A 217847-nucleotide genomic window follows, 5' to 3' on the forward strand; every position below is an offset into this window, starting at 1 on the left:
TTGGACAAGGTGAATTTGAGCCAGCAATGTGCCCTTGTGACAAAGAAGGGCAGCTGCATCCCAGAGGTGTCCTTAGGAAGACTATTGCCACCAGGTAGAGGGAAGTGCTTCTTCCCCTCCACTTTATGTTGATGAAGCACATCTGGAGGCCCCTTCTGGGCTAAACACAAAAGAAATACATGAATTTACCAGAAGAGCTGTGAAGATGTTTAAGGGTTAGGAACATCTGTCATATGAAGAGTGTCTGAGAGAGATGAGACTGTTCAACCTGGAGAAGAGAAAGCTCCAGGGGAAACTTAATCATATCTGACAGGTGGCAGTAAAGAAGACAAGGGACAGTGTCTTCACAGTGGTACTCAGTAAAAGAGCAAGAAGTAATAGCAAAACTGGAACACAACAAAATTCATTTCTACATGAAGAAAATACACTTTTTCCTAATGAATTTTGGATTCCTAGTACCACGCTTGCAGATGTGGAACAGGAGATATGGGATATTTTCCCCTTCCGCTGTGGTGTAGAAAGCTCGTTATTTACTAACCTCAAAAGTAGGATTTTAAACACTTTAAAGCTGTTGAAGACACAATTTTTTAATTCATAGGATGCATCTCTAACCATCAGACAAATAAAAAAATTCTTCTATGAATTTAGCATAGAAACTTGTCAAAAAATAAAAATGGCCATCAGTGTGACGTAGACAATATTTGTCTCAGTCATAATGAAGTAATTGACAGCAGCCATTTAGGATCATAAGTATTTTTGCTTACTAAAACAAAGTGCCCAGAGTTTTTCAAGAACAAAAAGTGTAGGTTTTTTAACTGGATCATTGTGAAGAATATTGAATTCTTGAACACTGAGTCAAAATTTTGGAGATTTTTGACTTTAGTCCAACTACTTGGTCTAATAATTTGAAATTTTTTGGTTTTTCTCTTTAATAAATGTTTTCTTTTCAGAGTTTTTTTAAGGTGGTTTAAAACTAGGGTCTTTAATGCACATCCCAACTACGTTATACCATCTTGCTGGTAGATGTATTAAATTTCATTTCTGTTCTGTTCTTGTATTTGTTGTTTTGGCAACTACTTTCCACAATGTAGCTAATTTTATCTTTGAAACATTCAATTTAATTTTAGCTTGATTTGGCTTTCATCCATCTACAGTTGTCAGGGATAATATAAATCCCAACACAGTAATGCTAAAGGATTTAGATTTGTCCCACAAATATTCTATAGCCTTAAGTGGATTTGTTTCATTTATCCTCTCTACATGCTCTTCTTTCTCAGCTTTGGATCATACTTGGAGAATGGAGGAAGGATATATATATATATATATACATACATACATACACACACACACACACACACACACACACACACACATATATATATATATATATATATATATATATATATATATATACACACACACATATATATATATGTATATGAGTAATTGTGGTCCCTGAACCTCAACAAACTCATTTTGCTACCAGTTGCTCATCAGGTTTTTTTTGTATGAGCTTGATTGACTGTTAAAGAGGATCTTGCACCTGGTTCAAATCTTTCTCACTAAAACAGGAGGACTGTGAATGACACTCAGTCTCTGCAAGACACAAAACACCAGAATTCTGTTCATGTAGATGGTTTCTCCTACTGGTATTTGCAATTAAGTCTTAAAAGTTTTAATGAAATTGTGCCTCTATTTAATGTAGTTTCTGCCTTGGCAAATTCCTGGTAACATTCAGAAGCTTTTACGTTTCAATCTAAAAGGGTAATAGGAGTTACTAGTAGAATGCTACTGGCACACTTGGTATTGAAAATCAGATAGGAGGCAAAGGTTCATTTAAAAGAGAAAAAATCCAATAGAAACACATTTCAATATATGAAACCACTGTACCCATTTTTTAGAATATAAGCCATTTTTATTTCAAAACATTTTTGGATTTAACTACATGTCAAAATTTTAATGAACTCCTCTAAATTTTTCAAATTGGTGGCAACTGAATGACTTGCTTCTCATATTTGTAAGCAAATTCTTGTCCCATTTTGTAACCAAAAATTGTATGTGATTAAATTCTCTATGTAATGAAAAGAAACTGCCTTTAGTATAGATGCCAGTCATTTTCTGAAAAGCTAATATTCATCTTCAGTTAACACCTTGTTTTACCATCTTTTCTGTGCTTGAAAAAAATGAACACTATAAATTAGTTAATTATTCTTATAATTTATTGCTGCACACTATGCATTGCAAGTTTCATTCTGTAGAAAACATATTTAATTTTTATTTAATTCCTGGCATTCAACTTGTTTGTGTGTCTAATTCTTTCCAATATACTTAGAGACAAATACTGAATAAAACAAGTCTTGTCTGCCTGCATTTGCTTTTTTTTTTAATTCCATGTCTTATAATGAAGTTACTGCATGCCTAAGCATAATATCAACTGTCCCCACTGCTAAATAAAAAAGATGTTAAATGTGTCAAATGTCTAGAGAATTAAACTGGCCCATTTTACTTAGAAGGAGAAAAGATTGCCAATGTCATAAATTTAATGCACACAAAATCATTTGAGTTCTTCATTTCACGTGAGAATTATTTTTAATCATCTAAAGATGCCCTTAATTTATATTATTCTATTTGATAATTTTTAGACACACATTAAATGCTGTATAAAATATTTATCAACATAGTAACATCTAATTTCTAATGAACTACTAATTCCTGAATTTTTAAAAAATACATTGCCTTTTACATTGGAGGCTTCTTATCTTGCTCCCAGTAGAATGTTTTTACAATTTCAAATTATCCTTTGCTTGACAAATATAATTTAAAATATGTTTCAAGTGTTCTACCAGTTTTTTTTTCCAAATTACTCATAGAAATACTCTCCTGGAAATTGTGGTGTGAGTTTTTACTTTATTTTGATATCTATTGAGCATATTACACCCAGAAATGAAAGTATATAATGGTTATTCTTTAAACTCAAGAGTTTGATATGTTTCACCAAACTATATTTCCCAAAGAGGTGTTTCTTTCCAAAAAAGCCTATGAAAATGCCCTATGCTAGCAAAGAAGCACAAGAAATATGATGAAGTTTTTATTAGAGAGATTTACTCATCCCAGAAACTTCTGACAGCCAAAATCTTTAGTAGGCCTGATGCCTGAAATATCTCAAGGGCAAATCAAAGTCAACTTGTGTTTCTGGGTTAGGTTTTTTGTTTGTAGGGTCACAGAAACATAGAACGGTTTTGGTTGGAAGAGACCTTAAAATCATCTCGTTCCAACCCTCCTTCCACTCCATCAGGTTGATGAGGGCCCCATCCAACTGGAACACTTCCAGGGGTGGTACATCCATAGCTTCTCTGGGAGCACTTTCCAGTGACTCATCATCCTTACTGTAAAGAATTTCTTCCTAATATCTAATTTATACCTACCTTTTTTCTGTTTAAACCATTACTTGCTGTCCTGTCATTAAATGCCCTTGTAAAAAGTCCCTCTCCAACTCTCTTCTAGGTGCCCTTTTGGTACTGGAAGGCTGCCATAAGTTCCTTTGGAGCCTCCTCTCCTCCAGGCTGAACAGCCCCAACTCTTAGTCTGTCATCATAGGAGTGGTGTTTCTTCCCTCCCATCATCTTAGTGGCTTTCTCTGGACTCACTCCAGCAGTTCCTTATCCTTCCTCTGCTGGGCCCCCAGAGCTGGATGCTGTATTGCAGGTAGGGTCTCACCAGAGCAGAGCAGAGCAGCAGAAGCCGCTCCCTGGCCCTGCTGCCCACGCTGCTTTGGATGCAGCCCAGGACACGATTGGCTTTCTGGGCTGAGAGTGCCCATGGCTGGGTCATGTCATTATCGAAGTGTCTCTTACAATAAGAAGTGGATCCATCCCTCCGCAGATGTAGCAGATTATCTATGAATTATTCAGCATCAAAATCCATGTGACAATTGTCTTCTGTTATGAAATATACATAATTCATAAGACATCTGTTCTGTGTTTTAACATTTAAGAGGTACAAAGTACACAACAGCAAACAGTGTGAAATGGATATATAGGAATGTTTTATTTCATATCACTTTTTCTCTCAGGTAGTTCAATAAGGGCTAAGGGAAAAGCCATGTACCAATTTATTCTAGATGTGTATTTCTCCATTGTTTGACATAAAAATTAATTGCTAGTAATACTCTTTTCCATCATAATCTCAACAGAATTAATCAAGAATGGACACCATGGGTCCATTTAACAGAAAACAAAATGCAAAATATCTGTCAACTGTGCTAGATATAAATCCCTTATGCATATAAAGTAGTTTTTCCTACATGTGGGTTTGCAAGCATATATATTGCATGCTGTATTATGTTTGTGTATATGTAGATAGATAGATAGATAGATAGATAGATAGATAGATACCATCATATCACAATGAAAACAAGGAGCAATTCCACTGAACACCTTTTTTTTTTTTTAATTAGTGCTTAGAAGCACCATACCTACAGGTCTTCAAAACCAAACAAAATTACTTGGCATTCAGAACTTTCTAGTTCAGGGTGCAACTAAATTGCACAATAAACAAAAAGAACATTAAATGGTCTCTGATCTCATAAGTACTATTCAATGAGAAATATACACATGCCAGGAAAGCTCATTTTTCAAATACTGCCTCTGTCTTGAATAGGATACTAAATTGAAATCTCATTACAGTAGACCATAACTCGATCCAATTGTAGCACTTTGCTTCCATGATTTCAGAGCACTTCATTTAACTTTGTTTCTCAAACTTAAATGGCTTTCTGGAAAAAAAAAACATTTAAGGTATTAAAAAAATTTATTGAAGAAAACTTTGTACCGAAACACAGAAGAAAATAACTAAAATTTTGCAGATTTTGGTGGAGTTAAAAAGGAACTAGAAACACATTTATTTAATCTCCAAAAATAAATTCTATATCAATTAATCATAAATTTTTATCCAAAAAGAAATAGGCTTAATTTCTAAGACAAATTTATTGAAAATTTATTACTTACTCCTAGAACTTCGTCTTAAAACACAGGATACTGGGAACATAAAAACAAACACAAAAACAGTCAAAGGTATATTCCTTGATATAAATTGAATGCTTATCATTACACTTAACTAAGAAAATTAATCTCAGTTCATATGAAAATATAGTTTGCTGTCTTCTGGATTTAGACTAAATGTAAAGTATTCTGAAAGGTTTGAAAGATACTCATGACCATTAACATGGAGATCAACATCTTACTGCCATCCTGGAAATAGACACCATCTTTGAAGTCTTCAGTCCCATTATTTGTCATGTCTTGCCGCAGGTCAGTGGGCAGCCTGTGTATCAACTTACAGTCTTGTCCTTGAAAGCGCTGTTAGACTCAAGCAATCACTGGCAACTTATCACTTCCTATCAAGTTGAACACCTAGAGATCCAGAGAAACTTCAGAAAATAAGTGTAGAATTTACTCCCATTACAATTTAGAGTTCTGAGCACTTTAAAGCTAAGGTTCAAACCTTCCTTGGACTATGGGATGGAAAAAAATAGAGATGGTAAAAGAAAATCCTGTTTTTCAAGAACCTGAACTTTAAATGTAGAGGACCATGCCGACAAGAAAAGTGAGTCCATGATCTTAACATGGAAAAGGAAATCTGAAGTACTTCAGCCATTGGTTAAAAAGCCTTCCATGTTTTTAATCAAATTTTATGGTAAAATAGACCTGCTGTTAAGTGCTGGAAGCAAGATCCTAATAAATCTCCAGTATGGGTCTGGCAATGCAGACGCTTGGCGCACCTCAGCTGCCGCCCCTTGGCTGGCCTCGCTCCCTGCTGTGGACAGGGAATCACACCCCACTGTGAGATTCCTTCTGTGCTGAATGCACCACATGGCAGAGCCAGCCGATCCCCATGGTGCAGAAAGTGGACAGAAAGTCTCCTGGAGTTAGGATCAAGGATGGCAGAGACCTATGTGCTAGTCTGTTGTGCAAAGCAGATCATGGCTTTGAGCAAGAAAGATCAAAGACCTGACTCTAAGGCTCCTGTATTGCAAGCCACTATCCACTGCCGTGCTTTCTTCAAAACAGATATTCCAATCTGTTTCACTAATGTATAGAGAACACTTAGAACTATTCAAGCAGTAATAACAGAAGCAATTTCTTGAGTAGTTATATTTAGCATAGGAAGTTTTGGCTCAATATCTCCCATATTCTGAAAGCTTTAAACTTCCAAGGGGAGCCAAAGTGTCTTTAGAAATAGATTCATGAAACCAAGTTTGAATAGCTCTTTTCTTTTGAGGGAAGTATGTGGAGCTCAAAGCAGGCCCATTTCTGGTTCTGTCAGGCATTATTTTGATTATGAATACCAGCAGGCATTCATGAGGAACACAAATGCAGATAAAAAGTTTACAAGAAGAGGGAAGTTATCTTAGGATCTACCACAAGGTGATCCATGTAACCAAAGAGTAAGGTTTTGTTAGACCAAGATCATAAGTGGCATAAGAGTGAAACTGATTGCAGTCAAAGCTTTCTAAAAGGATTTTGAAACAGTTAAAGGAGGAAAAATTGAATTGTATTGGGATAGTTCCAGGAGAAATGAGATCCTTCCATAGAAACAAGACCCACATGACCTTTTTTGTGAAGTCAATAACATTCAATGAGAAGCCTTTTACCCTGCACTAGATTATTCATACAGCAGCAACAATTAGAATTATTGAACTTCAATATAAAAATCTGTTATTCTTGAAGAACTAAAGAAAATTCTTTCCTCAATTAAATTAATTGCAGTACTGCAATCCTGGTAAGGTTGTCATCTCAAAAAAACCCAGTGTCTTTAATGAGAATCCTGAACATACATTTGCTCTAAAATAATTTAATGATTTACAACTGCATCTACAGGTGAATTCTTTAAAATTCAGCAATCTTAGCACTATAATGTAAATACTCATCTTTTAAGATTGTGCTGAATTAAGATTAATTTCCAAATAGAACCTTTTTTTGAATAACCAAAAAAGCAATGAGTAAGAGCTTAAAAATTTATTTATTTGAAAAGGTTTGTTTTTTTTTCCAAAAGTCTTTCCAAGACCAGTGAGTTCTCTGTACAAATGAGGATGTTTGAGATGAAGAATTATGTTAAATTCAGTTACACCAGAAGTCAGAAGTATCTGAGAGAAAACAGTCTGACAAATAAGAGAAAAAAGCAGAAGAAAACCAAACTAATTACTGTGTTTCTAGGAGGCTTAAACAGAATTATAAAAGCTAGAAAATTTAAATAAGGCAATTGACATCTGGTAGCTTTTTTTTACTACTCACTGCATCACTATATTGACATCACCTATTGTTATATGATCAGTGGTATATTATTACAGATCTACTCATCAATTGGGTGTACTTTGAACATTTAGCAGCAGGCTGTTAATTTAAAAATCCCCCAGAATGCTGGGGGGTTTGTTATCATAGCATAGCAATGAGTTATTCAGCATTGTCTTCATGCTACACTGATAGTTCTTTCATTTATACTTATAAATAGGGGGTTTTTGATCATTGAAAACTATTGAGTACTTTAAGATTTGTGAGAAGTTCTGAATACCTAACAGCTTCTGAACCATTTCTGATTTTGTTCCCATCACTGCTGCTACACACATACTACATTAATTGCATATCTTCTTCAATTGATCAGAGGGTACCTTTTGAAATTCACTTGCCTTTTAATAGTAATCATTTGAGACATGGAAATCATATTTAAAAGAAAATGGAACACAAATGTTTATGAACATATGAACAATTTAAATATATTGTGCCCAGCTGACATTACATCCAGATACATATGGCTCCAGTTGCGAAGACAGAAAAACGAGACAGAAGAGCAATACAATCTCTGAAGTCATTATCACTTGCTCTTGTCCCCTGACCTGGCTTAGAGCCACTCTAGTTCAGTGAGCAAGCCTTTACTTTGTGTCCCCATTCTCCTTTTCCCATACATCAAATGAAAGAAGATAAGGAGAATGGAACTAGCAACCTGAACTTTAACAGTGATAGGAAGGAGAATAAGCTGAAAATTTAATACTTAGAGCATAAAATAATGCCAGAAAAAAGGATTGAGCCCATGCCCTGAAAAAAAAAAAGTAGCCCTTTCTTTTCATAGTCAGTGGAAAAAACACACAACAATATCACTGGGATAATTAGCTCACTGTGTACCAATAAATTGTGTCATTTCCAGAAGCTCATAAATATTCCTGATCTTTACAAATAAAATCCTGGTTTGGATTGCTATTTTACAGAATAGGTAAAGGAGACAGTATCCCATTTCCTGTGCTGAGAGGTCTCTTCAATTTGTAAAGAAAACCATGTTTCTTCACCTTTCAGAATGCCTTACAGGTAGAAGTTATGGAGATGCAAGAATAGATATTATTTATGCCATTGCTTCTTTTAAGTGCTAGGAAAAGCAGACATTGCCTCCTACCAAAACTAAATAAAAACTAAAATAATCATTATTTAACTTCTCAGAAAGCATTTTATGAGATAAATGTTAGACCATAAATTTCAGGTCTACTTTCACCTCCTTCTTCTCCTCATTATAGTAAAAGAGAGTGTAATAGGGGTGGGAGTAGGGGAAAAATGTCGTTAAGGCCTACTTGATTTAGGTCAACTAATAGCTATTTTGGTTACAAAATCTTGTTAGATCAGTGAACAGCTCAGCTTGTTTAGCTACTTTTAATTTGCACTATTTGGTTTTCAACCATAGAACTGCAGTGTTGTACTATAATAAGATGTACTCTCCCCACATCTTTAACCTGGAAATAAAGACATTTGTTTGTAATTGCAATCTACTTTCAGTAGAATTTTTCAGTAGTATATTTTATGGCATTTCACAGTAAGCCTGGAGCCTTCTCCTTCACCACTTTAACAGTACTGATTTTAATATCCCTGCTTACAGGCTTTCTACATAAAAGGTAAAACTTTCATAGAACTTGAGCATAAGGCCTGGCATAAGTACACAAAAAAATGGAAGTCTAACAAAAATCTGACCTTGATAAGCATTCACTATCATATTTTCATCTGTGGGATGAGCAGACTAATATCAGGTGCAGTATATAGCTCCTTGTTCCCAGACTTTGGTCTAAACTACCCCACAGAGAAATTAATGCACATGTTTCAAGCGTCCATCAATTCCACTCTAATGGGAGTTTTGTCTTGAACTGGGTGAGGCAAGCCTAGCAATAGCTGCAAACACCAATGAGTAAGGAAAAAATGTCAAATAAACAGAGCTTCAAATTAAAAATATTATGAGTTTCTAATAAGCTTACACAGATTCCAAATTGCAGTTTATTTTGACAAAGCTGAAAATAATTACCTGCTTAATTGTCTTCATGTGAAACAGCCTTTGCAAGGTGTTCTGATACTACTGTGAACAGATTTGTGACCATTTAGAAATACTTATTTAAATGTTTATTTATTGGATTGCAACACTATCATCTGTTAATGTAATGTCATAAATTGATAAACAGAACATAAGAAACATATTTATTAGTATAACAGCACATCCCCCAGTAACTAACGTTCAATCCATTTGCAAGAAGCAAAGCTGCATTTCTTCCTTTATAATACTATCACACCTAACTTGAAAGGGGGAAAAATGTTAATCAGTTACTATCTGATCTGCAAATCAGGCTCTGCCAAAAGACATTTTTTCACAAGTGAAAATAGACTTTAAAAGAATCTGCTAGTTTAATCCTTGTTCTGCCCCTGTATTATGCTGTCACCTCTTTTGGCCATTGTATACTCCATGAAAAAAATGAATTACTATAAAGCAGGTCTAAAGTATCCCATAGGTATCTTTGAATATAAAACCAAAAGAGTACCCAAAATGCTGTTCTCAAAACAAAGATTGTCTCAAAACTTAGCACAAAGACCACGTTGAGGTCTGACATGGTGTGATAGGGGTAGAAAGAATGCTTAAAAAGAAGTCTGAATATTGACTGAATATCAACTTTATATTTTTTTTTCTAGTAGAATTACAATTCTTGATGCCAGAAGCAAGGTATAAATAAAATATTAAGTAATTTGCCATTTGTATAACAAAATAGTGCAGGCCATTTCAGAGATAGGTTTACACAGCAGTCAAAAGCACAGACTTGACCAGTAATTGTTTATGAGTTCTAATGGTTGTTTTCATCTGGGGACGGTCTTACAAGTCATGAGAAGTGGAATTGCTTAATTAAACATCAAATTAAAAGTCCTTTCAAAATTTGTATTACTCTCAAGTTATGGACCTTAGCAAAAACTGTTTCTAAGTTTGCCTTATATTATTTTTTCTCCAATTATTAGTCTACAAACAAAGAACCACAATTCACTATTTTACCATCCAGTATGGATATGCTGCAAGAAAAATAGAAGCTGCGATAAGCCTATAAATTATGGAAAGCCTCAGAGTCCACATGTGTACACATAGGAGACTGACTCTGTGCCATATATTCAGAAAAAGCCCCACTTGCGTTAGCTTCTGATTTTTGTGAGTAAGAATCAAAGGAATATACTTGTATATATCATAAATTCAGCCCCACAATAGTATTCCATTAAACAGTCGTTCCTCACCTTTCTTGTGCCCTATCCCACTGTAGAAATAATATAGTAACAGAAAAGAAGTGCAAAAAAAAAATTAGAGGAGAGTACATGACTTGACCCATTATACATAATAGAACATTCTTAGTTTTAAAACCAAGAAAAAACAGAGGCAAGTGTCTATAAAAATCTAGTTCAGTGAAAATTATGTTCACAGTGGTTGTGGATTAGGCTGCCCTAATTTACAGCGCTTCAGTGAAGTTTCAGTAAATATTGTTGCCTTTCTCTCTCATTTGTATTTACAAAAAAAGATACTATAAAAGATCCTTGCTGTAGAATCAGGACAACAAAAGGACAAAGAGGTGGAATTCAGAAGTTGTCTACACACAACGTCCAAGAAATACAGCACATAATGAATGGCAAGTCAACTTGACATGGCTCCAATTGTGCAGAAAAGTATTCAGCTGAGATCAGGAACAACCCAGTTTATTTTCTGGATTTTAACTCTACTGTAATATATTATTCCTGTTATAAAATTTCCAATGGCAAAGGAAGCAGTGACAACAATGGCAATTTTGTATTCCAGGTGAGCTGCAGCAACTGCCTTTCTGTACACTAATATTTTTTTTCCACAAGACCTCGTTAATGAAAAGGCTTTGCTTTCAACAGCTGGCATTTTAACTAAAGTCTATTGTGATCAAATGTCAGAAAGAGCTGAAACTCAAAAGAGTAATTACAGTAAGATTGTTACCAACTGATTCACAGGCATCTACTTGTAGCTTAGTTATCAGTCCATTTTGTTGTACTTCTATTTATCAAGTCAGACAAATATATTCAAATTCTAATTCAAATCTAGAGCTTGCTGCATTAAACAATATGAAAAATAATAAGAAAAATATGGATTAAGCATATAGTATAAACAATAAGTATGGTATAAACAATAAGAAAAGTATGGATTAAATATTAGGAAAGAAATTCATTCATGAAGAGGGAGGGGAATGAAAAAGAGTTGTAGAACTTCAGTAGCCTAGTTTATAAAAGACAGGATGATGTAGCTGTATATAATCTGTCCAAGTGCCAAATTAGTCTTAGGAATGTTATTGTGTAAGATAAAAACTGAAGCTAATGGATGTGACATAAAAAGCTGTTGTCTTTAGTTTGTTAAAATTTCTTTCAAAGAAATCTGTACCAGCAAAGTTATTTTAAGTGCATCTGACTGCAGTAATGGTCTCATCACCTCAAGAGCTCACCATTTTTCTGAGTAAAATAATTTCAAATATACAAAGTGGAAAGACTTTTATTTGGAATTTACTTAAAGTGATCTCTGAAGCCTACACAGGTTGTAAAGGATGGCACAATAAAACCTTTTCTTAGTAGCTGCTTAAAAAGACCCCAGGGCTTCTACTACAACATTGTCTAACCTTTAGCTAAAGGCCCCTTCTATTGATTGATTTCTTTGGCTGGTCCCATCCCTGGTGGTTTCACTGGATGGCATAGGCTTTATTTTGCAGCAGTTGTGCATGATGGAAATGAGTAGAGTTGAAAGCAAAAATACTGAGCTGTGTATCCTCATTGGAAATAATTTAAAATTAATTTACCTACAATTATTTCACTTTCTTCTATCACATTTTACAGACCATGAAGAACATTTCAGTCAAATAAGTTTCTTCACTGTTTTTTATTATTCTATACCTTTCAGAGTTCTTGGGTCTGGACAGAAATTATTTCAATATATGTTTTAGTTTTAAAAAGTTAGACTTTTGATTTCTGGCCCATCACTGAATCCTCTGATGACAGTGCACTCAGATCATACTTGAAAAAAGAGCAAGTGTCACTTCACTGTTTCTGGCAGAACTACTAAGGATAATGTCTCTGATCCACAGGGCTTGTGCATCTGCTCCCAGTGTGACCAGAGAACGTTCTGTGAAAGGCTGTTGAGCTTTGTGAGAAAAGCCAATTTCACAGCTACAGGAGCACCACACATGACCAAAATGCCAAATTCATCAAGACTCCTGACAATACACACAGAAGGAAAGGCTGTACTGCAGAACACACCAATGTGTTTGGCTCCTGTGCAGGTGTACACATTTGTGAATTCACACAAAGCACGTTGGAGTACTTGCATCAAAAGCCTGCACATGGTTCAGGTGTTTGTATTAATATAAACATTAAAAAAACTACAATTAAAAATTGAGGATTTCTCTGATATACATCCCACATTTTTTCTGAGCTGTTCTACAGATGTTTTTGTATTTTTGGGGTGGAACACCAAATCATTTAATTGATGTGAGACACCACAGTGCCATTCAACTTAGGGCACATTCAACTTAGGGTTTCCAGCTTTCCACCTCTATCTCTTGTCCATTCCTGGCAAAGGTAAGCACAGAACAGGGGGAGCATTTTCCCTTGCATTTGACCATCACATACAGATATTTTGTAGGATTACAGTGCAGTTCAAGTTCAAGTGTAGTTACTACGCCTCAAAAGATTCTCAGGTAGGATCTTATATTTATGATGTTTTAATAAACATAGGATGACAGGGAGCAGCCAGTAATCTGGGGTAAGGTCCAAGGAATCACAAAGAGAATAACAGTCAGAAGTTCCCATGAAAAAAAGCCAAGTTCTGTGGAGAGGTCAAGAAGTCTTTTGTTATCATGACACACCATATGATAACATTTGGGTTGACAGATCACAACAATCCTGTAGCAAGTAAATGGCTTTTTCTTTGTCTGTGATGAAGTGGAGAAAAACAAATGAAATTGTAATTAATTACTGAAAGGCTGAATTAAAACTTTTGTGAAGTAGGAGTATCCTCAAAGGTCTCATTAGGCTTTCTTTGAATGAGGACTGTGAAATCAGTAATACATTATTGTCAGAAATAAAGGAAATACAACAGAAATGCAAAGACAATTAATTTAATGAATAAAATAATTCTCTTCCCATATGTGGAATATTTCAAGGAAGATACTCCCTCAGGGTTTCTTTTAAAAGTATATATACAACATTCAAACACCCCTACAAATTTAGGGCTCATATATTGTATTGTAAAATGAGGTTAAGTCTTGTCTCTGTGTATATTATGTACATAACTAGAAATAAGACAAAGAAAACTGATAGACTGCTGAGTCTTTCTCAAGTGCCCATGGGGCACAAATGAATAAGTTCATAATATTCTCAATATTTCTGGACAAATAATTTAATCTGTAAAATTATTCTGCAAGTTTTTCAAAAGCAGTGTCTCAATATGTGTTGTACTTCTGCTGTACCTGGAAAGACACCAGAATCCACAAGCATCCTCATCACTACAACCCTCTGAATGTGGACATTTCTATTCTTTCATGTAGCACAATATAAACATTTGGAATGCACATGAAAATAAAATATAACAGAAAAAATTTTGGGGACATGGCAGGTGTAAAAATAAGCCAAGTCTCTCCAGTCTTCCATCATTTTTTTCTCTTTTATCTTGAGAGCTTTCCTTCATCCTGTCTTGGCTGTTTAATCTGGTTGCCTGTCTGGTCCAATTAATCCTTGATATTCACTGCTTTCTTCTTACTTCATTTCTTTCTTGAGAATTAAGTGATCCCTATAGGTACCCAGAGAGAGCAGCAAGCTCAGGAAGAAAAGAGTATTTCAAGCAACTCACAGCAGGGAGTCAAGAGCCAGATATTCATGCTTATGTAGCCTTACGGAGTAGAGTATGTCTGAATACAGTGGGTGATGAGAAGGAATATACACAAAACAAGACAGTTCAGGAGTGCAAATCTTTGCGATCTGAAAAGTCTCCTTTTGTAGTCCACTTTGACCACTATGATAGGCATTGCAAGGGCTTTAGGCTTTCAGTTAAGTTAAAACCTAGCATTCTCTTGGAAATGTCAAAGTAATTGTATCAATTTAAAAAGTTTGGAAACTGGGCACAGAGAATTCCTACCTAATCTGGTAGGAAGCAAGAAAGCTATCTAAAAGTCTGCAATGTAATTGTGATATTGGGCTGGGTTGGTGAAATCTGGAGATGGGAACAAAAAAAAAAAAAAACCAAAATAGATGAATATCATAGGCGTTTGTTCTTTTATTTACTTAATTCAAGACATCAGTGAAAAGAAAGAAACCCAAACTGAAGTTTGAATTAGATAGGATTATCTCCTACTTATTGCAACATAAAACAGTAATGCTCTTTTATAGCTCAGGTGATCCAAGAAAAACATGAGAAACAGCAGCAGGAGTAGAGTATGCTTGTACTATGATGAGAAAAAAGGAAAAACATCCTAAAAGTATTCTTCCTAGACTTAACCAAAACCTCAAATATAAGTAAGTAAAATCAGTTACAATTGTTAAAGAAAACTTGTATCATGAAAAATAGCAATAAAGTGGTTGCTACCCCATCACTGAAGGATAGCTATTTTATAAGAAAGAGAAATTGTGTCTAACCCAGAATGTGAAAGTGACTCAGGCAGGAATTATGTTTAACAATTATTGCATCTTGTATGCAATGGTATCAGAATTGTGAAATATATTGTAGGAATTCTAAATCAAAATTAATCCTATTTACAACCCTGTTTCAAACTCCGGATATTTGCCTCCCAGTTTAAAATTATCTTCAGCATTTAAAAATGTTTTTTATTGTGCAGCTAGCTCAATTCCATGATTTTTGAATAAAAATAAAGAATATTTATTATAAAGTATCTATATATTGTAATTACCTACAGTAGAATCAATCCAAGCTATGCCATATTTAATTGATTCACATCACCAAATTAAGAAATCAATAACTCTATCTATGATTAAAATGGATTACAAAACCTAATCATCTTACCTGAAAAGTGAAAAAAAGAGGAAGGCAACACCTTCCATCTTGTCCTGGCTTGTAAGATAAGCATGTATTCTATTGCCATCTGTTGGAGGTTGGGCAGTTTTCTTATCTCTTCCACGAACAATGTCTCTCTCTGGGGGGATATCTTCTGTTAATGGCCATTGAATGACTCACTGCATGACTGGTAAAGTTCCATCATCCCATTGTGAGATGCTCCACCCAGAGGGGAGGAGCCAAGCATTCTTACCTGAATAAAATCAGCACTTTTTGAGACACTGACAGCCACTTTGCTGGATTCCCAGAGGAGCAGCTTCTTCTCTGCTGAATTTCCAGAGGAAGACCAGGCCCAACTACTCCATCACCAGACCTTCAGAGAAAACTACACCACTTCAGCAGCATTTCATCTGCCACTCCAGGAGGAGCAGCCACCATTTTAACTGGACTACTACCAACAACCTGACTCCTCAGGGTGTCAGGTTTCTGACTCCATCACTAGTTTTGTTTGTACTAATTACATTTTTTTAATTATTATTTTTATTTAGTTTTTCTCCTAGTAAAGAACTGTTATTCCCATTCCCATATCTTTGCCTGAGAGCCTTTTTTAAAATTGTGGCAATTCGGAGGGAGGGGGTTTACTTTTTCCATTTCACAGGAGGCTTTTGCCTTCCTTCACAGACTCCTGTCTTTTCAAACCAAGACACATCTGTAGATTTTTAATTCCCTAATTGTAGGTGTTCTAATTGAATTATCATAAAAAGTTAAAAATACACTTGATATCTTTGATAATTAATTCTTCATCATTTATTGCTACCAAGCAAAACCATTTCCACATTTAAAAGCTTATTTTGTCATCCTAAGACCAGAAATCAAACAGCAAACTTAGAAGTATTTGCTTCTCCAATCAAAAGCATCATATCACAGCCTATCATCAGGGTGTTCTCTTCAGCCTCTTGGTAGTTTCGACCTCACTGTTGAAAAATGGCAGAATCTGACAACAAGAAGGGCCATCCAGCACCCTCTTCTCGTAGTAAATGCAAATCAAGAATTTGGTTATCTTCTACAGCTGGTAGTCAGAGGCCCAGGGTAAAACTGCAGCCTGTCACTTCATTGAAGTTCTGGTGAAAAACTAATCATTGCAAACTGATTGTCTTCCTAGCCTGCCTGCAGATCTGTAAATAATAAACAACTTTCACAACTGAAAAACAAAGAATACTTAAATTACATGCACATTCAGGCACCTTTGTATGTGAAACAAGTCTTACAGAATTCTCATACTTTCCAAAAAATGTTAAGTTTACCCCTCATGTTCTATAAACACTGGAGTGTATGTGATAGCATTTATACACAGCAGGGATAAAATAAACAGAAGAAACCTGTTTAGTCCCACACTAAAGGAGGAAGACCACTCTGTATATTGTGTCATTTTCTCACATCAAGATGTGGTAAACACCTTTACCAATTGCTTCATCAAGGAAATCTGACCCTGACAGAGCATTATCTGTAAAGGTAAAATAACCCTTTGCCCTTTTGCCTCTGTCACAGTCTCATACATATCACATCAGCTGCTCCAACAGGAGGATGTGCCACAAGGTCAAACTTCTGTTGCGCTGAGTGGGTATTGTCAGCAACTATTTATGACCATCCCAAACCAAAAAACAGACAGTTTTCCCTTGATCCCATCCCTCAGATAGATGAAGGTCACTCTCTGGCCACAATGATGGCCACAGTACCATCTCTGTGTTTTAACTCTTTTCTTGGTTCTCCAGATAGACAGTTAGGAAATGATAATACATTCATCTCAAAGAAAGCAAACATAACCTATGCATAACTATGTATAATCCAGCTACACCTATACAAAATACTACTAACTTCAGGCTCCAATTACAGTAATCAACACAAAGCATAGGAGCTGAAAGCATAGTGAAATTAGGCACACAGACCCGTAGATAAGTCCAGTGGACTGAGAAAATATAGTAATGGGTTTTATGTAGGTGAGGCATGGGTTAGTAATAGTAATGGGTTTTATGTATGGGTGATGCATATATAAGGCCTATAAACTTAAAATGTTTGGTATTAGGACTTTTGGGACATGTACTAAAATCAGAATATATTCCTTAAAGCAATGGTGAGAAAATATAGGCTGTCATACCTACTTTTTAAGTAAGATTTCATTTTGCATAGATGTCAACTTAATACTTTACAAAATAAAACAATGAAGATATATACACTTTCTCTGCTAGAATAATTGCCATTCTCTTTCCTAAATAAATGTTACGAAGGCATCTGTTTTGAAAAATTATGCTTTCATGTTATTTTGATATATTTTAGCTCAGGTTTTTTCCATTCAAATGGTTTAAGAGAAGCACAGCTTTTTCAACATATAATGCCATTTAGACTTCTCTGAGGGAAGTCTTTTTTTTAATATCAGTTGATCCCCAGCCAGCCCAGCTATTCCTACCCAAAGGTCATGCTTAAAAAGGGAGGGGGGGGAATGGGGGGTGGGGGGGGCAACAACCCCAGTTCCAGCAACGCCATTCTGCTCACCCCAGCCAGATACTGCATTTCAAAAAAAGAAAACACAAGGCAATTTTCAAGCTGACAAGTCATTAGTCTAGACAGAAAATTGCCCAATACCATCAGAGGCTTAGCATAGCACTGAAGGAAAAGATGCATAAATGGGAAAACATGCATTTCAAGATGGTGTAGAGTGAACTGAATACCTCCACTGCTAAGACTGGAACTGGTGTACTCATTAAAAGTGCAGGTGAAGAAATCTTGCTGATAGATACATGACTGAAAATGATAGTCAATTTAACTGTACAATTATTCAATAACTGTCTATTTAAAGAGCATCCATTCTTTTGATTTCTGAGTGATCCTGTCCCTTCTAGAATCCTACTAGCAGTAGTCAGGTTGGACTTCCTTTTGAAAAACAAGTGGAAATACTTGGAAGTAACTTTGTTTTGTTTATTGTTTTTGTTTTTTTTTTTCAATTAAAAATGGCATTTTCTTAGATTTTCTCTGGAGTTCATTCTCTGTACCACCACTATTTCATCAAGGCATTGTTTCATATACATGATTATTGAAACAAGCTAAACAAACTTACAGCATTTGCGTTCTGCAGTAGGGTCTTCAAATTAAATTCATGTGAATATTTCCATGCAACCTTGTCTTTGTATATACAGAAGAAATCAGTTACTTAATTTCACTCTCAGAAAAGAAGGCATTAGAACTAAACAACTTTTTTTTTTTCTCAGAAGAGAACTCCTAAGCTATTTAGTTCATGTTAAATTATTACTAAATTTATCATATGTGACCTGGCAATTTTAAATGATACAATGAAAATCACTGGCATTTTCTAATGTTTAATCAATTTGTCAAATGAAAGAACATAAAACTGAATTATGAGTACAGCAATGATAGAAAATATACAAATTTCTCCTCCAATGAACAATGAATAAGAGATAAGTGGAGGTTCTTAATGCTTCCTTCTGAACAAGATGGCAAATGCATTTCTCCAGAGCTCTATTTCTCATGCATCTGTATCCTCATACCTATTCCATATTTCCATTAAGAGATTGAGAGGTGAATTCCTGAAATTTGGATTAGAAATATGTTGAAACACTGAACTGAACTTGACAAATTGTAGATATGTCCTGAAAAATAATTTGAGGTTATTTAGCCAAGAGAAGTAGAAGTTACTAAGGGACAGCCATCCACATAAATACATAGTGTGAAATAATGGGGTGGGAAAAAATACTCTGAGAGATTTAAATAGTAGTTATCTTAAGATAGTAGTTATCTTAATAAGCAGCAGAACATAAAACAATGGAGTAATGCTTCTGCTATCAGCCAACTAAACCTTCGTTTCTCATATACAAATGAAAAGTAAGTGTAATAACATTTTGATTTAGACAGCACTAGTAGGGAGAAAGTGGAAGAACTTTGTGTCCAGCTTGAGGAAATATATTTCAAGCAATGTGGCAGGAAGTCCAGAGGAGAGCCACAAATATGAGAAGTTTTTATTTGATACAGAATAGTGAATGAAGAGATAGAAGAGTTTATTCTGAAGGAGAGAAACTGAGATTCAAATGCAAAACAAACAAAATAAATATTCACCTAAATAAAAATTTCAGGAAAGGGGAAGGAATTAACCTAATTCATGTGAATATGAAAAAACAGCAATTAGCTTACATTATAAAGAACAAGATATTAACAAAAAAACCTTAATAACAGCCGTAAGGTAAAGCCTGGGTCACACTTTTTGCGAAAGCTCTGGAATTTCCAGTGCTGGAGGTGTTTAAGACTAGGCTGCTCAGATGTCTCTCAGACTCTACCTGCATGTAATTGGCCCTGCCCTGCAGAAGATGAATGGACACTGACTGAATAACCTCTTGAATTCCCTTCCAGCAATTTTATGATCTAACCACCTGTAATTCTTACTGCATTTAAATCAGTGCCAGAGCATTTAATAACCTCCCTTCTTTTTTCCCCATTATGACCTCTTACAAGAAAAGTTAATAATAGCTTGCTCTTGAGTTTAAAATGTGATTAAACAATTACAACCTCCTCTCACAAACCACTCCAGACAGAACTGATGAGCAGACTTCTGCATGCCTGTGCTCAGACTCCAATGTAAAATGTAAAAGGGTGTGTCTTTTGCTTGGCAGTGTTTTAGGTAGCGTTGAATGTTCAGTATTTAAGTAGTAAGAAAACCCTTCACACTTCCTCTAACAGAATCAGTGAGCTAAAAGCACTTTGATGACTGAAAGACATGATACAAGAAGGCACACACAACCCCCTCACACACACACACCCAAAAAAACCAAAAAAAAAAACAAAACAAAAAAAAACCAATAAAAACCACACAAAACCCAAAACAACACAGCACCACAAAACAAAAAATCCCACCAGCCTCTCTTCTCTTAGAAAAACAAAACCACCAAGAAACAAACAAGATTTTTATGACTCACCGAATAAACAGAAAGGTAGCACTACTCAGAGCTTTAATTGCAACCTCCTGATTGAATTCCATCCTAGGAGTTTGGGCTCTAATAAGAAGGAAGAAGTCTACACTTTTTTTCTGCTTGCTATCTGAAAGCTAATTCTGATATTAAGGAAATATTCCATCAAGATACTTGTGTGTGTGTCTGTGTGTATTTATATGCTAACATAATTACAGATACCAAGTTTTTGCCTAAGAAAATAAAGTTGCCATTAAAGCAACTAAGTTTTCTTGCAATTAATAGCCCAGAAAACATGGAGAACTTCTGAAGACTTTCCACCATGAAGGAAAACCCATACACACTATGATTCATTAGGGCAGAATTCCCCATCTTCCTGTTTACTTCACCATGATTTTGTGTGCTCTCCATTGGGAAAAGCCTCACAGCAAATGTGACAAATACTGCAGCAGACATATTTGTGGTTTATGAGAAACATTTCCAGATCACCTATCTTGTACATATGACTGGAAAATGAATGGTGGTTTGGTAGGAGCTGAGCTACAAAGACAAAGTCTGAAATGTGGTTCTGTAGCTTTAAACCACTGAATATTACTGCAAGTTTCATTTACCTAATACCTTTCCCCTATAGATTAGTAACTATTTCACAAAAGAAGAACACTTCATAAATTTCAGTAGGTAAGAAAGCTGAGAAGATAAGTAAATAGACAAATAAATCAGAGAAGAAAAGTAAATAGCCAAAAGTCACCCTGTGGGTGCAAGACTAAGCTAGAAAAAATACAGAGCTCTTCTGAGTCTGCTTTAGCTGTTGGACTATAGTGGATGCAGTAGTCACCACTTAATCACACAGACATTTTAAAATTATCTGCTTAAATGAAGGTACTTGTTGAGTAAGAAAAACCTTTAGTAGAAAAGAAAGTCCAGTGGAACTCCAGTCACTACTAATTTGCTATGCTTTCCAGTTAGCATTACAGTAGGATTAATAAAGGCTTTCAGAAAATTGAAGGGCTTAACTAATTATGAATTTCATTCACAATTCAGCTAGGAGTAATTAATATCCTGGGAATTCTTCCTACTCTCTTGGAATATAAGCATCAAAAAAATGGCAGCATTCCTACCCTGATTATTCATATTGCTTGGCAAAAATAACAAAAAGCATTCTCCTAACCTGCAAAGACAGGATGCTTAAAGTAGCTAAACTGAGAAGATACTTGAACTTAAACCACATTAAATAACAAAAATGGAGGACAAAAGCAAAACTCTGTTGTAAAGAAGTTTGTTGCCAACTAATTTATCCAAAAGAATTTGTCCTCATCTGAGATTCAGAAGCAGGAAGATGACCATGAAAATGTTATTTTTGAAAAACAAAATGAAACATTAAGAGCTTCTTTTCAGATATACTATATTTTTTTTTTATTTTTAAATTTGCTTCATAGATTGACTTGCAAAGACCACGTGCTTGTTCATACCAACCCCTAAGGCCATATGGTAAATGGATAAACTGCCAGATTTCAAAAACAGATTTTGAAACTACTGTTTTTGGCAAATTTTATGTTCATATGAAAGCCATTTAATTCATTTAAAAGAATGTCATGTAGCATAAGGCACAACTTGGTATAAAGTTATTAATATTGGGCTCACATTAAGGACCTACAGGTCTGGTTCTGTGAAATCTGGAACCCGTTTGTGTAGGAAGTCTGCCTCAAAAAGGATTCCATAATTCTTTTCTATGCTATTATGATTCCTTACCTCCAGCTCACCAGATTTTTTTTGTTAGCTCATTCATGGCTGATACAAAGAAAAATTATATATAACTTATTTTTAGGAACTCTACTGTACCAGTAAGGGGATTATTAAAAGCAAACCATAGAAATCAAAAGACTCTCCTTTTAATTAAGCCTCCTTGGGAATAATAAGTTACTTTCTTTTTTGTGCTCTCATTTTTGAATTCCATAAACATTATTTTTGAAAGAAAGAAATTAGGTATTTAGGTGGTCCTATGATTTCAGTTCCACAGTGTTTGACAAGGTGATTGGTCAGAGATTGGACTCAGTGATATTAGAGGTCTTTTCCAACCTAAATGATTCCATGTTTTTATAAAGAGCAAAATAGTTGTTAGGTTTTTTTCTTTTTTTTTCCCTAAAATTGTAATTTATCAGTTATCAGGTTTAAGGAAAGATTTCAGAAGAATATTATGTTCATTTTTATATTCTCATTTTATTTATAGGTAGGACTGGATTCAGATTTCATCAGTTTAAGCAAGCATAAATCATTCTTTCCCTCAGCTTGTGAAAAAATCAGTAACTGTACAGTTTTAATTTCATATGTTAATTCTTTAAAGCTATTATGTTTTAACTATTTTTTCATTTAGATAATCTCATTATTTGTTTAATCAATTCTCAAAATCAAAAAAATGTTTCAGACTAAAGAAAAAAGTCTATTAATCATGAGACTTCTTTATGAAAAGAAGGTTTATATTAAACATGAAAATAAATTTTTAGTGAAATATTTTTTTAAACAACTTTAAAAATATCATTTGAATTACTGTGAAATACTACAAGTGTGAAAAGTCACTTATAGTTCACATGGAAGAACAAAAGGGAACAATGTTGTTTATTGTCAGGCATTTCACTTGAAACAGAATGCAAAAGCCACCAAAGAGATGTAGTTCCTGCTGGACAATTTACTTTAAACAAAACCATAATTATAGTTATTGAAACAAGAGAGAGGAAATTTCTGAAGAAATTATTCCATTATGCTAATCAGTCATCCCTCTGCATCATTATAGTTTAGCTTTTATAGCTATTAATAGAAGAAACTGCTGGAACCAAACTGAAAGGTATACAACTGTATTATTATAGCAACTAATTTATAAAATTTAGTTCATGAATAAAACATCAAATAAATGTTTTCATAATTAGTTTTTCTTTTCATGAATAGTGAAAACCAATCACAAACACATTTGTTTGTTTTTTCTATTTTAAAGTGCATTACTGAAATCCTAAATTGGATGTTAGAATCTCTTCAGAGAAAATAGGTAAGAATGTTCCATTTTCATCACTTTTTCAATAAGCAAATGAACAAGTGTTGAATTTGGAGAATAACACCACAACAGTATCTTTGACTCTTTCAATTTACTTTCAGTCATGCTCAGCATACTTCTATATTCATCTCCCATCCATTAAGTGAATATTCATTTATCACAGGAACTATTACCAGAGAAATAAAAAGAGAACGACAAAGACTGATTCTCATCTGTTCTGTGCTCTTTTATACCTCTTGAGCAGTGTACCAGTGAGAGAAAATAGCAGCAATTGGCTAAATGTAACTGCTTTTACTGCCCCTGCCGAACTACGGTGCAGTGCATTGCAGGAGAGGAAAGCAGACATCCAGCGGGTGCTCTTCTCTCACTATTTTTCAGTGGTTTATTATCTATTGCAAACTGAAGCTACCTGGCACAGCTTAGAGTGGCTCGGAGGCCATTCATTTTTATTGTGGGTATGGAGTGATTGCAATCATTCACATGAAGCAGAGACTTGCCCCTGGATCCCAAAAGCCTCTTAGTCCAAAAAAAAAAAAAAAATCAGGCTTAAGTTCATGTTTCACTCTTCACTTTCATTTCATTCACATTAGTGGTAGCATATATGTTCACAGTAAAACCAAAGACAAGGTTTCCTCCAAAGATGGTATCTATTGAAATCACTAAATAAACCAGGCAAGAATGTGAACATGCATTTTGCAGCTCAGACCAAGCAGAAGCATGTTGCTGTTTTATGTCAACAGTTAGTGCAGGTGGTGGACACTGTTCTCAGCCTTGGAGTCTCAGGTATGGAACCAGTTTACAAGGGCCCTTGCGCAAGTTAAAGCTAGTCCTCTATAAAAATAAAATGAAAATTTAAAAAAAATATATAGAAAGGTGTTGAACTGTCTTCCCTTACTTAAAAACTTTTTTGGTTTTTTTTTGTTTTGCATTAGAAGAGTTTTCTGACTCATGATCAGTCTGGTACAGCATTGCTAATGCCTTTACAAAATCCAAGACAAAAGAAACTGGAGAGAATAAGAGAAATTTTAAAAAACCATACATTTGACAACCATGTGTATCATAGAACAATTTTTCATTTCAAAACCCTTTGCCAGAGCCCTAACACAAAGGCATTTGATGACTCAGCCATGGATTGCAGCTCTTTTCAACTGATTCTGTGCATGCTCACACAATTACACACATGAATGTGATAAAATACAATTTAATCTAAAATCATCACTCAGTCATTAAATCATTCAGTAGTTTAATATATTCAGGAATGATGCTGTGGGCTAAGCTGGTGTAGCCAAGACTCAAAGCATTAAAGCTATTATAAAATTCCACAGTTTTTTTTTTTTTTTCCTTAAACTACTATCCCTTCTTGAGAGACTCAGGGAGCTTGTGATTGTTTTGTACATGTCTAAAGCCTAATTCTGACCAATCCTAATTAGTTAATGCAGATCAGGTGCTCAGTATAAGATACTGTTCAAAGTCAAGTCATAAAAGAAACTTTTGTAAGAATAAGTGTTGTTAGTAAAGATGATTGAGTATTCTGTGGACACCTGGCAATGGAAAATCGTAAGAGCAGTTTTATTTTAGAATAAACATTCAATGTATAAATGAGAGGAATATCATCATTATTCTAAGAGATTATATAGCACTTAAAATATGGTCATTGCTTTTTAAGGAAACAAATCCTCTCTTTTCCCCTTAAGTCTTGAATTTTTTGCTGTAACTGCCAAAGTAGGTAATGAGATATGTTCTGCATAAAGACATAGACCATAAAAATGTGTTCTACCTTTAATTAACATTAAATACCTCTGTCTTATTTGGATTGGAGTACTGTATCCCTTTTTTTCTTTTCTTCAACATTTAACATTAACATTCAAAGTCATCAACATTTAACTTAAAAATAGCTGAGGGAATGGATAACTCTTTCTGATAATGTAGAAAGATAAAACCTCAGGAGGATGGTAAATCAGGATTTAAAAAAACCCAACCCTAAATACTCTCAGAATTCAGAATTTTAACGGTCTTAAAATTGCTAAAAGTTTTTAATTCATTCCAGAATTTGAATGATTGATTTTAGAATTATAAAGCTTATGAAAGTTGCACGTGGTACAAATAATTTGGGGCACAAAAGGAAAAATATGAAATGGTAATGTTTAAAGTGATAATCAAACATTCATTTATTCCATAAAATCTAACTATTGCCTATTGAAGCATTTGCTGATAATTTAGAATTTTATTTTAATTCATCATGTGAGTTTTTATAGAAAATGTGACAAAAAGTGAAAATAACTCTTAATTTAAGTTATATTATTACTTGACAATAATTAAAGCAGGGTATTTTGCTAGTGCACATGCGTAGAAATTGCCAAATTTCTATGATTTTATGACCTTTCCTGTGAAATATAAACAAGCTGATTCCACTTCTTCAGAAAAACAGAGGAAAGTAGTCCAGAAGCTTACTGAAACTACATTTAACTACCTTGCAAGCTGATTACTGTTATAATATCATTGCTATTTTGCAGTGTAGTACATGAATCTGTACGATCTCACAAGGATTTGTTTTGTTCCAAAACACATTATTTTCAGGAATAGTTTATAAGGTCAAGACATCTTCCAAAATCTTCCCAATTATTAAATTTTAATTATTTTTTCTGAGCAGAAATAATGATTTTATAGTATAGGAAATATCTTAATCTGCCTTATAACAATCCTGCCATACAAAAATAAATCTTCCAAACCCAAATTCTTTTACTATAGAGGGCTTTAATCTAAATTCCTTGTTTTCTCTCTTTCCAATTATATTCCTCACCAACTTGCTTTAAACATGAATAATGCAATAATGTAAAAACATACCCCCTGGTCAGAAACTTACATCATTTCCAGCATAGACATTTATAGGCAATTATAATACCAATGTAATTACATACAGAATCATGTGAACTCTGACAACCCACTGAATGGTATTCCCCTGTAGGTTACACATTAAGCAAATCAAAGCGTTTATTTGAACAAAAAGTTTCTTTTGGTAGCTGAATCCACCTTCCACTGTCTGTGTGCACTCCTCCTAAAAATCCAGAACTACTGAGGCATGTTACAAAAGCAGTTTGAGTAAGCACCCTAACAAGTCCCAAAAAAAAGAGCACTGGAAAACTCAGACAATCACAAATCCAGAACCTTTACACACTCCAGAGTCACATTCAGAGTCACTGCTTTCTCAGTCACACAACTGAAAGCATTTTCCAGTTGAACTGATCAGGGCAGCTGCCGAGGTAAATTATGACTTTAGAATCCTGAAAATTATTTATGTCCAGTTGTCAAAAAGGTTCTCATTTTAGGCTTCCCTGTCACTTTGGTAAAGGTTCTTACCAAGGGCCATTGGTCATTTGCAGCACTAGAAAATGAATAGTGTTCTTGAGCAAAAATGAAGAAAAAAAATCAGAAAATACTTTAAAAATAATGAAAATTCACTGTTAAATATACCATTTTTACTTATAAATTACATTTGAAAAAATACAGTTATAACAAAAAAAAGTGCAAAACTCATCAAGGTTCCATACAGAGGTGTATTTACTATGATAATGACAATGAATAAGCAAATAACTATACATTTTTTTGTCAGTATTTAGAACTTCCAAATTAAAACGACATGGTAGAGCCAATCTATGTTCTGCATCTAATGCCAAATTCAGCCAAATTATAAATTAAGGTATAAAATTATCTAATTGACTGAGAAGACTAATTTAAAAGGCAGAAAAAATAAAAAAAAGATACTAACAAGCAGACATGGCAATAGTCTGGTTTTCTATATTTAATCTTGCATTTCATTCACAACATTTTATTAATATTTTGATTTCCTATCACCTCCTACAACCCATGCACTTGTAGATCACACTCATTTGCAGGCAGACATAATCCCTTTGGAATTTATACAGTTAATCGTTACATTCTGTACAGCTTCAGATATTAAAAATCACTTTCTTAATTAGTCAGTCATGTCACAATACGTGGCAAATGACCAGTGCCTACAGCTGCTCTCACTGGGGAATTAACAGGCAGTGACAGTGAGAAAATTTGTGCAAGTTATGACTCAGAATAACTTGCATCTACTGATAGTGGATTTGAAATAAAAGAACAGCCCATAAGATGTAACCTGGACAAGTGACACCCCTGGATCTTATTTATTCTTCTACAGACATAACAAACCAATTATAGCTTTTAGACAGGGAAACTAATGCGTGCAGGTAGAAAAGCCCTTCCTGGTATACTGTAGGGCCATGGAGAATGCAGGTAAACCAATGCAAAATAGCAATGCAGAACAGCTGGGATCTAACAATGTTCACCTGGGTTGGTTCTGTATAAAGCACAGGCCATAGAAATGTGTTCCTAAGCTGAATTCAAACATTCCATTTCAACAGTGACCAATGAAGTGACTGAACCTTGAGAACATTTTGTTCATCACAATAAAGTAGAAAGCAGCTTTTATGAATATAATTGTCTATACAAGTGAATTCTTGTACAAAACTTTGGTTTAATAAACTGGCAAGATTTTGACATGGTTTTTTTTTCATTATTGATGAGACAGTCTAAGTTACTTTTTTATTCAATCTATCAACTTTGTTTAAACTTTATGAAGATATATTACACGCACATCTTAATACAAAATTAAGTTGGGGAAATGCTCTAATATATTTCAAAATTTCACACTTAATTATGCTTTTTGAGAAATTATAGCCCTTAAATCTCAGAGGGTAAAAGAAAATATTTTTCAGTTACTGACAGGAAGTCAGACGAACTGACTGAGAAAGACTGGATTTCTTATGGAAACAAGTATAAGAGATCACTGGATTTTGACTTAAAATTTCAAATTCTTTTCTCTGGATATAAATCACTGAAAGTATTAAAGATACTAAAAGAAAATAATAATCTGCAACACAGTTTTCAACAAATTGTACATCAAAAACATCAACTGCCTGTAGATAAGATATCAAATGTGTGATTTCTTTTCAATCCATGATGATAATTAGTTTACTACTTTACTATTTCTTTTTCATCCTTATTAGCAAAAAAGATCTGAATGGCCTTCACATACAGACAAGTTAACACTTCATAAGTTATCTTTTAAACATTTCCATCTACAGCCCCTACTCATTAACATAGGTTTGTCTATTTCTTTCATGTAAATAAAACTATCTAGCTCTCTAGATCAGTCCCAAAAGCATTGCCTTTACGTCAGTTTCCCACTGATCAAAGAATACATGATGAGTGGGATAGGCAGAGACCTTGAAAATAGAATATTTACTGAGCTCTTGTTTGTCTACAAAAAAAATTTAAATGTTCAGCATTAAAGGTAAGGCCACTGGAGATTTGCCTACACAGTGCTGAATAAATATAAGGCATGTTTAGGTTTGTTCCCTTGTGCCTTAAACTCTTTCCTCCCACCCCCTAAAGTGGTTCCCTACAGCAAACTGGCTCCATCAACATGTTTCTCTCTCTTTTGACTTACATGGCAACACTCCAATATTTACTTGGTCATTCTCCAGTGAAGTACAACATCTTTTGGTACTAAAGCCTCTGAAGATTATAATTGATTTCAAACAACACTACCACACATACACTGAGTTTGCAAGGATCTTCCAAGACAGTTTGAGACTTTGTGGGGAAGCCTTGATATGTTCAAGGCAGCACTGAAGAATGAAGTTCATTATGTCACAGTCTATTTGAACTTCAATTAAACTTGAATCTACGGGCGTCCTTGGCTCGGGATTAGTACATAGTGGAACAATTGCTATCTTTTCCCATCAGGAGGGAAGTAATCATTGCAGTAACTCACTTGTGCTGGTGACTTCTTAAAATTTCAATATGAATATGAATCTAATTAGGGGCCAAACACAGATATTCTCCTGTGTTAACATTGCTTTGACATTGTTATATTAAAAAAAAAGTTAAAATGAGTGATGCAAGAACTTCAGAAGCCTTGGGGTTTGGAAAAGCTTCAAAAACCAGCAAAGACATAGGCAGTTAAAGAAAGAAACAAAGAGAATCCCACAATATCCTATGATCTTCCCTCCCATCCCAGATGCTTACCACTAGAGAGCTTCTTATCTCTATCATCCTCCACATGGGGACAATCCAAAGCTGTTTCTTTGTAGAACGAGAGAAGTTGGAACACAGATGCTTTCTGTGCTTCTCTTGCCTGCCTGACCTCTCCTCATTCTCTCAGTTGCTGCTCCTTGCTGCATAGCAGTTTTCTTTTGTCCTATAGGTAATTTGATAATAACAGACTGTTCTTTAAGAACCTTTATTGTTCTCACTGTAAAATAAAGTGGACTGCTGTACACCATCTTATAGCTGCATTAATTTCATCTTTAATAGCTGTTTCAGTATTTGTCAGTCTCTGCCAATTTAACCTTCCAATTTTGCTGAGAAAACAAGAGATGGCTACCAAATGTCAAGTCTCTCTGCTCATGCTTGAGAGACAGGAGGTAAAAACAGATAAACAGAGCAAAAGTTTAAGCTGAATTTTAATTTTATGGCTCTTTTAAAATTCAACAGCAAGAGTGCTTTTTTCCTTTTTCCTTTTTTTGTGTGTGTATCTGTGTGTGTGTGCAAAAGTAAAAGCAGATTGTTAAAGACTGTGGCACAAATGGACCTCCTGTATCCAGGAGGTTGCTTAAATAAATCATATATATATATATATATATATAAAAGCAGATCCACCCTGTTTGGCTGTAGTGAGGCCTGTTCTGTCAAATATCTTTGGGTGTAGAAACACACAAAAAATGTCCATGAAAACTATTCTGCAGGAGACAGCCTGAGATTATGTATGTAGCTGTAACCAAAGTTAGTCACTTTTCAAAATTGTAATTGTATATAAGAAGGCTGTTGCACTGAGTATATAATTAAAAACAGACTAAAATAGTAGCAGAACAGCTACCATGAAAAATTCATGTTCAAAATTAACCTATCCATTTTAACAATATGTAATCATGCATAAGAGAAGGTTTCTTTTAGGAAGGTAGAATGACTCAATGTTAAATTATATGATGGCTGAAAGCATTTAGGACTGTTCAGAATCTAAAACATTAAAACAAGGTCTGGAAAATCAGCTCTGGAACTCTCTCTCTCTCTCTCTCTCTATATATATATATATATATATATATATATATATATATATATATATATTTTTTTTTTTTTTTTTTTTTTTTTTTTTTTTTTTTTTGCTTACTGAGAATGCTTATATGGGAAGCTTTTATTCTACTCTTAGCAGCAGGAAATAAGAAAAGATATTCTCAGCTTTTGAATTTCAGCTTGAAAATTCTAGTATGAGAAAATCATGGGAAAAAAATCCCAAAGGGCATGGTTAGTGCTTTAAGCAGCCTGCCCAATGTTTTCCTTACTTTGATGGTTAACTAAACACCAGAGATTTACTGTTGGCTATTTTAGGAGTCCTTCAGTTTTTGAGAGCTGTAGAACCAGAACTCTCAAAGAGTAATAGCAGATGAGAATGACATCAAGCAATTGTCACTGTTGAACAAAAATGATAACAAAAATTGTCTGTGCTTTCTCTTCTTAAATTAAGAGGGAGGAAGGAAGGAAGGAAGGAAGGAAGGAAGGAAGGAAGGAAGGAAGGAAGGAAGGAAGGAAGGAAGGAAGGAAGGAAGGAAGGAGGGAAGGAGGGAAGGAGGGAAGGAAGGAAGGAGGGAAGGAAGGAAGGAAGGAGTGAAGGAAGGAAGGAAGGAAGGAAGGAAGGAAGGAAGGAAGGAAGGAAGGAAGGAAGGAAGGAAGGAAGGAAGGAAGGAAGGAAGGAGTAAAAGAAAAAAGTAAAAACAGCAACAGAGTTTGTGTTTGCATGTAAATATAACAAGAATGAGAATTGCTGAACTTATTTTACCTGAAAGGGTGATAATTTCTGCCACAATGTACAAACTAATAGCTTTTTCCCAAGAATATAAGAACTGAAGTCTAGCACAAATACAGAATTTACAAAAATATTAATGGCAGACAGTTTAGCTACTGCTATAACTTTTAGAAAATATTTTAAATTACTGCTTGTTTGTGATAAAAATAGCATGATCTACCAAGAAAAGCAATGAACTTGTCAGGGAAGTGAATCTCTGTTAAAAAATGTGTTGACTTCCCAGGTCAATGAACAGGCAGATTTCTGAGCACCAACTCTTTCGGTTCTCAATTCAGCCATGGTTTCCAAAAAAACACATATTCTCCTTTGTCAGAGATGTGGCTAAAGTATATCAGAAGATTTTCTGTTGACTTCAATAGTTATTGGATGAAAACCAATGAGCAGGTACTGACAAGGCCCCAGACAAATTCTGTTATATATTTTCAGTCTTGGCCTAAGCTTGCTCCAGTACCACTGACTACAACCAGAATGAATCTGCTAGCCAACAGAATAATTTTGTTTAAAGCAGAAAAAGACCACAGTAATAAAAATGCCAGAGATATTAAAAAAAACTGGATGTCACCAATCATTAATTCAAAGAAGATACTCTGTTCCTTTTAAGTCGATAGTTTTCTATTAGATTTAAAAATTATCATAAATTATTTATATTATTTTTTTTACCTGCTCAAAAATTCTGAAAAACTTAACAACTGAATATTTTCTCTTAAAGAAACCTTAAGTCCATTATGAGACTTAGACTTTCAGAATTAAATTAATTATGAATGGAAGGCAAAAATTTCACATGACACCTTGTTTCCATGGTTTGTCCTTTCTAATAGAGTACCATCTGTGTTTGATTTATCTACATATATGGAATTCATCTTTCTAAGCAGTGAATTAAACTTTAGAGCAATATCCTACTTTCAAGTTATTTATCATCTCCCTAAGTATAAATTTCAAAAACATTGAGAAAAACCATATGCTTAAGTATTTTAATGAGACTGGAAAATATATTTTATATACAAAAATCTTATAAAATGAAATAATTTTTTTCCACACACATTCTGAAATAGTCACACTAATATTTGTCTATTTTTATATGTGTTTCTTCTAGAAAAAAATATGTTGCTAGAGTATTCTTGGAAAGAGAATATAAAAAAATACAATCACAGCTAGGGTATTATTTTTTTAAATTTATTAATATACCTGTGTTTTTTTACAGTATTTATTCTGCTCTATAAATCACCAAGCAGTATGAATTTAGTTGAAAGCCTTTTTTTCTTAGGTAAATAACTACATTTTTTCTTCTGGATTACAGAAGAATTTTGGTTCCATATAGAGCAATACAAACTGTTACTGGCATGTCCTCTTTAATTTTTAAAACAAAGCATAATCTCCTTTTCTTCTTGAAGACAAAGGAAAAATAAACAGTAAGTATCTCACATTAAAAATTAATACCGAGTTTGACAACTGTTATGTGCTCAAATTAACAAAGATAATTTCTGTGATACTCTGCTGTTCATTTTTGCAGAAGTATTTTATTTGTGTGGTCTTTCATGGCTGTGGGAAATATGAAACAAAGCTATAAAAAAGAAGAGGAGCAATCTTCTGAGGATATTTAACCACAAACATATTATACTTTCCTACCAAAAAAAAAAAAAACAAAAAAAAACCAAGAAAAGAAACCATCAAAAAAAACAAAACACCAAAAAGAATAGTGAAGCAGTGCATCTTGAATGGATCTACTCTTTGAAACATGAAGATAAGTAATGAAACATATTCCAATCTTTTATATTTATTTATATATTTATATATAGTCACAAATAATTAATTCTCCAGTATGGTTCACAGAGATGAATTCTCAGAAAAGGTACTTACCAACCAGCCTGAGAAAAAGAAAAATTAGATTGCTCTTATATCAAAACTTTATCATGAGAAAAACCAACCATCTGCACACCAAAAAAAGCCTTCCAATACCTTAGACCAAAATCAAAATCTTAGTCAAAAATAAGATTATCTTCTCGGTCTATTCATTTTTAGATGTGATTAGACAAGAGCAGTTGGGCACATTATGGAAAACCTTCTGTCTTCACATTATCAGACTCTGAAGAATAAAAATATCTGATAGGATTCTGTGACTGTGTGTGCATTCACCTTGACTTTGTGACATTTAGATGGCAAGAAAGTTGTTTGCAAAAACGTCTGAGGAGTTAATTCCTTATATTAGAGCCTGTATTCTTTGCTGCCCCTCTCTGTGCACCTAAAGGTGCTCAGTTTGGAAAAAACTTTTTGAGATCTCAGTATGCGTATAAAAATCTGATCAGGGTACAACAGAGCGCATGGCTGTGTGTATAGTAACATCTACACATGTGTTAGTTCACATATTACCAACCAGCAAAGTAGAAAGCTTTCCATGCTTCAGACAGCTCCTTGTTAAGGGTCTTGTCTTTCTTCATCTTTTGGGGTCTTTCCTGTATTTGATATTCAGCACTGCCAAATCCTTACCTAGAACTTCTGTTCCGAATAAATTTCTCCATCTGGCACTAGACCCCAGCAAAAGCTGTGATTGATTCCGTAGCACTAATGCCTTTAATTATTCCAAAACTCAAGTCTGGAGAGGATAACTTGTGGACAGGTCTATATGGCCAAATACCTTACTTGAGCATAAGGCATAAAAAGCTATATCCTAGATGATGTCAATTTATTTAGAATTAGGAGAGATTTAATTAAAATTAAGAACACAAGTTCACAAATATGTGAGGCCATACTTATTCCAGGGCCCTGTCAGTAAAAGTTGCTATAAGTGGAGGAAGCTAAAACCAGAACCAGGCACATGCTGCACTCCCAGAGTACAATAGAAGAATGGTCAAACTTTTGTTCTTGAGGTTTTTCTATGCTTTCCTGGAAACTGGTGAACCAAAGAGTTTATTTTTCCTTTTCTCTTTTTTTTTCCAATTTCCCATCTACTCACAGCTATTGTAAAAAGCCCTTAAAATTTCAACATATTAATGAAACATAATTCAGTCAAAGTTTTCATGGCTTTTTCCCTTTCATATGTTTGATTTAGTTGTTTCAGACCTTAAGAATATTAGTGAGGGTTATTTCAGATATTTATTTTGACATTAAGAATTATTCACAATATGGATAACCCTTACTATTTGCATTACTCATAGCTTCTTAATAACTGGAGTTACTGCTTGCCTCCACCCATTCCCTCCTTGGCTTGGAATGCAATTAAGTATATTTCAGGCATCAGGACACTTCTTTCAGATTGAATTGTTACATCAATCATCACACAGTAGGACCAGTTAGTGCTGCAAATTCAGGATGTAGAACTATTAGTGACATAAATGGCATCAGAGTGGAACTAAGGTTCATTAATTAGAAAGATGAAAAGCAGAAATGAATTTGTATCTAAATGAAGAGACCGCAAAATGTGATAAAAATTGTCAATCATGTCACTATTTCTAAGAATAATAATAATACTTATAATAACTACTTATTTGTTATTAAAACGACAATGTTTTATTTTAGATGGAAAAAAACTTACACAACCTTCATCTTCACCAAGAAAATAAAAAAATAATCTTTTCTTGACACAAATGAACCTTCTGGTATTTTTTTTTTCATTTTAGCCACAGAATCACAGAAAAAAATAATCAGTTTGTCACATAGCTCCACATAGAAGACTCCCTACTGCTGTTTGTAAGTTTTTCAAAAGCTTAGTTCTTACCCACTTTTGTAAAACATTTTGGGATCCTCAGCTCAAAGGCATTGCATAATTGCAAAGCATTACTGTGTTTATGCTGTTACCCTCAGGATATAAAACATAAGAAATTTTTGTGGCCTATGATTTCACTCTATATACTGGTCTGCTGTAGTTATTTCTATTGTTGTTTGCAGCTGTAGGAACTGGAGCACAGATGTATTTTTTAAAGATGAAAACTGCAAAATATTTTACTTTGAGGGACCTTTCTCTGTTTGAGACAGACATTTTCCTTTACAGTCTTCTGGAGGCTTGTATATTGGAGCTTCTGAACAATTAGCTTAAGTTATGCTCCATAAATATTCAACAAATTTGCCCCTCCAGTAAAACCACGTTGTTAATCACATTCCACCCCTGCTGTGAGGGCTTGAATCAGCCATTCAGCACAGATACAGTTAGTTTACAGATCTGGGGGTGGAGGCTGGTGAGCAGAGGGTCAACATGGGGCATTTATCCAGAAGTGGAATAGCCAACATGGATTGCATTATTCTGCAATGTAAGGAGAAGAAAGCTGCATGAGCTTTGTAAGCAGTCTTTCAGTAAAGACAAGCACTAATGACCCAAACTCCAACTATTACCTTTGCATTGTCCCTTCAGTAAAGAGTGTGTGCTTAGAAAGCAAAAGGCTTAGATTTATTAATAAAATTTAAAAGCTTTTATCCATATGTTAGGTGAAGAAATGAGACTCACCGATTTCTCTGGGATCTGACATTGTTTTCACATAACCCTTCAGTTTTAGTTAGTGGTTAAGAAATAACAAGTTAAAATTAATTTTGTGGGCAGGAAAGAGCTGATGAAGCATAATAGATGTATGAAGCTGGGTCAGTCCACACACTGAAGAATGATTTCTACTTGAGTGAGTTTACATGCATATTGTCAATCAGCATCAGGTTAAGGTTCAAGCAAACCCTGAGCACAGAGGGGACCATAAAGTTCTTCATTCCAGCCTGCTAAGTTTTTTCATCCTCTTTCTTGAAAGCCTTTTCTCACATTTCTAAAAAGAAATGTTGCTCTCCATTTTCTGTGATTCACAGGTTCCTCTAATTTCAGGACTTACTATATTAAGGATTACTTTTGCTGAATCTGATAGATAACCTACTGTTACCTGTTTCAGTCTTCGTAGAGAGCATTAGTGAGTCACTTTAAATTTTTTCTCTGCCTAGTAGGACCAGAGCAATAAAGTAATAATTTCCTTCATTCTTTCTTTTTAGAGTGGTTTCCCCCTCATCAGGTCTATTGAAAAAAATATGTTTCTTTGGTCTATGTGAAACAATAATGCTACTACTCTTCCAAGCACGCTGCTGCTGCCAGGCTACAGTACAAGTCTCCAAACACTATGATGCTATCTAGTGTTAGGATAAAGGATCTGTCAAATATAGTCAGCCATTTGCCAAGTAGTATTTCAAAGAATTATGTGTCACCCATTTCACTCAGGCACAGGACAGGGACCCATGTAAGAGTCTAGGTCATGGCACAAATACTTGGTGCTTTTCACTGGATGTCATGGCCTGTAATGGAAGCACCAGTCATTACACCTACTTTTGTTCCTTTGCCTAACTCACAAAACTGATCTTCATGATCAATAACACTGTTGTATGTATACTGAGACTCCATGAGGAATGAATTCCAGAACCACCCTGAGAGAGACAGATAGTCCTTGAAAAAGTGTCTTCCTACACAGGAAGGTAACAAGTAGAGCTTAATACTGTCTCTGATCATGAGCTTGCTTTCCCCTTAAAACTTTCACCAAGGTTCAGCTCAAAGCCAAAAAAATCTGTTGTGATTCAGTGAGACTCATGAAAGACTGAGCTTATCTGGGACTTAGCAGACACTACAGGCTGTACAATATTTAAGTGTCTGCTTAAGTAGGACTTTGAGGAATGAGTGTCAGCCATTCAGTCAATGAAACAAGCACCTCCATTGGTATAGATAAATGCACTCAAACCAGTTGATTGATTTGTGAAAAATAATATTAGGTGGCTTTTTTTAATAACTTAATTTTCTACTAAATGAAGTAACTATTTACCTAAAATGGATGTAGGAGGGATGATTTAAAAGTATTTACTGAATATTTTTATTCACAGCTGCAGAAGCTTTGTTTCTATTCAATGGTAGAGGAAAACACTACCTAGAAACCTTTAGACACTACAAACATAATTCACCATTAATTTTTGAGAAGTAGTTTGCAATGGCTGCTTTAAAAAAAAAATCATTAAGCAGTATTTTAAGAATTATTTGATCCAGCAAACAATTTGGGAAAAATGCTAGAAAAGTAGTGTAAATAAAGTAAAAACAAAGCACAAATATGAACAGTTCTCAGTTTTCCAATATTCACTAATACAGTGTTTTACAAACTGTACATTCCAAGCCTACAATTATTTAAATGATTAATCAATTTGAAGTATTTTTTTTCTGACAATGGTTTAAGAAAATTAATTTATTTCTTTATGTTGAACCCAATTTAACTCCTAACCAGTTAATTCACTGACAGCAAAAGTTTGCACTTTCAATAATGTGATCCCCTTCTGAATTCACAGCAATTCCTGTTACCTTACAGAAACCACTGCCACTCCTGCCACATGCAGCCAATAGTAACAGATACAGCCAGATATAATTTCTGTATTCAGACAAGAAATCCACTATTTTACTTAGGATTTAAGGGTTTGTTTAAGTTAGCCAAGGTTACTTGTTTGTGAGGTCTCTTTTCTGCCTTCTCCTGTCTGAAGCACTAGTCTAGACCCAGACGGAATGCTCCTGAGCCTGACTGAGAGCATGGGCTGCATGTTCACCCCTGTGAGCTCCTTCAGAGACAGTGCATTCAGTAAAATACTCCTGTGTTCACTGTCCTTTACTGCACTCCCTAAACTTCCTCCTCTGAGGCTTCAAAGGCAAGTCACATTCTCCCAGCAAGGTTCAGACTTGTCTTGAACACAGCAAAGCAAAAGACATGATCCCAAAGATATGGGGGGAAAAAAGATATGATCTTAAACATATAGAACAAAGGTTATAACCCCAAAAGTCCCAGCAACTTCTAGGGCTAAACTCACTCATATCAGGAGAGGGTAACTCAGTAATAGCTTCCAGTACTTGCTTTCTTTCTGGGGGGTTAACCAATGTGTTGAGCCTCCTGGTTAATTCTGCAGTAAAATCATACCTACGAATATTTCTTTTAAATCACTGAACTTAGCTAACTTTGTAACATGAGAGTCAGCAGGTCTGGTGCATTAGTTTAAAATACCCAGCCTGGGCAAATAGCAATGAAAAGCAGATTTGTAGAAAGAGGGAAAGGTGCTCATTTCAGGTTATGTGCAGTTTGCTAGATAATATGAATTACACGTTTTTGAGTGTGAATAGGTCTATCTGGTTCTGTAAGGCCTTACTATTCATGAAATTAGTGGCCTGTAAAGAGCTTCAGCTGTGAGCACACCTGAATCAGATTTGGTCCTGAGATGCTCTTTTGTCAGCCTAAACCAGACTTCTTTGTAAGATTTCATCTTGGTGTGCCACTGACTTCTACTAAATGAAACAAAGCAGAAAATTAGGTGCCCATGCACCTCCCAGGTTGCAAGTGTTTGCTGTCTTTTTCTGATTGCATAAGACAGGTACTTCTACCTCTTGCTCAGTCTGCCATTTATTCTGCTTTTTGGGGGTTATACCTTGTCCTAATATGCAGGTGGGAATGTTTGTAAAACCTTGCTGGGAAAAAAGTGACTATGGTACACTATAAAAGCTCTGCTGTAAAATGATGGTACTATACATCCTGGCAAGATAGTGATTGTATTATAAAACCTGCATTATGATTTTCAGCCTGCATCAAGAATGCAGAATGTGAAAACATTATAAGACGTGAGAGAAACTGGAATCTTTATTATAGCTTGCAACATTCTTTTCAAGTCCTAACTTAGCTACTGGAAGTGTTTGCAAATTGCACTGCCTTTAAATGCTGCTATTTAAATCAATAACTTTAACATTGCCAACTTCCATACAAAATGAATAGTGTGCAACTAAAACAAGTAAGATCATTTTTATGACTTAAAAAGAGGTATAAGCTTAGGTTCAGGTTTAGAACTTGACATGCTAAAAAGAATACCAACAACATTTAAAAACTAAGTACAAAAAAGGATGGAATTTCTGGGGGAAAAAGAGCATTTCCTTGTTGTGCTATGTTTGCTATGTACAGATGGCAATGCTTTTGAGAACACTCACATCTTGTTTGATATCCCCTACATTTGTGTCTGTAGAGGGATTTTTGTATATGTTATCAATCTACTTTGTATTTAAAAGGTGTCTTTTTGAACTCAATTCTACCTAATAATATCTCTCCAGAGACTTTAATTGAGGGATGATTATGCTTTGTGTACATACAGATGATATCTTCTAATAGCTATTTGAATTAAATAAAATAGACATTTAATTTCTAAAATCCCTCACTTATTTGCTGCTGAAATAGTTTTTCTTTCTTGCACTAAAAAAGGCTTTGGCTTCTGTTTTGTCTGTTTATAGGCACTAAAACTGTCATTGTGGTGAAAACTGCACTGTGTTGGAGCTTCACTGAGCATCTTTTTCTATATTTTCATTTCTGTCAGCTGCAATATAGGATTGTGAGTCTTTTTCAGCTCTGAAAAATATACAGTAATTCTCTCAACACTCATTCTGATTAAACATTTTTTCCAGTTTTGTTTAATTAGATTATTGCAACACAGTAATATTGTATTGTCTAAGGAGTTGTTGTCTAATATTATCTAATTGACTTATATTTCTAAACTGTGGTTTTTTCACATGTTTTGAGATTTCTGCAGTTGCATTGAGGGAAAAAAGCTATCATACTCCATGCAGTTTATCTTTTCTGGACCTCTAAAAATCCTTGCCCCTTTTTACAGCATGTAGAACTCTTATGTGTAGAACACAGTTCATATTGGAAATAGAAGCAATTACTAATAAATATTTCTCTTTGCTGGCTATCACTGTTAAGTTCTTGACATGATAAAAATGGGTTATAGATATTAACAATGAAGAGAGATATTTTTTTCCTATTGCTTGTTTCTATGCAGCCACTTTTAGTGGCTCTTAAAATATTCATGATTCCCACACAAAATGCAAACTGTAAGAGGGACAACTTTCTGATTGCTTAATCACATGAACTAGACAAACACTTAGATTGTATCAATTCTTCAAGCAAGATGTCATTATAACTAAAATAGCAGCCCTTGTTTTTTTAGGATTTTAAGTCTTCTTGTAGATTACTATTTGAAAACTACCATCCTCAAAGGCCAATTAAAATTGGACTATTACTGCATTTCACAGCTAAGATAATACCACAGCTAATATAAAACTGCTTCTTAAGACCTCAAAAGGTGCCTTTAAAGCAAAGATTCAGTGCCTAAACATGTTTCCTCAGGAAAAAAAATCTGCCTTCTGGCAAAGTAATGTATCTCTCTAGCAGTAATGAAGGAACTGCATATATTACATACCAGGTAACAAGTTACTTTATTAGTTACTTTATGAATGCTTTCTTCTTTTAATTTAATTTATTTTTTAAATTTAATTTGAAGTTGTATATAACTTAATTTTATGCACAAATCTTGAATTTGTTGTTGTTTTGTTTGCTTGCTTTTTGTGGGTTTGGGGGTTTTTTTGGGTTTGTTGGTTTTTTGAGTTTTTTTGTTTTGTTTTGTTTTTGTTCTAGAACTAAAATCATACTGACAATTTATCCAAAGGTGCGATTTCCTTTTTGTTAAAAATTTATAGAGCAGCCTTAGAATTCAAGATATCTGCTTCTCTCTATTCATAAAACTTAAACTGAATCATCACTTAGAACTGGAAAATAACAAGGCCTGAAACATAACTCATAGGTCGATAGTTGAAGAGTAATGTAGAACGGTTTTCTGCAAGAGATACAAAACCTAAATAAGCATTAGGTGCAGTTATCATTAGGTAAAGCGGCTATGCAGAGCATCAGGCAACAACATACAAAGAAAAACTGATGCTGATTTTCCATGGGTTGTCTTTTGCTGCCTACCTGCAATAACCTATTACAAATTTTTGATTAAATAAACTGGTGGTGACCTTTGGTACACATCACATTGTGATGGCTTACCACAGCTCAACGGAAACAGCTGACAGGCACAGCTCCTAGGAATGATTATCCCAGCTCCTGCTGTGAAAGTTCTGGGGTGCATTACACCCCTAAGGCTGCACAGCCATCAGCTGTGCAGTGTGACCTACTGCAAATCACTAACAGGTTCCTCTTCTCTTCAGACCCCTCTTTTCTGCCTGTGCTTCAGCCTTCCTTCCTCTCTGCACTCTATCCAGTTCTGACTCCAATACTGCTCACACTTGTCTTAGTTCTTGCATCTGCTGCACACCTGCTTGGAAGAGTGTGCTGACGCCACATCCAAACTGTTGGTCTTCTCAATAGCTCTTTTATCCCAAATCTTGGTGGCTTTGATATTCTGTACTCAGAATCACAGCCAATCAGATAAAAAATGTAATGTTTGTATTTTTTTTTAGGATGATTCACAGGGACACTATGGGTGTGAAATTTCACTTTAAGAAAAAGAAATTTTCACTTGTGTTCCTTTTGAAGGCTTGTCATTAAAGAGCCCAAGATTCTTAAGGAGTAGAATTAGCTAAGCTTAAGAACAGATAAGATCAAAGAAAATTCTTATGTGATATAATTTCAGAGTAGTCCAATTTTTATGCCACTAGAGTTTTTTCTCATACCACATTTTTTCTGCTAGCAGTTTTTTTCCTTAAGTTTTATACTTAGCATAGCTGAATCATACTTAACATAGCTGAATCAGAATCCCTGGCACGGGGGAAGTAATCACGATCCTAGAAATGTGTATGAACCTCCATAGCACATAACATGCTACAGACTCACAAAAGACAGATGCTACCAGTCAGCTTTTTGAAGCCTAACTCAAAAATACCCTAATATTCTATAAAAATTAATGACAGTTTTAAACAGATTTTTTTTAATCCTAGTGTAAAGGAGTGTTTTAGCCTCACAGGCTTTTTCTCCTCCTATTTAATCTATTTAACTTCTGCTCTTAATCTCATTCTTCCTCTTTCTTTTATATTTTATTTGCAAAACATATTTTCTGTGTTCAAATTATTCTGTTTTTGTGTCTGCTCCAATTTTCTTCTTCCCTGTGTTTCCCCTTCCTCTACTCATATCTCTTTTAAGAGTTGCCTTAGTTGGCTACTGGACAACACCACTTCTCCCATCAGCAATACCTTTGCTACACTAAGATTGAGCCACTTTCAAAGAAAGCAGTGTTCTTTTTGATAATCCTTCACATGTACCTTATAAATCTTACTTATTCCTAGAAGATTTCCCAGAGTTTTGACCAAACATTTGCATATAACATATAAATACTAAATAATAAAATAATCCATCATTTAGTTACAGCCTGTCTCAAAATCCAGAGGTTTTCTTTGTCACCTGGAGTTAGCAGGTCAATTTTTTTCCAGACAAACATTTAGGCTACCAGTTTCCACCCTCCCTGTATCCAAGCTAATTTCTCTCAAAAGCAGGCACTCAAAGCTGTGACCTCATGGGTAGGAAATACAGGATATTCTTCTGCAGAATGGCTCTTCAGTAAGAAAGATTTCAACCTCTTAGCTGTCAAGGGCTGCCCTGCCTGCTATCAGATCATATTAGCAAGCTCTAGAAGTTGCTGGCTTCCACCATGCAGAGATCTACTTCCCCACCGGGTTTTCCCAGCTAAATTAATTACCAAAGAGACAAAAATAGAAACCATATTCACAAAACAAGTAGAATGTTACAATTTGGTCTAATCATATTCCCTGCATGTTTCATGTTGCAGACATCTCACCCCATCCATCTGCCAAACTGCCCTCTGTTGAGGAAAAAGCAATGGTCCCAGGTGCCTGCACAAGCATCTCAAGTCCTTCATGAGCGAACTACTGACAAAGTTTCTGCATCTTGTGAAAGACAAATGTACATCATTCATCAAAAAACATTTGCTTTGGCTAAATAAGATTGCAAATGATAACTCGACCTGCAGAGTACATGATGGGTTGATTTGTAGAGCACACAAACTGACAGGGCACTCATCAGTAAGTTAGGAAACTGAGATTCACATCACTGCTCAAATTTAGCTGCCTCAAAATCCTGAACAGGTTGCAAAATCTTTCATTTTGTACCTGAAAGGTACACAGAAAAAGTGATTTCTCCACTTCATGTGACCATTCAATGGGTCAAGACATCAAGCACAATGTGCACACTTGCTGCAGTGCTTTGTAAACATCATAGCTCTCCATTGCTTTTAGGAAAGATTGTATGCAAGACAGGGATTTGATAACAATGACATTCAAATGGATTTTTATTTTTCTGAAGCATCCTTAATCACAGCTACATATTACTGTTGGTGGCATTTGACTACTCTTCAGTCGCTTTTCTTCTTAAAACAGCATTTTGAAAAGGCTTGGTTTCTATGCAATATTTCATATATAAGCATTTTACTAAAATATGTATTTTGACAAATACATAATTTGTTGTAACTGCCTAAAAATATCTTCCTTCCTGAAAAATCTTTCATTTTAATATATTCCCGGAAGTTCTTTATTGTCTTATGTATTACAGCCTTATGTCTTTCTTTTTTTTTCATACTTTGGATTTTTTATTCAATTTTAATATTCATCTAAGATCAGAATTATTAATTATTTCAATTAGGAGACACACCACTAGATGTTATAATAAATTTAATATGTATTTCCAGGAACCAACTGAAAAGTTGTGCTCACCAAAGTGTAAAAACACCATCTCAGAGAGTCCCTGTTCTCAGAAGTTCTCCTCAGTGTGGTCAGATAAACATGAAAAAAGAAAATATAATATGCAAGTAGACCAGCCATCACACCATTAATTTCAACCTGGTTCATAAGGAATTCAGACATATATATGCACAGTTGTAAGAACTGAGGTTTACTGAACAGAAAATAACCTAAGGAGAAGGAAATGTGAACACAGGGATGTGAACAGAGAAGGCAAAGACAGAAGTGACAGGCGTAAGGAGGGGAGAAGGGTAGGACAAATTACAAGTCCCTTGGTGACCAGACAAAATAACAAAAAGACCAGTCAATAAAGAATCCCAGAGATCTGATGCATTTTCACACAGGCATAGTAGTTTATCATGTGATGTAGGAAATCCTCATTCAGTCAAACAGAATCCTTTATGTACATAAACACTTTCCTTCTTGGCTTGAGAGATTACACAAACTCCACACAGATGGTAACAGAATGCTTAAACAGCAGCAACCTGAGAGCAGGGCTGTTAAAATTCTTCTCTAGTACAAACAACAAGCAATGCCAAGGGGATGCAACACAATTCTGGGACCTGGCTGGACTCTTTTTCCCCCTGTTCTAATGATTCTAGCTGTTTGGGTAGCACAAAAAGATGTTGCCCCTGGTAGCTATCTGGAGAAGTAGGGGAGAATCCGAGAGATTTGTTCCACCTGCCCCATTCCCCATCTCAGTGGAGTAGGTTTACTGGCAGCAAGCTATTACCTGCCCTTTGTCAATCCCAGATAAGTCTGTGACTTAAAGACACATGCTTTTCCCTTTCTCAAATCCTGAATCAGCTTCTGGCTGTGCCCAGGCAGCTCAGGCTTTCTGACTTTAATACTACTTAAAAGACATCTGTTTTCTAAGGCTTATCTAGTTCAGTAGAAGTTTTGTTGGTTTTATATCAATACCAAGTAGAGCTCCTTGGGAAACCTCTCATGTTGTGAAACAGTAATTTGTATTTGCAAGTGCTGTTAACCTCTGTGCAGAGATCAATATCTGCTGTATTTTGCCCTCTTAATTCACAAAATCTGAGTTTAGAATGCAATCTTTTATTACTTCATAACAAATCAATGTTCCTATGTAATATCAGTCTCCCTTATTCAGGCTTAAAATCTGTGCCTTTGTAGGCTTTTCTCCCTTCCAGTCAAATAGCAAAAACTCTGAAGCTGCTTTATTAGGAGGATGTAACATAGTTACAGCAGGGGCAGCAATCCAGGCTTTTGTTTGAATGATTCAACTATCTTTTTCTGTAATAAGCAAATAGAATACAATACATCCAATAGCAGGCTGGGTTTAAATTTCAAAGTAATGACCCTAACTGAGCTGATAAAAAATTTACAACTTTCTCCCAATTTCAGGGAAAATGAAAGCTGTTATCAAAATTTGAGAAAGTTATTAAGTCCTTCTTAATACCCTAGAGATGTATAAATTGTTCAAGCTTCAGACCATAACCTTTTACAATTTGAATAAATATCAAATTACCATAATTTATGTAATTTTTTCTTCCTTTCTGTTTTTTTTCTTTTTAAAGAACTATTGTAATTTAGTTTCCAGGACATCTTATTTATTAACAGTATTTCCTGGTTAATTAAGTAATAAAAATGGGCATAGAAAAAAAAGTTGTAGGAATCATGAAATAATAGCAAAGGCCACTTGAGGCTGGCTTTAAGAAATGTTTGATAACTTACTGAAATCCTTGCCACTATGCTTTTCTTTGCTGGCCAGCGTATTCCATTCCATGGTGCTTGACACATAAAAATATTATAAGAAAGCAAATTTATTTGACTCAGATCTCTTTGAAGAAGTTAGATAGCACCAGTCAGATAAAGTGCTTCTAATGACCAGTAGGCAACTCCTGAGGCCACATTTCCCAGACTGTTTCTGGGCCTGTCAGGTAACCATATTCCCTCACAGCTGCAGCAGTTCATACCTTTTATTAATAAAAGGCAGACATCCCAAGCAGTTTATCACTAATTTTCTCTCTGTTTCTTCTAATTTAGCCTAGTTTTACCCTAAATGCTGGGATGGCATTTAGCTTCTCCAACACCTTTCATGGAACACTTGTAATTCATAAAGGACAGAGACCACAAATACAAATTTGGGTCTGTGTCCTGAACTCAAACCATCAAGAGTTTTTTTTGACAAACAATTCCACTGATAACAGTAGATCCATGTTACTTTGCTTAACTTTTCTGGGGCACCTTGTCTTCAGGCATTTAAATATGCCTTTATTAGAGTCCGTCCTTGTGGAAGTAAGTAGATGAACTGCACTTTGGAGGCACTAGTCTGTCTCAAATGACTATTAACATGACACCAACTTTGGCTACATACTGATTCAACAACATAAAATTATTTGATATGATCTACTAGATCACAAATATAGACTATGTATAATTGTTACCCACTTGATGGATAGGTTAGTTGAGATTGATCTCACTACTAGAATCTACTAGTGAATTCTACTACAACAAAGAGATCATCAATATAGAATATATATATAAATCTTACCCATTTGATGGAAAGATTCCCCATAGATGCTTTGCCAAAAAAAAAAAAAAAAATCAAAATAAAACAAAACAAAAAGTCCTGCAAGAAGACAGCAAAAGAGTCTCTTTATTAAGTCAGCTTTGTCAGGGAAATTTTTTACCATAAAATTTATTTGAACAGTAAAACGTAATGTCTTTCACAGAATGGCTGCTTCATCTAGTTGACATAGGAAGGCTTTTAAAGAGAGGAAAATATTTCAAGGAAGATCAAGAGAATTGCAAAAATATATTCCCTTTATGCATGGTTATGTTTGTTTGACACATTTTTGTCTTGTTTTGTTTTTTGTCTTGAACAAGCATGCTTCTTTGAAATGCTATTTTCTCATCTTTGTGATGAGTAAAATACTGTATATAATTACATGGTAGAAGCAAAGGAGGGTTTCAACTGATTCAAGTTATTTATATCTCTCTTAATCCTATTTCATCCATTCAGTTTTACCACCTTTCAGTCTCTGCTGCTCTCTGTTATCACTCCAGCCCTGAACCTCCCACTGTCTGGTTATAAACACTGTAGTCTTTTTATTTGTGGCACTTAGCTGATCCTATCCTACAAAACTTTTATCCCCCACTGAATGTTATCTGACCAGTTAACTTTTACGTATCTGTTCCCTTACTCCACCGGCTCTTTTTACAGAATATTTAATATCTTGTGTTTACCTCTTCACTTTGACTACATGCTTCTTGCTTTCTGTGGACTGAAGTAGGTTCAAGGTGGACAAATAACCAGAAATCTATGTACCATTTTCAGTGCTCACTTTAGATATGGTATTATTTGATAACAGAGTGACATTTACTGGGGTTTTTTATTCACAGGTTTTTCTGTCATCTCATGGAGATAGCTGTCTTCATGACAGAGTAGTAACTTGTCACTCTATCAGCCCAGGATTCAATAGCAAAGCCTTGCAGGAATCAGCTTTCAGAGCTGAATCTGATGTCAGGTACATTTTGATAGGTCAGGGATTACTTCATCTAACCTGATGCTGCTAGTGACAAGTTCAAAATGAGACTGTGCTACACCTTCCTGAATAGCCACACTGTGTGTGTACTTTTCACTTGCAAACATCAGAACTCCCTGGAGAAAAAAAAACAACCAACCAAAAAAAAAAACAAAAAACAAACAAACAAAAACCCAAACCAACAAACCAAAACAAAACAAAAAATAAAAAACAAGCACAGATAGGGAACTATGTGCTTTTGGTATGTTCTGGATTCTGGAAAGAATGGAAACATAGAGTACTGGTCATTGGTCCCATGCAAAAGAATCCATCAGGCAAAAAGGAACAGAGAGCAATATTTTGGGGTTTTATCATTTAGGGAAAATATGATTTCATTGTACAGTCCTAGAAATAGAAATAAAAGTAATTTTAAAAAAGTTTGACTCAAAATTTCTCATAAATTTCAGCAGAACTTCAAAAAACACAGTGCATTTTCTGTGCAATTATTACAGCATTCCTCAATTAAATTCTCCCTCAGGAATCTACATTTTTTGAAGGAACGCAGTTAAATTGATATTTACATAAATAAAACAAAATTTTCAGAGTTATTTTGCAGGAATTATCCAAACGTCCAGATGTAACTTAAAATGTTTGGAAAGTACTGAAATAAGCAATTCTAAACATGTCCTCTTGGAAATATTTATAATTAGAAAATTATACACCTGAAGTCTTTAACTAGCGAAGTACCCTTCTACCTGGTTTTAGGGAATTCTTTTAGTCTGTCTTCTCTCACTTCTGTCTTTCTCCTAAGGGCAGATTGCAATGTCAGGACCAGGAAAACAACATTATTCAGAATAGTCAATTAAGTATTAATTTTTATATATAATAAACTGAACAATCTCAAAATATAGACATTTCAAAGGAGGTTAAAATTAAGCTAAAGGAGCATACGATTACTAATGGAGAAAACAAAGGTCAGCTAGGTTCGGATGGTTTATTTGGTAAGCCACTCACAAACATGAAGGTTCTTACAAGCTCTAAGAGCACAAGAAAGTTCATCTGCATAAATAAACTGAACAATAGATTGACATGTGCAGAACAAATTTGAGTTCTTATGGTAGTTTATTTTGCTAAAGCTTGGAAAGCAGTTGTTATTGAGGAAACTCACTCAGTGGATTACTGTAACCCCATGTCACAGATATGAGCACAGCACATCACACCAGGTGTTTTTTCCATGAGGCCTCCACACCTCAATTTCCTCTTTAAGATGTGAAGAGGAGTATCTCAGGGCATTCAACCAAATATTTTCACATTTTATACCAATTACCCATACATTTTAGGCTCACATTCAAATTGTCTACTACATGATCATTGTAATTATTGTACGGTTCCATGTCTCTGAAACATGCCAGATTTGTAATTGGAAGGAAGAAAATTATCTTGAGACATGCTCTAACAAAACTATGAATAACCTAGGAACAATGCCCTTTTTGTTGTACCTACAGTATTTTCCTGCTGTCTGTACAAAAGCACAATAAACATTTAATCTGAATTAGAAGAAAAAATTTCCTGCTATCTAGATACCTTAAAATCAAAAAAGAAAATTTGCCATGTAAAATATCTTTACATGCAACTGAATCCAGTTCTAAATTTACTCTTAATCTACAACATAAACCTTCCCTCTATCCTTTTGTGCAGTAATCCCTCTGCAAACAATCCTACAAGTGGCATGACAAGAGTGAGGTAACTAGTCTGCAATGCAGTTTGGAAATCAAGTTCTAACAAAAAACCTTCACTGTGCTGGCATACAAAATACCAAGCTGAGTCACATTTTAAAACTAAATTCCAGAGATGCCTACAACTGACATAGCTGAACAGTTCACAATGCTTTGCTTACACCTTGCTTATACAGCTAGATTAGGATCCAAAATGATGTCATTTCCTGCATATGTTCTCCAAGGAAATCTACTTGAGAGACATTGTCAGAGCATATCTACCACACATTCAGCTTTCAAGTTCATCTCAGCAAGTAACTGCATCTTTTAAAACATGACATTTCTTCACTATGAAGAGCAGTGAAACTCTAACAGATTACTTAGCCAGTTTCAAAGGTGTGGGGTTTTGTTTTTATTTATATGAGTACAATTAGAAAAGGAATAGGAAAGTATGGAAAAACACCTAAGCTGGAGAAATTTAGTGCCTAGAACAGTTTCTGAAGAGGCTTTCCTTCTTTTGCAGGTTTTAGAAAATCTCCAGTTTTTTAAGGAGTCGGTCAATTCTGCATCCAGATCATTCATTTTTAGTCTAGTGCCTGGTCTACCAGGCTGCAGTATCATGTTCTGTCTTAGATCTCTAATAATGTCTGGAAATTTTTTGAATAGGTGGTGTAGGTTTAAATTTATTGAGTCAATGAGGAAGTATTAATCCAAGATTTCTGTACTTCTAGCCAAATCCTCTGATCATAAAGCTCTTCATAGAACTGTATTTCTTTAAGACTCAGGCACTTGTCTTCAGGAGAGGCGTCAGCTTGACTCAGGGACAGGATTAAGAGCTCAGACACCTACCCAGTCATTTAACTCTCAGCAACTACATACACAGCATGTTATTCTAAATGTCACCCTTACCTTACCTGGGAATTGCCTGTGATCCTTGGTTTCTAATATAAAATCCTTGCTTGGGGAGAAGACCATAATAGAACCAAGTAGTGCATTTATCTGAATTGATCTTTTTATATTCATTACTTTGATCTTCCAGTGTTTGCAAAACAATTTGCAAGTAACTTCCTTTGCTAGTATTAATGAAATGTTATTTTCTTAGTAACAGGTTAGCTTTCCTGGCGCTGTTCTGAGAAAGCTGCATGCCTGACTTCCTGCAGCAGTAGAAGCTTGTATGGGTCATCCACAATGTGCATAAGTATTTTCAACATTATTATAATCTTACCAGGGAATTTCCTGTTTTTTAAAAGGTTGTAAATTTTCCCAGTGGTTGTCCTGGAAAGAACTAAATTGTCTAACCTATAGCTGTCACTTGAGAATTGTCATATTCATTGTTCATTTTAATATAATTTATGTGACTTGTGGAAGTGAATAAGAGCTATGCTGATAATTCTGCAAACACAACTCTTCAATGCAAAACTGGAACAGAAAACCACTTTCCTATAAAGTACCTGCACATAATACAATTGACAACTGAATTGGATACAGTGGTAATAAAATGTGTGGCTCAATATCCTTCAAGCCTCTGTTGTGTTATTACCCCGAAGGGTGCACCACCAGGAACATGTACAACCTATTCCCTGCAGATGAAGCACAGAGGATCCAGCCTTGATGAAAATTGATTTTTACTCACTGTTGTAGAGTTTCTTATCTTGAAATACTTCCATGTGCATAATAATATTTCAAATCAAAATTATATTTTGTTTATAATAATATTTTTATCACTTCTGATGCAGAATAGAAGAGCTCGCCTATGCCAAAATCTATTTGAGGCGTATTTCTTGTTAGGCTACTTGAGTAGTCTAAACACTACCTAATTAGATATATTTTATTACTTCTGTTCCCTATTGTTCAAGTTACTGAGATATCCTTCAGTAGAAGTGAAACCATGAAATATTATTGACTTTGTGGCACTACAGCCATAGCAGTGGGAGAGTTGTGTCTCTATACTTACCCATGCAATATTTGTTTAATTAATGGCTTAAGGATAGTTTGTTACTTATCAGCCTTTTCTGCTGGTGAGAACCAGGCTGTTTTCTTGTCATTATCCATACCAACCTGTATGGTAACTGTTAAAAGTTTTGAACAGTTTTTATTGCAGTATTTCTGCAGCATTCAGACACCCACTTCTGAATTGAAAGGTGACAAATCAGAAGGTTTGCTCCAAAAAAAATGTGCTTCCAACAGTTTAGGGAAGGTGGGAAATAAAGGGACTGCAAAGGCTGAAAGCAGGAGAGTGGCAATACAGGGGTGTGGAACCTCTTTTTTGCATAGATTTGAGTGTTACTTGTTCCATAGGGCTGCAGCTGAAATGGAAGTGAGTCTACATCAAAGCCAAACTGGAAATCAATTCAATAAAAAATAATTAAATATGTAGTTATACCTCTGTTTCTGATGTGTATCTGTCCCATGATTGAGTCTACAGAAAATTCATATCCCAGAAGCAACTTCTATGGGAACATTTTGTAGGAATTAAAGTTCTTTGTGTTTCACTGTTTTGAAAAGCTCCAGCCAGATCCATTTGAGAGTCTTCTCTAGCTGGGAAGATCCCTACCAGCAAGTTGATCACTCTGAGTGATTCCATGTTCTGAAGGGATCTATTGTCCCCTGTTCCAGACCTTAATTTTCCAGCACAGCAGGGCAGATGTATCTGTTGCAAGCTATTAAGTTGGGTTTTTTTTTTCTGCTAAAAACTTTTATTACTCCATTCCTTTTTTTCTTAAACTGAAACTAATCCATTCTTCATTGTATTCCCATGTGAATGAGGCACATTAATGACTCACTATTGTCCATGGACAGATACACATGAAACATGTTGTGTATAAAAAAACCACCCACAGAAAAACTTGGCTTATTTATATCCCAACATGCAAGAAGGAGTGATGTATTTGAGCAATCATGATTTGGAAGTTTTAGACAAAATCACCAAGTCATTGTTCTCTGTAACTAAAACATTATTTCTGCTTTTATTTTTGCCTGAATTGCTGGGTAAAAACATTTTATATGCATTGCATGAGGTAATTTCACGTGAAAACCTCTTCCTCCTCTTCTATAGAGTGTGGCTCCCAATGGCTCATTTTAAGCTTATGTGACATAAGCACAACTCATAAAAAAGGAAAATAATGTAAATTAAAAGGAAGCTATTTTCCTGTAGTTTGTCTCCATTAGCATGTCACTTAACAATAAAGAAGTTATTTCTCCTTTATCTGATTTGCCCTCCTTTTTCACATTCTTTTCACAGTTTCTTTTTAAATTTTGAAACAATCAGTCCACATATCGTCACTATAAGCAATATTTTTAGATTTTTTTCTGTCTGTATAATATAGTATTGGTATGGAAAGTGTATGGGGAGCCAAGTTCCTCTGGCTTTGCTCTGCCATTTCACAAGGCATACTGCTTTTACAAGAGGTGCTTTGTCAAAACATGTCTTAAAGGACTAAATTATCTTCTCATTGTTCAACAGGTATAACAGGATTCAAATTTCTTTTTAGAAGTAAAAACTGCTCTCATATATAGTACTTCATGTCATGAACCAGAACTGCAAAGCCTTGGATAAAAATGCTTCTTAATTAAAATTGATGTCTTAAAAATGTAATGCTATCACATCATCTCCAATTAGATTTTTAGCAAATTGAAACTGATAAAATAAACAGATTGTATGACCGTGATTAGCAAAGCACTGAGCAGAATTTAGTCACTGAGTTGAACATATATGAATTATTGAAGGTAAAACCTCAAAGACATTTAATCAGAAAAAGATTATGTCAAGGGTAAGTATGAATAACATCTCTTCAGTATATTTTGAGAAAGTGTGAAAACAAACAATAATATTCATATATGGAAACTGTTATTGAGAGTTTAATAGAACATTGTCGCTGGGGTTTTTGTCTTTAAATAATTATGTATAAATGTAATTTAGTAAAATAAATATTGTTCTTTTATTTAAAAAAAAAACAAACAAACAGTTCAGTTTTCCTTTGGAATGTACAGCTAAGTTCTGCAAATAATAAAATTGCAGAATATTGCAAGCTATTGCATCATTAATCCCTGTATAACCATTTAAATATTGTGGTCATAATTGTTTTAATAATGTTTTCCCATACTGTCTTAATGATTTACAATAGTTCCATTTTCCTGGAAACACTAATCTACCATGCAAGGGGATAGAAATTTATACAACCAATGCAAGACTGAACCTTGGCAAAAAAAACCCAAAATGCATTGCCTACATACTAATTGTAGTTTATGTCACCATACAAATTTCTGAGTTATGTTTAGCAGCAGGATTACTGAGCAAACCTCAAGTGTTCCATTTCCAGTCCTACCCTGTTGGCACTTCCAAGCATTCCTTCCAGAAATGAGAATGGACTGAACCCCCATTTTGTGCAGTTTAGGAGCTTCTGTGCTCCAGAAAGTATTAGGATTTTCAACAGGATACTTCTGTCAAATAATAAATAGAAAGTAAAAGAAAATCCATTGGTGAGTTGTGCTTCTGTTCACTCACCACGTGTGAAGAAGAATGCCTCTAAAAGGACTTTTTCTTCTCTCCTAGACACAACTGAAAACCTGTTGGCACCGAGCAACCTAAGAGTTGAGTGTGGAGAAAGATTAATGCAAAAGTCCACTAAAGTCTCACTCTCTGCATTAAAATATTATGTACTTTCCAGTTCTTCTCAGGCAATATGCCATCTGCAGAAAGGTTTGCCACCATTTCTACTTTATTTATAATTTCTTCTGAACTGTAAAATCATGATTTATAGAAAAGGGGGGAAAGGATTCCTTTCTTATTTCATATTACCCCTATAGCTCATGCACCACTGTCTTGAAAATATCTGTGGTGCAGGCAGCTGTATAATACACCAGAGGGTTTTTCTTCCAGTGAAAATGAACAACATTTGACCTCAGAGTTAAATTTTCCATATTTCCATTAATGTAATAATAGATAGTAGATACAAATTCAATTCAACTGAGGCCTGTGATCTGTCATCAGCCTTTTCAAGTTTTTTTAAATGGTTTTTGCTCCACTGCTTTTGGTTTGTGTTTCTCAAAGTCTGTTTTAAGTAGAAGAGTTTATTTATTTTCTGGGATAAAAAACAAGACAATAAGAAAATACATCGTTATCTGAGTCCTGGAAAAATTTTATTGTTCTTATTATTCTCTTTAAATTGTGCTTAAAATATTCAGGACACATTATATATCTATATATACATATGTATATTATTTCTTACAAATAGAATAGAGCTAAAAAATATTAATTAATAGCTAATACTAATGATAGTACTGGAAAAAAGACCGAGCAAGTGATAAGCTGAATTAAAGTCCTACTTGACCAAAAATAGCCTGCATTTTTTGCCTCTGAAAACAGTGATTGCAGTGTTTTAAGTGTTTTGAGCACAAATGCCACAGGCAGTAATATCTATCTTAAATTGCTTCTTGGCACAGTTGGCTTCAATGATACTTTCCCTAATTTATATGTCTTAAGTATAAAGTGACAGGTGTAAGTGCCTTGCAGGAATGCATTCTCCTCTTTGCATTGTCACACAGGTTGCTTGGAAAATCATAAACCCCTGGAACAGGAACAGCAATGCCAGTTTAAAGGGAAGGTTGTGGCAAACATTATGGCTTGGCATGGTGGAACAATCACTGCAGGATGTTTACAGCCCAAAGCTCTTCCTCAGTTTTACACTGAGAACCAGGTAAAAATGCTATGAATATAAATAAAAGTCATCAATATTCTGCTAAAGAGTGAAATACCATGTATTTATATGAGCAGTTCAAATTCCCAAATTCCTGAGAGCACCAGATGAGACAATATTTATACATGTGCAGATGGAAGGACTGACTCTCCACTGCCTTCCACTAGCACATTTGTAAAAATTTGAGTGCAGCTTCTATTTTGGCAAGTCCTTCACTTTAACCAGGCTTTGGTTCTCTTAATATTTTCAGCCTGGTAAAACCACTGGCTATCTGCCAATGTTGCTTGAACCACCCTCACCTCTGACATTCACAGATTAACAGATTTGGTGGGAATGGGAGTGAGCTTGTTAGGCTCATTTGTCAAAATTGTTTTGAGCAGATGTCTTAATCAGTTGCTTATAATATTAAATTAGCATTGTTTATGCTAATGGGTTTTTTTAAGTAATTGATCCAGAGTGTCCTCAGGGATACAGAAGTGAGAAGGAATAGAATGAAATTGTCCCACTTACAGATTAATTTCTAAACGCCCTCCAGGGAGTCATATCTCTAGTGGGGATTTAAAGCAAAAAGCTAAGTTACAGTTTCACAAACAGTCCAGACATTTCCTTTCATTTCCAGAATAAAGCAAAAATAAATAAAATGGTTGCAGAACTATTCAACGATGCTCAACTTTTTCTAACTAAAATTAAAATTTGTATTTGGAATTTATTTTGAATAGCAATATCACATCATACTTAGGGCATTGACATTTCCAGTGTCAAAACTCATTTGGCATTTCTGAGTCACAACTGTTGGCCATTTTTTCTGTATACTGTCTCTTTTGATTACCTGGCATACCAATATAAAGAACACATTTGAGAGAGTGAGTCACTACACTGGCACCAGACATTATGGTCTTACTGATATCAGGTGGCCATATACTCAACTACATTTCAAAGTTCAATTTTACTCAAGAGGACAAAGGACAGCCTTCTTTACAGGTCACATTTTATGAACCATTCCAGTAGAGCTGACTCTTGAATACTGTGTGGAACAGTTAGTCATTATATAGCCTGCAAAAAAAGACTACAGTTTGGTAAAATGTTGTGACCCCCTGGGCAAAAACCTTTTTCTCACAGCTGTTTTCCAGCCCAGTCACAATATTTGTAATTTTCCAATGTCTTTCAGTGTTTGAGGAAATAGTATACCAAGCTTGGGAATAGATAAATATTATTTTGTAAGTAATTCAGAACCCATGATTGAAGTACTTCCCTTTAGCAAAGAGGAACATGTTTTCCAAGTATTAGGTATAGAGTTACAAGAAACACTTGTTTCTTTTTTATTTTTGTCAAACCCTTAGTGGTGAATCTAGTGAATATGGACATGCATATCACTTCACTGAAGAACAGAGATTTTAGCTTTGATTTCAATAGGAAAAGTACACTTGGATATACAGAAAAATTTACGTATAATAATGGGAAAATCAGGTACTTAGTTAAAGACTAAGATAGGATAGCCATTGAACTCTAAATTGCTGTAAGCTAAGAATCTTTGTAAGACATTTTGTTCATTGTGTTTTATGGGATGCTTAAAATAACTTTGATTTGTAGAAACAGGTTCAGTGTGTGGCCCCTGTGACCACACCTCAGATCTTGTATCTATCCAGGGTTAGTCATTCCCCAGGCACACCCTCCAGCCTTGCTGTCCTGCTGCCTGTGAGCCAACTAAACTGCCTGTGGGAGCTATGGATAGTCTGTGTCATACTACTGTGCTCCATCCTCTCTAGCATTCATCCCCAATGATGGCAGAGACTTTTCTCTGCACATAATCTATTTTTTTTTTCAAGACTTTATATTTTTCTTGATTCTTTGGAGGAGATTACCACGTTTTAGTCTCTATACTGCATTTTCACTTGTTGCTCATAATGCTTACTGGTTTTAAGTACAAGCAACAATTTCTTGTTCACAGATTTTTAAAATAAAAATATATTAAAACATATTAAAATCAATTTTTATTATTATATAAAGTATATATTATACAAACATATGTATTTAAATAGATATACATATTTGTTATTTTAAACAATAAATACATATGTTTGTAAATATTTTAAGTGTCAGGCTATATGAACCCCAAGACAAATTTCTATGTGTCTTAGGATATATTATTATTCAATTAAAAATCAATCCACAAAATCAAAAATTCTTTCTACACTCTATCCCCTCTAACCTAGCCTTCATACACAGTTTTCTAATCGCATCTATTTTATTTACAAACCTGGATCTAAGCATGGCAGATGGCCTTAAGACTCATACAAACTTTTGCCAGATCATATCTCAGTTCTGAATTAAAAGTGTCAGAGTTCAGTGGAGAAATCACTCTTTATCTTTGGATAAGGGACAATGGGATTCAGTAGAAAAAGGAGAAATGTTTTAAAACTGAACAAATCAATGTACTTAAAATGCCAGTTTCCTCTGGAAATACCTGACTTTTAAAACTGTCCTACTGTATTTTGTTTTGGATTTGCCTAGGTAGAGTTTGAGTGCTGTGGGTGGAGGTAAATCAAATCTGCACTAGCCAACAAGCCATAGTTACATCACTGTAACATAAACCATAGCTATACTGACACACCTGGACATCCTACATGTAGCATATGCTCCACTGACAAGCCTTCTTCCTTCAAGTATTTCCTGGGAGACCCAAACAGCCCTTTTGTTTTCAAACTAGCACTTGAATATTCATACGACTTCAAATCTGGTTGTTCACTCAAACAGTTCACTGACAGAAATCCTATCTAGTAATGTTTCATTTAAAAAAAGAAAGCTGTATCACTATCACATTAAAACATATTTGGACTCAAATCTTACTGTTAGAAAGATAAGTATGGATCAAAATATTAGAAATATAAGTATGGAGCAAAATATTTTCACCTCTTCACTGATTTTTCAATCAGTGCTGTTAAAATCTAGATGCACAGAGCATAGGTGAGCTTGATAGCAAAAAGGCAATTTTTATTGTTCTCACAGAAGGGGCCATGTAAAATGGGGATTGTGACTTTGAGAGCTGCACAATTTAATATTAACAAAAATTTGTTACATCTTGTTCTTTGAAAGTGACAAGATTACTTGAACACCATTCCCATTAAAAAGAACAGGCAAAGATATCTCATAAGAATAGTAATTCTGGTTCTTCTTATTTCTGCTTGGCACACAGTTTTTCAGGAAAGCTGTTTAAGTCAGTGGAAGTCTATTAATATAAGCACATTGTGGAGAAATGTTCACAGAGTTTCTTTCAAGTTACATTTCAATTCTTCACTTTCATTCTTTCAGATCCAGTAGTAAATTGCATAAACAGTATCTCTGTTTTGACTAAATTATCATGTCAAGTCAAGAATGGGAGGGATGGGGAGGGGGGGTTTATAGTTTATATTTACCTATTCATTTATATTTTCATATCAATGAAAAATAAACCAAACAAACTACTTTGTTTCCTTGTCTTTCAAATGCTTTTTTCTCCACTATGCAAGAGCAAACTCAGTTATACTAGCATATTTCTCACCACTGCTCTTCTGTCAAGATTCACAGGTTTTACCTTGCCTTTGCTAATTCAAGAATTTTTCATCATCAGGTACCATTACTAGCTACTATATGGTTAAACACATACAAATATATGACTAAATGCCATGTAAAGAAGTAAAATGCAGGAAAGATAGTCTTATTTATAAATGCTTAGCATTTAGCTGAAAGACTATGCTTATGGAAAGCACATTGTAAAAAATGAGAAATGGCAAAAAAAACCAAAAAAGCTATCAGGTCTTCTGCTGTTTGGGATTTTTCCAACATGGTGCAGTTAAGTCCTTTCTAGCTAAATCCTTGGAGAGCAAGTATGGCAATGCTTGGCTTTTAGAGATATTCTGCTTAATGAAGAAATATATGTGTATCTGTGAACAGAGTTGTGTGATCCACTGAAGAATAACATCCAGAGGTATGTTGATCTGGGGAGCCATCCGTAACTATTTGTTTAAAGTTCTGAAATAAAAGGTTGAGTAAAAATCTTTGCATTCTTGTAAATATAGCTACATCTGGAGACACACCTCTCTTGCATACACTACCACTGATGAAGCTGGAGCCCATGCACCAAAAAAAACTCCTCATTATTTTAATGGATTTGAAGTCAGTCTCTGCTACATGCTGAAACCCACAAATAAATATAAATAGCATTTTCTTATCAGAAAAATCATATATTTAGGAGAAAAATAATATATATTTGGAGGCTATGGAAGAAATCAGAAACCTCTCTATAGAAAACCAAAATATCATTGATATTTCATCTAGAAGTTATTTCAATAAAGAAAGGTTGGGCACATCTATCATGTTGCTAAGGAGAAATCAATTGTGGCACAACAACAAACCATCACATTGCCTGAATGTCTTCTGTCCTGAACTCATGCCCATCATCCAAGGTGAGTTCATAGTGCAAAAGTCCACTACCTCTCAGATAAATCCTATTATTTTTGGTATAGAAAAATGCATCTTCGAAAGCATCACCGTTAGCTCTAGAAATGAGCTTTTGGTCTGTTTACAAAATCTGAGCAGGAAGAAGTGAATCCATAAAACATTAACATATAAAAATCCCAGAACATGATTATTGACAGGTCGATCATTTAAATGGGAACAATTCTAAATATTAATAAAATGGGAGGAGGGGGAAAAGAGGGAGGGGTATAGAAGAAGGAGAGAGAAAGAGACAAAACATTATTTACTTTCCCTTTTTCACCCTCTTTTTTTTTGTTTTTTTTTTTGTTTGTTTGTTTGTTTGTTTTTTTATTGTTTTTTTGGTTTTTTGTTTTTAATGCATATGTTCTTGGGTATGAAAGAGAAGAATGTGTAAAAACAGATGTGGGACTAGAAAGCCTCCCCACAGACTCCCTGAGAAGGAAGACATACATGAAGAGCAGTCTGTGTGGCCATTAATGTACAAACTGATTCAGGGAAATGTTATATGTTACAGCAAGCACATAATTCTTCACAAAATCTGAGATGTATGCAACTATCCCAAGGTAGCAGGGAATCAGTGTTTCTTGCATGATTAAATACAGCTAGTGCTTGCAAACATGAAGAAATCACTGGATGTCTTATCTAGGGCACACAAAGTTTGTCAAGAAAATTAGCACATTTCTGAGAGAAATCTGATACAGCTGTACCAGAATGAGACAAGCTGGTAGGCTAACTAGCAGCTAAAACTACATTATTATGACATTACTGATATATACCTAAGACCTTCCTTTCATTTGAGAGTCTCATTCAATCTTTTAGCACAGAATGATGTTCTTAATATTGTTTAAGGCAAATTCCTATGGTAGCTCATTCTCACTGCTGCAATAGCAGTAGCCTCTCTAAATGTCAAGGGCAGTTTCCTACCACTGTTCTGAATCACCTTAAGGAAAATGTCTCCATATCTTTGCTAAAAGATTTTCAAGGGTTATAGAAATTTCCTTCTGAATTTACAGTCTGAAATGGTTTGGTGTTTTGGTTTTTATTTTGTTTTGGGTTTGTTTGTTTGTTTGGTGGTTTTGTTCTGCAGCACCATTCTCGTTTTCACATTTGCAGTCCAAAAAATAAAGCCCTAAATCGTGAAGCCTCCCCCTTCCACTACACTAAATATCCAAGGCTTTTACCACATGTAAATGGTCTAGTCATTCTTCAGTTAGTTACTGCTTCTTATAGAGTTCTTCTACTGAATTTCATGTTCCATTCTTCCTTTTTTTTTAAGTTTAAAAAATATTTTCTACACTGAAGGTTGATGGATTTTATTAGTGAAAGACAATAAAAATATACACATTAACTTTATGGAAAGTTAAGTGTGATTTATGTCTCTGTTTTGACTGTTCATTTATTAATCATTATATCTATCATTGTTTATAATGCAGTGACTTTTTTATAAAAGTTGTGGTTTTCATGTCATCTGCTGCTGCTGTGATCTCCTCGTTCCCTATGATCCTTATAAGCTTCTATTCATTCCAGCCCTGTTTCAGTATGACATTAAATGTTTTGGTTATTTTCTGAATTTCCCTGACCAATACTTCAGACTTACCTCTTCTTTATAGCATATATTGCCAAAAGCAGTTTCCCACTTACTCATACCATCCCCTATCTCGGAGTTCTTGTCATATTACAGAAGCATGTGTTCTGAATGCATTTAATGTTGAATTAATGTTAAATTCATGACTTCTTTCAAATGTCCACACATTCAGCCCAAGAGGAATGCTGAATTGTGTGGTTTCTACTGCTTGTGGTAGAGGCAAGAGCATAGTGTCATGTGTGATCTCAACATAATTAAGTTCTTTATTCATAATGCAGAAACAATGTGGCTTCTGAATTATTTCCTCTGTAAGAGATGTCAGGTGTTAACTCTTCTGTTGCCTATCACCATGCACAGAGCAAATCCCTATTCTGTCAACTCTTTTAACTGAAATCCTCTAAGAAATCTGTAGAGCCTTTGTATCAAGAATGACAGCAGTGTCTGTCCCCTAGGGAATACTTGTCTTTTCTTTCCTCCAGATTTCAATGCTATATAATAAAAGTACAACAGAAATTAAGTGTGATAGTGTTTTTGATTCAGAATGTCTTTATTTTCCAGACTAATTATACTACTTCACTCTCCTACTCAGACTGCCTCAAAACTTCTCCAGCTGGCCATGTTCCTCATATATAGCATCAGACAATATTACTGTCTCCCAAACTCTTGGTACTATTATTCACAGAGCAGCTTCCAAATCAAACATAAAACTGTGGCAGTCCTCTCATCAATTATAGTAACAGTTTGAATGGAATGCTGTTGCATATCACAACAGAACATGTGAACTAAAACATCAACAAAACACAGTTCTGTTTAGAGTTTGGTAGGAACAGATGGGTGTTCATGTGCAGCTATTTCTCAACAAAAGGCTGAACCCTTTTCTGCTTTACACAGCAGAATTGCATACTACTTAAGTTGGAGCTGAATTTATCCATAATTCCACCAAGCACCTGAACTGCTTGTGGCAAAGACCCTGAGGTAATTTTCACTCACTTGTTCCCACATAGCTCTGCCAAAGCTAATAGAGTATTGTAGATTTGACCAGAATTTGACTTCAGTTTTCTAAGCACATTTGTTTGTTTCATGACAGACATTTCTTTATGGGATAGTTAGTTCAGAGACAGATGATGATTCCTTTCACAAAGCAACTTATATTTTGAGTGATCCCACTGGTACAGCGCCTTGTTTTGACTAAAAAACAACCAACCTGTGTGTGACAATGACTCACCATAGGAAAATGATCTGGTACATTCAATTTACCTGTCCTTTCCACTTAGCCATCAAACACCTCACTAGGTACAAACAGTGCCACTTGGCACCAGTTAAGTGCTATTGGATCCTGAGAGAAGGTAAGACATGGTTTACCTCTATGGTCAGATAAATTCTATTGGTATTGCTTGATGCTCTTAAGTTATGTTCTGGCAAGGCAAGCTTCAACACCTGCCAGAAATGTATGGCAAATCTAGCAGAAAGAGAAGATATTCTTAATCAATATATCCCTTTATTAAATTTCTTCCCTTTCTTCATAGACTCAGTAAGCCAGCATCATCCACTTCTGCAGATGACTGCAGAACTTCTGGCTCTGAAGGGGACACAGATGTTTCAAACCACAAACTACCCCTCGGGTATTCTTTTAAATGCTGAGGGCTCCATGCCTATGCACCTGGTTTGGGGTAACACATTTTCATTCAGCTGTTGATAATTTTGAGTCCATTTGAGAAAGCAGCTCATTTGAATTCTCCACAGCTTGTTTGAGTCTACATCTAATTCATTACCTGATCACTTCTAATTAGAACATTGCAATGGAAGAGTTGTTTTGTTCTATGCAGTTAGCAATTATTTCCTCCCAGTCAGGACACAGGATCTCTCCTCATAGATGATTTGGGAGAGAATGCCGAAAAATTTAGGTCTATTTGCAGATCAGAAGGAAAAGGTTAATGTAGAAGTCTTTCTGTCACAGGAGTTTTCACAGTAGTCAAAAGATTTTATTGTTTATAAAGATATTTATTGTTTATAAAGATATTTATTATGTTATTATATTGTTCTTCTGCTGTTAATAATTTCTATTCCCAGCATTTATTTTCCAAAATACATTTTTTCCTGTAATGATAACATACTACTTAGCTTTTTTCTTTTTTTAATCTGCTCTTTTTCTGTAATCATAGCCAAATTTGCCTACACATTCAGGATCTTTAGACCACCAAGATTTCTCAGTGATAAACTGTTATTTTTGGCTTACAACAAAATTGTAAGAAGACAGATCTGTCATTAAACTTAAGAAAAACTATCTGTGGCAAATATTCAGTGTTTAGGGCATTATGGTCATTTTCTTAATGCAACATGTTTTTTTGTACAGAGGCTCTTGCTGGTGTAATGGATGAAGACCAGTAGCACAGAGGAGAGGAATGAGGGCTTGTTGAGAAATTACATTGTTTGAAAGCATAAATAGAAATGTGCACACAAGCAGGAGGCAAAATGAAGTATTATTTTTAGTTAAAAATACAATAAGAATAGTAGGTGTTTGAGTTCCACTAAGTGATAATAACATTTAAAGCACTTTGTAGACTACTGGCCTTGAAGAGTGCAGAAAGAAAAGTAGTGACTGATAAGTGTTTGTGAGTCTTCAATTTTTAATGGTCAGAAGCAATAACAGCTCAGTTTGATACTAATTAAGGACTTACTAACTCTCTTTCAGCTCTGTGTCAAGTTGTACACTAAAATTACATATTTTACATAAATTTTTTCTACTTGTATTATTGAGCATAAGGAGTGAATGTCACAATACCACAGAAATTTATGTATCATTATACAATTAGAAGTGCATGGTTCCATAATTGCAGATCAGTTGTGTGCATTTGAGTTGCATGTTGTACTTGTAACTGATTTGTAATATAGCATATATATTTATATATATGCACAAAAAAAATTGTAATATGTGAGACAGTGTCTCAGTTCTTTGCTTTTCTACTATTTTCTCTGAAACAAAATTAGATTTATAAGAAACAGTAGAATTAGGCTGCTTAATTTATCCAACTTGCTTAAAGTTTCTGAAGCATTATTCATCTAGTAAATGTATTATGTGAACCAAAATAAATCTAACATCATAACCTTCAGTTATACCTTTCTGTTAGCCAGGCTCAGGTTTTAATTGAGATATGTATTACAGATTTAAGCTCAAGTCAGGTATAGCACTTTCCCTAAATCAGCTGTCTTGTGACTGTCCCCAAGCAAGAGGATTCTCTTCTCCTGGGTTTACTACTGTAAGACTCCTTTGGCTATTTTTCAGCTACCCTTGCAAGTTTAGTCTCAGATCCAAGAACCCGTGGATTGGACCTTTTTCTACCCCCCCCCCCGACATTGTACTATTCAGGATATAGCAGGATTTAAAAATTAGGTCCTGACTTATATATCTGAAATCTCCATTGAAGCTACTGGAGCAACATCTCCTTGCTCCAGCTGATGACCTGGTCCTCAGGTTTCTCTCAGTGTTTATGTGCTGTGTGCTGCTCCTGGTCTGTTTCACGTAGCATCATGTCCCCAGAATCATCTTAGGCGGGCCCAAGATCAGCTTTGAACCTTGTCTCAGACCCCTAAGAGACCTTGCTGCCAAATCGATGAAACCTGACGCTTCTCATCATCAGGTGTTAGCAACAAACCCTCCCTGCCAGGGGCAGCTGTATAGCCTAACAGAACATGTGATGTATCTCAGTTTCTTGCTCAAATTACTGAATGAATACAAAGAGATGCAGCTGTTTAATTGGCCTGTTTGATGGGACCTTCACCCATGAAAGCCTCTGGTCCTAGCATCAACAATGCTAGAAACTGACTCAAATGCAAGAAAAAGTGAGAGATGATGTTTGGAGGTTTATGGATCAGCATCAAAAGCTTCCACAGAGGTCTGTCCACACCAAGCAGTCCATACTTGGGCAATGGCATTGCACACCACAAGGGCTTCAGGTGAGATTGCCTTTTGATCCAACACACTTCCCTTGCCATTCCAGACTAAATGACAAGTCTTAATAGAAGAGTAGGAAGGCAGTTAAATTATCTGTAAGTGGTTGTACATTTAGAGTACTGTACAAAACAGGTAGCCCACACTGCATATCACCTCTGCTTCTCCTTTTCTCAGAAGAAAAGTGTTTTATATAAATTAGATTAGCTGTCACATGCTTTTGATTCATATTAGTTATTTCTGGACCTACCAACCAAGACATAAAGACAAATCAACCTCAGCAGATATTGCATGATAAGCACATTGGTTTGCAGGAAAATGGTACCTATGTTGAGGTATGGAGCTGTCATGCTTTTAAATTCCACTCTTGAACTAAGAGCAACAAGAATTATCAGCAAGAAAAGAAAAAATCTATATTTTTAGCATATTCATACTAATATTCCATCTAACCCTATTACTTGACAATATATTTTTGCTGGATATGTCAGAAAATTTTGACTTTTCCTAGTTACCTTTACTCCTGCCTATTTTCTCTTCAATACTACTCTCTCTTTTCACAAGAATCACCTCTTTATTTCTTTATTTAATGGACAAGGAAAAAAACTGTGATGTGGTAATTCACGAGGTTATTCTGCAAGCTGGTGATTTGTATCTGTATGGTGCCTCTTTTTTGTTCTCATAAGTTCCAAGAGGCATTACCCTCATGGAGCCTTGCATAGGCGAGTTACTATATAATTTTCTTCTTTCATATCCCTTGTCTCTCCTCTATAAATGAAGTGAGAGGCTTCCTGCTAGGGCTGCCTGTTCTAGAAAATTCCTCTGAACGCTAATCTGGAATATTTTCCCTTTTTCCCTATTCAGGAAATGAAATTCATGACTAGCAGCACACTATTTCTTCCTGTCAGTTTCATCTGTTGAGAACTTCCCATTTAGATGTCTTGATTCCTAAATAACAAAACAATAAATTTCAATTTTAGAAAATGTTGTTTCTTTGGGAGGAAAATAAATTGCTTTTGTCTTGAGTTCAGAATAACCTGTGGGTGGCCCTGGATTCTCTCCATGATCTACTGGGGATGAGATAAAACAGCCTGAACACTCTGAGAAGAAGAAAATGAGTGAGAGGAAAACATAAAAATATGGGGTTTTTTTCCACATATAATTCAACCAGAAAAACTAGAGCTAATCTTTGCCACTGATCTCCTTTGGCTCAGTTGTCAAAGACAGTAGGTGTTCCAAATTTAGCATTTTTTCTCTGCTATATGTACTTCATTAACTAAAACCTTGAAAAGATAAAAAACATTTCTCTTATTAAGATTTTTAAACTTTTCTTATACAAATAGCCAGAATTAATTTTACTTTATGTAATATTTCCCCAGCATGGAACAAGACTAGTTTTGATTCCACAAGCATTTGATAACTCACATCTAGATATTACAAAATCAAAGATGTGACCTAAGTCAATCCCTCTTTGTATTTATCCCTTCCATTTTCCACAGAATGCCCAGAGTAAAAAAATACCAGATAAATACTTCTCACTTCATCCCATGTGGACTTTTGATGTCCCTACAGACAGAGCTTTTAAATTTAAAAATGTAACTTTTCCTCTGCAAGCAGGACATTTTGCAAAAATACTCCAAATACATTTAAACACCATGTTTTCTGCTAAAAAGTGAAAGATATCTGGCATCATTGATGCCAGAAATATTATTATTCATGTTAATGCAGACAGGATTTCTTCTGAATAGAAAAACTTTGAATATGTGTTTTAATTTTCATGATTCCCCATATATGCACCAAAATCATATGATGCTGCAGCTTCCCAAAATTTCATACCAAATAAAATTGTGTTGTGGATTTCTTAGAACAGGCAGCTTCATAATCTTCAGGTGCTACAACAAGGGATCAATTCACTTAATAGTGAATTTTGAATTTTGAATTACCTCTGACACAAAATTCCCCATTATGGGACAATTTCTATAACAGGAACATATGTTCGATGTCCAGAATATTTGTAATTTTAAGTCACCCAGATTGTGTTTCACAATTTAGTTTCTCTACACTCATCACACCTTTCTGCAGAAAGGCTCATGAAGAAAGAAGTTTCATATGATCAAAAAGTAACGAAAAACCCACAGCCACTGAACTCCTTTTCTCAGTGCTTGAATGCCATCTTGAGAGAGGCCCTTAGCATTTAGTAACCTTCCTGCCACAGCAAGCTGGCTGCCTCATTGTCTCATAAAGAAGTAAAATGAACACTGGGAAAAGTGATGTGGTGGGACAGAAGGAATGCTAACACTTAAAAGCCATGTGGAACTTCATAAAAAGTAGGACCCCAGAAAGACCTGGAAATGTAAGTTACTTTAGAGTTCTTTACAACACAAATATGAGAAGAATAAGCCTACAAGCACTTCTCACTGCTGAATATACTATAGTAACTCATTACTGACCATTGGACACCCAAATCCTTCAGAAATTATGGGCTTTCAGGCAAACCTGGAGTCTTTGAGGAATGCTTAAAGATGCCTGAATTAGACAAAATATGTTTAAAATCTCATGTGGACAGAACTCTTCCCACTGAGTGCCTTTAGAAGCCTAGGCATAAATTCCAACAAATGTCAAGTGCTGGAGACCACAGGGAATTCTTTTTACAGAATTTTTATGAAATATTAAGTGTCACTTAGTGTAACTGTGTGATCTCGGTTGCTTAACTGGCTTCAAGGGATTAATTTCTGTTCAAAGATACTCTCTGGGATTGAGGCAAGGCAGTCAATGGGCTCATATGAGGCACACTAGCAGGTCTAGGTTGGAAGGTTGAACTATCTGGGCTCAGTGACATTTTAATAGATTTGACTGTGCAGTTCTGCAGGTCAATCAATCTCATTATGCCTCATGGGCTGGTATCTAGCATGTGAGGAAGGAACCTAATTACTTGAATAGGCTGACTAGAGAAACTTCAGACAATGGTATATGTAACAGTTAAAAAATGAAGTGTCTTTGCCCTGTGGGTGTTTGGACAATAAAATAAAGAAGTAATCAATAAGTAGACAAGACTCTCTGATTCTATGACTCAGGGAAGAAATTATGTACCAAGCACAAAAGACTCCCAGAAGACTTTGACTCACTTCCTAAAAGCTGACCATTCTCCTAACAGGCTAAACCATGCTGAATTATATGTTTATTATTTTGGCTAGAGCTATTTTCTGTCCTATTTAAAGTAAAGGGTAATTGTGGCTAAAGTCTCTTAGAAGATCTGAATGCCTTCTCTCTACTAACTGAAGCTTTGGAGAATGCATTATAAATTCAGCACAGCTAAACATTCACAAAGCATTGCAGAGCCCAGGTATCATAAGTAGTCTTGGGAATCATGTGAGAAGTGAAATGTTGCAGACAGGGAGCCTATGCACTGAGGACTACTGCCTGCACAAGACAGCCTCAATAGCACATGTGTGTAATAATTAAGGCCAGTGCTGTGACATAGATACAAATGCCTTTGTTGTTTTATTAACCACCCCTATCTTTAATTTTTTGTAGGGGCAAGTGCCCCTATAAAATGCATTTGATCATGTTTTCAAGTTGGAGATCAAAATACTAAAAAAATCCAAAATAAATATTCATTCTCAGTATGTAATGATTCTACCTATTTTAATTGTTTAAGTGTGTAGGAAATTCCTACAAGGAAAATTTTATTTAGTGTCATGCATTGTGGAAAAGTGGATTTACTTTAGATAGATCACAGAGGGTTGTAAAATTCAGGTAAGGTTTTTTTATTCACATTCAGTATTTCTTAAAGCTTTGTAAACATCCAAACTGTATTTTACTTCTGCTGAGATGGTGGCCATATTATGCTTTTTATTTGAATATATTGCTCTTGCTGACAGCAACATGTTACCAACAGCATGCTGTTGGTAGAACTTGGTACGTTGTTAATAGGAATTCTACTCTTCCTCTTGCTCCCTTAACACCCTGTTATACACCACAGTTATTCTATACATCCAATTTTACAAAATTGTTGCACTGAAGTCTGACAAAGAATAATGCATTTCATCTTCATATCATATGTCAAACACATCGTACAGTGCAGCATATGACTGACAGGTATATACCTACGCTCTCACATAGCTCCACTATTAACTAAAAAAACCCCTACTTACAGGAAAGGATTCCAGATTTAGTAAAAAGTTTATTAGAATTCCATTTTGTTTTACCTACAAACTAAGTCACACATTTCTCACATTTTTAAAAGTATTTTTGTATTCATAACTGTGGTTATGTTTTATTATATGCAGGTCAGAAGGCAGTTTGATAAATATAGAAATGGTACATTTTGTACTCCTCCACTGCAACTGTGGAAAAATGTTATCAGGCAATTAATTTTTTCATTAAGAAAGCCCTAAATATTTTCCCATTTTTCATTATCAAGATATTATGTTCCATAGCAAGAGAAAGTAATTTTTTATTGGTTGTGCAAAAGCAGGCTTGCCTGTTTATATTTACCTTTTCTTTAATATTTTATTTTCAATAATAAAAAGTCACTTTGACCTTATTAGAGGAACAAGGACCATCTACCTAGTGTTGCATGGCAGTAAGCACATATGCAAACTGAATCTGAAAATAGTGAGTATGTGAGAATTCTGTTTCCTTACTGTATGCTCACCTTGTTCCAAGGCTGTGGAAGTTCCTTGCATCCATACACATACGTGCAGAAAACACAAACCCCTATGAGCCCTGCAATGCCATTGCTATATCACCCTTCAATTATCACTAATCCTAAAGGTAAATTCCAAGTACTGGCTGGAAGCAAGATGTGCTTCTATGCACCTTTAGATCCCAGAGAGGATGGTTAAGGCATGAACAAATTATGATGTGCTACAAAACTTGCCGCTTGTGTTAGCCCTGGGACACAAACCAGGTACCTGAACCCCCAGAGCACATTTGTCCCACAAATACATCTGTTCTTTACCATAACAGCCACTACTCTCTGGAGGGGACAACTTGCTGGGGAAATTAGGCCCATTCAAACCCCTTCAACTGGGACCATATTCAGTGTCAGCATAAATAAGTAATTTTAAAAACCTTTTGGCTCTATAGCATGCTAATGGCAAAATATCAGAAGCTTAAATCTGCTCTGACCTTTCTCTAGCACATTCCACAACTGTCTGGCCACTGCTAAGGAAACAATGCAATGCATTTATGTAGCAGATGTCAGAAACAATATTATCACTGATTCAGCATTTCTAGAGAGATCATGAAAGCATCCATGAGTCAAAGGATATCCTAAGGTTCACCTTTTTCTCCAGTCCAGAATGGAAGACCTTTTTGAAACATGCTGAATTTCAAGGCTACGCTTTGAGAAAGTTTGGCTATCCAGATAAACATTTATAAATCAGTTTAAAACTCAATGGGAAGAAAAATTACCAAGCACACAAACAAAATACCCAAAGAGACCTGCACTTGTACATTGTTAGTCATTAATCTTGGTTGACTCCTAAGCTGTGCAGAGTTTGCCCTGGCTCTGCAACAGGACTAATCTCAGATGGCCAGAGTCTTCCAAAACTGCACAGAATGTCCAGTGAGTGTAAGTTCAGACACCCAGCTGTTACCCTTTTCATCTCACTTTCTCCATTACCACTCATATTGGTGTAACTAATGAAGCAAAATATGTTAGCATTATGAAAGTGTTAAAAAATGCCAACACTCATATTTATCCATAAATTTTTCTGTAGACAGTGAATGACATTCTATTTTTTTTAATAGCAGGAAATAAGCTCTTTTAAAAGTGAATTTCTATTTTACTGAAACATTATACTGTATCTTGTCTGTTCTGTGTAAATATATATTTCAGCAACTTACTTTTTGTAACTTAGGCTGCACAAAGAAGGAACTGTGTTCAAGATCTGTTCTGTATTTGCATGCTTTTACACAAGAGCCATGAAAAAGCTTCTATTTGACCTTGAATCTAATTCATTGGTCAGAGTACATACTTTAGGGTGTTTTTTTTTGCTTTATTTCTCCCTAAACACATACTTTAAAGTCATCATGATTCCTAATTGGATGAAATATAACAAGACATATAATTACTTTCTTTGCATCTGTTCATACATACACATTTCCTCATCAGTGAAGATTCCATTTCTTGGCCTTTAAATGTTGAAGTTTTTTAATTAGCAATGAAATGCTCTTTTTACTTCACTTACTTTTAGTTGCTTTTTTTAATATACCACTGTGCCTTCAGTTTCTCATATCCATGTCTTTTCCTTTGATTTTCAAGGCCTGTGATTTTCTGTGGTGGTTTCTAAGATAAATACTCCCTCAGGAAAAGATGGTAAACACTGAAACACAGTACAGAAAATGTCAAAACCAGGCATTTTCCTGTGTCTGAACTGTTTGGTTTCCCACTTATAATCAATAAGAAGAGCATGTGCTCCATTTCCAGTCAGTGTGAAATAAGGCAGATCCCACAGCACATTTTCTTTATATTTAACCAAAACCTGACATTTTAATAGAGATGATTCCTAAAGGCTTTATGTACTATACAGGAGGTATTTCACTTTATCTGCCATTCCTGACAGATTCTTTAACTTCTCTTGAAACCAACTTTAACAGAAAACTTTCAATGTTCATTTGTTTCCTTGCCCTCTCATTCTTTTGTGTACAATCACATTAAGAGCTGAGCAAAGCAGGAAAATCAACAGCATAATTTCTGTGCCAGTTCTGAGAGCATTCTAGCTCTAGCTAGAGTTTAAAATGCCAATAAATGCCCTCTTCCTCTTTATTCTTTCAGTGTCCTCTGCTAGGGAAGGAAATTGATTTTCTAGTTTAGTAGTTCTTCTGAAATGTAAAAAAAATTATGACACAAGCAAAGGAATTCTTGGTTTGATATTTAAGTATGATTTCAAATTAGCAATTCATTTAATTAACAGAAAAATAAACAGATATTTCAAATATATATATATATTAAAATAGCAGAACTAATCTTATGAGAATTTTAGCATATAGAAAAAGGTGATTTTTTTAGCAAGTGCTTTAGGGTTGCCATATATATAGTTTATTTGGACTTTTTAATCTGTATTATGTGACCTAACATTTACAAGGGCATTGTGGCCTATTAAGATATTTCAATCCCCAGTTATTTTCTTGTAAAATACAATGGGCTGCTATATCATAGCTCAGCCAGTATCTCCAACTGAAATATTAATTGAAAGTATAAGTGAAAATACTTAAGTGCTAATCAATGCAAAGCACTGACAGACTCACTCTAAAGTAGTGCAAAGGTTTCTACTCAAGAGCACAAAGATTAACTTTATTACCACAGTGACAAGGGCTTGGATGCCATTGAGGCACTTCTGTGTTGGAAGAGAAGGCAATAAAAGCAGCCAAGAGAGATGAAAAAAAACAGTAGAAGAGTCTGGCTACTCATTGCAGCAGCTGATGTTGACAATTCCTTCCAAAAGCAAGGTTTCTGCCATCATGTCTTAACTGTTTGAAGCAGGGCACCATGCCACACCATCACCTGCCTCCAGAGCAACATCAGCCACCAAATGGATTTTCCAGGACTTTGCTGCAGGCCACAGTCATTTTATTGCTGCCAGCCCTCTCCCTTAGAAAACCACATACCTTCTCTTTAGTTTGCTCTACTCCCTCTGCTTAGGAATTGGGAATGGGTCACTGAGGGGTAGGTAGACAGACAGAAAACATTAATTTATTTGAATAAAGCAGCTATTTACTTAAAAGCATCAGGCTCAGTCACCTTATAAACCCGATGCTGTTGAGAGTTTCAAATGATACTTGTCTTTGCAGCCTATACCTGCTAAAGCTGATGGCTCCATTGCTAGGAATTCAGTCCTCCATTCCCCAGCAAATGTGCTTGACTCCACATTTCCATCTTCACTTTTCAGTGTGCACTCATATTTGTTCCCACCTGTGATAGAACTAGATTTCATTGCAAAGAACAATGATTGCCATAAAGTGGAAATATTTTTCAATTTGATTAATTATCTATTCACTCACAGGCTTTTTCCAGATGGCCTCCAGTATGCAAGTTCATGAACAGCTTTACCTTTCAACCTTAAGTATACTATAGCTAAGCAGGCAGTCTCCTTTCCCTATAAATATCAGACCCAGATGCCTACTTTTCTGGCACTTTTCCTGAAATGTTACATAGTGGTACTTGCTCACACTAATGATCTATGTCAGGCAAACAAAGCTGCAAGCTTTAGAGCATTTAATGCAGCAACTCTGAAAGGTTCTGTCTTGCCAACCTCTTATAATTAGATCATGATAATTACATTTATCTAAAGGGTAAATCACTTCTTTAGTCTTCACCACTTTATTACTAACCATTCTGTCTCTTTTCTTCCTGCTGCAGAAATTTAATTGACTCAGCAGAAATTGTTTCATTTTCCTGATGTGGGCCATTCTATCTGTTTTATTGGTTCACATGCTCAGACTTATGGATATCTATATTGCTATGATCTGTGTGAGTTGTGACCCTTAGTATTTCATGAGGATGCCCTCAGTTTTTTTGAAGATGGAATAAAGAGGCAGAGAATATAATCTAACTGCAGCCTAGAAGCAGGAAGAAAATGGGTACTTCCCACTGATTATATCCCCTGACCTAACCATGGCTGCCAAACACACTCATCCCTGTAAATATTTTCTATTTCTAGTACTGCTGAACTCTTGGAGGTATTAGAAATAATAAAGGTATGTGTTGGGCACAGATCCACAGGAAACACTTCAGGCATGTAGACTGTTTAAGCTGATTTCCGTTGTGTACCAATGAAACAAGCCTTTTTTATTGAGAACTATGTCTTTCTGGTACATTTGTTATTCAGTGCACATTCTTGAATATTTAATTACAAACACAAACACAAAGAGTTTAAAAGAAGCAGAAAAAGGAAACACCTTTCTACTACTACACATCAAGCAGCTGCTTCTCCATCTGGTGCATTTTCCATTCTCTCTGCTTCATCATAGTCCCAGCCATATTTACCTGAGACCTGACTTTACTAAGGTTCCTGATAACCTGTTTCTTACTGAGGGCTTGTGCATGGAATTATCTCTATGTCTCCTTATGTTATACAATTTCTCAGATAAAATATGACTTTAAGCTTATGTACTTGTTAGCTTAAGAGTATATTAGTCCTCTTTCTTTTTCTTACATGGATCAAACTCTAGTACTATGATAAAACTAAAATCCCTCTGACACCCAAACAGTCAGAAATGTGCAATGAAAATTGCCATAACCATTTTTATATATGCCTCCACAGAAAAATATGATTTGCTGCAAATATTAAGAATGCATCTTGAAAGCTGCAAGAAACAATTAAAAGGCTGTGTAGTATTAGAAGTGCTGAGATGGAAATGGAGATAGAGAAATGCTTTCATAATCATGCTTCTGTGGCAGACACCACAGAGAATTTGGCACCTTGCACCCTGGTGATACACAAAAGCAGGACTCTGCTTCCCTACCCACTCTCCAGTGCTACAACCAAAATCAGATCTGAAGAAGTGGCAAAGGAATTTTTGGCAGCAGACTGGCCAACCTGCTGAGGCAAGCTTTAGGCTGAAGGATTTGAGGGCACTCTGGACCCAAAGTGGTTGCACTTGTGCCATGTTCCAACCAACTGGGGAATAAGCCAGGCCAACCAGAGCAAGAAAAAATGTTCCTTGGCTGCTTCCCAGTGAGGACCAGAAGACAGCCACCTCAAGTGTATGAGGACAGTGCACACAGCCTGGGGACCAAACAGGAGGAACTGGAGCTCTGCACCCACTCAAAGTCACACAGCCACAGGAATAACTGAAGCAAGGTGAAACAACTCGCGTGACAGGAGGATTGTGATGGATGGATAGGATGTAAAGAGAGAAGGAAGAGGAGCAGGAGTGACTCTCTGCATTAAGGAGAACTTGACTGCATAGCATTCAACAATGGCAATTCTGAAATTCCTTTTTAATGCCTCTGAATCAAGATCAGAGAGGTTGTCTCCAAAAATGATCTTACAGTAGGCACCTGACATCAATCTCAAGATCAAGATGAAAAGGCCAGCAAGGCAATATTTGGGTCACTTAATCAAGCTTCAAGTCAACAGAGCATGGTTCTTATGGGTGACTTTTGTTGGGAGAACAATACAACAACTCACATGACATCCATCAAGTTCCTGGAATGTGTAGAGGACTGCTTCCTCATACAGATGTTAGATGTGCCAGCCAGGAATGAGGCACTACTGTATTTTCTGCTCACAAACCAAGGTACACTATTATTATGAATTTCTGTCACACTCACCTCTTTTCATCAAAAAGGACACACTTGTATAGGAGAAGATGTGTTAAACACAATCTCATCAATAGTAAACTGTTTCCACTGTAACATTTTTCTTCTAAAATGTTAAAGAAACCTAATTGTCGCCTCAGCTGAATTGATATTTGTCATCATCTTCTGATGGATCAGAAAATTTTCATTTTCTGATGGAATATATAGACTGAAGTTAGAACTGTAAACCTTCAGTAGATTTTAAAATCTACAATTTTTTTAAATTAGTACCTTTACAAAAAATATGACTTACCAGTTAACCATATCTGTACTCTAATACACACTGAAATAACTAAAAATATCTTACAGTGATTTAAATAGTCTGATCTCTAATTGTTATCTGTGGATATGCATACATAAGTATATCTGTACAATTTTGTGTTTTAAAAAAATATGTATAAAGGCCAAACCAGTCTTCTATATCACTGATAATGATGAGTTTATTTTCCCAAACATATTTGGATTTGGTTTACTGAAATAATGCAGATGGGATGTACTATTCAAATGTTAAGTCTTCATATCTGCAGCTTAACAGGTCTCCACAAAAAATACATTAAATCCAAAGGCTGGAGTGAATCCTCCACAGGCAAATTTTAAAGAGAAAGCAATTAAAAACCTCAGCAGATAATTGCTGTGCAGGTTCCACATAAGAAATAAAATATAATATAGGAAGATAAATCAATGACTCAGCCTGTAAAAATAGGTATTGGTAGATTTTCTGTGGCAAAGGAATCAGTCAGAGAATGGTTTGGGATAATTTTAAGAAAGCAAAGTTTAGCACTGAGAATAAATGTAGACTTGTGTTTATGGTTCTTTATCATACGCAAAAATATATATTTATCTAATGAGGTCAGGATAAAAAACATACAGATACACTATGATATTGCATAAACTCCCCTGCACATACTTATTGTTGGAACTCAGAGATTTTGCTTTCTCTTTCAATCTTCTTCAACTTTTTAGTGTTAGTTATCTGGCACTTCATTTGCTCATGTAAAATGTTTGTTAGGAGCACATAGACCTGCCCATACCAAGAGGTTGAGCTTGGTTCAGTCTGGAAGAAAAATACATAGCAATTAACAGAAGATTAAAAACTTAATTTTTGTGTCATTTCACTATTCTTCAGTAAGAAACAAACTTTACATGAATCCTTCTATTTTCCTCTGGATAGCTAGTAAAATTAATACTTAAATATTACTTTTTTAAACTATTTCTCCAAAGTTCTTTCTTTGACTTTTGACACAAACTGGCTGTGGGCTCTTCAGTGGTAAAGGGAGACAAGCAAACTGTCACCAAGGTTGTCTGAAATTTTTAATAAATATAAGGAAAGAACTCCACATAAGCAGTATCATAATAGAGAAAGCTAACTGGAGAAGATGAATATTATATATATTTTCTTCCTCAGACCCTGCTAGCCATAATTATAGTGCTCTATTCCCAAAAAGTATCAGAAAGTTAGTATAGGAAATATATCTCAAAAGTGCATCCAGATTACTGGCATCCCACATGGATTCATCTAATACAATTACCTTTGTCCATTGGAGGTTTAAACTTGCATCATTCTGTATGCATATTATTTATATTCATACTTCCTTTTCAAAATCTACCTTATTCTCCAAGGCTTGTTAAAATATTTTGAGAAATAAAGAAGCCCAGAAGAATAAAATAAATATTAATTTTTGAATGCATTAATTACAAAATTCTAATACTTGGAAGATAGTAATATGGTAAATGTGAAATCAGTTCTAAAAAGGTCTATTTACATCATAATTGGTAAGCAGTATGAGAAGTGTATAATGACTTGCTAAAAAAAAGGTTAATTTTAGTTTACTTTCATAGAAGAAAATCCATAGACACAGTCAGGGATTAAAAATATTAAAACCTGAAAAATTTAGCTTGCTTGTTTGATTTTCTTAAAATTTTCAAAACTTTTCCAAGAGATGGCCATTTTATCAGCAGCACTAAAGAAACCAACGGCCTTAGTTGTTTTATACGTTTATCTGTAACACACATGCCAATTTTTGTTAGCAACATCAGACAAAAAAATTATCAAATTACCAGGATTATTGGATTAATGGAGGAAATAATGAAAACCTGCTGTTTCTACCTTTGCACTAGATTTCAGACTATGACTCCCTTCTAGCCTATGTATTACTGAAGTTTTTATATTTTAATTAATAAATTTTGTCTCACAGTTAATAGAATTAATATTAGACATCAAGATCTAGCCATCTCACTCTTTCTATAAAGGTTAAGTCACCACAATGTTAAATGTCAAAGTCTTTTCTTAAAAGGAGCTCAAATGCTTGGTCTTCAACTATATGAAATCAGAATAAGATCCTTAGGATTTGTTTGTATTCCCATTAAACTGGCAGATAATATGGAGATGGGAGCAGAACCAGGGCATGAGGCATCTTTCTCTCTGCTTGGGAAAGTATCTTCTGCGCATTTGCACTGCTGATATCCTCAAAAGGATGCCTTGTAATCCAGCATGCAAAGGTGCAATCCTTTCAGCAGAATTACAGACAGTGAGGTTCATGTGTACTATTCATCAAGGGCAAATACTGAAAATACTTACCCTGGAGGTAATAGAAATTTAGTGTGTATCTTAAACAGCTCAAGAAGTGAGCAATAATACCTAATAATTGTTTGTGTTCTGTACCTGATCTTCTTTTCAGCATAATTAAATGGATTTTTTTTCTCTGTCTTGAACAGTACCCGTGCTGGGCCCTGCAGTCTCTAAATGAACCTGCTGTAGAGTACTTCCTACTTCCTTATTAGTGAGAACATACAAATATTAAACCTGAATGCTTCACCTGAATGATTTTGTTCAGTTCTGCTACACTTAAAATAAATGGATTACTTATCTATGCAGTCAGTCTAAAACTTGACTAGCTCTAGGTGAAAATCAGTTTTTAAAGGTGGAAGAATATCTCATTATACAAATACAGTTGAACCCTTTAGGATCACACACCAAAGGGAGCTAGGTATCATGGATTCTTACCCAAGAGTTTTATGCATGTAAGCTTGAAATCATTTGAATTTTTTTTGATAACTGAGATGTGCACACACAAAGAAAATTCACAATATAAAAAAAAAAAAACAAACAAAAAAACCCTGACCAAACAAAAAACAACAAAAAAAAAAGAGGTAATGTAAATTAACCCAGTGAGGGTTTCATTCCCCAGAATAATACATGTTATTCTGTCAGGGACTCATTGTGAAATGGCTGTTCTGGGCATAAACCTGATGCAAAATAGATTCCATAATCCAGCCTCCTTTAGTTAGATCATTAGCAGATTTTGTAAACAATAGATATAAGCATATTTATGAGTTTTTTATTCCCTTCTGTTGCTTAAAAAAAAAAAAAAAAAAGAAAAAAGAAAAAAATTATTTATGTATTCCACCAATAAACATCTTTTTAAATCTATGAAACTTCTGTTCTAAAGAAAATGCAAGTATTGCAAAAGCTTTTGTTAAGTTAGGCAATAACGCCCTATTTACACTGTTTCTTTTACTTAAAGCCAGGACCAAAATACTTGTGGTCTATAGAAATGCTTTCAACATTTCACACTTAACAAAATGGGGTGAGAATGTAAACAAGCATATCTAAATTAGTATTGCAAACTTACTAGTTTGTATATTTTGCAAGTTTGTTTGAAATTGATGCTTTGAACTAGAATGGCATGATTTATACTGAAGAACCCCCTCAGAAATATTCTTTGTGAAGTGCTTCCAATTTAGGGAAAAAATACTCCTCTCCCTCTCACCCTTGTCTTAAATACATTACAATATTCTGTACCTTCTCCTCTTTATCCAGCTGTTCTATTATCTTGAGGGGATTGTATTTCTGAAAAGCTAAAAGAAACATTCATCCATCATCCATAGATCACAAAGTTCACATTGAATGTACATGAAATGTTTAATTTTGTGCTTTACAAAATATCACAGCTTCCTCATTACCCTGTTCCACCATTTCCATCCCTGTTTCTTCTCTCACTGTGATAGCTGCACAAGGTTAAAAGAGACAAGGTCAAAAAGAACTAAACACTAGACAGTCCTCTACCAAACACCTAGAAAACAATTGGTCTTATCCCCAGTTAATTCTGAAATCTGGGCAGGTGGTTAGTCCTGCAAGGGGCCTGATCTGTAGAGAGTGCAAATCAGCGTCACTTCACTGGAATACAATTAGACCAACTTCACACCATCTAAGAATATGCTTTGGGATTTAGTTTAGCTAATGCCAGAGCTAAGAAAAAGCAATCCTTGATTCTTAAAACCAAGGTCAGCTTAGGCAAGCAGTAAGTTATTCCTTGCTTTCTTTGCTTATCATTCACAGTGTTGTTATTTTTTCTTTTATTAAGAAAGGAAAGATAAGTGCCTTAAGGTGTATCTTTCAATGCTTAAAGCATTTTATAGGTCTGTGTAGACAACTGATGCTATCATAAAAGTCAGTAATAAGAAAATGCACTCTGTAAATTGTATTTTATTCTCATAGTTTAAGGATTTTTGGGGTTTTTAATAGCTGCAGGGATTCATAATGCAGGTATATGAAAATTAGAATTTCTTCTTATTTTGCAAACTTTTTATTATGCATGCTATAGGCAAGCTAGAAAAGCTAGGTACAGCAGTGATTAGGAAGGGATATATTATTGCCACATTATAACGCACAAACAAGTTTTATGTTTTTCTGCATTGTACTAGAAGCTCAAATTTATTGAGTCATCTATATGAGAATCTTATCATCACTCAACTTTTAAATTAAGGCAGCATTCATTGATTTATACCAGACATAAAGAAATCCCCTCCTCACAATTCTTTCTGATTATAGATGGGGCATAATTCTGATAAAGTAGGAGAGTATGCAATAGGGCCATTAAGAATTATTTGCATGTATGTAAAAAGAAAAGCAAAATATGTTTTTTACTGTTAACCTCTTCAAAGTGAGAATTACTTATTATCTTCTATTACGTACTAAGAAATATTCAACAAATATGATTGAACAATTTTTTACTTTATTTGGTTTACAGAAAAAATGTAAATGCAATACAACTAAAAGTTAGAAATACATCTATGATAAAGAGATGCAATCATATCTTCTCTTTTTAAATATAACAGGGTAAAAAAGATCATGACAGAGAGTACTTTGATAGCTAAAAATTCACTTCACTTGTCTGACTAGTAATAAGCAGGCATCTTATGCTATTTTCTAAAAGTCGTGAACAAATGCCAAGGGAGTAGGTTAAAAAAATAAGTTAAAGTGTGTGGTTAAATAATTTTCACTTTTCTTGAGACTTCAGGTTGCACATATGGGCATTCTTGTGAGATCTATTTGTCCTCATGAAGAAAGCTTGTAGATCATGGTTACTGTGTATATGTATGCATTCTTGATTATAGTTTGTATTTACTGGGATCCTCATATTCACTAAGAATAGTGAACATTTTCAGAGGTGCTGTAGTAAATATCACCTCTAGAAAAAGTGCCATTCTTTGGTCCTATACTTATAGTCCTCCTTCAACACCACGTCCCCCAACCCAAACTAACAATTGAAACCAAACAATAATTCATTTGAAACTGTTCAGAGTGCTGGAAAAGACCTCCAAGGTCATCAGGTCCAAGCTTTGACCGAAGCCCACCGTGCCAACTACACCATTATCGCCCTGATTCTTAAGATTTTCTAAAGTCTTCTGAGTTTACATTCTGTTAGTAAACTTTCCCACACAATTTCTGTAAACAACATATTGTTTTGCATTCCTTCATGGGGGTGGAGAAACTTGATGTACTAGTGGTTTGTCCAATGTCTTTGGAGAGGTGGTCCATTACTCTCCAATCCACTGTCACCTTTGGAAAAGTATAAAAGTTGGAGTCAGAAAATAAACTTTCTTCTTTACCTTGCAAATATCAGGTGGCTCGCATTGTGCTTTCACGTGTCCTATAGCGACAGCCCATATCTTGAAGTGGTACTTGTACTTGTCTTCTGAACATTTCCAGGGATGGTGACTTCACTACCCTGTTCCAATGCTTAACCGCTCTCTCAGTGAAGAGATTTTTCCTAACATCCAACCTTGGCTCAAATTGAGGCTGTTTCCCCTTGCCCTGTTGATATTTGTCAGGGGGAAGAGGCTAATCCCCACCTCCAGCCTTGCCACAACCACCTTTCTGTGATTCTACATTTTTTAAAACATTTTAACCAACATTCCCAAAAGATAAATTAATCCCGTATTTATTCCAAAATTTTATTTAACTAAATGCTTACTTCTGCAAACTACTGCTGGTTGAGGAAGTTGCATTTAAAAACTAATTTCTCCTGTTATTTGAGAAGATTATGGAGAAAGCACAGATCATAATGATTAGAATTTAGAAAGTGACAATATTGGAAACTTTCTATACTAAGATATTTTACCCAGGCAGTCAATTTTAAAAATCATGGCCTACTGATGCTTAGATATTTCCTCATGAGAAATGAAAGCCTCCTAGAAAAACAGAAAGCCCATTAATGCATACGTTTTAGTTGTTGAATAAAAAACCCAGAGCAATATAGTATGATTTTGATATTGCCTTTGTAAACTTTTGATATGAGTCTTACTGCTATTGTTTCAAATAACCAGATACCATATTTGTAAATGTCATATAAAATGGACTCCAGCTAAATTCTAAGACAGGCTGAAATACTCTCTCTGGTTGAAGAAAAGTGCATGTGAAAAGAAACATCTGACTTGGAAGGGTTTTTTGCCCTAGTAATTTGATTTGACATTGTGCTAGGTGCTTGCTATTCTTATTTCAATTGTCCCCAGTTTTCAGGAAGGGATTATCATCTCTGTAATTTAATGCATTGCAATTCCATAAATATGAAAGGAGATAATTCAATGAATATTCTGATGCTAGGTGGATCTTAGTGGTGAAACTGAGCAGAGTAGGAATTAGATCAATACAAATTCAAACATCAAAAAGAACCAAATTGCTTGACAGTTACAGTACTAAGTTCTTCTATATTTTTGTCTTGTAAAACAGTCTTCATGCTATTTTATTTAATAAAACTGTTATCTACAATTTCATTAAATAAAATCCATGTGTCTATTATGCAGCTTGAAAAATGGTGGAAATCCCTTAAATAATGGAACAGCTTGAATAGAATAAGAAAAAAACCAGAAATGCTCATTCTGTAAATGATTTTATTAGCTCTTCTCCTTCTTTTCAAAGTCATTTTATTTAGTTAATCCTGCATGGTAAAGAGTATTTAAATTAACTTTTCTGTCTTTGCATGAAAGATGATGTGAGATGATTATGTGAGCCTTTCAGCTTTCCAGCAGACTGGCAATAACAAAAACCAGCCACATAATTTATATCTTACTAATGATATATTTATTTTTGTAATCAATAATTGTGCATTGCTTCATTTCAATAGAGCCCTCTTTCTTAGGATTGCTTAAAGATGCATGGTGAAGGAGTTGGAGAGGTGTTATATTATACCAAAGGGGAGAGAGAGAGCTACACTATATTATAACTCAGATTTTTGGAATTTCAGCTAAAATTGTCTTTCATACTTATTGGTGGAAGTTAAATTGCCATGTTGTATGGTCTTGAGCAATAAATAAGTATATGGACAGTCTTTTATAGAAGTTCTTTCTAACACTAAGACATTTGCATGTCACCTGGAGTGAAGATGAGTTTTGCTGGTTTTCCTCCAATAATCTGGAAAAAATTCAAAGGTCCTCATGATAAATTACAAAACTTTGAGTCTTAGTCTGAAGCAGAGTTACTGGCAAATGCCATGCTGATTTACCTGACATGAAGATGAGCATATGCAAAAAGATGATGAAATAAGAACTTTTTTCATCACAAGGCTAACTCCACCCTTTGCTAAAGGTCCTGGAATTTGACTGCCTTAGCTAATATACAGCATCTGGATAACCTATTATCTAGGGTATAGATTTTTTCTATTGGACTTGATTTGACTTTTACTCCACCACATTCATTTGGAGACACAACTGGGAATCACAACCTTGACTTTATAGGTGCCTTCCAATGCTTCTTAATAATGGTGTTTATTATTTTCAAATAAACCACTGCTGATCAAATTAGAAACAGATCTAATTTTACTTAACAAATTTTTGACCTTTAAGATAAAAATTATACAATAAATCTTTATTAAAATACATTATTTAAAGCAAGCACTTTATCCCATTGCTCTATGCACCTATTTATATATATTATACTCATATTATACTCATATATATTATACTCATATATTTTCCAAGTTTTATTGGAATTTCTTTCAAACCAGTTTTAACACTGCATTTATGTCTTCACCTAGAGGACCTCAAAATGACAAAAAAAACCCAAAATGCACAGAATTCATAAGTGCTTTAAATTCTTATAAAGTTCAAATACAGAAGTGCCAGTATTTTCTGTCTCAAAATGTTTTTACCCACAGTGAACATTTTACTGACAATTTTAAAGATAGGATGTAGAGAATTAAGTAACATATATGCCTTAAAGCCCAATTCAATTTCCTAAGTTGCACAGAATACTACCCTACTTTTCAATGACATTTCATATTGCTTGTCACAGGGAGCAGAATGATAGAAGAAATATTTTGTTTCATTTTCAGCACAGAACATACAAACCTAATTAGAATAAATATTCTTCTTAAATAAGTTCATAACTGAATTTGTCACAGGCAGTTAAGAAAATTTGTAGACAGTACATCTCACAAAAAATATTTGCTGAAACTACTCTAGGCTTTATTCGTTTTTGCATAATTTACATATCATTTAGTCTATGTTATGTTCGGATTCAGTAACAGTAATCCAAGCTATATTAGGGTTTACTCATAAAGTCATTTGTAGTTACTCCTCACATGGTGTATTCATCTGTTCATGTGAATTGTTCACTCAAGATTTATATCTGATAAAATATAGATTGGTAATTGACAACCATGACATGTCTTTCACATTAATTGGGTGACTCACCTTTGGTTACAGTTAAAGATAGCTAAAAAGGATAACACTCTGAAGAACTTCCAGAGTTTGTAGTTTGCACAAGAAGTAAAAGTGAATATAACAGTTTGTAATCTTTCTCAAATTATTTTTACAGCTTTAGGTGAATCACTGTATCACTGTAGGTGATTGAGTACACTTACAATAGGAATCAATAAATAATTTTAGCTATTTTCAGTATGACAAAAATAATTTTAACAGGAAACAAGTGTCAATAATAATAATAATAAAAGATTTTGTATTTAAGATTTCTCCTGATGACAGAATTATGTGTTTCCCGTATTTTGAAATATGGGAAACATATTTCAAAACCCCAAACATTTGGAAAAAACCTCCAAACCCTAACCCACTATTTCTTTTATTTTAATGCCTACCTAGCATGTTAGGAGATAAAAAGCAGGCATGATTTTTATTTCTCCTTGCTAAATATAATTGAAGATTTAGAGAACTGTATGCTTTCCTTTTAGAGACAACATTTCAACTTTATTAATATACAATATTCTAAAAGTAATGAAAGAACTTAAAAAAAAAAAAAAAAAGACAGAGAGAAAGGAAGCTGGACAGCTGTTATTTTTTTGGTTAGGGATATTATAGTTTATAAAGAAAGCTCCCAGAGAAGAATGCAATGTTTATGTGCACATTCCTTACAGATGATAGTCATTAGAGAGAGGCTTTGTGGTTAACCCCTGTCAATGGGAATGTATGGATTCTGGTAGAAAAAAGAATTATATGCTACCACAATTTGTAGGAAAGTTTTATTTTTGAAGTATTGACTACATGGTTATGAAAAAAGATGTTTGAAGAGAGCAGTAGGGAAATGAAGATTTGCTCTTGCTCATCCTTAAATCAGTAGCTGAAATAAGCCCCTCTGATTTAATATAGGAAAATCTAGTCAAGGAAATTCTATGCTAAAGGTATACAGCCTTTTCTAATTTTATATTTAATTTACAGTACATTTATACAGATTGAACTTAGGGTACTTTTTAAAAAAAATTAAATTCAATTAATTTTAAATATTTTACAGCAGCTTCTCTAGGTCAGAAAGATATTTTTGTTAATATCTAATATTTGATTGATTCAGCTAGAGTTTATTTTGTATTAACACCTTAATAAATTATTCTGTAAAAGCAGCCAAACCAGACACATAAAATTATTTAAAATTGTAGAATAATATTCACTACTGTTTCAAGTCATAACTTTACAGAGAAAATATTTTCCTCCTGTATTTGATGGATTGACTTTCTGAAGATAAAATAAAATAAAATCAGAATCACTGAATGAATGACAGAATCATGGACAGAAGTCCTTTTGGGTTTTCATAAAAAATTTTACTTTCTAGCAGTCATATAGGCCTTCTGTCCCTTCAGTTAGGACAAACCAATATAAAACAATTTGCACTGTATTCCACATGTTATTCCATGTTGATACACCTCCCCCAAAAGTCTGAACACATACCTAATCTTAATCAGATGGTAATAAGCTTTAAAGAGAAAGAAGCTGATATATTAAGTTTAATCTCTTCTTATGTATTAAGAAGGACAATCAGGGCTAAGTTTCTAAAAGACATTTTAAAAAGTGATATATTAAACTGTAATGTGGTAGAAACAGTCATTTTTTTCAGACATAAGGATGACATATACAAATATATGGATGCACAAATCCAACTATTTTGTAGGAACAAATAACTTGTCTGGTTTTAACTGTGCTTGATATGGCTTAACAACAGTCATGCATGAGCAGAATTTTGAAAAAGACCATTCCAAAACAAAAGCTGAGATTCTGCTTTTTAAAATTCGTGGAATATCTCTGAAGAATCATCTAATCCTCTAGGATTGTCATTGTGTTACATTCTGAATTGTTCCTAAATTAATTGTCCCATTCTCATTTAAATCAATAGCAATCAGTGCCAACTCTGCACAAAAGACTCAACCCGATTTAGGCAATTTTTTGGTTTTCTTCACTGTGAGAGGATAGTTAAGCATTGGAATAGGCTGTCCAGGGAAGAGGTAGAGTCACTATCCCTAGAATTGCTCAGGAAACCACTGGATGTGGCACTTGGTGCCATGGCCTGGTTGATGAAGTGGTGATCGGTCAAAGATTGAACTTAGGAGATCTTGGAGGTCTTTCCAACCTCAGTGACTCTATGATTCTATTCTGTGGTTTCCATTCTCCTAGTGCAGCATCTTAACCTGGCTATGGGAGGCACTGTTTGTGTGAAATTAACTGGGATACCTTCAATACAGCATGGCACTGCGTGGTATAGAAATATCCTGCTCTAAACCAGCAGAGGGGAAGTGACCAGCTCCTGGGGATGTCACTTGCTGGTGCTCTAGAGCATGCTGTACAATAGATCATTTCATTTCTGAAGATCACAGTAAGTTAAATAAACTAAATACACAATGGGTTTCAATCCAACTAGTATTACACCTTTGCACATAGGGTAGACACAGATAGATCCTCAGTTATAAGTGGCTATCAGTTGAGAAACATGAATTTGGAGCTGTCTTGATTTACATTTGAAGTATGTTTGGATTTGGGTTGATTGCTTATGGGTTTTTGTTTGGTTTTTGGGGGGTTTCTGTGTTGTTTCTTGGGTTGGTTTTGTTGGATTCTTTATTTGGGTGTTTTGTTTTGTTTTGAGTTTTTTTGGGGCAGGGGGAATTGTCTCTCCCATTTCTTTTCCCATAATCTGTGATTTTTTATATTTTTGGTCTGCTCATCTGCCCAGCCTTCTCTTTACCCATTCACCTATGTTTAGGCACTACATGTTATTGCAGGATGTGAATAAACTAAATATTTAAACCTCAAAAGGTAATAATCCCATTTTGCAAGACTTTGTTTACACCTCATCTAAAATCAGTGAGAGCAGGATATGTAAGACTGGAAAAAAAGACTTAATGAGAACAGACTTAATAATATACAACTACATGAAGGGTTAGTGGGGGAAGTGAAGATATGAACCAAGAATGAACTCGCTTTCATTGCTTTATTCAAATACAAATTGTATGCATAAACTAAAATGATGAACACAGACACGAAAGGGGAAAAAAAAGGGGGAGTGATTAAAACTTGTTGAGATAGAAAGAGATGTCTGAAAATTTTGCATAAAACACTTATTATTCTCTTTCTAAACATAAAATAACTGTATTGTAGTAGTTCATTCTTACATGAAATAGGAAAATGCTGAGAGATGGGAAGGAAAAGCCTAGTAAAAACATTCTTCATTTACAAATGTAACTCTGCGTCACATGGTGTTGCTGCTTAAAACAAAAGAATTATTTCAAACCTTTCTTCAGTTTCTAAAAGGTCCTTCTTTAACTGCATTATCACCATCAGACAAATCACATCTCCTTCTTGCTAACTGGAAGATGAAACTTTATAACTGAATTAAAAAGCTGCTCTGAAACAGTGATCCAGAGCACTGTCTAAGAGCATTTGTTAGGACAGTTTTTCATTCTGTGTTTGTACATGCTCAGGGCATAGTTTTTGACAGGGACTATTGGAAGATTAAATTTTGATGGCTAAAGATAGTTACAAAAACAAGTGAGAAAAAACTGAAATGTCTTTTTTTTTTTTTTTTCAGTATAAAACAGTGTTTTGTAGTGGGAAAGAACAGCTTTTAAAATAGTAAGATGCAGATGAGGGTGTGAACTCCTACAACCTACCCTTTTAGAAGGCGGAGCAGAATGATAGCAGGGAATTTGAAAACTTAAAAATCAGCTAAGAAAGAATGAAGAAATGTTCTTCCCCAGAGAAAGCAGTTGATGAAAAAGAAGATATCTGTCATTTTATAGCTGAGTAGTAATTAATCAGTCTTAGTCCCTACAACCATACTTACAGGTTAATCAGACTTGTAAGTCCTGGACTTGCCCACGTTTTGCTAACTTTTTCTATAGCCAATGTTGCTACTAAGCAGAGATTTGAACTCTTGGATTTGTTGTATTGTTTAGCTACCCTTTTATTTGATTTTTAGTGATGTCTCTCTGGAAATATAAAGAACATGCCTTACATCTTTCCATCACAATGGGCTTTAAATTACTGTAAGGAATTTCACTAGTGTTCACTTTCTGAACAAAAAGAAATATACAAATATTTTTATATCTATGTAGCCCTTTACTTAAATATACACATGTGTGAAGATATATTTATACAGTAAAAGATATGCATAATGTATTTGTGGTAAATGAATATTAACTAGAAAAGGAGGAGATACAACTAAAAGTTACAAAGTAGATCACTCACTTCACTTCTCATGCCAAGGAAGAGCATAGTTTGAAAACAACAGACAAGTGGTGGAACTACACCCGAAAACAAAGACTATAAACTACACTGGGTACTTCAAAGGTGGGCAAGGGACTGAGCAGTAATCCAAATTTTGAAGTCCCTGACCCATGCAGCCTCTCACAGGTCTCAGCACTGGATAAATGTTCCCGTTTGGGGTCTCAGTGGCTTTTCATGCAGCTCAAATACTGAAGAATATGAAATATGACTGAGATGTGCTTCTCCAGTTTTCTAATAGTTCTATTTTTTGCCTCTTCTGATGTCCCCAGACAATTCAGAACATAAAGAAGGAGGTTTCCACTCAGACCCATTGTAGAGAAACACTGTCTCAGAAATTCTGGTACCACGCATTGATCCTTTCTTTACTTACTGCAATTTGAGGAGATCACCATGGCAAATGTGGGACATCTTGAGCACTGGAAAGAGTGCAGGTAAAAAGAATGAAAGACAGATGCAGATGGCACACAGCCTTTACAAAATACCCATTAAATGAAGACTTTATTCTAAAAATCTTTAATGTAAAAGTACACTATGCCACAGAATTTAGACATTTGAACAAAAAAAAAAAAAAGTAGAGAACGGTCATCTAGAATCAGTTGAAACTGGGAAACGAAACGAAACAAATCAAATAAGCAAACAAAAAATATCCCTTATTAAACCTGTAAAAAAGGTGAGACCAAAGACTGTAAACTCTTCATTTTATAAAACTGAGCTACACAATGAGGACCAAGTTACTGGTATGTCACTTCTCTTTGAAATTAATTTTATTCTGCAGTTCAGCACAATTAAATATTTGCCCTTAAGACATCAGTGGAAAGGAATGGGAGTTATTTGTTTTTTTTTTTCCTCCCCCCTCAATGACATATCTTCAGTAGCAGACAGGAATTTGCCCTCTGTTTTCAGTTTGTATAACATCATACTGTGCTTAAATAACCTACAGGGTGAAATTCAACCTGATGTAGCTTCAGTTCCTTCAGGAAAATACAGCTATATTTTCCTTAGCAAGTTACTCTTCTGAGGTTTGGTATAACATCTGAAATATTGCATTTAAGGATCAAAGGAAATGTCACCCATGGGGTACAGTGATGCTGAAAAATACAGAAGCCACAGCTCCTCACAGAGGAACAAAGTTTAAATAAAGATGCAACAAACCCAACAATGCTGGGTCAGAGTACACTGAGAAAAGTCAAGCAAACACAAATTGGGTCATGCTCCACTTACAATCCTACAAACTACACCCAGTAAACATCCTTTGAACAACAATAACTTTAGTCTACTTTTCTAAATGTTCAATGTATGTATTTTCTTTAGACAGCATATAAACAGGGCATGTTTTTTCTCTTGAGAGTTGCTGTTTTCTTTTCTATCTATATCAGTTCTGTGCACTATGGAAGCTCTGTTTCAAAGTTAAATTCAAGTAATAAGGACTAATTAGTCAAATTTCTAAAGGTTTTAAGCCAATCCACATAAGTCTCAAGTACAGGCAGATAGGGCAGCCCTAGAATGTAAAGATGGAAATAAAATTTAAAAGAAAAATACAGAAGATAATTTTTGGGACTTCTTATCTTTAAGTAACTGCACAAGCAGTACATAATTGCTACGAAAGATTGTTTTTTACACTGCAAAGGATGCATTGTTTTTTACACAGCAAAGCAATGCATCATTGCTTTTCTTTTGTGTTATCCAATATCAAACCTAACTTCTGCAACTGTATCCATTATTTAGAGGAACAGTGTGTGGATCTCTAGCCTGAAAATGGCTGACCTAAGCAGAATGCTGTTTACAAGTCTGCTTGGTCAGTCTTCTCATATTATTCATAACAGGCACTTAGGTCACATGGTGCTTTTTTGCATCTTGCTGAATGATTTGAATTTATTTTAAACAGGAGGATTATAATAAACAACAGGCAGTAATTAAGACCAAATGCTGTTGTATCTACTAGTTCTTTTAAATGTGAAAATCAGATATGTTTGAGCTAATTTGTATTTTGAAGACTTAATAAGCTACTTGGATTCCAACTACACCTTTTCACCCGAGGAGAAAGAATATATTGTCTACTCTTTGGGAAACATTTATTTCCTACTTAGAATTAAACTATAGATTGAAACTCTATAGATCTTAGTATTTTTTACTAGAGAAGCATTCATTTTTTAACATTCATTTTTCTCTTCAGAAACCCTGTACTTGTTAGAATCATGTTCTTAAGATACTGTGAAGTCTGTGCTTCTCATTGAGACTCTTCACCCTTAAAGATCTTCCTTCTAATTAAACTTCATATTAACAACTGAATGCAGACAGGTTTTCCTGCTTTCAATTACGTGAAGTTAGTAATTCACTGGCTATATGCACATTAATTTACCTGGAACTTAATGGAATTTGCCTACCCAGTTTCAATTGATACTCACATTCACAAAGCTATGCTGAAACTCCATTCACATTCCATATATTCTTGCCTGGTGAAAAAATAGTTGCACATGCATGTGATTGCCTCTTTGGATCCTTTTCAAAGCCTTCTTTAGGAATCTGAATACGCCCTTCTGTGGGAAAAAACTGTGCAGAAACAAAAAAAGGAATGAAAACTCTTTAAGACCATGCTTCCTCCCAGAAGTTTCTCAGAACCTGAAGGAGGGCTTCAGATATAAGGGATCCTAAAAGAGCAGGAACGATCAAAGCCTCCAGCATCAAAACATTTTGGTTTAACCTTTCATTGCACCTCCTACTTACAGCTATTGGTGTAGAAAGAATAAAGCACAGAGATGGAGGAGATGCAGCTCTGGGAAAGATGTTTAAATGGGTATTCCACCCTGGAGGAAGCCTAGCAGAAAGGTTATCTAAGTTGTACTATTTTTCTGCTTTGATCTCTGCTGGGAAAATACACACCTTTCACTTTGTCAGCACCTGCTGTCCAGAGAAGCTGCAAAGTATCTGTAGCTACAAAAGAATTGTATGTTCTATAGATGCATACACACAAACACATTCTAACATACTGAGAGCATAAATCACAGTGATTCATTCACTATGAAATCATACTCTGACAAATCAATGAGTTACTGTACTGAAGGTAAATTTCACTCATTGTGTATTACTATATCTATTGTATTTGGCAGGATTATATCAAAGAGTAATTAAAAAAAAAAATCTATATTATGCATGAATGGTATTGTAAACATATTGGTATATTGTGAAGAATATCTTCAAAAATTTAGTTGAGAACCACTGAATTTTGGAAACAGTGGAAGAAGTCAAAGCATTTGGTTACAAGAAAATTTTTATTAGAAAAGTAGGTTAATTGTATATTTCCTTTTATACCTAGATCAAAGAAGCATGTGATGTGCCTCTTGATTCTAAATAATATTACATTTGTTCTCAAGGTGTTCACAAGGAAACTGGCAATGTAAATCAATTTCTGTATAGGTGTAAAGTATAATAAATGGATCTTGGTGTACCAACTATTGCAAATTATCACTCCGCATGTTTTACTGATTGGTATGAGAGCATCTCTACTGACTTGTACATGATACTCAGGGAAGTGTATGTATGTTCTACCTGCTTATGAGCTGAATTACTGAAAAGCCTTTGTAAGAAGATGGCTTCTCAGACCTCACATAGCTTAAAAAGGTCAGACATTTAGCCTCTTTCCTGATGCTAGAACTGTAGGTGTCTGGGTTTTTGCATTTGGAAGGGAAGAAGAAAAAACAAACAACTGTTCATCTATTGTTATTAATCATTTACAGTGAAGTAACTATCCCACATTTGTATGAGCTAAATCTAGCCAATGTGCAATTAATTAGATGTGAGGATCAAAGATGCCTGCTCCTTCTGATGTATTATTTTTATAATATATTTTTAAATGTTCTGTCTTTTCTTTTTATGCCATCAAAGACAAATAGAATGGTATGTGATGTGTGATCATAGATGTTCACACTGATTCAATACAACACATGCAGAGGTTGAAGCTCAATAAGAAATTTTGTACTAATTTATTCCCTATGTAATTTATAGAAAATTCTGGTAAAGAAGGTCATTCAGAAGAACATACATTTATTTTTATGAACTTAGCTCATTGGTTAGATTTTTCAAGGACATTTAAAGGACAAAAGTGCTCAGCATAAAAATTAAATAAAGAACTGGATATTCATAAGATTGGGGTAGGGGTGCTGGGCTTTTTTTGGTGGGGGATGGTTTGTTTTTGTTTTAGGTTGTTTTGGTTTTGGGGTTTTTTGGCCAGGGAATCAAAAACATCACAGCTTTACTACTTTCCCATCTTTTTAATATCAAAGAAAGGGCACATTGGTCCAAGTGGTTCTCATTATGTGTTTGGAATATGATTATAAAAAATCCCTTCATGGAAGTTCTTGCTTTGCAAGCCTTGGGGGATGTTTGGGAGGGCAGACAATCTTGGGACTATCTGATTTAAGAACCATCTCCTTCTGCCTTAGTTACTAAAAAAAGAATAAAAGAATGATCTTAATGGATCCATCTGTCCCAGTAGTCTGTGGCCTAACTGTGAACAAAGAGATACCAAGGGAAGAACTAATTAGAATGAATTAAAAGAATTAATATCTGGTAATAGTTGAATAGGTGGGCCCAGAGGGCTGTGAACAGTGGTACAAAGTCCAGCTGGAGGCCAGTGAGGATGTACCTGAGAGGCTGATACTGGGGCCATTGCTCTTTTACATGTTCATTAATGACCCAGTCACTCCTCACGTGAGGAGCGACTAACTCCTCTCAGGGATGCCTTGTGAAAGGACAAAAGGCAGTGGGCACAAAGTAAACACCTGAAGTGCCCTCTGAAAACAAGAAACACTTTTCTACTGTGAGAGTTGTCAAACACAGGCTGATATTGCCCAAAGAGGTCATAGAATCTTGCAAATAGTAAAGACTCAACTGCACACAGTGCTGGACAATCAGCTGTAGCTTGTCCTGCCTGACCTGGAGGGTTAAACTAGGTGATTTTACATCCCCTTCCAACCACTCAGAGACTCTATGTGATTCTGTGACAAGAGAAATGTCTTGGGAAGAATATTAATACAAAGTATGCACATAAACATATTTCTCCTGACAGTCTATCTTGGGAATTTCTTTAAGGCAGTATATTTAATAGAACAGTCATAAATTTCACAGGTTCCCAGAAAATTGTTCTCTCTCTTTCTTTCTTTGTTCCACCATTCAAACAATGGTTATTTAACAGTTTGAAAAGGCACCTGCCTGCAGACTTGTAAGAACCACTCATTAGCTTCAGTCTAGTATTTTTAACCTTATTCCTGCAATCTGTAAGTATGTTTACAGTAGAATACAATTTACATATGCGTATGGATGAGTTCAGGGGAAAATCACCATTTGCATTAACCTTTTGAACAAGGTAAATTCTTAACTTGCTATGATATCTTTGTATAACAATTCCTGATATCTTAGATAAGAATGTACTAGAAAGCAGAACATAGGAAATCACACTCACTTGCTGACATAGCCTGTTTATTTATTACATACATTTGTGTCAAGAACACTTAATCTACTAGATCTAGTCAAGGTCTTTTATAATAAAGCCAACCTGCAAGACTGCAAGTTTTTTTAAATTCTTAGTTTGAGAAAATTTTCATGGAATCTAAAATATTCCCTAGGAATTAATATAGGGAAAGTCTTGAGGAGCCATATCTTGAGATATAAGTGCTGAGAAGGCAGACAATGTTCGATTCTTGCTCTTCATTCTTTGGTTTTTTTTTTTTTTTTAATTATGTCACCCTTTAAGACTCCAGCCCCCAAACCATAAACCATCAGCAATAAATGATGTTATTACACTGCAATAGCACCTTACCTTCCTAAATGATGTTTGTATGCTTTTGCAAAGCATGAGAGAAAATGTTTTTATTAGAAGTTATTCACCATCTTCACTCTTACATAAAAAGTACAGAAATATGCAGTTGGTTCCAATGTTGTCTCCTATAAATGTTAATTATTGTTGTTCTGACTTTCCTGAGCTATTTTTGGTGTCTCAATATTTCACAACTAATAATTTAGGATATGACCCTTAGGTGTTTGAATATCAATAGTATTCAGTGACACTTTGGTATTGAAATAATTTTAATATGGGACTTGGGCATGCTAATAAAAGGCCTTCTTTGTGTTTCTCTTTCTCACAAAATGAATATACTGAAACCTTCTAACCACAAAATGTTATTACAAAAATAAACACATTGAAGTTGTGGAGTAAACAATGGTTACATGACATGTAAAATGGTAGTTACATGGACTCTTAGCACTGGATTTGGAGAGGGATCAATGATGTAGGATAGTTCTATGATTAAAGGAAATATACTAGAAGGGTAGCTTTGCTACATTTTTTTTTCTTCTGAAAAGGAAATGCAGAAGAAAAACTGCAAAGCTAAACTGACAATAGCATCAGACTCCATGCTATTAAAGTGCATTTATTTTATCTAATTATCCAATGAATTTAAAATTTCCATTCTTAAATCTTGCTATTTATAGTCAGATAAAGAAAATGCCCAAATTGTGAGTTTCCCTTGCCCAGTTAACCTTCTATCCCACATGTTCCCTAAAAACATTCAGGAGCCTTGCATCATGCTCAGACAGTTATGTCATCTGAGTTCAGGGAGCAATGAAGAAGTGTGTTTCATGGCCACGGATCTAGGAAAAATAATGTAATGAGAAAGAATTAAATAAAGCAGTGGGAACTGAGCTTCTCAATAAATTGAGGGTCTTCTTGTTCAGATAGGTCACATCCAAAACAAAATCTTTTCAAAGCAAACAGAATATATCAACCCAGTTGTGATAAGAAGAGCCAAAGGAAAACTGCTTACATAGAGCAAACCATCCATTTCTCAATGGGCACACCAAGCCAATAGACACACCCAGGCCAACCATTTAATTCTTATCAATAACTACTTTTTCTATGAGGCTACTAAGCATTACAGAGGCAGCAGTGAGTCCTTGTTCTTGTTTCCTGCATGTTCCCTAGCATGAACAAAACCCATTTGTATTCTGGAATTAGTTGCAAAATTTTCCTCATTGGTGCTGCCTTCCTCTCAGTTCCTCTCCTTCAAGTAATTTCTTCACCTTGATGACAGAAACATGGAGGAAATCATGGAGGGGTCTCTGTTTTAGCACTTCAGGATGAGGACCAATTGCAAATTCTATGTAATATATTGTTGCTTTTACAAACACTCTCACACTGTCATCTGGAATGTAATGCAGCATAACACAATGAAAAATATTTCAAAGGACAGACATCCCTTATGCAGTTTCTGGGGTGGAGGGGAAATAATAAAAAAAAGCAAGGATTTGGTTTTCTTTAGAAAAAAATCCTGACACTTGAACTGCAAGGAGGAGCATATTGTGTCTGTCTTTCTATTGTGTCAGGATATACATTAACTAGTGAAAGGGTCATCATGGTATTAAGAAGACAAGAAGACAAACAAAATATTTATTTAATAACTGCATACACAAATAAACTATGGAGGTCTCAGACTAGACCATATTACATAGATGAGATAAAGAAATATTTTAATCAAAGCTTAAACAAAGATCTTAATCAAACAGGAAAGGAAGTTAAATAAAGCTCAGTCATTGGCTAGCATTTTTTTTTTTTACTAATTCACTACTGGAAATCTTATAGATGTTATCTTAACAAATAAATCATTACAAGATTTTCCTTGGGCTTGCATATGACAATTTTCCTGAATTTACATTAAAGAAACAGGATTGATTTTTCTGTGGTTTAAGACCACAATAAACATTTTTTAATCTTGAATTTTATTTAGGGTCCAGTTCTGTAAATGGATTTTTCTCATGGAAGGAGTATTGTGCAGTACTAGATACAGAATTTCTCCTTACATTCAACCAGGTAACTTTAAGGATTATTGTCTGTAATGATCTCCAAATAGTCTGAAAAAACTCAAGTCCTTGATGTCCAAAGCAACACAGAGGCATGGCAGTACAGGCTTCACTCTACTGCTATTCCCCACTTATTTGCACTTTCAGCAAAAATTTTAGTATTTTGATAAAGTCTCTAGAATAATCCCTTTTCCTCTTCTGAAGTTTTAAACATGTATAAAGCCTCTTTTTGCATCCTAAACACACATCTACACAAAACTAGCTTAATTCACAATTTTTTTACAACCAGTGATGATCTGTGAAAAGCGTTATATTCAGTCTCCACTGAAATGGGCCACATTCAAGCTAGTGACTTGCCTGTAAAAATTCCACTCTCTCTCCCTGGAGTATTCTTCATCCCAGATAGCCTTTTTACTCTGTAATTATTTTTTTTCCACTAGACTCTAAACCACTGAATGATGATTGGGAAGATACAGAAAATTTAACTTCTATATTTGATATTTCATCAAAATGGAGAAAAACTCTTTCATGATCAGAGCTTTCATTCTTCTGTGCAGTGATGTTTGCAATTAGAACACAATTGGAATAAATACAAAATAGGAAATACAGCCCATTGTGTGTGAAGATACTCTAGCAAAATATTTTAATCAAAACTGAAGAGACAAGTCAGCGTTGCCAAATATTAAAAAGCGCAAAATCTTCATAACATATTTTTACAAATACAGTTAACATAATACAATCAAGTAGTGTTCTGTTTAACTACTGAAATTTAATTATGCATAATCTTTTTTCAATGAGCCTGCCTAATTGAAAACATTTTCATCAGACAGAAGGACAGAACCAAACAAAATTTTAATAAGTACTTTTATTTATGCAGATAGTTGTACATAGTTGTACAGCCATTGTCACCATACAGACTAAGCAGTTTAACAATGTATTTTACTGTTTAAATCATGGAAGATGAGAAGACTTGAAGACAAGAAGGCAGCAACAGAGTTTCACATAATGTAGTTTCTGCCTGCTGCCTCTGGTAATGAAATAAGAAGATAGCCAAAATATTTCAAGTAGTTCAGTAAAAAACTTATCTCCTTACAGCACAAACATAGTTACTTACTGAATAAACAAACTTATTCCATTGCTGGGAAAGTAGCAAGCATTTTTCCAGGCTGCACTTTACTTTCATTTTACGAAAGAATATGAGACTATTGTGGCAGTGATTTCTGACAAATAATCACTCAACTGCTTTTGATTTCCTGGCATACTTCTACCCTGGCATGAAAGTAAAGGTGATGATAAATTCTTGCATTTATTTTATATGGTTTTCTTTGGGTGACCAATTAAAAATGTTACTGTAAAAATGCTTCTAGCCAAACACATGCAATCCTTTGAATTGTTTTGTTTGAACAGTGTTTTGATAATATAAAATATAAAAATGGAAGTGATGGGCTTTATGGCACAAAAATGCTAAAAAAAATCAGAATTCAGTGCCTTTGCAGGAAGTTTCAAAATCAACACCTCCAGAAACAGAAAGGCCTCTTATTTATAATGAGGAAACACTTGATAAGATATTTTGCTGATCTCAGTTAGATTTTCAGAAAAAGTTCAAATGAAAGTGCAATGGAGTGCCCTATTCCTGAACACTTATGGTGGTAACAGTAATAGGAGAGAAAACTAAGCCCGAAGAAAAGTCAATAACTTGAGAGCAGAGAGGGAGTTATCATCAAAGCCAGCCTTCCATCGTGTACTCGGATTCCTATAGCAGTTATAAAGTGATAAGAACACATAAAAGTTGAGATAGACAGCATTACCAGAAATATCCTTAAAACCTGTTAAAAAGGAAAGAGGGGTGGAGAAGAGAGAAAATACAATGACAAGTGATGAAAAACAGATTTAGGTATTAGTTTTCTTCAAAAGAATTTTATTTTATACAATGCCTTGAAAATGCCAAATTTAAAGTAATCTTTTTCCTCATTACCCTACTTTACTGGACTGATCTTAATCAACTGAAATATATTTTCTTATGATTAATAATTAATCAGATTCTGTTGGATAAAATACATGTGGAAGTACTCTTTCTTCCAGATTTTGGGCACCACAGCAGCACGGTGATTTATTTTGAATATTGTGATAAGTCTGGTAGAGTATTTGACTCGTCAGCCTTGAATAATATATCTAATGCTGCTTCCACAGGTCTGAAAAATTCCATCTGTGCAAGATGCATATAGATTAATGAATCACCACAAGAATTTATTACTTGTTGCATCTGCTTTCAAGGTACAAATAGACCTAATTACACTGGCTAGTTGAAATATCTGCATGAAACCTGCAAAAATTCCCTGGTACAATGGTAAATTCAAACATCATAACTGAGTGCCAGCTCTGTAGCTCACACGGTACCTTTTCTGCAAGTGAAAATATTTCCTTCTCTCTCTCTCTCTTTCAGGAAACTCATCTGTTGAACTCTACCCAGTCTACCTCACCAATCTATTTTCTTCCTTCTGCTCCCTATGTACAACCCTCTTGGCAGAAATATCTTTCTCTGTAGTTTGGACTAAAACAAGGGCAATTTTTTTCCTGAAAAATGGTTTTTAGCAGTTTTAAAGAAACTGCTAAGGAGTTGTGTTTAGGTGACATGCAAGTTTTATTACACAGCTTCAGCTTCTATTACACTAGCTTTATAAAGATTGTCAATATAAAATAATAGTGCAGTAGAATTTTATTTTAAGGCCAATTCATGCCTGAAGGCATGCTCTATAACTTGCTGTGGGTAAGCAATTATGTTGCAATTACAAACAGAAAAGGACACAATATATTTCTTGTGACTGACACACTTATATACACTTATGATGTGAAATCCTGGGATACATTGGTATTGATTCTTAGTTAGATCCTAATTTGATATATACATTTATTTAACAGACATTGCCCTTTATGTGATCCCATTTATATGAGGGAGTTTTCCATACATTCAAAGTGATACAATATTGGGCTGAATGAACACTTCTATGGTGTTTATTATTTGGCTAACTTAAATAGTAATAAACTATCTGATGTGCCATAAGAGTACTAAAGATAGTACAGAGTACTAGAGATAACATAAACTAGAATTTAAATATGGCCTAGTTTATTATGGAAGATGATGTGTTATATTGATCTTAGACATTCTGCGAGACTTTAATGATTTAGCTATTTAAAATACAGAACTTAAAAAAAAAAAAAAGAAGACAGTAAATTATATTCTCCTTTTATATTATGAAAGAGAGACAGAAGATGTATGTGTGCTGAAAAATAAGAGAAAAAAACAGGTTGAGTAATACAGAGCATATGAGACAATAGATAATTTTTATATGGAACATACACATTAATCCTTTTACTTTAAATTCTGTTTTGGTAACAAAATTCCTTTGTCAAAAATGGATAGCAAATTACCTTCAAATAGAGGAAAAGTAGATTTTATAAGCTTTTAAAATAGAGTAGTTGACTTAATGGTGCCTAGGCAAGACAGAAAACTAATAAAAAGAGTTCATAAAAGATTCTTTCTCTGTCCAGTGTGTTCTTGCAGAAGAGGTTCTTGTTTCAGGTGCTGGATTAATTTCAGCTGGAGGAACAATGTTTCAAGTAGTAAAGAACTGCCCCTATTACTCCTGAAGCCATTATTATTTCCATGGCTCTCGATGTTTCATTTTGATAAACCATCCTTACAGCAGAAACTCTCTACTCCTTGCTATGAGACTGTGCTTGAATTAGACAGCTAAAAGGAAAGGGGACTTGTCAAGCTGAGCACCTTCTTTTTGTTCCTTAAATATTCAGGCACTTCCAAGATCCATAGACTTTTATTGAACTCAAATTATTTTCATATATTTAAGTTGGATTTTGATTAATAACATAGAGAAAAATACCATGTAAGCAAAGGAAGGCTTTTTCCACAATCTTTCTGGACCAGACAACTCAGTTTACAGTAGGTAGGATATCATGTGGAATGGGAATGTCTAGTTAGGAGAGTCCTCTCTTACTGGATGAAATAATATTCCCAAATACATTGAACTTTAGAAGGTGGAAACATATACACAAAGCTTAATCAGAAATTAATCCTAGTATTAGTAAAATGGGATAAAAACTACCAGTAAAGACCTGGAATCTTAATCTTTATAAAATCTAAGGGCTCTTAGCTGTATGTCCAGATTAATTGTAGCAGAAGAATCACATACAATATTCTAGGTTCTGGAAAAAACATTGACCCTTAGTGACAATGGAAAACAGCTACCTTTCCATCTATCAATTTTTCAAAATCCTGAAGTCATCTATGTTTTTAACTATTTGGATTTGCAAATCCTAAACCAAACCTTAACCTAAAATTAATTAAATTTGGACAAATAAGCTATCTAGTCTTAAATAAACATGAAGTTTATGACCTAGTAAATGCCAGCACAACTAAAATCTCTTTGAGGCATACAGAAAACTGAAATTGATTGTGTTCTAGACATACATATATTTTAATGCTATAGATATATAAGCTGTAAGTGTACAGCTAGTCTATTAAAAACAACAGATGACCAAAATAAGTGACATGATGACCTGGTCTCAGTAGAGACCTATGCTTTTGCTTTTTCTTACAACGTGAAGAATTTTGAAGACATTCAAAGTATTGCGTTCCACCATTAATCATCCTATGCTAAATTAAAGCCATCCTACCAGCCAAGGAACTTTAGGTAAATCCACTGCTTATGCAGAGTCCAAACTTATTTTAGATGTTTATGAGTACCAGTCACTTTCTCTCTCTACTTTTCTCCATAGTTCTTCACACCCTAATTTTGGATTTAGGAGCAATTTTTTTAAGACCAAAATCTTTTAAGTTTATTTTTTTTCCTCTGTAGCATTGCTCCAGGTTTTCTTTACTACTGCATAGGTGTGTATTTAACACATATCCACAAATAGTTGTAGTTTATAGGTTTAATGACTGAGTCGCCTCAGTAAACTCCTCTTTAGGTTCACAGGGCACACAATAGATTGTCAAGTAGCTGACATTACTTAGCATTTCAGTATACCAAAGCTGATAATATGACTATTATTTTGACATTGCTGCCTTGTAAGTCTTGAACAGCACTGTGAAAGAATACCTAATCAAATAGTCAGTGATATTTTATGCAGTAATAATTCTCTAGGGTAAAAGAAAGTCAATGACAATAATTAAAATATGAAAAGTTAAATATCCCTTCTCAAATTATGTCAGATAAATATATGTATGCTAAGGTAATCCTAAAGATTTTCAGGGGTTTTGAAAAAGTTTGGTTTAGGTAAGAAAATGTCAACAGTCTTTCAAATGTGTATTTCATAGAACTTGACCCCTTTTCCCCCTGTAAATGGCAGATAGGGGGAAGGGGAGGGAAATGGAAATTTGTAGTTCAACCCAGTTTCAAAAGTAGACAAGAACACCCAGAAAGACAGAATTAGTTTTTATTGCCCAGGTCTGTATTTACTAGACAGGAAACAAACTAGAGTGGGAAAGGAGTATATACCCTTGATTGCAGGCCAGGGAAAGGATAATTATGAAGTTTTGGGAAGTTGTTTTGTTTTGCTTTCCAAAAGCTACAACTAATTGAGGTCTGGGGAGTTCTTCCTAAGATCAGAAGAGGAAAAGGAGAACAACCAGAGCAGAAGTGCTAGCAAACAGCCCCCTCCTTGTATAAACGCAGTTCAGATAGAGTACAGGTTTTGTGCTGGCCGTTTGTACTATACAGAATTTAGTTCTTACTGTAAAACCAATCAGGTCTATTCATATTTAATTGACAGAGAACTCACTGGAAACTGTGTCTGACCTCTTTCCTGAAAAGATGTTTTTGCCCTCTGTCACAGACAATCGATGTTTATAGCCCCTTTATTGCTCCTGAGTCACAGGCTGCTTTGTGTTCCAAAGTACTTTTTTTTGAAGCTGCACTTTGTATAGCAATTGCAACTGGTTTACCCTCTTAGAAACCAAGAGTTATCCTTGCCTTTGCCATCTCTGAGCCAGTGCAATTCAAAGCGCCAGTTTAGATCTTCAAAGTTTTATGCAGCTGAAGTTGCAACAATTTAAAATTATCTTCTCTTTAACAAAATGAGAGCTGAGAAACCAGTCCAAAGTACTTCAGTTATCATTCCCCAAGTGCATACCTTGGGCTGGGAGCAGGAATATTTCTCTGGAGGACACTTGAGTTCGCTATTTACTTCCGATCTCACCCAGTCAACTATCAGCTCCTCTTTGTTAAATACACAGCAAGCAAGAGTAGAAATCTGTGAGGCTAGGTTTTGAGATATATTACTGAGAAGACTGTTAGTGCCATGACATCTTAGAAGAAGATGGTAATGGTTATGATTATGATATGTGGAAATGTAATTTCTATTTCAGTGTTTGGGAAATTCCTAAGTTGAAGGATTCATATTTCTCTTGAAAGAAAAGAGTTATGTCTAGATAACTCTTTTTTTTCATTGACTGCTGAGCTGAAACTTGTTTCATCCTAGGCAATTTGATAAGGACAGACATATGTTAATTGATAAAAGGGAAAACCAAACGTATTTTGCTACAATGGTTAAAAGATTGGAAGATTTTCAGCAACGTGGATGATGCCCTACATACCCATGTGTGATTTCAAGTATCTTTATCTTTAGTACTTTCCCTATAGGTTAGCAAAATATAGGAGAATATATGAATTTTCTTTCACAAATATACCCTTTCAGTACAATTAGTGAAAGTAAATTATAATTATAATAGGTTTATTGACACTATTTCCAAGAAAATAAAAATTAAAGGGCAGAGAAAACACAAAATGGAAATGGAATAGTCAGTAAGCATCAAAATGCCTTTGTCAATATTATTTAAGCTGTTAGAAACCTGTTTTAGAAGGTAAACCTATGTATATTAAGCAGATTTTTGAATACACTTGCCTGGACATGATGGCTCCATCATTTTATCTGAAGTGCTTAGCATCATTACCCACTATTGGAGAATGATGGTATATCCCTTTATTCTTTTTCAAAGTTCTTACTGTCAGCATAGCATGTCTAGTAAGAGATCCAAATCAGAAGCCTCTAATTTGTTGTCTTTACCAGATACTTTTCACAGATGTTCATGTCCAACTTACAGGAGGTTGTTGCAATTCTTCCACTTCTCCAGCATTAAGAATTACAGTTTAGACAAAAGTGTAAGCAATCTGTGCCTCTGACCTTTTATTACTTAACTCAGCAATCAACCACAATATGGTAATGAATTTGAAAGGTGGGAAATTTCATACTCCAAAGTTACAAAATATTTGCAAATGTAGGGAGTAGAAGCGTGGTTTACTTCTGTTTCTAGCCCTTAGCTATAATGGTCTAAAGTGCTTCCCTTTTAGCCCTTTTCTGGAATGCTATTTTCAATGCAGTTTATTTTATGCAACTCACTTTGAAGCAGTTTTCACAGAAGAAAAGGTCATTTGGCCCAGTGGCACTTGGATAAGGACTCAATATAATTCCATTTAGGATCTTTAGAAAGAAGATGAGATGCTAAATAAATCAGTCAGCTGTGTCTGTTGTGGAACTCTATAAGGACGGATAATTTTGACATTAAACTTTCCAGAGGTTTGCTCAAAATGAACATTCCTAGACTGAAATGCCATATATGCACTATTTGGAAATGTACTTAATATTTCTATACTGCAGTTTGTATCTGCTCTTACTATCCTAGAATCCTGCATGATCATTTGGCTGACAGATTTTAGTGGTGTATCTTACACAAAATAATGATCCAGTGTCTTCAGAAGTAAATTTGACTTCTGGAAGAAGGCCATGACTTTAAGGTCCTTAGGGATAAATCATTTAGAAAAAGAATATTTTACCTTGTGAGAATCTCAGAGTGCTTTACAAATTTACTGCTACACTATGTCTCTCAGGCAAAAAACTTTTAAAGCATTTTCTGTAGTTTTCCCAAAATTTCATAAACCACACCATTCAGGGTGCGCCTTTCAGCTGATTCCTGCCACTGGGCAGTGCAACATCTCCTGAAGTTTGTCGAAGAAGACTAATTGGTTGGGGCTGACTTTGGATGAGGAAGAACCACATTATAAATACATCTTGCTTGTTTGTGATGTATTATTTTGGAGAAGGAGCTGCCATTCTGCACTGTATTTGAGAAAAACACCTCCCTTGAAGAAAAGAGGAGGAGAGGAGAGGAGAGGAGAGGAGAGGAGAGGAGAGGAGAGGAGAGGAGAGGAGAGGAGAGGAGAGGAGAGGAGAGGAGAGGAGAGGAGAGGAGAGGAGAGGAGAGGAGAGGAGAGGAGAGGAGAGGAGAGGAGAGGAGAGGAGAGGAGAGGAGAGGAGAGGAGAGGAGAGGAGAGGAGAGGAGAGGAGAGGAGAGGAGAGGAGAGGAGAGGACTATTGTTGACTTAGCGTGGCCAGGACAGAGTGGGAACCTCCCGTGCTCAGGCCGCTTGGAGCCTCCCGGCTGAGCTGGCGGCTGTGCCCCGCCGAGCAGGAGCCGCCAGGCGCTGCTGCGGGGCGCCCGCAGCGTGCGGCGGGGCAGCGCCGTCCCGCCGCGCCGAGCGGCGCTGCGGCGGCGGAGCCAGCGGGGCCTCCCGGCGGCGGCGGCCACGGAGAGTTGCGGCGGCGGGGGGCCGGGGCGGCGGGGGCGTGCCGGGCACGGCGCGGCGCTTCACCTGCGGGAGGCGGCCGCGGCCCCGGTGCGCGCCCGAGACCCGCGCGGAGCCGTGCGGACGCGCAGAGCCGCGAGCTGCTCCCTCTCGCCGCCGACTGCAGCGGCGAGGGCAGGGAGGGGGTGGTTCTACCGTGAGCAGGGTCCGAGGGGGACGGACGGAGTGCGAAAGAAAACGGAGAGAGAGGGAGGGGAAGAGGGAGGGAGGAGGCGGGGGAAGGAGAGAGGGAGGGAAGGAGTCGGCGATCCGGCGCAGCGTCTCCACTCACTCTCTCCGCTGCTGTAACTCTTTAACTCTGCCCGTTCTTTGCCTGGACATGTCTTAAGAAAGTTGGATCTCTCCCTCCCTCTCGCCTCTCTTCTTTTTCTTCTTCTTTTTATTTTTTTTTCTTTTCTTCTTCTTCTTCTCCCACTCCCCGTGTATTTTTCCTTCCCCCCTCGTTCAAGTTTCAAGCAGCGGATGGGTTGGAGCCGACATGCCGCGCTGTGGCGGCGGGGCCGGGCGCCGCGCTGGCTGCGCGCCGGGGCCGCGCTGAGCGCCAGGGCCACCGCGGGGTTCACGCTCTAGAGGCGTGTGGGCACCGGAGCATTGCTCGTGCTTTCTCCAGAGGACAAAAAAGAAAGCTGAAGGAGGAAGCGTGCGGACATGAACTGCGCTGGAGCGGACTTTGCGAGAAGAGTGCCGAGTCCAGCTGGTCTGGTGAGTTCTTTGTTTAATGAGTTTATTATCAGCAGGGTGCTGAGAGGGATGATTCCCTGGAGAGTTCTAGTGCTCTAATTTGTGGAGTTACTGAAAACAGTAGGATCTTCGATTCAACCCGTGGTTTTTAACTGTGTAGAGTATGTTTACGTATATATCAATACGTGTATATATACCTGCATATCGATTCTATGCATATGCATTCTACGCGTACCTTGGAGCTGAAGGTACCTCAAGCTTTACCTCACCTTCACGGCGAGAGCGAGGCTTACATTTCCCGAACCAGAGCCGGGCTCGTCGCTCCCGGCTGGGTTGAGCTCCCTCCGGGGGAGCCGGCGCCGGGAGCCGTGCCTGCCGCCCGTGCGCTGTGGCGCGGCGCCCCCTGCCCGGCCGCCACGGAACTGCGCCGCCGCCGCTGCCGCGGGGCAGCCGGGGCCGGGGGCTGCGGGGCGCCACGGGGAGGGGGCGCGGGTGCCACGGGGCGGAGCCACCCGGCTGCGGGTTGGTGACCCTGAGAGCCAGCCTTTCTGACGAGGTTGGTTCCGTTTGACCTGCAGCCCTGGGGGCTGTGGTTGAACAGGGGCTCCCTCCGCCGCTGGCTGTATTTATTTTTGTGGCTAATAAAAGACGTGGTGAGGCTAATGCGTAGTAAATGCGCCCCCGCTGGCGGCTCCTGCCTGCAACCCGGCTTCGTCGTGAGTCCGCTGGGATAGGATTCCCCAGACAAACATTTGATAGTCATTAAGTGTGATCACTTATTAATGAGCGGGGAATCCTTCAAGGACTGTTTAGGAGTATTAATCTTTAACGGAGGGTTGACAGTCTGCCAGATATTCCTTCAGCATGAATCCGGCAGGGCGCTTTTCCACTTGGGGGTACGGATTGGTAGCTCATACCCTCTCCACGGGCCGCAGGGCGGTCGCGCTGCGCTCCCCCGGCTGCATACCCGGTTGCGCACTCCCTCTCACTGCCGCTGCTTTTCCCGACGCCGGAGCAGAGCACCGCTCCTTCCAGCGGTGTCGGGGAACCGCGAGAGACGTCAGTCAGTCACTTTTGGCCTCTGTGAGACCTCCCTCCTCCGCCCGGCCGTTAAGCGGCGGCTCGCCCAGCCCAGCCCAGCCGAGGTGGGGAGGCGTGAGCCCGAGCCCGGCGGCGCGGTCCAGGGGCGGCAGCCCGGCCGCCTGTGAGAAGGGCAGCGGGCGCCGAGGCGCTGCGGTCGTGGCTGGGCGCTCCTGGGTACCAGCAGTGTGGGCGGCCACCACAGGACTTGTCCCGGCCACCCGCTATTCCTCGGACAGCAGAGAACCGCGTGTTCCCACGGGCTCTGGCGGTCTCCCTTGCCATCCCCGTAAGACACCCACGGCAGCAGCTTTCCAAAGTTTCTGAGTAGCCTTTCTGGGAGAGAACTTCACCATACGCGAAATCGCCCGCGTCCCTGGACCGGCATCCGATTCCCTGCCACTCCGTCGTGCAGGAACGGGGCGAGCGCGGCGGAGGTGAGCAGTCCCTCCAGCCTCGGGCCACCGGGAGGAGCGGCTCGTGGTTTTGGTTCGCCCTTCCCCCGCTGTTCTGTTCCGCGTTTCGCCCTTCCACGGCGGGGCCGGGCAGGGGTGCGAGGGCTGCCGCCGCTCTGAACGCCGCAGAAACGAGTTCCGGAGGGGCGGCCGTGCAGCGCCGCGGAGGAATCCGGCGGCGGGGGGGCGGAGAGGCCGCGGCGAGGCGCGCCGGTGGCCGGGGAAGAAAGGGGCAGCGGCGCGGCAGGCACCGTGCGGGGCTGGCCCCGGCCCGCGCCCTCGCCCCCGCCCCGCAGGCTGCGAGCCGCAGAGGTGAGCGCTGGCCCAGCCGGAAAGTTGGCAGAAGTTTCGGCGGCGGGGGAGGGCGGTGGGCGGCGCGGACCCCTTGGGAGGTTGAGGCTCCGAGGAGAGGCCGGGACGGGGCTAGCCGGAGGCGCTGGGCGAGCGGCCGCCTCGTGCCGCGGGCCCGGCGGGACGGGCTGCGAGCGGCGCCGGGCCCCTGCCCTGGACCCCGCCGCGCGTCGCGGGCCCCGGGCGCCCCGCTCCCCCCGCGGCTAGCGGCGGCCGGCCGGACTCACTCCCCGGAGAGCCAGCACGACTTCAGCGGGCAGGTTCCGCCTAAGTTGGGCAGAGGAAAAGAGTTGGCGGTGGTGCTTTTCCCTGAGGCAAGGTGTCTGAGTGCGTCTGATGGGCCATTGCAAACTTCATTCCCGGGTGAGCCGGCAGGGGCGGTTCGCGGCGGGAGAGAAGTACCTTAGGATGAATTTCTTCCTTTGTTCGCACTTCCACACCGCGTCCCTCGTTGCATTCCTCGCCGGATTGCTCCGAAAGGTAAAGGGCAGTGCCTGCCAGCAGGACCCGACGTTTGGCAGCAGCTCCCCGGAAGAGCCCGGCCGGACTCATCAGTCGGCTTCTGCTGCTTCTTTTATTCTTCTTTAGGGCAGTTGAAGCAGAACAAAGTTATGTTTGAAAGATGCACTTTTTAATCTCTCTCGTCAGTAAGTGACACCGTGTTTTACCGCTGTTAGAAAACTTCTTTTTTCGAAAGGCATTAATAAGTTTAAAGAAATGCTGCCTTCTAGCAGTAGGTTTTCCTGCGGTTTAAATACTTGCATGCAAGTTGTTCCTAGGGAGTGGCATAGGAAATACTACCTGTATTCTTTTACCACCTCTGCTGTCTCTGTAAAAGAAAAGAACGTTGTATAATAGATGTGTATTTCCTATTTGCTTTTCTAACTTTGTGGAAGTAATTCAGCTATTCAGTGAATAAATATCTTACTTGCATGCTGTAAACTATTTTAAAAGTTTTTATTTTATTTTAAATCCTAAAATCTCGTTTAGGAGACTGAAAGGCGAGCCTTAGTAGTCATCCCAGAAAAAGGATGGTCTGTTTTTTTTCTAATTAAGCATGCTAAAGAACTTTGTATAGCTAAGTTAACTCTACTATCAGTTCAAATAAACAGGTGTAAAGTGACTTTAAACTCTCAAAGATTTCTTTTTCTTTTTTTTTAAGTTTAAAACTGAATTCAAAAATCAGTAGAACTATTTTTGTTATCACAAATTTTACATACTGTGCTAAATTTCCATCAAATAGTTATTCATAGAGATTGCTTTTCTTTGCACATCTAATGAGTTCATGTTAGATACACCAGTAAGTAACTGCCTAAAGATAAACAGTCAAAATTCTCCATGTGACTCTTAGTTTCAGTCTGGTTTTAAAATCTTTGTTGCTGTTGGAATATAGCTGCAGCATTTTCCTTTTAATAGCTAGTATTTTGAAAACATAAATCAAAGTATCTCATGAGATTAACTCATGATGTGGGGAATACAAACATAAAACACTGGACTTTAGTCACAAGTTGAAACTGTTATGTTAATCTCTGTGACACTGTACATTTCTTGAATAACTCACCAGCTTTACTAAAGTAACAATACCATACACTCTCATCATGTGTTAATTTTCTGAATACCAAAACAGACACCTTCCTCCTCTGAAAAGCAAAAGACACTGTTAATTTGTTTGATTGGAAGGTTAAGCATGTTGAAACAGCTAAACTGATATTTCTTTTTTCCCATTAGACTACATGAATAATTGCTTTTGAACAATTGGAAGGGTAGGTGCAACCACAATTAGTGCAGCTTGCAAAGACATACAACTCTCATAGACTGCTACACTAGAGATCCTGTCATGACTGTTTAGTTTCACAGTGCATTTCTGTCAGACAGCATCAGTTGGGTGTGCTGATCAAAACTGACCTTTAAGGTAAATAGTTAATGTTTTGCTTGGTAGGTAGGTTATTCTGGACTTAACTGGTAGAGCTTGCATGTAGAAAAACAATAGCAATGAGACTAAGACTAACTTGGGTATATTGCCTGATCCTTTTTCTACCTGTGACTTCTACTGGTGGGGGAATAAATATCTCGGTGTATATTCCCCATAGCTACATTATATATCTATGTATGGTAAATCGGTTCAATGTATGTATCATAAGCAAGATAAGCTTGGTTTGGTCTTTTTTTTTGCTTGCTTGACATTGAAATTGCTCTTTACTAAAGTTCTGTATTTTATGCTTAAATCTCTCAAATCTTAAACTATATAGACTTTGAAATCTAATTACTGTAAACTTCCTGCTAGGCGAAACAGTCTTTTTTGTGACTGCTATCTTATCCAGTCATCTTAATTTATAAGTTATCAATATGAGCTCTGCTAGCTCCAAAATTATGCTTAGAAATATTAACTATCTTCACATTAAAAGTCTAAGTTGCATTAATATTTTTCCCATGTACAAATTACGTTAATGTTTTGATGCATTAATAGTTTTGATAATGTTCTAATTAAGTAGTAAAACTGTTACATATCCCAGTGCTGAATTTGCATCTAAATAAAAATTACCTGAATATGCATATAAATAAAAAATATCCAAATGATAATTTCCAGATAAGAAATCAAAGTTTGTTTGAAAGTAGCTTTTCAGAATAATACAGTGTGCACTTATGAATTTAGGACTGTGATGTTTTGTTAAGCAAACGGTTACCTTGTGTATTGAGCATGGATACAGAAAATCCTAAACTGGTCATATTCCAAAGATAATAAAAAATTAGGAGTTCAAAGTATAGCCTTTGGCTAAAATGTTTCTGAAATTCAGTCATTTTGACACACTGTAATGAGACATCTGAGTTTATATCTAACACATTATCACTTTAATTTAATGCTTTCATACTTTCTCTTACTCGTTAATGGTCTTTATGACTGCAACTGCTTAATACTTCAGATATTTTCCAAGAATGTACTATGTTGATTTTTGGATAATCCGAGTCAAAGTTTTTTAGTTTTTAGTAGCTATGTAAATTATGACTAGATGGAAATAGTGTTTTGTAAAAGAAATTGCTAACTTGTTTTTATCTGATGCGGTTTAACTGTTCAGTTGAGAAATACTTTTACATTCTTATTTGTAACTCAATAAATTGCAGGGGTTACTACTGGGGAGGAAATTCTCTTACTGGTGGTTGTGTTACTGTGTGTAATGGGGCAGTGAATCAGGTGCTACACCATCAGAAGGAAAGCTGGGTTTTGGACTTTAGTATAAATGAATAATAATGATAATAAAAATTTCTAGTGTAACTGAGGGAGAAAGCAAGGAAGTATCTGATCAGATCAACATAAAATTTGATCATTGAATAGTAGATAGATCATTTGTAATAGATGGCTTCCAGAACTCCAGCAAAATGGAGGAAAAGCTGGCTTTGTTGATTGCTGAAAAATGATGTTTTAAGCAATCTTCTTAGCATTGCCTTTTAGGCCAGTCTGGTAGCATTTTAAAATTTTCAGAGTTTTGGGATTAACTGATATCACTATTTGTTTCAAAGATTTGGTTGTGTGTAAGAGTTTGTTTGTTTTTTTGGTTGGTTTTAAGCAGATATTTGTTAACTTGGTAGCATGCTGGGACATAAAGCCCTGCAGACCAAAGTGCCTCTGTATTCCCAGGACATATCATAGCCTGGGACGGAAAATAGATATGGGTGGAATAATACTGTGTAGCCATTGAAATGGTGACTGTTTCAACCTCACTCATTTGCCCTCCCAACCTTTTCTTCATTCAGTGTTAAGACCTTGTAAGTATTGGTTCCAGCTAGTGACTAACTTCAAAGAGCTTTAATCTTTTTATTATTTGCTTATTCACTTTTTGTTTGCTATGTTTATAGTTTTAATTGTGCAACTTAAATGCTAGATTTAGAAGACAGACACACTTTTTTTTTACTCCTTCCAAAAGGATATTCCTTTTCATTACTCCTCTACAATACTTCCTATGATTTGTTTGAATCTGAGTCTTAAATTCCTGTCAAAATCATTGACTTCATCTGCGACTGAATTCCTTCTGAGGTTTTGAAGTGAACTGTTGACACAAGTAGATTAATTTGCTCTGATGTTTGCTAGTGGGCAGAGTCAGTCCATGGAATGTCAGTGAGTGTGATCTTTCACAGATCTACCTGAGCAGGTAGGAAGTAGGGAAGAGAAAAATGAATGTAAGAGAAAACATGAGTGGAGAAAGGATGTGATATTTTTTTAGAGGAGGTGAACAGAACTAGTGTGAAGATAGGCACTTAGAGACTGACATCCAAAGAATAGGATGAGGGCAAACTAGGGCTAAAATGTGGGGAGAAAAAGGTCAGGAACAATAAAAGAACGACATAGTGAGTAATTAGTTTGATTTGTATAGCAGATTGGCTGGGGAAGAAAACTGAGAAGGAGAGGTAAAGGAAAAAGTTTAAGGACAAATAGAGAAAGAAGAAAGAAATGAATGTGTACTACTTAATCAAAGAAATCAAGAAAATGTTAGATTGCTTTCTACTTGCTGGAAAGAAGTTTTTCCCCGAGTATCTTGTTGAAAGCTTGGGCTTGTTGAGGGAGCCTTCTGAAGCTTTGATTTGTTATACTGTGAGACTTGAAGGAGTAAAGACGACTGCTGTAAACCCAGATGAAGAAGGTGGTCCCAGATGTCTTGTTCCTGAGGTTTCTGCCTTTCTTCCTACTGCAATCTTGCCTAGATTTAGGTATCAAAAATGTTATACTGATTTCAAAGGGCAAATCCAGTTAAGTTGTGCCTCTATGACTGTCTTGCTGTTCCAGGCTCTTTCTCTGTCATTTCTGGAGTGTGTTGGAGAAACCCAACTGAAATGTTCCTCCAGTAATTTTGATAGATTCTTGTTCTTAGAGTTCTTGATACTAATTTGTTTCAGATCTATTCTGAAAGGGGAATAAAGGAATGTGTCTTATTCTTTATGGGCTTTACACCTTAGTGGTGCTTGATTTTTATTTTTTTTTTATGATAAGTACTACTCTTACAAGGGTAGTCAGAGCTGGAGGGAATGCAATACAGAATTATCTCTGCTATAATATTTATCATTCTTGGAACAGGTGCACATTGGATACTGTAAAAAATTGATGGTAATATCAAGATAACTCTTACAGTTTACTTCCACATTAAATGACAATAATCATTTTACAATCTAAATTAAATGGGGGAGGAGAATTTTCTACTAGACATCATTGTCATGTATGAAGTAGAGAACTGGAGTGAATGTTCATTACTCCAGATTAGTTCAGGTCTAGTTTGTTTGTTCATAGCAGACAGCATTGACATATTTCTTTTAGCATGTTGCTTCATGGGAATGTTCATTTGAACTTAACTCTGTGTTCCTCTCATGTTGCATTAGTTATTCCTAGACTTTTGATGTAGTGGATTTTTGGCTTTTTGTAGGAGTTTTTAATTTACATGTGTTTCTATTACTGCAAATAATTTTGACACTTTCTTCAAGAAAATTATATACTCTAAATGTGTAACCTACCTAATTTTCTTTCAAGTACGAATTCTGAACTAAGCATTAATATTTCTTTGATAAACATTTGAACAATCATAAGCTTTACTGCATATCTTTCTTGTTTCAGGGTTTCTTTGTAATTGCTGCCATGGGAAGATACTTGACTATGCTGTTGCTGCTGATGCTGCTGGTGCAGCATTTTGGAAACTGTGAAGGAAATCAAAGGCCACATCATGCTTCATCAATGCAATTTACACAACTGCAGTATAATGCCACTGTGTATGAGAATTCCGCAGCCAAGACTTATGTTGGGCATCCAGTGAAAATGGGCATTTACATTACAAATCCACTGTGGGACTTAAGATACAAAATTATTTCTGGTGACAGTGAGAACTTGTTCAAAGCTGAAGAGTATGTTCTTGGAAACTTTTGCTTTTTGAGAATACGGACCAAGGGAGGAAACACAGCTATCCTTAACAGAGAGGTGAAGGACCATTATATGCTGACTGTTAAAGCAGTTGAAAAAAATACAAATGCTGAAACACGCACGAAGGTCAGGATACAGGTACTGGATACAAATGACTTGCGGCCTTTGTTTTCTCCAACATCTTACAGCGTTTCTTTGCCTGAAAACACAGCAATAAGGACCAGCATCGCAAGAGTCAGTGCGACAGATGCAGATATAGGAACAAATGGAGAGTTCTACTATAGCTTTAAAGAAAGAACAGATGTGTTTGCTATACATCCAACTAGTGGAGTGGTAGTTCTAACTGGTAGACTTGACTACTCGGACACTAAGCGTTATGAGATGGAAATTCTTGCAGTGGACCGTGGGCTGAAGCTGTATGGTAGCAGTGGCATAAGCAGTATGGCAAAACTAACGGTTCATGTAGAGCAAGCAAATGAATATGCCCCTGTTATTACAGCTGTTCCATTGACTCCATCAGAATCAGACTCAGATCCAACATATGCAATAGTAACTGTAGAGGACAGTGACCAGGGTTCAAATGGGGAAATAGCATCGTTAAATATTGTTGCAGGAGATGCACTTCAACAGTTCAAAACAGTGAGGTCTGTTCCAGGTGGCAAAGAATACAGAATAAAAGCTATTGGTCCCATTGACTGGGAAAGTCACCCTTTTGGATACAACCTTACCCTTCAAGCTAAAGACAAAGGGAGTCCCCCACAGTTTTCTTCGGTAAAAGTTGTTCATGTGACATCACCACAATTTAGGTCTGGTCCGGTCAGATTTGAAAAAGAGATATACAGAGCTGAAATAAGTGAATTTGCTCCTCCAAACACACCTGTGATAATGGTGAAAGCTGTGCCTAGTTACCCACATTTAAAATATGTATTTAAAAACACACCAGGAAAAGTAAAATTCAATTTAAACACTCACACTGGTCTTATTACCACTTTAGAACCCATAAAAGCACAGTATGCATCCCATTTTGAACTTGAAGTTGTGACAAGTGACAGAAGAGCTTCTGCAAAAGTATTAATTAAGGTACTAGGCATGAATAGCAATCCTCCTGAATTTACTCAGACATCCTATAAAGCCTCCTTCGATGAAAATGTGCCAACAGGTACAAGTGTAATGAGAGTGAGTGCAAAAGACCCTGATGAAGGGGAAAACGGTTATGTGACCTATAACATTGCAAACTTAAATCCATTGCCATTTGTGATTAACCATTTCAGTGGGATTATTAGTACCTCAGAAGACTTGGATTATGAATTGATGCCAAGGGTTTACAATTTAAGGATTCGAGCCTCTGATTGGGGTATACCATATCGCCGAGAAGTTGAAGTTCCTGTTACTATTATTTTAAATAACTTGAATGACAATATACCTCTGTTTGAGAAAATAAATTGTGAGGGAATAATCCCCAGGGATCTTGGTGTTGGAGAGCAAATAACAACTGTATCTGCTATTGATGCTGATGAACTCCAGTTGGTGAGATACCAAATTGAATCTGGAAATGAACTGGATTTATTTAACCTAAACCCAAATTCTGGAGTACTGTCTCTCAAACAGTCACTAATAGATGGCCTAGGTGCTAAAATGTCTTTTTACAGTTTGAAAATTACAGCTACAGATGGAGAGAACTTTGCAAAACCATTGTATATCAACATAACTGTAGCTGGTAGTCGCAAACCAGTCAACTTGCAATGTGAAGAAACTGGTGTTGCCAAAATGCTTGCAGAGAAACTCTTACAAGCAAATAAGTTGCACAATCGTGGAGAAGTTGAGGATGCTTTCTTTGATACTCACTCTGTGAATCTGCATGCACCTCAGTTTAGAAGTATTCTCCCCAGTAGCATTGAGATAAAAGAAGACCAACCTGTGGGCTCCAGCATAATATCTGTGGATGCTGCTGATCTTGATACTGGCTTCAATGGAAAGTTAGTATATGTTATTTCTGCAGGTAATGAAGACAGTAGTTTTATTGTTGATATGGAAGGAGGAGTGCTGAAAATTCTATCTCCCCTTGACCGAGAATTAAGAGATAAATATACCCTCAATATTACTGTCTATGATCTTGGAATACCACAGAAGTCTGCCTGGACCCTTTTAGATATAAAGATTTTGGATGCTAATGACAACCCACCGGAGTTCCTTCAAGACAGCTATTTTGTTGAAGTAAGTGAAAACAAAGAGCCCAACAGTGAAATAATTCAAATTGGAGCTACTGATAAGGATTTGGGGGCTAATGGAGAAGTGAAATACTCCCTTCTTACAGATACAGACAAGTTTACTATTAATTCTGTGACAGGAGTTGTGAAAGTTGTAGGGGTCCTGGATCGGGAGGAACAGCACATTTATTTTTTGAAAATTGAGGCTAGGGACCAACCTACTGAAGAACCTCAATTATTTTCAACAGTTATTTTGAAAGTGGCTGTAGAAGATGTTAATGACAATCCTCCCAAGTTTATTCCTTCAAATTACCATGTGAAAATTCGAGAAGATCTTCCTGAGGGCACTATTATTACATGGCTGGAAGCCTATGATCCTGATTTAGGCCAGTCAAGTCAAGTACGGTACAGTCTTCTGGACAGTGGAGATGGCACCTTTGACGTTGACAAAATAAGTGGAGCAATACGTATTGTACAAAGACTGGATTATGAAAAGAAACAACTTTACAACTTGACCGTGCGGGCCAAGGACAAAGGAAAGCCCATTTCATTGTCCTCTACGTGTTATGTTGAGGTTGAGATAATAGATGTGAATGAAAACTTGCACCCCCCACAGTTCTCCATATTTGCAGATAAAGGCTTCATAAAAGAAGACGCTCCTGTTGGCTCCTCAGTAATGACAGTATCTGCTTATGATGAAGATGCAGGACGAGATGGGGAGATCAGATATTCCATCCGAGATGGATCGGGTATAGGAGTTTTTCGAATAGACGAGGAAAAAGGTAAGGTGGCTTTCTGTTATTTTTATATACTAAACAAAATCAAATGCCAGGAAAGAGAAGAGAAGCAGCATTGTCACAGTTGATATAGGTGTTCTTGTTTGGACTAAAAGATGTCACCAACAATGTGTATATTTGTGTCTGCTACTTAAGTAAAATTATTTTTATACGTTTGATCAGTAATTTCTCTCTAATATTCCCACTTCCATCCAGACTACCTAAAGCCATGCTTAAGTCTTAAAATCTATGCCACCCAGAAGTAAGAATACTCTTGATATAGAATGGACGTCTGCCTCATGTGCACACACAATCTGTCTTGTGGACAGTGGAACTGTTACACTTTTCAGTCTTAAATTACATTATCTTTCGCTCCTCTTACTAGAGGTATGCATGGGTGTGATACTGCCATAGTGCTGGTTTAGTTAGTTACTTTCAGCATTTGCAGGTGCCCATCTAGAATTTAGTAAGCCGTGCTGTCTTCATCAGAGCCTTCTGCCAAAGAATACAATAGAAAAACTTCATATGAATCAAGCAGACTGAGCTGTTGACTTATTTAATAAGTAATTCATACACTGATGAGCAGTGTGAGAATTTTTCCAGTGTCATGTGTTCAGAAGAAACATAATTTTATTTTCAGTAAAATTCTAGTGCTGACTTTTAACATTTCGGTTGGATGTCTATATAGCTATCTATTAATTTATGTCTTCGATAAAGAGAGAGCATTGATGTTTTGAAGTTATCTAAACATCCTGAAATAAATTGTGGAGGAATCTGGTGTAAGATTTGTCTACAGGTTACATATAGGTAAATGATGACATATGTGATCAATGTAAAGAAAAAAAACTTGTAACTGAGAATAAAAGGTGGGAATTATGTCTGATTCATCCAGTAGTCATTTGGTGTGTTCGCTGTGCTTCCCACAATTGTGAATGTGGGTGATAGAGACTCATGAAGCCACTTCACTCTTTAGGGTTTGGGTGAACAAACTATTCCTGACCATTTTTCTTCTCTAGAAAGTCTGTTATTAAATTACATGGTTTGTGGCTAAAGAACCAGCTCTACAGGTTGAAATGTAACAATGCTTCCCTTAGCTTTGCTTTTAACAAAGCACATAGTTAAGGTAGTGAAACAGATTTTCTAGAAGTGGAGAATTGAATACTTTCTTTCCAAGACCTTGTAGTTTCGCTTTTGGCCATTTAGTGTGTGTGCAGAATATTAGTTTGTATATCATTATGCATTTCCTTTGGTATAAGTATATTCAAGTTCACTGTGTGTTATGGTATTTTAGAGGTTTCACTGGTTGTCCTATAGAATGAGTCTGAGTTTGGCAATTTATAAATGTGTGATAGGTAACAGAAAGTGAGAATGAACCTGTTTATGGGTATGTGGACAGGTATGTGTGTTTTTGTGATGGTGCTGCAATGGCAGAATTAGTTGTCTCTGTGTGTTGCCTCTACTTTTTTGGCACAAAGCTAGTTTACTTGACTAAGAATTGGTGTGAGTTTAAATAAGTTGCTTTTTATCAGTTGGTCTTACAAAGTTGGCAGAGCTTGGAGCAAAGCCAGCTTCTATTCAATAATATTGTCCAGAGCAGTAGCTCTGTATTTTCAAGGCAGGGGAGAGGCATTGTCTGTATTCATATCTGGTATCTAGTGTTTGCAGTTCTTTGGGGATGAAAGTAGAGGGATTTCGTGGGAATGGGGTGCTGGTAGAGAGGGATTGCTAGATTTTAATCTTATTGACAAATTCTACTTATGACACTGGTGTGGGGATAAAAGTGTTTATTTCAGTTTGCTTGATGTGTTTTTTGGTGATCTAAAGGAAAAGACATTGAATATGTACAAACTTGGCAATGTAGCTTAAGTTTTGGATTGACACTTTATTTTGGTAAAAAGCCATCAGAATTGTTCTTGAAGGCACTATTTATACTGCAGTGTCTGAATATTTGTCATATTTTTCAAAATGGACTGGCTTTGATACAGGGAGCAGACTGAATATCCATCAACAAAGCACATTGAAGAATTTGTTAAAGAGATTTGTCAAGCAACTTGTTAACTTTTTCAGCTTGCTGAAGGGTTCTTTGGACTTTACCCCTGAGCTACAAGTCTCATCCTCCTGTCTTTGAAGGGCATCATACTACATTGTCAGTTCAAAGACAGATAAATCAGACTTAAGAACTTATTTCAAGTCAACATTAAACTATTCAGTGGCTCAGAGTGGCTCTTTTATCCCTTGCTTATAAGAAATTAAGGACAACAATCATATTTGCAGGTAGCCTAGATGATGGTAGAAGCATTGTTCCATAATAGCTAGTGCCATGCATTGGTTTTTGTTGACTTTTAGGTTGTCTTTCCCATATTAAGTTTGTTTTAATTTTACAAAGTTCAAAAGGTAGGAAATGGTATTAGTGTTTGATATTTGTACCTGTAATTCTGGTATTTTCACAAGGGACTTAAATATATCTTTGCCACAACGTCTTGAGTTCTGTTTTCCGAGCCTTACCTTTATTTTCAGTCAGCGGTTTTCATAGGTTCTGTTTTTGCAGTTTTCCCCAAGCCATTAGCAGTGAATGTCCTAACAGGCAGCACTAAACACCAATATTTCCAAACTCAGGAGCTGCTTTGATTACTTAGTTCCCTGACTGCTCTGATGCTTTTCAAAGATGCGGAAAAAAGATACATTAGAGGTGAATTTGATAGTCATATTTTAGCTTTCTTATATTCTTAAACGTGAAAAGGCAATAATGGTCAGAAAAGGAGGAGAACAAGATGATAAAATTGAAGTAGTTTCTGTCTATATTTTGTAATGTAAAAAATAGGGCACACACAGTTTTAAAGTACTTTTTCCTTTCCTAAGCTAAAAGGAAGTATTTTTCACATGAAGTGTAATAAAGTCATGAAACCCATTTCCTCAGGAAGTTATAGAGACTGAAAGTATGACTAAAGAAAATAAATGATACTAATGAGATTACTTTGAGGTTCAGCCTCATGCTATCTTCAGCTCATAAACTGTTAACTGGAAGCCAAGGGGGTAAGGGAGAGAGATCAGAGGTTCAATATATGATTCAGAAGTACAACAGTGCATTGTGCCTGAGATTGTACAGAAATAAAATTTAAATTGCATGATAAATTAAGACTTTGAGATATTGTATGAGAGGAAAAATAATAAAATGAGATTTTTGTGCTGTGAATTTATGTAACAAAGCCATTTGTTTATCCTTTAGGTATGTGTTCAGGAGAACTTGGAATTTAAGATAGCTTTTTATTTGTGAATGGAATTGAAGGCTGTAAATTGAGATGATCAGTTGGCTATATAAATTGCCTGTTAAAGCAGCAGTAAATATTTTATCAAAGCACTTGACAAGGAGTTGAGCACATCGGTGTGTATTAATAACAGAAGTCATTGTGTTGATGCAGATCTCAGTGTGCCACAAGAAAAACCCATGCACCATCTAAATCCCATTAGCACAGAACAGTAAAAGTGAGATAAATCATGTCAATACCATGCTGCTACTTCGATTGAGAAAAGCTCTAAAGAATTACAGAAGCAATTACTGGAGCAGAACCTAAAGTAGAAGCTCTGTGGGACCAAGGCAATACTGAAACTTCCTTGTCCCAGTTTTTATTCCAGTGGACAAGGAGAGAAAAAGAAGAATGTCTTCCTGTTTACTTTTTGGTTTTCAAACACAAGGATGGAGCATTTCCATTGGGTATTTGCACTCCTCTAAGGTTAACTGAAAGATGGAAGCTCTAGTTTGTAAAAACGGTGTTGGGAAGGGCTCGTAGTACTTTTTCTAGTTGTTTAGGCAGGTGAACAGTGTCACTCACTGGATGGGACATTATTATGGGAGCACCAGCACGTGCTGAACAAGTGTCCACACTGATTTTCAGCTGTAAAAATGAGACTGAGAAAAACTTATAGCAGTTATTTAGCCTTCTCCAAAGAATTTTTGCCAAGCAGATTGCTTCTTTCCTTGAGATATCAGGACTTCTAGCTTATTGTTGAACACTGTTCTTATCTTGTTTTAAGGTTGTTTTCTTATAGTTTTGCTTTTGTTTCTAGTGCTCAAAATTTAGATAGCTAAGGGAGCCAACAGACTCTGGATGTGTAGATGCCGTGGGTCATTTAGTCTAAGAAAGGCCTCATTGAAATGTTTAGGGAAGATGGGAGCCCATCCTGGAAAGTGTTGTTCAGAAGTGAAGGAAGGTTTAAGTAATGAATTCCATGGTGTCTGTTATAACTAACCAGTTGAGTGTTGCATTTACAATCCTTATACATGCAGATGCTGGATATTACATATAGGCCTTTCACAGTAAGATTTCAAGCCAAAGTAAATTTTATAAACTGATTATCAGAAACCTAGCAAGTAATTCAACTTGCAAGGCTAGCAGCAGGTGTTTTCTAAACTTCTGCAATTGAGGCTATTTCACAGTACATAACCTAGTTCCTGAATGGTGTGAAGGGTGATGTGACAGTCTGAACCTCATACATGATAACTTTATTACTTGTGTTTACAAGTTATTTGTTTTTACAGGTTATTTGTTACCAGGAATCTTACTGCTCTTTCATTAACCTGATTTTGAGTTATTAGGCCATAACTGTTACAGAGTAACAGTAAATCTGCTTTAAAATGATATGGACAAAGTTTAAGGTGATTAAACGAATTTGCTGACTTAAAAAGTTGCTTGAGTATGGGTTTTTAAAACAAAGATCTGTCTAGCCTGAGATGCGGTCTCCAGTAGCACAGGCAGGGCACGGAGATCGGAGATGATACTTTCTTCTAATACTTTCCCAGTCTGGTTATTTTGTATTTGGGGAGTTTTCAAGTTGCATGGTTTGTAACATCCAGGTGCTTATCTTCCTTGTGTAGTCTTCCCTTGAAACCATGTAACTTTCAAGTGTAACCTTGCTACTGTGATAAGAAAAATGCATTGTTGTGGTAAATAATATTAAAGGAGCAAGTAAAAAAATTAGCAGGGACATATGGAAGAAAATTAATTTTATTGCACTGTCTCTGTATGCATAAAATAGTGTCAATAAAGCTGAATAGCTATAGGATGCTATTTTTAATATTACCAGAGCTATTTCCAGCTGGGAAGACATTCATTAAGGAGAGTGAATAGGATTTTAACTGTGTAAAGCAAAGTACTGAATTATATTAAGGAAAGGAACGTGAGTAAAAAGAGCATGGCTAACATGTAATAAGTATGTTAACATTACTTTGTAGTGTTCATGTAAATCCATTAACTTAAATACAGGATATCATTAACATTTGTACATAAGGAATAGCTTCAGGTTCCATTTCTTTGGTGGTCTTTGACTTTTGAGCTTTTCAAAGACTGGAATTAGCAAAGCTTAAGTTCTGTGATCATCAGTGGCGCGGAACACATTTGGCACCCAGGAGATAGCTGTTGAAGTAGCACCATTTTCTGGAACAGAAATCAGCTGGCCTGCATCTATACCAACAACTCTTGTACCTTTAGGAAGGGTGACTGTACCCAGATCATCTATTGGGAATCCTAATCCTGTAGTTCACTCCTAACTGTGCCCCCTGCTCTTTGAAAAATGGTAGTTGGCACAAACCAAAACCAATTTAACAGTACACAAGTTCAAATGTTTGGGAATGTTTTCCATCTGTTGTAAAGGTACAGTCACAAAATACTTGGAGACAGGTGAGACATTTTTAATCAAAACTGAGATTAGTATGATTTGGTTTTAAATTAATTGTAGTTAAGCAACCTTATAAATACAGGACTTTCTTCACGCTGCTTTGTTGAATGCTTCATCTTTAATTTACTCCTTCTGTATACTTTGTTACCCTTATTGTATAAATCATGGATATAAATGTCATGATGTGCAAAAACTTAGTTTCAGTTTAAATAAGAAAAAAAGGAAAAAATAAGACATTGAGAAGTTCTTTATAATTTCCGTTCTTCTACTGTACAAATTCCATGTTATATGTTGGTTTAGTGTTTATTCTGAATCTTTGAAGATCTGTCAGATTGTTGTTACTGAAAACTGAACACAAAAATATGTTGAGCAAATCTTCTTGTAAGAAAGCTATGAAACATTAAATTAAAAATTGTAATTGATCAGGTCATGTTGATACTAGGGAAAGAATATTCTAGGTGGATTTAATATGATTGACTAATTCTTGGATTATCTTCACATCAATAGGCTACATTTGTTTACAAATGTGACAATGGCATTTCTTGATTAGCTTCTGTCCACAGATGCAGTCGCATTGACACATAGGTTGTGCAGTTAAAATTCCCTGTATGAGTATTTTGACCAGTTAAAAGTGAGAAGTAACTAAGAAGTAACTAAGACCCTCACAGAATGGGGTCTTCAGATAGCATTTTATTCATGCAAAGCACAGTAGTTCTTCCCACTACATTTGAAGAGCGAGAAGGATTAACAGGTTCTCTATTTCTGTAAAGTACTAAGTGGCTGCGGCTTTTTGCACAATAAAGTTTTACCCTAGCTAGCTCAGATACAGTCATGAGTAAAGCTCAGAGCACAGACTAATGTTCCAGGTATCTAATTTGCTTTTCGGGCACATTTTTTTTTCATCCTACACTGCTTTCTGTATGGCTGCATTTCATTGAAGTTAATGATTTGCCCATGTAGTTAAATTTCTTCAGTAGCTGAGGCATATGTGCCCTAGAGTAAGAATTTAGATTATTCTGATGCAGTTTGAAGAAAACCACAAAACCAACCCAAACTTAAAAAATCCCAAGAAAACAAACCCCAAACCTAAAGCCACAACAAAAAATAACTCCAACATGCAAAACAGTGAAAACAAACAAACAAACAAAAAAAAGCCAGAATATTTACTAGGTTCTGTAAACTCCAAGGTAGGTTAAATTCTTGAGTTTATAAATGTTAATTTGGAAGGTTAATTGTTTAGTGGGAGACTGCATCAGCACTTCAGTTTGCAATTAAGATAAGATGTAATTCTAATGTATGATGGAGATTTGAATGACAATCTAGTTAGCAGATGAGAGTTTTTCCTTAATCAAAGGACTTACACAGATTATTTCTGGTTTCTGGAGTTGGCTGGTTAGTTGTCACACTGATATCTGGAACAGAATTTCAAGTCAACACCTGGAATTTGAACACAAACTGATAAACTTGTTTCTTTGGAAAACATTACATATTTGTTTGCATACTGTGTAATTAAAGCCCTTAAAAGAGCTTGAGATATGTATTTTTGTACATATCTCCGTAAAAGTGTATGTTGGGTTGGGGGTTTTTTGGTGTTTTGAGAAAGTTTGGGAACATATCTGTTCAAGAAATTTTAATTTATCTGTGCTAAATAATAAAAATAAAGCTGTTCTGGAAACATGAAGTAGTTTATGCCAGAGATGCAGAAATAGTAATTTCTTTAGCCTTCTCTGTGAGGATAGTTTTGTAAAAATAACACTATTTTAAAAAAGGAGGCAGGCAAGTGGGGATCACTTTGGTAGTTAACTGCTCTGAAAAGATATTTTAATGCCGATACATGGTAAAGATTTTTTTTTCTAGTGGTATATTTTTTTCTTTGTCTGGGCATTCTCTCCCTTTGGTGTTGAATTGAGAAAGATGAGCAGCATGAGAACATATTCACTGAATCTAGACCAGGTCTGCACATTTCAACTCTCCTGCTGACACTTTTGTGAGTCCTTTGCAGGAGAGTCCTTATCAAGCTTCTCCAGAACCACCAGAGAAAAAGGTTTTGTTGTGACAATAAATAAGAAGGCCACTTATGGTACTATGCCCACCCAAACACTATGACCTGTTTTTTAAAGCATTTATCCAATGTTTTTATGACCTCTGTTTCCTACCATAATTTTCAGTGGTAGTCAAGCATGCTATATGTGGAGCAGAGCTTAAATTTTAGCTTAGTCTGCAAGATGGAGAGACAACCGTGTCTGTGTGGGACACTTAAATTGAGGAGGCATACTTGTGGTTGTTAATTATAGATACTAAAAACTTTGGTAGACTATTTCATAAATGGGGTATTATTTTCTGCTTTCTAATTAAGGATAACCCAGTGGGTTTGTGTTGTGTTCTGTATGATGTTGAAAAGAGAGTGAAGCTGACACAGAAGATGATCTGTTTCATTTTGGTTTTATGGATTTTTCTTCAGTGGCATTAAGGCAAACTTGTGCCATTATGCAAGACAAAATTAGCGATGTTCAAAAAAAGCAACTGTGTCTAAATTGAGTAGTATTTTTAGTTTAAAAAACATTTGCTTAAAATTTCATGCAACTAAAATATATTTTCCACCAATTTGTTATGGTTTTAAAAATGAGTTCTTTGGCACATAGATTCTCGTTTATGACACAGTACAAATAATTGTAACACCAGCTTACTAAGAATGATTTTTATACTTCTAGTACTCTCTCCTGTAGTATTAGAAGAAATCTAAAAACTTTTCAAGAGTACAGACCCAATTTGTGTCTGATTACAGAAAAAGACCCAGGGATGCACTATCTGTTAGACTGAGGACAGGGCCTGAATTTGCAGCTATCCATAGAATGAAATAGAGAAAGTATTTCACTAGGAGATGACAAAATTCAGGTGTCAGCCATGGTACCCGTAATCAAGCAAAGTATCTCACATCCAAAAGTTAAAGTGTATGTCTGTACTCCAGAAGAGGCTACCTGGTTAACCTGACAGGGACCATCTGCTTTTGACTGCAGTTTGCAGCTTTCTGCTACTGTATGGAGGGTGTGGTTATCTTCTTTCTAAGCTCTAGAACTAACGGTGCTACTAGGTTAAACTGTGATATGATGCTGTGGCATTTGTGTTTCTTTTTAGGTGCATAAAACTAATCCAGGATTTGGAACTAATGTTGAGTTTCAGTTTGGCAGGGGTTGAGGAGGCCTGGGTTTGGACCAAGGTCCTGAGCAGCCTGGAGCTAGGGAATTACTTTTCTTTCTTAGGCTTGAAGCAAACCATGTAATTTGCATTTGTGATGGTTGCAACTCCCAAAGTGCTATTAGGTTGTAAATGCAGCTTTTAGAATGTGTCTTTGGAAAAAGCTGAATTAGTTTTAGAGAAACATATTCATCTTATGTCTTCTGTTGGTGGGGGCATCTTCCAAAGTAGTTTGAGTTTTCTTAGGTATCCTACTGAGTAAAACATCACCTCAGGTGCCAAATAGGAATCTCATACAAAAGCTGAGGCTCCCCTCTACTGCAGGCATGCTGAAAATAAGGGATTGTTCCGTTGAGAAAGGTGTTGATTGGGTTACAGCTTGGTTTGATGAAAGCAGAGCTGCCTGGGGGCTGTGTCTCTGTAGGAGATGAACTGGGGCTGAGCCACATGTGGTCCCAAAGATTATCTTATAAACAGCAATCAGTTCAGGCAGCAGAATAGATACTAAGGGCCTATTAACTTGCTTGGGTCTCTCTTTGACTTGAAAAGTACTTGTGAGCAGAGGAATAATAAAAGGGAAGGGTTGCCAAAAGCTATGGAAGGTGCATCTTGCTATATCACTGTTGGGACATCTGTTGAATTGGGGATTTATTTCCTACTAAGCATCTGCTGAGCTATTGAAGTACATATTAAGGTCAAAGGAAGGGAGCTTGAAATGATTGCATAATGTTTATTCTTTTCTTTGAAGATTTTAGACTTTAATCATAAAGCATTTGGACATATTTAACGAAGGACAAACCTACATGAGCAATTGGCGAACTTCCAGAACTTATTACATGCTGTAGTTGCAGCTTTAGAACTTGGATTTTAAAATACTTTGGGCTTTGCTGAAACTAGGTTTTGCAGATCAGTTTTTTAATCTGTATATCATTCTTACTGTATCTCTGACTTTATTACACTGGACATCTGAATGTGACCAAAAATGAATTTTCAATTCATCACTCTCCATGTGGCTCAAGAAAAGAAAATCTCTAGCATTCCAGTGCCATCTGAGAGGGATTTTTGGAAAAACTGAAGTATCCAATGAATCTAGCAACAGGAGTGCAAGAAATTATTTCTGTGTTCAGAAATGAGGTTTCTCCAAGCTCCTTGTGTTCTCTCCATGATTCTAATTGCTGCTTCTTTGTAATTCAGAAGTTTTTTTGAACAAGGATAATCAATATGTTCATGGTTCTTTTAAGTAGTTGCATAGTTTGGATTGGCATTAGGGTTAAAGAGCAAACTGCTGGGTTAGTGGGTATAAATTGACTTGACCTACTAGTAGTGGTGGTCATTAATAGTTCATTTGGCACAGAGTTCTGGCTTTGCAAACTTGTTAGTGTGGTATTGCTGATAACAGAACTGAATATCTGCTGTATGCTGGGAAAGTTACATATAGAAAATACAGTAGTTGCGTTGCTTTGTTGACTGATCTTCTACCTAGAATAATCCTTTCTGACATTAATAATTTCCAAAATCTGCATGTATCTTAAATAAATCATTTTGGGTGTTTATAATAAAGACAGTCTTTTATTTTGCTGATGCACAAAGCCAGGTACCACCTCTATACACCAGAAAGTGAAAATTACTGAGTTTTGAAGTTCCTGATCATAGAGTGCTTGTTCATGTTTTGTATAGGATTTAATGCTTAAAAGGTTATTATATTACAAATTTCAAAATACAAGAGGCATAATAACAGAATAGCCTTCTAATTTTAGTGTTGCTAGTAATGTACATGAGCATTACAGAATTGATACAGTCATGTGGGTAAAATAATGCAGATACTGGTAATATAATATGTTAAAAGTGAATAAGAGCGAATTAATAATATGCTAAAAATGAATACAGACTTCTTCTATGTGTTGCCTGTAGTCCTGGCAGTTGTAGTCAGTTGTATTGGTAGTTCAGCTTGAAAGACTTTTAGTGCAAAGAAGTTTATGATGGAAATATGGATTAGGGAATTATGAATGTGATCTTGATTGTTGGTATGTTGTCCCCTTCATTTCTCTAAAACTGTGAGAGTGACATGTATAGCTCTTTCACAGGGAATACATCTTCATTCTACAGGGGGTTTATTTTTTTTTTTTTTTAATTCTTCTCCCTCTTTGCCTGTAGATTTGCCATGACAGGGTATATCCTGTCTCTATGAAAATTAGAGATTACTGTCTAATGATAAGGGTTTAATCTGCAATGAATCAGACATGTGGAAACTTCTGTCTGTGGAATTTTCTGTTTGATCTGAGAGGAATGCCCTTGCTGTGCCCTTCCTGTAATGAAAGCAAGGTAGAGTGAATCAAAGTGATTCTAGATAAGATTGGAATGTGTACATTGGTTGTGCCTCTATTATATTTGATGTTGCAATTCTGGCCATATGTATTATTTTATTATTCGAGATATTAGCAGCATAGTTCATCTTCTTAAAAGATATCTCTTTCTGTTTTAGCTAAAAGTGCTATATTTTTATTGATGAACTTCTAGTTAATTACTTAGGTTTGAACAAAGAAAGTCTTGCTTACAGCAACTAATATTGGCAGCAAGATATTGAATGAGCTATGATAATACAGCATCTTTTTCTTACTGTAAATAATTTTACAATATTCACTTCATCTTCCATTTTAAACCTTTTGTTGGTGTAACATTGTGAGAAATAGTTAACAGTTTCTCTCCATCATTCCTTCAAAACCAGTTAAAGATTAACAAATATGCAGCTGCCTGTGCAAGAAATGTTACCTACTTTGGGAGGGGGGAAGGAAAGATGATTATTTCTTCATGTAAGAAGTCTAGTGTGATAGTTCACTTTGAAGGTAATTTAAATATTACAGGATCAATTTCAGCAGATTAATCAGAAATGGGAAAATGACCTGTACCTTTCTTTGATGTTTGGTTATATGTATGTGCTTTCCACATGTACTATTAGTTAGTACTAATTGTTAATATATTTTGCATTGCCTGTGTTTATCCAAACAGTAGTTGTAAAGTAAAAAAATATGTAAGAAGAGATGGCAATTTGTTAATAAGTGTATGGACATAGGCAAAACATGGCTCAAAAAAAAAAAAACCAAACTGATAAAATCTAGGTAGTTCATAGTCCAAACTATTTTACACCATTCCTAATCAGATTTTTGAATGGGGCCTTGTCTATTAAGTACAAAAACCAACAGATCAGGAACTGTGCTTGTAAATATAAAACCAAAAACTATTGTAGAATTTGGGCTTTTCAATTACCTTTTTGTTTGCTTCAGAATGTTCATACTGAATGGTGAGATTTTTGTATTGAAATTTTGGACTGACTTGAATCTTTACAGTTAAGGTAGAGGAGGAAAGTATGAGAAGGTTCAAAAATTGTTAATGGAAAATGAGTTGTCAAGTTGCCATTGACTCAAATGACACATCAGTTTTAATGTGCATTGTTTAATAAGAAGTTAAGGGAGTGACAGAGTGAGAGCAAGATTACTGCTGATTATTGGAGTATATGTTTGAGTGAATATTGATTCAGAGTGTGATGATGGGAGGAAATGGAATAAGACATACATGCCATTCTATTTCTGTAATTCCGGGGATGATAAAAAAATACTTTGGAAACTGAGTCATTCAGTCTAGTCAAACACAAGAATGACCAACATTTGAGAGAGTTGTTTTGACAACAGCTAGGCACGGATACAGAGATTGAGGTCTCCTGGTGCAATTCAGTCTAGTTGCTGTGTATTCTATGAATTTCTTAAACAAGGAAGAAAATCCTCAGTGATTAGGAGCAAAATGCATTTTGTGCCTAAATGTACTCACCTACAATATCATATTGTTCTTTCATTTACAATGTTCTAGTGTTGACAGAGTTGATATACTTCTATTATGGCTTGATGACAAATATTTGTTTTATGAAGCAATTATTCATCACACTCATTTTCTTTGGTATTTTTATGAAGGGTGCAGTTATCTTCAGTAAAAAAATGTTTCTGTGGAGAACAACTATGAGCTTTTTCAATGGAAATTCTGTCAGAGACTCTGTGGTCTCTGTTCATCCAAATGCTTGCAGGTTTTTCTAGTAAGCAATAAAGTGAATTAAATTTATAGATTTCTATATTTTTTAACTGTAACTTGCATTCATTTCTACTACTGTTAATAATTTTTTTTATTCTGGAGAGTGTTGATTAAAACTGTACATGCAGTTATCCATTGTTTATGTGAGAAAGACTGAAACCATTTCCCAACAAGCATCCGGAGCCCCCACAAATAAGTATACTTGACATAGGGTAAGTAATCTCTAGTTTTCTATTTACAAGTCCTCTTTTTAGATATTAGGTATTGATTCTTCAGTGTGCTGTAAGAATTTGCATGCAAATGGAGGATTTCTCATTTGCTTGATACAGTAATCCTAACCAAAGAGAATAAACATAATTTTATGTTACCAAAACTCATTGCCTTCATGATTCCTCTGGCTTTAAACTTTTACTCAAAACCAGACAAGTTCAGAAGTGTTTCTCTGTATGGCCTTTTGTTTAATTTGATTCATATGCAAAGGAAAATAAGGCTAATAAAATAATTGGCTTAACATGTACTGATCAATGTAGAATCCCCTCTGGAAACAGGAGCAAAAAGAAACTCTGAATTAAAAGATGGACACTTTGTAGGTAAATACATCTGACTTTGTCAGAATAAGGATGAAAATGTCTTTTGATGTCACTAGATTCCAGATGCTTTCATTTCATGACTTTGTCAATTTACTTTGTTCTCCTAGCATTAGCATGCCCAGAGGTATATCAGATCTTCTTTGTACACAGAAATCTGCTTGGGAGCAGCATTTCTGTTGGCAGTAATTAAGTGTTATTGTGTACGTAGCTACCTGGTGAAGTAACATGAACAGCAGTGATAGCCTGATTTCCAGTATTCCTCAACATGCTACCTGCCTTTTGATAGATAACAGTATCTTTTGCTCAGAGCTGGTCTGGAAGCTGTCATTGCTAACCAGCAGTTTCTGCAGCTAAAAATATTTTAAAGACTGAAAGTTTGAAGCAAAATTGCAATAGTCTAAACCACAGCCATACATAAATAACACACACATGTGCTGAACAACAATTTTTTGTGGCGGGTTAGTCATGAGCCAGAGTTGCTGTGGGACACAGCTGTAACTGCTTCTTTCTGAAGTGTAGGACTGCTCTGTTGGACTTGCTGGGCCTTCAGTGTTTTGCAGAAGTAGTAAGAGGTAAGCTGCAGTTTCCAATTGCCACCAAAAAGGGAATTTGAGAGAAATGCAGTGTGTGCAGGAAAGGTATTCTTGAAACAATTGGAACAATTGGAAAAATGGAACAATTTTTCCTTATTTTATATGGTCACTATACCCTAAGATTTACAGAAAAAAAAAAACTGTCATCTGTAAAGTTTAATAGTTTCAAAGTATACTTGTTGCAGAACTGTCCAGGTTTTAATAGTTTGCAGAGGTCTAAACAGCTAGATCCTTCTGGATCAACAAACCAGTTTCTGAACAATTAAATGTGTTTCTCTTGTGCATAATTGGCTTCCCATGCGTCTCATTATTTTCCTTGTAGACTCTTCTTCTGCCTAAGGGGGACCTAGGTTAATCTGTCAACTCCAGTTAGTTTTGAAATTCCTGGGGCCATTTGCAGAGGAATTTCCCCTTTGGAGGCTCCCCATTTTCCAGCTAAATTATTAGACTTACCACACTCATTGTCAACAATTCCTTAGTAGTAAGAAAACTGATAAAGAAGTTAAGAGGGATTTTGCAGTCACTGGTGAAGCCAGAGTTCTAAAGAGCATATATTTGTTCATTTGTGTATTTAAGGAATTCTTATAAACTTTGACAAAGAATATAGAAATTCATCCTTTGTATTTCTCATGCAGAGGCAAGTACACATTCTTTATAAAAATTTGATTAATGAATTTCCTTCTTTCTCCTTGGATCTTCATAAGCAAACAAAAAGTGGACCTGTTAAAGCCTTTGATTATTTGTGAATCACCTACATTTTAGTAGAAATTTTCTTGGTCATGAAGGTAACAGCTTAAAATAGCTCAACAGTATTACCCCAAAGTGTTTTGCTTAAGTGTAATTTCTTATTCTAATTTTATAAAACTGTGTAACTGAGTTTCTTGGGACATAGAAACTGGTTGTGTCTTTATCTGTAGACAAAAAAGTGTCCTGAATGAGAGATGGGTGGCAGGAACAATGACTTGCTTCAGATTCACAAGCCTTGCTCGTGTAACACAGCAGAAGATGCTTTTGCGGGTTCCAAAATCACACATGCTTGGCCCAGAGCCTGCTGGCAGTTTGTTCTGCTTTCTCTAGTATTTTATAAACCTGCTGTAATGTTGATGTTGAAGTGGTCATGTTTTTTTCAGCAAGCTTTCTCTCAAATCATGAATGACTAGTCATCTTAAAAGCAAAGCTTGCTTTATTTGCTCTCTCTTCAAGGCAGAGTAGAGCCTATGTGGTTCTATTACAATAATTTTTTGCTATTGGCGTAGCAGTTAACATTGCATTTCCCTAATGTGGACTCATCAGGGGGTTTTTATGTCCCTCCATATCGAGCTTTAGCAACATGGTACTGTTCATCTGTGTAGCAATTATATTGCCTGTCCGGAGGCTTGACATACAAGTCTCCTAGCTGACAGAAATAAGCTGGAACTATTAAAATAACCATAAATGATGCTGACAATGGGAGCTGTCTGCCATTGTCCCAAAAGATTTTTTGAACTGGAAGTAATCAGTTGAGTTCTAAGGCAGCGCCATCACAGATCTTCTAATTGCAAAAATTCCCCCTTGCCAACCCCCCAGCTTCCTGAGAGGAAGTTCATAATCTTTGTGGACCTTAGGAGATTTATTGCTTGTAACCCAGACTACCTAGTACCAAATCATAATTTCTGGGCATAATATTTTATGTGGGCAATTTTAACAACATAAGTAAAAACTATTTTTCTTTTTTGAGTGGTCTGAACACTGTGTTTTCTGTTCATATGACTTGTTTTTTGTAGAAATGTGCAGCAAGTCGAGTGGTAGGAACTAGAAATTAAAAATGTTACTGCTTCTAATTATTTGCAATTATCTTTTTGATAATTTTTTATTTGACTTTACCCATTTACATGATTATGGTACACGATAAATCTGTTTTTCCAATATTTTAAAATATAGTCTGGTTTTGGCGTAGAGCTTTAACTGTGCACATCTTAACTTCTAGGTCTTTTTACAATCTCTGCATGTTTATTTAAGGAACAGCTGCACTTAACTGTTGAACATTCTGTATTTCTTCAAATCTGTCTTCCTACCTGGTTTATAAGCTGTACATAGCAGAGGGCTATAGTGACCCTTTCTCTCCCTCCACTTGAACACTGTTCAAGTTACTGCTGTTCATTCATAGCACAGAAGTGATGGATAAACTGTTCAGTGTTTTTAACTTTTATGTCAAGGTTTAGATTTGACCACTTGCTGAGGCTCTTTGGATGCCAAGATTTTGTCCATAAAAAATATTTTAAAAGAACAGCCTTGATAATTTCTATGAGCTGGGAAAAGTGAGACAGGTTTCACTGGACATTGATAGTGTCTGATTGTTTCACTGGCTACTCTTGTTGTTGTTCCATTAGTGTAATAGAAATTCTTTAATTTCAAATACAGTAGTTTTTTAATGAAACCTGGGGGGTTTGAGAGCTTGTTCTAATGTCACATTTACTTAAGATACTGCTACAAAACTGGATTTGATTATATATTTTGCTACATCTAGTCAGTTCAGTGAAGTTGAATTTGAGATAAAAAACATCATTTTATTATGATTGAGGTTTTCCTTTGTTCCATTTGGGTAGGTTTTTTTTTTTTTGGTTTTTTTTTTTTTTTGTTTTTTTGTTTTTTTGTTTTTTTGTTTTTTTGGTTTTTTTGTTAAAATTTTAAATCTGCTCTGCTGGTGATAGTTCGTCTACTCTATTTAAGGGTGGGTTCTGTGTGCCTGGCACAGATATTCTATCCCTCCCATCTCCCAGAACTTGCAATAACTGGTCCCTGGAATGAAAGAAAGCAGTGGTGGACTCTACATGTTTAAGGCCTTGCTACTGCTGCAGTTCCATCAACTTACTGATATTGATCATAATTTTATTTGAAACTTTCCAGGCATTGATTTATTAGAAAATGAGTAATTTGTCTTTGAAACAGCAACAGGAGTTGCTTTCCATTTCCCGTTCTAGCTAAGCATGATTTCTCAGCTGATAGTACACATAGCACAACCTGAAATGTGCATAGCTTTCTATGTCAAAGAGCTATAAACAAAATTTAATTACATTTTCTGGAATCTGCCCTTGTACATGCTGACAAAAGACTTGTAGATCCAATATGATACTTTCCGCTTATTTTAAGTACTTTTTTTTGTAGCTTTTCCTGAGAAATTTTTCAGTGCATTTCTGAAGCTGAAATTGGGAAGTTTAGGTTTTTTCATTGCCTTTCTTATAAAGCAGACATCTATTTAGGATAAAGAAGAAATGTTATACACATATAAAATTGAATTGAAGTAACTTATTGAATATTTAAAGAAATAAATGTGTCAAATCTGTAAAATATATGTGACACACATTAACTTTTAGAACAAACATTTATATTGGTTGTATTGTTTGTATTGTATTCTAGACAGTATTATCTTGGGGTACATGAGAAATTTGTTTGGTTGGTTTTTGGTGAGTTTTTTTTCCCCTTAACATTAAAATGCAACTAACTAGGATGTATGTAAAAGGTAAAGCACCAAATTATTGAAAAATAAATCAGAATATGTTAATTTACATTTCAGCTTAGGGAACCCAGAAAAATTTCTGAGTAGTTGAAGAGGGAAAAATAAACTATTTCAAACTAGGCTGAATCATTTAGCACATTGATATTCCTCAGACATGTTTGCAGATATGTCACCTCACTTTGAGGTATGGAAAACACAGTATTGATGTTTTGTTGCCAGGTTACAGTCTTTCTGTCTTTGCCTAATTAATGCTTCTGGAGAAGAGGCGAGTGAAAAGCAGTGAACATCTCTTGTTCATATTCAAAGGCAAGCAATAGTTGCTACAACTTTTTTGCTCTCCTTCAGGGCTGCAAGAAAGGATTATTTATATTCTGAAACAGTACAGTTTAGTCTGTGTGAACCTTCAGATGCAAGAAGTCTAATATGAGTAGCTTGCATTGTCAGTGATAAGCTTTAAATTGCTATGGAGGGGAAAAGCAAATCATATTTCTCTGGGTGGCTTTTGCACCTTGTTCCATAGAGTTGTAATCACGTAGTGCTTCCTGTTCAAAGTGCACACACAAAAAAAACTTTTAAGAAACTTTTCCAGCTCAGTTTATTTGTCAAAAATAATACTTTTCTTAAAAGAAGAGATTATATGTACTTTTAAAAAGTTCACACTGCCTGCCACAAGTCTTTAATATTTCAGGAGTTAGAGTACAGCCTCTCTTGGGTATTCTGCTGTATTTATAGAGTGGATGAGCTGACATTTCACTTTTGTAAGAAGGAATCTCATTCCCTTCCTTCTTTAGAATACCAGGATGGAGGTTTTGGGCTTTTCAGATGATGTTTTATGTACTGAATAGTTTGTTGTCTTTGTGGTAGGACATACGTAAAATTTTTGGTGCTTAAGGATAGTTGGTTTGTATAAAATTAGGGCTGATGTGATACTGTGCTGTCTTTGTTTTGGTTTTTCTAAGTGATCACTTGAGTGATAAAATACTATTAAATTTTGCTGACATTAACATTGGCTGCTATTTTAGAAGCATGGTAGGCTTAAGATTTAGTTGTCTCTTACAAACTGGTGCTTGGTAGAGGCCTGAGTTTCAGTAGCACAGTGGCCTCAGGGAAAGAATAATTTTTTTTTTCTTCAAAGTTCAATAGTTTACATGTTTCAAAACCTTCAAATTATAAAACATTTTATGGTATGTAGGGTTGTGACTGCTGCTTCAAGGCATTTCCCAATGTCAGATTATAGTCATGACCAGAAGCTTCAGAAGTTATCAGAAGGAAGTTGAGAAGTTAACAGAAGCACAGATAGAGGGTTTTTTTTAAATTGCTGTGAAAGTGGAAAGAATCTGAGCTATGACACTGGCCACAATTAATATTACAGATGGGTGTAGTACTTGTAAATAGTGCAGTTTAGTCTGCTGTAGTCTGTTTGATCTTGTGTGGGTAGATACCATAACTAATAACAAATGCACATTTTTTTCCAAATCACCTTCCTTCTTCTTAGCATTTCTGAAAAGGATCATAAAGTGGAGGGGAAAAAACAAGTGAGAAACCCCTATGTGTGACACACAGGAGCACACAGGGTTGCACTTGCCAACTATCCTGGTTTGACTGTGCCTCTGGAAGTTACTCAAGGGGAAAAAGAGGGTAAAAGAGTATGGATGTGTTCCTCTTTAAGGTCTCTGGGGTCTGCTGAGAAGCAGACAAGCACTGCATCTTTTCCTATCCCAGATACATTTTCCTGGGTTCTTGTGGGTGCCAGTTTTTGAGGGGTGGGTAGTGTTTGTTTTTGGTTTTTTTAATCCTGTCTTCTCTGCTATAGTCTCTGTATTTATACAGCTCAGGAAAATGCTAATCACATAATGATAGGTAATAATGTAAGAAAAAAAATCTAGGAAAAATAGAGCATATAAGAAAAGATGAATAGGAAGTAATTTATGTTCATCTATATTTGATCTGGATATGTTTGAAGAACTGCGCTGTCATTAACAAAGTTATTGGTTAGAATAGATGCTATTTCAAATAAAATGAGCAGTGCGAAAAATCAAAAGTTGAAAATACCAGCTTTATAAAATGTGTGTTTTTCTGGCCTATTCTAGCCATGCAATTGTGGAGATTTTAGTAACAATATGAAAACTGTCTGTTTTGAATTGTATAACATTAGAAGCCAAAGTATGGTAGTATTTTATTAAATAAGCCTTTAATTAGGAAGGTAGCCAAACCACTGACAAACTCTTTCTTTGTTTTAGCAGCAACTTAAGCAAAGTTTCACAAAATGTAAAGCAGAATTTTTCCCAGAAAAACGGGAGCTGGGATCCTTTGGACCCTTGTTCACGTAGTAACTTCTGAAAAATGTATGTGTTACCTATCTTGAGGTAGCAGAGATTCACATAGTGAACTGCAGTATGTGCTGAGCAATTCTATCTCTAGTTTAAAAGAGCGTGCAGGCCTTAGTGGTAGCTCACCCTGCAGTGACTTGCTGTTTGTTTAGAATTCAGGACAGTTGCAATCTGGGTTGGTGTGCTGTCAGTCTAGTGCCATTGAGGACAGCATGTCTCCGTGTTTGTAACAGGCTTAATCCACTGGCTTTTGAAACTTAGAGTTGAATTGGTTGTTTGTTGAAGGTTATATTTGATCAAAACTTTTGTTCGTGCAATTTGTAAAATATTGCTTTTCCCGTAGCTCTCCAAAGGCTTTTAAAGCAGCTGAAGAAGCCTTTTGATTTACCTAACTTATTAGAAGTTAGATTAATTGAGTTTGTAATCAGATTTCAAGGATCATGTTCCAGGCTAGGGATTTCTTAGTTTGTTTCAAATGTCATTCCCAGGGCAAATTCTGCTGAACTGCATTTTCATGCTTTGCTGAGAAATGATTGCAGGTTTTGATTTCCATTATGGAATCATTAATATTGTTAATTAGAGTTCTTATGGATAAGCGCACTTAAGGAGGATCATCCCTGGGAATTGGGAGTATTATAGTTTGAGCATTTGTTAATTAGATAAAATTGGCATATGTAAAAGTGTCAGATTTGAGGTGTATTTTATGCTTATTTTTGTTTTTAAGAGTGACTTTGGTTGTAGTGATTTGTGTTTTGGGATTTGAACTGGGGGAAGTGTTGGTTCTTGTTGACAGTGGGATTACTGTTTCGACTTTTCTCCGTTTCATTATTCATATACCATCCTGTTCCTCCAGATTAACTTCTCTCTAAATTATATTCTACAGTAGTCACTTAGGACTTTTGCCTTCCTTTAATGAAATTTATAGAAAAGTCCTACTGCATCAAGTGGGAACAATATCTAGTCTAAAATTTCAGACATATGAATATTGTAAAATGAGTTCTGATATCTTCTTGCAGATTACTGAGAAATGTTTCATCAGAGCTCTTTTGTGCTCCCCTCTGGTGGTTAGTGACTGAATTTAAATTTCTTTTTATCCTGACCACCTGAAAGGTTTCAAGATTGCACAGCCAGTCAAGTGAAAAATGCTTTTAGAATCCTCATTTCACTTTATGTTTTGAATAACAATGTTTGCAAGTCTTTGGGATTACCATATATGTGAAAGATTTGTTAGTAGATTTCTCAACTTGTCTTGCTACATAAAAATCAAATGGTTTGTAAAAGCCAAAATTAGCCAACTGCCTTAGCATAAAGGATGGATTGGAAATCTGCTGATTAAAGATATTCTGTAAATGGGAGAAGTGTTAGAGCAGAGATGGAGCTTTTACAGCATTGAAGATACAATAGAGGCATTTAAGTTCTATTCCTTAAATGTGCCTGATACCACTCTAAGAGAAAAGGAAAAATTCTTTTTAGGAGCCAAAACATGCTGTTGAAACTGATGATATGATTAACTTCTTACTGATGCTTAATGAATCTAGATGTTTGCAAGATTAAAACAAATTCACTCTTATTAGATTGTTTTATTATTTCTGCTTGATATAGGAGTCTTGACCAGTTACCTTGAGAACCACTGGAACTAGAAAACAGTGAATTTATAAACTCCACTAACTAAATTCCATAAATTAATGTACTGAGTGATGGCTTTCAGGCAGCACACAGTCTTATGCTGCCATAATATGTAAAATAGGCTACTGTAGTCAACGTTTGCAAAAGCAGAAAACTGAGACAAGGACCAATGGTACTTTAAGGAGTGGTTCTATACCTGTGATTTGGTAGGAGAATGAATGTTATAATTGCTAAAAGTAATCAGTAAAATTTTTCGAGCTTGTGTTCCTTAGAAGGTGTAGTAGGCTTCTGAAGTTTTCATGCAATTTTATTCATTATTGTTCAATAGAAATTAAAAATGAAGCTGGAAATATTCTCATAGGCAAAATCAGGAAAGATTTAGTGTTAAACTTTCAGAAGCAGGAACAATTTCAACTGGAGTAATGACAATAGGGTGGTGTTTTGTAATTACTGATGTAAGATCAGATTGTAGAGGGGGTGGAGAAAAAATTGAAGTACTTCATATAATTATGTGTGTTCAGTTTTGATTGTACTTCGTGACATAAAAGCTGATGTAGAACCAGAAGAAATTAAAGTTTTAATTGTCTGAGCCTGCCCCTACCCCTAGATGTGTGCTGGATTAGTATATTTGTTCCATTTTATTGCTGGTTTCAAACATCAGAAAGAAAGCTGAGTCATGTTAATACACCAGTCATCCCTTTCTTGCTATTGCCTGTGGCTTGGAGCAATGAGCAGAGCTAGGTGTGGTGGCCTCTCCTCCATAGCTCTCTATGTGAAGGCTGAAGGGAAATTTTTGTTCCATATCTTTCTGTTCCCTTTTTCATAGCTTTTGTGATGGAGGAATGTTATTTTGAGTCTTCATTTTTGATATTGTCAAAATAATCCACTTACCTGCCATGCCTGTCTCTAGTAATCATGGAATTGTAGACTAGTTTGAGCTGGAAAGAACCTTTAAGTTCATCTAGCTCCAACTCTGTGCTCATGGCCAGAGACACCTTTCGCTAGACCAGGTTGTTTAAGGCTCATCCATGTTGGCATTGAACACTTCCAGGGGTAGATCATCCACAAATACAAGTTTCCCAATTTTCATATTCATACCTGTCTATTGCATCTATTTTGAACTGTGTCCTTTGTACCTTTAAAAAAAAAAATCCATTCAGAAGTTAACCTGTTGATTAGTGTTAAACAGTCAGGTAGATGGTTTTGCATAGGTGACTGACCATAAAATTGTTTTCCTGGATGCTTTCTATTTCACATTGGAATTATAAAGGCCACGTAAAGAAAAAATGTTCATCCTCAAATTCAGGATCAGCTGAGTGAAAACATGAGAAAAATGAAAAACCAATGAAATTCCCTGTTACTTTGACTAATGCATGCTTAGAGTGAGAGTGCCTCTGTAGGAAATTGGGACATTCTGAAAGCCAGAGCTATCCTATTGGGGAACCTGTGTTACATGATGCATCCAGTGGTCAGATCATCAGATTCTAAGCCTTTTGTTGAACACTCTGAAAAGTCTGTATAAAATATACAGAAGTAACATTATATATGCAGATCTAATTTGAAATTAAAAATTAACCACAAGACAAAGTTGCCCATGTGCACTGTATCATAGTGCAAGTTTTTCCACATATTTATTTTTGAGATACGTTTTTTTTGGGGGATGGTACTTTTTTTTCCCCTCTTCATCTTGTGTGATGGATGTGACTTAAGGGAATGGACATTTGAGAACTAATACACTACAAAAGCAAAATAGGTTCAGTCCTCCTTTTACTAGAGGAGGACTTTGATAACTAGGGAAGGTAGAGTTTGTAAATGTTAGGTGAGCAGATTGCAGGAAGTGAGCTTCATTTCCACAGGAGTCTCTTTTTATCTTTCTTTAGAATCGGTCAAGGCTATGTTTAAATTAATATGCCAGTTCTGATGCAGCTACTGTTCAGAAAGTGGGACAAGTAAAATGAAAACTGTTGCTCTTTTCAGCACAAATCACAAGTAATAAAGCAGCATTGCTGAAACCCTTGCTAGAAGGCAATTTTAATACAATCTAGTCTTCTTTGGTAGGACATGAAGGGTTTACAGAGCTTTCAGAGGCATACATAGAGTCTACCCAGACTTAAGATTAAGTGCTTGTATGCTACATCCAGCATTTAAATTTAGAAGTGAGGCCACAGTAAGTAACAAATTTGATTACTCTCAAGCAAGTCTCCTGGCTAAGGTAGAGTCGTGCAAAAATTGTGCCATGCATTACAAAATAGAATCTGGGTTAGGGAGTGCTCAAGGCTGTGTCCATTATTAACAAATTTAGCAAATTAACATTATTAGTGAATTTATGCAGAATCTATTCAGGTAACCAGTGCACAAATCCAGTGACTACTGGATAGTATTACCTTTTTATTGTAACAGAAAAACTGCTGTCAAACAAAATAGAAATACTGAGGCAGAGAGACTGGAAATGTGAAATATCAGTATTAATTAACACCTGAACTTAGTTGTTGATGATGTTGTTCCACAAAAAAATAAAAGTGCAATTATAAAGCCAGTAGTTTACTTTCAGGAAAACTTTCACAAACTGCATTTAATGCCTGTGTATTTTGAAATTGCAGTGCCCCTCCTTTTTATCCCAGTTCTGTAGCCTTTGGCACTATGTTAAACCAATTTCCACACTGACATCTGGTGGTAGTTCTGAAATGCTATGTTGCTTGAAATGCTGTTTGTAGGACTTTGCAGGTCTAAGCATAAGTTTCAAACCCCTCCAGCCCTTCTGAAGTGATCTTATTGACATCTTAAAATTTTAACCTGTCATGGTCAGACCAGCTTCTTACAAGGCAAAGAAAGTAATAAATAAGTAATTCCTTAACATTTTGCTCAGTTAATATAATGTATTAAAAAAAAGTGTCTGTAGTGTGTGAAGGACATAATACTTGGAGTTAATTCCTTTCCCAAAGAACTCCTGTGAAAACAGTGACATAGTTTGAGATCCAGTTCAACTGATGGTGTGTATGTAAGTATAGAGATATATGTATCTGTGTGAAGTAAATGAGCTCAGCAGAAGTGCTAAATCATGCATACTCACATTGTGTCTTTATCCAGAGTCCAAAACTGGCTGTCATGGTGATAATTTGACTCATCTTGGCTCCAGTCCTGATTAGTCCTGGTGTGTGAGTGTATAACAAATAGTAAGAGCCATGACAAAGCCCTTCAAAATTTCCACTGAAATGGTTGCAAGGGCTTACTCTGTTCCTCATCTCGACATATATCAGATTGATTTAAAGTTCTATTAAGAAAATGTCTCAAATCAGATACCCTGTAGGAGTGATTGGATCACGAAAAGGAAAGTATGAAGTTTTATTCTGCCATGGCTCCATTGCTCTATTTAATATTCATCCCCCATCTTATGGGTTACACCATAGCACATAGCTTTTTGACACATGCATAATATGGCTGTACCTGTCGAGTAAACTGCTTGTAAAAATGGCTGTATTTCTTCATGCTGTGTAAATTCTTTAGTCAGTTCTGGCTTAGACAATCTCCTGTAGGCTCAGCAGACAGCTTTTTATTAAGTTTGTAAATTGCATAGTAGTTCCTAATTTGGTAAAGCATTTTATCTTTGTAAGATTGAGCAAATTTTTGCCCCTATTTTTGGTGCCTTCCATTTCCACAGTAGCGGCAACCATTGGTTAGTCCTAATGTGGCAAAGGTTAGCTTTGGTATAACTTTTTTTTTTCCTTTTCTGTGACATGTCTGTGTGAACATAAATCAGCACATAAAGAAAGTTCAGTCAAATAATTCATGTGGGCAAAGAGATAAAAATGTTTCACATTTAAGTAGTTGATGATTACTCAGTATGATTAATAGTGAAGAGGTCAAGAGTTTGGCATCTAAACCAGATAGCTTAATATGGTATAAAATTTACTGTAATGAGTAAAGAGGGTCATTCAAGTCCCAAAAGATTGTGAATTACATATTTTATTTAATATTTTAGGCAAAACCGATTTTATGACTAGTGTTAACTGGTCTGATGTATTTCAAAATATGTTGGAAAGGAAATCAAGTAATATATTGCCTTAATATGTGATGCATAATTGCTGAAAACTTACAGGAATTTGATTTTTTGTGGCTTCAGATTAGCCTTAATATGTGTGTGTGTGTTTATTAACACATGCTGTAGAATCAATGTTGGTTACTTTGAACTTGTATTCATTTTGATTTATTAATTTACTTAAACTTGTTGCTTACGGTATTTTTTCACATTTCTGCATACTTACTGAGCATTTCTTCCTATTAAACAGGAATTATTGAGACTGCAGATCACCTGGATCGTGAGACTACTTCACATTACTGGCTTACTGTTTATGCAACAGACCAAGGCGTTGTGCCTTTATCATCATTCATTGAAATCTACATAGAAGTTGGGGATGTTAATGATAATGCTCCTCAGACCACAGAGCCAGTTTATTACCCAGAAGTCATGGAAAACTCACCTAAAGATGTATCTGTCATTCAGATTGAGGCATTTGATCCAGATTCAAGCTCAAGTGAAAAACTAAGCTACAAGATTACAAGTGGAAATCCACAGGGATTCTTCTCAATAAACCCCAAAACTGGTAAGTAAAATGTGTTTTATTTTATTTATTAATAAATTAATGTGTTTGCATAATTGCATAAAATAGGTGAAATCAAAATCTTTGGTTTAACATTGAAAACATGCTTTCACAATAGCTGGTGTTAAGCTGGTGTCTTGGGCTGTGTATTAGTAAGTTATACAAACATGTAGAAAAGGATATGAGAGTGGAGCACTTGGTTCCAAAGTATTGACATCCACATCAGGTGTGTTTTGTGAAGGCTTATTTCTGAGTAATTCCACTCTAGACTGGTCAATGTGCATTTTTATAGTACAGTAAGTATACAATAAAACCCCATATTTTAGTTTAGTTTCATCCAAATTGTTTTTAGTTGTCTTCATAGTTTTTTTTGTCAGGCCTCTTTTAAAATTCTTTTTTGGTGGAGGAGGAGGGTGTTGTGTTAGTCTAAGCAACATAAGCCATTGACTACCTGCAGACTCACTTGTCCCCCAGTCAAAAGATTGTTTCTAAATAACTATTGCTGCTGCTAGAAATACATAATCTGGAGGATTATTTTCAGGTGGGGTTTTTATGCAATGAAAATAAAGAGTCCGAGTTCACTGGTTATTTGGAAAGCTTCAGAAAAAAACACTGAGTTTTAACAGGGGACTACAAACTCAAGAACCAGGTAACCTTTTAGTAAGTGAATTGCAGGTACTGAAATGTGTTCTCCCCTTTCACCTCCCTGTATCATCAGGTGGCATTTTTCAAACTGTGTTTTGAAAAAAGACACCACTGCACCTGCTTGCCAAAGTTTTGGCGTAAAGAAATACCTTTATTCCTATTTATTGGGTAGAATTAGGACACTGGGGGGTTGTGACTTGTCTTTGGACGGAGTTTGCAGTTTTCTGTGTTAGTAGCTTACTGAGATCTCCTGTATGTTAGAAAGGACCTTGAGAGAGAGAGCTCTAGATGGTGAAGTGATTAAGAGCACTTAATAGAAAAGGAATAAAGATTTTCTGTCAAGAGAGCTTACCTGCTTTTATTGTAGCATGCATACACTAGAAGCAAGCAGTGCAATCCACAGTCCTTCTCAGTTTGGTGTTAAAGAATTAAAAGCAAAAGGGCAGCTGGAAATAATATTGTAAGCATTATATTTCAGAACACAAGCACTGGGAATAAAAATCTCCCTCTGATTTACATTCAGCAGAAAAAAATTATTTTTTTCCCCTCAATATAATTAAGGGCCCAGGCTTAGGTATTTCACCTATCATGTGCCATTCATACCACCCTTCACTGGTGTCTATTATTGTTAAAATTGTATGCTAGATAGACATGCTTCTAGACAGACGTCTTAAACATAGTGAAAGGGAAAAGGTGAGCAGAGGAGAGAAGGGAAACTTGTTTCTAGAGTGCACTCAGATAATTCAATGGCTGTTAAAAAGCTAACTCATATATATTGTCTTCCCATTTCATGTGCTCCAATGGGCCATACTGCCTGTCCTGTACATGACCAGTTTGAAACTGTTAGTCTGCAGTGGGCACTGACATAGTGGTTGAGTTTTCAACAGAGGTTATCTGGTTCATAAGTTCTCAAGTCTCTCTTCTATCTATTAGATATTGAATATATTTACTCCGAATAGATCTTGTTTGGTGTGAAAGTGTTTTCAATAGAATTGACATGTTAAGAAGTTGGAAGAACACTTTAAAAGACACTGGTTATTGTTCTAGTTATAACACAGTGCATTTTATCTTCCCCAATCAGTTAAAAGAGGACCAATCAGTTAAAAGAGGGCTCAGCTGAAGAGTACATTTGATTAGAATTGGAGAGATCAAGTCTTGTCTTGTTAGCTTATGTGTGTATATTATCCTTGTTGTACCATGTGAAGTTATCATACTGTAAGTTATTTGTCCAAGGAAGAGAAACCTTCCCCAGGGGGCCAAGTTTCCCTTCCAGCCACAGGGGAGATAGGGCTGGAAAATTAATCAAGTCTTTTTAACTGTATCCTGTTGTAACACTGAAAATGACAGTATGAGTTAAATATGTGCATCCCCAAAGATGAGTTGAGGACTGTAATGGCATTCAGTTCAAGTCAACTAAAAGCTAGTTTTAGGATTCTTAAAATATATGGTGAGTGTTAAAAATATGGCTCAGGTGGTAATGTGTTATTATCTCTTCTCCTGGTCAAGGATCCATTGTTTCCTTTCTCTTTATAAAATTTAACGTTATGGTATTGTGGTCCACGGCTGGAATGCCACACATAGTAGTAATACAGATTATAAATAGAAACAACCTACAGGTAACATGTATCAAGTGAGACACTTCAGTCTGTTCTCCTGATGTAGCTAATGCATTTCTAGAAGTTTGTGGATTCCAGACTAAGATGTCTGTGTCTTAATGCAATAATTCTGAATTTTTAGAAACTCGCTGACATGGATCTGTGTAGGATGTAGTTCATCTTTCACAAAAAGAAGAGATTTCTTTTAATGACAAGAGCTATTTACTGACTGAGCTGTTTCTAAGAAATGCTTTAGTAGTATCTGCATACTTCTTACTGTAATCTAAGTACCCCTCTCTAAGTTAGTCTTTACTGACACTTTGAAATGTATTTTATATTTAAAATAATTATAAAATCACTTAAGGAAACACTGCTAAGTTTTTCTTTACATGCTATTTCACTTTTTGGAACAGGATATATGACAAAGTACCCCACAGGATATTTTGTAATCTTTTCACATATACCTGGTCTTTCATGAAAGCAAATGAAATAACATTTTATTTATCTTTGGAGTTTCCATGCAATGAAAAGAAAGTGCTGTACATGTGAGCTGTCCAGGTAGAATAATTATCATAATATTACTTGCCGGAAAGAATTAGAACAAAGATTTAATTCCACAACTTTCATGCTCAATCTGAACACAACTGTTGGCAAACATGGAAATTATGATAACTACTTTATATCTACTTAACTTCTTGCAACATAGCTTGTAATTAAATACAGAAGGTGGAAGAGTTGCAACTCATGTTAATACGTTTAGGTAGAAAGAGTAAAGTTGCACGATTTGGTGGCTGTTCTGAACACATCCTGGGACTCTGTGGTTAATCTCAGTACTTAACACTAGAGCTACTGCACTGAGGCTTAGAAAAGATTTGCACATTTACCAACACTCGTGTACAGCAAAGGACTATATAGCAGTAAACAAGTTCTGAGATTTGTGCCTTAGAGCTTAAAATACACGTACAATGCTTTTATAAGCACATGTAATACATATGGTGTGTATAATAGTGCCTTAGTACTATTTCTGTTTCTTGCAGGTGTGGTTTATTTGCTTGTGAGCTATTTGGGTACTTGTAGAACTGAAAAGTTTCATGGATCACAGACGTAAACTCCATGTCTGTGTTTCAAAATACAATTGATTATTTTAATGCTTGGAATAAACTACTCAGTGTTTCTATTTTATATGAACACAGTCCTATTTAGTAGAAAAACTTATATTTTTCTTCATCTTTGTGCTTTTCATATTAAAATATCATAATTAGCTTTTTTGCTTTTGAGAAGTGTTGGAAGGATGACACTTGATAGCAGGATTGCTTTCTTAGAGAAAGTAGAACAGATAATTAGTATGGCATCTACAGGTAGTAGCTGATGATACCATTGTATATAAGTGTACATTTATGAGTTAATGAATTACGATTTTATAATTTCTAATCTATTTGGATTTAGAAACCAATCTGTTAGTGCCTCTTCGAAAGAGTTATGTATTTATATTACTAAATTAAGATTTCAATTAAACCATGTAATTCCTTTCTGTCTGAGGAGGGTAGGACATGCATCAAATATGTGTTTTTTGTTGCACCCAATAAGAATTGTAAGGGTGGTTTGCAAACAAGGTCCCCAGTTTAAAATGTGTGCTGACAGTTTCCCAGAATGACATTGTCAGCCAAATTCTTTTCCTATCATTGTTTCTAATTTTTTTTTTCTTCTAGCTTTACTTTTTAAATTGTGGGATGGCAAACATCATGTGAAATTAGAAGAAAGGTATTAACATCTTTAAATGACTAACAGTAACTCCTAAATTGCTGTAGAACTGGAAACACTAGACTGAATTCTCTCTAAACAAAAAATGCTCACTGAATTCCCTGAACTCTGTATCAGTTTTCATATGCATGAAATTATTTTGTTATGCCATGTTTTTTAAATATGGCTGCAACAGTGTTACAGGCTCTATATGATGAGTATCTCAAAGATTGCTGTGTTAAAGTGCCTGAAAGAAGGTTATACTGCTTTATAAGTGCAGCATGCACACTAGAATGGCAAATTCTGCATTTGCATAGAGAAAGGAGTACCAGCTCTCTTTAGTATTATTGAGCAAGAAAATTGAATCCTAACCAGGTATCCCTATAGGGCCCTTACAATCTTTTTATATTACTTTGCACATATATTTAGGCTAAAAATAATTTCTGATCTTTTGCCCAATTGTTATGGTTCTTTCCACTTCCCCAGGACTTCTCTTACATTTGTTGTGCCAACCAGATTTGGCTTGGGGAGGGAATTGGGTCTGGGTAGCAAAAACCACTTTTGGTGGTGCCTTACCTCAGAAATTTAAAGCAATAATAGTAAATGAGGAAGAGAAATTAGGAAGAGAGGTACTGAATATTGTACCAAATAGCAATTTTGATTCAGATCAGCAGAAATGCTGATCACAAAAACATAGCTTTCGATGCTTTTAAGGAAACTTTGTATAAAAGTGAAGCATACTCCTGAAAACTAGACTTGGGTTCACAACCTGGACATAAGAATACCAAAATAAATCTTGAGTTGTTAATTTTCCCATACTTAGGTTTTGCAGTTGTAAAATAGAAATACTTGTGTGACCTAATTACTTGGGAGTGTTGTAAAGCTATATTAATTTATGTATGAAGCGGTTTGGTATTATTATGTGAATATTATAGACATACCTTTAAAGAAATTAGTAATCCTATGGTGTATGAGATAGTCCATTTAGATAAGGATATTAGTTGGGGAATGCAGCAGAAGCTTTGAGTAATTACCCATTTCAGAACATAACTGTAACCTGTATATTTCACACAGCAGCCTTTAAAGGAGAGTGTGTGTGCGTGTGTGTCTGATTTGGAGACCAAAGTGAAATGGGAAATGGGTACAGCTGCAAACAACTTCCATGGGTTTCCGATAACACTGGAGAATTACTTAGTGAGGAAATGAAGGGTCAGTGACCACAGAGTAGTATTGGCTTCATTTTAACAAAGGAAATCTTTGTTGTTTAACTACTTGTGGGTTTTAATCCCAATTGACGTAATGTTTTGGAACTTGGATAAAACCAGTGTTGGTATATTGCACGCTTACATGATTTTAAATTAAATAAAGATCAAAATGCTGAATTTTTTCATGTAACTTCTGTAGCTGGTAAGCAATGCCAGGCTCAATTATTGTTCACTTACGTCACACAGCTCGATGGGTATGTAGCAGCCTCCATTTTCTCAAGTATTTGCTTGTGACATGCAGAGAAAGTAAAGTATTTGATTATACTTTCTCTAGAACAGATTTTTTTCATTAATGAAAAGGTAACCAGAATTAGCCCAAATGTTTGTAAAAAGAGTTTAATTCTGCAAAAAGCTACTTTGATTTTCCTTTTAAAAAGCATTTGAAGTGGTAGGTCATTGTGTAGCTGGGAAAACAAGTTCATGTCTGGAATGTCTAATAATATTTTCATATCCACTCACTCTACATTATTTAGAGATTTTGCATCTGCAAATGTAGAAATTTTGCTATAATAGAGGCAGCTGTTTTAAAAATTACTTGAAAGTATTTATGTAGAGAGCACTTCTTTTAAATCTTAGGTGGTGGTGTTAGGGCTTTATTTATTTATTTCATTTGTTCTCATACATCGCTTTAGAAAAAGAAAAAAATGGGGAAATAAATGGGAACCATAGCAGTCCTTTCTTTTTCCTTTATTTGTCCCTGGAACGACATAAAAACTTCAGGTCATGCTCTGCATGATCTGTGTTGTAAACCAAGAGTTAAAGAAAGTGAAGTTCTCTTTTGATTTTCCCATGTTCTGATACAGCAGTCATGGAAATATAGGCTTGGGTTGGAAGAGACCTTAAATCTCATCTGGTTCCAACACCGAGGATGCAGCCCAGGATGTGATGGGCCGTTCAGTCTGCAACTGCACATTGCAGGATCACGTCCAGCTTTTCATCCACAAGAACACCCAAGTCCTTCCCTGCAGTTTATCTCAATCTGCTCTCAGTTTCTCTCCCAGTCTGGACTCATATCTGGGGTTGCTGACCTGAAGTTCAGCCCTTGACTTGCTGAACTTCATGAGGTTCTTGTGAGCCTACCTCTCCATTTTGTCCAGGTCCCTCTGGATGCCATCCAGTCCTTCTGTTGCGTCATCTGTGCCACTCAGCTTTGTGTCATATGCCAACTTGCCAAGGGTTTATTTGAAATGGTAATAATAGAGCCAGACTGTCCCTATAACACGTGTTCTTCTGAGCTGGAGTATATAATATGCAAAACTATAATTCTGGTCAAGGAAGAGACAGTGATCAGATACTGTTGTGAGCTGCTTGCAAAGTCCCACATTCACATGTGCTTTCAAAGATAACAGGCTTTGCTTGGTAGGATCTCTGAGTAGTGCAACTTGAAGTTGTGTCTATACCAACAGTATAATATTTGTATTGATTAATTTCATAATAAGAAAAAAATCCTCAGAATTAGTGCCCTGATTCAAATCAGCTTCCCTTGAATTTTTTTTTAATCAATGAAAATAAATTAATCCCAGAAAAAATGTTGTTCTGTATGAAGTAACATAAGTTTTCCTTCTTAAAAATTCACTGTGGAGTCACAGTTCAAGGTCTAGCTAGAAGTGATCTATAAAATTATTCCTCAGTTTTACTGAGAGCCAAGGCAAGATCTTTGACCTGATCATCTCTCTTATGAGCATTGCATGAAGTTCTTTATGTATATGGTGCAGTTACAAAAGCAGTTCCCTTTAAATCAGTAGATAAGAATGCTGTGCACTTACTCTAATACATTCTATATTGTAAATGTAGGAAATAGCATACAAGTAAAAGCAAAAGAAAAAAGGAAGAGGCAGCAGCATTTTATAAATCTCCAAATATTTACTTAGTAATTAATATTTTAGGGTTTAAATGTATAGGGAGTTCAGAGAACTATAAATAAAATAGGGTTATGTCAAGTTTGAAGAGATCTTTCAAGAGGATGTGTGATTTTATGGTAATAATTCTGTACTTAGTTATTGAAGATGATATATCTCAAAATGAGATAAAAAATGAGTGATGGACATAAGGTAACTTAATTACTGAAGGCATTTGAGCTTTGAATTGGTGTGGCTTTTGAAGGCAAGAATATTTTCACAAAGTAAGCAAAGAGGTAACAAAAATTTATAGTGTTCTGTTGATAATAAGATCAAAGTTCATTCTAGAGGAAATGTATCATCACTTACTAGTTTTCTTAAAATAAACGTACATGGGTTTTTTTTGTTTAATCTTTAATTTAAAATTATTTTAGCTAATATTATTTATTAAATAAATTTTTTAAATTTTATCTTATAATGCTTTTGACTTACAGTTCTGGGTTTTATCTTTTATGAGACAGAAATTAGCAAAAGAATATGAATTACACTGAAACTGGACTTATCAAGCACTGAGAATGCAGGATCATTTTAATGTAGCTATTTGGGTGTTTGTTGTTATTCATATAGTTCTTTTCATTATCTCCCAAATAATTTTACTTTAAAAAAGATTATTGCACAAGAAGTAAATACCACTGTTAGTAAATCCAGACTAAAAATAATGTAGTCAGTCACTAATTAGAGTATACAAAACTACATGGTTTACTTTTAGTTAGATGTTTGTGGAATTTTCTACAATTATATGATCAATAACCACTAATTTAACACTTCATTTGAAATCTAGTTGAAATTGAAGTTCTACAGTGCTAGTTGTATTGGATGGCTTAGCCTTATGCTGTACATAAATAGTCTTTGGTGGGTTGCTTGTCTTTGCTTCATGCTTACATCACAAATATGATTAATGAGTATTCTGCTCAGCAAATCACAGGATGCTGTAAAATAGTTCAGGTAAGTGACTTCAGAAGTGCAGTCTGCACTTAAACTTTATAGTAGTAGGATTGAGTAGTTAAATTGCCTGGTTACAGATAAACATGGTACCATACTTTTTAATCCTATATACAAAGCTTACAGTCTGTCTTGGTAACAAGATTATAAACACTGAGCTGGACATGAGTAGCCTTGTCTGTCCCTTCTAACTCAGCATATTCTGTGATATTACTGCACTTCAGTAAATATGCTGCACAAATACACCCTTATAGACAGGGTGTTACCCCCTGCTTGATGAAGTCCTGACTTGGGTAGGACTGAGATCTCAATTACTGCTTGACTTTTCATGGAGTACTATTCAAAGGGCAAGAAGTAGTCGTCTGGGACAAATGTGCCAACAGTTTTTTGTGAATGAAATCTGGAGCACATGCAGTAGCATTTGAAACAGGAATAAGGAAATATCTAATTAAAAAGAAAAGGTGATCTGAAGAGCAAATAGAATGTGTAGTTCTTAATGTGTTTCAGACTTTTCAGTCTGGATTTTACTTAGGTGTCTGTACACTGTGGGAGTGTCCTGTTGGCTTCTGCTTGAATGGCTATACATGGGAATTGAAGGGGAAAAGGCATCTAAATTGTCAAAGACTGTACTAGTTGAGTGCCATCATGCTGTACTTAACAAAAAGGGAGCAGTGACTTCATCAGACTGTACTGCTGTACTTCCATTTTATTTTTCTAAAACTAGGGTATTGTAACTCATTTGTGTAATTATCCTCAACAGGAAGTTTACATATGAAGTAGAAAATAAGTCCTTAGCCCCAAAAGTGCATTTAGACTATCCAGAAAAGTCTCCTAGCCACAGGCTGTGAACTCTGCTAGGCAGAATTAATCTTTGTTCTACCTAAACAACTGCATAGCAAAAAAGGTAAAAATCAAGAGGTCAGAGAGAACAAGCAAGCAACAGCAGAACTAATGGAGAGAATATATGGCTAGGAGAATTGAAAGAGGAACTGAGGCTCTCAAAAAAAAAGTGGTACCATTTTTAAGGCCTTTATTGAAAGAACAGTAATGATTGTTTTTAAGTGTTGTATTTGAGCAGAAGAGGCATTTGCAGCCATTTAAAGTGTTTTTACATTATATTCCTATTTTCTCTTGGGACTGTATATTTACAGTCATATTTCAGCATTAGAAAATTACTGGTGACAATTCAGTTTCCGTTTCGATGAGAGTTATTAAAGTGTGTAGAACACGGAAGAGTTTAGGAATGAAAAGTAAGTGAAATTGCTAAGGAATTGTCTTTAAGACTGTGTAAACCAAAGTTCAGTTCCTTTATGATATACTTGTTCTAGTATGATAGCTTGTTAGTGCTGTCTTGTTTCTTTTTTAACTATGCAGTCTGCCTTCATGGTGAGGTAGGACAATGCTGATATGTTAGACTTTGTAGCTTATAATAGTCATCATCAGTCATTACATGGCTCATAAGACTATTTTTTGCCAGCTGCAAAGCTGGAATATATTCTTCAGTCCCTCTGCTATTAACTTTTATTGACCTGCTTTTATTAACCTGTTCCTTTGGTTTGGTTTTGAAGACAATTTTTAGCTTACGTAGAAAACAAGATTTCACTACAGTCTTTCCAAAGAGCTTATTTGAATATCTTTAGAAGGAAAATGTGGGCCTTTTCTGATGGTCATGGATTATATGGTAAGTTAGGTGTAAAACACAGTTAACTTGAAATCAGTTGAAAAAAAAGTCATCTTTTTGTATCAGTGATGAAACAATCATGGATTATTGTTTTATCTGTCATTTTGTTCCTATTTTGGAAAGCACTGAGATATCAGAAGAAGTTTAAAATGATCTCATAAGAGATCTTTCAGACAGTGAGACTTGACACTCACTGTATTACGAGAGATGTCTGAGACATGGCTTGATCACACCTAGTACTTCTGTGAGGAGGAAACTGCTGATTCCTGTGAACTTAGTCTGTCATACAAAAGAAATATATACCCCTCTGTCTTGAACTGGCTATAATACACTACTTCTTGAATAGGGAAGATTAGTAGGAAACCCTGCCTTGAAGTGAGACAGTATCTCTATCACTTGAAGACACATAATAGGTCTTTGACTTACAGAATATGTGCTGCAGTTTGCTCAGTACTTTTGGGCTGTGTTATGTAGGAGTTAACATGATTACCATTATAGCCATGTGTGAATTTAAAATCTATGATTCCTTCAAATATTAGACTGATTTGCATATTGTTAACAGATCTGAAGGTTTTTAAGGTATTGTTATATGTTAAAAAGAAAAAAATAAAACCCTTTAACATTCACTAGTAATTTGTTGGTTTTGGGGTTGAAGTGGGGAATGACAGCTAAAATAATAATAATTTACTAAATTGCAGTACTCATGACTGAGAGTTTAAGTGATAATTGACTGACGCAGTCCAGAGCAATCATTTCTGCTGGTTAGTTAAAGTACAGACAACAAAAACCACATTGACAGAATATTTAGTTCATGACTTGTATCTGTTGAAGTCAGTGATAAAAAATTTTGTAGCTGTTTCCTTAATTCTTCAATGCCAGTGCATTAAAAGATTAGTGAAACTGTATTTATTTTTGTATGCTGCAATTCAAATAGTGCTATACTAATTCAAAGCAAGCCTATCAGTTCAAAGTCATTGGAGGCATTATAGTACACTTGGCATCTGCTTTAGTCTTTTGGTTCATTGTGGGGTTAGCTATGTCTAACAGGCGAACTCCCTCCTGTCAGAATCTGCATCATCTCAAGCTTAATGTGCAGTTGGAAAGTTTGCAGATATTTATGAAAGCACAAATGCATGAGGATGCATGATGTATACTCAGCAAAATAAAAACTGTGAAGACCACTTTTTCTGATGCCACTTCTTTCACCACTGAGATCATCCATGCCATAAAGATAGCTAATAGATAATATTTACACAGTGCCCACCTAATATTCTATGTTTTTTTAAGGATATTGCATTTCAGCATTGAATTAAAATTGTTGATGTGCAAGTCTTCAGAAACAGAGATAATATGATGTAGCTGGAACCAATTAAATAAATCCCTGCTAATATCTGGTATCTGGTGCTAATTTCTTTTACAGATATAGCAGTTTTAGTCACACTAACATAATTGTATGCTGCAGATGCATTTCTGTATATTTCTTTTGCTATTATTTAGAATAGAAATCTGAAGCAAGTTTTACCTGAATGCAGTTGTGATTCTTTTACTTTTCGGCTAAATCTCAAATAGACAGCAGGTATCCCCAGAATGTAAACTCAAATAAGGAATGAAGGGAGAATAGTTGTGTTTGTTACTAGTGCAGTTTCTTTTCTTTTGTTTTGTTTGTCACAGATATTTACAGTTAGTTGCAGTTGATTCTAGTCACTCTCCAGCTAGTGAGGCAAAACACCTATGATTTATCGAAAGACTAAATTATTAAGCTGCTGTTGTGAAGATGTTTCTGATGAGGCAAATTTTTAAATATTATTAAATACAAAAATGGCACCAATTCACTAGAGATGGCATTTTCTCATCATTATCTTAGAAATTTTTTTTAATGAATTTGCATTTCTCAAGAATGCTTTACCCATCTTGCCATAGTGACATTGATTTCAGGTCAGTAGTCAGTGATGTGACTTACTGGAGCTTATTGTTTCTGTTGGTTTTGGGAGAGAGGGGCTAATAAAAGGAGGCTGAAGCAAAATGCAAGAATATGTCTGTAAAACAATGCTCTGAGTCAGTTTTGCTTTGAAATAGAATGGTTTGTCACAAGTGACCTGTTTCTCACACATGCTGTTATTTCATTCAGCAATAAACACATTCTCCCCACCTCATAGCAAGGATTTCAAAACTGAATGTTTTACAGACTTCTTTAGAGCTGAATTGAAATTTTTTACTTGCCACCCCTTTGGGGATGTGGTGTGTGCAAAAATGTGGTCATGCATTTATTTTTGTAGAGGGAGGGGCACAGCACAGTGTTAGAGAAAAGAGGAGGCGTTCCATCTAAAAAAAACTTTAGAACAGAGCAGAGTGGTGGCTTTTGTTGCAGGGAGCTGACTTAGATTAGGTCCAAAGATGGTCCCCAACCCTCTTAACGGGCAGTTACAGTGCATATGAACACTTGACCTTATTATCAAGGATACACAGCCATAGTTCAGGAAAGCTCTTCAACAATGGACAAAATCTGTTGCTGCAGCATTAAACATTCTGTAATATAGAAAAACCTGGCAAAAATAGAAAAATGTAGTGATTGCAATAATCAAACCTTTTATAGTCTTAAACTGAAGGGAGACACTTCACTGAAGCTAAATTTGCACTTAGGAAAGTGTCTATCAGTAAAGAGTTAAATAAAAAGAATGTCATGCATGTGTATGTGATTCTAAATCCAGAAGTGTTACATTTCCTTTGTTGGCATTAGTTTCTGCTGAATATACAGGATATATATGGTGAAGACTAAGCCCTTCTGTTATTGGTGAAGTGTTTTAACAGAAGTGTGACATGCTTGGCTGAAAAGACTGGAGGTTTTAACAGATCAAAGCATGTATATTTTGTTCTTGCTGGGTATTTTTCTGCTTACCCATTTGCATTGTATTGACCAACTTCATTAACAGGAATTTTATCTAGAGCAAGACTTTAAGAATCACTAGTGTGTAAATTAGTGGTACATGGCAGAATTTTGTTTTCAAGTGCTTAAAGCAAAAGCTTTTGAATGGTTTTTTGATTGGTATTTTTTTTCTCCAAGTATTAATTGCCATCTTTAGAGGTGACTCCAGTAGTCATGGCTCTTGGTGAAAACTAAAATGGATAGGATGCTATTGAAACATGCCATTTTTCTGATCTCATGTAATTCTCTACTTGCTGCTGCTGTGAGAGATGGAGTCTTATAGTCAGATGATGCAGACTAACTATTGAATATTCAGGGAAATGCAAGCATCATGAGATATTTCTGCTAGATTGTGTTATTTTTCCTGTGTTTTTGAGATTTTCCCCATTTTCAACCCAGCTGTTCAACAGTCAACGCCTTTAGTGGCTATGCTGCAATGTACCCTTTTCTCTTGTAACTGTGGTGAGCCTTGAGATTAATGCCTCATGGAAAGGCTTGTGCTTTTTACAGAGGTACTCAGTAGGAAGAGGTTTTAGGTGAACTTGTGTTTCCTGAAGTCACCTGCAAGTCTCTTTGCTGGAACGAAGCAGATGAGGTGGCAACTGTGCCACTTGTGCACTTACAGTTAACAGCCCTATTCTGTTTCCCATAGAGCCTGTGAAAAGAAAATGTGTTGTCCAGACTTGGGCAGAAGAGTAAAGCTTTTTAGAATATGTGACAATAAATATTTTCAGTTGTCATTGTTCACAGCTCTGTAATATCAGTGTGAAATATTACCTCAAGAAGGTTAATAGGCAACTGTCACTTCATTTTCTCTTTCTTCCCCTGCCCCTTCCTAAATTCACAGTAATAATGCAAGTTTTTCACTTGTGGTTTGTTTGGTTTGGGGTTTTATATGTTTTAATGTTCATTTCCCCTTTCTTTGTAACTAAGGACAATTAGTTCATAATACCAAAAGATATATCCTAACAATAGTAAATGTGTCTTCTATGTTCTGTAAAATCATAAAAATATAAAGCAGGAGAAGATGACATATCATTGTCTAGAATACTAGATAAATAATGCATTTGATATGATGGCAAACAAAATTGCTGGAAAAAACAAGGGCAGATTTGACCATAATTGAAACAGCTGTTATTTGCACTATCTGTTTTTTGCAGAAGAGTTGTTTGAACATTTGACAGCTGTAATATTGCCTTATATAGGTTTTTGTTTGCATTATTTAGTACAGGCTGTCTGTTTTGTTGGTATAAGTAGACTACAGCTGTTTTGGTCTGAAGCACTGAGTAGCTATGCACCTGTGGTATACAATCCTGTTTCTCTTGGCCTTTCTCTTTTAAGTGAAATTAAAGTCTTTATTGCTTTTCTTACATACTCTGCTTTTTATCATCTGACAGACAAAATTGAAGGCTTTTTTATTGTAGCAGACAAGCTTTGAAAACTTTATGAGTGGATTTTAATTTTCCTTATATAAGGTCATATTAATAAAAAAATTACTCTGTAGTTAGAAAATGGAACATGGAGTATGCCACCTGTATTTTGATCTCTGCTTCATTGGGTAATTACTTCCCTGTTTTCCAGTTTGAGAATTAAGGATCAAGGTGGCAATGCTTTCCTTTCACTACCAAAAGCTGGGACAGTTGGATAAAATGTCTTATGACATTACGTTATCCTCTGTGTTGCTGCTTCAGAGAATATGGGATGCTTTGCTCAGTAGTTGCTTAAGCTGGGCAAATCCAAACCTTGGTGTTTGCATCATGAAAGGCCAAGTTGGGTCTAGCCAGATTTACTAGCAGAGGCTCAGTCCCATGTGAGCACAGCAATGGTATTTGTGGGGCCAACTTGTACCTGTGAAAAGGTCAATGTATTTCTTGGCTTTTGTGCTGCAAAGAAATTGAATTCTCTTGTGGCTGGATTTGTGGCACAGTTAACTCACACAATAGCAAATCATGCTGCTATAACTGAGAGCTGAGCAAGTCTACTTTTTGTTAAACTCAGTAGTTAAAATTCTGAACTAATTGTTAGGGAGAATGAATTCAAATAAGACCTTTCTGTATTAAGTTTCACTGTCTTTTTGTTACCACTTACTCTTTGACTTCCTTCACTTAAAGAAAAACCTATCATGCTTTCTTAATCTTGCATCAGGAGTGATAAAATAGAACATCATGCATCAAAAATCTTGTGGTTCTTCTCTGCTGTTGTCAACAGCAACTGTTTAACCACTTGTCATTGTGAAATTAAGTGAACACAGACAAATTGCTCTGTTTTTTCCACTATTATTGCATCTCTTCAGGTTATCCTTATTTTGTCTTTATCATTAACATTACAAATAGGTGTTTCTCCAGAAGTGATAGGTAATTAATTCAGATAATGTCCATCAGCACCCTTTGAAAAAGGTGTATGAAAACATTTCATGTGGGAGAATTGCATTCGTTACTCTGTCAGAAACATAACATGCACAGATGTGTTGGAACACTGAACTGTGTTTGTCTTAACTGTTAAAACAGCTTAGTTTTCAGATTGCAAAGAATATTTTCACAGCTTTTAAGGATTGGAAACCCCTTACCCCTTCCCTTAACGAAAGCATAAATTCTACAAAAATTGAAGAGGCCACCTAAGAAGAAATTGATATTGAGGATACCAGTAACTTCTGATTTAACCTAACCTGCATTCAGATTATTTTCTTGAAGGATCTGATTAATTATTCTCTTACATTTGCAGGGCTAATTACAACCACATCCAGAAAACTAGATCGAGAGCAGCAGGGAGAGCACATATTGGAGGTAAATAATTTATTGAGATTGCTGAAAAACAGTGACTGTAAGTTCATTGCTCTTTTACAGAGAATTAAGTTTGCCAGGCTTGATTACTATATGAAGACTTTTTAAAAACTGGATTTCAGAAGTAATTTCCTTCTGTGTTCATTATGTTGCAATGCAGATAACCACCTGTCTTATAGGTGGTTATTAAAACAGTTGTGTTGAGGCTTTTTTGCTAAAAAATACTAAAGGTACAGATTGAATGCAGTTTTTTGTTTTTTTTTTTCTATATCCCAAAACAAAGATTTACATTCAAATGGTACAAAGGTGTAATTGTTAAAAGGAGTGTGATTCCTCTTTTTATCTTTCTGGGTAATTATTGGAATAGCTATGTCAGCCTAACTTTTGCTGAGTATAGGCTTCTGCAAAAGTGCAGAATGTTTTTATAATATGGAGAATATAAAAGGACGGTATGTGAGTAGCCTGTTTTCTGCATAAAATGTTTATCAATCACATCAGTTGCAAGACATGCATTGTAGAGCCCAAGTCCAAGAGCATGAAACTTGTAGCATAATGCTTTTATTTACCTACATTTAAGTGTCTGAGTTTATTTAAGAGCTTTTGTCATTCTCTGTCAAACAATCTGAAAGGAAAACAGAGAATTTTAAGTCATCCAGTTTCACAGTGTTGTCAAGCAGTGTAATAGCATAGTACTTCTCCTGTAGTGAAGACTTAATATTCACAGTGATCCTTATGTCCTAAGATTTATCTGGAACGCTTATTGTGCCTCTTGTCGTGGATGACAGATAAAAGACTGCAATGGGAGTTGGCCAAATTAATGTTAAAGACAGAGAAGCACCTCTAGACTTACTCAAAACTTGTTAAATCCTTAGAAAGGTCTTCCAATAGGAGTGCAGTGACTGCAGAGATGTGGATATTAATATTTATTCCCTGATAGCACAAAATATCCTTTTGCATAGTTGCAGTATATGTGCAGTCTTCCTGGGCCTTTTGTATCCCTTTAGTGCATGTCAAGCTGGATTAATACAGCTAGTGGACTAAATTTTTTATTATTCTTTTAATTTCTAGATCAGCTTTGAAAATAATACTTTGTACCTAAGTAGCAATGGGGCAGAATTTCATCTGTGGTGTGTTTCTACAAGTAATAGTAACAAAATTAATTAAATGGCAAATCTGATTTAGTACTAGACATAATAATCCTGTAAATTTTAAAGTAATTCTATAATTCTCTTTTCAAATTGCCTTCTCAGATCAAGTTGTCTCAGTTTCCCAAAGCACTTCATGTCCATTATGTCTTATTTCTTGACCACTGCTATGTATATGGGTTGTAAAATTGGTGAATTATGTTTTTTACTTCTCCAAAGATTATACTAGGTTTTTAAAATTAGATTTATACAGTAAATAAAATGAGCTGTACGATTGTAAAATGATTATTTTCTGATCCTGAGGCGACATGGCCCATATGGTTTTGATTGCTTATACCTTATCCCTGGAACACCGTGACCACATGCAAGTTGCCTGTTGAAAATTGTTTCTGAATTGTGTGAATTCTCAGGCTGCAGCTAAGCAACGTGTATGTGTGTGTGTGTGCTACTTGTTCTGGACCAAAACTTATGCCAGAGTTGTATCACACTCACGGTGTAATATTATGGACAGTTCTCTGCTAGCTAACATGTACAGAACTCAGAAGGTTTACTTTTAGGATTACAATATCACGTAATGGTATATAAATCCTCCTGCTTTCATCATTCTGTATAAAATAGCAATTTAAGCTCATTGCTCTTTAGTTTGGAACATTGTTTATTGTCTGCTGGTGTAATTTATAATTCTTCAGTCTTTATTCATTTTGAATCCCAACTGGTTGTTTAAGTTTTAACTAAAAGTCTGTGAAGTATGTGACAGAAGAACTCTGACGGACAGCCTGGCCTAAAGTAGCAGCTTTCCCATGTGTTAGTTTTATGTTTACAACTCTGATAATAGTGGGAAAAAAACACAAAAATGCACAGAATGGTGGACAGTATTATGACCCAAGTGCTGAGCTAATTAATTGAGCATTGAAATGTTGACCAGATGGGTTGGTGGGTTTATTCCTTTTTGCTATTAAATTTGATCTTTGCACTTCTGCTTACATAATAGTAACTAATACGCCCCATTTTTTTTTTTTTTATTCCCAGTTTGTTTTCTGAGTTCCAGTTCGTACTTTCTTATGCAGTTATTTTAGATTAGCTTCATGTTATTCTTTCATATCTTAGTATACCCTTGGTTATGTCAGTAATGCTTTCAAAAGTGATGCTGCATTCAAATCAAAGAGATGTTTCTCAAATTTGCCTTTGTTATTTGCTTGGTTCAGGGCAATGCTAATTTTATGTTAACTGACATGTTATCCCATACCCCTTTTAATTTCCTCATTTGGGATATGCTTTGGTTTTCTCACTGGGTGTGGTTGGGTTTTTCTTGTGAACTGAAAGGTATGTGGTGGTGTTCCATTTCAAGTACTAAAGGGAGCAGATATTCAAATATGTGGAAATCATACCATCTGTTAGAGATGAACACGAATGTTTTGCATTTCATGTTGCATTTAATGTGTCAAAATATTAAGATAGTAGCTGAATATACTTTTGAGTATCTTTTGTAAATATTCACCTAATGGCTTTTAGCAAGTGCTTTAACTGAAGTTAGCAGATAACAGCACAGTTGTTCAGGCAGTTGTAGGAAAACCTCATTTAGGGAGAAGCATTGTTGGAAGGACCATGTTTGAGCTCTAACTTGACCCTTGTTAATAAAAACAGGTAACAGTAACAGACAACGGGACTCCTGCAAAATCAACAATTGCACGGGTGATTGTGAAGGTCTTAGATGAGAATGACAACAAGCCTCAATTCTTGCAAAAATTCTACAAAATTCGGCTTCCAGAGCGTGGTAAGCCCGAGCGAGAGAGAACTGCTAGGAGAGAGCCAATCTATCGAGTTATTGCTGCAGATAAAGATGAAGGCCCCAATGCAGAGATCTCCTACAGCATTGAAGATGGTGATGAACATGGCAAATTCTTTATTGAACCAAAAACTGGAGTGGTTTCATCAAAGAAATTTTCTGCAGCAAGGGACTATGATATCCTTTCAGTGAGTGAAAATCCTGTATATCATGAATATGTAAAGTGTTCTTTTATCTGTTCATTTCTTATTCTGTAGTTTGCAGGTGAGTGCAGTATCTGAAGGAAGGAAGCTTCAACAAATCCAGAAGTATTGTTTTGTATGTTTGTTTGGTTTTTATTAAGGGATGATTTGAGATGTTTGTATTGTGTACTAAGAACTGCTGTTCTTTCCCAAAACTTGACAGATAATTTATGTGATGAGGGAACATAAGCAATCAGTTTGACTCACCTTCAGAAAGAAAGCAAAATAAAAGTGAATTTATGGTAACAGTTTGTGCTGCTATCAGGTGCTGCATACTTTTTCTCTATTTGCTGCCCAGATAATGAAGGGCAAGTGGCACTTTGAGAGACACTTAACCTTTTTGAAAATATCTCACACGAGCAAACATGCTTGGAGCTTATTACCGCTTTCTATTTATGTGACATAATGATTTATGTGATCCTGTAACCTAAAAGATGTGTCTGTTTCACAGATTAAAGCTGTAGATAATGGTCGCCCACAAAAATCTTCGACTACACGGCTTCACATAGAATGGATTCCAAAGCCCATCCCACCCGCAGAGCCTATTTATTTTGAGGAATCATTTTTTTCTTTTACGGTGATGGAAAGTGACCCAGTTGCTCACATGATTGGTGTAATAGCTGTTGAACCTCTTGGAACACCACTTTGGTTTGACATAACGGGTAAGGATGCCTTAAGGGCCTTTATTATTAGAAACAAATGCATGGAGTCTGAAATACTGGAGGGCTCATTGCAGCTTGGTTTTAATCACTCTTCTAAATAATGCAAGATTTTCACATTCTTTAAATGCAGATGCAGATTTTATAAGTTAAAATTATTTTATTTTTATCAATGCCACTCTCTATCAAAGACTAAAATTAAGTTGCAAAATATCTGCTGTGTTGCAGTGTTAAAATTGATTTCTGAATATTGTGTCACTGAAATGAAAACTAATGAAGTCAATCTCGTAGACTGTATGATAGGAAAGGAAATAAGAGGCTAGTTTTCTGCAAAGCAGGATAGTATGCTCAAAAAGAGATTTTACTGTTCACATGGATTTCTTCTCCTCTGGGCTGCTTCTCAGTTTGCTTTTGCTTCAGTACTAAAAGGAAAGCTTGCAATGTTCCTAATCCCAGCAATCTTCTTCCTGTACATATTCTTTCTACTAAATCATATCTTAACTTCTACCATTGAAAGGGGATTTCTAACCAGTAATATAACTATATGTTAATGTCATGGTAACAAAATTTTTACTTTTTTGAAGTTTAGACTTAATTGCTAGACTTAAGAGCACCAGTAATATACAGTGTTCACTGCATAGCTGATAGTTAAACCAAGTTCTGTTGTGTGTTAGAATCAAGGAGAATGGAATAACCTTGTTTCAAGACAGGTGCCTTGTAGTGAACTGCTTCTAGTCATAAGTAAACTCTGTCAGTCTATCAGATTTTTGATAGACTTACGATTCGATAGATTTGTGATTTTTCTACTACGTTCACAAAAGAAGGATCTTTTTCCTCTTGGTTAGTACTGAAAACTTTAGCTATGATTATGGTGTTAAGTTGCTGGGAAGAGCATATTTTAAATATTTCTCAATATTTTAAGTATTTTAAATATCTGTTTTGCTGCTATGTATTTCCTGAGGTGTATTGAGAACAGCAACAGTTAAAAATAAAGTTTATGAAACTAACACAAGTAGCAGGAATATACACCAAATACATGAGGGTGTTTTCAAAACATTTTCAAGCACATGCAAACAGATGCAATTCTTCCCTAAAATCATGCTTTGTGCATGAACAGTCTGTGATGATAGTGATAATCATTGCTAATGCATTAAAACATTTACATAGAATTTTTAAATGGTTCTTACTAATATATTCTTGAAAAAAAAAGTTCCTGTGCAAATAGATTATAAGTGATAAAAAGTGTTGGTGTTTAGATAAATCTAGAGATTACAGATCTGTACAAAATTCTCATAGGTGCAAAGTTCTGCATTCAAGGTATTTTGGAACTGAGGCTGCTATTTTACTATTCTCCCAAACACACTCAGGGATATGGGAGTAGAAAAGCAGAAAGCCTAAAAATAAGTGAGCAGGAAAAATGAGAAGGTATTTTGTACTCCAATTCAAATTAGGGTTATCCATCCACAGTAAACTAATATTGGTAGACCAAAATGAGTCTATTAAAGGAAAGGTTAAGAAAGTGACATTGCCAGAGAAAGGTGAGCAGTTCATGGAGTTGAAAGAGAGTAGATAGAATAGGCCTCAGAGTTTTTTCAGAGTCTGAACACAGTACAGCAGTGATTTTTTTCTGGGGCCTTTTATTAGCAAAATTTGTTAATTAGATTGGGGGTGTACCTTCTTATTGTTCTTAGCGTGCTTCAGTTGCTATGCACTCTAAACAGGGAGTACATCTGAATAGAATTCTGATTGATACTATTATTTTGATCTGCTCCCTCTAAGTATGCAGCACAGTCAGACATTTACATATTTTTATTGTATACCTAATGCAGAAAATGAATGATCTTTTCCTGCTCTTTTTAGAAAGACGTATACAGAAAACTCCATGGGGAAAGAGCATAACTTGTCCAAGCATTGTAAAATAAACCATTTTATTTTGACGGTTTTCTTAGTAAAAGTGTTTTGGAAAATTTAATATATGATCATGTTGTGAAGTTATGGGCTATTCTTGCAGGTGGTCACTTTACTACCCTCTTTATTGTTTCTAATAGCATGAATGAATTTGATTGACAGCTTTCCTTTGTGTTCTGTGCTTGCTTTCCATGCTTTCTTTCTTTTTGGCTGAGCCAGGAGACAAGCTTGCTAGTGAAGTATTTTACATCTTACAGATGGCTTGTGACCTGAACTGTACAGCAGAAGGTATCTGCTGAGATCACATAATTTATTACCAGATTATGAGATCTGAAATGAAAGCGTACATTTATAAACTATTTATTTTATTAACCCTTCGGAAATCAAAGTGCTCACGGTTGCATTTGTGACAGGTTCGTTTTTGTTTTGTTTTGTCATCATTACATTTATACAGCATCAATTCTGAGCATCCAGTTTTGGCTTTCGCCAAAACTGTTGCTGTTGCACTTTCAGTGTACTAGATGCAGAAGTTTGGGTTGAGTTCTGCTTCAGTGGATCACCAGATATCACTGCTACTACAAATATAGGCAAGGCCCTGGTGATTTTCTTGATAAGTAAGGGGAAAATGTTGGTTAGAGAGCTTGTCCTTGTGTCAGGAAAACTGATTGTACCAATTCACGCTCATTCACTTTATTTTTCCCTTAAAATGTGGAGAACTTCATTGAAACATCTGAGAAAATGGTTTTGCCTTCCAGCTATAAAAGGAAAAACGAGATACACCTTCTAAAACTGACACAGTGCACAAATCCCATTAAAAAAAAATCATATACATCTGTTAAGAAAAAAGCTGCTGCCTTTCCTGGTGTCCAGTTTCTATCCATTTGAGTAATTCAGAAACTGCTGCTGGGCCAGTAAGAGGAGTTGGCTTTCAATTGAACTAGAGAAATTATGCCATGTTGGTCATTATCAAATATCTCAAATCCAGTGAAGCAGAATATAGCCCATCTTTCCTAAACTGGTACGTTTGTCATGCAGTGGAACCTTCTAAAGGTGAAATCCTTTTTACATGTGAATGGGGGCTCATTTCAGTATTTACTGTTTTTTTCTTGGACTAAGTTCAAATTTGCAACCTTTAGGACTTCACCCTCTCACTTCTAACCTTGGCTTTTCATAAAATGCATTTAGTGATTTGCAAAGCTTAGCATTTATAATCTTCTAAAGGGAAAAAAAAAGCTCTCAGATGATATCTGAATACTATCTGCTATCCTTGTAGCATATAATTAGAAAAAACACATGCCCATAATTAGAAAAAATCGATTTGCCATATCTGCCACTGGCTTGACCAAAATAAGAATTGATTCTTCCATTTTAGGAAGTTTATTGAGAAGTCTAAAGCAATTGTAGTTAAATGGCAGTATTCATCATCACTAATAGTATTTGGACTTAATGGGCATTGCATTCTCAGGGCTATCTGCTCCAGGTGGCATGATGATGACCAATTAAATGTTGAAACAACTGAGTGTAGCTATTGATCTACACAGTTATTTAACTATATTGAAAAGAGTAATTTGAAAGTTTCACAAGGGAAATTAAGATACTTTGCTTCAGAAAAGGAACTTGGCTGTATTTAAACATTGGACATTTAAACATTTAGCACTATTCTGAATCCTGTCTATCTCAGTAATACTGAGATAGTGAATTCCTTAGATGCTCAACATTAAGATGATAATCCTTTGTAGGTACTGCAGCTTTTTCAGCCTTATCTATAGTCATATATGAATACAATAATATGTACTCTGCTCCAAAAGATGAAAATTAGACTGTATGTCAAATGGGATTTTAATGTATTTTGATAAAAAGTATGTTTTTCACTTATTAGCTGATAATCTGCCCAAAAAGAACTATTGCATTTGATGTAGTAATTCTCAATTTCCTGCTGTAGGGAATCATAAATTCCATGTATTTTTTTTTTTTTTTAAGTAGAGAATCTTGCAAATAATAATTTTCCTGCTGACTTTCCATGAGCTGGGCAAGTCAGCATTGTCCAAAACTACTCAGTTTTAAATATCTTTTAGCAGCATATCATGTTACCAGGAAAAAAACCTAAAGTATTTAAACTAAATGTATGTAAAAATATATGTATATATAGTTCCACCTTCATTAAGCATTGGAAGACAAAACATTGTCATACATAGAAACGATGATGTAATAATTCGTTTTATTGACTTCTCCCTCTCAATTCACTGAACAAGGTGGCAACTATGACAGTCGATTTGATGTGGACAAGGGCACAGGAACTATCATTGTTGCAAGACCTCTTGATGCGGAGCAGAAATCAAATTACAACTTGACAGTAGAAGCAACAGATGGAACCAGATCTATCAGCACTCAGGTAATGAACTTTCTGATGAAGCACTCATAAAAACAGTATGTAGCTGGAGGGTGGGGAAGGTGTTGGGTTTTCTTCTCACTTTTTTTTTAATCCTAGACAATGGTTTATTTAAATTAGGGTCTTTGTCTAAAATAGAAGTGAATTCTGGTATTCACAGAGCCATGTTGTTTGGTGTCTTAGGTGTAAAGGTAGTGTGTTACTATACTATAGTCTAAACCAACAGCTTTTAAGTTATAAAATGTTCCTACAGCTAAATAAATGAGAACAGAAACTAAGCCCCTGCACACACAACTTTCTTACGAGAAAAGGATTAATACTACTCATCTGAATTACTCCTTTTTACAAGCTCCCCCAAAATCACTACATAAATTGATTACTCTACTTGAAATTTAAAGACAACCATTTTAAAATTTTGTGGTTCCCTTCTCCCTGGAAGATCTGTAGATGACCAGTTGTACAATGTCCAAGTAATTTATATGAAACTAAGCTGCTTTTCTGTACGTACAGAAACACGGTTTAGATTATAACATCTCTTTGTATTGTCCTAAATACTTTATTTTAGTTTTGGTGAAAGTAGAGATTGCTTAGCAATCTCCAAAAAAGCAGCAAACTCAGGCAAACCAGTGTTTCAGTTACCTTTTTCCTAAGGCTCTCTGCTGGTGGCAATTCTTTGCAACTGAACTGAGGACTTCACTTACAGGTGCAGAAGCTTTTTGTGACAGTATTGTCTAATTCATAGTAAAGTAGTTTATATGCATTTACCACCTGTTGTTCCCATCTAGTTTTTTTCCCCAGCCTAGAACCTGAATATATTTGAAAGTACAGTTTAGCTGAGGTTGGTGTGAATAGAGCCATGATTATAGAGGAGCTTCTCTTCCAGATAGAAGGGAAAGGCTTTATTTACCGATTAAAGGCTGTTGGACTTGGACAGCGATGTGTCTGTATTACCTACCCCTCTCATTGACCTATCCTTCAGGCACTCAAAGAGCAATAAGTGGGTTGCTGCTGTCTTTTCTCTACATAGAGATCTGTACTACAAATGCAATTTCTTCTTGTTCAGCTTCTGTGCACTGCATATGTTTTTCTATTGACTTTTTTAATCTTATATGTTGTCTTCTGATTTTGGCCAGAAGAAAAGATGTTTCTTGTCAATGTTCAGGATTTTAAATGGAATATTTTTTGAGCCGACTGCATGTCTGGAGGCTTGATAGGTTAAATAGAGTAAATTTGATAGTAGAAGGTGACCAAGTTTAGCAGTTTCCTTTGAGAACTGCCTTTTCCTTTAGAGGTGACAATTGTGAGTGATTTTTTCTAGACCATGAATCTTTAAAAACAGCAACATGTTTCTCAGTAGGAACTTGCTGCAGTCACAGCTGTGGTGCCATTGCCTCTGGTGCTGATAATCACCATAAAAGGTTTGGAGGATCCTGCTGTAAATTTATTACATTTGCCTACTTGTAGTAAAAATATTGAGCAGATTCAGTTCTAGCAATTACAGAATGCTGGATAGAAGGCAGGAATTACTTAGGACAAAAAAAAGAGGACAAAACACAAATTTAGCTAAAAGTCAAAATGACACATACGTCCTGCCCCCCCTCCCAAAAATTAATTCAAAAATGCCATCATACAGTGTGTTGGGGTAGCCTGGGGACTAAGCAAGGTTCAATATGGGGCTTTGGTGAATGCAGATAGACTGTCCAGTGCTGCTGCTTGCATAGCTGAATTTATGCAGATGGCCTGAGCTGTCACAGTTGAACCATAATCTGCTTTGTCTTTTAGAACAACCAAGAATGGGAAGGTCAAAAAATTACTTTAACCCTCACTCCTTCTCTTCCTCTGAGTTATGTGATTCATTTAGTTCTTCTTGGGAATGCAGAGTGTACTTTTTGTTCCTTAAATGAATTTGTTATTGTAACATTTTGTAAAGCTAAGTGATCATTGTAAACATTTACCCCACAGCACTCTTCTCCAGAAGAACTGGAGTAGTAATCTCACATTTGTCATTTCTGTGATTGCTTTTTCTGTGATTGTTTTTCATATTTTTCTCTTCCTCTCTCAGTTAGGCTTGGCAGGATCAGAGTTTGTGGTTTCTGTTACTAACAAGCACAAAGACTTCCTTTGGGCTGTCTTCCTTTTGCCCTGCTTGTGGGATAGGCGCAAGTTATGATGTTGCTGTTGGAGTCTCACTGTGGTGTATTAGTTTGAGGAGTGTGGATTAGTTCAAACTCTTTATGATCCTGATTTTAATTGATTCTCTTGCCTCTCTCATAACTCGTGGCCCACCCAAATGCAGCAAACTGTTAAAATAACCCTCAGGACTATCCGTCAAAATATGCATTTCAGATCAGGCTTAAAATTAGATGGTTAAAAATACTGATACAAAATCAAAATTGAAGGTGTGATTTATGGCTGCCGGTGTGTAAATTCCATTACTCACTGCTGAAATACTGATAATTGAAGTTTAAATCCTGATGTGGCATTGAATTCTTCTAAGAACTGATAAACAGTTAAAATGGAGTGACAGGCAAAAGAAATTCTGAATTCTGTGTGCATACATGAGGAACAACAATATGCCATACAGAGGTTTTAATTTACAAAGTAATTGCTATAAACACTGGATATAAGCAATATAACAGATCTGATTAACAGCAGAGAAAATAATTTTACATTTAATTTGAAAAAAGGAAATGACATTTGCAAGAAATTGGGGAGGGGCACAAGAAATGAGAGTTACTGTGTAAAGGCAGTGTATTGAATCTGACTATTAACTGGAAGGCATTTTCTGGCCTTGAGCCACTAATATCTGTAGAGCATTTGACTCTTTCAGAACTTCAGTTAAATAGCTTTTTTGAAAAATAAAGCAATAGTAGGCGTGGAGGCTAATAGAATTTTGCATGCATCTAAATGCCAAATGCATGAGGCAAATCGAGGACAAGCAAATTCCAGGCCTACAGTGGCGGTGTTTGACATGATGTTAGAAATTACTAGTGTCAGGCTTGGAAGGATTATGAATAAAAATACAGAAATACAGAAATTAAATAACTAAATCCCACAAGTCAGTGGACCTATGTACTGAAACAGTAAAGGTTATTCACAGGCTCTAAGTAGTGATAAAATAATTATTGAATTTGTTTTTGGGGGAAAGCAGAAATGGCCCTGTTTCTAGCTATAGCCACTTGCAGTCATTGCTATGTATAGCAATTTTTTCATTGAAAGTAATATTTCATGTGGTTTACAGCTAATTGCAGCATTGTACCTATTGCTTTGCTATTGCAGAATATTTAATCTTGTTTTTTGCAAAATATATAGGGACATGATACTTTGGGAATGAAGTACAGAATAATCTTAATTTACTACATCTTTGCATGTAATTTTGCTGCTCTACAGAGACATTTAGAGCTGGAATAAGTTATATCATCTCTGGTTGATACAACTTTTTATTTATGAAAGTTATATAAACATGTCAATGTAACTATAATGTAATTGTGGGACAGGAGTAGATTTTTAACACAGAATCAGTAAATGAAAAATTATATTAAAGTAATCTAAAATCTAAACATTATCTTTAAATATTGTACATTGAGTATGATTTGTCAATGGCACATATCTCCTCTTAGTAGCAATCAATACATCCCTATGCAAATTTAGGTTTCACCTGTCAGATTATTAATAGATTTTAAGTCCTTCCTCAAAGTAATCCTGGGTTGCTTTGTTCTGTTTTTAACCAGTGTACATTGCTCTCAGTGGGATCTGTGGGCAGAAGGCAGCTGTGCAACCCAGCCTTTGCATATTTTTGCAAAATGAGTGAACTTTCTTTAGTTCCAGAGCACTTTGTTTCAAAGGTCATGTTATAGTCTGCTGATATCAAGCTTTTCTATATTGTACCTCTTTAAGGTTTCTATATTGTACCTCTTTCTTAAGAGATAATATTGACATATTTCATTTGAATTAAATCTTGTTATTTCACTGAGAAAGGTCCAAAGGCTAGTTTTATTTTATGCTGCATGTTTTGTTAGAAAAACACAAGTTCTTCATGTTTTTGTTCTCAGACACACTAAACCTTATTTTTCTGTATGAGTCTTTAAAACTGCACTCAAAATTATTTCTGCAAGTGCTTTCCATTTAACTTCAAGGTCTTTACAGTTTATGTGGAAGTTTGGTCCTCTTACAATTAAAAGGTAATTGCACATTAGCACCTGTCACTTAGCCTCAGTAAGAATTCCTGAATTGAAAATGGGGTTTCCATAGTAAATTTATTTAATATTTATTTAATAGTTCACATTGGGAAGAACCCTGAAATTCTAGTTAAAACTCCTGGTCAAAGCAGAGCAAACTGCAAAGTTGACCAAGTTTTTCAGTGACTCATTGGGTTCTAACTGGGATGGCTAGGTACAACACTTCTCCCTTGGGCTTGTTTTTATACTGGTGTTTAGCAACTCTCCTTGAAAAATTTTTTTCTTATGTCTAGTTATATTTTCTCTTATTGGAGCTTGTGAGTGTCACCTCCTGTTCTTTCACTGTGCATCTCTCAGAAGAGTCTGGCTCTCTGTCCTGCACCACTCCTGTGGACAGATTGCTTTTAAATCCCCACTGATTTTAATGACCTCTCATTGGGTTTGTTTCATTTTGTCAAGGTCTCTCCTATACTGCAGGGCTTAAAACTGTAGTGGATCTCCCCTGCCACCAGGGAGTGTCAAATAGAAGGGGATAATTCCTTCCCTCTGCCCTTATTAAAACAGCCCAATGTGCTGAGTTACATGAGTTACCAAAAGGGAGCCCATCAGGTCATACTATGCTTGTCCACCAGAATTTGTGCAGGGGAATAAAGTAATAACATCACTGAGAGAAAAGGGAATCCTAGAGTATGTAGATAAAACACTTTTCACTTGAGTGTAAGATAAACTTTGAATTTTGCATGCATTTAAAATGATTGCACTGATTTATGAAGTTGTGTATTTGTAGTTGTGTTTACCAGTGTGGAGAAAAACTGCAGCCTGAGCAACTAATGTGACAAGTAATGGAATACCTGAGCTAAACATTTGTAGTGACTGAGTCACTATGTTTTTCTTAGCAATATTTTAAAAAATAATTCATATTTAAGAATGCTATACATTTTGAGGAGCTAACGCCATACCTATTTAGTCCAACAGTACTTTTTGGAGGATTTCTCCTTATGTGTCATTTTAATTGCTTCACTACCTTATAGCAGAGTTGATGCTAAATCCTGATGCTATGATCACTGCTTCACTTTTCAATTAAGCTGGTTCATTGGATATGTGGTTAGTCCTGTAGGGACTGATATTGGTTGTACAGCTACTACATTCCTGGCATTTAACTTAGTCATTTGCATGGGTTTTTTTGTGGTGCTCCATTCTAGTAATGCTGTTTTTCTTTATTTCTTTTGTGTACTATCAACAGCACAGGTGGCCATATCTTCTGCTCCAAAGATTTGCTTAACGGAATTGCTCTGTAGTTGCATACCTTATCACTTACAATTTTAACCTATGTTTGTGTTTTCTTATTTGAGAGTGGAAATAGACATTAACTTAAATAGAAATTTTAATTTAAATTCATTGAATTTGACACCTCATCTTTTCACTTTTTTTAATGAATCTGATCTTAATAATTTCTTGGGCGTGGAAATTTAATAAAATTTTGGTGCTGAGTTCATTTTGAAAACATAGTATCCATTAATGAAGTGTTGTAATTGTATATGGCCTTTAAAACTTTCATTTATGCAAATTTTTTTATCATTTGATTTGTATTGAGTGTTGGTGGTTTATATTTTTTGTTTATCTTCATTTGGTATAATTTTTAATTTTTATGAGCACAATTGTTTAGTGAGCATCTGATTTTACTCAAATACTTTGTGAGTGTATTAGACCCTTCTATCTTATTTCTTCCAAGAGGCATTGAAATTCGATACAATTTAATACAATACAAAATTTAAAAAGAAACTAACAGCTATGCTTGTGTTGCTTTATTGCATCCTGTTTAATCATGATAATGTAAAAAGATCACATTTTTAACATAATATTCTTCCTTTTCATTTTCCAATTTCATTTGTTAGTTAATGTATTTAAAAACTTGTCCTAATATGTATCCTGGGTCACGTGCCATTAATATTTCTTCCCACTGAAAGCCAATATTTAGTCTAACTCTTTGTTTCTTTTCTTTAATCTGTTTCTAAACTGTGACAGCCCCAAACTTCTTAGTCTCCATAGCAACATCTTGCAAGGGGTTTTATCAGTGTGCCAAATGATTCAATTTTAGAGTAAGTTGCTAGTTTTGCAAGGTTGACATTTCTTCTTCCTGTAGCAAGAGGTATGGCATTTCCTAATTATTCACCACCATCAGGATTTATCTAATTTAGTTTCTACTGCGTGCAGTTTGGTACCTTGTCTAAATTACATCTGTAGACTCCACCAGTTACCAATGGAAAGCATTAAGTGTTTTCAAAGAGCAATTTAACCCACTTGCAATATTGTAAGTACTTATATTAAAAACCTGTTTATATATAGCCCTTAACAAATTTATACAAAGCTCCTAACCTTTGGATGGATAAAAGCATGGTTTTGTGTGCAGCACATAAAGAACCTGAATTTAGCTGTGTGCTGTTGGAGCTTTGCTGTCTACTTGCCAACTCCTTTGCATTACTGTTACTTGTCTGGTGTTATTGCTGTTGAAGGAACAGGATGGTGGCTCTCTGTCTTACCCTTTTGATACAAAACTTTGGTGCTGTGTAAAGCAAGTGGGGGTGCAGGGATCTCGTCTGGTTCCAGTGAGCAATATTATACAAAGACTCAGTGTGAAGCATCAGATTTAATTTAACTGTAACTTCAGAGAAATCATGTTGGTGATCAGTGAGCTATGCTGAAATTCTTCTCCATTGCTGGAGAATAGTAAACAAAACCACCTGGAGTTCTTTGAAATAATGCACTTTTGTGGCAATTCCACCACTTTTCTTTCCTAGGCTTGCAGATGGGAGGGGCTGAAAGAGGACTGGTTTTATCTGAGGGCAAGGAGGAAAAAACATTGAAAAAACATTGCTTAAAATTGTAAATCTGCACCCAAAAGCAGTATTTTTACCCACTCTAGGATCCATATTGTTTATTTTAAATTTTTGATTCCAAAATTAACAAGGATTTTTTTTTTTTTCTTGCTTTGGACAAATGTCATTCCCTTTAAGATGCCTTATCTAAGATGTTTCTGGTTGTACAGATTTCTGGTTTGACTTTGGGGAAGGTGAGGCAGATTTGGCTTTAGTGACATTCTTCTTCCCTACACGTCTTGGATCTCTCCCCCTTCCAACAAAATAAAATTGTCTTGAGGTGGTATTACTTCAGTATTATGATCTGATTTTTAATGAAATTATCTTCCTTTCATTTCTTTTTACCAAATGTCATCAATGTTTTCCCATTCCCATTGTATCATTTCAGGTGTACATCAAAGTTATAGACACAAATAATCACAGGCCTCAGTTTTCTGCTTCAAAATATGAAGTTGTTATACCTGAGGATACCTTACCTGAGACAGAAATTCTGCAAGTCAGTGCCACGGACAGAGATGAGAAGAATAAACTGATTTATACTATGCAGGGTAGCACTGATCCCATCAGTCTTAAAAAATTTCGTCTGGACCCTGCAACTGGCTCCCTTTATACCTCAGAAAAACTGGATCATGAGACCATGAACCAGCATATTCTTACAATAATGGTAACTACGCATGAGATTTCTTCTGTTGTCAATTATACACAGATGCTTTTTAATGTCATTTTAGTTTGTCCCCATAATTCAGATTTATTTGTATATTTAATTTTATTCAGTCTTTGTGACTGACTGCACCTTGAATTATTACTGTATCTGGTGGACTACTGAAATACCAATGCTAATGACTGTTGCAGGTTCGAGATCAAGATGTTCCTGTGAAGCGCAACTACGCCAGAGTCGTGGTTAATGTCAGTGACACAAACGATCACGCTCCGTGGTTCACCAGCCCTGCCTATGAAGGACGAGTCTATGAGTCAGCAGCTGTTGGATCAGCAGTGCTCCAGGTTACAGCATTAGATAAGGACAAAGGAAAAAATGCAGAAATTGTGTACTCCATTGAATCAGGTATCTTCACTTTCTTACATTTTCAGTCTGTTGAACTCTTTTTCAAGTGTAGATGTGTGAAAACATATTTGTGGAAAAAAGGGAAGCAGTGAAGGTTTATGTGCCATAAGAGATGTAGTCTGAGAGATGTATTGAAGATACAGCTTCAGAGTATTTAAAAGAAAACTACAAATATTCATCTATATCTTTTAGTTATTTATGTTATCCTCTAGATACATTTGACATATTTTAGTATTTGGGGAAGAAAAAGCCATCTTGAAACACTCAAAAGGAATAATTTCTTTAGAAATTACAGAATCATTCCATTCAGGTCTAAAAAAAATGCATTCTCTTTTGATATTGTAAGTCTTATTTTTTGTAGCATAGGCAAAGCAAGGATTTGATAAATAGAGTAAGAGCTTGAGAAAAGTGTTTTTGTGTTTAATATAATGCAAAAGCAATTGCTTTAATATAATGCAAATGCAAACCTTAAATATGCATGTACCAATTTCCTAAATAATCCCAGCTTTTAAGGTAAACTTTCTGATAGATGCAACAAAAAAGGGGTTGCTTTCCATACTTCCCTCTGGCTGGTTTTAGTACTGGGACTGCTATTCTATCTTACCAAAATATTTCAGAAATTTCTTACGTGTTGGTCAGTTTGCATTAAGACTCCTTCCAGATTGCAGCCCAGGAAAGAACTGCTCCTTATTTTTAACCTCAGAGCATTTTTCAGGCATGAACTTGCCTACAGTAATGTGATTCTAATGGTGACAATTTTTAATATTAGAAATCAGGATGACATTGACTGAGTTCACTTACCAGACAGAAGTGGGTTTTGATTCAGTCCATTAAATCTGAATTAATACAAGTTTGCTATTATCAAGGTCTTGAGCTTTGTAGGCACCATGACTAGAAAAAAAAAAAAAAGTTATTTAAATTTCATTCTTTAGGTGAAGTACTACTTTCAAGGGAAAAAATAATTTAAAATAAAAATCCCAATAACAAGCATAAGAGACTATATATTAAAGAGAACAACAGGCAAAAAGTTTCTCAGTTTCTGTTGCATGCAAAGTGATATGTGCTTTTTTTTATTTTACATAAATTGCTGTGTAAAGGATAGGAATTATTTACTAGAAATATTTTTTTTTTCTTCCCCAAAGTGCTGTTTTCATATGAAAGCATACTTTAACACTGTATTAAAACAAAGCTGTGCTTATGATACTCTCACGAGAATGAGTGTTTTTGAGTGTCTCATAACTTGCTTAAACTGCATGAGATTTTTCTGTCATTTCTAGAAATATGACATTTACTAAGCAGGACACCAGCATCCATGAAATTTTTCTCTTGCCTTTCCCCTTTTATTAGTGCTTGTTTTATGAATGCCAAACAATGGCAAGAAAAATGTGTGTGTGCCTGCAGTCTAGAATAAAGTTACATACTGTTCTGTTCCTTTCTTCTAGCTTTTTGTAGGAGTAAATGTAAGACCTGTAAGGTTTATTTTATAGGATTGTGATCTACTGGGAGGTTAAAGCATTATAATTGATATTCTAAGCAAATGGAAGGAACATTCCTCAAATGCTTGTAATGGCTGCTTAGATTTGTAATGGGATATTCTAAGAATGCCACTGTGTTTAGAGTCTCCTCTAAAAAACCCAAAAATACCCAACAAAAAAAAAAAAAAAAAAACAAACCCAAACCAAAACACAAAAACCTCCTTATTGCTACTTGTGTGCCGAACTCAGAAGTTTTTAAAGATTTTTTTTTTTTTCATGCTGAGATCATGGCTTTAGTAATGTAATTTTTTAGATAAGTAAAATGTTAAATCTTAGCATATTTAATACATGAGCATAGTCTTGTATGCAATGTAGTTCATCTGTATATTTCAAAATTTGAAGCAAACAAGTGTTTTTATTAAATGGCAGCTGGTCCTTCTCAGCAGGCTTTATTTTTCTTCTAATACATCACAGGGGAATAACTTGTCTGTGTATCAATAGGAAAATAAGAGACAGGTAATTATTTGTCCAATTTTAAAAGTTTGGTTTTGAATCAGTCATTTAAACAATACTTGTATAAACAATTAAAATTCACAAGGGTTTGTTACAACCCTTCTTTTTTTTTTCTTTCCCAAAACCTTCCAGTTGTTTTAGATTATAAAATGTAACTTTTATTCCACTAATGTTAACTTCTGAGTGTAAGTTCCTTTCAGCTACAGTCAATATTTAAGTTTTCTAAAAGAAAAAATTTGCATTTATTTTCAAGTCCTGGATGACTTTACTATTTATATTTTATACAGTATTTCCACAAGTAAGGTTAGAATTACTGCCAACTCTTGATTACAGAAAATATTCCAGACAGGCTAACAAATGTTTATCAAGCAAAACAAAGAAATTTTCATAGTGTCTGTTCTGTCTATGTCTCTTTAAGTATAGAACTAAATAAGCAGTCATCCCTTAAATTCTGTATAGCTCTTTCTTAATTGCTTTTTCTTTCTTCACAGGGAATATTGGAAATTCCTTCCGTATTGATCCCATTTTGGGAATGATTAAAATTGCAAAGGAATTAGATCGTAGTAACCAGGAAGAATACAATCTGATGGTAAAAGCTACAGATAAAGGACATCCTCCAATGAGTGAAGTGACCTCTGTGCACATATTTGTTACAGTTTCTGATAATGCCTCGCCAAAATTCACAGCCAAAGAATATTCAACAGAAATCAGCGAAAGTGCCAACATTGGCAGTTTTGTTGGAATGGTTACAGCATACAGTCAGTCTTCTGTAGTTTATGAAATAAAAGATGGTAATACAGATGATGCCTTTGCTATCAACCCCAATTCAGGTGTCATCATTACTCAGAAGATACTTGATTTTGAGACTTTGCCTTTTTATGCTCTAACTGTGCAGGGAACAAACATGGCTGGCTTATCCAGTAATGCAACAGTTTTGGTACATCTTCAGGATGAAAATGACAATGCACCAGTTTTTATGCAGGCTGAATATACAGGACTCATCAGTGAATCAGCTTCAATTAACAGTGTGGTTCTGACTGACAAGAATATCCCCTTAGTAATTCGAGCTGCAGATGCTGATAAAGAATCTAATGCTTTGCTTGTTTATCAAATTGTTGAACCATCTGTCCGCCAGTATTTTGCCATTGATTCTAGCACTGGTGCCATTCGGACAGTAATGAGTCTGGACTATGAGGAGACAAATATTTTCCACTTTTCCGTGCAAGTACACGATACAGGGATACCACGCCTATATGCAGAATATGCAGCTAATGTTACTATTTATGTGATTGACATCAATGATTGCCCTCCTGTGTTTTCAAGAGAGCTTTATGAGACATCCCTTCTGGTTCCAACTTATAAAGGCGTGAAAGTCATAAGCGTTAATGCCACTGATGCAGATTCAGGCATTTTTTCCCAATTAATTTATTCCATTATTGAAGGCAACATTGGAGAAAAATTTTCAATAAACCCTAAGACTGGAGATATAACAGTACAAAACACAACTCAGTTAAGAAGCAGATATGAATTAACAGTGAGAGCATCAGATGGCAGATTTGCAAGCACTGCATCTGTAAAAATTAATGTGAAAGAAAGCAAAGCAAGCCAGCTGAAGTTCACACAGAGTTCTTACTCTGCAACAGTGCAGGAGAATTCCACAGAGGCAAAAACAATAGCTGTTGTTTCTGCTATAGGGAATCAAATAAATAAGCCTCTGTTTTACCATATTCTAAATCCAGACAGCAGATTTAAAATAAGCCAAACTTCAGGAGTCCTTTCAACAACAGGAATACCATTTGATCGTGAACAGCAAGAATCTTTTGATGTGGTCGTGGAAGTGACAGAGGAAAATAAACCATCAGTTGTTGCACACGTTGTAGTTAAAGTCACAGTAGAAGATGTAAATGATAATGTTCCATTTTTTGTCAATCTTCCATATTATGCTGCTGTTAAAGTAGACTCTGAAGCAGGCCATGTTATTCAACGTGTGACAGCAGTAGATAAAGATACGGGCAAATATGGAGAGGTGCGTTACTATCTGAAAGAACATAATGAACATTTCCAAATTGATCCCACTGGTGAAATCTCCCTGAAGAAGAAGTTTGAACCAGACACACTAAATAAGGAATATCTGGTCACAGTGGTAGCAAAAGATGGAGGAGACCCTGCATTTTCAGCTGAAGTTACAGTCCCGATTACAGTTATGAGTAAAGCTATGCCAGTGTTCGAAAAGCCTTTCTACAGTGCAGAGATACCAGAAAACATTCAGCTCCATAGCCCTGTGGTACATGTACAAGCAAACAGCCCTGAAGGACTCAAGGTGTTTTACAGCATCACAGGTGGCGATCCTTTCAATCAATTCACTATCAACTTCAACACTGGAGTTATAAATGTTGTTGCCCCTCTTGACTTTGAGTCTCATCCAGCCTATAAACTGAGTGTCCGAGCAACTGACTCCTTAAATGGGGCACATGCTGATGTCTTTGTAGACATAATAGTGGAAGACATCAATGATAATCCTCCTGTGTTTACAGAGCAGTCTTATATTGCAACACTTTCAGAAGCGTCTGTCATTGGAACATCTGTTGCACAAGTGAGCGCTACAGATGCCGATTCTGGAACCAACAGGGGAATTTCCTATCACTTGGTTGAAGATAATAGTGAAAGTCATGACTACTTTCACATAGATAGCAGCACTGGACTCATTCTTACAGCAAAAACTTTGGACTATGAACAAATTAAGCAACACAAATTACTAATAAGGGCCATAGATGGTGGCGTGCTGCCCTTGAGCAGTGATACTATTGTAACTGTGGATGTAACTGATCTTAATGACAACCCCCCTCTTTTTAGCCAATTGCTTTATGAAGCCAAAATTAGTGAACTGGCTCCTCGAGGACATTTTGTGACATGTGTGCAGGCCTCAGATGCAGATAGTTCAGATGCTGACAAGCTGGAGTACTCCATTCTGACAGGCAATGATCAGAAGAATTTTGTCATTAATAGTAAAACTGGCATTATCACTATCTCAAACCTACGCAGACAGACACTGAAGTCACATTATAATCTTAATGTGTCAGTTTCCGATGGTGTCTTCAGAAGCTCAGCCCAAGTCCATATAATTGTAATCAGTGCCAACATGCACAGTCCTGTTTTCAGCCAGAATGAGTATGAGGTTGAACTAGCTGAAAATTCTCCATTGCATACTTTGGTTACTGAAGTTAAAGCAACAGATGAAGACTCTGGTACACATGGCCACATCACTTACCACATTGTAAACGACTTTGCCAAAGACAGATTTTATACAAATGAGAGAGGGCAGATATTTACCTCCGAAAAGCTTGACCGTGAAACACAAGCAGAAAAAGTAATTGCCATTAGTTTAATGGCTAAAGATTCAGGAGGGAAAGTTGCTTTCTGTACTGTTAATGTAATACTTACAGATGACAATGATAATGCTCCTCAATTCCGAGCAACAGAGTATGAAGTAAATATTGGGACTGATGTTCCACGGGGTACTTCGGTCATTAAAGTCTGGGCATCTGATGCTGATGAAGGTACAAATGCAGACATCACATATGCTATTGAAGCAGAGTCTGAAAATGTAGAAGAGAATTTAGAAATTGATTCATTGTCTGGTATAATTACTACAAAAGAAAGCTTAATTGGCTTGGAAAATGAGTTTCTTACTTTCCTTGTTAGAGCAATTGATGGTGGATCCCCCCAAAAAGAGTCAGTTGTTCCTGTCTATGCTAGAATACTCCCACCAGAAGTGCCTACTCCAAAATTTTCAGAGCCATTTTATTCTTACACTGTTTCTGAGGACATTCCAGTTGGAACTGTGATAGATGTTATCAAAGCAGACCATAATCAGACTTTAGTATATAGTCTGATTAAAGGGAACACTCCTGAAAGCAACAGAGATGACTTTTTTGTGATTGACCGACAGACTGGAGAGTTGAAACTTGAGAAGAATCTTGATCATGAAACAACTAAGTGGTACCAGTTCTCAGTTCAAGCACAGTATGCAAATGAAGATTATAATGTTGTTTCCTCAGTAGAGGTTAGCATTCAAGTAAAAGATGCGAATGATAACCAACCCATTTTGGAGTCCAACCCATATGAAGCATTCATTGTAGAAAACACACCAGCTGGAACAAGAGTCATACAGGTTAAAGGAACTGACTTAGATTCAGGACTCAATGGGCAGGTCACTTACAGCTTGGATCCTTCTCAAGAGCTAGACATTATAGAGTCTTTTAGCATAAATATGGAAACTGGCTGGATTACCACTCTGAAAGAACTCGATCACGAGAAACGAGACAAGTACAAAATCACAGTGGTTGCATCTGACCGGGGTGAAAAAATTCAGCTGTCTTCTATGGCTGTGGTTGAAGTTACTGTCACAGACGTGAATGACAATCCTCCACGCTTTACTGCAGAGATATATAAAGGAACAGTCAGTGAGGATGACCCTCCTGGTGGGGTAATTGCCATCCTGAGTACAACAGATGCTGATACAGAGGAAACCAATAGACAAGTCTTTTATTACATCACAGGTAAGTCTTTTTGAGTAATGTCAGAATACGTATTTGAGTGATGCTGGAATGATGGGAGATACAGCTTAATCTTTGAAGAGACTGGAAAGTGTTTGAAACCCTAGAGCTGCAAAGAAAGAATGTGTGTGTCTTAATATGAATATTAAAAATTTCAGTGGAAAAATTAATTTTGTTGGCTTTGTTTCATGTGTGTCTTGCTTAAGATGCCTTTCTCTATATATTATTTATATATCAATTTTTAAAAAAAAACTATGCTTAGATTAGTGATGCAGTTAAAGAACAAATGAAAGAAATTTCACAAAATAATAGGCTGTTAATTTCCAGTGGGGTATTTTATTGTTTCTATTTAGCGTATGTCATGATATGATGTTTTCTATAATGCTACATGAATTTCTAAATTAATTTTTATGGATTCTATTGGCCACAGTGTGAGCATCTACTGAAAATTTATACTGGGGAAATGGATCTGTTTCATAAAGCCACAGAGAGTGCCTGCTTTTTTTTTCCCTATACCTTAATTTTTATAGAGTAATAGTACAAATCTCCATCTTTAAATAAATACTTTTTTTTCATATTTCAGGAGGTGATCCTTTGGGACAGTTTGCTATTGAAAATATACAGAATGAATGGAAGGTCTATGTCAAAAAACCTCTGGACAGGGAAGAAAAGGATAATTATCTTCTAAATATTACAGCTACTGATGGGACCTTTGCAGCTAAAGCTGTGGTGGAGGTTAAAGTTCTTGATGCTAATGATAATAGCCCTGTTTGTGAAAAGGTAGGCAGAGTCTTATATCTTCCATTACCAGCTCCTTTCATACGTAAAATTTACATTTTCTCTGAAATTGCTTCTCAGGAGACTGACAAATAGCTGTTCCTTTTAAACCAGTAGCAAAAATTTGGACTACTAAGATAGGCTGCTGTCAAATGATACTTCACAGACAGATTTTTTAAAAATCCAAAGACAATTCATTGACACTCAGTGAGTATTTGAGAGATATAAGGAGAATTGTAGTACATTTCTCCTGTGTTAATTCTTTTCCAAAAATAAGTATTTTAAGTTGTGGCCATCATTGTTTATATGCTCTATTTTATGAAAGAAGCAAAAGTTTTAAAGAAAGCTGAATTCCATTGCTTAGTTGAAATATTTGTGTATTTCCTGTGATAAAAGAGTTGAAAAGAGTGGAATATTACTCTGCAATTGCAGTCAACAGCACCAAAAATCTGTAAACCATAAATGTTTTCTTGTTACAAAGCTGTTTACTTTACCAGATTTTTATAGTCTGCAAAAATGGACATGAAAAATAAGGAATGGAAAAAAACACAGGAAGATAACCCCTGAAAAATGTGTTATTCCCTCTTTTGGACTTTTCATAGTTGAACACAGATTACATATTACTAGGTTGAAACCTTCCCTTGTACTAGGAAGGACAAGTATACAGTGAACATAGGATTCTTTTTCTTAGTTGATGTTTATGTTGGTTACTTTTGTGTAAATGTTTGCAGTTCTACACAGACTAGCAAGTCAGTATTTTTAGCTTTTTTTCCTTTAATTTTCCCCTTTGTTAAAATTGTTTTTACAAAGCTTAGTGCTTCTAATGTAATGCACATTCCTGACATGGTTGGGCTGTAAGAGTGCTTAGTACCAATAAACTCTGAATCTCTTTTCTTATTTTTAATTTAATCTAGAAGCTTTTTGTGTCATTAAAAGAGAAGGTATCAATTTCTTGTAGATTGAGACAGACCTAAAAAAGATGATCCACCAAAAGAGAGAAAAATGAAATTAGCAAAAAATTATAACTTCTATTTTGGGAACACATTTCACTATTAGTTAATCAGTTACAAGTGTTTCAAGTTCTGAGCAATGCTCTAATGTTCAAAAACCCCTGTAGTTGCAGTATTAAATACCTTTCTGAATAATTGAATAAATGTGAAGTAATTAATTAGAAAATCATAATTAATTTAATTTTCAGTTATTTCATCCTCTGGTTCACATGATATGTTACTAGACATTAAAACAGAATATTATTTCCTCTGTCATTTCTTCTTCCCTTCCCCTTTCCAAGCTCTGCTTATTTCATATGTTTAATTTTTCAATGTAACTTTGAAATCTTGCAGACTTTATATGCTGATTCAGTTCCTGAAGACGCCCTTCCTGGCAAGCTGATAATGCAGGTGTCTGCTACAGATGCAGATATTCGTTCCAATGCAGAAATTACTTACACACTGCATGGCACAGGAGCAGAAAAATTCAGACTCACTCCAGACACAGGTAATAATACTTTATACATTATACAAGAGTCCAGTCACTTCATTTTATAAACTGCTTTGCTATTATATTAAGATATAAATGTCAGTCGTTAAAACTCTCCACTAAGGGTTGGTTTACTGTACAGCGGTTTAAAATGTGAGTTTCTACTACACAAATACTAATAATATATTGAATAAAGTCTGGCAAAAGGCAAGTATTTTAATTTATGAAGAACTGAAGCGTAAACAGGGTAATTGCCCTGAAGACAGCAACTTCCATGCTGAAGTGAGTGGAATAAAAGTATGCTATAAATTTTGCTCTGTTTATATTCACTGTAGTAGCAGCAATAATGGTTTGTAACTGTGAAATATCTTCATTCCGAATCTCTTTGCCATCTTTTATTCTGGAAAATTAAATGGGATGAAGTTAGATGGAGCAACAAATACCCTTTCCATAGCAAACACCAGAAGTGCCCCCAGTTTTATTGGAATGAGATGAACTCAGAAGTATAAATGAGATCAACTTTTAATTTGCTTCATTTTGGTCTTCATGGCATTTGTATGTTTTGTATTACAATATAGGTCACAGCTGCTGCCAAAATCCTGTACTGTGCAGCCTGCAGTAGACAAGCAGTAGGAAGGTAAAGTGTAGAAAAATGGAACAAGATGACTGCAAAAATGCATTGCAAGTAGAAGAAATTAGAAAGTTCCAGTGACAAAATAAATGAGAAGAACCTTACTTCATGGGTTTGGGGGGTTTTTTTGACTTCAAATGTCACCTGTGTGACATGCTGCTGTGTTGTTACATAAATTGAGAATTGGTAGGGCTAGAATACTCACAAACAGTGTTTCATAATACTTTTTTGTTCATAAGGCAACAATGACTACACATAGTAGTAACCTCTCATGTTTTCTGTCACTTTGAAAAGAAAGTATGTGTTAGAGTTCTACAGGTTTGTCTGTAGTAGCACTTAAGAGCTCATAGTGAATAGCTGTGATAATTCATGGAATGTTAGAGGAGGAAATAGCAATACCTATGGAAAGAATACAACTAAATAGCTGAGAAAAAAACAGACATGGATTTAACTTTGCATTTTTTTAAAGCCAGAGTTCTAATACTTTCATTTACTTTGCACAAACACGCATGGATTTTTGCATGTATACACATTCTCTCTCTGCACTATCAGAGTTTAACTTTAGCTAATTTCTGTTTCAAGAACATTAGAAAAAAATAAAGTTTCTGTTCTTAATCTTTTCAAGCTGAAAAGGGGGGTCCTTAGATGCTTTGCTCAAAGTGGAATTCATTAATACAGTACAGCTGTTAAAACTTAAACCTTGCCATTTGCATCAGCTTATCTGTTCTGCTGTTTGTAGGTGAATTGAAAACATTAATGGCACTTGATCGTGAGCAGCAAGCAGTTTATCATCTCTTAGTGAAAGCCACAGATGGAGGAGGAAGATTTTGCCAAGCTAACATTATCCTAACTTTGGAAGATGTGAATGATAATGCTCCAGAGTTTACAACTGACACTTACTCCATCACAGTATTTGAAAACACAGAGCCTGGAACCCTTTTGACAAGAGTGCAGGCAACAGATGCAGATGCAGGTATGCATTCTTTAACTGATATTTTGTCATGTTCTCAGACTTACAGTATTATTTCTTTAGTTTTATCCTGAAAGGTGTCAAATGTTTCATTAGGGCTGACAGATGTTCATTACCATTCAGGATTAGACTCCTGAAAGATATATTTTGGTCTTCCAAATAATTTAACACCTGACTTTCATGTGTGAGTATCTTGGAAGACATCCCTATAGTGTCGTTGCAAAAAAGAGGAGAGAGGGGAGAGACAAAATGTAGGGAATTTTAACTGTCATAAAGTATTAATGCTATGATCAATTAGGTTCATCCTTTTCCTCCTGGTGTAAGTAATAGGACTGTCAGGCCATGTCTGTTCATGTAAATGAGCATTCATGGATTATAGAAATGTGTACTTCTCAGGCCAGCCATTGATGATCATACCATCAAGAGAACACTGGTCAGCTGTAACTTTGTGTATATGCTGTTAAGATTCTTACTGTCTCTTTGTCCTCATTGTTCAGTTACCAATATTTAAGTGAACATGAACTGAAAATGACATTAGAAAGAGTTTGTTTATAGGCTTTGTTGTAAGGAACACAACAGCATAAAGTATATTTAAAGTGTATGATTTCCACACCTCATCAGTTTCTTAATCAAATAGTATTAATGAATAGTTGCCTCAGTTTTCTAAAACTGACCTGCTTTGTGTTATGATTAAACTAAGTTGCTCATTTGAAAGGTAACAGACAGTTGTTTTCATACTGTACTAGTCTTGAGGCTCAGGTGGACCAAAATACTTGCCCCTGAAATCTATAAGGTTTTTTTAATAAAGAAATGTTGCTAGAAATTATGTTCTGTTAATTTTGGGGCATGATTCTTAAATAAATGTACTGGTTTTGAGTCTAGTTAATTGATGCAACCTAACTCTCCCATATCCTCCTCTATTATTATAAGCTTGCTAAGAAATTCTGTTGTTCTAAAGTTGTAATTACATTTATATTATCATTATTTTCATATTAACTAGTGCTGTAACCATGGTTCATGTTCTCTGTATGACAGCAAATCAGTGCAGTGAAGTGTTAGCTTAATGTTTTTTGGAAGTAATTCTGCCCGTCACAAGAGACTTTAACTCTTTCTGAAATTTACTTGTAACATGAATGATAATATTTAGCATGCATGTCTTATTTTCGTAGCTATCGGATTATTCTGTTGTTGTGTATTTTAATGGCTGCTTCATGCTTGAAAATTGTTTTCAAAATGCAGGGTTGAATCGTAAAATCCATTATGCACTGGTGAACTCTGCAGAGGGGCAGTTCTCTATTGATGAGTTCTCTGGAATCATTCGTTTGGAGAAGCCTTTGGATCGGGAATTACAAGCTGTGTACATGTTAACTTTGAAGGCTACAGATGAAGGCTTACCTAGAAGACTGTCTTCAACAAGTAGTCTTATAGTTTCTGTTTTGGATATTAATGACAATCCACCTGTATTTGAGCATAGGGAGTATAGTGCAAGTGTATCAGAGGACATTTTGGTTGGAACTGAAGTTCTCCAGATCCATGCTGCAAGCAGAGACATTGAAGCCAATGCTGAAATCACATACTCAATAGTCAGTGGGAATGAACATGGAAAATTCAGCATCGATTCAACAACAGGTAACAGGTTACAGCTGTGAATATTATTTCAGGCCTAGTAAGCACCATGCCATAGTGACTTCCTCCATAGTTCAGCCAGGTTATGTATAATCTGTGTGCATTATCCCAGCTGTAAAGTTGCTGCTGCTGTCTTTTCACCCATTTTGCCAGCATGCTTACTAGAAGAGTGCAGTAAAATGTAGAATGGGAACTTTATTTGTTGCTTGTATTTATTGGATTATTACTTGGATTAGGTTCATTTAGCTGGCAAGAGCAAGGGTTTCCTAACTGGATATTCCCCACTCTGGAGGCAGGCAGGTGGAAAGACATAGATCTGTAATGAGAAATATAATAGTCTTTCCACAGAAGGTATATAAACAGCAGGAATGGGCAGGCTTGGCAAAAGAAGGATTAGAAATAAAATTGCTTGGTAAGACTAGTCATTGGTCCACAAAGGCAATAATCCTAGAGGAGTTTGATATAGCATTAAAGACAGCTTGGATATGTTCAACCATATGTCCAGCATGACAGTGGAGATATTAGGCTCGTATGATAGTCAGATTTAGTCTAGGGGACTATTTAGGTTATGTTGAGAATTTTTCGCTATTAATGACAATTCTTTGTTAAAATCCATAAACACCTCAATTTTAGTTTTGTTTGCTTATATAGTTCTTTTTCTAGAACTAATTTCTGGTAGAGTTGTTTGGGGTTTTTTTTGTTTGGTTGGTTTTTTTTGTTTTTTTTTTTTTTTTTTTTTTTTTTTTTTTTGTTTTGGCTATTTTTGTTGTTGTTGTTTTTAGTAAGATTTCTACCCAAGAATTAATTCTAATTGATTTTCAGTAGTTAGTTAAATAGTTTAGTAGTTAATTGTACTAGTGTAATGGAAATTGCAATTGCCAGATAAACTTCATATATTTGAAAGGAGTAAAATGGTTCCAGAAAATCCAGCAAATAAATGTGTATGCAAGGGACTACACTATCTTAACTAGGACAGTTAAAAACTTACATTACAAAATGTAAGCCAAGTTGTTTTAAACTGTGAATCTTTTGTGGTAATGGCAGGAACTCAGCATCACTTACAGGTGTAAAGCATAATTATTTCACTGGGTAGCTCTAGGTTTACAGTGACAAATCAAGCCCTGAAGAAGCTGAGTATTTGTAAGGTCAAAATAAAAAGTTGCAACACATAATACTGCAGCAGTAGCAGAGTTTGTGTGAAGCTTTTTTTTTTTTTTTTTTTTTTCTCTAGGAGCCATTTTTATCATTGAGAGTTTGGATTATGAAAGTTCTCATGAGTACTACTTGACAGTGGAAGCCACAGATGGAGGCACACCTTCATTAAGTGATGTTGTAACAGTGAATATTAATGTCACGGATATCAATGACAATTCTCCAGTGTTTAGCCAAGACACTTACACTGCAGTAATCAGTGAAGATGCTATGCTTGAACAATCAGTTATTACAGTATGTATTGGTTTCTTCCTTTGAAATACTCTGTCATGATTATCATGCTTTCAGTCTGGAAGGAATAGGTATTGATTTGAAGGTGAACATCAATGAATACCACTGAGTGAATGAAAATTTACTTTGAAAAAGTTTCAGAAGTAGGGACTTCAGATGCTGTGGGAAAGTAGACACTATTTTGTGATATGTTTATGTTCTCCTCATGAGATCATGACTTAACTTTCAGAAGAAATTCAGGAAATCAAGTGATGTTGGTACATTCTATTGAGATGACATTTCTCCTGTGAGCTGTGAAATTTGTTAAGACCAAAAGAGCTCATCTTCAGGATGAGTTTATCTTAAAGATGCTAGAGTCTATTTCAACTGTTTTAAATGCTATTGTAATGTCCCTTAGGTTATGGCAGATGATGCTGATGGACCTTCCAACAACCGCGTTCACTACACAATTATAGATGGCAATCAAGGAAATCCTTTTACAATTGACCCTACCAGGGGTGAAATAAAAGTGACTAAGCTTCTAGACAGAGAAAAGGTGAGATTTTTGTGGTTCTAGGGTAGCTGGGATTAATTTACCTATACATAATGGATGACCACCATTTTCTTACTCTTACTTCTAAGTTACCGTTTCATGTTCTAAAATTAATATTGCTATAATAAAGTGCAAGCATCTGTTTATATCAGTACTTCTGGGAGGAAGAGAAAGGATCAAATATATGAAGGAAAGCTTTACTGGGGGTTGTGCTAAAATAATTCTTCTATAAAACAAAATCTGAATTTGTTACTTTTTTCCCTTTTCAGCAAATGTTTTTAATTTTTTTTATTAATTTTTTAGATTTCAGGATATACCTTGACAATTCAAGCTTCAGACAATGGGAGCCCACCTAAGCTTAACACAACTACAGTTAACATTGATGTTTCTGATGTAAATGATAATCCTCCAGTGTTCTTGAAAGGAAACTATAGTGTTATCATCCAGGTAAATACAAATAGTGAAATACTTGAATCAGTGTTATTAGACTGCAAATTTGTGACTTGAAACTTTCTGTATTTTTAATTTAAGTTCACCATTGAGACTACTTATCAAATAAGTGCTGAGAGTTATAAAATTCCTGTTTTCACGTTATGTAGAAATTTGCAAGTTGTAAGAATCACAGAATGGGTGAGGTTGGAAGAGACCACAGTGAGTCAACCTCCCTGCTAAAGCAGGCTCATCCTAGAGTCCAATCCTGGACTCAGGATTGAGTCCAGAATATTCTTAAATATTTACAGTGAGGGTGACTGCATAAACTTGGGGTTCTTTTTCAGATTCCTTGTGTGTGTGCATGTCTATATATTATAAATTCCTTTATGTATAGAACAATCTTACAATCATACAGGAATGTTAAAATACATAATAATTTTGCTATTTCTTTTTAGACTTAAGGTTGCTGCTTAGAAAAAGATCCTTTAGGTACCTGTTACTATGAAGCTAGTGTTCTGCACCATGGCACATAGGTTGAGCCCTAATTCCCATTGATCTTCTCTGGGATCAGCAGCAGTTAGAACAAGAGTGGAATTTCATATGGCTGCATACCAATCCTTTGACTAATTTTACACTGTAGGATGATAGCAGTAGGCCACATTCTCAACTGTCTGTCTCAACTTGCCTGATTCAGAAAAGTGCTAAAGCAAAGACAGCAGAGTCAGAATCTATACTTCTTGTCTTCCTAAATCCAATAAGAATTAAATGGAAGTCAACAAAGGAATCACATTAAGACCTTTGTAGACTAGTAATGTAAATGAGCTCAATCCCTTGTGTCCTTCTGCTGTTTCCTGGCCTGGTACAGTAGATCTGTGAGTATCTGACAGTGTTGCCTGATGCACTGTGCCATCCTAACATACCACAAGTCTGCATCATTTGTAAAGGCAGCTTTCCAAAATAGGACAAAGTGAATATATATAATATGCACACAGTATGCAAATAAGATGCCCTGGATCTTGCTTTTAAAGAAACCCAACCAAAAAAAAAAAAACAAAACAAACAAACAAAGAAAAAAACCCCACCAAATGAATAACCAAACCCAAAACAATAGATTCATGTTTGTGTGCTGTCAAGTGTATCTTCTCCCCTATTATAGTCTTTCTTGAAATAAATGTTACATTAATATCTCACTTAAATTTCAGACTGTATAGCCAATGTCTGTACTATTTCCCTTACTCAATTAAAAAGGAAGAGCTCTTGTTTTATAGTCATTCATATGGGCCTGCCCTAGTTGAAGGTAGCAGAGAAAAAGCCAGAGGAGCTGCCTGAGAATGCATTTCCTCTTGTATTGGAGATGGATATACTTGGACACAGCAAAAAATGTGCTTAGCTTTTAGGAAAGTCAAAATACTTTGGATGTTCAACTGTAAATATTTGTATTTTAAAGCAATGGTCTTTGTTTTGCTGAAAGGGAAAAAGCTTCAGCTTTTTGCAGTATCTGATAGCTAAATTGATTCACTCTCTCAGAGACGGAGTATTGTTACCAGGAGTTTTTACATCTCTGAAACAGATAGCATTTTGTTATCGTTTTACTTCAAAATAATGTTTCTACTATTCTTGCTTTTCAAATGAGTATGAATATAGAGAAATCTGGCAGATACTGTAGAGCACAAGTATACTGGGAGAGGCGTAACAAGTGTCAGATAAGGTTATATGTGTGTGTAACATACGTGATAAGCCAGTGTATGTGGAGTCTCTGTGAAACCTCAGACATCCACATGATGCAACTTGAAGGGATTTTATTATGCAAATTTTAAAACCTGGATTTCATATTTTTACTGGGTGCCTGTAGCAGCCACAGCTGCAGACAGAACTCTTAATTAGGGGCACAAGGGGTCAGATGGAGGAGTGTATTTTTCTAGTCCTCCCAACAAAGGCATTAGATTATTCTTAACAGGTGTTTTCTCTAAATTTCAAATCTTTGATGACTTGGTAATTAGGCTACAGTAATACTAATTCAGACCAGAAGTGGAAAATGTAGTGTCAAGGCTGAGCTACCTTCAAAAATACAATACAAAGTTTAAACAACTGCCTTGCTCCTTTTTGAGTCTTATTCTCAGAGTGTAGTAGTTTCCCTGAAGCAATATTGTCATTTTGATTTCTCTTGTACTGATTAACTTGTTTGACAGTAGTTTTTTGGGGTTTCTGTTGCAAGGAGGAAATCAGCATCAGACCATATCCTCAATTATAACAAAATCAATGTGTATTATATATCTATAGGAAAATAAGCCTGTTGGATTCAGTGTGCTGCAGCTAGTGGTGACAGACAAGGATTCTTCTCACAATGGTCCTCCTTTTCTCTTCACCATCCTGACTGGAAATGAAGAGAGAACTTTTCAGATTACCCAGCAGGGAGTTCTGACAACAAGTGCTGCACTGAATCGCAAAGTGAGAGATCACTATTTGCTTCATGTTAAGGTAGGATGTTTCTGTCATGTTCCTCTTACTGTTTTGCATTGTAAGTATTTGATTAACTTTTCCCACTCATGTTCACTCCACCAACTTACCTTTCTGTTAGGAAATCCTGACATGCCAAGTAGTCATTTGAGGCATGTCCCATGAGGTGATGTCTTCATAGACAAAATCTGTTGGTTTAAATACTAATCTACATCGATGCAATGAGAAGTTCAGTTAAACTCACAGTTAGAAGTAAGGTGTAAGTGAAACGTTAACTGGGTGAGTGGTCTTAATAAGCCCTTTGCCTTCTGGTTGGAATGTTGAAAAACCAGCAGGGCACAGGTCCCTTGAGCCATTTTCTATTGACTGCAGAATTCCTCTTGCTGCTGTCGTTTTGACCCTTGAAACTGTGTGCTGGACTAGACTCGCATGATGAAAGCAAGGATATTGCACAACATAGCAGTAATGGAAAATTTTCCTGTAGTGCCACATTCTTTTTTCAATGGCAATTGAAAACATCTTTTTTTAAGTTTGTACATTGTTTCATAGTATTTTCAGTAGACCTTTTTTCATAGCATTGAAACTTGCAGTGTAGTAGTTTGAGATCTCAGGATCCTGCAGTGGAAACCACAGCATAAAACTCAAAAAATGACCCTGAAATGTTATAATATATGCTACATTTGCCATTGTTGTGCAAAAAGATCAGACCATGTCCAAGGTTACATTAAACTAGCTAAGTTCTCTCAAATACTTTTTGTAACCTTGTGTGAGAAAAGTTCAAACCAATTATTTTAATTTTATCTAGTCCTTTTAAATTCAATTATAAATTAAGCAGCTGGGAGCAGAGGACTTAAAATTAGTAGGCTAAAAGTAGATGTCCTTAATTCTTAAACTTCATTTCCAGATTCAGCTTTTAAGAAAAATTCTTACCTTCATTTTCACATGAGGAATCTCTTTTAATCTCCAAATTATTCTTATGCATACTATTGCAGATAATTTATGAGTAAACATGCAGTTATAGTATTTTCAAATAATACTGTTTATAACAGTGTATGCTGAATTCTGTCTACATTGGGATAATTGTGACATATTTACACAAAGTCTGTTTTCTTTGGGAAAAGAAGAAAAAATTCACACAGATATTGTAATTTGCTGTTTGAGTCACTGAAATGCTAGTAACCAAGAGCCATAAATATAAGGACAGATATAGTTTCATTTAAGTGTAGTTTAGTTTGGGGTTAAAGAATTGGGATGAAGATGGGGGCAGGTATATCATTCCTCTGTTAGCCATTTTTTTCCTCAATAGTGATATGCCAACTCCCCCAAAGTCACCTTTTTGTTTATGGATGTTTTTCCTGTATGTGGAATCAGTGAGGTGCAAGATTCATATGTTTTCCTTTAGATTTTCTCTAAAAGTAACTAATTTCTATTTATTTTGCTTTTTAAATGTATTCTTATAAATGCATGTACAGGCAGTTATATTTGTTCTGCATAGACTGTTACACTGACTTTGTCACATTTCATGATTTAGCTGCACCTTTGGCCCTTCCTGATGTGCCTAGCTTTTTTTAAGTGTGAGATGACTGTTTAACATCTTCCTCTGAATGGAATCTTGTAATTCGTTCATTTCTAAGTCACTTTCTGGTCTCTAGTCTGCTTGTAAACAGCCTGTCAGTACTTCAGCTATCTTGTCTTCAGCACAGCAGCTGAAAAGTGCCTTTTTATTAGAGAATGAATATGGGCTATTTTAATGGCATCCAATAGCTAAACAAGTGTCTTAAAACAAATGTACTCATTTTGAACAAAGACTTGTCAGACACTGTAAATCATTAAAGCAGACTTTACTAATGTGCCTCTTCTTGTCAGTATTTTGGACCTGTCTAATCTGTTGATTTCCAAGTTTCTCGATTGGTTTCTTGAAATTTATCACTATCTTTTAATTTGCCATTTGGCATTTTACACTTTGCTAGCTTTTTTCAATAGACATACTGCTATTATTTGCTATTATATTACAATCCATGGGTAGGTATGGGGGCATCCAAGACTAAAAGTAGCATTTCCCTATCACAAGACTCCAGTTCCAATGATACACACAAAATTTAGGCATGGCTGTTGAGGAAAAATACTCTTCCTCTGTTCCTTTAAAATAATATTTTTTTCAAGTCTGTAGGAAGGCATTTTCCCCAGTTTGCATTATATTTAATTTCTGCATTTTGATCTTGCAAATCACAAGTTAATGGCTGTGCATGATCTCCTGATACCCATTTTCAGTTTTTACCTCACCTTTACTGGTATGCTTTTCAATTTTGACAGCTTTCACCTTAGTTGCTTTCTGAATGGCTTGCTGAGGTAGTGATATTTTTAATTTACAGGCATATTTTCATTTGAAAAAACTTATAACCAAAAAAAAAACCCACTAAAACTAAACAAACTTTCCCCATATGCATTCTGCATACCCATTACCTCCAGAAGATTTTACTTTTGTCATTTTAATGGAAATAAGGATCTTTTTTTTCCCAGTGGTCACCTTATATGGGCATGTCAGTGATATTTGCTTGTGCTCTCTCCAAAGGAAATAGATTATCCATTAACAAATGTCTCGCAGCATTAGTGTGCGAAATCTTCAGCTATGAGTCATGCAGTCCTTTGTACCACACTCTGAAGTCTTCAGTTTAAAACCACACCACATTTTTAAATATCTGCACTATTGAAAAACCATTTTGCCTGGGGCTCTTCTTTCCTACTTGCTGTCCATTTGTTATAATTTTGCTTGTCTGTTTGTTTTGACCCTTTTCTTGTTTCCCTTGGGCATTTCTTCTGTAGCTAAACTGCCTGCCTTGTCTTGTTTCCAGGGAGAGATCTAGGCAAAACAAAACTTTGCCAACTTGAGCTAAAACTCTCATTATTTATTTGGGTAACTGGAGGACAAGTTTCTAGCCATGACTGTCTTTGGAGTTAAAAGAAACAGATGAAGATATGTAGTTCTATGAGACATGCATTACCTTTTAAAAATGCCACATTTACGTGCCCATCCACAGATAATCTTGTGCCTGGAGTTACTCCTCTTTTTTTAAATTTGTATAAAAAAATCAAAAGCATCCTCTCCACATAGATCTTCCAAGTGTGCTCTCTAAAATTATTGCAAAATCTCTTAAACTATGCAGAATATCTTCTACTTTCTGAGCCTTGTATATCCCCACTGTACCTTTACATATCTCCAATTCTTATTTAACTATTTCTTTACTGTCACTTTCAGTAACTGATAGAGAGTTCTGGAAAAAGTAGATGGGAAGTAAGAGGTGAGAAATTGAAAGAAAAAAGTGAACCCAAGGGACTAGTCTTAACTCACTTTTCCACTCTTTTTTTTTATTGTCCTCATACAACAACAGTGTATGTCTTTGTCCAAAAGGGGTGGAGAATAGGGTGTTCAAACAGGCTTTAAAATTGAATTAGGCTGATACAGTTAAAGATAGTTGATTAACTGTCTGAAGCAAATAGCACTACAGGTACCCACCTCTTGTTTTCTTCTCTGTGACCAAAAATCATGAAAGGCAACATAATTAACTTTCTGCATGCATTTTTTTTCCTTTTGAAGTACTATTTGGCACAGTACATTTACTTTGTCTTCCAGATTGCTTCTTAATTGTAGTAAAGCATGTTGTACATTTCTAGTGCATGACTCATTAAAGTTTGTAATGTATTGCCATGCTTGATATTAAAAAGCTTCAAGCACCATCTGGTGTCTGAAATCAACTACTGTGCGTTTCCTCTGTATTTGCTACTAGTGTTAATAGCTTCCTGGCATTTTCAGGTAATAAGAGCACTGTAAGCTTTTAATCTTGGGAGAAGTGAAAATATGTTTCTGTGTGCCTGCTTATATAAGCTTTTTAAGTTTTCTGTGTTAACTTTTATGTTAGAAATTGTGTTACAGAATTTATGTAAAGCATTTAAAGCATTTTCCTATAGGACTTTTTGGTGGGGGTTTTTGGGTACAAAAATACAGCTCAACTGTATACAGGATGAATATCTAGAGTAGAATTTGAGATAAAGCAGAAATGTAAATCTGTCCTCATCTTTCCTTTAGGTGGCAGATAATGGAAAACCACCATTGTCATCTTTGACTTACATTGATATTAGAGTTATTGAGGAAAGCATTTATTCTCCAGCAATACTGCCTCTGGAAATTTTTATTACAGCCTTTGGAGAAGAATATTCAGGTGGTGTCATTGGAAAAATTCACGCAACCGATCAAGATGTTTATGATACCTTGACATATAGTTTGGACCCCAAAATGGAATCCCTGTTCTCTGTTTCCAGTACTGGTGGAAAACTAATAGCACACAAAAGGTTAGACATAGGACAGTATCTCCTAAATGTCACTGTTACAGATGGAAAATTTACAACTGCAGCTGATATTACTGTACACATCAGACAAATCACACAAGAGGTATTAAATCACAGTATCACAATACGTTTTGCAAACCTGTCCCCTGAAGAATTCATTGGTGATTACTGGCGCAATTTCCAGAGAGCATTGAGAAACATCTTGGGCGTGAGGAGAAATGACATCCAGATTGTTAGTCTGCAGCCTTCTGATCCGCCTTCTAATCTGGATGTCCTCCTGAATATTGAAAAGTCTGGTAGCTCTCACCACCCAACAAGAATTTTGCTCCACAAGATAAACTCTTCTGTGCCTGACCTAGAAGAGATTTTGGGTGTCCGGATAATTGATGTGTTTCATAAGCTCTGTGCAGGCCTTGATTGTCCTTTGAAATTTTGTGAAGAAAAAGTAACAGTGGATGAGAACATCATGTCAACCCACAGCACGGCCAGGTTGAGCTTCGTCACTCCCCGTCATCACAGAACAGCAGTTTGTCTTTGTAAAGGTAAGAAACACAGTGAGGGAACTGTATCCTTGAAAAGATTGTTCTAGTTTTAAAAAGCAGTAATCCACAGATGGAAATTTATATTACAGGACAAGACCAGGAATGTTCTGGAACTCTTTCCATAGTATTTGCCTAATTTTATTTATAGTAAAGAGTAATTCTTTCTTATCTCATTACCTCATTTCAAGACTTTACATAATACAAGTTTATGGGAGCGGATTTTTTTTTAATAGCTACACCTTCATTTTCCATTTTATGAAAGAAGTTAATTTTTTTTTTTGTTGTCACCTATCCTATATTGATGGCCATTTTCAGTCTCGTGTGTACAGGCAAGTTCCTGCCAAGTACCTAAAAACCTCCTTGTTTCTGCTTAGAGGAATACCGCACACAGTTTCCAAACTTGTTTGGGAATGAGAGGATATGTGGGAAATAAATATTCATTAAAATATATGTAAGGATAAAGATTTCTGACAGAAGATTAATTTATCTTTATTTCCGAGGAAAACAACAGTGCTTTTTAAAATCAGGACTTAACCGTGCTGGGTGAACTTGCACATATGAAGTAAATATTTAAGGACGACCATTCCTTTTCTGTCTTAAATACAGATGTGCTTTTCTCTGCTCTCCCCAACCTACTCTGTCTGTGTTTAATATCTACATGTAGGGTTTTCTGGTGAACGATTCAAATGGTAAGCCTTAAACCACAACACCAGTTTCCCAATTTTACCGATTGAATTAGTAATCAAGATAAGGATGAGCATCAGCCACTCTTATGTTATTTGTCTAGTCTGTGCCAGTCATGCTCCATAACTGTTATTCACTTCCTTGTCTGATAGTTAGGAATATCATTTGGGGCACTTTGTGAAAAGGGGCTTAAGAGTCTGTTTTCACAAAATACAATCACCACCAATAGAAAAGAAATCTTGGGTTTGATTTTACAGAAGGGAAATGCCCCCTGGTGAACAGCGTGTGTGAAGGAAACCCATGTCCTGAAGGTACTGAATGTTTAGGAGATCCAAAGGAAGGAAAATACATCTGTGTTTGCCAAGACAGCAAAGCTGGACAATGTCCTGGTAAGGAATTAACTTTAAAAAACTCTGTGTAAAACCATCTTACTTTCCAAATATAAATTTGATTCCAATCCTGTGCTAATACTTTTTATGCCTTTCTGTATTCCTAAGCATCAGCTGGCTCTGCTGTGACATTTACTGGGAGCAGCTATGTGAAATATCGTCTCATGGAAAGTGAGAACAAAGAGGAAATGAAGCTGACAATGAGACTTAGAACTTACTCTGCTCATGCAGTTGTTATGTATGCTCGAGGAACAGACTACAGTATCTTAGAGGTATATTAAAATCTCCTAGTGCATATCTCCTCCTTTCTTTTTACCATCTTATTATTTTTTGTGTCAGATTAAAAGATTGATTCATAACATCTCTTTAGAATGGTTATAATTGAAAATTGCCTTAAAGATAGGGTGTGTTACACATCCAAGTGACAAACTTGTACAGAAATTTTTACATGTGTAAACAAACAAAGCTTCCTGAATCATATATTTTAAACAACTTGAAACTTCTTTGTTTTTAATACTGAAGTCCATACAGGAAAAGTTACTTAAAGCACAAGATGAAAGGTATTGATGTATTGTAATACTTTGATTATGATCTGTGACTGCTTTACTAGAGGAACAAAATATACAAAGTGTGTTACAATTAAAAGAAACGTACAGAATAAATCACAGTTGCTGTGACTGAAAAACAGTGTTATTAAACTGCTTTTTATGACCACCGTCATTCTGTCTCTCCAACAAACATAAACTTATAGATCAATATTCTATACTCTTTAGGTATGCAGACTATTGATGTTGTGGCTTTCCTCTGTAGATCCATCATGGAAGACTGCAGTATAAATTTGATTGTGGCAGTGGACCTGGGATTGTCTCTGTTCAGAGCACTCAGATAAACGATGGCCAGTGGCATTCCATATCTCTTGAAGTGGATGGAAACTATGCCCGACTTGTTCTGGACAGGGTGCATACTGCATCTGGTACTGCTCCTGGTACACTTAGAACACTAAACCTAGACAATCACGTGTTTTTTGGTGGTCACATTCGTCAGCAAGGTACAAGACATGGTAGAAGTCCTCAGGTTAGCAATGGTTTCAGAGGCTGTATGGACTCCATTGTACTAAATGGACAAGAGCTGCCCCTAAACAGCAAGCCACGAAACTACGCACACATGGAAGAATCTGTAGATGTCACTCCTGGATGCTTACTGACTGCCACAGATGGCTGTTCAAGCAGCCCATGTCAGAATGGAGGCATCTGCAATGCACTGTCAAATGGAGGTAAGCTGCTCTTTATTCTTCTGCTTTTAGTTTTCAAAACTGCTTCTCAACTTTTCTGCTTTGAAGGACAAAACAACTTGTGCATAATTCTTGGTTTCCCAGAGTTGTAGAAGGTCAGTTGTTGAATAGGTAGGAAGGCTGTGTGCCTTCAAGATTCAGCTCCTTGGGGTATGAGGTAGACAAAGTCCATGTGGCAAAGTGGGGATTTTATCTTCAGTGCTGACATATGAGGTCCATCCTCTTAACAGCCTACTTTGGAGTCTTTCTTTAAAAATTCCTTTAAAAATTCTGAAATCATTGGGACTTGTCCCAACATTTGTTTTGTGAGAAAAATGTTGAAGAAAACTCTTTACTACTTTGCCTTTGCCTCATCTTTTGATAAAAACATTTCTATTTTTTCCCATCCTTTCTCTCATGTAACATGTTGGTGGGTAGGGAGGAATTTATCTTAAATCTGTAGGTGAACAGATTGTGAAGGATTTTATCTCAAATCCAGTAAAGCCGTATACAACTTTCAAAAATACTGTATTTGATTTTAGGTTACTACTGCAAGTGTGCACCTTTGTTTATGGGAACTCACTGTGATGTAAGTGTCAACCCATGTGCTTCCAACCCCTGCCTTTATGGTGGGACTTGCATCCCAGTCAGTGATGATTTTATCTGCCAGTGCCGAGGACAATACACAGGTCAAAGGTATGTTTGTGTGGTTCATTGTATCAATTAACCCTGTTTTTTTTATTTGTGTTTCCTACTTAAAGCTCAGATCTGAGACATACTGGAGCTGGCTGAAGTTAACCAGCAGCCCCTGTGTTACAGCTCTGAATCTCACATTATAAACTTGCTTGCAGTAAGGTAATATTCAGCTGGTTTTGTTTGTTTTGTCTTTGCAGATGCCAGCTGGGTCCATACTGCAAAGATAATCCTTGCAAAAATAGTGGCAAGTGTATTGACAGTTTGGATGGACCTGTTTGTGAGTGTGAAGCAGGCTTTCGTGGAGAAAGGTAGGTAGCATTCCACGTATATCAAATTTCAGTAGTTTTAATTAACAGATTAACAGTTCAAACTGGTTGAAATCTGGGATGTTGATAAAACAGCAAAATGCATGTTAGTGTGCAGTACCTTATAATAAATATATCTACAATTGTTGAGAACAAGATTACAACAAAGATTACTGATGTAAACTAAACATCACTGCTGTGCTCTGTTTCTGATAGGTGCCTGACTGATGTCGATGAATGTGTAGAAAACCCATGTCTCAATGGTGCCCTTTGTGAGAATACTTATGGTTCATATCACTGCAACTGTAGTCGTGGATTTGGAGGCAAACACTGCACAGACATTGTTCTCAATAAATATGTTTCAACATCTTGGAACATTAGCTTAGCTGAAGTGATTGGAATTATTGTTTTCGTCACAGGAATCTTCTTGTTAGTTGTGATTTTTGTTGTTTGCCGCAAAGTGGTTGGTAGAAAGAAGAAGCACCAGCCAGAACCTGAAGACAAGCAACTGGGAGCTACAACAGCCTTCTTGCAAAGACCATGTTTTGATGCAAAATTGAATAAGAACATCTATTCTGACATCCCACCACAGGTTCCTGTTCGTCCTATTTCATACACTCCAAGCATTCCAAGCGACTCCAGGAACAATCTTGACAGGAATTCTTTTGAAGGGTCTGCTATCCCTGAGCACCCCGAATTTAGTACTTTTAACCCAGATTCTGTACATGGTCACCGGAAAGCTGTAGCTGTTTGCAGTGTTGCACCAAATTTGCCACCTCCACCTCCCTCCAACTCACCTTCAGACAGTGATTCAATACAGAAACCCAGCTGGGATTTTGACTATGACAGTAAGAGACATTCTTATTTTTTACTTTCCTGTTAAATGTGTGTACTGGTACAATTTTGATACGAGTACAAAGTCTCCCATTTAGAGTACAAAAGGCATTATGACTTTACTGAGTTTTGTTTCTGATCAGCCTTCATGCTCTACTAAGTTTTGTAAAAATGTGCAAGTCTCAACTTTATATGGTATTGATTCTTTAATCTGGAATCTATTCATTGTCTCACTTGAAATATTTTCTTTCAGCTAAAGTAGTAGATCTTGACCCCTGCCTTTCTAAGAAGCCTCTGGATGAAAAGAACTCCCATCCTTACAGTGCAAGAGAAAGCATGTCTGAGGTCCAGTCTCTCAGCTCCTTCCAGTCTGAATCATGTGATGACAATGGTACGTAAAAGACAATCATTCTGTACTGCTGCTGATGTTCATTTGTTCTGTCTTTGCATCTGTATCTCTTAGTAACAGTAGGCTTTGCATATATTGAATATATATTAAATAGTAGCTTATTTAATATATATTTGTATTTACTTATGTTAATACCTAAATATATTAATTTTAAAAAAATATTTTATCTATCTCTACATCAGCTGTTAATTACTTTACCTTAAAGTTATATATAATCATTCTGCTGTTAGAATATTACAGTGAAATCAAGGTGCTCAGAGCCTTGTGTTTAAAACGTATTAGAATTTGGTAAACTCTTCTAGGTTATCCTTAGTTATCATCTTATACAAGAATACAGTGAATTTTAAAAATGGCCTCTGCACAAATATAACTTTCACTTTGCTGTTCAGCTCTCAGTATAAAGCTTTCTGGTATTACAGTTTCATTTGTTTCCTTCTCTTTTTCTTGCTGCGACCTCAGCTCCCATATGGATCAGATCAGTTCTGAGTGAGAGCAGAGTTTAAGGGACTGCTTGTAAGTTTGATTACTTTAGTAATGAAGGAAACTGCACAAAAAGGAATTTTGTTATAGTAGAACAGTATATTTGGCTTTCACCATGATTGAAATGAATTATAAAAACATTTCATACATTGAAAAAAGCCAATATAAAAATATAAATATTTTGATCCCACCTCAAGTCCATCAAAATATAATCAGCATACATACTTGTGGGTTTGATTATTATTAATTGGATATATTTTCCATTGTGATGACAGATGCTTTTATAGTTGATATGAATGCATCTATGTATTCAGAAACATGTTGTATTGATTGGACAAAGCCACAGTTGTGCCATAACTTAATTTGCTAAGTTAAGGTGTGCTTTGACTCTTTATTCCACTTTCTGCTTTTGTCTCTGCCTGGTAAAAAAGAACTTGAAATTCCTTTAGCTTAGGAATAAAGAACATTCTGCTTCTTAATAAAGTAGAGTGATTTGTTATTAACAGCATGAAAAAATCTATCTGGTTGAATGATTGGTGAAAGTAAAATGGTATGCTTGCAGTCCTCATTATTTCATCAGTGGACCTGATACCAATTTCCAACTTCTTTTCATGTGGTTTTAAGTGTCATATTTTATGTGTTGTTCTCCCCTCCTCACTGTCTCATATATTTAGTATATTCTTCTTCCCATTTCCTGTCATGTACTGATTACTCATTAATACATCATTTTAAGAGAAATAGCTGTAGTATCATAGATCCTTCCTTCCATTTTGATAGATTTAGAATTTATTAGCTTGATATTTAGTCCCTGAGCTGTGCAAACAAGTTGCATGTGCTTACTTCACTTTACCCTATAAGAATAAATCCTTCTCCATTCCAAAACTATCTTGAGGGAAAGGGAAGACAAAAAATGCATTCATTTAAGTTTGGGCTTTTTTTAAAATAAGTCTCTAACAGCCTGAATTTGGTATTCCTACTGTGATATCTCTACTCATATAAAATTTAAGTAGATAAGTAACAGAAATTTTCATTAGGTATTTTTCATATTCTATCCTTTTAGTGCATTTCTGGGAAAATTTCTTTCCCATATGTACACATAGTTTACATCTAATACAATAATCCTTAATTCACCCAACACAAGCCTTGAGAAAAGTCTAGTTTGTTGCTATGTAGATAAAGTATTATGCAAATTAGTGTATTTAGGCAGCATTTCAGAAATACTAACACAAGCAGCCTTGTGCTCATGCAAAATGTACTTCACAAGTAGTTACAAGTACTTTTGTATGTTTAGCAATAATAAAATTGATCTTTAGATATGTGTTTTATGTATTACATGCAACTACTCTCTAGATTGAGAGTAATTGTGCATGTACACTAATAATGTTGTTCTATAAAACAGTAACGAACTGCAATTTCACAGTGTTGATGATGGGGTTTTTTTTATGTATCTGTCTGCTGTTTAAAGTGATACTAACTATAGGTTTGTTTTAATTTGCTCCTTTTATACCTTTTACAAGCTTCCGTAGTGACTGTAATACACCTTGTCAATGCTGTTGTTGACTCGGTGGAAAAAGAAGGTATATACATGTTTTCATATTTATTTACTGCTTTGGAAGCGTAATGCACGTTTGTTTTCTTACATTGTCTTCTAGTAATGTAGTCCTAGCCAGATGTGAGTTATAAAATATTATTTACTTAGACTTTCTGATAAATTATAGCAAAAAATATATTTATATTGTATATCTGTTAATATTTTCTTGCATATGCTGTAGATGCCTTGTGAACAGGTTTCAAAGTGTGTTTTCTTGGGGGAAAAAAGGGATTGGCATAAAAAGATCTTGGTGCTTACTCTCTTCTGAAAATATTAATACTAAAGCTGCCAGCAGAATTGAGACAACATCAAAGGCAAACACATGCAGTACTGTAGATGAAACAGCAGCAGCCTCTGCTTCCCTTTCTTCTCCCACACACACCTGTTGATACCCTTTCCAGCTGAGCAGAATCAAAATGGTCTGGTATCAGTACTTACTGAAGATTGGTCTTCAGATCAATCTGCCTCTTAAACAGAAAAAAAATATTTTTGTCTGCAGCTGAGATATATAGCCATATACATCCTCATCAGTTTAAGTAGCTTGTTACTAAGCAGCCTTACAACAGTACCTAAAATGTATATTTGGGTATATGTACACACACGTATATTTTTGTGTGTATGTAGTATGTGTTTGGAAGTTAGAAAGAGGCAAGGTAGGTATTTTCAAAGGTATTTTATTTCCTTTCTGCTAACATTTAAGAACTAACCCCTCTGGGAAACACAAACTCTTAGCAAAATAATAATAGTAATAAAAGTGCCAGTGAGTCTATATGAATGCTAACTGTTGTTTTAATTGACTAAATACTACTTTAAGTTCCAGTAAAAGGCAAATTATTCACTCCATAACAATGAATTTGCAGAGATTTCTTCTGAAATAACATCCAGCCTATGCTATTTCTAGATACAGACTAGGAAACATGTTTTTTATTTAGTCCTACTTAAAATTGAGCCATTGTAAGAACGTAAAATCAATTATAGTAGCTAAAGTTTCACTTTGGTTTGTTATCTGAAGTAAACCCTTTTTAATTTACGCAGACACACAAAAGAAAGTAGACAAATGCAAAGACTTCCAATTACTTGAGAGTATTTCATTAATGAGGGTACCATTTCATTAATGTGTACCTATAGACAATAGTCCTTAGTGCAAAAAAAATTGCAGTGCACATTACTTGGGAATGGGAAAAGAAACAAGACTAAAAGAGGCCAGATCTATTAGGGGAAATATTTAATAACTGATTCAGATTTTCTCTAAGATTTTAATTGGTAGAATCTAAAATTATAGATGTAGTTCTCAAGTCAAAGATTCAAGTATTGCTTGGTGTTTTAGTATCACCATAAGATAAACACAAACATTGTGTTTATGCATTGTATGCATTGCAATTGTAGAGAGATTAAATATGTCCTACTCCAGCTGCATCTTAAAGTTTGAGAGTTTCTGCTCTTAATAAGCATTTCTTCTTTCAAAGCATCTTAGGTAAGGAGTTCTGCTCTTGAGCATCCTCAGGGAGGGTGTTAGTTTAAGAAGCAGAGATCCTTACTCAAGCCTGCAGTAAGGTCATGTTCTAGGAGAGGTGGCCCTTACCTTTAGTCTCCCCAAGTGATTCTGTCCAACAGGCATCCTGGAAGCATGAACGGTAGCTAATCTCATCGTAGGACAGTTTTAGGTTGTAGCTTGATGCAAATCAGCAGTGCTGAGTGCAGGAGAAAATATAGCTCCAATCTAGCAGATTGTCACGTAAAGATGGGCACATCCGGTTCTAGTTTGTGTTTCTGCCATTTATGTTAAAGGGTCTTTGCCTCAGAAGAAGAGGAAAACAGATCTCTCCACTTGTTGAAAGTGCTATAAATCATAAAGCCTATTGGCTTTAGTTTTGCACCCAATTTCCCAGGAAAAATTAAGAATGTTGTCTTCTAAGTAGACTACTGATGAGAGTCTTCTCCTGGAGTTGAGGCCAGAGATGTTTTAAGAATCTCAGAACTCAGACTGACATCTCTATTAGTCTGAACAGCACTTTTCTTGTCTGGGCTAGGCAAGCTTAAAAAAAAATAGGAACTTCTCTCTGAAGAGTCAACCTCTGTCCCTTCAGTCTTCCAACAGATGAAAGTATGAATTCTTAGGAGAAGATTCTGCCATTAGGAAAGGCATCACTCATCCTTAGAGACTTTAATAGGGAATATAGATTCCTGAAGAGAGAAAGGTTTAATATTTGTCAGGGCAGTTCTCTGCTGAGTGTGAGTTGTTGGAATAGCCGTACAAATGGAGGCAGGTTTCCCAGAGTTTATGTATGGAAGCCAGACACTAAAGTGTTTATGTAACCAGATACTCAGGAGATACTTTGAAGTGTAAGTGCCAATAGATGGAGCCCTGTATCAAAACACAATGGTAGATACAAGGAAAGAATCAGATCAAGTCCTATTACCCTGTGTAGCAGAAGTCCTGAATATACTGATAAAAGGATTTTCATAAACTCCAGACTTCAGATTTTACCACAAGACAGCTACGTCCCAGATGTGCAGTACATTAATTCAGTAGCTATCCTACAGTTCACGTCTTAACAAATAAGGAGCCCAGGAGAAAAAATTAAATAAACTTTAGTATTGCTAATTAAACTGGATAAAAACAGTGTGAATGTCATAGTGATTAGTCATTGTTTGTCTTCATATTGGTTCTACTATTTGATTCCTAACTAGAGATGTTTTCTCCTTTTTCTTCTTATTCTGCCACCTAAAGAATCTTTTGCTGTTCCTGACCTCAGCAATTCAAGAGGTGACTTCTGCATGCAGTTCATTGATGATCACCAAAATTTCTGTTAATATTTGGTTCTAACACAGACTTATTATCAGTTGCTTGCGGTGCATTTGTCTGCAGTGATTTCTCTTTACTAGATTTGCACTGTATTACAACAGTGCATTTTTTATTGATGTTCAGATGAGAGAAATGATTCAGTTTTAGTTAGTTTAGGCTTACATCTAGTTTCCAGCAAATACAACCTTATTCAAAGGGAGTTTGCAAGAGAAGATCAAGTCCAGTCATTTTTGCATGATTAAGCTTGATTTTCCTGTTTTGTTCTTGTAGTTGAATGTGGAATGTCTTTACTAATAACAAAAGATTTTTATCAGAGGTGTTCCTGTAGAGCTAACATCATTTTGTGAAACTAACTTTATAATGTGCTTGAGTGGCAGAATCACTTTAAATGGGCTGAAATACTTTACCAAATAGAAATTGCTTATTTTATGTAAGAAAGTCATAGGTTATATATGCTAAATATATTCTTAAGAAAATAGGCCATTGTTATCACCGTAACTAATTACTCAGCAACAATTAAGTATTTAGCTGCACCAGGTAGGGTGTTGATTTTTTGCTATCCACTGAACAGCTTTGTATTGTGACAGCATGTTCCATAGGTGACTACAGCTCTTCCCATGTTAGGTGTGATGTCTGAGAAAATGTAAAAGTTCAAGTGTGAATGATGCACTATCTCATGCATGGCACCAAGTAAAGTTGTGTTGAATGTCTTCTGTGCAACAAGGATAAACTGCTGATTAACAAGTAGTGTCCTAATCACGGTGATTGCATTGTTTTAATATATGTGTTGGTTTTTCAGTTCAGACTGACTTGAATACAATATAGTAATACCATTTTTTTCTTTAATTAACTTTTCAGGTTATCACTGGGATACATCAGATTGGATGCCAAGTGTTCAGTTGCCAGGTATCCAAGAGTATCCAAATTACGAAGTGGTTGAGGAGTCAGCTCCCCTCTACACAGATCCAAATGCCATCGATACAGACTATTACCCTGGTGGTTATGACATAGAAAGTGATTTTCCACCTCCACCTGATGATTTCCCTGCACCTGATGAGCTTCCACCGTTACCACCTGAATACAGCGACCAGTTTGAGTCAATACAGCCACCCAGAGACATGCCAGCCGTAGGTAGCTTGGGTTCTTCTACAAGGAGCAGGCAGAGATTTAACCTTAATCAGTACCTTCCCCATCACTACCCTGCAGATATGTCAGAACCTCAGACCAGCCCCAGTGGCGGCAGCGGCAGCTACAGAGAGCCGTACGCTCCATACTCACTGGGGTTCAATCCAGACTTTGAAGCACCCACTGTAGACAACATGTCCATGTCTGTGTACGCTTCCACAGCCTCCTGCTCGGATGTGTCGGCATGCTGTGAAATGGAGTCTGAAGTCATGATGAGTGACTATGAGAGTGGAGACGATGGTCACTTCGAAGATGTGAAAATTCCTCCGCTTGATTCCCAGCAACATACAGAAGTCTGACACACTCAACAAAAGTGCCTGGACTCTAACAAACTTTATCAAATCCAGAACAATTTTCAAGAGCTTTTTTATTTTTTCTTCTTTTTTTCCAGCCACGATGAATGCTTTTATTTCAGTGAGCTAAACTGGCATGGCAGCATTGGATCATGCAATTCATTTCACTAAATGAACCTCTTTCCATTTCCTGACCTACTGTATTTGGAAAGTTCTAAGATTTCCATTGGCTGTGCCATTTCTGAACATCCTTTATGTATTTACATTGTTCTATGTTTAAAAGAAATCACATACCACTTCTCCATGTTAGCATGACACATATATTTATATAGTTCCAATGCAATTAATTTTCTCCTATTTCTTTGTAAATTCTATGTACAGTTTTGATTTTATTAGTTTTAACTAGATTTTGTAGATATTTTGTGAATTTGTTTTCCACTGAAACTAGTGATGTTAGTGTGCCATTAAAAATGAGCACCCTGACTTCTTATAATCAGGGCATCACTGTATGTATTCCCCTGAAAACTAAGGTTTGACATTTCATTGTAAAACATTCAACATATTCACACAATTTCAATTGTACATACATTAGGTCTGATATTTTTCTGGGTCAGCTATTTGGAAATGTCTTAAATGGGTTGCTGTATTTTAGAACTGTAAACATTTTTTTCCCTTCTTGGAAAGTGTGTTGGGGACCCTCTGCATACCAGTTTAGAACCAAAACCACCATGACACAGTTTTTATAGTGTCTGTATATTTGTGATCCAATGGTCTTGTAAAGGTTTTTACTGAAAATTATCATTAGCCAGTCTTTCTTACTGACAATAAATTATTAATAAAATACTTTAGCTTTGCTCTGTGTATCTCTATTATATAATATACCATTGACAAAGCATTCAGTGCAGCATTTTTTACGTCTGTATATGTTTTGTACTGTATTAAGTTACTTGCTCCAAGCAACTCCTTTTCCTCTCCTCTGAAATCAGCCTGCAGCTGTGTTAGAGATGCTCACAAGATGGCAGTGTGTGTCTGCTTAATGGTGTTTTTAAAAGTAATTGGGCCAGTCTGAATAAAGATTGATGGGTATCAAACTGCAGTAGCCTTCTCAGTAGTTTGCATTTTTCTTTAAACATATAATATCAGCTGTGTAAATTGCTGAATATTTTTTTTCTCAAGTCACAAAAATATATACAAAAAAACCCTCCCAAGATCTTTAAAGTAGTTTCTCTCCTCCTTTATCACCTGAATACTTCCTTTCATGACTAGTTAGCCCTTGATTGTTCACCTGCATGCTGAAATGGCCATGCCATTGTCTGACTTTGTGCTCAATAGCTGGTGGTTTCCTGCAATTATATTTCAATTGCCATTTCTTACATTAAGTTCACACTAGAAGTTTACCTTGAAGAAGTAAAGGTGGAATACACTTTTCCTGTGTATTATCCAGCTGCTTTTCTGACTAGAAAAGAACAAAGCCTTTAACAGAGTTCTCTAGCATAAATTTGGCCTGATGGTAAGCTAAAGGAATAATGTAACTGTCTTCTGCCTCTTGCTTGAGGGATCCTTTTTAAGTTCAGAACAGATTTCTTGGCACATTAGTGAAATTTTAATATAGCCTGGAATCCTTTCAGCTCTGCCTCCATTTTGTTCCTACTGTTAGAAAGTTCTGTAGGCTGGAAATGTACAATATTAGATTCCTCTCCCATCATGAGAGCTAAGCCTCAGCCTTCTACCATCTAGGGAACAGGGTACTGTATTTGGAGTGCTATTTATATACAAAATGGAACAACTCCCAGCTTGGCATCTGTATAATGGAAATTGGGTGGATTACAGGACATAGCCAGGCACTGACATTCCTTGTTAACTTGCCCATATGCAGGTTAAGAATCTCATGACTTCTGTAAAAAGACTAAAAAATCAGTAGGTTTAAACCCACATTCTGGCTGTCCACTGTAATATTCACCCTAATAACTAAGTGCCTTTTGTACATCAGACTGTTAGAATTTTCTTAATAGCTTTAGAAGAATCTTACAGAACTGTGAGCCAAGGGTGTCACACACTGTAGTAGTTCACATCACTGCTTAAGGCCCATCTTGAGTGAGGAAGATTAAGCTTTTTGGAAATTCTGCTTAAGATTCTGCTACTTGGTAGGAATGAGGGTTAGGAGACAGCAAGAGGAAGACACCGCACAAATTTGCATCACTTCTTAGTTGATTTCTCATCCCAGAAAAGATGAAGACCTGCTCTACAAATACATTTTATAAAGTTACTCATTTACAGAAGGGCCCAAAGACAGATTTTTAAAATTGAGAGGTGTGAAGGACAGAAATATCAACACTTAAATATACTTATATTTGTTTTACTGTGAACTGAAGGCTAACACAGAACGTCAAACTGAAAAGTAACAGTCTCATTATTCTACAATGAAATCCTATGTAGGTGTAAAAGAATGCTTTCTTGAAAGTGTAAGAATGTATATATATATATATGTATATGTATTTTTTTACCTTTTCACAAGAATTGTGGTGCTAGGCAACACACAACACCAAGGTTATACTTCACATCAGAAAAACAAAGCTGCATTGTAACACTCACTTATGGAAATAGCAGGCATTTTCAACTCCACAGCTTTCAACAGCTTTGCTGTTGGTGTGTAAAGCAAGGACATGTTGGACAAATGCTTCCTTTGTGGGGAGCTCTTATTGCCTAATTCAAGTCCAGTAAGTGCAATCAATCCTATTTTCTTACACAGAGCTACAGCAATACACCAGATGAAGCTGATGACATTTTAAACCAAATTAAAACTGACTGATACAGCAGAGAATTGCTGTTCAACTCAACAGTAATCCAGCACATTCAAAAACACTGGCCATGAGATTTATTTTACAAGCCAAACATTTTAAAGTAAGGAATTTCAGTGAAGTCACATACTCGCTATTTCAGTGTTTATCTGTCTTCATGTTGTCACAGCAAGAGGTTTATGTTGAGATGTAGTTTAATGTGTTTCAATTTGTGCCCGTTCCAAAGGGTACCACGGAGAAGAGCCTCTCTCTCTCTTTACAGCTTCAGGTATTTATAAACATCATCAAGTTCCCCACTGAGCCTTCTTTTTTTCCCAGATTGATCAGCCTCAGTTCTCTCAGCCTCTCATATGAAAGCAGCTCCAGTCTGTTAATCATCCAACTGGCCCTTTGCTGGACTGTAGTTAAGTCCCCCATGGAAGTATATTTTTTCTATATTAAAATACTTATGAGCTAGTAGAACTTAAAAGTTTTATTGAGCAGATTTGAGTCAAGCTCATTGCTGCTTTGTCCATTCTACATTTTGAGTGAATGAAATCACTTAATCTTAAAGCAGAGAACAAACTGCAATTCTACCTGATTAAGAGTAATTGAGGCAGAAACAATAACAGACAACCCTATGAAACTTCTTTTATTCAATATTTTACACAGCTGGTCCAAGAACTCCAGGATGCAGACATATATGCTTAGTAGAAGGAACATGACCAGAGTACCAGATCTGGGCTCTTTTTCCAAGGATATTTACTCAGATGGTTTTGCCACTGTTCCCTGTTCTACCCATGGCCTCCGTGAAACAACTACTGTCCCAATAAACCATATCTAAGGAGAGTTCTTGCACTGCCCAAGGGGTGAATCCACCCCTTGGTGGATCCCACAAATCTGAATCCACTCAAGCCAAAGAAGGTATGAAATCTGTTTCTAGCTGCAAGCTCCATTTTGGAGTAGAGGGGTAAGAAGTGCTCTACTTCCACCTTGAATCTACCTGTAAAGCCCTTGAAGGAAGACAGCTGCTGGAATTAGTCCATGTTGTATGAAGGGGTCGTGACTGACACCTGTCTGCAGACAGACCATTGCTGAATAAATGTGGTTCACAAAATGCCTCACGTGACTCCTGCCTCAGCTTTGCCCCCGGAGAAGCCATGCTCTCCCTGTGCCTTTAGCACAGCTTTTGGTATGACCTCCCATGACCTTCCCAGACACAGAGGTGGGGCTGACAGGTTGGTAATTCCCAGGGTACTTCTTTCTACCATTTGTAAAGATGGACAGTATTTATTCCAATTTTCTAGTCACCCGGGACCTCACCTGACTGCCATGACTTTTTAAATGTCATGGAGAATGCTGTGGCAACTACATCAGCCAATTCCCTCGGGACTCTGGGTTGTACCTCATTGGGTCCCACATGCTTATGTACATTCAGGCTCCTCAGGAGGCCATGAACTTAACCTTCACTTACAGTTGGAGGGGCTTTGCTCCTCCAGTCTCCATCCTGCTGTCCATCCTCTTAAGAGATGTACAAAAAGAGGTTTCCAGCGAAGACTGAGGCAAAAAAGCACTTGAGTAAGTCAGCCTTTTCTTCCTCCTTCTGTGCTGGACTGACTATATCAATGGACAGGTAAGAGCTACAGATGTCATTTATCTGGACTTTGGTAAAGCTTTTGGCAGGTTCCCCACAAAATCTTTCTCTCTGCTTTGGAGAGAGATGGATTTAATGGGTGGGCTGTTAGGTGGATAAGGAATTGGTTGGATGGTCACATCCAGAGGGTAGTGGTCAACAGCTCAGAGTCATGAAGGACATAAGAAGCAGTGTCCCTCAGGTCCCACTGGGACCAGTGCTATTTAATATTTAAGTAACAAATAATAATGTAATACTTAACATTTAATAATACTTAATATTTAAATAATTATTAATATATATTTAAAGTATTATTATTTTAATATCATCATGACACACAGATGGAGGCACCAAATGCACTCTTAACAAGCTGAGTTGTGCTGTTGACACACCTGAAGGATAAGATGCCATCCAGAGGGACTTGGACAAGCTCCAGAAATAGGGTCATGGGAATTTCATGAGATTTAAGAAGACCAAGTGCAAGGTGCTACACTTGGGTTGGAGCAACTCCCAGTATCAACACAGGCTGGATGGGGATGAAAAGATCAAGAGCATCCCTGCCACAAAGGACTTAGGGGTGCTGGTGGATGAGAAACTGGATATGAGCCATCCATGTATGCACTTGCAGCCCAAGAAGCTACACAGGTCCTGGGCTGCATCCAAAACAGCATGGGCAGCAGGCCAAGGGAGGGTATTCTGCCCCTCTGCTGAGACCCTCCCTGTGTCCAGCTCTGGGGTCCAAAACACATGAAGGACATCAACTTGTTGGAGCAAGTCCAGAGGAGGCCACCAATTTGATCAGAGGGATGGAGCATCTCTTCTCTGACAAAAGGCTCAAATTTGGATCATTTAAAAAGTGAAGGTGTTGGGGCAACCTAATTGTGGAAATGTATTCATTTCATCAAGTATCATAATCTCTGTTATTTTATCCTTTGTAATTAAGTCTGAAATGCATTTTTATTCCTTGTTAATTTAGCTTAATAATATTAATTTTACTCTTGTAAACTATGAAAGCATATTCCCAAGAATCCCCTCATTATAAGTTATTCAGCATGCATCGATCAGTTTAAAGACAGGGGAATTGTGGAATGCCCCTGTTCCTAAGAGACAGAAATTTGATCTTACCTCTCTTGTCTTGCTAATAACTCCTCCCTTGACCCAAACCCTAACTCCATGCCTGCAACACCCTATAAAAACCCCACGACCCTGCCTTTGCCCTGTCTTTCCTCTCCATCCCACCCCTCCTCCCTGGGGGTAATAAATGGATTCTCAAGCTTTCTGAAAAGATCTGTCTCGTTTATTCCCGTGTCCAGTGGCAGCAGCTACACCCTCCCTGGACACAAGGAACCCAGTTGCAGCACACAATGCAACAGAACAGGGCCTACAGGGAAGATGGAGAGAGCCTTTTTCTTTACAAGAGCCTGTAGTGACAGGACAAGAGGGTAACAGACTGGAAGGGGTTGCCCAGAGAAGTTGTGGATGCCCCATGTCTGGAAGTGTTCAAAGCCAGACTGGATGGGCTCCGAGCAATGTGGTCTAGTGAAAAGTGTCCCAGCCCAAGGCAAGGGCTTGTTACTGGATGATCTTTTAGGTGTCTTCCAACCCAAACCATTCTATGATTCTATGATTCACAAGCACTGTCTGGATCACAGCCCTGCACACATCAGCTGTGAACATCCACACCAAGGTTCCTGCAGGCTCCACACAAGGAATCCACACGTTTCACTGAAAGCTCTGCACACACTCCACACATGTCACACAGCCAAGAGGTGGTACCTCAGTTTCTTTTCATAGCTCTTGCCATTTTAGCATTAAATGGCTTTCAAGCCCACACAAGCCTTCATAAAAATACTAAATAGATTAAGTCCCCTCTTAAACGAGGCGTGCTGAAGCAGACATAAATTCTGGCAGCATTACTCAATCTTCCACAGCTGCACTGGGGCTGAATAAAAATCAGAGAAGAACAGTGCAATATCCAGTGCAATTGCAAAGCAGGAAAGCTTTGATCTTGCAGAAAAAAACATTTAAGAAAAAGATAATGACAATTATTTCCCCTCATGTAAGGAGGAAACTTGCTGATAATCAAAAGCTTATTAATTACCAATGCCCAACATCCATTGCTAAACCTGGCAATGCACATCTAAAACTTCACACACAAACAAGTTAGGCACAGGCAGCAGTCACCCAGAAGTAAAGGCTATCAGTAGAAACATGAGCTTAGAACAAGAACAGTTTCATTTAGCATTATCAAAGTTCTGCCATATGCCTTTCTAGATTTTTTGCTGCAGATGGTCATTTCTCAGTTTCTTGTATTCTTACATGCTTTGAGTTGAAACCTTCAATGTGAGCAAAAAGCACTGAGAAGCCCAATTATGTGAATGAGTCATTCTATCCTTAATCCCCAGGGTCCCAAGTGGAAAACATGCTAAGCAAGATGAATTGCTTTCAGAGCTTGAATTTAACTTTGAAGGAACACATAGGGAAAGATTATGCTTCTTCATCAAAAAATTATTTTGTAATATCATCTTTTTCTAGAGAACTTGAAGCACTGACAGTAATTTATAGCATAAAATTTTAAGGGCCTCCTCTTTAAACAAGTAATATCCCATGATGGCCATTTATGTAACAAAAACTTCTGCTTTGAATTTCACTGGGGAAAAAACACCTCAAGTCACAGAGAAAAAGGCTAAAAATATAATTAGCCTGAAAACTGGCACCTAATTGTACGCATTGAGCTTTTTTTGGTTTAAAGCCAAACACTGTTCAGTATCACTTGCCTAAAATTTCACAGAACTCACCTCCAAAAATTTAGTCCAGCTGTTCAGAAACACCTAGAAAGCAGAAGAACAAAGTTTCCTTTGGCTGAGTTAGATTAGACACTTAAAGTGTTAAAATCCACATCTCATACTGATTGCCCACCTCAAGAGCTGGAGGAAGCTGAGGAAGCCAGAAAGCCAACTAACCTGGGCAAGAGAAAAGATCAAGACAAAAGATGCACCTGATTTCCCAAGAAAACAAAAGCAACTACAGAAACAGAAACCACCAAAACCATGCAAACACAAGCCAACAACAACAACCACCTCAGAGTCAGGTATGCACAGAAGAAAAATGTGAGGAATTTTGAAAACCAGAAGATAGCTACTAAAAGTAGAGAGCAGCTGAAGAAGAGAGGTTTGCATAAAGTCCAAGAAAGTATATCCTAATAAAGGTTTCAAAGTCTTTTAGTAGACTATGTCTTAAGTATTTCAGACACTCAAATTCATAGCCTTGAGGCTTCCTCTGATTCAGTGTAGGGTAATTCTTGCTCAGTGTGGAAGCTTTTTCAAGAGACAGATGTGAAGCTGCATTCCTCAAGTTAAATTCCGATCTTACTTGGGATATAGCAAACCTTTCTAAGCTGTCCTCAATATCTTAAAAGGGCTACTAGAATCCATATGCATCACTATTGCTGCACTATGGGTTTTCTACTTGCCACCCTAAAAATCCCACAATCAATATTTTAACACTATGAGGAAGTGAGGCAGACTCAAAATTAAGCTTCCTCAGTCCCACACAGACAGCAGCTCATTTCTCCTCCATTTCTTCAGCTCTAGTTGAGGTTAATATGTTCTGTTGCCAAAGCCCTGCTAAAGAGCCTACAGCCACCTTGCCCCTCAGCATAAGCACACAGGAAGAAGGGTTAGATTTGTATCTCCAGAAGGCAATGGTATTCATACTTATGGTTGAAACAAGTGGAGAAAGGGTCTTGCATTAAGGAGCTGACACTCAGGTCCAGCTATATCTGAATTCAGATATTACTGAGTCACCTCTCAAACAAGGAAAATATATAGTTATGCTGTGTTTTAAATGCTAGACATTATTTCTCTGTACCTGGAGTGAAGCATGTTATTTTAAGAGCCCCTGAGGTTTAGAATATTTGTTTGGGGCTCTTTATTGGGAGGGCATTTGGCTATAATTAGTAAATTTTCTTGTGAAAAGGCAAAAATATCTTCCCACATATTTGCTTTAACCACTCTGCCGAAAATTTGTCCAAAATTTACCTGAATTCTATATTTTACCTTCAGGTAAAATACTCAGGAGTGTCTAATTTGGCCAACCTCTCACAAGAGGGTTTGCGTCTAAAGGAAAGCTTGTAACAAACAGGTTTTGTCTATCTCTTTTTACAGAGTTAAAGAGAAAAAGATGCTCTAAGCATGAAGGGTATATTGAACAGTTCGATCCAGGGACCAGTGTAAAAAGCTAAAAAATATTTCATTCCTATACTGTGTTTCAGTAGGCTTTGTAACTGAGAATGGCTAGATCTGTGATATCCACTAACAGACATACATATAGATTTTCAAAGACAACAAAACTTAAGGAATGCTCTGAGCAGAACTTTTCCAGATAATTCAAAATCAATGGTTTTATTTCTCCATATTTCCCTTGTATTGTTCATTTACCACAAGTTTAACTCTACAGTAGCTTGCTCAGGATCAGCAGGGTCCCTATGGTCTCCCCTGCTCCCAGCTGTGAGTATTTCATGCCCACCCACATGATGTACCACAGCTTTCAGCAGCTCCTTCACTGCAGAAAACACACCATGAGCCCCTAAGAGCCAAATCTATTTTTTGACTTGTGTCTTGAGGTTCACAGTACCCAATGACTACTGTCATTGACCAAGAAACAGCATTTAACAAAAGAGTTTAAAAATGAAATTTTTAAGGAGCATCAAAAGCCAAAACTTGTAACTGCCATGATCAAAACCATCTAAACAACACAGAAGTGAACAAACTTCTTAAAGAGAGCCAAGAGAGGCAGCTAAAAAGTCAATTCTTAGAATGAAGTACAGAGTGTACAAAGATGTCATATTGGCAAGCTTGTACCATTTATTTCAGCAAGAGCTGAAAGACAAAAATGAGAATGGCACAGTACAATAGAAAAACAAGGAAAGCTATGAGCTCCAGAAGGTGAAAATCATACAAAAATGAGGAAAAGAAGGAGCAAACTCTGGCAAGTAAGATAATCCAGAAGTGTTCAAGGGCCAATTTGCAGACATCAAAAATTAAGGTTAATTTTAAAATACATTAAAAGCAGAAAGTTCTGCCAGAGAAACTGTAAATATGAAACTAGTGAAATATCAAGGTGTAACAGGAACCTTGGAGAATTCAGAACTAGCAGATATCTTCCCCACTGGGTCTGTGTCCACTGAGGGAAAAGTTGAAATGTTTTACTGCTTTCCAAATAGCTTAACATGTAAATCACACAATAAAAATCAAAGTCAGTATGGCACTGGTTCAACAATCCTAAGCCACGTAAGGATCAGAGACACAGATGTTGCAGCTTGTGTCACAGTTAAGACGGCCATGATACACAGAGTGCTGCCACACAATTTCTGAAAGCCTCAACCCATACAGAGCAACACCATATCATATCAGAAGGCTTCAAACATCTGTTCAGGAAGAGCAGCACCATCCCACTTCAGAAGGCTGCAAGCCTCTGCCCTTCTTGTTCTTCAGCCCAGCCATTCATACCCCTCATGTCCCTGCACTGCCCCTGTGTGCCCTCTGCTCCCCTTGGTGGTTGGTCAGTGCCCCTGGGCACTCCCTGGCTCATTGCTGCCAGTGCTGCTCCCCTGCTGCTCACAGCTGCACCCACTGGGGATGAGGCTCTCCACTCCCAATGAGCACAAACTGTGTGCCTACACCCAGGTCTTCAGAGCCATAGCCAACTAAAACCTCTTCAGGACCACATGACTAAAAACTGGCAAAGACAGGATACCGAGCAAGATGAACCAATTAGCAGCTTCTCACAGATGCATATTCTCTTAAGAAAGAATGAAAACACTAATAGCAGAAGCAGCAGCAAGCAATTGAGACAATTGAGACTGTTAAACTGAGATTGTTAAACCATCAATGTGGTCCATTGCTTGTAAAATGAGAATTGAATCATATCACATGGCACCAGTTTGGGCATTTGCACATTCTCTGTGCAGTCTTTTAATGTTTCCTTGTTCCCAAACATAAGAGACAAAAGAGCACCTGCCAACCTGACCATTATCAAAAATATCCATCCAAACAGCTTGGTCTTATCTAAGAAAAAAGCAGATCTCCCATGGGCACTGTGACATTAGGAGTATAATCAACATCAGGGGACAAAAGCTATTCATTTCTGCTGTCAACCAGACAGTTATGGAACAGGGACAGAAATTCAAGTTCAGGTAGAAAAAGTAGATTAGAATTACTGCCTAAACATAACCAGATTAGTATTTCCTGAAAGATAGGTTTACGCAGCAGCCAGTTCTAGAAAAAAAAGAAAAGGTGGGGGGCGAAGTGTCCTTTACATAAAACAGGTTTTTTACCAAGATTTATCACAAAAAGGAAAGCCATTTTAGCAATTTGGAGCAGTCAATAAAGGTGTAGAAGAGTTGTAATAGTGCCTTCTCCCAATTATTTTTTTTTAATAATTTTAGTTCTGCTCCTTCTCCGCTTTGTTAAATAAATGAAAAAAGATGTTTTCAAGATGTATTAAAAGTTCACTTGACCCAAGGGTGTTTTGGATTGGTTTTGTCCAGTG

At 36.0% G+C, this 217847-nt stretch overlaps 1 protein-coding gene across 6 annotated transcripts; it reads left to right on the forward strand.

The window, feature by feature from the left end:
* Positions 1–105044: 105044 nt before the first annotated feature.
* FAT1 (FAT atypical cadherin 1) lies at positions 105045–207981 on the forward strand. Of its 6 annotated transcripts, XR_013339887.1 has the most exons (31): positions 105045–105529; positions 112991–116279; positions 142140–142454; positions 157862–157923; positions 160710–161039; positions 161545–161755; positions 163880–163948; positions 165913–166052; positions 173492–173767; positions 173956–174166; positions 176646–180713; positions 181294–181490; positions 182831–182984; positions 184337–184570; positions 185807–186196; positions 187425–187639; positions 188034–188171; positions 188472–188615; positions 190881–191078; positions 195142–195943; positions 196885–197016; positions 197125–197288; positions 197827–198289; positions 198829–198982; positions 199180–199290; positions 199504–200135; positions 200375–200512; positions 200990–201043; positions 202528–202587; positions 205333–205368; positions 206266–206279. XR_013339887.1 is itself a non-coding variant. In XM_077782862.1 (30 exons), exons 1-30 carry the CDS (start codon positions 105476–105478, stop codon positions 206889–206891), a joined length of 14013 nt encoding a protein of 4670 aa, XP_077638988.1. In that variant the 5' UTR covers positions 105045–105475; the 3' UTR covers positions 206892–207981. The 6 variants fall into 6 exon arrangements, 5 of the variants coding, with proteins under 5 accessions (XP_077638988.1, XP_077638990.1, XP_077638992.1 ...); XM_077782862.1 differs by lacking the exon at positions 200990–201043 and having other exon boundaries at positions 206266–207981; XM_077782865.1 differs by lacking the exons at positions 105045–105529; positions 200990–201043 and adding an exon at positions 107224–107355 and having other exon boundaries at positions 206266–207981.
* Positions 207982–217847: the final 9866 nt, after the last annotated feature.

Source organism: Lonchura striata, chromosome 4, assembly GCF_046129695.1.
Source record: "Lonchura striata isolate bLonStr1 chromosome 4, bLonStr1.mat, whole genome shotgun sequence".
Lineage (NCBI taxonomy): Eukaryota > Metazoa > Chordata > Aves > Passeriformes > Estrildidae > Lonchura > Lonchura striata.

What these genes read in the sequence shown, in the direction of transcription:
- FAT1 (XM_077782862.1), top strand. Translation starts at nt 105,476, where the DNA reads ATGAACTGCGCTGGAGCGGACTTTGCGAGAAGAGTGCCGAGTCCAGCT. An exon ending in CTCAATAAACCCCAAAACTG is followed by an intron (nt 142,455 to 157,861) that starts GTAAGTAAAATG and finishes TTACATTTGCAG; the next exon opens with GGCTAATTACAACCACATCC. An exon ending in CAGCATCGATTCAACAACAG is followed by an intron (nt 186,197 to 187,424) that starts GTAACAGGTTAC and finishes TTTTTTCTCTAG; the next exon opens with GAGCCATTTTTATCATTGAG.